The sequence below is a fragment of the Chiloscyllium punctatum genome, chromosome 41, assembly GCF_047496795.1.
Source record: "Chiloscyllium punctatum isolate Juve2018m chromosome 41, sChiPun1.3, whole genome shotgun sequence".
NCBI classification, from domain to species: Eukaryota; Metazoa; Chordata; class Chondrichthyes; order Orectolobiformes; family Hemiscylliidae; genus Chiloscyllium; species Chiloscyllium punctatum.
In genome coordinates this window covers 10,326,510-10,565,879 of record NC_092779.1, presented here as the reverse complement: position 1 = coordinate 10,565,879, position 239,370 = coordinate 10,326,510, and the positions used below count along the sequence as shown (strand labels likewise).

At 41.0% G+C, this 239,370-nt stretch overlaps 1 protein-coding gene across 1 annotated transcript; it reads right to left on the bottom strand.

The window, feature by feature from the left end:
- Positions 1-54,169: 54,169 nt before the first annotated feature.
- Positions 54,170-237,549, bottom strand: LOC140464837 (PH domain leucine-rich repeat-containing protein phosphatase 1-like). Its single transcript, XM_072560355.1, has 17 exons — positions 235,926-237,549; positions 123,596-123,786; positions 121,579-121,704; positions 104,660-104,826; positions 98,749-98,895; positions 98,179-98,409; positions 91,152-91,354; positions 88,810-88,870; positions 88,120-88,215; positions 85,729-85,884; positions 81,421-81,621; positions 78,420-78,582; positions 75,515-75,645; positions 73,521-73,637; positions 72,532-72,726; positions 61,036-61,264; positions 54,170-56,202 (listed from the first exon to the last, which is right to left on the bottom strand). Exons 1-17 carry the CDS (start codon positions 237,298-237,300, stop codon positions 55,048-55,050), a joined length of 4,944 nt encoding a protein of 1,647 aa, XP_072416456.1. The 5' UTR covers positions 237,301-237,549; the 3' UTR covers positions 54,170-55,047.
- Between the last annotated feature and the right edge of the window lie 1,821 nt (positions 237,550-239,370).

The window sequence follows — 239,370 nt, the reverse complement described above, 5'->3', positions numbered from 1 at the left end:
CGCTTCAGGCTCACTGCTTTTATTCCTGATGAAGGGCTTTTGCCCGAAACGTCAATTTCGAAGCTACTTGGATGCTGCTTGATCTGCTGTGCTCTTCCAGCACCACTAATCCAGAATCTGGTTTCCAGCATCTGCAGTCATTGTTTTTACCTTATAAAAGCAGGGATGTACTACTGAGGCTTTATAAGACTCTGGTCAGCCCATATTTAGAGTATTTTGAGCAATCTTTGGCCCCATATCTCAGAAAAGATGCACTGGCCCTGGAGCGGGTCCAGAGGAGGTTCACGAGAATGACCACAAAAATGAAAGACTTAACATATGAGGAACATTTGAGGACTCTGCGACTATACTCGATGGAGTTCAGAAGGCTGATTGAAACTTTCAGAATACTGAATGGTCTGGATAGAGTGGACATTGGGAAGATGTTTCCATTGGCAGGAGAGACGAGGATCGGAGGGCACAGCCTTAGAGTAAAGGGAAGCCCTTTTAGAATGGAGATAAGAGAAACTAATTTAGCTAGATAGTGGTAAATCTATGAAATTCAATGTTACAGAAGGCTCTGGAGGCCAGGTCATTGAGTATATTTATAATAGAGATAGATAAGTTCTTGATTGCCTATGGGCATCAAAGGTTACAGGGAGCAAGTGAGAAATTGGGGTTGAAAAACCTATCAGTCATGATTCAATGGCGGACCAGACTTGATGGGCCAAATGGCCTATTTTCTGCTCCTATGTCTTATGGTCTTATGGAGATATGTAAGATATTCAAATAGGTTAATAAATATAGAGCAAATGCCAAACATGTACTATGATGATAAATGTAATACAAGGACAGAAAGTGCTAGAGAAACTCAGCCGCCTCTGTGGAAAGAAAATCAGAGTTAATCTTTCAAAAGTCCAGTTACCCTTTGTCAGAACTATGTAATCTGATGTTTGGTCTACATGGGTTGAGCAAGACGACATCTTAATTAAAATTAGAGTTGTGAAAATCTTGATAATCCTGACTAGAATGCCACCAATATTGCTAAATTTAGAGTGTAACTGTTTTTGGTATAAATATCCACCACCAAGCCATTTTAGAAGGACTAAGCTTTTGTTGACATAACTGTGGAGTTCTTTGTGTATGGAGGAACCCCTCTCTCTTTCTTTACCTCCCACATTCTTATATAATAAGAATGGTCAGCTTGGTCTATATGCTCAAATTACTTGTTATAATTTTGCTAAATATTTCATCGCTTGAAGTGTTTCAATATTCATAATTTGTGAACAATACCAACAGCACCAATTTGTAGAACACCACTAATATAATGTACCACGGTGCTTCACATGAGAGTATCAAACAAACTTTAAGATAAAATTAAGGTTAAAGACACTGAGTCTCCTAAAGAAAGCAAATGATCAAAATCTTGATCGGAGATGGGTTTTAAGGAGAAGTGAAGTGAACATACGGGATACAGTGCATAAACCTCCAGCATTGCATCTACTGATCCCTCAAGCACCAGCTGGCTCACATGTGGCAGAGTCTGCAGATCACTCATTGTTCTCATTAGCCATCTCTGAACCCAACGAACAAGTGGAAACAAGTTGGCCTTTATCTCAAGGGGCTGCCTAAGAAGAAGAAATGGCTAATAACTTTAAATTACATGCACTGAGGCTAATTCCCTCCCCATCTATAATACCCCAAAATATACCACTTCCCAAACAATGCAAACAGAAGAAGCTTGACAGGTACGACAAATCCATTCCTGATGAAGGGCGTTTGCCCAAAACATCAATTCTCCTGCTCCTCGGATGCTGCCTTATCTGTCTGCTTTTCCAGCGCCACACTCTTGACTCTGATCTTCAGCCTCTGCAGTCCTCATTTTCGCCTAGATATGACAAGCAACCTTATACATAACATGCATATCATTCCATTTGAAACAGGTATGATGAGTTAAATGGCTTGATTTTCCTGTTGTAAACATAGCTTTCTTGAAAAAACTCACAAAAAAACAGTATGTTAGAAATTGTCAACTTAACTTTGTTAATGAAAACTTCTTAAAAGGGGTCTACAGCAATTTTTACTTTCACTGTGCTTGTTGGTTTTTTTTGTACCCCTTCATCAATTCAGACAAATAAAACTAGTGGAGTTTTGCATTACAATGTTATGGTCCAAAAACTAGACCACCAAAGCTGTTACAATCTGGCGAGGAACTTCTAACTTTGTTTTGCATAGAAATAGTATGAGATTTTTGGAGACATAATAAAACTGCATGATTCCATGGTTTTGAACAAACAACAAACTTTACTTTGCAAAGATGTAAAAGTAAAATAATCTACAATATAAATTTATGTTCCTCTAGATTTAACATGAATAAGCATTCAGAATTAATATGAGGTAAATATGGCTATCAGGGTTCCTCAGTAAACCTTCCCCCCACCTCCCACCATGACCCCCAATAAGATGCAAGAATAAAATATTGGCATCCCTACACTACAGAAGCAGTCCATTCAACCCATCAAGTCCACGCCAATCCCACGAAGAGCATCCTACCCAGACCCATTCCTGTAGCTCTACTTTTTCGATGGCTAGTCCACCTAGCCTGCACATCCCTGGACACAATTGGCAATTTAGCATGGCCAATCCACCTAACCTGCACATTTTTGGACCTGTGGGAAGAAATTGGTGCACCCAGAGGAAACCCACACAGGTGTGGGGATAATGTCCTGCTTAAATTTCTAAATGTGAGAGTCATTATTGAATTCAACATTTAACATGATTCATTTATTTAAGTGGAATTTTTTGAAAAAAACTTTATTGGAAAAAAAAGGAATTTTTTTGGATATTACAGCAAATACAAAACTAAACAATTCAAAACAATACAAACAAATCCACTAATTACATAAATAAATGATAACTAATAGATCATAACAGTAATAATAATAGTAATAATCCAGCTCAATTAAACAAAGTAATACCCCTCAACATTGAGAGCATAAATTTATACATATTCATGTGTTCATAGTTCCTCCTGTCTGGATACCAGACTCATTAAACAGAATCTTCATGACTATATAAAGGCCCTTATAATATGGCAGACAAATGTGTACCCAAGTAGTCTAAAAAGGGCTGCCGTGTCTTATAAAAATTCTGTTTTATGGTGCACCATACTTGTAAGAAAGGGACGTGTTCCATTAACAGCTTACGCCAGTCCGACAATCCCAGGAGGTTTTCAGACACCCAACCTAACAGAATGTTCTTTCTTGCACAAAAAGTGAGGATACTGAAAAGCTTTTTTTAGTGCATGTTGAACGGAAGTGATTAAAACAAGGCCAAGAAGTAGAGATACTGGGTCCATCTCCACCTCTGTCCCCAAGACCCTCTCTATTTCGCCTGCCACAGCTCTCCAGTATGCCAGCAGCCTGTGGCAGGACCAGAGACAATGAGTAAGCATACCCATACTCACTTTGCATTTAGGACACATTGGAGATACTCCCATGTTAAATTTTGAAAGGCAGTCTGGTGCCATTTGGACCCTGTGGATAATTTTCAATTGCAACGCATGGGTCCTGTTGCAAATCGAGATCCTTCTTTTGTTTTCCCAGATATCTTCCCATACTTCAGTAGAGATTGCTGACAGAAAGCCTGTTCTCAGCACCCTCTTCTCCGTGTCAGAGCTATAAGAATGGTTGCTTTTTGTGTGAAATATTTCATTTGAACAAAACGGAAGTGATCCCCATTGGGCAACTCGTATTTCTGAGCCAACTGGTCAAAAGACATCAGTATATCCCCCTGGAATAAGTCATCCAGGCAAGACACCCCCCTTGCTGCCCATAGTTTAAACCCCAAGTCCATCATCCCCAGCTGAAAACCCAGCATACCAACTATGGGTGTAAAAAATGACATCTTGACAATATTGACCTCACTCTAATGCATTGCCCTCCATGTTTTAACAGTATTAATAACTATTGGCTTTGGCAATATTCCTTAACTGTCCTCATTTTGCCCAAGAACAGCAAGCTAATAAGGGGGCATCTTGCCTGAGATGCTTCGATGTCTAACCATAGTGAGTGAGGGTCCCTTGTGAGATAGCAATGAGCTTAATTGATAGTTGTTGATATCTGAGAGATCCTCTCCTCCCAGTCTGGGGGGTAGCTGCAGTTAAGTTAGTTTAATAAGGGGTCACTTGGGAAACCAGATAAAGGAACTGAACCAGCCATTTAGTCTTCAAAATGTTTGCTTAGTAAAAAGCAGAGGAAACATTTGCATAGGATACAGCAGGTGGGGGAGAATGTTCATTTTAATGAGGGCTATCCGACCTAGCCAAAAGATCGGAAGTGACTCCCAGCTTCAAAGGTGTTGTTTGATTCTGTCAAATAAATTGGCAAAACTGGTTTTAAATAGCCGATCAAAGACGGGAGTAATGAATATACCTAAGTAGAGAAAGCCCTCCTGTGACCATTTAAAGGGAAATCGCGATTCGTCCTCTGGATCAGGCATTTTCAGGAGACTACCTATGGGCATGGCCTCTGATTTCGCAAAGTTGATCTTCTAACCCGAAAAGCCACCAAGCGAACTAATGCATTGTATCAGATGAGGCACTGAAACTGTTGGGTTTGATAAAAAGACGAGAATGTTATCTGCATACAATGCAATCTTATGTGACTTTGTCTCCACTTCTGGAGCGGATATATTGGGATCCCTGCATATTGTCTTCGCCAGCGGTATCATCAATGTGAAAAGCAACGGTGATAAGGGACAGCCCTGTCGACTGCTCCTAAGAATATTGAAATTGCTTGACCATACACCATTGGTCAGAGCCTCAGCAAGAGGGTCACTATACAAAACCTTTACCCATTTGATAACAACCTCGCCCAAGGCAAACCGCCTTAAAGAATAAAAAAAGATATGGCCACTCGACCTGGTGAAATACCTTCTTCGCGTCTAGAGAGATCACTAATCCCTGTACTGATCATTGTTGCCATACTTGGGTCGTATTAAGTAACCTCCTGACATTATCCAATGAGCTGCAACCTTTTATAAAACCCGTCTGATCCTCCTTAATGATGGAGGGCAGCATTATTTCTAGTCTTAGTGCAAGAGTATTGGATGGGATTTTGAAATTGACATTCAGGAGTGAGATGGGCCTATAGGAAGTACTGGATTAGTGGTGCTGGAAGAGCACAGTAGTTCAGGCAGCATCCAAGTAGCTTCGAAATCGACGTTTCGGGCAAAAGCCCTTCATCATTCCGATGTAGGGCTTTTGCCCGAAACGTCGATTTCGAAGCTACTTGGATGCTGCCTGAACTGCTGTGCTCTTCCAGCACCACTAATCCAGAATCTGGTTTCCAGCATCTGCAGTCATTGTTTTTACCCTATAGAAAGTACAGTCCTCCAGGGCCTTCCCTCTTTGAAGGATAAGAGAGATGTTCACCTCTCTTAAAGATGGCGGGAGGAAGCCATGACTATGTGTGAATTGTTAAACATACTAAGCACCGGTCCTGACAGTATACTTATAAATTCCTTATAAAACTCACTGGTAAATCCGTCAGGTTCCTTTCCATTCTGAAGCTGCCTCATAGCCTCCTGCTCTCTTGAGCTGATAATGGAGCATTAGGGAAAACCTCTTGCACAGGGGTCATCTCTGGGATGTCCAAATTCTTGAAAAATGACTCCATCCTAGCCCGCCCATCGTCACAGCTTTCAGACTGGTATAGTTCGGAATGAAATTCCCAAAATGCTGCATTAATCCTTTTAGAATCATGGGTTAAATTTCCAGTATCTTCCCTGATCGAGGTAATGGCTTGGGGCGCATTCCTTTTCCTGGCAAGACACATTTTGTACTTGCCCGGCTTATCCCCATGCTCAAACAACCTTTGTTTTGCAAATATAAGCTCCCTCTTATATGTCTGTGTGAGCATGGAGTTCAGTGTGGACCGAAATGCTGTGATCCTAAACAGTTTAACCAACAAGGGCTATCAAAGTATTCCTTTTCAGCTGCCTTCAGCTGTGTTTCGAGCAAGTATTGCTGTTCACCTTTCTACCTTTTCTTACTGGCAGAATAGGAAATAACTAACGCACTAGCATAGGCTTTAGCAGTTTCCCAGAGAATGGATGGGTTACTGGCCGAGCTTGAATTAATGTTTGGAAAAGCCCTGAACTCAGTAGAAAATAATTCAGTAAACTTGCTATCCTTAAGGATGAAGGGATCCAGTCGCCAGTACCTCAAACCTATCATAGTATCCTTACTCTTGACCATTAAATACACTGGAGCGTGATTAGAAATAGTGACATAATTACACATGACACCACTGAGCCCAAATGCTACAGGAATCAAAAAGAGATCAATTCTGGTATGGCATTTATGCAGATTTGAGAAAAACATAAAATCCCTACCAGTAGGGTGAAGGTGCCTCCAAACATCTACCAGCCCTAGTTCAACACACAAATCCCTTAATAGCTTAGCTCATGAAGAAGATATTGGGGAACCTTTGGGCAATCTGCCTACTGTAGGATCCATTAGACAATTAAAATCCCCCCCCTATGATAATATGTTGAGATGCGAGGTTAACCAGTTTAGAAAGTGCGCCTATCAAGGACTTGAGGGGATGGGCCAGGGGACAATAAAAATTTAAGATCCCATATTCTTCCCCATTTATCAAAGCTTTAAAGATTACAAATCTCCTGTCTTTAATACACTTTCACAACTTAAATTGGAAATTCTTCCTAACAATTAAGCCCCTGCCCCCTACTTCTAGTGTTGAAGAATTGGAAATAAACCTTGTCATACCCATTCTGTTGCAGTTTCAAATGCTCTGCATTGTCTAGGTGTATTTATTGCAATAAGGCAACATCCACCCTCTCCCTCTTCCTCTTCACCAGTGAGTGACTCCCCTTAATATTCCAGGTGCACAACTTGAACAAATCCTTAGCCGTAACCTTCTGTTGCACCAGACTCCAGAGAGGAAGAACTTGAACTGTGAATCGTCGAGCCTCAGTACAAGAAAATCCATAAACCACGAAAATAGCTCAACTAAAACAGCTATAACCAACAAATCTACAAAACTTGCAAAAACTATGTACACCAGAAACAAAAAAGCATAAAAGAGGCAAAGACACTGATTAGAGGAATTTACCTTCTATTCAAAGGGGACACCTACACATCCCATAATCCTACTAACCATCCCAACCACCCTCTTAACTCCTACTAGCCAGGGTCGTGCCATAAACACAGGCAAGCCAGGATAAAGTAGAGAAAAAAAGGTAAAAAACAAGATTATTAATATACACAAGTAAGTTAAAAGTAAATCTGTCACCCATCCCCTGGTTAAACAACTTAGAAATTAAAGGTAAATACTCTATCCATCCTGAACATGATTTAATGCAATTTGTTACCAACAAAAGGAGACTTCACCAGGACCTCTCTAAAGAAGGACAAACCCAAACAACTCTGTTACCTCTGCCTATTCAAATGTTCGGCTTAAGTCAGCGTGTCTACAAAATTCCTTGCTTTCTCTGGCCAGTTAAATAAATGTACAGATCCATTATAATTAATCTGAAGCACTGCTGGATATCTTAGAGTATTGGCTCCCAAACTCTGTCAATCTCTTCTTGATGCCGTCGTAGAACTTCCTTTTCCGGATCACTGCTGCTGAAAACTCTTGGAAAAACATGACCCTGAAGCCCTCACACACCAACGCCCTCACATCCTTCCCTTGGGCTTTGGAAGCTTCCACGACTCTCTATTTGTCTTTATAATGGCCGAACCATACCAGACAGGGTGAGGGCACTGTGACCCGGTGGGCTCTCTCAATCTTTATCCTTCCCTTTTCAGACTCCAAACTAAGAAATCCCAGGAACTCCTTCTCAAAGAATTCCACTGGACGCTCATCTCCCATCCCCTCCGGCATGCCAGCAACACAAAGATTCTTTCTTCTGCCCCTGTTCTCAAGGTCATCCACCAGATCCAGTAAAGCAGCGACCTGTATTTCCAGGGCTTCAATCTGACTCTTGGATGAATCAGACCCTGCTTCCCCCCCCCCCCCCCGCCCAATGACCTGGTGTTCGAGCTAATCAGTCCTTTTCCCCAGGTCTTCCAGGTGCTGTTTGTACTTTTGCAGCATAGCAGAGACCGGGGCCAGCTTTTCCACAATTTTTTTCTTCAATATGCTTCCCCAAGACCTTGTAAGATTTGGTGAGCTCCTCAACCAAGGCCTGGTGAGTAAGCAAGCTCGCCCCTCGGTGGATTGAGCTGCGGCCCCGGCAAACACCTTCCTTTCTTAGGCATTCTCCCACAGCAAATGCAAAGGTAAGTGAGATTTTCAGGTTCATAGCTCTTTTGCTGTTTTTTTGTTCACAGGAATGTAGGTGATACAGGTTCTAGCTCTATCCATCTGATGTTGTAGCGCGGAGCCCAGCAACATGATCCCCCTAGGTTGCCGCCATCTTGGATCCACCAGTGGAATTTTTTAAATGTTTAACTTTAAGCATTTTGCGACTTGAAGTATCACTTCACATGATTGTTATGGAGACCTTAAAAGCAATCCTTGTCCTTATTTTGGTGCTGTGAATTTGGTATTTAATTTTCCACAAACACAATGGTTTTTAGAACTTAATAAATTAACACATACGGTATGTTAGTATTGGATGTTTTAAAAATAACCACACCAAGCACTGAGTTTAGGATTACGATTTCAAAAACCTTTTTTTGCATAAAAGAGTCTCCTCTGCCACTTTAAAGCTATAATTGCTATTTGTGTTTTAGACTTCAAGGACTTAAATATAACTAGTGAATACTAGTGGTGAAAAATTGAATAATTGTGAATATGAACTGCAAGGGTTGTATCTTTCAGACAATGATATTTCATTCCATTTTGTTTGATTTTCATCTGTATTTCCTGCTCTAGGGAGTTTAATTTGGATGGAGATGAGGAAGCAATTGCTTTACACTGTGTTGGAGGTTAATTTTGAAAGGGTTTATGACAAGTAACCAGTAGTTCTAACATGCTGTTTCTCATTAGCTTGATTGAGTTTTTTTGAAGGAGGCATCAAAGAAGTTTGATGAGGGCAGAGCGGTAGACATAGTCTATATGATTTCACTGAGGTGTTCAACAAAGTTCCGCATGGTAGATTGGTGAGCAAAGTTAGATCACATGGCATATGGGGGAGCGAGCCAATTGGATACAAAATTGGCTTGAAGTAGGAGGCAGGGGGTAGTGGTAGAGGGTAATCTTTGGACTGGAGGCCTATGACCAGCATGTAGGGCCCTGGGGAGTGTTGCTGAACAAAGAGACCTAGGGGTGCAGGTGCATAGTTCCTTGACGTGGAGTTGTAGATAGACAGGGTGGTGAAGAGGGCAATTGGCACATGTGCCATCATTGGTCAATGGATTGAGAGTAGGTCTTGGGACATTGCTGAGGTCACTTTTGGAATACTGTGTTCAATTCTGGTCTCCCTGCTAAAAGAAAGATGTTAAACTTGAAAGGGTTCAGAAAAGATTTTGAAGGATGTTGCCAGGATTGGACATTTTGAGCTATAGGGAGAGGTTGAATAGGCTGGGGCCTTTTCCCCTGGAGTGTCAAGAGACTGAGAGATGTCATTATGGAGGTTTATAAAATCATGATGGACATGGAAGGGTAAATAGCAAAGGTTTTTTTCCCAGGATGGCAGAGTCCAAAAGTAGGTATAGTTTAGGTTGACAGGGGAAAGACTTAAAAGGGACCTGGGGAGGCAACCTTTTCATGCAGAGAGTAGTGCGTGTATGGAATGAGCAGCCAGAGGAAGTGGTAGAGGCAGGTACAATGACAACATTTAAGGGCATCTGGCTGGGTATATGAATAGGAAGGATTTAGAGGAAGATGAGCCAAATGCTGGCAAATGGGATTAGATCTGTTTATGACATCTGGTTGGCGCAGGCAAGTTGGAACGAAGGGTGTGTTTCTGAGCTGTACAATGCAATGGCTCTAAGACCACCTTTTATTCAAATAAGCACCAATGAATACAAACCCGGCATGTCCAATTCTCTGAACTGCTTCTATTGTAATTATGTCCTTTTTGTAAACAGGAAACCAAAATTGTACACAATGCTCTAGAGGTCTCAGCAATACCCTATACAAGTTCCATTCCCCAAACTACATGATATTTACTTCTAAAATCAGTTCCTGTGCTTGCATACTATTTTTTTGTGATTCATGCACTCTATACCACACAAGTTCTTCACTCTCTCTCCATTTAAATAACATATTTCCTATTTATTCTTCACATTTCCCACAATACATCCCATGCAAGAAATCTATGTCTACTCCTTTAACCTATGTGTATCAATTTGCAGCCTTCTTATGTCGTCTTCACAATTTACATTTCTAACCTATCATTGCATAATCCACACGTTTTTCAATCATCTGTTTGGTCCTTTCATTCAAGACTCTGATATTGTTTATATTCAAGAGATGAGGGTGTTTGTCCATCCCTAATTATCCAGAGGGCTGTTTAGAGTCAACCACATTTCTGTAGATTCTGAACTGCATGTAGGTCAGACCAAGTACGGATCGCAGTTTCCTTCCCTAAAAGACATTAGTGAACCAGATGGGTTTTTTCAACAATTGAAATGGGTTCATGGTAATTATTAGACTCTTAATTCCAGAGTTTTTTATTGAATTCAAATTCCATCATCTGCTGTAGTGGGATTTGAACATGGGTCCCCAGAACATTAACCATGTCTCTGGATTAACAGTCCAGTGATAATACCATTGGGCTATTGCCACTCTTTATATTTGTAAATAATTGAGGAACCAGCACTCTTCCCTTTAGCACACCACTAGTTGCATCTTGACAACCCAAAAATAAATTGTTCACTCTGTTTGCTTTTGGCTAATCATTTCTCCCTCTAAGATAACATGTTCCCCCCAAACCATGACCTCTTCAAAGGTTCACTGATTCTTGAATTTTCACCTTTTGAAAGCCTGTTGGAACCTTGCAATCAAGTTAGCATTCGATTCCAAACCTTAACGAATAAAAGCAGGCCATTCAGCCCCCTCAGCCTGTTCCACCATTCAATGAGATCATGGTTGATGTATAGACTATCTCCGCATACCTAACTTTGGCCCATACCCCTTAAACAAAAATTCATCTGATTTAAAACTGACAAGTGATGCAGTTTGTGGAAGTGCTGTCCAAACCTATACCACCTTTTGTGCATAGAAGTGCTTCTTGGCATCTCTCCTGAACAGTCTCACCCAAATTCTTTTACACAAACACCCCCCTCCCTCCCACCATTGTAGAATCCCCAACCATTGGAAATAGTTTATCTTTATCGACCCTGTCTTTTCCTATTAGTATCTTAGATACTTCGATCAGACCATCCCTTAATCTTCTCAATTTTAGAGAAAACAGACCTATTTTGTGCAAACTCCTTTCACTTCTTTATCCCTGAAGTCCAGATATGAGCTATCTTTCCTGCAATAATTCTCAGTCTTATACTTTTTCTGACTGGAGTTGAATTTGATTCTGTTATTATTACTTAAGAATTTTTTACCTAACCAATAACTTACCATACATCCTTTTCCTAACATGCAATGCACTGATACAGAAAGCAGTTGACGAATTAGCTGTTTGCCTGATGGACACATTCTGTATCCCAATGGACAAAAAACAATAGGAGAAAACTTCCAGATGTTTCACAATAAATCCCGTACGTCATTAACAGAATGAGCTTTGTCCAGGTGTTAGCGCACTCATCTCTGAGTAAGGAAATCAGAGACTTGAGCACATAATTAAGAATGAAATTTCCATGAAACACTGAAGGCAGAGGTACCTCAGATGAGGTTCAATCTGCCCTCTTAGGTAGACCAATGAAAAATATGGATTTATTTGAAGGATAGAATGAGTATTCCACCCATGTTCTGGTCAATGGCTATTTCTCAAATACCACTGCCAGAAATAGATTACTGGTCATTTATCTCATTGCAGTTTGTGAGATCTTCCTATATGCAAACTGACTGCTATAGTTTCCCACACTCTGCACTTCAGAAAAGCATATTAGCTGTGAAGCACTTGAGGACATCTGGTGGTGATAAATGGCATGATATTAAAGCAAGATTTTATTTTGCTTCTTTACAGTCTCTCTGTGGTCTTGCATACAGCTATGTATTAAAGAATGAGCTGCAGGGTCTCAGCTTGTGTTGAGAGAATCTGCATAGCATAATATGCATTGATGCTCCTAACCAGCATTGACAAAAAAGGGCCACTTTAAAAGAGTCAGTGAGCTGCCATCACTTGTGTAAGTGAAGCTCAGTAAATGTCAGCCAGACAGACATCCAATTTCAAAAGTTACCTAAGTGCAGGATTCAGTTTTAGTGCACAGCTACTTTAGTAGAAATGATAGCTTGAAAGTGAACAATCTTTCATTTAGAACAAGAGCTGTACAGTGTCTTCAATCAAGAAGTGCTATATTGAATTTTATGCTGTATGAATGAAATATCTTTATGTGATACTCTGTTATATCTCTGCAAATTCGACATCTTGTTTTATGATTTATTTTCTATTCTAAACTGTCCTATCCTGACAGGCTCACTAATGAGTTCTACACGTGAGGGCTGCAATCAATAACTTGCCCAAGCAGTTGTTCCTCCTGTGAGAGTCTAACCAAAAATTTACACTTAGATAATATCTTTAATGCAGTAACCCATTCAAAGAACTATTCTCTTGCAAAATTTGACTCGAAGCCAAATAAAGAAGATCGAATGGCAAGTGACTAAACATTTGGTCAAATAGTTAGGCTTTAACTATCTTAAAGAAGGGCAGAGGGATAGAGAAGTTAACAATGAATGTTAACCTGCTGACCCAATCTCTCCCTTTACAGCAGTCTGACATCTACATTCCACAAGGAAAGCAGTCAGTAACAACTCTTAATTATTCTCTCTCCTTGGCATGGGTGAATAGATGCTAATTGTAATGCTCTGCCCACTCATCCTAGCCATCATGAAGAAACCCAACATAATTAGTCATACCGAAATGGTAAACATTGAATAAATTTACCGCATTGCCTATAGCAGTTCAAGGCAGAAACTCATCACTAACTTCTCAAGGATCATTAGGTAAGGGCATTAAACACCGGCCCAGCAAATGATGCCCACACTTCTTGAAGGAATAAATAGTACAAATTCAATAAGAAGGATTTGTATTTATGAAGCACTTTGACAATTTGACATCAGCAAGGGGATTGCTTAGTTCAGTTGGCTGGATGGTTGATTTGGAATACAGAGTGATGCCAAAAATTCAATTCCCATGCAGGCTAAGGTCACTATGAAGGCCCTGCTTTCTCAACTTCTCCCTTTGCCTGAGGTTAAACTCACCAACTCTGTTAAGAGAGCAGCCCCATGATCCTCAGGAACTATAGTGACGTTATTATATATTGTTGCAAGGAAGGAATATGTAACAACTAATGTTGCACTCCAATATCTGACAGATAGCAATGAAACAAGTCAAGAGTTAAAATTTATCTTCGAGATGGTTAGTTAAGGGCTGAATATTGGCAAGGTCACAGAGAAAGATTCCCTTCCTCTTCTAATAGCTACTATTGGATATTTTACAAACAACTAGGAGGCCTTTATCTTATCTGAAAGACAAAAAACAAAGAAAATTCACAGCCCAGGAACAGGCCCTTCGGCAGTCTAAGCCTGAGCCGATCCAAATGTACTGTCAATTCCTAAGCATCTGTATCCCTCTGTTCCCCACCTACACATGCATCTGTCCAGACTCATCTTAAATGAATCTACCGTGCCTACCTCTACTACCTCTGCCGGCAATGCGTTCCAGATGCCCACCACCCTCTGTGTGAAGTACTTGCCGTGTGTATCCCCCTTAAACTTTCCACCTCTCACCTTGAAAGCGTGATCTCTCGTTATTGAATCCTTCACTCAGTACCTTTGACCTTGTGGCAGTCCCTCAGTACTTCACTGTAGTTTGTTTATGTGCTGGTGGACTTGAATCCATGACTTTTTGACTTAAGTAAGAAGACTGTACATTTGACATTTTGTTTTGAAGCAGGGGATGATACATGGTATTAGAGACATGATTAAACAGATGCAATCAGCCAATGTCATGATTCTGTGCTGCAAGTGCATATAGTTGTATGAATGATAAACAGAACTTTCATCATAATTGAGAATTTGGATGAATGTCAACAAACCTTTCAGGATTTTTAACCTATTATTTTATAATGAATGTAAAACCTTTAAGGGTTTCCTGAGCTGTCTCCAAGTTTCCAGGGTTGTCTTATTTTTCACTAAACTATGAGCACACATGTTAAAATATATGTTTTCTGTAGTTGTCAAAAGGCGTTTCTTTTTGTTAAAGTTGTAAAGCATTTTAAGAGAAGATATTTTCTGCTGGCCAACATTACCAAGTACTCCTGAAAGCAGCTGATTTGCCTCCAGGATCCACAGAGAACCTTCCCTCCATTCAACACCCTGCTCCTGCAAACCAACTACAAAATCAGGGTAACTGATGTGAAGACTCAGAAATTACACAGAGAAAACTTTCCATAACACAGTAGTTACTAAAATAGGTTCCTCTTTTCCTTACATGATGGACTGAATACAGTATTTGCTCAGTCCAAGTCTCAGGCTCCAAACCAACAGATGGTTTCTTTTAACTTTAATAAACATTATAAAACGCTGAGCCATACATTTCACTGGCTTTCTCAGTATAAAAAATAATAAACATGCACCAAGACCTGTCCAATAGAAGCATACATTTTGTGCTATAATTTCCAAAGTAACCTGACCACTCTGTTGATTGACATAACTTTGATTCATAGAATCCCTGCAGTGTGTTAAGAGGCCATTTGGCCTAATAAGTCCACACCAACCCTCTAAGAGTAATCCACCCAGATTCATTTCCCTACCCTGTTAATCTATATTTATCTCTGATTAATGCACCTAATCTACATATCCCTGAACACTGTGGACAACTTAGCATAGCCAATTCATCTAACTTGCATATCTTTGGATTATGGGATGAAACTGGAGAACCTGGAGGAAACCTGCACAGACACAGGGAGAATGTGCAATCTTCACACAGACAGTCAGCCGAGGTTGGAATCAAACACGGGTCCCTGGCACTGTGAAGTGGCAGTGCTAACCACTGACCTACCATGCTGCCCCCCCCCCCCACCTCAAATAAGACTTTAAATATAGACTTTTATATTGGCAGAAAGTTGAAAACAAGCACTTTCTAAGAATAACAAGTTTAATGCAGAAATGCAATTTTAACCTTTAAAGCCATATATAGTCTAGCTTGCATTTATGTAGTTCTTGCCACAATCTCAAAATGACCCAGCAGTCAAGTAGGACAATGCAACAGATTATTAATGGACAGTGAGGTCCCATGAACATCAGTGTTATTATCAAACCATCTGTTTTAGGTTTTGGTTGAGAAATAGTTATTGGTTAACAAAATAGCACTCCAGATGTTTTCTCTTTTTGCACATCAGCTTGAAATTAATTTGAGGCCGGAGTTTAAAATCACATTCCAAAGATAAATACTAAAGCATTAGGCTGTTTTTCCCTCATCAATAAATGAATTGCCAATTTTTTACCTTGGCATTTAATGGTTAGAGTGGACAATTGAATTTCTAGAGCACAATTTCAGTTAGCAAATTATATAAAACTTGGAGGTGCAGAAAAGAAGGTGAAGAATGGTTTAAAAGAAAACCGAGATGACATGCACAGGTAAAATGGATAGATCCATAGAAGATGCAGTGAAAGTGTGAAGGGAGACAGAGAATGGTGATAGAGAGTTGCTTTTCAGACTGGAGGCCTGTGACCTGGTCAGAATCAGTGCTCGGTCCACTGCATTTTGTCATTTATACAGACAACAAGCAAAACTAATGTCATTTACAAAATACCATGCAAGAACTGTAATAAATGCTACATTGGACAAACAGGCAGAAAACTGGCCACCGGGATACATGAACATCAACTAGCCACAAAACGACATGAACCTCTCTCATTAGTATCCTTATATACAGATAAGGAAGGACACCACTTCGACTGGGACAACGCATCCATCCTAGGACAAGCCAAACAGACATGCACGAGAATTTCTAGAAGCATGGCATTCCAACCAGAACTCTTATCAACAAACGCATTGATTTGGATCCCATTTACCACCCCCTGAGAAAAAGAATGGGAAATGACATCACCACAGGAAATGACATCACCAACTCAAGGTAGGAACCCCAAACATAAATAGAAAGCAGGTAACACCAGCAGTGCTTTGTCCGGAGTCTCACTGAAGACGTTAACTTGCATGGTGATGAAATGTCTGAAAAGGAACCTTGCAGCTCAGTGAGCAAACCTATATCCAGGACCTCAAATTGACCTACAAATCCTCCCAAAACTCATTAAAGGAGAATGCAGGAACAGACAGTCCTGGGACTGAAAGTGACAGATTTCCAGGAAGATTGATTAAAATAAATGTGTTTTTGCATCTAGTGATTAGAGGCATTGAGTTCAAGACCTCAGAATTTATACCAAATATTTAGAAATCATTGATCAGGCTTTTGCTGGAGTATTGTATTTGATTCTGAGCACCACACCTTAGGGAAGCAGTCAAAGTCTTGGAAAGGATACAGAGGACATTTGCTAAAATGCTACTCTGGTTGTGGGTTTTCAGTTTTATCGAGACTGGGGAAGATTGATAGAGCTTTTCAGAATCAATGATTTTGCTAGAACTTGAGTATTGCTTAAAAGATATACATTTTGCCCTAAAATGTCCATTATACATCCAACTTTGGTGTCATCTTCAGACTTTGTTCACATTTGCCCATTCAGTCTTGTGCTCATCAGGATAAATCACAAGAAGTACCAAAGTAATAGGAAAACAAGATTTATACTGTATGAGAGGGGAGTGCTGATTGGTAGAAATATTGCCATGGAGAACTCTTGAAGCAATGATAGCTGACAGGTGACTGATAGCTAACTGCCAAATTAAGTAGATTGACTCTGGTCAAAGCATGACCCTGAGAAATGAGCTATAGATTGGCTGCCATGTATTTTGGTGACTTGAAATAAGCACATTGTGGATACATATTCTTTCCGACTGCATATGTTTTGATAGAATAAATTAGCAGAAACTGTTCACAGTTGTGGGAGGGTTGTGTAGTGATTGGAACCAGGACCAAGTGATTGGGGTTGTTAATCTGGACCAACAAATAGGAGATTCAGACAGTCTTCTCACTGTTGTGACCGGCTGTGAATTGCTTGGTCAGAGTCCATGCACTGTACACGTGGAAGTAAAAAGTGACTTAGTGATGGGATGTCTGCGTATGTGCATTTTTTTTCAGATTAGGAGGGGTGTAGGGGCTGGAGGAAAATGTAGAGAAAATGAAAATGAAAAAGGAAAATAGTTAATAGGAGATTCAGAGAGTCTTCTCACTCCAGAGACTGACTGAACTGGCTGGTCAGAGTCCATGTACTGTGCATGTGTAAATAAAGGGAGATTTCATGATGGGGTACTGACATCCGTGCAGCTATTTCAGTGGGTACCAAGAGAAAACAGTGTGTGCCTGAAGAAAATTCACTTGCAACAGTCTTTGATCTGGGATAAATATTTCTGGCATTGTTCCTTTTTTGAGAAGCTCGATTCTTTTGATTCTGTCAAAAGAATGCAATATTTTTTCTCTGGTAAATGACATTGGGGCAGAAGAAAGGCAACGCGTAGCATTTTAAATTATTAGGAGCTTAACTTTTCCTGAGATACTAAAATCTTTCAGGTTTTGGAGGATTTAGTTAAGGAATAAGCCTCCTCTAATTCAGAGATGCTATTAGTTTTATTCAGCTGTATGAAAATGGGGAGAATCCATATCAGAATTTTTGACCAGGTTAAGCTGACAGGCAGAGGCATGTGATTTTGGGTTGACCCTGAATGAGGTGCTGATAGAGTGTTTTTTATGTGGCATTAATGACATAACCATGCAAAAGCACTACTTGCTGAGTTGGACTTCATACAGGTGCTATAATGGGCTTTGTCATCAGAAAATGTGGCAAGTGGAGCTTGGGAGCTACAGAGCATCTTAATGGAAATGGACACCCTTGCCTGTCTGACTGAATTTGGGGAACATCATTTGATGTTCCTTATGCAGAACATATCATGATTAGAGGGACCCTAGGTCAGCCCCCAGCAAAACCTCATAACAAAGCCAAGTCTTGGTCAAATGGCTAAAAGGTTCTTCAGGATCCAAGCCAGCAAGCCGTAGTAGTTGTTGCCAGTATGTGGACTCAAGACGGCAAAGAAGTCCTACGAGGCCTGACTTGAGTGAGAGAACTCATAGGCTAGTATCCAGAAAAGCAACACCCTGGAAAATCCACTTATATATGGGTTGGACAGTTAAATTGCTTTGCAACATCCAACTCAGAACCAACTAAAATAAATGTCTAGTTACATAGTCACCCGGTTCTCAGTAGAGTTGTCTCAGTGGTTGCAGAATCAGATTTTAAGATTTGCTCTGGACTCCAAACCATAGGTTTGCGCAAATACTTGGTCAGACTGAGAATGTACACCAGTGAACCATTCCAGATTAAGGATACAACTTTGGTTCTGGTCTCCTATGAGAAGCAATTGGTGCAGTTACCACTGATGATAGTAAGAAGCTCAGGCCCAAGTCTATTAGGGCAGAATTGGTTGAGAAAGATTCTCCTTGATTGGCTTAACATCTTTCAATTAGAAAATGGCTGCTTGGATTAAGGAATATTAAGTCTTAATTAAATACCCCTAAGTTTTTCAGTAAGTGTTCGGGACTATCAGTGGAACAAAGGCCACTTTACATGTTGACCAGAAAGCAATTCTGTGATTTTGTAAGGCCCGCCCAGTGTCATTTTGCCAACATCTTCATTTTGGAAACCCCTGGATGACCAGAGTGGAGTTGAGCCAGTATCTAGAGATTAACTTGACACGGGACAATCACGCTTGCTTCCCATAGTGGTATGCTGTCGTCTGCAGTGATCTGGTCTCACCAGGGCCAGAAAGGTTTGAATCCAGGTTGTGACGGCCCTTCTGTTTCCCTCATTACCACCTCATTTTAGTTTTGCCAGGGTAGGGCATCTTTGTGTCCACAGTCAGATATTATCAGCAGTGACCAGAAGGGTGTCCAAAAGGTTTAAAACCAGAATGGACAGTCCCAGGGGAGGCACCACCTGTGGAGTATCTGCCAGTAGGAGGTGGTTCAAGGCATCCACATTTGCCATTTGGCCTTGTGGCTGACGTTCCAATTTGTAATTGTACACAATGAGAAAAAGGGCCCACCGCTTAATTCAGCCAGAAGCTATGGGCAGCACAGCTTTATATTCTTTAAGTAGCCCAGAAGGTGGTTGTGGTCCATTACTATGACAAATTTATGTCTGTAAAGATATTGGTGAATGACCACCAAACCTTCCTTCTCTAGTTCAGCATATTTGTGTTTTGCATCAGCCAATGTCCAGGTAACATATGTTATTGGGCGTTCCTCTCCATTGGGCCACACTATCCTGGTACTGTATAAGGAGGCATTGCATGTCAGCACCACTCGCTGCTTGGGATCATAGTGGGCCAACACCTTGGATGATGATAGCTGCTTTTTCGCTTTCTAGCGGCTACTTAGTTTTGTCTTGTAGCCAGGACTGGATGCCAACATAGCCAGAGTGCCAATAAAGTACAAAATTTACTGCTGCCAATGCCTCCATATTTGTGGGAATGGCCAAGTAAAATCTGGACTCAGTTACAAGTCGATTATTCCAGTCCTTTCCTGGGGTCAACATTCCTGGTCATTGTGGATGCACATTCAAAGTGCCCGGATGTGCATAGAGTTCATTCTGCAAACTCAGGGACAATGATTGAAAAGCTGTGAGCATAGTTTACGATACATGAACTCCTGGAAGTATTGGCCACGAACAATTGGACATCATTTACCAGCAGGGAATTCAAGCATTTCCTAAAGTCAAGTGGAATTTGGCAGGGTCGTACAGTCCACACAATCCATCATCCAACGGTCTAGAAAAAAGAGCAGTCCAAACATTGAAAGCAGGCTTAAAGAAACAGCCTACAGCTTCACTCGATACCAAACTGTCCAAGTTTCTGATTGATTATAGGACCACACCTCATGCAATAACAGGTGTAGCTCCAGCAGAGTTGCTGATGGGGAGGAGAAGATTCTGCACCAGGTTAAACCTGATATTTCTGGACCGGGGTGGGGCAGTGAAATGGCAGCAGGAATACCAATGCTGACCATATGCCTCCTCTGAGTGAGAGAGACAGTTTACTTCGGTGGGGAGGGGGGCAAAGTTTGGTGCTGGAACCATGGAAATGGCCCTGTATGGGTACAAGGCAAGGTCAATGTGAGCTCAGGTCCCATGACATATAAAGTTAAGGTAGGTGAGGTGGTCCTGAACGTGGATCACTGGAAAGCTACTACTGCACAAACGGGGCAGGAGCAAAACATACCTGGGCCCTCAGAACAGCCAGGAGAAAGTGAGGACTGCAGATGCTGGAGATCAGAGCTGAAAATGTGTTGTTGGAAAAGCGCAGCAGGTCAGACAGCATCCAAGGAGCAGGAGAATCGACATTTCGGGGCTCATGCCCGAAACGTCGATTCTCTGCTCCTTGGATGCTGCCTGACCTGCTCCCTCAGACAGCCAGAAAGGCTATCAAAAACCGTGGGCAAAAACATTCCAAGATAAGCTACAAGAGAAAGAACAGGCCTACCTCCCCAGTCTTGAGGTGGGGGATGTAATGTAGCGATTGGAATCAGGGCCAGGTGAATTTCATTGACTCAGATCCTTGTTTGGGGTTGTTAAACTGAGCCAATCAGAGAGCCCTAGCTGACAGGTATAAATAGAGTGGCTCTCACACCTGTACACACACACACCATGGGTGCTGGGAAAAATATAAGCACTACCGCAGTTAGGCGGTAGTGTGGGGGTTAAATAAAATAAACAGGGAATTATCACACAGCTTTACCAAAAAGGATAAACGGGAGGTTGAAGGGCCACTGCTTGTCACTGGCCACTCGGGTGTTTTCCTATCTTTCTGGTGGTAGAAATTGAATAAAGATTCGTGCACCTTGTGTCTCTCACTGTGTCTCACACCTGCAAAGAAAAAAAAAGAAAAAAATAAATAAATAGAGTGGCAGGTAAGGAGGGATGGGTGGGTTGTTGGGGGGTGGTCTGTATTCTATGCACTGTTTCTTATTTGATTGGACTGTTTTCTGGAAGTGGGATTTGAGGTTGCCCTTATTTTCCCTCCCTTTCCCTGTAAATTGCTGTTTCTCATACACGGCTGTTCATGTTAACTGTTTGTTTGTAATTTGTATTGGTCAATAAAGTAAAAAAAAACAGGAATGTCAGGAAGTCCCCTCAGTCCAGGGATTCAATTTGAACTGACTGGTCAGAGCCCCTATATTGTGCACATGTATATAAAGGGTGACTTAGTAAAGGGCTACTGGCCTCAGTGCAGTTATTTCAGGTTGTTAGCTAGGAGATACAGATTTAGGGCAAGAGAACCAAGGGCAATTTGAATTTTTAAAATATAAATATAAGTTATTAAAAATTGGAAAGTGGTGCTTGAAAGCACATTCAGTAGCAACATGCAAAAAGAAATTGGACAATCAATGGGATTTTTTTCAAAACTGTGGGTAAAGAATAGGGACTAGAACTAATTGGACTGCTCTACCAAACACACAAGTACAATTTTCTGACACTCTTACTTATTTTTTGTTCTTTACCGCCTAACAGTAGTATGCTTATTTTCCCCCAGCATCCATGTCATATGTGTGCAGGTGTAGGACACAGTGAAGAACAACAAGTGCATAAACTTTTATTTATATTCTACCACCAGGAAGAAAGGCAACCAGAGTGGCCCATGCCAAGCAGTGCCCTACTCAAAAGGGCAATGCTGCATGATCAAGAAAGTGAAGGGGATGGCAGGGGCTACAGCATTCTTAAGTCACAGGTCATAGAGATGTACAGCATGGAAACAGACCCTTCAGTCCAATCGTCCATGCTGACCAGATATCCCAACCCAATCTAGTCCCACCTGCCAGCACCTGGCCCATATCCCTTGAAACCCTTCCTATTCATATACCCATTCAGATGCTGCAATTGTACCAGCCTCCACCGCATCCTCTGGCAGCTCATTCCATGCACGTACCATTCTCTGCGTGAAAAGGTTACCCCATTATATTTTCCTCTCTCACACTAAACCTATGCCCTTGAGTTCTGAACTCCCCGACCCCAGGGAAAAGACATTGTCTGTTTATCCTATCCATGCCTTTCATGATTTTATAAATCTCTATAAGGCCACCCCTCAGCCTCCGACGCTCCAGGGAAGACAGCCCCAGCCTATTCAAACTCTTCCTGTAGCTCAAATCCTCCAACCCTGGCAACATTCTTGTAAATCTTTTCTGAACCCTTTCAAGTTTCATAACATCTTTTCGATAGAAAGGAGATCAGAATTGCACGCAATATTCCAACAGTGGCCTAACCAATGTCCCGTACAGCTGCAACATGACCTCCCAACTCCTGTAATCAATACTCTGACCAATAAAGGAAAGCATACCAAACGCCTTCTTCGCTATCCTCTCTACCTGCGACTCCACTTTGAAGAAGCTGTGAACCTGCACTCCAAGGTCTCTTTGTTCAGCAACGCTCCCTAGGACCTTACCTTTAAGTGTATAAATCCTGCCTAGATTTGCTTTCCCAAAATGCAGCACCTTACATTTGTCTAAATTAAACCTGCCACTTCTCAGCCCAGTGATTTAAAAAAATCTGGCACCAATTGATCTAATAGCATATTGGATTTGTTTTTTGTATTTTTTGGGCCTTGTAAATTCTACCATATCCTTCTCTGAGCATTTGCAATTTACTTTGAAAAATACCTGCTGGAAATACTCATCAAATGTAACACTGTTTATGTTGAGGGCAACAGAATTAATGGCTGAAATTTAAGAATAGAACCATTGTAAGTTCCGTGAGGGAGGAACAGAATCAAGTGCACTTCAGGAATTTAATTAGTTACCACTGAGCCTTGCTTCATGATTGAGGAAGGATATCTGCTGAAGAGCTGCTGACCAGAGACTGGAAGTTCACGTTGCCAGTGAAGTGGTGATTGCTGGTGGCACTACATGCCATCAGAGACTCAAGAACAAAAGCAACTGCAAGACACAGAAGAATGGGCAGGATGTGGGTCAGCAGAGAGGGGACCAGGGTATTAGCAGCAAGGACATGGATTGGTGACTTTAGTCGCCACTCTCCTTGCCTGATGGCACAGAGTACCTGATAGCAAGGCCCTCCCACAAACATCCTGACCCCCAGGAGGCTGTTGGTAAACTCAATAAGTTTTGCAGGTGCTGGGCCTCCTCCATCACCATACTGTAACCACCCGATGCCTAGAGGAAAAACACCTCATCTTTCACCTTGGGACCCTCCATCCACATGTGATCCAAGAACAAAGAAAATTTACAGCCCAGGAACAGGCCTGTGGCCTTCCAAACCTGTGCCTATCCAAATCCACTGTTTAAACCTATCACCCAATTCCTAAGGATCTGTATCCCTCTGCTTCCCATCTATTCATGCATCTGTCCAGACAGACCTTAAATGACTCTACTGTGCCTGCCTCTACTACCTCTGCTGGCAACACGTTCCAGGCACCTACCACCCTCTGTGTAAAGTACTTTCTGCATGTATCCCCCTTAAACTTTTCTCCTCTCACCTTGGAAGCATGACCTCTTGTTATTGAATCCCTCACCCTGGGAAAAAGCTTGTCTCTATCCACCCTGTCTATACCCTTCATGATTTTGTAAACCTCAATCAGGTCCCCCATCAATCTCCTTTTTCCTAATGAAAACTATCCTAACCTACTCAACCTTTCTTCAAAGCTAACACCTTCCATACCAGACAACATCCTCATAAACCTTCTCTGCACCCTCTCCAAAGTATCCACATCCTTTTGGTAATATGGCGACCAGAACTGTACACAATATTCTAAATGCGGCCAAACCAAAGTCTTGTATCATTTTAACATGACCTGCCAGCTCTTATACTCAATACCCAATCCGATGAAGGCAAGCATACTATATACCTGCTTGACCACTCTATCCACCTGTGCAGCCACCTTCTGGGTACAATGGACCTGAAGTCCCAGATCTCTCTGCTCATCAACTTTTCCCAAGGCTTTCTGTTTACAGTATAGTTTGCTCAAGAATGAGACCTTCCAAAATGCATTTGCCTGGATTGAACTCCATCTGCCACTTCTCCACCCAACTGTCCAGTCTATCTATATTCTCCTGTATTTTTTGACAGTCCCCTACGCTTTCTGCTACTCCACCTATCTTCATGTCATCTGCAAACTTACTGATCAGCCCACCAGCACCCTCTTCCAGATCATTTATGTATATCACAAACGACAATGGCTTCAGCACTGATCCCTGTGGAACACCACTGGTCACCTTTCTCCATTTCAAAAAACTCCCTTTGACTACTACTCTGTGTCTCCTGTTGCTCAACCAGTCCTATATCCACCCAGCTAGAACAGCCTGCAAATGCCTTACTAAAGTCCATGTATATGACATCTACAGCCCTTCCTTCATCTATCAACTTGGTCACTCCATCAAAGAACTCTACTAAGTTGGTAAGGCATAATCTCCCCCACACAAAACCATGTTGCGTATTGCTGATAAGCCCATTCTCTTCCAAATATGAAATAGATCCTATCCCTCAGTATCTTCTCCAGCAACTTTCCCACCACTGACATCAGGCTCACTGGTCTGTGGTAACCTGGAATATCTCTACTATCCTTCTTGAACAGGGGGACAACATTAGCAACTCTCCAGTCCTCTGGCACTTTACCTGTGTTTAAGGATGCTACAAAGGTATCTGTCAGGGCCCCAGCTATTTCCTCTCTTGCCTCCCTCAGCAACCTGGAATAGATCCCATCCGGTCCTGGGGATTTGTCCACTTTAATATCCTTTAGCCTATCCAACACATCCTTCCTCCTTATGTCAACGTGATCCAGAGTAAACGAACTTATATCTTTAATCTCAACATTCATCATGTCCTTCTCCTCAGTGAACACTGATGTAAAGTAATAGTTGAGAATCTCACCCTCTTTCATAGGTTCAACACACAACCTTCCTTCCTTATCCTTTAATGGACCAACCCTTTCTCTAGTTACCCTCTTGCTTCTTATATATGAATAAAAGGCCTTGGGATTCTCCTTAATCCGCTCGCTAAAGTTATTTCATGACCCATTTTAGACCACTTGGTTCCTCTTTTAAGATTGCCCGATATTCCTCCAGGACCCACTCTGTTCTTAGCTGCCTGGACCTTACATAGAACATAGAACAATACAGCGCAGAACAGGCCCTTCGGCCCTCGATGTTGCGCGAACTGTGAACTATTCTCAGCTTGTCCCCCATCATCATCCATGTGCTTATCCAAGGATTGTTTAAATCTCCCTAATGTGGCTGAGTTAACTACATTGGCAGGCAGGGCATTCTAAGCCCTTACCACTCTTTAAGTATAGAACCTGCCTCTGACATCTGTCTTAAATCTATCACCCCTCAATTTGTAGTTGACGTCATCATGTACTCTTCCCTTTTCCTCTTGGCTAGTCACACAATTTCTCCTGTCATTCACGGTTCTCGAATCTTGCCTTTCCTATCCCTTGTTTTCAAAGGGACATTCCTATCCTGCACTATCTTCAACCTACCTTGAAAGTCTCCTACATATCAAATGTGGACTTCCCTTCAAATAGCTGCCCCCAATCCACACTTCCTAGCTCCTGCTGAATTTTGATATAATTGACCTTGGCCCAGTTTAGTACTCTTCCCTTAGGACCACTGTCAACTTTGTGTATGAGTATTCTAAAACTTACAGAATTGTGATCACTATTCCCAAAGAAATCCCTCACTGCAATTTCAGCCACCTGGCCTGGCTCATTCCCCAAAACCAGGTCCAATATGGCCCTTTCCTGAGTTGGATTATTGACATACTGCTCTAGAAAACTTTCCTGGATGCTTCTTAGAAATTCTGCCCCATCCAGACCTCTGGCACTTAGTGTATCCCAGTCAATGTTGAGAAAATTAAAATCTCCCATCACCACCACCCTGTTGCCTCTACATCTTTCCATAATCTGTTTAGCTACTTGTTTTTCTACCTCACACTCAGTGTTGGGAGGCCTGTAATACAGCCCCAACAATGTAACTGCACGCTTCTTATTTCTCAGCTGCACTCATAATGCCTCACTGCTCAAGCCCTCCATAGTGTCCTCCTTTAGTACAGCCATGATATCATCCCTGACCAGCAATGCAACTCCACCCCCCACCTTTTACTACCCTCCCTGTCCTGTTTGAAGTGTCTATATCCTGGAATATTTAGTTGCCAATCATGCCCTTCCTTCAACGAAGTCTCTGTGATCATAATAACGTCATATTCACAGGCACCAATCCTGTAAGTTCATTTGCCTTACTCACTATACTCCTTGCATTAAAGCATATGCTTTAGACCACCAATTCATTTGCGTTTGTGTGCTCTCTGCCTACTCTTCCCCTTGGTAATGTTAATTTCATGAGCCTGTTCCTTACAGTCTCTAGTTTCCACCTCACTGTTTTCTCTTCTGGTTCCCAGCCCCAAGCCACATTAGTTTAAACCCTCCCCAACAGCAACAGCAAAAACTCCCTCAAGGACATTAGTTCCAGTCTGGTTCAGGTGTAGACCGTCCAATTTGTAATAGCCTCACCTTCCCCAGAACCGGTACCAATGTCCCACAAATCTGAACCCCTCCCTTCTACACCATCCCTCAAGCCACGTGTTCATCCTGTCTATTCTTTCATTTCTACCCTGGTTAGCACATGACACTGGTAGCAATCCTGAGATCACTACCTTTGAGGTCCTTCTCTTTAACTTCTCCTAGCTCCCTGAATTCTGCTTTCAAGACCTCATCATATATCGTTGGTGCCTATATGCACCACGACAACTGACTGTTCACCCTCCCCTTTCAGGATGCTTTGCAGCCAGTCGGTGACATCCCTGACCCGAGCACCTTGGAGGCAACATACCATCAGGGAGTCTCATTTTCGGCCTCAGAACTGCCAACCTACTCCCCTTACAATAGAATCCCCTATGACTAAGGCTCTACGAGTCTTTTTCCCACCCTTTGGAACAGCAGTGTCCACCATGATGCCATGATACTGGAAACTGCTGTCCTCCCTTGATGAGCCATCTCCCCCAACAGTATCGAAAATGATATACCTGTTTTGGAGGGAGATGCACTGCCTTCCTACTCTTTCTCTCCCTTTTAGTCACCCATTCGCTGTCTCTGTCAGCAATTCTAACCTGCGGTGTGACCAGTTCACTAAATGTGCTATCCACGGCCTCCTCAGCATCGCGGATGCTCCACAGTGAGTCCATCTGCAGCTCCAGAGCCGTCATGCGGTCAAACAAGAGCTGCAGCTGGACACACTTCTTGTAATTGTCAGAGTTAGGGATGTCAGCCACTGTCCTGAGCTCCCACATCGAGCAAGAGGCACATGTCACAGGTCTGAGGACCCCTGCCATTGGAAGCCTTGACCTTAACTCAACCAATTAATACCAAACAATGCACTTGAGTATATAAAAGAAAAAAAGAACTTACCTTACAGAGTCCTTTTCTTCTCGTTAGAGGAGGGGGCCAGGAAGGAGATTTGAGCCTCTGCCAAAATATATACAAAGTCCTTACCTTCCTGGCCTTCTCCTGGTCCCAACGTCACCTCCACGCTGTCTCCTGCTGCTCCCGAACAGGCTTCAAAGGTAAGTATTTATATCAATGTGGATTTCACCAGTTTCCTCATTTCCCCTCCTCCCGCCTTATCCCAGATCCAACCTTCTAACTCGGCACCGCCCTCATGACCTGTCCTACCTGTCCATCTTCCTTCCCATCTATCTGCTCCACCCTCCTCTCTGACCTATCACCATTACCCCCACCTTAATTTACCTATCACACTGTCAGCTATCTTCCCCCAACCCCCTCCAATTTATCTCTCAGCCCCCGGCCCACAAGTCTGATTCCTGATGAAGGGCTTACGCCCGAAACATTGATTCCCCTGCTCCTTGGATGCTGCCTGACCTGCTGTGCTTTTCCAGCACCACACTCTCGATTCTGATACTCCAGCATCTGCAGTCCTCACTTTCTCCAAGTTTTGCTGGACAGTTGTCCAAAGGTTGCAGGAGAATTGTGGTTAGCACTGCTGCCTCACAGCGGCAGAGACCCGGGTTCATTTCCCGCCTCAGGCGACTAACTGTGTGGAGTTTGCACATCCCCCCCATGTCTGCGTGGGTTTCCTCCAGGTGCTCCAGTTTCCTCCCACAGTCCAAAGATGTGCAGGTCAGGTGAATTGGCCATGCTAAATTGCACGTAGTATTAGGTAAGGGGTAAATGCAAGGGTATGGGTGGGTTACGCTTCGGTGGGGCGGTGTGAACTTGTTGGGCCGAAGGGCCTGTTTCCACACTGTAAGTAATCTAAAAAAAAGTTCAGAAATAACCTGCACCCAATCGTAGGGAGCCTCATTGACATCTTGCTGCCAGAAGCTAAGAATCCTGCATCAGCCCCATCTCATTCTCCGATTTCCCTATTGCTGGGAGACTAAAACCAAGTCTCCCTGCAGTCATGGCTTGTACCACAGTGGCTGCATAAAATCCAGGCCAACATTGATGGTGTTTAATCAGAACTGGATCACGTTAAGAGGTTTAATAACTCCTAACAAGCGCAGAGAATGAAGAGAGGAGACGAATGAAGAGAAAGGCCAGGCAAAAAAATGCTCCTGCTTGGAAAAAGGGTAGAAATGGGAAAAGCATTTTCCATTAGCCTAAAAAATACTTGCTTCTTCATTCAACTCACAGAACCTTGGGTATGATGGTGATATTTTGAGAAAACTACACTTTTTTTTCTATTTGTAAATTGTTCATGTTTGCATAAAAAATTTTCCATGCAAAGTGCTATTGCCCAGTATTCCCTCACACAATGCTTTGATAGAGGTAATATAATAACACCAAAAAGGCCAATATCTATTCCATTGTCTTCATACATGGCAGTTTTCTCACTATCTATTTCAGTGCAATACATATACATACATGCTAAAGACCCAGAGATTTTGGACCAGAGCTGAGAGTTGTAGTTCACTGCATAGCAGTCTAGCGTCTGAGTGAGAACATTGTAGATTTAAGTCCCACTCCAGAGAATTGAGCACAAAATCCAGGCTTGTATTCCAGTAGTGAAGATCTACCATGTTATCATTGATGCCATTAACTGTTCGACCTCGGACCTCTTTTCTGTTAAGTGTTCATAAAGGATCCACACAGCAAGCATGTTATTCCTTGCCAATATTTCTCCTTTAATGGACTTTATGCCCATATCACATTGTTATTTGTGTAGAACTTGCTGTGTTTCAAGGGAAATTACCTGAGTTTCCTACATGACAATAGTTGCATGATCACTGCTTTACAGCAACTGGGAGAAAGTGAGGACTGCAGATGCTGGAGAGCCCAGACTCAAAAACTGTGGTGCTGGAAAAGCACAGCAGATCAGGCAGCATCTGAGAAGCAGGAGAGTCAATGTTTCAGGATTAAGCCCTTCATCATGAATGTCGAGGGGGAAGGGAGCTGAGAGACAAATAGGGGTGGGGGGGTGAGTGTGTGGCTGGGGTAAGGTAGGTGGGAAAGTGATAGGCAGATCCAGGTGGGGGGTGATTATCATAGGTTGGTGGGGAGGGTGGAGTGAATAAGGGGGGAAGGAAGATGGACAGTTAGGACAGGTCAAGAGGGTGGTGCTAAGTTGGACAGTTGGATCTGCGATGAGGTTGGGGAAGGGGAGATTTGGAAAGTGGTGAAGTCAGTGTTGATGCCATGTAGTTGTGGGGTCCCAAGGTGGAAGATGCAGTGTTTTCCCTCCAGTTGCTTGGTGAATTTGTTTTGGCAGTGGAACAGCAGCCCACGAGTATTTTCTTAAAAGTGGATGGCTACAGTTTCAGGCAGAATACTCAACCATCTACAAACTATTTGCATCACTGTTTCAACCTCCTATATTCTTTCAAGGTCATTGCAAAATACTGAAAAGTTTGGCAACTAGTAGAAAGATAATGCCATATCGTTTGGAAGAATTCCAACTACCTAGGTTCTCATGGAAGAAAGTTTCAACTTCAAATTTTTAAAATCACTATAACTCCTTAACTCTCATTATATCCTTAACTAATCTTTTCTAATTTCTTTCATATGTTTTCTATACATTTTAAAAAATCATTCATAGAATGTGGGCATTTCTAGTGAGGCCAGCGTTTATTGTCCACCTCTAATTGTCACTGAGAAGATAACGAGCTGCTTTCTTCAAGTGCTGCAGTCGTTTTTGGATATGAGTGTTGTTGGTCCTGCATTTATTACCATCCCTAGTGTTGGTACAGCTAGTGCGATTAGGGAAGGATGTTAACGATAGTAGCTCAGTGACAAGCCAGTATGCTGTGTGAATTGGAGGTGGGGGACCCTTGGAACAGATGGTGTTTGCTATAAGTGTTGTCTTTGTCCTTCAGTATGATTGTTTCCTAAAACCAACACAATGCTCCAACCATTCCCTAACTATTACTGTAATAATAAATGCAAAAGAATTATGTGTTCTGCACCGATTTTCTAACACTTTCCTGATGAAGGGCTTTTGCCCGAAACGTTGATTTTCCTGCTCCTTAGATGCTGCCTGATCGGTTGTGCTTTTCCAGCACCACTCTAATCTAGATTCTGATTTCAGCATCTGCAATCCTCATGTTTACCTATTTTCGAACACACTAGTTAAATACAACCCATATTTCCCACTTGAACCACTGGTTTATGACATAGATATAATTTTCTGTAGTCACATTAATGAGGTTAAATGAATCAAATAAAGATCAAATAAAGGTAAAATTTTGGAATTCTATGAAGACATTACAAGCAAGGTAGACAACAGGAACCCAATGGATGTGGTGTACCTAGATTTCCAAAAGGCTTTCGATAAGGTGCCACATGAGACTGCTGCATAAGACAAGGATGCATGGCATTATGGGTAAAGTATTAGCATGGATAGAGAGTTAACAGGAAGCAAAGAATGGGAATAAACGAGTGCTATTCTGGCTGGCCATCGGTGACTAGTGGTGTGCCTCAGGGATTAGTGTTGGGACTGCAATTATTCACAATTTATATACAGAACAATCTTGAATATCGAAACGACATGGGTGGAGAATATTTTGTTCGGATAACTGATCTGATGGCTATGGAGAGTACGTGTGAGAGCACGTTAAAGTTTCCCAGTGGCTGGTGGTGTCATGCATTCCCCTTGCTATTGGCATGCCATTGCCCCGGATCTGGTCTCTCTCACTCGGTAAGTTCTCTTAGTTAAGCTTTTATTTAATATGTAGCTATTATGTTACAACAAAGGACTTTGTTTCAAATACAGAATCATACTTCAAGTGATACAAAGTAAAACAGAGCAGAAAATTTTTAACGACCTCAGGTCTCAGGCATTGTTGTTGTCAGAGTTTTGCCAAGCATCGGGACCTCGAGAACTTGTTCAGATAATCCAAAATTCAGATAATCGAGGTTCGGATAACCGAGGATACTCTGCAGATGGTTTGGAGTTGGGAACTACATGTAGTGTGTCAAAGTTTGCAGATGACACTATGATGAGTGGTAGAGCAAAGTGTGCAGAATAACACAGATACTTCAAGTGAGTGGGTAAAGGTCTGGCAGATGGAATACAATGTTAATAGATGTGAAACCATCCATTTTGGTCGGAGCAACAGTAAAAATGATTTTTACTTGAATGGTAAAAAGTTGCAGTATGCTGCTATGCAGAGGGACCTGGGTGTCCTTGTGCACGAATCACAGAAGGTTGGTCTGCAGGTACAAGTAATTAGGAAGGCAAATGAAATTTTGTCATTCGTTGCTGAAGGGATTTTGGTTAAAAGTAGGGAGGTTATGTTGCAGCTGTATCGGGTGCTGGTGAGGCCACACCTGGAGTACTTTGTGCAGTTTTGGTCTCCTTAAATTGAGAAAGGATGTACGGCAGTGGGAGGGGGTGCAGAAGAGGTTCACTAGGTTGATTCTGGAGTTGAGGGTCTTGGCTTATGAGGAGAGCCTGAGTAGACTGGGATTTTCTTCATTGGAATTCAGAAGAATGAGGGAGCATCTTATAGAAACGTATAAAGTTATGAAGGGAATAGATAAGATGGAAGTAGAGAGATGTTTCCACTGTCAGATGAAACTAGGACAGGAGTGCATAGCCTCAAGATTAGAGGGAGCAAATTTAGGATTGAATTGAGAAGGAACTTCTTCATCCAGAGGGTTGTAAATCCATGGAATTCCTTGCCCAGTGAAGTAGTTGGTGCGACTTTAATAAATATTTGTAAAGCTAACATAGATTTTGTTTGAACAATATTGGAATTAAGGTTTACGGTGAGAGGATGGGTAAGTGGAGCTGAGGCCATGAAAAGATCAGCCATGATCTTATTGAATGGTGGAGCAGGCTTGAAGGGCCAGACGGCCTACTCCTGCTCCTAGTTCGCATGTTAAAATACCGCAGATACGGCACATCTGAAATAAAAACAAACTGCTGAAGAAATGCAGCAGGTCTGGTGATATCTATGAAGAGGGAAAAAGTGTTAATGTTGAGTCCAGTTTGAAACACTTGTGATTTGACATAGCTTATTGTCATTGTGAAAAACTGTACATTTGTATGTCAAAGTTGAGATTGTAATAATTATGGGAAGTATTGGATTTGGACAAAGATTACCTCCATAAATTTTACAATTTAGTTTATCCAATAATTCCTGATGAAGGCCTTACGCCCGAAACGTTGACTCTCCTGCTCCTTTGATGCTGCCTGACTGGCTGTGCTTTTCCAGCACCACACTTTTTGGACTGTGACCCTCCAGCACCTGCAGTCCTCACTTTCCTATCTAATAAAAAAATAATATTTCCATTTTAATATAATTCTTTTTTTATTTTCAATCATTATAATTTGAGGGATTGAGTTGTTCGTTGGTAATTTCCTTAAAAATCAATATCTGTACAGTATAGTACTCATTGTCCAGCCTCATTCTGTCCGAATTTAAATTGTTCAGAGCTGTGTTCAGGTCCAACCACTAGATGGCAGAAGATTCCACAACTGTTCTCGCAAATTACTCTGAATTTTTCATATGATGGAAATTGGTCTTTGCCCACTGCAAACCAAATCATTTAACACATTTCGTTTCAGTAGGATAAATTAGCTGCTCATAATTGTGAATTTTAGCATTAAAGAAAAATCTGAAATATTAATCAACATTTATATAATTCTTAAGAAGTGTCCCTGGATCTGAAACGTCAACTCTGTTTTATCTTCGTAGATGCTGCCAGAGCTGAGTTTCTCCAGCAATTTATTTGTTTATATGATTCATCTGTGTATGTGCAACCTAATAACGTTCTACAGATTGAATTCTAAGTTGGAACTTGCTTTTGCTCAAATCTAATGAGAGTGATGTTCATCAGTTTCTTAAAAGTGATGAAGTCTAATTATTACCAAATTTAAAGGCATCCTGGATTTGCTGAGCTGCAAATGTCAACTGAGATTCATTGTCAGATGAAGGCACAATTACACTATCTGCTAAATTAACAATTATGCTTTGCCTGTTCCTTTTGAAGATTCAGTAAATTTGTTTTGATTAACTTCCTTGATTAATTTTCTCAAATTTAACAATTATTCAATTCATTTTCATGTTTTAACAATCCATTTAATAATTAGTAAAATGTTCAGTGTTCAGCTGTAGGAAACTGCATCTCAGAATATTCAGCCACAGAAAACTGCATCCAGGAGTTATTAGATTACAAGTATAAGAGCATTATTTTATCTGATGAACTTTTCAATATATTAAAGGACTTCACTTTATTTGTACAATTACATTTATTCTTCCTTGACATCCACGCATTGACTTTTAAATCTTGATGTGGCTCTTTGTGGAACAGATGCGCCATTGATAAATTTTATCATCAAGTTTTCTTGCATTCAGTTCAATAGTTTTATTGAAATCAGAGAGAAAATTGACAATAAAAAGTCCTAATTAGAAACAACTCACTTTTAAAAGATGTATGATGACGTCTCGAGGAAGGCATTGTTCTAGAATATAGTGCAGTACAGACCCTTTGACTCTTGATAGAACATAGAACATAGAACAGTACAGCACAGAACAGGCCCTTCAGCCCACGATGTTGTGCCGACCACTGATCCTCATGTATGCACCCTTAAATTTCTGTGACCATATGCATGTCCAGGAGTCTCTTAAATGTCCCCAATGACCCTGCCTCCACAACTGCGGCTGGCAACGCATTCCATGCTCTCACAACTCTCTGTGTAAAGAACCCGCCTCTGACATCCCCTCTATACTTTCCTCCAACCAGCTTAAAACTATGACCCCTTGTGTTAGTCATTTCTGCCCTGGGAAATAGTCTCCCGCTATCTACTCTATCTATGCCTCTCATTATCTTGTATTGATGTTGTGCCAACCTGTGAAACCAATTTGAAACCCACCTAACCTACACTATTCCATTTTCATCCATATGTTTATCCAATGACCACTTAAATGCCCTTAATGTTGGTGAGTCGACTATTGTTGCAGGCAGGGCGTTCCACGCCCCTACTACTCTTTGAGTAAAGAAATTTTCTCTGACATCTGTCCTATATCTATCACCCCTCAATTTAAAGCTATGTCCCCTGGTGCTCGTCATCACCATCTGAGGAAATAGGCTCTCACTGTCTACCTTATCTAATTCTCTAATCATATATGTCTCAATTAAGTCACCTCTCAACCTTTTTTATAACGAAAACCAGGCAACATCCTAGTAAATCTCCTCTGAACACTTTCCAATGCTTCCACATCCTTCCCATAATGCGGTGACCAGAACTGAAGCCGCACCCCAGTTTTGGACAGCTGTAACACGGCCTCACGGCTCTGAAACTCAATCCCTCTCCCAATAAAAGCGAACACACTGTATGCCTTCTTAACAATCCTATCAACCTGAGTGGCAACTTTCAGGGAACTATGCACCTGGACACCAAGATCTCTTTGTTCATCTACACTACCAAGAATCTTACCATTAGCCCAGTACTCTGCATTCCTGTTACTCCTTCCAAAGTGAATCACCTCACACTTTTCCACATTAAACTCCATTTGCCACCTCAGCAGCTTATCTATGTCCCTCTGTAACCTGCAACATCCTTCGGCACTATCCACAACTCTACCGACCCTAGTGTCATCTGCAAATTTACTAACCCGTCCTTCTACGCTATCGTCTAGGTCATTTATAAAAATGACAAACATCAGTGTCCCCAAAACAAATCTTTGTGGTACACCATGAGTAACTGAACTCTAGGATGAACATTTCCCATTAACCACCACTCTCTGTCTTCTTTCAGCGAGCCAATTTCTGATCCAAATTGCTACATCACCCTCAATTCCATGCCTCCATATTTTGTACAATAGCCTACCATGGGGAACCTCATCAAATGCCTTACTGAAATCCATATACACCACATTAACCACTTTACCCTCATCCACCTGTTTAGTCACCTTCTCAAAGAACTCAATAAGGTTTGTGAGGCACAACCTACCCTTCACAAAACCGTGTTGACTATCCCTAATCAACTTAACAAGATATTTATAATCTAGAAGATTATAAATCCCATCTCTTATAACCATTTCCAACATGTTTGGAAAGTCAGTCTGTACCTAAAGCTGACAAAGATATTAAAGAACTTACTGTCATAACCCACTAGGGTAATGCTAGTGGAATAGGATATCATGTTCGCTGTTCTCCAAATCACCATAAACATGAAAAGATTTACTCAAACTATCCCAAATCCCCAGTTTACCTGACTGATGAACCCGATTTAAGAGAAAATAGTCACCAGGTCTATGCACTTCACAAGAAAACAATTATTTATTACAAACAAAGTGCGACCAGTTATGGGGTGGAATAGTGTTTGTCCCTGATGCTATGCCGTCTTTGGTAGGATAGGTCTTTGTTCTTCCCTTCAGCTAATGTACAGGAACTCCTGGTCAGCTCTGAAGATGATTCCTTGTGCCCCCAGGTCCTCTCATTCCACCATCCACCCATGCACAGACTGTTTGAACAAGAAGGCTGAGGGAAGATCTCAAAGTATTCCAAATTGTTAGAGTTCTGGGTACAGTAGTTGGGAAAAATGTTCCCTTTCAAAAATAGAGAATGAGGGTACAAATTAGACCATATGATGTAGGAGCAGATGTCGGCCATTCAGCCTATGGCTGATCATGGCTGATTGTGATAATCCCCAACTCCACTTGCCTGCCTGTTTCCCATAACGGAGATTTTGATAGTCGTGACTGAGTCAGGAAGGAGTGGGTTCTAGTCTCTCTGCATTACTGAAGGACATATAGACTCCCTAATAGTCAATGGGAAATTGAGAAACAAACTTATAAGGAGATCTCAGCTATCTGTAAGAATAATAGGGTGGTTATGGTAGGGGATTTTAACTTTCCAAACATAGACTGGGACTGCCATAGTGTTAAGGCCTTAGATGGAGAGGAATTTGCTAAGTGTGTACAAGAAAATTTTGAGTCAGTATGTGAATATATCTACTAGAGAAGGTGCAAAACTTGACCTACTCTTGGGAAATAAGGCGGGGCAGGTGACTGAGATGTCAATGGGAGAGCACTTTGAGGCCAGCGACCATAATTCTATTAGTTTTAAAATAGTGATGGAAAAGGATAGACTGGATCTAAAAGTTGCAAGTTCTAAATTGGAGGAAGGTTAACTTTGATGGTATTAGGCAAGAACTTTCAAAAGCTAATCAGGGGCAGATGTTCACAGGTAAAGGGACGCCTGGAAAATGGGAAGCCTTCAGAAATGAGATTACAAGAGTCCAGAGACAGCATATTCCTGTCAGGGTGAAAGGAAAGGCTGGTAGGTATAGGGAATGCTGGATGACTGGAGGAATTAAGGTTTTGGTTAAGAAAAAGAAGGAAATGTCAGGTATAGACAGGATAGATTGAGTGAATCCTTAGAAGGGTATCAAGGCTACAATGGGAGTATACTTGAGGGAAATCAGGAGGGCAAAAAGGGGACATGAGATAGCTTTGGCAAAGGAGAATCCAAAGAGTTTTTATAAATACATTAAGGGCAAAAGGGTAACTAGGGAGAAAATAAGGCTCTTCAAAGATCAACAAGGCAGCCTATACGTGGGGCCGCAGGAGATGGGGAAGATCCTAAACAAGTATTTTGCATCAGTGTTTACTGTGGAGAAGGACATGTAAGATATAGAATGTGGGGAAATAGATGGTGACATATTGAAAATGTCCGTATTACAGAGGAGGAAGTGCTGGATGTCTTGAACACATAAAAGTGGATAATTCCCCAGGACCTGATTAGGTGTACCCTAGAACTCTGAGAAGCTAGGGAAGTGATTGCTGGACCCCTTTCTGGGATATGTGTATCATTGAAAATCACTAGTGAGGTGTCAGAAGACTGGAGGTTGGCTCACGTGGTGCTATTATTGAAGAAAGATGGTAAGGAAAAGCCAGGGCGCTATAGACCGCTGAGCCTGACGTTGGTGGTGGGCAAGTTGTTGGAGGGAATCCTGAGGGACAGGATTTCCATGTATTTGGAAAGGCAAGGACTGATTCGGGAAGAGTCAGCATGGTTTTGTGCGTGGGAAAACATGTCTCATGAACTTGATTGGGGTTTTTGAAGAAGTAACAAAAAGGGTTGCTGAGGGCAGAGTGGTAGATGTGAACGTGGTGTTTGGTATGCTTTCCTTTATTGGTCAGAGAATTGAGTGTAGGAGTTGGGAGGTCATGATGCAGTCGCACACAACATTGGTTAGACCATTTTTGGAATATTGCGTGCAGTTCTGATCACGTTCCTATCGGAAAGATGTTGTGAAATTTGAAAGGGTTCAGAAAAGATTTACAAGGATGTTGCCAGGGTTGGAGAATTTGAGCAATAGAGAGAGGTTAAATAGGTTGGAACTGTTTTCACTGGAGCGTTGGAGACTGAGGGGTGACCATACAGAAGGACATGGTTAGGGTAAATAGACAAGGTCTTTTCCCTGGGGTGGGGGAGTCCAGAACTAGAGGGCATAGGTTTAGGGTGAGAGGGGAAAGATATAAAAGAGACCAAAGGGGCAATTTTTTCACACAGAGGGTGGTGTGTGTGTAGAATGAGCTGCCAGAGGAACTAGGACTCTGGTACAATTGCAACATCTAAAAGCCATCACGGAGATCCAAGATGGCAGCGACCCAGCAAGTCTGAGTCTATAGTGCTCCTCCCAAGACTTGGGCAAAGTGGGCCACCCGCCTCCATTACACTCACCAAATCATTTAAAATAGTTTTTAATTAATAGAATTAGTCGCTCTGTACTAAATTTAAACAGTCTAATCTCCTGCAAAAATGACTAAAGGGAAAGGTGCCCACAGTTCTCAGCAGGATTCCTGAAGAAGGGCTGATGTCCGAAACGTCGATTCTCCTGCTCTTTGGATGCTGCCTGACCTGCTGCGCTTTTCCAGCAACACATTTTCAGCTCTGATCTCAGCAGGCAAGAACCCCTCCCCCATCCTCCCCAGCTGCAGCAGAGGCGTCCGCAGCCGCCCAAGGGGGACTTACCTACGGTGGCGAGCCTCGCGGAAATAATCTCCAAACTTGACGCGAAGATCGACGCCGTCATCGAAGAGTGCCAGAGCAGATGGAATTCACTCTCAGCTGCACTACAAAAGCACGACCAAGACATCGAGGAAATCGAGTGCCAAATTGGAGGGGCGGAGCTAAAGGCCGCGACCTCCGAGATTACTGCAGAATCGGCCGTGGGTTGAGTCCGGACCTTAGAAAATCACATCGATGACCTCGAGAATCGAGGTCGTCGAAAAAATATTTGTTTGCTGGGCCTTCCCGAACGGGAAGAAGAAGGCCAGCTTACACAGTGTTCCTCGAGCAATGGCTTCCACAGCTGTTAAATCTGGAGGCTGGATCAGGCCAGGTAAGGGTGGAATGGGCCTACCGGGTTGCAATATGCGGGCCCGGCTCGAACCAGTGCCCTCGCCCGGTCCTAAGAGGTAGATGCTCTGAGGAGCTTCCAGAAATCTTGGGAAAGAAGATGTTGTTCTGCCCTTCCCCCACCCCAGTTTACCCCCTTTTGTTTCCCTTTTATTACCTTATTGTTTAATATGCAGGTGGGGAGAGGAATTTATTTATTTGTTCTTCACTTAGCAATTTTCTCCCCCTTTTTAAAAAAAAAAATAATGTATAGGCCTGGTGGTCCAGTTAATGTAGGTGGGGGGAGGTAGTTACCTTATCCTATTTTATCTCTGTCTTTAAGAGCGGAGCTGTTTTCCCCTGTTATTTTGTATTACTATATTAAATTATTATTTGTTGAGACTGTAATTTTATAGTTATATATGTTCATACATGGTATTAACATTACAAATATATCTAGGTATTGGTGTGGGTGGGGATAGGCTACCCACTGTTAACTCTAGCTTTGTAGTATATTTGAATTTTCTTTATTCTATCGTGGGTGCCTGGGTCAAGGATGGGACACTGGTTGGGAGAGGATATGATGGGTTTTTGGAAAGGAAGTGATGCCCCCTGGGAACAAGGAGGAAAATCTACGTTTATATAAGTTTTATATTTTTTCTATTTAGAAACAGTTTTTTTATTATATTGATGTGAGTGTATTAAAGAACCTCTATTTTTGTGAGGTTCTATGCTCGGAATGTTCTGGATGGGGTTTCTTCTCCCGAGGAGTCTCAGACTTGCCCGGATGATTATGGTTAGTCAGCCGATTAAATAGTGCACCTGGAATGTCAAGGGGCGTAATTCACCAATCAAAAGGAAGAAAATATTATCAAACCTCAAGAAAGAAAGGATTGATATAGCTCTCCTACAGGAGACACATTTATTGAATAAAGAACACTTGAAATTACGACAGGGTGGATTTGATCAGGCCTTCTTTTCTTCCTTCAGCTCAAAAAGTAGGGGAGTTGTCATCCTTATTCGGAAGAATCTCCCTTTCAAAATCCTAAATCAGATAAAAGACGAATCTGGACGATATATTCTAATTAAAGCCCTTATAAATGGAGAGGAATATGGGATCTTAAATCTGTATTGTCCCCCGGGACATCGTTTTAAATTTATAACAGAAGCCTTCTCCAAATTGGTGGCTCTTGGTGCTCATCATACAATTATAGGTGGAGACTTTAATTGTATTATGGACCCGGAAATTGATAGGATTCCCAAGAGTACTGCAGGAGTATCCCCCAGATCCAGACAGTTGGTGGATTTGAATAAAGAATTAGGACTAGATGTATGGAGGTGCCTTCACCCGCAGGGCAGAGATTTTTCTTTTTACTCCAGTCTACATAAATGTCACACTAGAATTGATATGTTTTTTGCCCCCTTGATTTTTAAAAATTCCATATCATCCTGTAAAATAGGTAATATAACAATTTCCGATCATGCTGCTGTATATATGGAAATCAAGGCGAGGAACAATGAGACATCCCCCCGGCATTGGCGTATGGATTCCTTCCTGATGAAAAATAGTAAATTTGTAAAGTACTTCTCTCAAGAATTTAAAACTTTTTTAGAAATTAATTCAGGTACGGCTAGCAACCCATCAATGATGTGGGAGACCATCAAAGCTTACACGCGAGGTTTAATCATTTCATACTCAGCGACTCAGAAAAAATTAAACAGCGTCTGCTTGAAGCTCACTTAAAAGCAGCTGAAACAGCATCCACTGACAGACCTTCTCTTATCAAATTACAAAGGATTACGGATCTTAGGACAGCTCTGAACACCACGCTTACCCAAACGGCTAAGAGGGAAATATTATTTGCAAAACAAAAGTTATATGAATTTGGCGATAAACCTGGTAGATACATAGCATTTCTCGCAAAGAAAAAAGAGGCCCCTCAAACTATCACAGGAAAGTGCGGGTACTCTGACTCATGATCACAAAAGGATTAACGCAACCTTTAGAAAATTTTACTCTGATTTATATTAATCGCAGGATTGCGAAGATAGAGCTAGGAGGATGCAGTCATAACCCCGGAACAGGTATCGGTCCTGAATGTTCCCCTAACAATCCAAGAAATACTTGATGCAATTAAGCAACTTCAGAGCGGTAAGGCACCTGGCCCAGATGGCTTTCAAGCTGAATTCTATAAAGAATTTACGGGAATATTGGCTGGTCATGGACATGTATAACTACTCATGTGGTCAGGGCTGTCTCCCGCCTTCGCTGAAAGAGGCGAATATCTCCCCTATTCTCAAAAAAGGAAAAGACTCAGAAGATTGCGCATCATACAGACCAATATCCTTGCTAAATGTAGATTTTAAAATCCTTTCTAAAACGTTAGCATTGAGACTAGAAAGGGTATTGCCATACATCATTAAGGAGGATCAGACGGGGTTTATTAAGGGCCGTAGATCATCCAATAATGTTAGAAGGGTTTTGAATATGATTCAAGCCTGTCATCAGGGAAAGATACCAGGAGTAGTAGTCTCATTAGACCCGGAAAAAAAAATTTGACAGGGTTGAACGGTCATATCTGTTTTACACATTGGCAAGATTTGGCGTCGGAAAGGTCTTTGCCAAGTGGGTCTAAACACTATAATGATCCAAAGCAGTTGTGATTACCAATGGATTAGGCTCGGATAGCTTCAGTGTGGGTAGGGGCTGACGTCAGGAATGTCCTCTCTCGCTATTGCTATTTACACTAATAATCGAGCCACTTGCAGAAGCTATACGGGCTGACCTTAATATAACGGCCCCGAGGATTGGTACAGGTAAACATAAAATTACCCTATATGCAGATGATGTTCTCATATTCCTCAGTAATCCCCTCATGTCTGTGCCTCGCTTAATCCAAGTTATTAATATATTTAGTGCATTTTCAGGCTATAAAATTAATTTTTCAAAATCGGAGGCTATGCCAATGGGCGGCCTCGCTAGTATATCCCACTTATTGATGGATCCCACTCTCCCTTTCGTTGGTCCCTGAAGGTTTCTTATATTTAGGCATTTTTATTACCCCAGTATTTGGCCAGCTATACAAGGCTAACTTTGTGCATTTACTGGAAAGGATAAGGCAGGACCTCCAGCGATGGGGAGACCTTCCAATTTCCTGGCTGGGTAGAATAGCACTAATTAAAATGAATGTCCTGCCCCATCTCCTATACCCTATGAGAATGCTTCCAGTGATGCTGCCAAGGTTAGCAATACGTAAATTGTATGGCTGGCTAGGTTCCTTCATCTGGAATTATAGACGGCCCCTCATTAAGCTGAGGAAGCTACAGCTTCCACAGGCAAGGGGAGGATTGGACTTCCAAGATTTTAGGAAATATCAGTTAAGTTCCCTATTAAGTTAAAAGCCAATTGGGTCTTGTCTGACCCGCAATCAATCTGGCTGGACATCGAGGCTTCTCAAGTAAAATACCCACTTATTAACCTCTTATTTTCAGACAAGAGGAAAATCATCACGGATCACTGTAAAAACCCTATAATCCTAAATACAATTAAAGCTTGGAATATAATGCGGCAAAATGAGGGCAATTCACATAAAACATCCCTCTATACTCCGATAGTGGGGGCATGGGGGTTTCAACCAGGGCTTACAGATGCCACATTCAAACTCTGGAAATCCAGGGGTATCTCCTGATCAGGGGATCTGTTTAAAGAAGGGGTCCTGATGTCTTTTGAACAGCTGCATTAGAAATTTGGATTACCTAATGGGGATCTCTTTCGATACTTCCAAATTTGAGATTACACACAGAAGAAGACTACGCTATTAGATAGTCTTTATAAGTCAGACAGAGAACGTAGAGTGTTATGGCCAATGGGGGTACCTTCGGTCAGCACTCTTTATCATTTATTACATGATGAAGTATTGGAAGTTATGGACAATCTGCTTAAGATCAAGATTTAGGGCTGGAAATCTCCAGAGAAATGTGGAATGACATTTGGGAAAATGCCAGAAAAATCTCCATCTGCAACATAACCCAGGCCATTTAGTTGATACTTCACAGGACCCATATAGCACCGGATCGATTGGCAAAATTTAAGGCAGGAGCATCTCCAATGTGTCCCAAATATAAAACAGAGGTGGGCACTCTTGTACACTGCTTATGGACTTGTCATAAGATCCGTAAATATTGGACTAAAGTAGCAAATGCCCTGCCAGAAATCTTGGGAACGGAAATTAGAGTGGATCCAGTATCTCTCGTTTTGGGCTTTTCAAGCTCACCCTCCCTGGATATACATGGGAAGAGATTATTTTCCATTCTCTCTTTCTGTGCAAGGAAACATATTTTGGTAAACTGGGTGGCTGAGGGCCCCCCGGACTCTCAAAATGCATAGAATAATCATGGAATATATTCCTCTTGACTTCCTTACAAACATGGTGCACCAAAAAACCGAATTATTCTATAAAATATGGCAGCCCTTCTTGAATTACACAGATACAGATATTTCGAACGTTCTATCAAGGGCTTTTATCTAATTGAGACAACGACCCTTGCTGGTCTGGGGCCCCTTGGGAGAGGAATCCTGCACGAATACAGGTTTTGTTACGATCTGATGTTAACACATTCTGAGCATGTATTTTACTACTCAGTTTCTGTGTTATCTGTTGTTTTTTCTTTTCTTGAGTAATGTAAGAGATTTAATTATACACTCTGGTTAGTTGTAAGTTAGATTAGTAGTTAGTTGAGTTTTGTCTTTTTTCTTTTCAGTATCCCTTCTTTTGTTGGATAGATTTTGGCTATTATTTATTTAAGGTTTAATTGTATATCAATGTTTATACTTGGGTTTTTTTTATTTGTAAACTTGTAAAAATGTTAAATTTCCAATAAAAATATCTATTTAAAAAAGCCATCTGGAGGGTATATGAATAGAAAGAAAGGGTTTGGAGGGATATGGGCCAAATGCTGGCAAATGGGAGTAAATTGGATTGGGATATCTGGTCAGCATGGATGAGTTGGACCGAAGGGTCTGTTTCCGTGCTGTATATCTCTATGACACAACTGAAGTAAGGCTCACTGTTCTACAATTACCAGGGTTGTCTCTAATCCCCTTGAACAAGGTGACATTTGCCTAATCACATCATGCATTTCTGCCAGCTATAACTCTTGCCCTGCAGTATATGCCTATCCCTTTCCATCGCTAAAGTAAACATAAGTGAATTGTGGTCACTATCACCAAAGTGCTCTCCTACCTTCAAATCTAACACCTGGCCTGATTCATTACCCAGTACTATACCCAATGTGTCCTCGACCCTTGTTGGCCTGTCCTCATGCTGTCACGAAACCCTCCTGCAGACATTGAACAAAAACTGACCCATCTAAAGTACTCAAACTATAGCATTTCCAATCAATATTTGGGAAGTTGAAGTCTCTCAAAACAACTACCTTATTTCTCTCGCTACTGTCCAGAATTATCTTTGCTATCCTTTCCTCTGCATCTCTGGTACTATTTGGAGGCCTATAGAAAATTCCCAACAGGGCGACCTCTCCTGTCCCATTTCTAACCTCAGCGCATATTACCTCTGGAGACGAGTCCTCAAATGTCCATTCTGCCACCTTAGTACTGTCCTTGACTAACAATGCTACCCATCCCCCTCTTTTACCAACTTCTCTGTTCTTACTGAAACATCTAAGTCCTGGAACCTGCAATGACCATTCCTGTCCCTGCTCTTTCCATATCTCTAAAATGGCCACATCGACGTCCCAGGCCAACCCATGCTGCAAGCTCACCCAGCTTATTCTGATGCTCCTGTACACACTTTAAACCACTTTCCTGCTTGCCAGTACACTCTTGTGACCTTGAAATCTTATTTCTGACCTCACTACTCTCAACCTCCTGGACACTGAAACTACAATTTAGTTTCCCATTCCCCCTGCTGAATTAGTTTAAATCCCCCCCCCCTCCCCCCACAGGATATTGGTATCCCTCTGGTTCAGGTGTAGACCATCATGTTTGTAGAGATCCCACCTACCCCAAAACAAGCCCCAATTATCCAGGTATCCGAAACCCTCCCTCCTGCACCATCCCTGTAGCCACGTGTTCAACTCCTCTCTCTCCCACTTCCTCACCACTCTAGCAGGAGGCTTGGGTAACAAACCAGAGATAACAACTGTTTGTTCTAGTTCTAAGCTTCTACTCGAGCTCCCTGAATTTCTGTCTTAAATCCCCATCCCCTTTTCCTATGTCATTAGATTAGATGAATTACTTACAGTGTGCAAACTCCACACAGTTGCCTGAGGCGGGAATTGAATCCAGGTCTCTGGCGCTGTGAAGCAGCAGTGCTAACCATTGTGCCGTCATTAGTGCCTATGTGGACCACCACTTGGAGCTGCTCCCCCCTCCCCCTTAAGGATCCTGAAAACATGATCAGAGACATCACAAACCCTGGAACCTTGGGAAGCAACACACCAACAGTGAGTCTCTTTCATTCCCATAGAAACTCCTATCTGTCCCCCTAACTATGAAGTCCCCAATGAGTAATGCTCTGCTCTTCTCCCCCTTCCCTTCTGAGCAACAGGGACAGACTCTGCACAAGAGACCCCATGACTTACCCCTGGTAAGTCTTTCCCCACCCCCTCACAACAGTATCCAAAACAGTATACTTGTTTTGAGGAGAACGGCCGCAGGAGTTCCTGCACTATCTGCTGTTTCCCCTTCCATCCCCTAATTGAAACCCATCTGACTTTTTCTTGTACCTGATGTGTGACTACCTCCCTTAACTCCGCTCAATAACCCCCTCCACCTCCCAAATGATCCGAAGTTCACCCTGCTTCAGCTCCCTAACACGGTTTTTGAGTAGCTGGCATTGGGTGCACCCACTCCTCCACCCACTATAAGGAACCAAAACCACATAAAAGATAACAATTTTGGGAAGTATGAGATGGAACTAATTGCATTTCTTTTCAAGCAATTACAGGAACAATCACTGCTCCCTTGTGCTCATTGGGTCATTGAATATTTTTAAGGTAAAAGTAGTTAGATTCTAGATTAACAAAGTAGTCAAAGGCTATTAGGAATAGTTGACATTGTGGACCTGAGGCCTCAAATCACATCAGGTATGATGTTATTGAATTGCAGAGGTTGTTCAAAGGCAAAACGGTCAACTTCTCCTCCTAATTTAAGACCATAAGACATAGGAATGGAAGTAAGGCCATTCGGCCCATCGAGTCCACTCCGCCATTCAATCACGGCTGATGGGCATTTCAACTCCACTTACCAGCATTCTCCCTGTAGCCCTTAATTCCTTGTGACATCAAGAATTTATCATCTCTGCCTTGAAGCCATTTAGTATCCCAGCCTCCACTGCACTCCACGGCAATGAATTCCACAGGCCCACCACTCTCTGGCTGAAGAAATGTCTCCGCATTTCTGGTCTGAATTTACCCGCTCTAATTCTAAGGCTGTGTCCACGGGTCCTAGTCTCCTCACCTAACGGAAACAATTTCTTAGCGTCCACCCGTTCCAAGCCATGTATTATCTTGTAAGTTTCTATTAGATCTCCCCTTAACCTTCTAAACTCCAATGAATACAATCCCAGGATTCTCAGCCATTCCTCGTATGTTAGACCTGCCATTCCAGGGATCATCCATGTGAATCTCCACTGGACACGCTCCAGTGCCAGTATGTCCCTCCTGAGGTGTGGGGCCCAAAACTGGACACAGTACTCCAAATGGGGCCTAACCAGAGCTTCATAAAGGCTCAGTAGCACATCACTGCTTTTATATTCCAACCCTCTTGAGATAAATGATAACATTGCATTCGCTTTCTTAATCACGGATTCAACCTGCACTAGCACTCCCAGATCCCTTTGTACTTTGGCTTTATGAATTTTCTCACCGTTTAGAAAGTAGTCCATGCTTGTATTCTTTATTCCAAAGTGCAAGACCTCACATTTGCTCACATTGAATTTCGTCAGCCTTTCCTGGACCACTCTCCCATACTGTCTAGATCCTTCTGCAGCCTCCCCACTTCCTCAGTACTACCTGCCTGTCCACCTAACTTCGTATCATCGGCAAACTTCGCTAGAACGCTCCCAGTCCCTTCATCCAGATCGTTAATATATAACGTGAACAGCTGCGGCCCCAACACTGAACCCTGCGGGACACCGCTTGTCACTGGCTGCCATTCCGAAAAAGAACCTTTTATCTCAACTCTCTGCCTTCTGTCAGACAGCCAATCCTCAATCCACGCCAGTAGCTCACCTCGAACACCATGGGCCCTCACCTTACTCAGCAGCCTCCCGTGTGGCACCTTATCAAAGGCCTTTTGGAAGTTTAGACAGACCACATCCACTGGGTTTCCCTGATCTAACCTACTTGTCACCTCTTCAAAGAATTGTAACAGGTTTGTCAGACATGACCTCCCCTTACTAAATCCATGTTGACTTGTTCTAATCTGACCCTGCTCTTCCAAGAATTTAGAAACCTCATCCTTAACGATGGATTCTAGAATTTTACCAACAACCAAGGTTAGGCTAATTGGCCTATGATTTTCCATCTTTTGTCTTGATCCTTTCTTGAACAAAGGGGTTACAACAGCGATCTTCCAATCATCCGGGTCTTTCCCCGACTTCAGTGACTTTTGAAAGATCTTATGATCACATAATTTGTATGATCACATCTTCCTTTGCAGATGGTTTAGTTTAGATTGCTGGAGAAATATGACAATGAGCATAGAGTCATAGAGGTGTACAGCACAGAAACAGATCCTTCAATCCAACTTGTCCATGCCGACCAGATGTCCTAATCTAGTCCCATTTGCCAGCACTTATCCCTTCCTATTCATATACCCATTCAGATGCCTTTTGTACCAGCCTCCACCACCTCCTCTGGTATCTCATTCCGTACACATACCACACTCTGTGTGAAAAGTTGCTCCTTAGGTCCCTTTTATATCTTTCCGCTCTCATCCTAAACCTATGCCCTCTAGTTTTGGACCTCCCCACCCCTTGTCTATTTACCCTATCCATACACCTTATGATTTTATAAACCTCTGTAAGGTCACCCCTCAGCCTCTGACACTCCAAGGAAAACAACTCAAGCCTATTCAGACTCTCCCTATAGCTCAAATCCTGCAACCCAAGCAACACCTTTGTAAATCTTTTCTGAATCCTTTTAATTTCACAACATCCTTCTTATAGGAGGGAGGGAATCCAGAACTGCACACAATATTCCAAAAGTGGCCTAACCAATGTCCTGTACAACCACAACATGACCTCTCAACTCCTATAGTCAATTGTCTGACTAATAAAGGACAGCATACAAAATGCCTTCTTCACTATTCTATTTACCTGTGACTCCACTTTCAAAGAACTATGTACCTGCACTCCAAGGTCTCTTTGTTCAGCAACACTCCCCAGAACCTTACTATTATGTGTATAAATCCTGCTCTGATGTGCTTTTCCAAAACGTAACACATCACATTTATTTAAAGTAAATTCCACGTGCCACTCCTCAACCCATTGGCCCATCTGATCAAGATCCCATGTACTCTGAGGTAACCTTCTTTGCTGTCCACTACACCTCCAATTTTGGTGTCATCTGCAAACTTACTAACTATACCTCCTATGTTCACATCCAAATCATTTATATAAATGACGTAAAGCAATAGACTAAGAACTGATCCTGTGGAACTCCACTAGTCACAGGCCTCCAGTCTGAAAAGCAACCTTCCACTACCAAGATCTAACCTTGCTAACCAGTCTCCCATGATGAACCTCATCAAACGCCTTACTGAATTCCACATAGGTCACGGTCAGGCAGCATCCGAGGAGCAGGCAGGAGCCCTTCAATCCTTGCCTTTCAAATACATGTACATCCTGTCCCTCAGGATTCCCTCCAACAACTTGCCCACCACCGACATCAGGCTCACTGGTCTATAGTTCCCTGGCTTGTCCTTACCACCCTTCTTAAACAGTGGCATCACATTAGCCAACCTCCAGTCTTCCGGCACCTCACCTGTGACTATCGATGGTACAAATATCTCAGCAAGAGGCGCAGCAATCACTTCTCTAGCCTCCCACAGAGTTCTAGGGTACACCTGATCAGGTCCAGGGAATTTATCCACCTTCACCCGTTTCAAGACATCCAGTACTTCCTCCTCTGTAATATGGACATTTTGCAAGATGTTACCATCTATTTCCCTACAGTCTATATTTTCCATATCCTTTTCCACACTAAACACTGATGCAAAATATTCATTTCGTATCTCCCCCATTTTCTTTGGCTCCACACAAAGGCCGCCTTGCTGATCTTTGAGGGGTCCTATTCTTTCCCTAGTTACCTCTTTGTCCTTAATGTATTTGTAAAAACCCTTTGCATCCTCCTTAATTCTATTTGCCAAAGCTTTCTCATGTCCCCTTTTTGCCCTCCTGATTTCCCTCTTAAGTATACTCCTACTGCCTTTATACTCTAAGGATTCACTCGATCTATCCTGTCTATACTTTACATATGCTTCCTTCTTTATCTTAACCATTCTCTCAATTTCTTTAGTCATCCAGCATTCCCTATACCTACCAGCCTTTCCTTTCACCATAACAGGAATATACTCTCTAGATTTTCGTTTCTCATTTCTGAAAGCTTCCCATTTTCCAACTGTCCCTTTACCTGTGTACAACTGCCCCCAATCAGCTTTCAAAAGTTCTTACCTAATACCGTCAAAATTGGCCTTTCTGCAATTTAGAACTTCAACTGTTAGATCTGGTCTATCCTTTTCCATCACTATTTTAAATCTAATAGAATTATGGTCGCTGGCCCCAAAGTGCTCCCCCACTGACACCTCAGTCACCTGCCCTGCCTTATTTCCCAAGAGTAGATCAAGTTTTGCTTCTTCTCTAGTAGGTACATCCACATACTGAATCAGAAAATTGTCTTGTACACACTTAACAAATTCCTCTCCATCTAAACTCTTAATACTATGGCAGTCCCAGTCTATGTTTGGAAAGTTAAAATCCCGTACCATAACTACCCTATTATTCTTACAGATAGCTAAGACCTCCTTACAAAATTGTTTCTCAATTTCCCTCTGACTATTAGGAGGTCTATAATACAATCCCAATAAGGTGATCATCCCTTTCTTATTTCTCAGTTCCACCCAAATAACTTCCCTGGATGTATTTCCGGGAATATCCTCCCTCAGCACAGCTGTAATGCTATCCCTTATCAAAATGCCACTCCCCCTCCTCTCTTGCCTCCCTTTCTATCCTTCCTTTAGCAGTTGTATCCTGGAACATTAAGCTGCCAGTCCTGCCCATCCCTGAGTCATGTCTCTGTAATTGCTATGATATCCCAGTTCCATGTTTCTAACCATGCCCTGAGTTCATCTGCCTTCCCTGTTAGGCTCTTTGCATTGAAATAAATACAATTTAATTTATTAGTCCTACCTTGTCCCTGTGTGCCCTGACTGTTTGACTTGCTTCTGTTCTCAACTGTACCAGTCTCAGTCTCTTTCCTCACTATCTCCCTGGGTCCCACCTCGTCCTCCCCCCCCCCCCCCCCCCCCCCAACCAAACTAGTTTAAATCCTCCCGAGCAGCTCTCACAAAACTCCCTGCCAGTATATTAGTCCTCTTCCAATTTAGGAGCAATCCATCCTTCTTGTACAGGCCACTTCTACCCCAAAAGAGATACCAATGATCCAAAAATGTGAATTCTTTCCCCGTTCAACAGCTCCTCAGCCATGCATTCATCTGCTCTATCCTCCTACTCCTGCCCTCACTAGCTCGTAATACCGGGAGTAATCCAGATAGTACTACTCTCGAGGACCTCTTTTTTAAATTTCTGCCTAACTCTCTGTAATCTCCCTTCAGAATCTCAACCTTTTTCCTATGTTGTTGTTCCAATGTGGACAATGACCTCTTACTGGCCACTCTCCCCCGTGAAAACAATGCTTGATTCTGGCAGCAGGAAGCAACACACCATTCTGTTTTTTTACTGCTGGCCACAGAAATGTCTGTCTGTACCTTGGACTAGAGAACATCCTAACACAATTGATCTCTTGGAATCAGACGTACACCTCGTTGCATTAGAGCCAGTCTCAATACCAGAAACTTGGCTGTTCGTGCTACGTTCCCCTGAGAATCCATCACCCCCTACATTTTCCAAGACAGCATACCTGTTTGAAATGGGTACATCCACAAAAGACTCCTGCACCAGTTGCCTACCTCTCTTACCCTTCCTGGAGTTAACCCATCTATGTCTCATTGCTTCTAACTGTCTCTCCAACTGATCCATTTGATCTGATAAGATTCACTGCCTACAGCATTTATGACAGATATAATCCGCAGTAACCCTTAAACTCTCTTTAAACTCCCACATCTGACAAGAAGTACATATCACTGTATTAAAAGGGCATTTTTGCTCCTTCACAATCTACACACCCAGAAAATAACACCGTCGTATTCCTCTACAAACACTACCCCAGGTTAAATTAATAGTTACGGCTTATATTTTAAGTTTAATCAAGAGATATATCTCCAAAAAACATATAAGCAAGAAAGAACCCACTCTACTCCCTCCTGCAGATTCTCTGCGGGCCACACTTAAAAAATGATTAACTTATCTGATTCTGTGCTGTGAACTTCGCCCAACAGTTCCTCCAAGATCAGTTGTGAATTTCACTGCTTGTTAATTTTCCCAGACACACGCTGATGTCCAGTGATACATGAATTCAAACAGCAATGGCAGTAACTGTGCAGGTTTTCTCTCTCTCTCTCTCTCTCTCTGTCTCTCTCCTGCAATGACCTCACCATGTGCTTCCTTTGTCTGTTCTTCTCCCCAGCTCATTCCATACACGTACCACCCTCTGCGTGAAATAGTTGCCCCTTTGGTCTCTTTTATATCTTTCCCCTCTCACCCTAAACCTATGCCCTCTAGTTCTGGACTTCCCGACCTCAGGGAAAAGACTTTGCCTATTTACCCTATCCATGCCCCTCATAATTTTGTAAGCCTCTATAAGGTCATCCCTCAGCCTCCCATGGTCCAGGGAAAACAGCCCCAGCCTGTTCAGTCTCTCCCTGTATCTCAAATCCTCCAACCCTGGCAACATACTTGTAAATCTTTTCTGAACCCTTTCAAGTTTTACAACATCTTTCCGATAGGAAGGAGACCAGAAATGCACACAATATTCCAACAGTGGCCTAACCAATACCCTGTACAGCCTCAACATGACCTCCCAACTCCTATACCCAATACTCTGTGACCAATATTAAACGCCTTCTTCACTATCCTATTTACCTGCGACTCCACTTTCAAGGAGCTATGAACCTGCACTCCAAGGTCTAGTGGCTCTAAGTTGCTTTGAGTGACAAAAACCTCTACCAACAGAACTTATTGATCACGTCAGTGTTCAGTTACTGACTGAGATTACATAAACAGGTTTGATCTGGATCATGACTTCTGTCCCGCATGTAAGTTAATTGTGATAATGACCCAAACTCATCAGCTAAATGTCCTGAATAGCATTAGCAAGTAAAACAGATTTAATAGTGGTTTCCAGAAGAGAACTGTATAAATATTTGAAGATTATAAATTGTTTGCATATGCAAAGAAGCAGTGGTGTAACAACTGGTTTACTTTTTGAATGTGTTGGTGCAGACCTGATAGACTGAAATAATCTGCTTCTGTACGTACTATTGTATGATTTCAAAATTGTCATTAAGACAAGTTATAAGTGGTTATCTGCTTTCTGTTTGGATTAGAGACACCCCAATTCTTGAGGTATCAAACATGCTACAGTTGTATAAGTCATTGGTGAGGCCGCCCTTGGTTGTATTGTGTTCAGTTTTGGTCCCCCTGTCATAGGAAAGACATAATTAAACTGGGAAGAGTGTAAACAAGATTTACGAGGATGTTGCCAGAACTAGTAGGCCTGAGTTATAGGGAGAGGCTGGCCAGGACTTTATTCCTTGGAACATAGGAGAATGAGGGGTGACCTTATTGAGGTGTATAAATCATGAGGGGATAGGATGAATGTCGATACTGTAGTCTTTTTTCCAGGGTTGGGGAATTGAAAATTAGAGGGCATAGGTTTCAGGTGAGAGGGGAACGATTTAAGAAGGACCTGAGGGGCAACTTTGTCACGTGGACAGTAGTGTGTATATGGAATGGGCTGCCAGAGAATGTGGTTGACGCAGGTACAGTAACAACATTGAAAATACATTAGGATACATACATAAATGGGAAGGGTTTAGATTGATATGGATAAAATTCAGGCAACAGGAACTGGCTGAGTGGTCGGCATGGACCAGTTTGGGCTGAAGGGCCTGATCCCATGCTGTATTAAACAATGACTCTATGCGATTTGTCTGTTCTGGGTCTTGAATGCCACACACATGAAACAGTCTGCTAAACAGGTTTGGGACACAAAATCCTTGCTCGACAGTTACTGATCATAATTGTTGATGCCATCTGACTGTAACAATAACATATAACTTCTGAACAATGTTCGAACAATATTACAGAGTATGTGGACTGAAAATTATCCACCAAGCATTAGAATTCAAATGACTAACATTCTCTGGTCAAAACATAATCCACATAGACTTCCTAGTCTATTATTTTCTTTGCCTTTCTCGAATTAGACAAGCAGGGATTAAAGGGCAGAACATTCTTGCTATTGTTCAAAATAAATGCCCTTTATGCAAGTCTGAGAGCAGACAAAGTTTCAGTTTAACATCTCACAGTATGTTTTACAGTGTAGCACTTCTTCAGTATTGGTCAGCCTGGATTTTGTGCACAGGTTTCTGCAGTGGACTTAAATTCTCAACTTTCTGATTCAGAGGCTATAGTGGTACCCATTGAGTCACAGACAAATCTCATATCAGAATTTCATATTGATTTTCTCGCCCAGCTCCCATCTATCTCTCCTAGTAAATTCCTGCAAGATACTGTACGCATAAGACCCGTTGTGAATCTATAGTTATTATCAAGTCATAAAAGGCTGATATTTTCCTCTCTGTCTGTGAAACACTGAAATAAGGCAGTGACAACAAAAACACCTTGGTCCTATGCAATACCTTTTTGGTCTCTTGAAGTATACTGCTTAGGAATTGATCTTTAATGAAAGATGAACCATACAGGTTTACCTAAACTGCAGAGTTATTTTAAACAAAAGTGTATGAACATATCTATTCAAGAGTCCTTTGTATATAATTTTATTTTCTTTGTGACAACATCAGGACACTGCTGGTGTGAGCAGCAGACGACATGGTAGAGCAGGAACTCAACTGTAAAAGCAGGCCAATTGAAAGAACAAAAGGTGATCCGAAAAGAGAAAGCATGGCAGGTGGTAATCACATCAAAATCCAGTTACTCATTACCTCATTATAGTTGCATTCAGGGGATGATTTTTTAAAAGAAAGTCCTCTTTGCTTTATTCTCTTCCCGATACAGGACTCTGATGGTGTAACATTGTGTTTTTGCATCACTATACAACATTTAAACTATTTACAAATAATTTGTGAATCAGCTGTTCTCTCAGAGAAGATTAGTAAAATCTCAGTGACTATGTCACATTAATGAGTTTGCAACTCCTAGGAGTTAGTCTTTAAAGTCTACAAATTTCTATGACTTTCACTTTAAAAAGCCATGATTTTAGAAATACATTTATAGCATTATCTAGAATCATTCATTCATAATACTTAGGCTTCTGTTTTTAAAACAAATACTCAATAGTTTACAAATAATGACAGCTTGCAATATACTAAATATGTTCTCGTCTTGTACAAACAATGTTCTATATGAAAATTTGTTAATTTTTTTATCTTAATTAATCACAACATAAGAACAGTGCTAAAGATGATTTTTTTAAAAAAATGGCTGCACATCAGTGTGTGCAACTGGCAGAGAGGGCTTAGAAAGGGAGACAAAAATATCTCAATTGAACAGTCTCAATTTAGAAGTAAAAAGAGCATACAAAGCTCAAATTGATTAAAACTAATTGTTTTCCTGCTGGTCATAGAGGTGTATCATAGCAATCTGGGAGCTGGTCCAACTGATACTGACGTTGCTGTTGCTCCTGGTGTTGCTTCATAATCTCCTTCACTTCTTCCTCCAATTCTGGGGGAATAATGAATTGATCATCTGGATCAGGCTGCGCAGGGGCAGCAAAGTAGCCTCCACTCTTTTTCATCGGTACATCAGCTGCCACCTCAATCAAGTTGTGGCTCTTCTCCGAAGGTGCAACAGAACCATTTCCACGCCTTCGACCAATAGTCCCTGTAGTGGAGTATTCAAACCTACTGCTGTCATTATCCAGCCAATCACTGTCACCATGCATTTTAAGAAGATGTGTTTTTTCAGAGTTTTCATCTTCATTTGCGCTGATTACTATTCCCTCATCGCACGCATCAGAAGTTAAGTGCATTGACATTTTTTCCTTCATCTGACTACAATGAATGTCAACCTCAACTTCCACTCTGCTGCCATTGGAAAACACACCTTCAATAGGCTCCTCATCTTCGCTGTCCAATCCATTATCTGAAAACGTGCTGGAGAAGGTGGCACTGGACAGCTGCCGCTGGAATGAGCTGGTCAAACATACTGGATGCAGCATACAACGCTGCTCACCATGGAACGAGGAGCCCCCATCATTAGTTGTGACTGGAGGAGGCTCATCAGAGGCTGTAGAACCCACTTCACTGCTCATTTCTGAGGTGGATATTTCACTGCTTATCTCTGAGGCAACACCACTGCTAGATGATGGCATCCCCAAGGTATCTCCCGGTCTGTCTTTTATTACCACATTTACTGATGAAGGAAAAATACCTGGGCTGGGAGGTGGTATACCATTCATATCACAACAGCAGAAGCAGTCCTCACTAACGTTCAGCTGGACAACCACAGCACTGATGCTATCATTGCATCCATAGCTCTGGGCCAGGGTACAAAGCTTCTTGGCAGCAGCTTGAGCATCAGGGACATTTCTCACAGACTCGACAGCTTCCAAATGGGAAATGCTGTCCCAGAGACCTTTACTACCCAGAATGAAGAACTCATCTTGAGGTGTGAGTGTAACAGAATGAACATGAGGTCGAGGCACAACATATGGATGAAGGAATGTGTAGCCCAAAATCCTTGTAGAATCAGTCACACCGTTAACTTTATTGTCCTATAATAAAAGGGGTAACATTAATTTCAGAATGAGTGCAAATAATAGATAAAGGAGGTGTAGAAATTATGCAGAATAAAACATTTACAGACTCCCTATAGTGTGGAAGCAGGCCATTTGGCCTGTCAAGTCTACATTGACCCTCTGAAGAGCGCCCACCCAATCCCTGCAACTCCTCATTTCCCATGGCCAATCCACCTAATCTACACATTCCTGGACACTATGGACAATTTAGCACAAATAATCCATTTAACCTGCACATCTTTAGACTGTGGGAAGAAACCAGAACAGCCAGAGGAAACCCATGCAGACACAGGGAGAATGTACAAACTCCACACAGACAGTTGCCCAAAGTTAGAATTGAACCTGGGTCCCTGCTGCTGTGAGGCAGCAGTGCTAACCCCTGAGCCACCATGCTACCCTATATCTGTAGACAATACAAAATAGAAAAAAAAGCTACATCCTAAATAGTTATTTTAATTTGGACAGAATTGGATATCAGCAGCAGCAGCAGCTTCTTAGTGTCATCATTTGTTCAGAAATCAAGACATGAGAATATCAGACTTCTCAAAAAGCAACAATTCTTAGGTTAAGTATTTTTAAAATATAATTATGGAAAGTAATTTTAACAAAAATACATGACAAGTTGGTTATGCCAAAGGTTCTACTTGGTCAAAACAACTGTTCTCTGCTCTGCTACTCAATACAGAAATTATGGTTTCCTGGATCAGTCAAGCCAGGGGTTTCAGTTTGAAGAATAGAACCTTCGCACAAACAGTTCATTTCCAGAAAAGGGAGAATCAGTAGAATCTTTTGAAGTTCAGGTCATCACTGTATTGAGAGTTAATTTGGATTGTTACAGCTTTGTTGGCTGCATGTATACCATGCAATAAAACTATTAGAGTTAGAGTTTACAGATGTGCTCTTACTTCCTTAAAAATTGAAGGGAGTGAATATTTGTGCATGTCTTTATCAACTAAATAGGCTGCTCTGTCCTGGATGGTGTCAAGTTTGAGCATTGTCAGAGCTGTACTCACCCAAGCAAGTGGGGAGAATTCCCGACTTATATCTTGTGGATGGTGGCTTTGGGAGTCAGGAGGTGAGTTACTCACTTAAGGACAATATTTATGTGGCTACTACAGTTTAATTTCTGGTCAATGGTAACACGTAGGATGTTGATTGTATGGGATTCAGTGAAAGTAATGCCAATGTATGTCAAGTGGTGATGGTTAGATTCTCTCATGGAGAAGATGGTCATTGTCTGACATTTGTGCAGTGATCAAAGACAATGGTGCTGGAAAAGCACAGCCAGTCAGGCAGCATCCGAGAAGGAAAGTCGGTGGTTTGAGCATAAGCTCTTTATCAGGAATGAGGCTTGTGGCCCAAGGGGACTGAGAGATAAATGGGCGGTGTGTGGGGCTGAGGGAAAGGTAGCTGAGAAAGCTATAGGTAGATGAAGGTGGGGGTGAAGGCGGTAGGATGGAGAGGAGGGTGGAGTGGATAGGTGGGAAGGATGATGGACAGGTAGGTCAGTTCAAGAGGACAAGGCTGACTTGCATGGTTGGATCTGGGATAAGTGGGAGGAGGGGAAGTGAAGAAATTGGTGAAATCCACATTGATTCCATGCAGTTGGAGGTTCCCAAGGCGGAAGATGAGGCGTTCTTCCTCCAGGCGTCAGGTCATTAGGGTTTGGTGGTGGAGGACTTGGATGTCCTTGGTAGAACAGGAGGGGGAGTTAAAGTGTTCAACCACAGAGCGGTGGGTTGTATAGTGAGATGTTCTCTGAAACATTCCACAAGTTGGCACTATCTCCCCATTGTAGAGGAGACCACATCAGGAGCAACGGACACAGTAGGTGATGTGTGTGGAAGTACAGATAAATCTCTGTTGGATGTAAAAGGATCCTTTGGAGCCTTGGACAGAGGTAAGGGGGGAGATGTGGGTGCAGGTTTTGCACTTCTTGTATTGTTAGGGGTAGGTGCCTGGAGTGGAGGGGCTTGGACTTAACAAGGAAGTCGCGGAGGGAATTGTCTCTCCGGAATGCAGATGAATGGGGAAGGAAATACATCCCTCGTGGTGGGGTCTGTTTGTAGGTGGCGGAAAAGGTGGAGGATTATGTGGTGCATCTGGAGGTTGGTGGAGTAAAAGGTAAGGACCGGGAGGGGGGGGGGGGGGGGGGAGGATTCTGTCCTTGTTGCAGTTTGAGGGATGGGGTTCAAGAGCAGAAGTGCTGCAAGTGGTGGAGATGTGCTGGAGGATATCGTCATCACATGGGAGGGGAAATTGTGGTCTTTGGAGGAGGAGGCCATCTGGGATGTTCCATGGTAGAATTGGTCATCCTGGGAGCAGATGCAGCAGAGGCGCAGGAATTGGGAATAAGGGATAGCGTTTTTACAGAAGGCAGGGTGGAAGGTGTAGTCCAGTTAGCTGTGTGAGTTGGTGGGTTTGTAGTAGATGTCTGTGTTCAGTCAGTCACCGGGAATGGAGATGTAGAGGTTCAGGAAGAGGAGGGAGGTGTCTGGGAACTTGAGGAAGGTGGAAGGTGTTAGCTGTGTGGTTGTGAATGTTACTTGCCATTTTCCAGCCCAAAACTAGATACTGGCTGGGTCTTACTGTATTTTGACATGGAATGTTTCAGTATGAAAGGAGTCACAAATAGTGCTGAACATCGTGCAATCATTAGTGAACCTCCCTACTTCTGACCTTATGAAGATGGGAAAGTCATTGATGAAACAGTTGAAAACAATTGGGCCCAAACATTACCCTGGCAAACGCTGCACAGATGTCCTGGCGCTGAGATGACTGATTTGAACAACGACATCATCTAATCAGCAGACAGTCTTCCCTGATCCCCAGTGAATTCTGTTTGCTAAAGCTTTTTGACATCACACTCAGTTCAATGCAGCCTTGATGTATGAACTGAGGCTGTAATGAGGTCAAGAGCTGAGTGGCCCTGGTAGAATCCAAACTAAGCATGAGTGAGGAGGATGTTGTTAATCAATGTTGCTTTTTAGTATTGTTGAGACACCTTCCATCACTTTATTGATGATTGAGAGTAGACTGATAGGGTACTAATTGGTTGGCTTGGATCTATCCGCTGAATACTGGCCTTGGTGATGCTGAGGACCTCTGGAGGAGGCTGACATGGATTATCCATTCAATATTTTTGGCTGAAAATAGTCATAAATGCTTCAGTCTTATCTTTGGCACTGTGTGCTCAACTCCTCCATTATTGAGGATAGGAAGATTTGTGGAGCTTGCTTTTCCAGTAAGTTGTTTAACTGTCCATCATCATTCACAGCTAGCTATGGTAGGACTGCTACACTTATATCTGACAATTGGTTGTGGAATCGCTTAGCTCTGTCCAAGCTACTTACACTGTTTGGCACATGAGCAGTTCTGTTTTGTGCTTCACCAGGTTGATATCTCATTTTTATGTATGCCTGGTACAGTTCCTTTTGGGATAGTAGCAGATCTTAGTTAACTATGTATGATGAATGAATGAGGAAGAATTATGGTTCAAAAAGTGACAGTAGTGCAGTCCAATCCACGACACTGACTGTGGCCTCAAGCTTGTTTTTTTTTCCCCTGAAGCTAATTTCAAACATTTTTCCTCTGATTTTCAGATGTGGCCACATTCATGAGGGTGACCTTTTTTCAGAATAAGTTTTAAAAAGTTTTTCTATGAGAATTGTTATAAATTGCTATAAAATTGGTTGGAGACAATAACTTTTGATAATAAGACCATGAAATGCACATATTTCTCTTGCGCAAAGTAATTTTAGACAATTCTGTCTGCTGTTCTCTCACAGTAATCTGAAGTGAGGGATATGATACTCAAGTCAATTATGTCCTTAGCAGATATGCATAAACACAGCTGCTCAGCTTTAGCAAATGGTGAGAAAATTAGTTTGTTAAAAAAGTCCAGTTAGCTGTGTGAGTTGGTGGGTTTGTAGTAGATGTCTGTGTTCAGTCAGTCACCGGGAATGGAGATGTAGAGGTTCAGGAAGAGGAGGGAGGTGTCTGGGAACTTGAGGTCGGGGTGGAAGGTGTTAGCTGTGTGGTTATTAATGTTACTTGTTAAAAAAGACATTTTGTCCCAAAATGATTTGTCTATGCAAAAATACAAATGTAAAAGGGAATAACAGTGCTGATTGATTGGAAAGTATACTTTATAATACTGCTACCAGAGTCTACTGCAAGTTTATTCTTCATGAATTGTCTAAGTACCACATCCATTATTCCTTTAGTATAAGGTGCACAATTTATTTTAGAAACATCATCGGTTTCATCAATTATTCCTGAATTTGTAAATTGCACTCTTAAGAACAGCTACATTGGATATTTCAACAAGACAACAGCAGATCGCCTACTGGGTCAGGGATGTGAAAAAAAAAATCAGAAGTCTAGGAGTGTGATAGTTAATTGCAAATCTCAAAACTTGTACATCTGGAAATAATCAAAAACTGTTTCAAATTAAACATTTTGCAAGAATTGGTTATTTGGAAAGCTGTTCTTGAAGTAACAACTTCATAGAGCTGAGTACTGGATAGCTTAGAGGAGAAAGTGAGGACTGCAGATGCTGGAGATCAGAGCTGAAAATGGGTTGCTGGAAAAGCGCAGCAGATCAGGCAGCATCCAAGGAGCAGGAGAATCGACGTTTCGGGCATGAGCCCTTCTTCAGGAATGAGGATAGTGAGCCCTTCTTCAGGAATGACTTTCCTCATTCCTGAAGAAGGGCTCATGCCCGAAATGTCGATTCTCCTGCTCCTTGGATGCTGCCTGACCTGCTGCGCTTTTGCAGCAACACATTTTCAGTACTGGATAGCTTACCTCAGTGACAATAGCTTTGTGTTGTTTAACTCTCTGTAATTCTTCATCGCAACGAACAGTGTATAGTTTTGAAAGTGGCAACGGCTTGCCATCTCTGCAGAGGACAGCTTGGCATTTTCCCACATTGGCTGCAGTCAATGTGAAGCAACCATTAGGATCCATGGGGTCATGCTTTATATGACAAAGCACAGCAGAACCTCCAAGCTTCTGTCCAGCAGTTCCAAGTTTCCTAAAATAATAAAATCAGAACAATTATAGAATATAAAGAGGTCAATTACATAAAAGGTTTTCAGAATTGAGAAATACCTCACATATCACAAGTATAATGATTGAAGTACATTTTCATCCATAAAGAATGCAATATTACCATAAGCTATTGAACAATTGTCCACTTCAAAAATTCTGTGAAGACTGGCAGAGAAATGGTGTAGGCGTATGAAGAATGCAATTCTGAATTTGCTTTCAGTAGCACACAGCAAAACACTTCCCTTGATGGGAAAGAATACCAAGGTTACCTGTGAATCCGCAGTGTGATCTATTTGAAGCATTATCTGTGGAGAATTGTGGGGAATTTCAGGTTTCAGAATATTCAGTATTGAGAATTTCATTAAACACACACAAATTAAACTGGACAAATAATTCTGCTGCAGTTTTTGTTAAATGTTAAAATGATACGAAAATGTTAAAATGATAGGGAAAAAGTTAGTAATGGGATTTGTGAGGTAGGGGATTGTATCAAACAGGAAATGAGAGATGCATGCTGTAAGGGTACAGCAGTTATTATGGGTGGCTTCAATCTACATATTGATTAGACTAACCAAACTGGCAGCAATGTGATGGAGGACGAATTCATGGAATGTATGAGGGGTATTTTTCTTAACCAATATTTTGAGGAGCCAACTAGAGAGCAAATCATCTTGAAATGGGTATTGTGTAATGACAGCGGATCAATTAGCAACATTGTGGTGCGAGGTCCTTCATAATATGGTAGAATTCTTAATTAAAGTGGAAAGTGATACAATTGAATCTGAAACTAGGCTCCTAAACTTAAAGAAAGTTAACTTTGATGGTATGAGGCATGCATTAGCTAGGATAAGCTGGTCAAGGGTACTTAAGGAGTTGACAGTGGATAGGCACTGGCAGACATTTAGGGAACACATCTTTGAACTTCACCAACTGAACATTCCTATCTGGCGTAACAGTAAAACAGGGAAGGTGGCTCAATCGTGGTTAACAAGAGAGATCAGAGATAGTGTTAGAACCAAAGAGGGGGCACATAAATTGGTCAGAAAAAGCAGCAAACCTGAGGACTGGGAGAAATTTTTAATTCAGCAAAGGAAGGATATGGGTTTAATTCGAAATGGGAAAATAGAGCATGAAACTAAGCTCAAAATAAGTAAAAATTGACCACAAAAGGTTCCATAGACATGTGAAGAGAAAAAGAATGAAGACAAATGTAGGTCCCTTGCAGTTAGAAACAGATGAACTCACAATTGACAACAAAAAGATGACAGACTAGTCAAATGATACTCTGGATTTGCCTTCACTAAAGAGGACATAAATAACTTTCAGGAAGTTTGTAAGTTTGCAGATGATACCAAAATTAGGGGTGTAGTGGACAGTGAAGAAGCTTACCTCAGAGTACAATGGGATCTTGATCAGATGGGCCAGTGGGCAGAGGAGTGGCAGATGGAGTTTAATTTATATAAATGTGAGGTGCTCTATTTTGGAAAGGCAAATTAGGGCAGGACTTATACACTTGATGGTAGGAACCTGGGGAGTGTTGCTGAACAAAGAGACTATGGAGTACAGGTTCATAATTCCTTGAAAGTGGAGTCTCAGGTAGATAGGATAGTGAAGATGACGTTTAGTATGCTTTCTTTTATTGGTCAGAGCATTGAGTGTAGGAGTTGAGAGGTCATGTTGTGGTTGTACAGGACATTGGTCAAGCCACTTTTGGAATTATTGTGTGCAATTCTGGTCTCCTTCCTATCTGAAGAATGTTGTGAAACTTGAAAGGGTTCAGAAAAGATTTACAAGGATGTTGTCAGGACTTGAGGGTTTGACCTGCAGTTTTCCATTAACCGTTCATTCCACTGTGACATCTAGGAAGGGGAGTCTGTTGTTGTTCTCCTTCTCTTTTGTGAAATTTATGCCTGTAAGGATGTTGTTCATGATGTTGTATGTTTCCTCTAATTTGTTCTGTTTTGTGATGACAAAGATGTCATCCACATAGTGGACTCAAAGTTTGGGTTAGATCGTGGGGAAGGCTGTTTGTTTGAATCTCTGCATTACTGCATCTACTAAGAAGTCTGTTATTGGTGATCCCATGGGTGTTCCATTGATTTGCTTGTAGGTCTTGTCATTGAAGGTGAAGTGGGTAGTGAGGCACAGGTTTCTAGTTTGAGGATGTTGTTCTTGCTGATAAAGTTGGTGCTGTCTGGTGTTTGTGTCCTTGGTTCATCTAGTAGTGAGGTCAATATTTCTTTGGCCAGGCAGATGTCAATTGACATGAATAGGGTTGTTACGTCAAAGGAGACCATTATTTTGTTCTCTTCTATCTTGGTGTCTTTGATGATGTTCAGGAATTCTTGAATGGAGTGGATGGAGTGGCTTGAGTCTTCTTCTAGGTATTTCAGTTTTCGGTGGAGTTCCTTTGCTAGTTTGTATGTCAATGTGCATAAATTTCACAGAAGAAGAGAACAACAATAGACTCCCTTCCTAGATGTCACAGTAGAATGAACAGTTAATGGAGTGTTATGAAGTTGTAGATGTGTACTGTACCTTTCAGGGAGCTGAAATTTCTGGTGGGCACAAAGTATCCTGAAAGATTTTAAAATGTAACAGTGGGTTGAAACAAATAGCTGGAGCTCTGTTGCCTTGATACAAACACGTTCAAATTCGGCCCCAGATACCAAAATCCAGTCAAATTTGAATTTAGTATTTTGACAACACCTAACCAATGAAACGATCCAATGTTTTGGGATATAAGATTAGACAAATTAGATTGGATACCCTACAGTATGAAAACAGGCCCTTCCACCCAATAAGTCCACATCAACCCTCTAAAGAGCAACCCACCAGACCCATTTCCCCACTCTATATTTACACTGACTGATGCACCTAACACTATGGGAAATATAGCATGGCCGATTCATCTGGCTTACACATCTTTGGAACGTGGGAGGAAACCGGAACACCCAGGAGAATGTGCAAACTCCACACAGACAGGGCCCCAAGGTGGGAATCGAACCCGGGTCCCTAGCACTGTGAGGCAGCAGTGCTAACCACTGAGCCACCGTGTCGCCCCAGTGGTAAAAACAGACATTTTGAACAATTGGAGGGAGAACAGCAAAGATGGCCAAGCCAGCACCAACAAATATACACCGCTAGACAAATAACTCTCTGAAAGGTACCTGTTCATATGAAGACATGTGAAGCTGAATACCAAAGAGTAGACAACCTAGAGAAATCTACAGAGAAAGTTTGACATCTGAAGTTGTCAACTAGGTTTGAAAGTGATTTGCCGTAAATTTAAGAGGGAATTTATCGGACCATTGTATTGTAGAGTGGGGAGGTAGAAATAGGTTTAAGAGAAAGGAGTTATAAATAGTTGTTATTTAATTTTGTCTTTTGGACTTAAATAACAAAATTGTTAATTTTTAATTTAAACAGTGAGATCTGGGATAGTTTTTTGATACTTGCAATTTAACAGATTACGGCACGAGACGAACATTTTCTGTGTGGCTAGTTTAAATTAGCAGAGGGTTTACCTTGTGCTGTAACACTTTGGGGGCTTGTCCAGGATAACTGTTAAAAACGTTTATTTAAGTAGCTTCAACTACTTCACTGGGCAAGCAATTCCATAGATTTACAACTCTTTGGGTGAAGAAGTTCCTTCTCAATTCAGTCCTAACTCTGCTCCCTCTAATCTTGAGGCTATGCCCTCTTGTCCTAGTTTCATCTAACAGTGGAAACATCTTTTCTACTTCCATCTTATCTATACCCTTCATAACTTTATATGTTTCTGTAAGACCACCCCTCAGTCTTATGAATTCCAATGAATATAATCCCAGTCTACTTAGTCTCTCCTCATTAGCCAACCTCTTCAACTCTGGAATCAACCTAGTGAACCTCCTTTGAACCCTCTCCAGTACTAATACATCCTTTCTCAAGTAAGGAGAACAAAAGTGCATGCAGTACTCCAGGTGCGGCCTCACCAGCACAGCTGCAACATAACCTTCCAACTTTTATCTTCACACTCTCCATCTGTATTCTAAATTCAACAATACTGTGATCGCTCCTTCCAAGAGGACGCCCTGTGAGGTCATTAATTATTCCTGTCTCATTTCAAAGGATCACCAGACTCAAAACTTTAACTCTTTCTCGCTCTACAAATACTGAGTTTCTTCAGCATCCTCTATGTTTTTTTTTCAGAGTTCCAGCATCCATTGTATTTTGTTCTGACTATACTCATGTAGATATTTCTTAATAAACCTGTTCACATATGTCTTTACTTCATGGTTGCTTGGTTGAATCCTGTCTCTTTCTGGGTTTTAGAATAAATTCTCTCAATGTTTCCAAATGTATTTTTTTCTGTTCATTCAACAGAAAACTGGACAAGGAATTTTACACAGAGACAGAGAGGGAGAGAGAGATGGGAAAGGAAAAGATTGATGCAGCTAACTTTTGAAGGCCTTGTTTTGTTCCTTAGCTCTGTCTCACTCTCCTCAGAGACTGTGTTAAACTGCAACCTGGTACATCAGAAGCTAATGGCTGTGCTGAGCTTTCCTGAACCCAAGACAAACAGTGCCACTTTACTTGGATTCAATGTCCCTAAAAAGTAACATTCGTTTATATGGACAAGTTAGATTAACTTGATTTTCCAAGGCTGCAACTAGCTGCTTGTACATAAATCCTAGTTTTTTTGCATGGAATAGGCACAGACCTTCTGTGGATACTGTGAAGGTCTGCACAGCCTGATGCAATCTGGCAGTTAGGGAAATAAGAAAACTATTGAGTTTAGAACCAACCTTACAAGTATGCAGATCAGAGGGTAGCAAATCTACGTATAACAGCAAGTATTCTTCCCTTCTTTATGCTATCTACATTTTTCTCACTTTCAGTTGATAGTTCAAATAAACAGAGGTATGATTTTTCATAGGGGGAAAAATTGGAAGCTGCAAATTACAGTGATAAATTAAGTAATGTTTAAAATAAATTTTAAATGTGAAATAAATATGATGTAAAGGTATATACATATATTAGTAAAGGTAAATATATCAATAAAGCTACAAAATAACAATCAGGCTCCACCTAGTGACAGAAATTGGTAATACCAGGGAATACTGAGAGTGGAAACAGGACAAAGAACCACTCGCTGAAGAAGACTCGAAGGATGGTACAAAACAAAATGCTGGAGAAACTCAGCAGGTCTGGCAGCACCTATGGAGAGAAGAGAGTTAGCATTTCAAGTCTGGTGACCCTTTGTTAGAATTGATAGCAGTTAGAAAAATGTTGTATTTGTGTTAATGGCTTGGGTGGGAGGGGTCACCAGTGAATGTGTTCAATGGATGGAGACAGTGCCCAGATACAGCAAAAAATGAAAAGAAAGCAAAGGGTTGTTGATCGTTAGCCAGGAGAGAAGTAAGTGCTGAGTGGGGGACTAATGCAAAGTGTCAATAGTTGTAAAGGGATTCTGTCTGACCTGCTGTGCTTTTCTAATTTCACATCTATTGACTTTGGCTTCGAGCATCTGCACTCCTTAACTGACCAATAGTTGAAAAATGGTTGAACGCGCTGGGACCATTGTATACAGAACAGGTTGGGGTAGAAAACAAGTATGGAGGAACGTGTTCATGCTCTGAAACAGGTGTGAGGTCTGAGTTGCAAGCTACCTGGATGGACAACGAAATCAGGTGCCTCCAACTTATGTTGGTCTTATCTAGAGCACTGCAGCAGACATGTTATTCCATTCCATTCTTCCAGTTTCTCTGTCTCTGTCGCATCTGTATTGATGATGCCATCTTCTGCAAAGGGGCATTCACCCTTTTCGTCAACCAAATAATCCCTGCCATCGTTGCTGACCAGGGCCCTTAGCCGTGTCCAAGCTGTTTCCCGCACTTCTGCCCTCACCCTTTCCCTCCCACCAGTTTCCACATCCAACAGATCACAAGCTGCCATTTCTGCCATGTCCAGCAGGATGCTACCACCAGATGCATTCCCTCCACCCTGACAGCATTCTACAGGGACTGTTCCCTCCAGGATATCCTGGTTCATTCCTCCTCCATTTCCAACACTTCCCATATCCTCTTCCCATGCTGTTGCAGAAGGTGCAACATTTGCCCATTTATCTCCTCCCTCATCACTATCCAAGGCCCCAGGCACACCTTCCAGATGAAGCAGCGATTTACCTTCATTAATTCGAGATTACTGTATTGTTGTTCACAATGTGGTCTCCTCTCCATTGCAGAGACAAAAGGCAGACTGGCTGATCATCTGCAGAACACATCCGCTCTATCTATAAAAATGACCCTGAGCATCCAGTTGCCTGTCACTTCAAAACACCATATTCCTAGATCAGCATGTGTGTTTCAGATCTGCTGCAGTGCTTTCAGTGAAGCTCAATGCAGCTGGAGGAACAATGCCTCATCTTCAGCCTCACGCATCTTACAGCCTTCAGGACTCAATCTTCAGCTTAACAATTTCAGAGTGCGAACAATTTCCTCCCAAGTTTGTCACCCATTGCCTTACCCTCAGGTCCTGGTTCTGTATAGGTTACTCCCTGCAGAGTCAATGCATTTTCAACTATTCAAACATCCCATTCACACTCATTCAACATTTACTTCTTTCCTGGCTTACTATCAGCAATCCTTTTCTCTGCTTCCCTTTTCTTTCTCCCCTTTCTCTCAAGAACTTTCTTCATCTATTTTACTCTATTTTCTCTCTCTCATACTCACTTACACCCACCCACCCCATAAACCCCATCCCCTGTGTGAGATATTGAATTATAGGTTATCTTTATTAATTCACTCACCAGCTGTATTTTACTGCATTTTCACATTTTATCAGCCTTTGCTACCAGCAGTGTTAACCTCTGAATAAGTGTACATACAGAACAATACCATCCTCAACAAGTCTCCATGAAACATTATAATATTAATCAACCCTCACCAACCATCTCCTGGACCTGACTAAATTAAGTACCTCTTAAATACCTTTTAACTGGCCATTATCCCTTTAAGAAACTAACTGACAAAACAGTGTTTCCATGAAATTGAACTGAATTGAATTTATTGTCACGTGTACCAAGGCACAGTGAAAAGATTTGCCTTGCAAGCAATACGGACAGATCCCAAAGTTAAGTAGCATAGATAAGTAAATAATAAATAAACAGCGGCAAAATCAAAAAACACAGGTGCAGATGAATGCTAAGAGTTTGCAAGTCCATTCAGTATTCTAACAATAGTAGGGTAGAAACTGTTTCGAAATTGGCTGGTGCATGTGTTCAGGCTTCTGTACCTTTAAGCGGCATTTGGATAGGTACATGGATGGGTGCTTAATCTAGGTTAGAAGTTCGGTGACCTTTAAGCGGCATTTGGATAGGTACATGGATGGGTGCTTAATCTAGGTTAGAAGTTCGGCACAACATCGTGGGCCGAAGGGTCTGTTCTGTGCTGTATTGTTCTATGTTCTATGTTCTATGTACCTACTCCTTGATGGTAGAGGTTGTAGAAAAACATTGCCAGGATGGGATGGATCTTTTGAGAATGCTGGCAGCCTTTCCTTGACAACAGGCCTGGTAGATGGATTCTATAGATGGGAGATTGGCCTTTGTGATTGTCTGGGCTGAGTTCACCCCTCTCTGTAACCATCTCTGATCCTGAATGGTACAGTTGCCATACCAGGCAGTGACACATCCAGACAGATGGCGCACCTATAAAAGTTGGCAAGGGTATTTGTCGTCATGCCAAATTTCCTCAGCTGTCTGAGGAAGAAGAGACATTGTTGGGTCTTTGTAACCAGTATATCCACATAAAGAGTCCAAGAAAGCTTGTTGTGGATGACCACTCCCAGGAGCTTGACACTCTCCACTTGTTCCACCTCTATGCTGTTAATATGTAGGGGGGCATGAGTAACATCCCGTCAAAAAGTCAATAATGAGTTCCAAGTCTTCTGAAACTCACACCGGCAAACAGTAAACAAATCTCACAACCCAGCTGCAGTAATCAGTTTAATATCCATTATTCTTTTACAATTTTTAACTTATTTAGAGCAAGTAGGCCTAGTATTTTTACTAACATTTACTAATTTAAAAGACAAAAGAACTAACATCTCCTTATTATGCAAGCAGACTGGACAGATATCCTATCAGAAGTAACAGCCAGTAGTTAGCACATGTTTTAACCCATCTCCTGGCTCCCAGGACAGAAGCCCCTCAAACCTTTGTGTACTATAGACAAAAAAAAATGTAACACCATGGTAACTAGAAATTTAATATATGTAAGAACTGCATATGGGGATTCTATTGCCGCCTCAAACTTGTGCTGTGATTGCTGAATGAAGAGGCAACTTTTGCCACTCACTGATTCCGATCATTATTGAACACAATACCACACCTGTCATCAGCATGGATACCGCTAACTGCTTTCAGTTCTGAGGAAGGGTCACTAGACTCTATGGTAACTTGTTTTTTCTCTCCACAGATGCTGCCAGACTAAAGTTTCTCCAGAATTGTGTTTTGTTGCAAATCTCATGCTTCCACAGTTTTTTGTTATTTCCTAGTGTTAGTAATGACTTTGAGAACAGACGATGGGGACAGGAATGAAGAAGGACTTCAGAACTTAGGGGAGAAGCAAAGGCAGGAGAAACAAGTCAGCTGAAGACGATCAGGATGGTCAATGGATGCTGGAGAGTACAAAGATAAGAATGGAGCATGAACAAAAGGCATAGGAGGAAGAGTAGATCATTCACCTCCAAGCTTGCCCTAGTCAACATGATCGTGACTGGTTTGTGGCCTCAACTCCTCTTTCATGCCAAGTCAGCATAACTGTTAACCCACTGATTTTTCAAGAATATTCTGCTGAATTCCCTATTGGACTTCTTGAGGGATATCTTAGATTGATGGCTTCTTGTTAAGTTCTTTTCCACAAGAGAAAACATTCTCTCTGTACCCATGGCATAAAAACCTTAATAATTGTAAAGACCTCTATTAGATCATCCCTTCTTTTACAAGAGAAGAGAGATCTTGTCCATCAATCCATACAATTCTGATATCATGCTTATAAATCTGTCCTGCAGCTTCTCTAAAACCTTTATATTCATTTTATGATTTGGTGACCAAAACTGTATACAGTACACCTAAATATGTTCTCACCAAGATCTGGTGCAAGTTTAGCATAGAATATGGAACACAAGAGCAGAAGTAGGCCTTTCAATGAAATCATGGCTGATCTGGTAATCCTCAACTCTACTTTCCTTCCTGTTCCTCATATCCTTACTGATTAAAAATTTATCTATTTGGATATACTTATGACAACAGCCCCCTGTGTTATAGAATTCCACAGATACAACAACACATTAGCCAAACCCCTTCCTACCAAGAATTCGGCTGGTGGTAGTAGGTCGAAAAGAAGGTTACCTCAGAGTACAACAGGATCTTGATCAGATTGGCCAATGGGCTGAGTAGTGGCAGATGGAGTTTAATTTAGATAAATGTGAGGTGTTGCATTTTGGAAAGGACTCATACATTTAATGGTAAGCTCCTGAGGAGTGTTGCTAAACAAAGAGACCTTGGTTCATAGTTCTTTGGAAGTGGAGTAACAGGTAGATATGATAGTGAAGATGGCATTTGGTATGCTTGCCTTTACTGGTCAGAACATTGAATATCGGAGTTGGGAGGTTACCTTGTGGATGTACAGGACATGGGTTAGGCCAATTTTTGAAATACTGCACTCAATTCTGGTCTCCCTGCTCTCGGAAGGATGCTGTGATGCTTTAAACAGTTCAGGAAAGATTTAAGGGATGCTGCCAGGGTTGGACGGTCTGAGTGAGAGGCTGAATAAGCTGGAACTATTATCCCTGAAGCGTCAGAGGCTAAGGGGAACCTTATTGAAGTTTATGGAATCATGAGGGTCATAGGTAGGGTGAATAGCCAAGGTCTTTTCACCACGGTAGGAGAGTCCAAAACTCTCCTAGCATAGGTGAGACGGGCAAGTTATAAAAGGGACCTGAAGGGCAACATTTTCACACATGGGTGGTGCATGCTGGTAATGTCTTCTACTGTGAGATATACTTCTACTAAAGCATAACTCCTATTTAATTCCATCCTTCCAGTAGTGCTTAAATTGCTTTTTATGAACTTGCTCATTTGTGGCATCACCTTTAGCCACCGATGTTTTTGCACACCAAGATACATTTGTTCCAGTACCCCACCTAGTACTTTCAAGTACTATGCAACTTCGATAATCTTTCTACCAAAAAGTACTACTTCACATTTATCTGCGTTACATGACATTTGACAACTGTTTGCCCAGTTTGCAAGCTTTTTAAAATTCTCCTGTAATTTATTGTCACACATCTCAATATTGACCACATCAGCAACTTTAGAAATTGGGACTTTTAACATCAAAGTCTAAACTGTTCAAAACTATTGTGAGCATCGCTGGTCCCAGGACAGATTCTTCTGGAACAGCTGTTAGCACTTTCTACGGAATAAGTATCTTCTATTCCCACTCTCTGCTTTCTATCTTGAAGCCAGCTTGCTATCCATTCTGCCACCTATCCCCTGACTTCATATTCTGTCACATTATTTCTTATTTTATTATGGGGCACTTTAGGTCATTGAAAATCCAAATAAATTATATTGATTGCAAGATGGTCAAACAAGATTCTCCCTTTTAAAATTAATGGTGACTATTCATAATTTTATTTCTTATTTCTAGGATTTCATTCCTTTTCCTACACTAATGTTAAGCTGACTGGTTTGTAATTCCCTGGACATATTCTATCCTCCTTAAATATAGGAACTGAGGGTCGATCTGAGAGAAAATTAATTAATGACTCCCTCTTAACATATGAAGCCAGACATTGCACTACATCCATGTTGTAAACTTAATTATAATCCATTCATTTAATAAAAACATTACAGAGTCAGGAATAAAGAATGTTAAATGTTCAATATTTTAAAAAAAAGGAAACACTTCCTCGTTTACAAGTGAAAGAAAATGAAATTTTGGATTTCAGGTTTGCATCTTTTTAAATTTAAAACACTATTAATTAGAGATATAGGCAAATAGAACATTCATGAAGGCTGCATCATATCACATCCACAAAGTTATCCTCAATTAAGGTGAGCCAAGCTAACTCAACTGATCAAGTGATACCAGATAATCCACTAAATTTCTCTATTCAAATGGGCTGGTATTAAATTGGAACACTAAAACTGAATAGGTATAACACATTATGATGAAACAGATTCCCAATGAATTTACTCACCTCTGCATGACCAGAAAAGTGTTAGTCATGTATTCCTCATCACTCCTTGATTTCTGCAGTTCCTCTGCCAAAACATCACTCATGGTGCACTGCAGGAGATAGGGCACTTCTACATTCCGGTCACCATCAAATACTCCATAGAGAGCCTCTCTATTATCACAAAAATTATTCACCGACAAGGCAGCTACACACAACCTGAGTTTTAAATACAGAAAACAAGTTTACCATTAGTTTTCACCACAATACTTTTTCTTTTAAAAAAAAATCTGACTTTTTCAGTTGGTTTAATGAGACTTCCAGGAAATGTCCATGATTAAAATACAGATTGTAACTTTATAAGAATAGCTACACCATCTCAAAACACCCACTCAGGTTGATCTTAAAATATGCAGGGAATAGTTTAATTGTAATGTATAAAATCTCATGTAAAATCTTTATAGAAGAGTGTATATCATCCTCTATCACTGCATAATCAATCCTCTAATTACTTAAGGCAGCCTGATGCTTAAAAATGCTAACTACACTCATTTTAACAAAGATAATGCGCAGCATTTTTAGGAACTGCCATGGTCACTTAAACTCTGTTCTATAAATTGAATTCCTTGAATATTAATTTTCCGAGGTCACTTTCATTTGTCATTCTTTTCAATTCTTTTGTAAACTTGGTTCAGACAAAGAAAAAGAAGCCTTTGAATTTATAAGGATCCATTTAGACTGTAGCTCTTTACTTCTGAAGACATCGGGATCTTATACAGATGTAACTGTCAGTTCCTTCCTGTATCCTAGCAACAGCACAAACAAATGAAAGAATCTTTTACAAACAGATCAGATCATAACAGACAGAACCTAGCCTCGATGGTTGCAAATTATTGGAAGAACCAAACTTCTTTTAACTGACTTTCACATGAGAACCTCTCAGAGCAGATGAAAAAGATTCTTTACAGAATGCAGATTTCCTTTTCCCTGCAACTATCGCAACCTAGACATACCTGTTTTTCACTCCAGAAGCTTCTACATAACCGTGACTCCACACAGCTGGTGCACTGGAAGCCTCACCAACAGTAAACGATGTGGAGGACTGATCTATCTTGAAGCAACGCATGTTACTGGAATAAGTGGTGTGGGTACAGGAGATTTGAGAAGACAGGAAAAATCTATTAGACAACTTTGTATGGTTCAAGTCCCACCTGCTTCAGAGGAGTGTCATAACATCTCTGAACAGGTTGATAGAAAATATCAAAATGTATCAACAAGCACATCATCATTTTACTTGTTTTAAATGTATGAATGCTTCTTAACTCCAGTGGCAACATTTCATTAGGATTCTGAAAGACGTTTTATAATAAGCATAATGATGAAAATGTAAATGAGAAATTCTACAGAAACTGGGACAAAACAATCAAAACACACACACTGTTCTACTTTACATCAGTGGTGTGTTAGTGATATTAACATACCATGGCATGCAATATTTTCTAGGGCTCATTTTATCACAGAGGTCAGATCTCAATCATCAGTATTGGCATTTGATACAAGAAAGATACAAAAATAAATTATCTTCTGCAAAATCAAGCAGTTCAATCAGCCTTACTGACTTACAAGTTATCATGGAAGACAAGTGCTCTGCTTTATAACTGTTTATACTATTTCTATCTCAATTTTATGCATTCCTTACTGAATAAAGATGAATTCTTCACTCAGGTGAATTTTTAAAACTACATTTTTTTTACATCTGCTATAATATCTCTTGTTGTATTCCCACAACGCAAGTATTTTCAAGCATGGAATTTTGTCATTGAATCATTCTGTGGTCAGAAAATTTCCCAACCAACCAGACATTTTTCCAACAGAACTTTCACTGTTAAACCCAATTTCACCTCAGAAGCAGATTGGAATGTTTAAGAAGTTTTTCTTTTTTCACTTGACCTTGTCTCAGTGGTTTGCTTACATGTTAGGCCCTCTAGCCCCTCAGCAACCATTTAATTCCCATGCCAACTCGTTGTGCCTGCCCTCTCCAAATAGCTCCTCATACTCCATGCCAATTAATGCCACTTCAATGCTAATTCACCCAGTGTACATACTGTGCAGAATTAACAATCATTTGGTAACAATTACATGTGTGGACGACAAAAAAAACAACTATTATTCATTTTGGTACGAAAAATGTTGATAAAGCAGACTAGGGGAAAAAAGGCTAAATATATTATCAAAAACTGTCAACCACAGGCAAATAATTCCCTTCTTACAAGCTGTATGAGCAAAACAAAACCACATATGAGAATCTGAGCTCTCAGTTAAACCTCATTCTTCATGCATTTTTAAGCACTGAAGTGCCATGTGTTAGCATGGTGGGTATGAAAGCCATTGGGGGTCAGGTCGCATGTCATAATATTCAAGGGAATGGGCCTACTGCAGGGAAGTGGGATTAACGTAGGTAGTAGGATATTTATGGTGATACCTAGAATAACCTTGATGGGCCAAAGAGCCTCTTCTGTATTGTATGATTCTATAAGGGGACATGGGTAAGACCTGTAGACTGTAACTTTTCAAAGGTTTCTGAATCTAGATTCTGTTGACTTGGACCTGAAAACTTAACCCACGTCAAGAAAAACTGGAGATGTCAGCGATGGGGTTGGAAATCCTGCAATCATGTCATCTCTGCCATTTTAAAATTCAGCTTACAGTTTCTGTTCTAGAGAGAGGTATGCAAATCTGGGCTGTAGTATTTAAAAGGGTACTTTCTTTTTAAAACAATCCAGATACCTTCAATGCATCTAGTACTGGCAAATATAGAAATATTAAGTTATTAAGTTCTGTCCTGGTTAATTGCATTCTTTTCTCATGCTTGAGTGATGATAAGTGATTTAAACATTCAGTAAAGTCTGACGTTCGAAGACTGCGTTCACCATGTGCCACAGAAACCTGCACAGCAGAACAAAATTGATTGCTGACACAATATTAAATGGATATAATGATTGCCTACTTCAGCAGCTCCAAAGTTTTGTGATCCAGGACCAGCCTGGGGTTTCCAGTCAGGTCTAGTTCTTGCAGTTTCAGTGGCAGATTTTCAGGCAACGTGATCTCGGTCAACTCATTACAGCTCAGGTCAACGCACTACAGAAAGAAGTACACAGGCAATAGGTTTGGCTGGATTCCAGTTCATCAACCTCCTGTTTCCCATACTTACTGTGTTATGCAAGATTCTGTTAACTACTGCCTCAGGCAAAAATCCAGGAGAATTATGAAATGTACTCTTGCAGAAACCATGAGCGCCTAAGCTTTCTTTCCTTCTTTTGCTTCTGACTGTACGGGTGAGTTAACAAATTTATTTCTGGTTCAACAGACTCCCAAAAAGGCAGTTATCACAAAAAAGAAATGTACAGCATATTTCTGAGTTAAAGCTCTCAACTGTACATACCAATTCCCTGAGTGCAAGTAACTGGTTTTGACCTAATTCCTGAGTATCATCTTACTTGTGTACACTCATATAGAAAATATCTACCATTGTCAAAGCTTCAAAGTCCTGATCACAAGAATTACGAGAATGGAAACTAAAAATATTATTCTATTTGCAAAATTAGGCAAAAGGATTTGTAAGTTTACAATAAATAAGTAACTGAAATTTTTTTAAAAAGCCTATACGAAAATCCATCATAAATTTGATCCTTGATTTAATTTGCCCAAGCAATAAATTTGTTTCCTCTAAAGAAATCTAATTTAGATGGAATATGAATCTATCAATGGTCTTCCTGGCAACTAAAGAATAATGTTCTCCTAAAATATGCTTTTGCTTTATTTGATCCAGTCAAATCACTTTTTCTAATTCTGTGAATTGACCTACTTAAGCATCTAGATGCAGATTAGAGATCTAAACAGTGAGGGCTTCTTTTAAATTAAGAATAACCAATTCCATTCACATTTGTAACATTTCAGATTGCAGCACATTCAAAATACTCATTTAATCAAATGTTTCAGTTCAATCTCGTAATCACTGACAATAATGGATGTTAAGGACTAATATTAGACCATTATGTTGAGAGCCCATAACATAATCCAGCCTCAATATTTCAAATCCGTGTTAACAGCTTGAATTGAACTGTCTAAATTATATTCTCAACATAACAGATGTTGTTACTTTCAATGCACTCTCGCAGCTAAGAATTGTGCATTTTTCTTTTGTTTCCCTAAATTGAAACAACAAAAGAACCTGATGAACATAACAGAGAATCAGTGCTTGAAACCTGGTGCGGTTTCTGGGATAGAAGAGAAAGTTAGGTTCAGGAAACCTGCTGTGGGTTCAGCAATGGGTTCTAATACAATCGGTTATCACTTAATTGGAAGTAAATTGAACCTTTACGTTCGGGGATAATAGAGAAATGACCATATTAAACAAGAACAATATACAGTTCTTAGTGTTGGTAAGAGATTGAAGGATATCGTGAGAAGGAAGGTAAAGTTGGTTTAAGTCAATAAAAATAGTTTAGGTTTAAAGTTAATAACATATTCCCATTCTTAAAATTTCCCATTTTTTATCTTCTAACCATGTCATACTGGCACAGATCAGAGTCAACAACACATAATTTAAAAATCTGGAATATATTGTACAAAACATTCACAATGTCAGCTTTTCAGATACCAATTATTAAATCAGCAAAAAAAAAACAAAGAACTGTGGATGCTGAAAATCAGAAACAAAAATAGAAATCACTGGAAAAGCGCAGGTTTGGCAGTGTCTGTGCACAGAAAACAGAATTAATGTTTTCGGTCCAGTGACCCCACCTTCAGAGCTCCAAAAAAGGGACGATAAAACAGTTATCGAGTCATAGAGATGTACAGCATGGAAACAGACCCTTCGGCCGAACCGTCCATGCTGACCAGATATCCCAACCCAATCTAGTCCCACCTGCAAGCACCCGGCCCATATCCCTCCAAACCCTTCCTATTCATATACCCATCCAAATGCCTTTTAAATGTTGCAATTGTACCAGCCTCCACCACTTCCTCTGGCAGCTCATTCCATACATGTATTACTCTGTGTGAAAAAGTTGCCCCTTAGGTCCCTTTTATATCTTTCCCCTTTCACCCTATACCTGGACTCCCTGACCCCAGAGAAAAGACTTTGTCTATTTATCCTATCCATGCCCCTCATAATTTTGTAAACCTCTATAAGATCACCCCTCTGATGCTCCAGGGAAAACAGCCCCAGCCTGTTCAGCCTCTCCCTTTAGCTCAAATCCTTCAACCCTAGCAACATCCTTGTAAATCTTTTCTGAACCCTTTCAAGTATCACAACATCATTCCGATAGGAAACTGACCAGAATTGCACGCAATATTTCAACCTTGGCCTAACCAATGTCCTGTACAGCCGCAACATGACCTTCCAACTCCTGTACTCAATACTCTGACCAATAAAAGAAAGCATACCAAGCGCCTTCTTCACTATCCTATCTACCTGCGACTCCACTTTCAAGAAGCCACGAACCTGCACTCCAAAGTCTCTTTGTTCAGCAACACTCCCTAGGACCTTACCATTAAGTGTATAAGTCCTGCTAAGATTTGCTTTCTCAAAATGCAGCACCTCACATTTATCTGAATTAAACTCCACCTGCCACTTCTCGGCCCATTGGCCCATCTGGTCCAGATCCTGTTGTAACCTAAGGTAACCTTCTTTGCTGTCCACTACACCTCCAATTTTGGTGTCATCTGCAAACATACTAACTATTCCTCTCATGCTCACATCCAAATCATAAATGTTAACTCTGCCTTCTCTCCACAGATGCTGCCAGATCTGCTGGGGCTTTCCAGCAATTTATATATTAAATCAGAATTTTCATTGTCATTTTTAAAAAATGTTTTATAGATATCAGGAGTTGGATGTATTTTCTTGCCTTAATTTCAGAGAGTTGCATCACTTCAGGGAAGACTTCAATACAGTTAGAATGTGCAATGACAGTGTGCATCCGCTTGCAATTCGTAATGGTAGTTGGAATGGTTTTCAGTTTGTTCCCACTTAGATCGATTTCTTCCAGTTCTTCGAGTTTTGCCATTTTACTGTGAAAGATTTCATACATATTAATATAAACTTCATCTCTCATCATCAGAGGAAAGGCAAGCATGTTGCCTACAATTAACAATGTACTTCTGGATCTGTATGAGATGCAATATCAGAACACTGCTTCTATATCAGTGGCACTGTGGCTCAGTGGTTAGCACTGCTGCCTCACAGTGCCAGGGACCCAAGTTCAATTCCAGCTTCAGACGACTGTCTGTGTGGGTTTCCTCCAGGTTCCCTAGTTTTCTGCCACAATCCAAAGATTAGGTGAACTGGCCATACTAAATTGCCCATAGTGTTCAGGGATATAAAGGTTAGGTGCATTTGTCAGGGGTAAATATAGGGTAGGGGAATTGGTCTGAGTGGGTTACTCTTCAGAGGGTCAGTATGGACTTGTTGGGCTGAAGGGTCTGTTTCCAGGGATCTGTGATCAGTGATCAAACACCAAAGGTTTACAGCCTGGGAGAATAAAACTTTCTTGGGAAAGCTACATGAATTAAAACAATTACAAGAGCTATTAATTTCCAAGAGTGGAGAAATGGTTAGAGTCATACTCCCATACTACCAACTCTATAGCCACATCTAGACAACTTGCTGTGTTCACACAAGTCACTTCAATGAAAAATCTTCAGCATGTGGCCAGTGGAAAAAATACATTTTCATTAGCAAAATGGGTTACAGGAATCTGTTCACATGCAGATAGAAAGAACTGTATTTATGTAGCACTTTTCAAGATCACCTGTCACAGTGCACTTTACATCAAAAAATAATTCTTTAAGTGTAGTTATTGTCATAATGCAGGAAATATTGCAGGGAATTTATGCGCAGCAAAGTACCACATACAGCACTATGATAATGACCACACACGGAATTTATTTAGAATCAATTGGAGGGTAAATGTTGGTCAGGACGTCAGTCTCCAGTTTTTTGCTCGCATCCTGGATTGGGACTTGAAACTGGATTCTCATTACTCAGAAGTACTAATTGAGCCACTATTGAACATAAGCTCATCTCTGAAAAATGAATCAGATTTACATTTATATTGAGTTACTGTTTATTCATTTGGTAAAAGTTAAAAACAAATGAGCATAGTAAATAATATCTTCAGCGACAGAACACTTATCATCCAGCCATTCATTATTTTTAGAATTCCATTTTATTGTCACATGTACTCAAGTACAGGGATACAGGAGTACAGTGAAAAATGTACAAAGTCACCATTCCTGGTGTCATCTTATGTATGAGGGTATCTAGGTACAAAGTCTTAGGCAAAAAGTAGAAAAATAAAGAAATAAGTTCAAATTACAGTTCGTTGTTAGCCACTGGCCTGCAGATGCTCCAGACTGGGCTTAGCATCACTCAGTGATTTTTTCCGAAAGAATCAAAGAAATATTACAGCACTAAAGAAGCCCATTGCATCTATGTTGGTTCTTTGCAAGAGCAACTTAGCCAGCTCAGCGGCCTGATTCTTGGCCCATAGCTTTGCAATTATTTGTTTTCAAGTAATTGTTCAATTTACTTTTGAAAGGTATGATTGAACCTGTCTCCACCTCTCTCTCGTTCCAGATCCTAAGCAAATTCACTGCACAATGTTTGACATCATACACGACTTGAGGTACTGAAGCAGCCAAATTCATACACAACCAGAGCTGTACAAGATTCAGGCATGGGCTGATTAGTGACAATTAACATTTGTGCTACACAAGTGCCATGCAAAGACTATCTCTGACAAGAATGAATCTAATCATCTCCCCTTGACATATAATGGAATTACTATTGTAGCATCCCCCACCATCAACATCCTACATTACCAACAACATAAGCAACAAATAAACAATTTAATTCAACAATATAAATACTGCAGCTACAAGAGTGTGGGAATTGTGAAAAGAACAATTCAATTCTTGACTCTCCACTTGCCAGATGTGCATAACACTCAAGAAGCTCCATACCATCCAAAAGCAGGCTACTTGTTTGGTACTCTATTCAGCACCAAGGCACAGTACCAGTACGGTGTTAACATTTCGAAGGTGAACCACAGTAGCTCATCAAGGCTCTTCTTCCAACATCTTTCAAATCTGTGACTTCTAAAACCTAGAAGGTCTTAGAACCAACACATGCATAGGAACACCTGCAAAGATCCCTCCAAGTTACACACAATCCTGACCTGGAACTATATAGTTGTTCCTTCAATCACCAGATCAAAATCCAGGAACTGCCTCCCTACGCCCCATGAACTGTAGCTCACCATTACACTCTTATTACCAATTAGGGAAGGCCAATAAATGCTGGGCTAGCCAGCAATGCCCACATTCCATGAACAGAAGTGCTACAGAAAACAAAAACCTCATGTTATCTTTGAATAGTTAATTCGCTGATGCTTTTGTTATAAACTGGTATCCTCTGGTTCTCAACCCTGTCAATAGGTCCATATTCTCTCCATCTACTCTTTTAAGATCCAGCATGATTTTTAACATATTAATTACATCTCTTCTCAACCTACTCTGAGAAGCACAGTTCTACTTCTCCAAGTTACTCTCGTAGCAAAAGTCCCTCATCTCTGGCCCATTCGTGGAAATAGTTTCTGCATCCTAACTGCTTCCTAGCCTTCCTAAACTTTGCTATATCATCAAATTACTCCCTTATTCACTTAAGTCTGCTACTGCATTCCTGAGAATCACTGTACTCTATAAATAGCCACTGAGTGCAGCAACCTTTTAATAAAACTTTACATATGGCCATCAAACAACTTAGTTTTCACTAACACAATTCTCAAACAATAGAATTGCACTGAGAATTTCTCTATAAATTGTACAGTTAGGTGTGGAGAATCGCACCTGGCTGGAAAGCTCTGGAGTCGGTTGTAAGCAAGATGTAGAACCTTAAGACAAGTGTGACCAGTAAGCAAGGGTACACATTTATCTGTGAGATAATTATTAGTGAGGTACAACTCCTGTAATGCACTGTTGCTTTCTTCAGACATGCAGGAAGGTGGAAGTATCTCCAGTTTATTTGCTGAAGCATTCAGACATCGTAAACTGTGGGAGACAAAAAAGAACTTCCAGTTACTTGTCAAATGTTAATGCATTAACTTTGTAAAGTTACGTATTTTAATGAAACAATGTCCAAAATGCTGCAGCAGGTCACTGAATTCTCAAACGTCAGCATATACATCAACCATTGAAGCCCACATACGGGAGTTGACTAATACACACAAGATAAAAGAGAATGAGCAGCATTGACGTATCAAGTTGCCATCTTTGTTATTTGACACACAGGGTCTGCTCTATTTTAGCATGTTTTAAACTCCTGCAAATTTTTGTGACATCAAGACTGAGACTAAGTGGTTTCAAGACCCCATTCCTAGTTTACTCCAAGCAAATGTACAATCTCTGGAGAACAAGATGGACAAACTCAGATCACAACTCAGCTTCCAGCGTGAACTGTGGGACTGCTATGCACTCTGCTTCACAGAAACTTGCCTCAACCCATCCATTCCCAACTGCTCACTTCAGGCTGATTGTCTTACCCGAGGACACTGTACAGTCCATACAATGGATAGAAAAACAAAGGATGGAGGGATTTGCTTTTAATCAACAACTTGTGGTGCATGGACATTGCAACCCTGCGCAGCCATTGCTCCCCAACCCATCAAATGCCGCCCCTTCTATCTACCACAGGAATTTACCACTGCTATACTAACTGCTGTGTGCATACCACCACAAGCAAAAGTTGAGGGAGCTCTGGATGTGTTGTACTCCACCACTAACACCCTGGAGATGGAACACCTCAAGGCCCTGTTTATTGTAACTGGTGACTTCAATCAAGCCAATCTAAGGAAGGTATTGCCCAAGTACCACCAGAACATTACCTGCCCCACCAGGAGCCTGAACATTTTAGACGACTGCTACACCACTGTGAAAGATGGCTACCACTCTATCCCCCACCCTCATTTCAGGAACTCCGACCACAATGCCGTGTTTCTTCTCCCGGCTTACAGGCAAAAGCTCAAGCAGGAGACCCCCCTCGCAGATACAGGTCCAGTGCTGGTCGGAGGAGGCAGAGGATCAACTCCGGGGCTGTCTGGAATTGGCTGATTGGGCCATGTTCAAACAGTCAGCAAGTACCTTGGACGAGTACGCCACCACCGTCACAGACTTGATTACCAAGTGCGTGGAGGACTGCACACCGAGGGAGTCAATCTGGGTGTTCCCCAAAAAGAAACCCTGGATGAATCAGGACATACAGAAAAACCAGGCATGAGGCCTTCAGATCAGGAGACCCGCTCAAATATAAGGATTCCAAGTCTGACCTTCGCAGAGCCATTAAGACAGCCAAGGACCAATACCAATCCAAACTAGAGAGCCAGACAAGGACTAGAGACCTAGCAACTATGACAAGGACTGAATGACATCACAGGTTCTAAAATGAGACAGTGCAAGAAAGCAGACGATGACACATCCCTCCCAGATCGTCTCAACGCCTTCTATGCTCGCTTTGGGCAGAATTTCGGCGGAGCGGTAACACCTATTTCAACAAGTCCTGACGAACCTATTCCAACAATCACTGCATCAGAGGTCAGATCAGTTTTCCTTTGTGTGAATTCAAGGAAAGCAATGGGACCAGACGGAGTACCAGGCCGTGCACTCAAAGCATGCGCAGATCAACTGGCAGAGGTCTTCTTGGACATCTTCAACCTCTCCCTGCAGTAGGCCACTGTTCCTGCTTGTTTCAAGAGGGCCAACATCAACCCTGTGCCGAAGAAGGCTCATGCAGCATGTCTCAATGACTACTGCTCAGTGGCCCTAACTTCAGTCGTGATGAAGTGCTTTGAAAGGCTGGTCATGGCATTCATCAACTCAAGCCTCCCCAGTACTCTTGACCCACACCAATTTGCCTATTGGATCAACAGATCCACGTCAGATGCCATATCACTTGCCCTTCACTCCTCCCTATAACATCTTGACACCAAGAGCAGCTATGTAAGAATTCTACTCATTGACTACAGTTCAGCCTTCAACACTACTATCCCCTCGAGACTGATTACTAAACTTAGTGATCTCGAACTAAGCCCACTCTCTGCAACTGGATCCTCAGTTTCCTGACCCACAGGCCACAACCAGTGAAGACTGGGGACAATATTTCCTCACTAACATTCAACACTGGACCCCCCCAGGGATGCTTACTCAGCTCCCTACTGCACTCACTGTATACCCATGACTGCGTCACCAAATACCATTTACAAGTTCATTGATGATACCACCATAGTCCGCCAAATCTCAGACGGTGACGAAACAGACTACAGACGGTAGGTGGAAGACCTGGAAAAATGGTGCACTGAGAGTAACTTAGCTCTCAATGCTGGCAAAACCAAGGATCTCATTATTGACTTTGATGTGATGTTACTCATGCCCCCCTTCACATTAACAGCACAGAGATGGAACAAGTGGAGAGTGTCAAGCTCCTGGGAGTGGTCATCCACAACAAGCTTACTTGGACTCTTCATGTGAATGCACTGGTTACAAAGGCCCAACAATGCCTCTTTTTCCTCAGGCAGCTGAGAAAATTTGGCATGACAGTGAATACCCTTGCCAACTTTTATAGGTGCACCATTGAGAGCATTCTGTCTGGATGTATCACTACCTGGTATGGCAACTGTACATTCAAGATTGGAGACAGTTACAGAGAGTGGTGAACAAGGCTCGGACAATCACAAAGGCCAAACTCCCATCTATAGAGTCCATCTACAAGGCCCGCTGTCAAGAAAAGGCCACCAGTATTCTCAAAGATCCATCCCACCCTGGCAATGTTTTCCTACAACCTCTACCATCGGGGAGAAGATACAGAAGCCTGAACACACGTACCTGCCGATTTCGAAATCGTTTCTACCCTACTGTTGTTAGAATACTGAATGAACTCTCAAACTCTTAGCATTCGCCTGTACCTGTGATTTGGAGTCGCCAGTGTGGGACTGGGTTGTATAAAGTTGCAAAATAACACAACACCAGGTTATAGTCAGCTGTGATCACCTGATGAAGGAGCAGCGCTCCGAAAGCTAGTGCTTCCAATTAAACCTGTTGGACTATAACTTGGTATTGCCTGTACCAGTGTTTTGGTTTTTGCTGCTGTTTACCTGTTACTAACTTACCTATGCTATTTAACTATGTGATCTTTCTGTATTGCTCGCAAGACAAAGCTTTTCACTGTGCCTCAGTAGATGTGACAAGAAATTCAATTCAATTCAATTCTAAAGTTTCAGTATACCCTGGTAAATCTGTGCTCTACATTTTCCAAAGTCAATCTATCATTTCAGGTGAAGCTGCAGAAATTGAACGCAATACTCCAGATACACAGTTTGATCAACACATCATGACAACAATCGGCAGAAGCATCCATTTCCAATCCCCTTGAGATGAAGGGCAAGGTTTCATTACAATTTTTATAATACTTTTTTGTAATTGTGCTATTAGTGATTTCTGCAGACAGAAAACTAAATCCCTTTGCTCCTTCACCTTCGTAGTCTTGCACCATTCCTAAAATATTATAATTTCGAAGTGGATGGCTTCACACTTCCCCTTATTGAATCTGATCGCCTTTAGCTATTTTACTTGTTTTGTCTATTTATGTGTCTGCGTAGGTTCCTGCATTTCATATTCAGCACAGTGTTTATGAAGTACAGTCATTGTTGTAACTTTTGCAGAGTTTACACACAATTTGTGCCCTGCAAGGTCCCATAAACAGTGACAAGATAAATGACCTGATAATCCAGTTTTAATGTTTGTTTAAAAATATGGTCGTCAAACAACTCGGTCTCTCTGCTTTTCAATGAGAGTCATGAGATCTGTTATGTCTATATGAATAAGCTTCAATTCAGCATTTCAGACCAAAAATACATCTCAGGTTATACAGTAATTTGTCAGCTCCAAAGTGAAGGTTACATGTGCTCGAGTCTTCAGTGGGACTTGAACCCCTGACTTTCTAACTCAAACAGCGTGGTCACTGTGCCATGATCATCATTCAACAACATTTAAGGATTAACTTTGAAATGCTTCTGATTACTGTTTCACTGCTGCCAGATTAGTCCGTAAATAATCATCAGATATAAATGGTACAAAAATAATTTGTGGTAGTCTAGAATTTATTACCAGTCAGCTTTTAGAAAAAGATTCGAGGGCAACTCAATTAGGTGGTTGTGCTGGACATCAATAACCTCTGCTTGTGTGCGCTCAAATCGTTCCGGAAGTCTCCGCAGCTGGTTGTAACCTGCCAGCAGTTTGCGTAAATTACTACTGCAGAATAATCTGACAAGGAAATGCACAATATTGAGTTCAACATTTCTTATCAGTAAAACTCTTAGCTCTGTCAAAAGCAATAAAAAAAACAGAACAATCCTGTAGGTAAGAAAATTCAACATCGGTAAAAGGGAATGAATATGAATATGGACCAATGGTTGTTTTTTCTTTGTCTATTGTGATGGCAATAAAACAGTAAACAAATTAGTACAATTTTGTTAACTGAGCCAAAATGATAGAAGTCATTGTAAAATAATAACATTTTGTACAGCAATGCACAAATAAACAGTTTGCTGGATTTTCTGTATTTATACTCTGTCTTAATAATACCTCATTGGTTAGTATTAAGAGACTTCAAATCTTTTAGACTCCTTTCAGCAGATCTAGTTGTCATCTCGTGGGCATCTTTGACTAATTGGCATCATTTTCTAATACTACCATGGATTTCAGCTGATTATGCAATTATTAACAGTAATCTGGACAGAGGCCAGAAAAGATATGCCCATTGTTGATGGCACTTTTCAATATTCTGTTTGGTCCCTGGGATCATTGATTGATTTAGGGGAAAATACTTCTCATTGGATTCCTATGACACTGTGATTGGATAATGAGAAAACAAATGGAAAATTTTATCTATTATTGATGTGTGTTAATGGCTCTCTTTAACCTTGGGATTGTCACACTCTTCTGAGCTCTACTCTCTCAGTTACCCACAGACACTTGCACCATACTGCCAAGGCATAATCCTTAGTCTTCAGCTCTTTCAGCTTACACGTGTATGGTGATGGAGATCCTACTTTACTCCTCCACATGCAAAGGCTATTACTATACTTGCTGCACATATATGTCTGCATAATTTCTTAGGATTGAATATCCTCAAAACATCAGCAACACTTTAATTGTTTCAGCAAACATCACACATGATCCTGGTGTTAACATGTTTTTATCTGTCTCCGAGCAAGAAATGGGAACATTGATCCCAAGCAGAAGTACTTTCTGCATCTGTTCAGTTATCAAAACCACCCATTTTTCATTTTCACAGCCAACTCAGTTACACCCACTTTTGGTTCCTACTATCAGCTTCTCCTTCTCCTGAGCATACTATCATCAAAGCCTTTGACTCCCTAAATGTTGTTCTCTCACTGGGCTCCATCTCTTTGTCCCATGACCCCGATTGCTGCAATCTCCCATCTTTGACACAAATACCACCTTTTATGACCTATTATCAATTCTGAACACGGGTCATTGAATTCAAAACTCTGCTTTCTCTCCACAAATTCTGCTAGATGAGTTGAGTTTCTCCAATCATTTCTTCTTTTGGTTCATCTTTCTACAGAAACACAGAAGACAGGAGCAGGAGTAGGCCATTTGACTCCTCAAACCTGCTCCGTTATTCAATATGATCCTGGCTAACCATAAATATACTAATCCCACCCTCCTCTCATATCACTTGATCCCTTTAGCAATATCAACAGCTATATCTACCACCTCCTTGAAAACACAATGCTTTAGACTCAACCATTTTCTATGGCAGTAAATTCCAAAGGCTCACCACTCTTTGGATGAAGACATTTCTCATCTCAGTTCTAAAAGGTTTACTCCTTATTCTTACACTCTAAGCTGTGGTTCTGGGCCAAAGGTCTTTGTTTGAAATATTAATTCTGTTTCTCTCCTCAATGCTGCTATGTCCAGAATTTGCTGATTTATTCCACCTTTGGAATATGGTTTGTTCTCCTCCAATGTCTCCTTCCATTAGTACTGATTTCCTAATCCACACTTTCATCTCATCTCAATAATAAATGAACTTAAATTAAAATGCCTTTCACATTCTTTGAAGATTCCAAGAGCTTTGCGATTTTGAATGGATTATTTCTAAAATATAGCTAATTCATCAGAGTGACCAAATGTAAAATGCCATTGAATTTTTTAAAATACTGTTAGTCAATAGCCACAATTCATCCAGATAGTAGCACATTTCAGTTGTCGAAAGACTGTGCACATCATATTTTCAGTATTTGATTTACTTACATAATTTATCAAATACGTTTTTAAATGGGCTTCGGAAGAATTAGTAAATTACTTGTTTTTTTCCTGATACTAGTTATCAGTTTACAGAACTTTCAAATAAAAAATATTTGTTGATTAGCAAGTTACCAGTACTTATCAATAAAAATATGCAGTATGTTACAAATTGTTCTTGTTGACTTTTCTCTTTGTGCTGGCATTACAAGAACCAATGCTTACTTTGCAGGGAGTTCACAAATCTGATTGTGGCTGATGTCCAAGACCTCCAGCTTTTTACCTTCAAACACCCATTCAGGTAAACTATCCAGTTTGTTTCTGCACAAGCAAAACATGTAAAAACATTACTTGAAAAAATATTAAAAACATTTATACTTTCAATAATGCCCGACTTGTAAAAGCTGTTAGTGTTAAGCAATGGTACAGTTTCCTCTAAACATTCAAGTTCCACTCAACAAAATTATCAGTCTAAAATTGGTCTTGCACAGACGTGCTTTGCCTTTGGGAGAAATTCAAGTACTTCTGTCTATATGGCCGACTTCTGCGAGTTGCATATTGATTCTGTTTACCAATGTAAAACTATTTAGCCAGGGAAATCATAAGAATTGATTGTACTAGAGTTCACATGTATTATATCAACTCCAGCCATTAAAATTGAGTTAATACATGAATCTGTGTTGGATCATCATATTTGGAAAGTTTGATGGAAGTGCAACAAAAATAATGATCAAATTGTTATGTTACACTATTATTTTGATACAAGAGTTACTTCGAAGCTGGAGTGAATCTCTAGAAATTAGATCAATAACTGCATGAAATTCAATCTCACCCCTTTCCATTTTAATCTCCAAAAAAAAAGACAAAACTGAAGAGGAATACTTCCTGGAGGGTAACCAATTGCAAGTTACCTACCTTGATACATCCATATAAGTGAGATTGTTAGGTACCGGATAGGCATCAATGTATTCAAGCTCTGAAATGAAGAATAATTCAATTACTTTCTTAGTTTGCTTGAGAGGAAAATCTTTGTATTAATTCAATTTTATGTTTAATATTCTTCTCTTCTGATCTCTGTGGACTACATATCTCCTGGAGACCATCCTCTCCTCAAGCTCCTGCAAATACCAAACCGGACTTGGTCAAGAAGAGACCAAGAATAATGATTACTGTCACTCTGCCGGTGAATCAACACACCGCATTGGTTTTTCCACAAAGCAAAATTTATTTTCTGCTCATGCCTTTCTCGTTATTTATTGAAGTTTTAGATTAGATTACTTACTACTTTCCCCTTCCAATTTATATACTGGCTGGTTTTACTAAGTTTCCTTAAGAGACTTTTGAACAATTATTTTGAACCATCATTATCTTCACCAGAATAACAAGCTACATTGTACTTTCTTCAGAGATAATAATAGATTGGCTGAGATTTGATACACAAATCTACTGGAGATTAGATTGGGGTTGGTGAGACTATGGATTTAAATATGGCTTTTTTCTACTAAGTTAATGCAAAATACTGGATGATGAATGCTAAACTTCATATTGTTTGATTATACTATGTGACCATACAAAAACCTTTCCACTTATTATGACACCATTTCATATCATCAAGCCACTTCCTGTTTATATAATTTCACCTTGCTGCAAGATAGTTCTTTGTGACATCATGGGACAAAATCTTAAAAATGCTCCTTGCTGACCTGAGCCTTAAAAGAATGGATTGGGAAACTGCATTTGTACACCAGTGCCCAGGATTCTGATTCTTGGAACAAAAAGAGCAGAAAAATGGGAAGATGGTAAATCAGGTGCAATGAGCAGCATAGTGGCTCAGTGGTTACCACTGATGTCTCACAGCACCAGGGACCCGGGTTCGATCCCAGCCTCGGGTGACTATTTGCATGGAGTTTGCACATTCTCCCCGTGTCAGCATGGGTTTCCTCCAGGTGCTCCCACAGTCCAAAGGTGTGCAGGTCAGGTGAATTGGCCATGCTAAATTGTCCATAGTGTTAGGTGCATTAGTCAGGGGTAAATATAGGTTAAGGGAATGGGTCTGGGTGGGTTATTCTTCAATGGGCTGGTGTGGACTTGTTGGGCCAAATGGCCTGTTTCTACACTGTAGGAATTCTAATCAAACAATTTACAAAACTTACCCAAAGGTTTCTAAATTCCAGCACAGATCAAGGAGCCTGAAACTTATTGTAAATGATAGTTTTGTGCAAATTAACATGGTTCACATCATGTTGCGCACGGTTCTTTGACATGACATACTCTCTTTTACCAATCTCAAAGAGAAGTGATTCTCAAAGTCAAGTCTTTGGACCGATTTAAAATGCAAGTCATTGATGATAGACAAGGGAATGTGCCAGAACCCTCACCTCTATCATATGTGTGGTTATCATATGTGCGGTATACATAACCAAAGTAACTTTTGCATGTGTGGCATAAGCAATAACAATGTCATTTTATTAACAAAATTTGCATTACCATTACAACATACAAATGCAGGATTAGTGCCAAGTTAAAAATCACACAACACCAGGTTATATTCCAATATGTTTATTTGGATGCATTAGCTTTTGGAGCAATGCTCCATAGGGTGATTGGCAACCACCTGATGAAGGAGCAACGCTCTGAAAGCTAGTGCTTCCAAATAAACCTGTTGGACTATAACCTGGTGTTGTGTGATTTTTTTTACCTTTGTCCACCCCAGTCCAACACAGGCAGCTCCAAACCATGATTAGGGCCAAAAGCAAAGATCAGAAATCAGTTGAATGTGGAGCCCACCAATAGAATGAAGCTATCCAGCTGAGAAATAGGTGACATCTCATTGATGTTTCATCATGACGGTGCCATTCCTCCTATTAACACTGATGAGTCAACTTGTGATGGCAAGCAATAGTGAGTGGAGCACAACTGGTAGGTGATCGTAGAGGTTTTCAATCGAATTAACCACTTTCTACATGAATTGTTGTGAGTAACCACTCAAAACAATCGATGTAGAAAACCAACGTAAATCACTGCATCAATATGACAGGGATGGAATTGCCATTGAATAAGAAAGTGTATGGTTAGATGGAAGGAGATTTGAGCTAAGATGAGGAAGAGTATATGTGAAATGGATAAAATTCATCGACATCCTTCTAAAGTTGAAAAATACTTGAATGCGTATCTTATTTTTATGCTCACAAATAATATTTATGCCGTTGAACTGAATGTCGCGTTTTTAGGTTCAGTGCCATGAAGAATCAACATACCATTTGTTGCAGCATAAAGATTCTTCAGGAAATATCCACTGACTTTAAGGCTGGTTAGGTAGTTTCGTTCACAGTGTATAACCTCAATATTCTCAAATACAGTGCCATCAAGAACAGTCAGTTTATTATCGCGCAGGTCTAGATGAGTAACATGTTGCAAGAAATCCACATTTGCCACGTCCAACTTGGTGATGTGATTGAGTCTAAATTCAATTAGATAAATTTTAACAAAAGAAATCAATATTTCCAAAGAAAGTTTTGACTTGTTACGCTTAGTACTATATTTCGCACAAAGCATCATACAGTACAGATGAGACCCCTCGACCTGTCGAGGCAAAAACAACTCTAAATCTACACTTTCCTGCACTTGTCCCATGGCCTTGAATGTTGTGATATTTCAAGTGCTCACCCAAGTATTTTTCAAAACATGGCAAAGTTTCCAGGCAGTGGATTCCAGAATCCCATCACCCTCTGAAAATATTTTTTCTCCAATTCCCACTAAATGTTCTTCTTTTCAAATTGAAATTGTGCTTTCTTGTTACTGACTCTTTATCAAGAGGGTGGGTGGGAAGGGGGCAGATTCTTTTTATTACCCTGTCCATACTTCTCATAATCTTATTCACATCTAACAGCTTCACCCCCAGTCTTCTTTCTTCGAAAGAAATCAATTTGAGCACATCCAGCCTCTCTTCATAGGTAAAATGCTCCACCCCAGGAAACATTCTGGTGAAACTCCTCTGCACCCCATTCACTGCAATCAAATTGTTCCTATTGTGCAGAGGCCAGAAGAAGTGCACACGGAACACCAGCTGTGGCCGAACCAAAGTTTTGTATTTCTCCAAGATATTCTCCTTGCTCTTGTAGTCTATGCCATGAAAGATAGCCCTGTATACCTTGTTAACTAACCTATCAATCTGTCCTGCCACATTCAGGGGTTGGTGGGTCGCGCTCCAAAATCCCCTGTTCCTTTGAGTTTTAAGTGTTTTGCCATTCATTTAGTACTCTCTTGTCACAGAGTCACAGAGATGTACAGCATGGAAACAGACCCTTCAGTCCAACCCGTCCATGCTGACCACATACCCCAACCCAATCTAGTGTCACCTGCCAGCACCCGGCCCATATTCCCTCCAAACCCTTCCTATTCATATACCTATCCAAATGCCTCTTAAATGTTGCTATTGTACCATCTTCCACCACTTCCTCTGGGAGCTCATTCCATACACTTACCACCCTCTGCGTGAAAAAGTTGCCCCTTAGGTCTCTTTTATATTTTTCCCCTCTCACCCTAAACCTATGCCCTCTAGTTCTGGACTCCGACCCCAGGGAAAAGACTTTGCCTATTTACCCTATCCTTCCCCCTCATATTTTGTAAGCCTCTAGAAGATCACCCCTCAGCCTCCGACACTCCAGGGAAAACAGCCCCAGCCTGTAGCTCAGATCCTCCAACCCTGGCAACATCCTTGTAAATCTTTTCTGAACCCTTTCAAATTTCACAACATCTTTCCGATCGGGAGGAGATCAGAATTGCACGCAATATTCCAACAGTGGCCTAACCAATGTACTGTACAGCAGCAACATGACCTCCCAACTCCTGTACTCAATACTCTGAACAATAAAGGAAAGCATATCAAACACCTTCTTCACTATCCTATCTAGCTGCGGGTCCACTTTCAAGGAGCTATGAACCTGCACTCCAAGGTCTCTTTGTTCAGCAACACACCCTAGGACCTTACTATTAAGTGTACAAGTCCTGCTAAGATTTTCTTTCCCAAAATGCAGTACCTCGCATTTATCTGAATTAAACTCCATCTGCCACTTCTCAGTCCATTGGCCCATCTGGTCAAGATCTTGTTGTAATCTGAGGTGACACTCTTTGCTGTCCACTACACCTCCAACTTTGGTGTCATTTGCAAACTTACTAACTGTATCTCTTATGCTCGCATCCAAATCATTTATGTAAATGACAAATAATAGAGGACCCAGTACCGATCCTTGTGGCACTCCACTGGTCACAGGCCTCCAGTCTGAAAAACAACCCTCCACCACCATCCTCTGTTTTCTATCTTTGAGCCAGTTCTGTATCTAAATGGCTACTTCTCCCTGTACTCCATGAGATCTAACCTTGCTAATCAGTCTCCCATGGGAAACCTTGTCAAACGCCTTAATGAAGTTCATATAGGTCACATCCACTGCTCTGCCCTCATCAATCCTCTTGGTTACTTATTCAAAAAACTCAATCAAACTTGTGAGACATGATTTCGCACAAAGCCATGTTGACTATCCCTAATCAGTCCTTGCCGTTCCAAATACATGTACATCCTTTCCCTCAGAATTCCTTCCAACAACTTGCCCACCGCTTACGTCAGACTCACTGGTCTATAGTTCCCAGGCTTGTCCTTACCACCCTTCTTAAACAGTGGCACCACGTTAGCCAACCTTCAGTCTTCTGGCACCTCACCTGTGACTATTAATGATACAAATATCTCAGCAAGAGACCCAGCAATCACTTCTCTAGCTTCCCACAGAGTTCTAGGTTACAGCTGATCAGGTCCTGGGGATTTATCTACCTTTACACGTTTCAAGACATCCAGCACTTCCTCCTCTTCAATATGGATATTTTGCAAGATATCACCATCTAATTCTCTTCAGTCCATATCTTCCATATACCTTTCCACAGTAAATACCGATGCAAAATACTCATTTAGTATCTCCCCCATTTTCTGTGGCTCCACACAAAGGCCGACTTGCTGATCTTTGAGGAGCCCTATTCTCTCCATAGTTACCCTTTTGTCATAGAGTCATAGAGATGTACAGCATGGAAACAGAGCCTTCGGTCCAACCTGTCTATGCTGACCAGATATCCCAACCCAATCTAGTCCCACCTGCCAGCACCCAGCCCATATCCCTCCAAACCCTTCATATTCATATACCCATCCAAATGCCTCTTAAATGTTGCAATTGTACCAGCCTCCACCACATCCTCTGACAGCTCATTTGATACACGTACCACCCTCTGCGTGAAAAAGCTGTCCCTTAGGTCTCTTTTATATCTTTCCCCTCTCACCCTAAACCTATGCCCTCTATTTCTGGACTCCCCCAACCCAGGGAAAAGACTTTGTCTATTTATCCTATCCATGCTCCTCATAATTTTGTAAACCTCTATAAGGTCACCCCTCAGCCTCCGACACTCCAGGGAAAACAGCCTTAATGTATTTGTAAAAACTCTTTGGATTCTCCTTAATTCTATTTGACAAATCGATCTCATGTTCCCTTTTTGCCCTCCTGATTTCCCTCTTAAGTATACTCCTACTCCCTTTATATTCTTCTAAGGATTCACTTGATCTATCCTGCCTATACCTTACATATGCTTCCTTCTTTTTCTTAACCATTCTCTCAATTTCTTTAGTAATCCAGCATTACCTATACCCACCAGCCTTTCCTTTCACCCTGACAGGAATATACTTTCTCTGGATTCTCGTTATCTCATTTCAGAAGGCTTCCCATTTTCCAGCCGTCCCTTTACCTGCGAACAACTGCCCTCAATGAGCTTTAAAAGTTCTTGCATAATACAGTCAAAATTGGCCTTTCTGCAATTTAGAACTTCAACTTTTAGATCTGGTCTATCCTTTTCCATCATTATTTAAAATTTAATAGAATTATGGTCGCTGGCCCCAAAGTGCTCCCCCACTGACACCTCAGTCACCTGCCCTGCCTTATTTCCCAAGAGTAGGTCAAGTTTTGCACCTTCTCTTGTAGGTACATCCACATACTGAATCAGAAAATTGTCTTGTACACTTAATAAATTTCTCTCCATCTAAACCTTTAACACTATGGCAGTCCCAGTCGATGTTTGGAAAGTTAAAATCTCCTACCATAACTACCCTATTTTTCTTATAGATAACTGAGATCTCCTTACAAGTTTGTTTCTCAATTTCCCTCTGACTATGAGAGGGGTCTATAATACAATCCCAATAAGGTGATCATCCCTTTCTTATTTCTCAGTTCCACCCAAATAACTTCCCTGGATGTATTTCCGGGAATATCCTCCCTCAGCACAGCTGTAATGCTATCCCATATCAAAAATGCCACTCCCCCTCCTCTCTTGCCTCCCTTTCTATCCTTCCTTTAGCAGTTGTATCCTGGAACATTAAGCTGCCAGTCCTGCCCATCCCTGAGCCATGTTTCTGTAATTGCTATGATATCCCAGTCCCATGTTCCTAACCATGCCCTGAGTTCATCTGCCTTCCCTGTTAGGCCCCTTGCATTGAAATAAATGCAGTTTAATTTATTAGTCCTACCTTGTCCCTGACTGCCCTGACTGTTTGACTCGCTTCTGTTCTCAACTGTACCAGTCTCAGATTGATCTCTTTCCTCACTATCTCCCTTGGCTCCCCCCCACCTTACTAATTTAAATCCTCCCGAGCAGCTCTAGCAAATTTCCCTGCCATTATATAAGTCCTCTTCCAATTTAGGTGCAATCCGTCCTTCTTATACAGGTCACTTCTACCCCGAAAAAGATTCCAATGATCCAAAAACATGAATCCTTCTCCCATATACCAGCTCCTCAGCCATGCATTCATCTGCTCTATCCTTCTATTCCTGCCTTCACTAGCTCGTAGCACCGGGAGTAACCCAGATATTACTACTCTCGAGGACCTCCTTTTTAAATTTCTGCCTAACTCTCTGTAATCTCCCTTCAGAATCTCAACCTTTTCCCTTCCTATATCATTCGTTCCAATGTGGACAATGACCTCTTGCTGGCCACTCTCCCCCATGAGAACATTCTGCAATCTCTGAGACATCCTTGATTCTGGCACGAGGGAAGCAACACACCATTCTGTTTTTTCGCTGCTGGCCACAGGAACGTCTGTCTGTACCTTGGACTAGAGAATCCCCTAACACAATTGATCTCTTGGAATCAGATGTACCCTCATTGCATTAGAGCCAGTCTCAATACCAGAAACTTGGCTGTTCGTGCTACGTTCCCCTGAGAATCCATCACCCCCTACATTTTCCAAGACAGCATACCTGTTTGAAATGGGTACATCCACAAAAGACTCCTGCACCAGTTGCCTACCTCTCTTACCTTTCCTGGAGTTAACCCATCTGTGTGACTGTATCTGAGACTTTCCCCCCTTACTATAAATGCCATCCATCACATACTATTGCTGTTGCAAATTTCTCATTGCTTCTAACTGTCTTTCCAACTGAACCATTCAATCTGATAAGATTTGCAGCCAACAGCATTTATGGCAGGTATAGTCTACAGTAACCCTTAAACTCTCTTTAAACGCCCACATCTGACAAGAAGGACATATCACTCTATTAAAAGCCATTTTTGCTCCTACTCAATCTACAGACCCAGAAAATAACACCGTCTTATTCCTCTCCAAACATTGCCCCAGGTTAAATTAATAGTTATGGCTTATATTTTATGTTTAATCAAGAACATATCACTAAAAAGCATATCATCAAGAAAGAACCCACTCTACTACGACTGCAGATTCTCTGTAGGCCACACTTAAAAACAACGATTAACTTATCTGATTCTGTGCTGTGAACTTTGCCCAACAGTTCCTCCAAGATCAGTTGTGAATTTCACTGTTTGTTATTTCTCCCAGATGCACTCCGATGTCCAGCGATACATGAATTCAAGCAGCAAAGACAGTAACTATGCAGGTTCTCTCTCTCTCTCTCCTGCAATGACCTCACCATGTGCTTCCTTTGTCTGTTCTTCTCCCTTTTGAAACTGCTGTTGTTTTGATTTTTTTTCCCCAAAGTTCCAAAACAATGCAACAGCATATAAAATAGTAATTGTTGCTCCTGGAATTCGAGGAAATCACCTCCAGCATCCAAAATACCTCAAAAAAGGAGCAACTGTTACAGCCAGAAATTCTTCCCGTCCTCCATCTCTTGTCTTGCTACTTCCTCCGAAGTGTATTACCTCACACTTATCAGGTTTAAATTTCAAGTGTCACTGATCTGCCAATATCCACCTGTAATCTATGATCTTCTTCCTTACTATCAATCGCAAACATATTTATTATTCTCTTCATTCCAACACCACCACATTCATCCCCTGCATCCCATATTTTCTATATCATTTATATATTTCACAGAACAATAAAGGATCCAGCACTGATCCAAGGTATGTCACTAAACTGTAGCCTCCAGTCACACAAACTGCATTCGACCTTCACCTTCTGCCTCCTACCATTAAATAAATTTGGCTCCACCTTGTCAAGTTACCCTGGATCCTATATGCTTTCACCTTATTTTTCAGTTTCCCTTGTGGAACCTTGTCAAAGGCTTTGCTGAAATCCACAGAAGCTACATCAACTCCCCTACCCTCATTTACACATCTGATCACCTCCTTGATTAATTGAATCAATTTTGTTAGGCATGGTCTCCCTCTGACTAAGATATGCTGATGATCCCTGATCAAACCTTGCCTCTTCCAAGTGGAGATTAATTTTCTCCTTCAGATGTTGCTTACAGAAAGCTAAACAAACAAATATTATTCCATTCAAGGGGAACAATGGAAAAGATGTAATGAATAAATAGAATGAAAAATTATAAAATGAATCTATTTAATGAGCAAGTCTGTGCAAATAACAATGCATTGTAAATTTAGAAATGCAATAAAACAAGATTGCCCTGAAGCGCAGAAAAAGCTCATTTTGCATCAAGGATGAAACAAGAGACAACTTAGGCAGGTGGTAGACCAAGTGCAACATATTGCCAGTGATGGCCAATTAACAAGCCATTGTCCAACTCAACACGCAGCCTGCATCCAAGAGCAGCCTACCGAATCCAAGGACTGGCAGCTCAGCAGCACCACAGGAAGAGCTGACAATTGCCAGACTGCAGTTCTAAACAGTCCAAAATAACAAGTCAGATCATTCTAATAATTTGAGGTAGGCGAACACAAATGTTAGTTACCTTTGTTTTACACAGGCCATGGAAACAGAGTTGTGCGATGAATTCTGTAAATTTATTAACCCAGGTGAATTTGCAAAAAACCTACCTTAAATCCACTTGTTTGATGTGAGGCATTCTCCTCAAACTTTGCAAGCATAATGTCTCAATGTAGTTGCCTGACATACAAAGCTTTTCCACAGCTTTCAGACTCTCCAGAACTACAGGAATGCTTCTGAATTCGTTGAAGGAAAGGCTCAGGTAGTTCAGTTGCACCAGATTCCCCAGCTCCAGAGGAAGAGAACCAAGACAGTTGCCATCCAGTAAAAATGTCTGTAAGCTGATTTGCATAAAGAGAGAAACAAAAAGAGGTGCATCAGTCTTTATATTCTCAAATGTACTTGAAGGTTCCAGCCAAATAAAAAAACAAGAACAGCACATGTTGGAAATCAAAAACTAAATCAGAAATTCCTGGAAAAACTCATCAGGTTTAGCAGAAAATATGCAGAGAAAGCAGAGTTAACATTTCTGGTACAGTGACCCTTCTTCAGAATGGCTCTAGCTTTCTGTTTGTCCCCCTTTAAAAGTAAAATATTACTGGCAATATGGAACAAATTAATACAGTAATGAAAGATAAAAATGTCTTGTATCAAAATTTGCATCAGACTCCAGTACTTACTTGTTCATGTTGCTAACCGCTGAAGGGATAAATTGCAGGGCATTGCAGGAAAGATTGACTTCAGAAAGGGTTGGTATATCACAAATGGCAAGTGGAAATTCTCCCATGTGATTATTGGAAAGATTTAAACTTTTCAGCTTCATGAACCTGCAGCATAAATTTATCAGGAAAAATTTGAAAAATATACAACTGAAACAACAGCTTGACATTGCAGGTCAAAGATCAAATAATAAAGAAATGGATTGATATTATCCAGAACATTTTGTCTTGTGAGTCATTTTTCAAATTTTGCTTCTTTAAAATCTTTGGATGTCCATATAGTACTTACCACTCTTGAGTTCACTTATTTCCAACCACTCATGGAGGTGGAAGTTAGGATGCATTGCCTGTTCACTGAAGTGTCAGCAATAGAAAGCAGCTTATGTAATACTCACTGACTTTTAGCATAAGTCATATTGAAAACAGAAATGATGTTCTTGTGTCAATGAGGTTACTTAGCAAAACAGACTTCTCTGGCAGACATTTTGCAAACTTTTGACAGTCACACATGGACCATATACACACTGGCAGGAAACATGGTTTGGCTAAAATGAACAAGTTAACAACAAAAAAAAAACGACCTACTACAAAAACAAAGATCAGACTCGAGGAAGGTGCTTTATGGGGCTTGACCTTTAAAATTATTTTTCCTGTTTAAATATACAAACACATCTTTTTTTTCATTTTGCACCAGTTGAAGGTGATAAAATTTGTCTTGCAAAGTAAAAAAAGTCCTGAATATCAAAATACATGTGAAAAGTTTTCAATGTATAAGTGAGTGTCTTCATAGGATTCAATGAAACATGCCCTAAGCAGTAAGTACAAATTGAGACAGTATCAAAAGCAATCTTTTGAGACACTTAAGGAAGCAACATCATTATATCTGATTGGAAAAACAAAATCTAAAAGTTTTGACTTTAATTTAAAATGGCAGGCAAATTCTATAGCAATATGAAAAACTCATCGCAATCCAGGAAAGACTCATGCTCACCCTGACCTCCCAAATGGGATGGTTGATAATAACATAGCTGGAACAGCGTACAGACAACCTTTAAGTCTGAAACCAGTTACCGAAAATGAAAAACTACTTCTAAGCAAACTGCACTGAATCAATGGACCCATGATAAACAGCGGAACAGCAACTTTACAAAAGCCTGCAGCTCTCTCATAAATATATTCAAAAATAGCTATAATGTGCAATGCAAGAACAGGATTCTATCTCATTTGGAAAATATTGTGTGATCCCTGTAGAAAAGGTTTGTTAAAATGGCTGACAGAAAGTCTTCACTTAGCAGCTTTTCATTAAAGAAATATTTTTCTGTAATATAGCATGGCTCATTACTGGATCAGTAAATAGCATATAATAACTTGATCCTTAACACCTTTATTTTTGACCAACCTTTTGGTCACTTATACAAGATATCTATGTGGCTCTTTGTCAAATTGTGTCTTACAATACTTCTAATAAATTCCCAGGGATGTAATTATGTTTGAAGCACTTTATAAATTTAATTGAGTCATGGCAAATTATCAATTGACCATAATTTTCAACTCTGCATACTATGTTATTAGAGTTACATGTAACATTTTCAAAACAATAAATAATGTAATGGGACTCTTTTTAAAAGAGGGTAAGCAACGTGATTGTAAAGGTTATTTCACTTTAAAAATAAGCCCTTGCAAATAATATTCTAAAAGTGTACACAGCTAGGATTATAGAGATGCAGGCATCCTTTTTCTCTCAAACAATAAGAATGATTTTGAAATAGAATTTTTGGTGATATACTATTTAAAGCATTAAGTTTATCATTCTTTTTGAGCAAAGCATGAATATCCTCAGTGCTTCAGACTCAATGCAAAAACAAATATGAAAAGGTCACTAATAAATATTTCACAGCAGCTAAAACTGTTCAGTCTAAACATGGTTTACAGCAACACTCGAATAGCACTCTGGTGTACAGTATATTAATTTAACTAGAATTCCATTTGATTCATTAACTGCTTCATCCTGTTCAAGATTCTCAAAACAGATGGCTGGAGATTTTATCTTCCCTTGAACCATAGCATTTCATAATGCAAATTAACCTTCTCTGCCACCATTTCCTTAGAATATCTGAAAATATCCAGCACACCATTCTACACTGATGATTCAGATGCCACCTCTAAATGGGGAGAACAATTTATGTTTCCTTTAAAACTGCTAACTCTACACTGCAATCTTTAATCCATCTCTAAAATGCAACTTTATTATAAAGGAAAAAAGAAAAAAGGTCCAAATAGGGCTATGGTGTGGAGCAAAGTAAAGTGATTCTGGGAACAAAGATTAGATTAGAATATAACTTGGGGAAAGAGCACATCATTTACAAACCAAGATTGATCAAGTAATGTTTCTTTTGAATAGGCAAAACCTAGGAATATATTCACTTAAATTCCTCTGCACTCTTCTACATTTAAAAATCCCTGCAGTTCACGCACATTGCCAAAATCACAATCACACCAAAATACTTTGAGCATCTTTTTCACCTCCTCCTCAAATAAGTGCTGAAACAAATCAATGCCAACATTATAAGGACTCTATTCAACTTCTCAGTTTCATTTAGTTAGTAATACAGCATCTATGTTATTTGCCAGTTCCAAATTACCTATTCATATAAGACTAAACTTTCAGTCTGATCAATGCCTATCCTGAAAAAGTTGGCCAAAATTCACCATCAAGGGAATTATAAAAAGAATAGCCTCTTAGATGGAGCACACAGACACAAAGAAGATAGAAGCAGGGGTAGACCATTCAACACCTCGAGTCTGCTCCACCCTCCATTATGACCATGGTTGATTATTGAGCTCAATACCCTAATCCTTCCTTCCCTACATATCCCTTGATCCCATTAGCCACAACAGCTATATCTACCTCCTTTTTGAAAACACTATGTTTTAGCCTCAACCACTTCCTGTGATAATGAATTCCACAGGCTCACCACTCTCTGGATGAAAGAATTTCACCTCATCTTAGTCCTAAAAGGTTTACATCTTTTCCTTAAACTATGACTCCTGGTTTGAGGGTACCCCATCATCGGGAATATCTTTCCGACATCTAACCTGTTAGAAATTTATACATTTCTATGAAATCATGCCCAACCCCTATTCTTCTAAACTCCTGTGAATACAGTCCTAATGACTCAATCTCTCTTCATACATCAGTCCTACCATCCCAGGAATCAATGTGGTAAACCTTCACTGTACTCCCTCTATAGCAAGAACATCCTTCCTCAGATGACTCTATTACTCTATACGGAGACTAAAACTGCTCACATTCCAGGTAGGGCCTCATCAATGCCGTTTATGATTGTGAGTTCTGTTGCTGTGAAGACTAACATACAATTTGCCTGAAATAAAAACAGAAATTGCTGGAAAATCTCAGCAGGGCTACTTTGCCTTCTTTACTGCCTGTTATACCTATGTGTTTACTTTCAGTGACTGGTGAAAGGAGACCTCCAGGTCTCGTTGAACAACCCTGCTCAAAATTTATAGTTGAAAAATGTGGCGCTGGAAAAACACAGCGGGCCAGGCAGCATCCGAGGAGCAGGAGAATCGACGTTTCAGGCATAAGCCCTTCTTCAGGAATGAGCTGGTGTGCCAAGCGGACTGAGATAAAAAGGTAGGGGGGGAGGGAGTTTGGGGGAGGGGCGCTGGGAATACGGTAGGTGGAAGGAGGTGAGGGTGAGGTTGATAGGCCGGAGTGGGGGTGGGGACGGAGAGGTCAGGAAGAAGATTGCAGGTCAAGAGGGCGGTGCTGAATCCGGGGGTTGAGACCTTATATCAGGCCCAACCCCCAGATTCAGCAGCGCCCTCTTGACCTGCAATCTTCTTCCCAACCTCTCCGCCCCCACCCTCTCTCCGACCTATCACCCTCACCTCCTTCCACCTATTGAATTCCCAGCACCCCTCCCCGCTACCTTTTATCTCAGCCCGCTTGGCACACAAGCCTCATTCCTGAAGAAGGGCTTATGCCCGAAACGTCGATTCTCCTGCTCCTTGGATGCTGCCTGGCCTGCTGTGTTTTTCCAGCACCACATTTTTCAACTCTGGTCTCCAGCATCTGCAGTCCTCACTTTCTCTAAATTTATAGCCAAATAATAATGTATCTTCTTATCTTTTGCTAGGAAAGTGGGTAATGTCACATTTATCCACATTATATTGCATCTGCCATGCATTTGGTCACTCACTGAGCCTGTCAAAAACACTCTGCAACCTCCTCACAGCACACTCTTCCACCCAGCTGTGTCATCTGCAAATTTTGAGATATTACATTTAGTTCCCTCATCCAAGTCATTAACATATCAAGTGAAAGCTGGGATTTTAGTAACAATCCCTGCAGTACCCCACCAGTCACTGCAGAATGCTATTCTCCTCAAGAATGTGCTTTCAGGAGAACATAATTGATGAAAGAACTGGAATTAATGGAGTGCCTTTCAGGGTCTCACAATGCCCCAAATCGCTTCACAGCCAATTACGCATTTCTGAACTGTGGTTGCTGTTGAAATGCATATGAACGTGGTAGCCAATCTATACAAAAAAAGTTCCCACAAACGGCAATTAAATCATTGACCAGAACGCAGTTTTGATGTTGATTAGGGATAACTACTGACTAGGTCACGGGGAGAACTCTGTTGCTTTTTATTTGGAGTAGTCAAGTGGAACACAGAATCCCGAGAATTACTGTGTGGAAACAGGCCCTTCGGCCTAACAAGTCCACACAGACCCTCCAAGGAGCAAGCCATTCAGACCCATTCCCCCACCATATTATCCTATATTTAACCCTGACTAACGCACCTAACCTACACGCCCCTGAACAATTTAGCATGGCCAATTCACCTAACCTGCACATCTTTTGGATTATGGGAGGAAACTGGAGAACCCAGAGGAAACCCATGCAGACATGGGGAGAATGTGCAAACTCTGCTTAGACAAACGCTTGAGGTTGGAATCGAACCCAGGTCTCTGGTGCTGTGAGGCAGCAGTGCAAAACACTGAGCCACTATGCTGCCCACAATTTAAGGCCACAATAGAATCAACAAGAGAACCACCAATAAGACAACAATAGTTACCTAATAAAACCTTATAGCTGTTCACCAGATTTTGATAAGATTGAACAGACTACCTATTAGTAATTCTGATTAAATTAAAAGCTGAAGCAAGAACATAAAAAGTGGCTTGTGAAAATCTAAGATCAAATGCAAATGTCCAGCTTTGATCATAATTAGATAAGAAATAAATGTGCTATCAATTCAGTTCAGTGTTAAATTTATTTCAGTCGATATTCTCTACTTTACATTCCAAAGCACAGCTGCAATCTGTTGGCTCAGAAGAAATTAATGAATAGAATAGGAAGGCAAAATGACTTCTAAAACAGGTATTTGTAAATATGAAAACTATAATTAGCCTTTCAGTAGAAAGTCCTAATGCTAAAGCAAACCAGACAAAACACTGCACCTGAAAGTAAAAATGTTCTGCCAATTGGTGCTGCTGCTTTTTCAGCTTACACTGAACTTTGAGTATGGTTCCTCTAAGTCAATTCCTCAAAAGCACCAAGTTCTCATTGCAGTGGGTACTTACACTTCTTCAATAACAGATTTGGAATTAGGAAAGGATAGCAAATTTGTCTGAGAACAAAGAATGCTTTTAAATCAACAGTCATATTTTTTATAACTGTGCTCTAGAGGGATAGGTGAGTATTGTTTTAATCAAAAGCACTCCATCTAGACGTTCTTTTCCACCTTAGGCACAATAAGTAAATATTAAGAAAAGGATGATGATTTAAGATATTAACAAAACCTTTTAAAGGTACTTTTTAAAAGAAATTAGAAGTAGGTACCTTTGAAGATCATTCAAGCCTCCATTTGCTCCAGGCCCTAAATTCTGCTTGAGGAAATTCTGTTTCAGGTTCAGGTGAGTTAGATCCTGGCTATAAAAAAGGTTACGTGGAAGATTTTCCAAGCTGCAACATGATAAATCCACTGATCCAATTCTCTGGGACACGATCTAAAACAGAACAATAGGCACAAGACATTTTCTTAATTGTTAAACCAAACTTCTTTAACCCAACACATTACACCTTATGGAATAACATCTAAAAGAAAATCCTCAACTGGATGAGGACTGTAAAAGGAGGAGTTTTAAAACGAAACACAATAGTAAGTTAGGGAGCAATGAGTGAACAACAGGGACTTGACTCTGGACATTATAGAACTCATAATTAACAAAATAGCTAAAATGACTGAAGAATAACCTGTAACACTGTTGTAAGGAGCTTTAATTTTTTTTGCTGTAATGGTTCACAAAAGTAACATGGCATTAGATGCATTGCTAATATAATAAGGAACAATCTAAGAATACTGGCCTGGTTTGAACACTTCATTGTGGGACAGATTCAATTAAAGACCACTAGACTAATTTCCAATCTAAAAAGTTATAAGTTAAAATGAACAGCTTACTGTACTGGTCTTTATTTGCTAGAAGATTTAATTTAGCATTTTAACATAATGAAAGAGCTAGATTATGTGCATATGGCTATACTATTTGAATCAGACAGCTGAAAGAGAATCAGGGGATAAGCTCTCAAATAGAGAATTGGTTTGGATGTTGACAAGATTTTATTTACAGTCACTGACCTCAGGAACAAATTGTCATCTCATGCAGATTCAGTGCATGCATTCATAAAAGTGACTTGGTTAAAAGTGACTTTCACAAAAAAGGTAAGTGCAGTAGTAAGGATTGTATGTTATGGTTACTGTAACAAACAAGTTTACTTGCTATGCCTCAAAAGAGCCTATAAAATTGATATGATTCGTCTCCACTCCACACCCAAAATATGGGATCCATTTTTAGCCCCTCATTTCCAACAGATGGGAAAATGGAAGGCTGGCACATGGCAGTGAGATTCATCAGAAACAATGTATGTGTGATTCTATTAACCTTTGCTCATTGAAGGTATAAACCAAAAAATTTGCTTTGGCAGTCAGTCAATTCTTGTCTTTCTCAATGGTTAACTGTCAATGGTTAACTCAATGATTTTTGTCTGCTTTCTCACTTACATTTTATTTTTTAGCTATTAGAAACAAATCAAACAGAGACCAGGAAAATAAGAACACAAAAATAAGATAAGAAAAATGAAAATGAGAAAACAAGCAAGGAAACCATGCAAAAAAAGCAAAGGGAAAAGGAAATTTGAAGAAAATAGTGTACAAGTTCATGTCCTGACAACTGAACGTTGAGCTTTGTTCCAGAAAAGCTTTGAATTATGGAACATGGGAGGGAGAGGGAGAGCGAAGAGAAGTTATTTCTAATGTAACACAAATTACAAGTCAATTCTAGCAGCTTCCATTCAATTTGTGATCGTGATTCTGGTAAGTATTTTTAAATCTGATTTTACTCTTTGATGTCTGGTGATTGATCATGGAAGTGACAACTTAAGAAAAGTTCAAATTCTGAGTCAATCAGAACTGAATAAGGTCTTAACTTCAGTGAAATAAAAGCAAAGTACTGCAGATGCTGGAGATTTACAACATGAACAAAGTATTGAAGAAACTTGGCAGTTCTAGAAATGTCTGTGAAAGAGAAAGAGGATTAACATGGAAATCAAAATGACTATCCTTCAGAATTTTGCTTCAGTCCTCAGCTTGATCTAAGTTAGCAGTGAAATGAGTCAGATTCCAAATCCAGTACAGCAAGAATAAAGTGATTCAATGCTGAGGGTATGCAGATGAATACTATGTTAACACAAAGTTGTGGCTGACTGCAAAATACCCAAAAACACCTCACACTCAAATAATTATCCATATGCAAGTGTCAACTGACACCCAATGCCAACTATGTCAAATGCAAGCAGAAATCAAGCTTGCTACTGAAATGGATTTCAGTCAGGGGGTGGGGGGAGGTGAAACAGTGCACAGTGCATATGCATGCTGTATCAACAGACACGGTCAAAACAAAAATCAGAAAAAACTTACATTCTATCCTTAGATGGTTATGGTTAGACAGATCTAAGCAAAACAGTTGGTGAAAAGAAACAGGTTAGTGGGCAAGGTTGGAGAGTTTGCCATGGTTCTGTTACAAATCATTGGCCAGTGACCTTGGTTGAAAACAGAAGTCTCGAGAACGAAAGAAAACACCATTAAGCTCAGCTGTGAAATGTTCCCTCACAACTTACTGGATAAGTGCAGCAAAAATGGAAAACCGTGGAGAGATTCAAAAATGAAGAACATTTCTTCAGACATGTTACCACAAGTTTGCTGGGGCTGGTGATAGAGAGTTGTCTGAATCACCACTTCATCAACAACAAAGCAGGACAAATGGGGAACGATAGCCAAACCTGCATTTTGGCCAGAAAGCTAAGCAGTCTTGATGTCAGATTTGGAAATTTGACTTTCTCTTGCACATCCCAAAAAAAACTATTACACTGAAAAATTAGAATCTTGAATAAGTGAGACTGTTATTATGGAAATTGCAAAATATCTAACAAAATCAAGTATTTGACACAGTATAAATTCATTCATTAATGTTGATTTAGTTTAGTACAAAATAATATTGTAAGAATGTCAGTCAGCTCTGAAACATTAAATTCTAAGTAGAGAAAGTGTATGCATAAATATCTGAGGGGAGATCAGCTTTAGCTTTTGGACTCTATCCAGATAGCAAAACAGCCATTCAAGATCAGAACCTGTTGCATTTTTTAAAGTACGTACAGTAATCTTATGATTCACATACTCAAATTTTCCTTTATTCCAATTGGAAATCATAATTGCAAATCCTGTTTGATTAAAGAACAGTAGATATATTATGAATTTTATTTTGTAATAATTAAAATTGAGAAGTCTTTACCAACAGAATGTTTCAAATTTGCAGTTTTTTTTGGAAGGAATATAAATGAGAAATCAGAATTACATTTCAACTGTAGAAATAAATGCATAATTTGAAGACATTATTTTGATTTCTTGTGTTTTCTGAACAATCTTTTTATACTTTGTTATAACAAAAACAAGATACAACAGTATGAATGGGAATGCACCATGTAAACCTGTTTTGGGGGGAAAAAATTACTTGGAAGCAGTACAAAGGCAACATTTGAATAAGCAAACAAAGGCACATTGTGTAGAGTGTTCACTCTTAACTTAATCAAGAGGAGTGTATTAATCTATTGCCTAACTGCTCAAAACTTAGCTGTTTCATTAGCATTCCATGCACTGCTTACTAGCATTGAAAAAATGTTGATTTATAAATGTACAAAATAGTTTCATTTTCTTCCCTTTTTTACAATGATTCCTCTGAACACAGATTGTCAACTGAGTCCTGCTTTAGTATAAAATATGCAAGATAAGCAGCTGAACTTTTTCATACCAGACATTGAATAATACCCTTCAAAATAAAGAAACAGTTAAAAGGATTTCTGCTCAAGAACGTCACCATAATTAAATCTTTGCAGGCCAGAGTCTTTTGGGGTAAGTCAAAATAAGCAATATAATGATGACTCAAAAACTATTCACAAACAATCCAGGTCTTTTTCTGCATTTCCAAGGAGAAAATCCAAATTGATTTGTGGTATAAAAATGCACCATAATATTTTCTTTTTATCCATCTTTCCTGAAGATGTAGACTTGTATAATCCCATTTGTGCTGCCTCTGGCATCTCACTCTCATACTCATCTTTGTGTCAGCTAATATCAAAGTGTTTACAGACAGTTTGACCACAAAAGTCATTAGCCAACAGTCTAGTCTTATTCTCACTGACATAAATACATACTGGCACAGGTCACCTGATAAAAATCAGCATTAAGATCTTTGACTTTCCTTATTACAAGGTGCTTACAATACCGTCTTCAGTAACTATTTGGAAAATTAATGGCACCTTCCAATTCAAACCTACCTAGCCTTTGGCTCTCCATTTGACACAGCTTTTCAGCAGTTACTGATTCACTCAACGGCAATCTCATCTCAAACGTTAATGTCTTAGTCCCCAATAAAACCATTACTCTCCCTCAAGCTGGCCTTTCTCCCTAGAATCACCCTCATCACCACTCCCTTAAACCCAAGAGTCACAGACGTGAAAGGTTTAGCTACACATCACCAGATCTGGTTGGGCTTCTTAAAACACAGTTGTGTATAGTTCTTGTCTGCTAAAACTGCTTACCATTCCAGGGTCATCCAGAAATGTAAAGATAACTTTGCTTCTTTTCTCCACACTAAACCAATTTCTTAAACCCTCTTCATCTGCCCCTTCCATCCTGCCTACAGCAAGCATAAGGATTTCACAGCTTATTTTGATATTAACATCAAAGCATTTTGATCAACTGATCAGCCACATCCATTCCTCTCATTACAACATGTAACCAAACTGTTGTTTATGCTTCCACCTGTCCTATCCATACCTTGCACTATATTTTTCAAACAATCTTCATGCCTCTTTCAGTGCAAATCATCCATAAGACACACCTCTGAAACATAATCCTATTCTCACTAAAATTATCACCCAAATTCCCTTCCTGTCTCCCAATTTAGCTAATATTGTAAACTACTCCTTCTTTCCTTTAAATCTGCAGTTACCACTGCCCTTTACAATAAAATAAAACCCTTTACCCTACCATTCTCAGAACCTATAGCCGGATCGTCAACTTTCCTTTTTTCTCCAAGGTCCCTGTACATATTGTTGCTGTCTTTCAAATCCATTCCCATCCTTCTGAGAATTCCTTCTTTAAATCTTTCATCAAATCTCCATGCCGCCACCATGCTGAAAGAGTTTTTAATAGTCATCCATGACATCCTATGCAATTTTATTCAATATAAAATGTCCCACTTTTTCCATCTCAACCTAACATCAGACTTTGTCACAATTGACCGCACCATCCTCCTTCAACACCTCTCAACTGTCAGGCACCTGGGTTGGACTGCTCTCACCTGGTTCTATTATTTTCTTATTACAGCCAGAAAATCACTGACACTGGGTTCTCTTTCAGCTCCAATATAGTTATCACTGCTGTTTACAAGGAAGGATCTATATTTGGCTGGCTCCTATTTCTCATCTATTTGTTATCCCTTAACAACATCACTTCAAGATGCAGAGGTAGTTTTCACATATCAGCTGAGGTGCAGCTCTACCTCACAAATAGTCTCTTGACTTTTCCACCGTTGTTAAAATATCAGACTGCCTGTCTGACATGTAGTACTGGCCAAACAGAATTTTCTCTAATTAAATACGAAGACAGACTCCTTCTCCAAGCTCAGTTCCTTAGCTAACAACTCCATCCCTTTTGTGGCAACAGACTGAAATTGAGTTAGTCTGTTTGCAAGCTTGCTGTTGTAGTGATTGTAACAGGTTTAACCAGCTGGACCTTAGAATATGAGTTCTTTGATTGGAGCTGTTAATTCTGGTCCAATCACGGAGCCCCGACTAACATTTAAAAATGGTGAGTACACAGCATTGCCCTTTGATGTGAAGGGCAGTGCTTGTCACTGGCCACTTGGGTGTTTTCCTATCTTCCTGGTGTTGGCAATTGAATAAAGATTCGTGCACTTTGTGTCTTTCACTGTGTTTCACACCTGCACACACACACCGTGGGTGCTGGGGAGAAAATAAGCACTACCGCACTTAGGCGGTAGTGTGGGGGTTAAAATAGAAAAAAATAAGAAAAATAAATAAATAAATAAACAGGAGTTGGCCCTTTGATAAAAAAAAGAAAAAAAAAATTTTTTTTAAATGGTGAGTACCGCAGTTCGGCAAAAAAAAGAACAGGCGTATCTGATCACACAACATAAAAAAAAGGTGAGTATCAGAGATACTGACACACGTGTGTCTGATTCTGTATGAGGCAGGACTATAGAACATAGAACAATACAGCACAGAACAGGCCCTTCGGCCCACGATGTTGTGCCGAACTTCTATCCTAGATTAAGCACCCATCCATGTACCCATCCAAATGCCGCTTAAAGGTCGCCAATGATTCTGACTCTACCACTCCCACGGGCAGCGCATTCCATGCCCCCACCACTCTCTGGGTAAAGAACCCACCCCTGACATCTCCCCTATACCTTCCACCCTTCACCTTAAATTTATGTCCTCTTGTAACACTCTGTTGTACCCGGGGAAAAAGTTTCTGACTGTCTACTCTATCTATTCCTCTGATCATCTTATAAACCTCTATCAAGTCACCCCTCATCCTTCGCCGTTCCAATGAGAAAAGGCCGAGAACTCTCAACCTATTCTCATACGACCTATTCTCCATTCCAGGCAACATCCTGGTAAATCTCCTCTGCACCCTCTCCAAAGCTTCCACATCTTTCCTAAAGTGAGGCGACCAGAACTGCACACAGTACTCCAACTGTGGCCTAACCAAAGTCCTGTACAGCTGCAACATCACTTCACGACTCTTGAATTCAATCCCTCTGCTAATGAACGATAATACTCCATAGGCCTTCTGACAAACTCTATCCACCTGAGTGGCAACTTTCAAAGATCTATGTACATAGACCCCAAGATCCCTCTGTTCCTCCACCTGACTAAGAACCCTACCATTAACCCTGTATTCCGCATTCTTATTTGTTCTTCCAAAATGGACAACCTCACACTTGGCAGGGTTGAACTCCATCTGCCACTCCTCAGCCCAGCTCTGCAACATATCTAAGTCCCTTTGCAAACGACAAATGCCCTCCTCACTGTCCACAACTCCACCTATCTTCGTATCATCTGCAAATTTACTGACCCACCCTTCGACTCCCTCATCTAAGTTATTAATAAAAATTACAAACAGCAGAGGACCCAGAACTGATCCCTGCGGAACTCCACCTGTAACCGGGCTCAAGGCTGAATATTTACCATCTACCACCACTCTCTGACTTCGACCGGTTAGCCAGTTTTCTATCCAATTGGCCAAATTTCCCTCTATCCCATGCCTCCTGAGTTTCCGCATAAGCCTACCATGGGGAACCTTATCAAATGCCTTACTAAAATCCATGTACACTACATCCACTGCTCTACCCTCATCCACATGCTTGGTCACCTCCTCGAAGAATTCAATAAGACTTGTAAAGCAAGACCTACCCTTCACAAATCCGTGCTGGCTGTCCCTAATCAAGCAGTGCCGTTCCAGATACTCATAAATCCTATCCCTCAGTACCCTTTCCATTACTTTGCCTACCACAGAAGTTAGACAAACTGGCCTGTAATTCCCGGGGTTATCCCTATTCCCTTTTTTGAACAGGGGCACAACATTCGCTACTCTCCAGTCCCCTGGTACCAACCCCGTTGCCAGTGAAGACGAGAAGATCATTGCCAACGGTACTGCAATTTCCTCTCTTGCTTCCCACATAATCCTAGGATATATCCCGTCAGGCCCGGGGGACTTGTCTATCCTCAAGTTGTTCAAAATGTCCAACACATCTTCCTTCCTAACAAGTATCTCTTCTAGCTTAACAGTCCGTTTCACACTCTCCTCTTCAACAATCCGGTCCCTCTCGTTCGTAAATACTGAAGAGAAGTACTTGTTCAAGACCTCTCCTATCTCTTCCGACTCAATACACAGTCTCCCACTACTGTCCTTGATCGGACCTACCCTCGTTCTCGTCATTCTCAGGTTTCTCACATACGCATAAAATGCCTTGGGGTTATCCTTGATCCTATCCGCCAAGGATTTTTCATGCCCTCTCTTAGCTCTCCTAATCCCTTTCTTCAGGTCCCTTCTGGCTATCCTGTATCCCTCCACTGCTCTGTCTGAACCCTGTTTCCTCAACCTTATGTAAGCATCCTTCTTCCTCTTTACTAGACATTCAACCTCCCTCGTCAACCAAGGCTCCCTCACACGACCATTTCTTTCCTGCCTGATAGGTACATACATATCAAGGACACGTCGTACATGCTCCTTGAAAAAGTTCCACATTTCCACCACATCCTTCCCTGACAGCCTATGCTCCCAACGTATGCTCCTCAAATCCTGTCTTACAGCATCGTAATTTCCCTTCCCCCAATTGTAAAATCTACCTTGTTGTGTGCACCTATCTCTCTCCATAACCAAGGTGAAAGTCACAGAATTGTGGTCACCATCACCAAAATGTTCACCCACTAACAAGCCCACCACTTGTCCCGGTTCATTACCGAGCACCAAATCCAATATGGCCTCCCCTCTGGTTGGACAATCTACATACTGCATTAGAAAAGCTTCCTGGACACACTGCACAAACACCGCCCCATCCAATCTACTTGATCTAAAGAGCTTCCAATCAATATTTGGGAAGTTGAAGTCGCCCATGACTACGACCCTGTGACTTCTGCACCTTTCCAAAATCTGTTTCCCAATCTGTTTCTCCACATCTCTGCTGCTATTGGGGGGCCTATAGTAAACACCCAACAAGGTGACTGCACCTTTCCTATTTCTGACTTCAGCCCATACTACCTCCAGAGGCAGATCCCCCTCAAACTTCCTTTCTGCAGCCGTTATACCATTTCTAATCAGCAATGCCACCCCCCCTCCTTTTTTACCACCCTCCCTAATCTTACTGAAAGATCTGTAACCAGGAACCTCCAACAGCCATTCCTGTCCCTCATCTATCCACGTTTCCGTGATGGCCACAACATCGTAGTCCCAGGTACCGATCCACGCCTTAAGTTCACCCACCTTATTTCTGATACACCTTGCGTTGAAGTATATGCACTTGAGCCCATCTCCGTGTCCGCAAGTAGTCCCTGTCAGTGCTACCTTCTCCACATCCTCCCTACAGTCTTGGGCATCCTGACACACAGCTAGCTTACTTGCTGGACTACAAGTCCGGATCCCATCCCCCTGCCAAATTAGTTTAAACACCCCCGAAGAGTGCTAGCAAACCTACCCCCCAGGATATTGGTGCCCTTCTGGTTCAGGTGCAACCCGTCCTGTTTGTACAGGTCCCACCTTCCCCAGAATGCAGTCCAATTGTCCAAGAACTGTTCATGCATAAATAAAGGGCGACTTGGTGACAGGATACTGTCCTCTGTGGAGTTATTTCAGGTGTCACGTTTGATTTGGGATAAGCTTCCAACAATAACTGCCATCACTAACACCAAGTATTTCCATCATGTGGTGTCATCCCCTCTCAGCTATTTTATTTATTCTTTCATGGGATGGGGCATTGTTGGCAAAACCAGCAATGGTTGGTCAACCCTGATTTCCCTCAAGGAGGTGGTGATGAGTTACTACCTTGAACTGCTGCTGTCCATGTAGTATAGGTACAACCATGGTACTGTTAGGAAGGATGTTTTGACCCAGTAACAGTGAAGAAATGGTATTAAATGTTCCAAATCAGGATGGTGTTTGGCTTGGAGGGGAACTTGGATGTGATGACATTCCTATGTGCCTGCTATCCTTGTCTTTCCTGGTACTAAAGGTCATAGTTTTGAAAACTTCTGCAAAAGGAGGCTTGGTGAATTGCTGCAGTAAACCTGGTTTGTGGTACAAACATTGTTGCTACTGTGTGTTGGTTGATGGGATGCTGATTAAGATTTGTCCTGGAGGATGTCAATCACCTTGACTGTTGTTATCCTGGATTGTAGACAGAATCCCATCAAACACCTGAATTCTAGTTTGTAGATGATGGACAGGCTTTGAGAACTTAGCACAGAATTGCCAGCCTCTCAACAACTCTTTTTCCAACAATATTTATATTGCTATCCCAGTTGAGAGTCTAAGAGAAAGAGAGGACTGCAGACGTTGGAGAGTCAGAGTCGAAAAGTGTGGCACTGGTAAAGCACAGCAGGTCAGGCAGCATCCAAGGAGTTGCGAGAGTCAACATTTCTCGTACAAGCTTTTCATCAAGAATGTGGGGTAGTCCAGTGTGTTAATACTGGGCATTTCAGCAGTGGTAATGTTATTGGAGAGATGAGTAGATTCTGGTCTGGTGGTCAATGCACAATACTTGCATGATATGAATGTTACTTACCACATATGAGCCCAAGCTTGTATGCTGTCCAAGTCTGGCTGCATATGGACACATGTTTTAGTATCTCAGGATTGTGAATTACGCTAAGCATTATGATGAAGTTGTGAGATTTATATGTATGCATTGCAACTTGGAGTGTTTACTTCAAGTTTGGGTTCTTGGAATTCCAAGTTAAGCACATAGGTTTGTCAGTGGTTGAAGTTAACAATTAACTTTTAGAAACTACAGTATCTGTAATTCAAGACAGAAGTAGTTACTCGGGGGCTCAGGGAGAGAACATTCCAGACTCTGTCTTCCATTTTTAGTCTATGCTGAGAAGTTATTCAAGACAGAATAAAGAACAAACAAAGAAAATTTACAGCCCAGGAACAGGCCCTTTGGCCTTCCTAGCCTGAGCTGAGCAAAGAAGCATGTATTAAGCCCTGAAATGGTGAGAAATCTTTTGATGGAGTGAAATGCTAAGCAACACTCCTGAGAAAAGGAATTTAAAGTAATTATTTCAGAATAAGAAGCTATTATAAATCTCAGACAGGAATGATGGGATGTATTTGATGGAAAAAAAAAGAAGCTGTGTTTTTGAAATTAAAAGAAATGGAATTGAAAGTACATCAGGTAAAGTATAGCACTGAGAAGAAATGTAACAAGATGTCCTGATTCACATTCAAAGCTGTTGTTTCTGTTCAATCTGTAAAGAGTTTTTGGATTATTTCCACTGTAAAAAGACTTGAAATTTGTGATATAAGGGAACAGTGATTTTTTTCCCTCCCTGGTTTATCTTTAGTTCTCTTGTTGTTAACTTTTCTTTTATTGTTCTAAGACTGCAACATTGAGAGCTTATGATGTAGTAAAAGGTCACTCAGTAACAAAAATAAGAAAAAGTTCTTCAAGCTAGATTCCTGACAGGAAACTGACTTATCTAGTACTAACATCAACTGGGCATTACCTGATAACAATTGGAGTCACTAGAATGGAAGGATTAATGAAACAACTGAAGATGGTGGGGCCTTGGACTCAACCCTGATGAACTCCTGATTTCTTGAGCACCCCCTATTTTAATTGCTGCACCACTTGTGACCATGACTCATGATTTCCTGTTTAGTTTTATTAAAGCCTTCAATTAAAAACACAGAAAATGTAGAAACTTTAACTGTTCTTGGCACTGCAATATATCTAGGTAAGTGACAATTCTTTTTTAAATTCATTTTTTGCTAAATTTATAACTAAGCCAGCTATGTGCAGCTACATAAACAGGACTCAAAATTGTCTTACTTGCTCTTGGGGGTGGGGATGGAGGTGATACATCATGGAGAGGGTGGGGGAAGGTAGCAAAGAGTACAGTGGGTGAATAGGGGTGGGGATGAAAGTGATAGGTCAGCGAGGAGGGTGGAGTGGATAGGTGGAAAGGAAGATAGGCAGGTAGGACAAGTCATGGGGGCACTGTCCCCATGGCATGTCCTTCCTGCCTATCTTCCTTTCCACGCCACCCTAATCTAGAGATGGCATTTCCTGGCGGTCAAGACCATCAAAAATACCCTTACTGGCATAAAATTCACTAAAGAGGAGGAAAACAATAACAAACTGCCATTCCTAGATATCACAGTAGAACAAACAGCCAATGGGGAATTCCAAACCAGCGTCTACAGGAAAACAACACATACAGACCAAATATTAAATTACAGAAGCAATCATCCCAACATCCACAAATGAAGCTGCATTAGAACATTACTTCAATGGCCACCACACACTGCAGCATGGAGGAACTACGCAGAGCAGAGGAAAATCACCTATACTCTGTATTCGAAATCAACAGGTACCCAATGAACACAGTCTGCCGATTTCTGAACAACAAACCCAAACAAGTAGACAAAACATGTCCAGAAACTCCAGCCACTCTCCCCCAAATCAAAAACATCTCGGAAATGACTGCCAGACTACTCAGACCCCTTGGCACCATGGTAGCCCACAAACCCACCAACACACTAAAATAGCAGCTAATGAACACAAAAGGACCTATACAGACAACAAGCAAAACTAATGTCATTTACAAAATACCTTTCAAAAACTCTAACAAACACTGTACTGGACAAACAGGCAGAAAACTAGCTACAAAAAGACATGACCCTTAGTATCCTTACATACGGGTGAGGAAGGACACCACTTTGACTGGGACAACACATCCATCCTAGGACGAGCCAAACAGAGACACGCACAAGAATTCCTGGAAGCATGGCACTCCAACCAGAACTCTATCAACAAACACATTGACTTGGATCCCATTTACCACCCACTGAGAAAAAGAACAGGAAATAATATCACCATTGGAAATGATGTCACCACAGGAAATGACATCACCAACCCAAGGAAACCCAAACATATAAATAGAAAGCAGGCTACACGACCAGTGCTTCAGTCAGAGGCATGTTATCTCGTATGGTGATGAAATGCCTGAAATCGAACCTTCTAGCTCAGTGAGCAAACCTACATCTAGAACCTCAACCTGAGCTACAAATCTTCTCAAAACTCACTATAATGCATTTAGGTATATCTACAAATTTTCCTTATAATTCCTCAGTGGTCTCACTAAATCATCCCATTGTTCTCTCTCTCAAAATGAGAGCAATGTGTTTAACTAAGTACTTCTGTGTTGATGTGTTTAATTTGTAGAATGTTCACTTTAAGAACTATCGACCTCTCATTTTACCTCACTCTTATAAGATTTTGCCATCATCCTCTATTCTTACCATCTGACACACTTTTTCCTCCATATTCTCTTCCCTTCACCTGTTATTTAAACATATATGAAATGTGTTAATGTTCTTATCTTCCACTGTTACCCTCAGCTTATAAAACTTAACTGATATAGCAAAAGTGGGATATGTCAGCTTTGACTTACTTTGCTTGTTCCTCCCTTCCAATGGAAAGCTGAGGGATGTATATATAATTTAAGTTATCTATAATAGGAGTTCCTAAACTCAAATTCAGCACCAAGTGAAGCTCCTTCCATAGGTATATCAGGAATAAAAGAATGACTAGAGTAAGATTAGGGCCAATCAAGGATAGTTAGCGGGAGGTTGAGAGTGGAGTCAGAGGAGATTGGTGAAGCACTAAATGACTATTTTTCGTTAGTATTCACACTAGAAAAAGGCAATGTTGGCAAGGAGATACAGGCTACCAGACTAGATGGAATTGAGGTTCACAAGGAAGAGGTATTAGTAATTCTGGAAAGTATAAAAATAGCTAAGTCCCTTGGGCTGGATGGGATTTATCCTAGGATTCTCTGGGTAGCCAGGGAGGAGATTGCTGAGCCTTTGGCTTTTATCTTTATGTCATCATTGTCTATAGGAATAGTGCCAGAAGACTGGAGGATAGCAAATGTTGTTCCCTTGTTCAAAAAGGGAAGGAGGGACAACCCTGGTAGATTAGATTCCCTACAGTATGAAAACAGGCCTTTCAGCCCAACAAGTCCTCACAGACCCTCTGAAGAGTAACCCACACGGACCCATTCCCCTACATTTACCCCTGACTAATGTACCTAAAACTATGGGCAATTTTAGCATAGCCAATTCATCTGACCTGCACATTTTTGGATTGTGGGAGGAAACTGGAGCATCCAGAGGAAACCCACGCAGACATGGGGAGAATGCGCAAACTCCACACAGATAGTCGCCCAAGGCTGGAATCGAACCCGGGTCCCTGGTGCTGTGACCACTGAGCCACTGTGCCGCCCTAAATTATAGATCAATGAGCCTTACTTTGATTTTGGATAAAATGTTGGAAAAGAATATAAGCGATAGGATTTGTAATAATCTAGAAAGGAATGACTTGATTAAGGATAATCAACACGATTTTGCGAAGGGTAAGTTGTGCCTCACAAACCTTACTGCGTTCTTTGAGAAGATGACCAAACAGGTGGATGCGAGTAAAGCAGTTAAGGTGGTGCATATGGATTTCAGATAAGGTTCCCCATGGTAGGCTATTGTACAAAATATGGAGGCATGGGATTGAGGGTGATTTAGCAGTTTGGATCAGAAATTGGCTAGCTGAAAGAAGACAGAGAGTGGTGGTTAATGGGAAATGTTCATCCTAGAGTTCAGTTACTCATGGTGTACCACAAGGATTTGTTTTGGGGACACTGATGTTTGTCATTTTTATAAATGACCTAAATGAGGGCGTAGAAGGACTGGTTAGTAAATTTGCATATGAGACTAGATCAGTAGAGTTGTGGATAGTGCCGAACGATGTTGCAGGTTACAGAGGGACATAGATAAGCTGCAGAGGTGGCAAATGGTGTTTAATGTGGAAAAGTGTGAGATGATTCACTTTGGCAGGAGCAACAGGAATGCAGAGTACTGGGCTAATGGTAATGTTTTCTTGGTAGTGTAGATGAACAGAGATCTTGGTGTCCATGTGTATAGTTCCCTGAAAGTTGCTACCCAGGTTGATAGGATTGTTAAGAAGGCGTACAGTGTGTTCGCTTTTATTGGGAGAGGGATTGAGTTTCAGAGCCATGAGGCCATATTGCTGCTGTACAACACTCTGGTGCGGTTGCATACAGTTCTGGTCACTGCATTATAGGAAAGATGTGTAAGCACTGGAAAGCGTTCAGAGGAGATTTACTAGGATGCTGCCTGGTAAGGAGGGAAGATCTTATGAGGTCAAAAGGCTGAGGAACTTGAGCCTATTTTCATTGGAGAGAAGAAGGTTGAGAGGTAACTTAACTGAGACATATAAGATAATCAGAGGGTTACATAGGGTGGATTGTGAGATCCTTTTCCCTCAGATGGTGATGGCTAGCACGAGGGGACATAGCTTTAAACTGAGGGGTGATAGGTATAGGACAGATGGGGTGGCACTGTAGCTCAGTGGTTAGCTCTGTTGCCTCACAGCACCAGGGTCCCAGGTTCAATTCCAGCTTCGGGCATCTGTCTGTGTGGAGTTTGCACATTCTCCCTGTGCCTGCGTGGGTTTCTTCCGGATGCTCCGGTTTCCTCCCACAATCCAAAGATGTGAAGGTCACGTGAATTGGCCATGGTAAATTGCCCATAGTGTTCAGGTATGTGTAGGTTAGGTGCATTAGTCAGAGGGAAATGGGTCTGGGTGGGTTACTCTTCAGATGGTCGACGTGGACTGGTTGGGCTGAAGGGCCTGTTTCCACACTGTAGGAAATCTAATCTAATATAATGTCAGAGGTAGTTTCTTTACTCAGTAGTAGGGACGTGGAACTCACTGCCTGCAATAGTAGTAGACTCGCCAACTTTAAGGGCATTTAAATGGTCATTAGATAGACATATGGATGAAAATGGAATAGTGTAGGTTAGATGGACTGTAGATGCTGGAGATCAGAGCTGAAAAATGTGTTGCTGGAAAAGCGCAGCAAGTCAGGCAGCATCCAAGGAGCAGGAGAATCGACATTTCGGGCATAAGCCCTTCTTCAGGAATGAGGAAGATGTGCCAAGCAGGCTCAGATAAAAGGTAGGGAAGAGGGACTTGGGGGAGGGGCGTTGGGAATGCGATAGGTGGAAGGAGGTTAAGGTGAGGGCGATAGGCCGGAGAGGGGGTGGGGGCGGAGAGGTCGGGAAGAAGATTGCAGGTCAAGAAGGCGGTGCTGAGTCTGAGGGTTGGGACTGAGATAAGGTGGGGGGAGGGGAAATGAGGAAGCTGGAGAAATCTGCATTCATCCCTTGTGGTTAGAGGGTTCCTAGGTGGAAGATGAGTCGCTCTTCCTCCAGGCGTCGTGTTGCCATGGTCTGGCGATGGAGGAGGCCAAGGACCTGCATGTCCTTGGTGGAGTGGGAGTTAAAGTGTTCAGCCACAGGGCGGTTGGGTTGGTTGGTGCGGGTGTCCCAGAGGTGTTCTCTGAAATGTTCCGCAAGTAGGCGTCTGTCTCCCCAATGTAGAGGAGGCCACATCGGATGCAGCGGATGTAGTAAATGATGTGTGTGGAGTTGCAGGTGAATTTTTGACGGATATGGAAGGATCCCTTGGGGTCTTGGAGGGAAGTGAGGGGGGAGGTGTGGGCGCAAGTTTTGCATTTCTTGCAGTTGCAGGGGAAGGTGCCGGGAGTGGAGGTGGGGGGTGTGGACCTGACAAGGGAGTCGCAGAGGGAGTGGTCTTTCTGGAAAGACCACTCCCTCCGCGACTCCCTCGTCAGGTCCACACCCCCCACCACCCCAACCTCCACTCCCAGCACCTTCCCCTGCAACCACAAGAAATGCAAAAGTTGCGCTGTAATGTTCTATATTCTCCCATAGAAAGACGAAATGCTTTCACATGGAAGAGAGTTAGAAAACATTCCAAGAAAAAGATGTTATCTGTCTTCTCCCAGTATCTGAATGTACATCTGCTTGATGGAGGCTTGGAAACACCTCATTTTTCTGAATAGTGTATGGTTTTAGAAGACAGGTTGCAAATCAAAATGTAGTAAAATTAAGAAAGACTCACATATATGATAATTTTAACACAGTAAGCATTTCCTCTGGGCACGACCCACAAACCTCACAACCTCATTGGCACATTAACTGCATATCTTACATTGCACATGATGCAAAAATAAGTAGAAAACTGTCAGCTGTGAAGTAATTTTTTTCAAAATGTTGTTTTGTTAATAAATTATAAGTTACTCTATCATCACATGATGCACTGGCATATATAAAACTGGTGAATGAACTTTGCTAATATTTTACCAAAAAAAATGGAATTTGAAGAAACAAATAAAATTGCAGAAATAACCATCTAAACTTGAATCCCAGCATGCAGATAGAGGGTTGCTGTTTTACCAAAAGCAATACTTTGACACACAAAACCTGATGGTTTGAAGCAAAGTCTCTACAGCCTCACCTTTGAAGCCTGCCGAAGCCAACGTAAATACACTGGAAAAGTATCAAAGCTGACATAATAGGTCTGACTGTGTGGTCCTGATGAGGTGAAGGCCAAACAGTATTGGTGCTTTTTCACTTCTTCCACCTGTGAAGAAAAACCTTCACATTTACACGAAGCCTATATCACATCACTTTAGAGTACTTATAAATAGTAATTAGGCAAATTCAAACATTCTATGCTTGAATATCTCACAGGGAGCAATGAGGAAAGAGACTAGTCTGCCTGTGTCTTGAAGGAACATTGACAGTACAGCCGAGACAACAGGAGACTGTCCTGCTCTTGTCTGAAAATTGATCTTTACAATAAGCCTGCAGTGTGAGAACAGGAGGCCTGGATCTTGATTTAGCCAAAGGACCCATTTGTCATTTTTGTTACTTGATCAGACTAGATAGTCAGCTTATCTGCTCAAATCCTGTAAAGGTGCTTGTGAACTAACAAACTTTGTTACAGAGGCACAAGGGTTACAATTCAACAGCATAAAAAATAAGAGCAGCATGAGACCCAATGGCCCATTGAGTCTGTTCTGTTATTCAGTACAATCATGGCTGATCATATTCAACTCCCACTTTTCTGGCCTGCCCTCCATATATCTTGATTCCGAGTGCTAAAATGTTTCTCCAAACCCTAACCATATCTAAAACATATCTGATGTGGAGTTTTTCAAAGATTCACAACTCAGGAGTGAAGAAAGTTTTCCTCACTTCAGTTCTAAATAACCACCTCCTCATCTTGAGACTTGATCCTGTATTCTAAATTAGAGTGGTGTTGGAAAAGCACAGCAGGTCAGGCAGCATCCGAGGAGCAGGAAAATCGACATTTCGGGCAAAGGCCCTTCATCAGGAATGCCCTCCTGTAGCACAGCCCTCCCTCACTATCCTTACATAGTAGTCCATCTGCTATCTTGTTGTCCACTGGCTTAACTTGTCTAAATTTCTTTACAGCCTTTCGTGTCCTCTTCATAGCCTAAATTTCCACTGTGCTTTGTAACATAATCAAACTAAAATACATTACTTTTGGTGCTCTTGTCGAAGTAATCAATATAGATTGTAAATAACTGCAGTGCTAGTGCTGATCCTTGCGTCAATCCATTGGTCACAGCCTGCCAACATGAAAATGTCAGGTTTATCCCTAAACTGCGAGTCCTGCCTCTTAACTTATTCTCTCTCCTTACCAATATATTTCAAAATCCAGCTGCCCCTGTATTTTGTATTAATTCTTTCTGCTATTGAGTGGTTTTTGGGAGTTCAAATATACTACATGTATTAGTTCTTCTCTATCCAGCCTATTAGTTATATCCTTGAAAATCTCCAATAAATTTTTTAAAGAGAATTCTGACTTTGTCTCATCATATTAAGAATTCAAAAGAGAATTCAGGATTTTCCAGAAGATTGACTTCAGACAAACTTGCCTTTTCTGTCTCTACTTTCTTGTTACATTCATTGGAAGCCAATTGGTGGGAAGTGTTCCAGAATCTTGGCAACTCTGGATCACAATCAGCACATCCATTATCTGTCCAGACACCTCTTTTAGAGGCTGGAGATAAAGACCATCGGGACTGAGGGATTTATTGGACGTTAGTCCCATATCTTTCTCCAATATTTTATCTCTGATGTTAACTATCTTAAGTTTTCATCTATTTTAGACCATTTGTTACCCCTTTTTCTGGGGTGTAATTTGTGTCTTTTACTGTGACACAAATAGCTCAATTGGCAGATAAATAATTGATTAAGTATTAGAACAAAGTAATCTTCACTTTTCATAGTGATAGCAGAAGTATTTTAAAAATAAGATACTGTCCAAATGTTTTTGATAAAATCTAAACTATTTCCTAAAAGCATCTTTTAACGTGGAATCACAGACTTTAAGACAGACTTTGAATAGCAAAATTATGATAAATAAACTCTGCATTTTAAAATCTGTTACAAAATAACATTAATGTGTGTATACACCTCAGTCAATCATCAAACCAACATACCTTGCCGCCAATTAAAGGAAGAACATGCATTTTTCCAGACTGGCTATCTTTCACAGATGAAACGATCAAACAGGTACCACACAGGATAACTTGACGGTTGGTCCACTTGTGAAGCTGCATCTTCCCTTTCCGGACATTGAACAACCCACATAGCTGGATCTGCTCTAAGTGGTCAACACTATATGGTTTCCCTAGACACAAAGAAAACAATTAATCACCAGCAAGGGTGGAGGGTGTTAGTGACATTTAACATGGCAAAAACATATTAATGTAATTCAGCTCTATTTCAAGATATATAGGTCAAGATTACATGCAGCTGTAAAACCTCACGAATAATATTGGTCACTCCAATTTTTGATTGGAAGATGACATCACTTTAACTCAAATTCCAAGAGAACAGAGTCACTGACCTGGCTCCCAGTGCTAAATCTGGAAATTTTATCCAATTCAATTGGAAAACACACGCCTATCTGATGTAAAGAGAAGGGCAGATTTATGTTTCAGGTAGGGAGCCTTTCTGAAAACTGCTGAATGATCCACATCAAAACATTACTTTGACTTTTCTCATCGGTTAGGCCTCTTATGGAATATTGCATGTAATTCTGGCTTCCTTCTTTTCGGAAAGATATTGTGAAACTTGGAAGGGTTCAGAAAAGATTTACAAGAATGTTGCCAAGGTTGGAGGATTTGAACCATAGGGAGAGCAACAACACCCCCAGATTCTATGGACTACCCAAAGTGCACAAACCAGACATCCCACTCAGACCCATAGTATCACAACCAGGGACTCCATCACACAAACTGGCCAAAGAACTACAGCAGAAACTGAAACACCTGATCAGCGGATCCAGACAATCTATACAATCGACACAGGAATTCTTGGACATCATCAGAAATATACACATAGACAAGGAAGAAACTATGGTCTCATTCGATGTAACGGCACTGTTCACCTCCATCGACAAAACCCTAGCCAAAGAAACAACAGCCAACCTGCTGGACAGACATAACAGACAACAGGACGTTGAACCTATCAACAAAGACGGCATACTTAAACTACTGGACTTGTGCCTCACAACACACTTCACATTCAACAACCAAATATACGAACAAATCAACTGAACACCCATGGACTCACCGATCTCTGGACTCATAGCAGAAGCAGAAATGCAAAGGTTAGAACAAACAGTCTTACCACAAATTCAACCCAAACTCTGGGTCAGATACGTGGATGACACCTTTGTAATAATTAAAAACACAGAAATAGAGAACACACACCAGATCATCAACACCACACTCACAGGAATCCGATTCACTAGAGAGGAAGAAAAGGACAACCAACTCCCATTCCTAGACGTGATGGTACAGAGAACACCGAACGGAGAATTCACCACAAAGGTTTACAGGAAAGCCACACACACAGACCAAGTCCTAAACTATGAAAGCAACCACCCCAACACACACAAACGAAGTTGCATCAGGACACTATTCAAAAGGGCCACAACACACTGCAGCACACCAGAACTACAAAAAGAGGAAGAGGAATACCTATACAAAGTATTCGCCAAAAACGGATACCCTCGCAATTTCATCAACAGATGCCTAAGGGAGAGACAACGAAACGAGGACATGCCGCAACCCAAAGGACTAGCCACACTACCATACATCAGGAGCATTTCTGAACTGACAGCCAGACTACTGCAACCACTAGGACTCATAACAGCACACAAACCAACAGCCACGCTCAGACAACAACTCACCAGAACAAAGGACCCGATACCCAACATGAGCAAAACTAATGTAGTGTACAAAATCCCATGCAAGGACTGCACAAAACACTACATAGGACAAACAGGAAGACAGTTAACGATCCGTATACACGAACACCAACTAGCCACGAAACGACACGACCAGCTATCCTTAGTAGCCACACACACAGACGACAAGCAACATGAATTCGACTGAGACAACACTACCATTATAGGGCAAGCCAAACAGAGAACAACCAGGGAATTCCTAGAGGCATGGCACTCATCCACAGACTCTATCAACAAACACATCGACCTGGACCCAATATACCGGCCACTACAGCGGACAGCTCGAACTGACAACCGGAAGCGGCAGAGACAGGCCACTATAAATGCCGGAAGAAACAGCACAGAAGCGCTTCACAGGAGGCTCCCAAGCACTGAGGATGTCACCTAGACAGGGGACGAAACGTTTGCATGACAAATTCCCAGCTCGGCGAACAGAACCACAACAATGAGCACCCGAGCTACAAATCTTCTCCCAAACTTTGAACTATAGGGAGAGGCTGAATAGACTGGGGCTGTTTTCCCTGGAGCGTCAGATGCTGAAGGATGACCTTATAGAGGTTATAAAGTTATAAGGGGTGTGGATTGGATAAATAGACAAGGTCTTTTCCCTGGGCTGGGGGTAGAGGGTGGGAGTCTGGAACTAGAGGGCATAGGTTTAGGGCGAGAGGGGAAGGATATAAAAGCAACCCAAGAGGCAACTTTTTCATTCAGAGGGCTGTGCAGATATGGAATGAACTGCCAGAGAAAGTAGTGGAAGCTGGTCCAATTGAAGCATTTAAAAGGCATCCGGGTGGGTATACGAATAGGAAGGGTTTAGAGGGATACAGGCCAAGTGCAGGCAAATGGGCCTAGATTAGGTTAGGTTATCTGGTCGGCATAGACGAGTTGGACCGAAGAGTCTGTTTCCATGCTGTACATCTCTAGGACTCTGACAGATTTATATGATTCTGGACCTTGTTATTTCTTTTCTGGATTTCCAATTCTGTTGACTCCCTTACTCCAATGGTGAATGAGTGGACCAATAAAAATGGAACAGATGTTCCTGACCAATAAGCTCTTTCTGTATTGTAGTTTCTGTAGTTGTGTAAAGGAACCGCATTTAGCGATGCTAAAGTCAAGAGTGTTTGACAGATGCAGGTCTCATAGGACTTGAGGAAAAACAGTAATTAACAAACACTTATTAATCATCATATCAGCCATTACAATGTCAATTATACTCAGACTATGTGAGGCCTGACACATCACATCTGGATCAATTATAACTGTCTGTTCCCACATAAGGATCTTTCACACTGATTTTGTGCATCTATTATAGTTACAACTTTTGACTACATTTATTTCTGTCACATTTTGTGAACAGTGATTGCAACTGTTACTCTGATATTCAATGGCAGCATCATCACCGGACCCCAACAACAACTTGGACAACATCATAGATAAGAATCCCGGTTGCACCAGCCAGATAAAATGTTAAGATCACCAGTATAGGTCAGAGACTGGGTATTTTATGACATGTGGCTTAATCCACGAATATTGTGAAGAGTAAGTGGTAAGATAGAATTCTCTCTGCTTGCATAGACAAGTACAACAGCACTGAAAAATGCTGAAATCAGGACAAAACATGCCACTTCTTTGACACATTATCCACTAGCTTAAAATCCATCCATTTCACCAGTAAGCTGCAGTGCTATGATCTACAGAAGGCAACCTGCAAAGCTAATCAGCAGCACACCAACCCAAAATATCTGTTTTCCCAACCAAGCAATCAATTAATTCAATGGATTGGAGATTGTTTGTGTTACTTTGAGTAAAATGATCAATGCAGACTTCTATAGTTTGCACAAACAATCAAACAAATTTCCAGTATTGTTCAGCACTTTGAATTTTATGGTTCTGTTCGCCAAGCTGGGAATTTGTGTTGCAGACGTTTCATCCCCTGCCTAAGTGACATCTCAGTGCTTGGGAGCCTCATGTGAAGCGCTTCTGTGATGTTTCCTCCGGCATTTATAATGGTTTGTCTCTGCCGCTTCCAGTTGTCAGTTCCAGCTGTCCGCTGCAGTGGCTGGTATATTGGGTCCAGGTCGATGTGTTTGTTGATAGAATCTGTGGATGAGAACCATGCCTCTAGGAATTCCCTGGCATTTTTCTGTTTGGTTTGTCCTATAATAGTAGTGTTGTCACAGTCGAACTCATGTTGCTTGTCATCCGTGTGTGTGGCTACTAAGGTATACAGGAAAGCCACACACACAGACCAAGTCCTGAACTATGAAAGCAACCACCCCAACACAGACAAAAGAAGTTGCATCAAGACACTGTTCAAAAGGGCCACAATATACTGCAGCACACCAGAACTGCAAAAAGAGGAAGAAGAACACCTTTACAATGTATTCACCAAAAACGGATACCCTGCAATTTCATCAACAGATGCCTAAGGGAAAGACAATGGAATGAAGACATGCCACAGCCCAAAGGACTAGCCATGTTACCATACATCAAGAACATTTCTGAACTGACAGCCAGACTACTACGACCACTAGGACTCATAACAGCACACAAACCAACAGCCACTCTCAGACAACTCAGCAGGACAAAGGACCTGATACCCAGCATGAGCAAAACCAATGTAGTGTACAAAATCCCATGCAAGGACTGCACAAAACACGACATAGGACAAACAGGAAGATAGCTACCGATCCGTATCCATGAACACCAACTAACCACGAAGCAACACGACCAGCTATCCTTAGTAGCCACACATGCAGATGACAAGCAACATGAGTTTGACTGGGACAACACTACTATTATAGGACAAGCCAAACAGAGAACAGCCAGGGAATTCCTAGAGGCATGGCTCTCATCCACAGATTCTATCAACAAACACATCCATCCGGACCATTTATATCTGTCAACCAGGGCTCCTTGATTGGACCAGTTTAACAGCTCCAATCAGTTAACTCATATTCTGTCAGGCCCAAGTGGGCCTGTCAGATACCAGCTACTGCAGCGGACAGCTGGAACTGACAACCGGAAGCGGCAGAGACAAACCACTATAAATGCCGGAGGAAACATCACAGAAGCACTTCACAGGAGGCTCCCAAGCACTGAGATGTCACCTAGACAGGGGACGAAACGTCTGCAACACAAATTCTCAGCTCAGTGAACAGAACCACAACAACGAGCACCCGAGTTACAAATCTTCTCACAAACTTTGAACTTTGAATTTTAAGTAGAAAGTTAGTGGATTTAAATGATGCACAAAGCCCAACACTATCAGTCATTTCAGTTTATGCTCTGAAGATGGTAAAATTCAATCCAAAAACTTCACTGCTTCTCTCTCTACAGATGCAGTCAGATCTGCTGGGTGTTTCCAAATTCGAGGACGAATGAGCTCAGCCACTTGGGCCTGATAGAATAGGAGTTAACTGATTGGAGCTGTTAAACTGGTCCAATCAAGGAGCCCTGGCTGACAGATGTAAATGGGAGTTTCAAGAAAAGAAAAGAGAGAAAAGAAAAGACAGGAGTTTCAGGGCCCTCGTGTGGTGCAGTGGTAGTGTCCCTATGCCTGAACCAAAAGACACAGGATCAAATCCCACCTGCTTCAGAGGTGTATAATAACATCTCTGAATAAGTTGAATAAGGAAAAGTAGGTTAAAAGAAACAGGGGTGTCAGAAGTTCTGCTCACTCTGAGAGCTGGCTCTGAGGAAACCAGATCAGTGTCAAAGAAAATAACAGATGACTTGGTGATGGGATACCAGCCTCTGTGGAGTTATTTCACAGCATGTCCTATTTTTAATCTCAGTTTCTGTACTACTTTCTGAACTGGGAAACACTTTAACACTGATATACTAATTTTCTCAATTCTTAAAAAAACAGGTTAAACTGTCTATGGCCAAACAAAATACCTTTAATTTCATACTCTTGCCTTTAATAAAGAGGCAACAGTCACAGATAATGCTGAAACATTCAGTAATCTCCTCAGTTACTAATAGATGCATAGATATTTACAGCACAGAAGAAAGCCATTAACCTATCATGTTTGCACCAATCAAATATCTCACTACACTCATTACACTTGCCAATTTTTGGCCCATTACACTGGAAGCTATGGAAACACAAGTGTATATCTTAATACTGTTTAAATCTTCTAAGAATTTCTGACTCAATCACCTTTTCAGGCAATAAGTTTTTTCCAAGACTCTCGCTGCTTCAACTGAAAAAGCAATTCACCTCAAAGCCTCTATCTCTTACCTTAAATCTATGACTTCTGTTTATTGATCCTCTACTAATAGAAAAGGTGCCTTCCAATATATCAAATCTATCTAAGGCCCACAAAATTTTATTTAATGCCATCAGGTCCCCTCTCAACCTTTGCTGCTCCAAGGAAAAGAACACTAATCTATCTAATCTTCCTTCATAGCTCAGACCTTTTAGTACATGCAGCACCCTGTTAAATTTCCTCTGCATCCTCTCTAGTGAAATTACATCCTTTCTATAATGTGATCAGAACTGTATGCAGTACTCCAGTTTTGGCTTTGAAAGAGTCTCAGCATAATCTCTTTGCTCTACTACTGTTGCTACCTGATACACTTGCTTTCCTTACACTCTCCTCTGCAATGATACCTTTTCAACGTGTTTATATGACCTAAATGATTTGTCTTCCCACGATCAAGAATATTTATCAGATAAGTCAAGTTACTAACCTTGCTAACTACCTCACACAGACCACTAAACTTTGTTTTCAGAGGTCCACCATGCAAAAGCAACAATGCCAATACTTAATTTCCAACTTAAAATATCCTTGTGGTTGAATATTAATATGTGCATTCTTTCACTTTCATTTGTGGAATGTTTTGAATGTTCCTGTAGTACCTCCACCTGTGAGGCTTTCTAGAAACATAAACATGTGATCCAACACTGAGGATTTGAATTTCTGTTTTAAGAACTTTTCTTTTAATCAATTTTAATGGACGCTGTGAGATAGTGTTTTAGGTTATCTTTACTAACTCACTCACCAGCTCACTATATTCACTAATGCTAAGTCCCCATTCATTCATTAATAACCCTTTAAAAACCCGTTGTTTACCATAACATTCATTCATTAACAAAACACAGTTATAACTCTGAATAGGTGTCAGTATCATAAACAATACCATCCCTATCAAGTCTCCACGAAACATTATAATACTAATCAGTCCTTAACAACCATCTCCCGGACCCAGAACACCATACGTTTTCCCCAAATAGCACGTACTTGTTAAGTACTTTTTAACTGGGCTGTTCTCCCTTTAAGAAACTAACTGTCAAACCAGCACTTATGTGAAATTGCATGCATGAATGAAACACACACCAGCAAATAGTAAACAAATCTCACAACCTAGCTGTGGTAATCAGTTTAATTTTCTTTATTATTCTATTAAATACAGGTATAATTTCTAACTTATTTAGAGTATATAGGCCTCGTAGTTTTACTAATATTTACTAAGTTAAAAGACAAAAGGACTAACACCTCTTAATTATGCAAGCAAACCAGACAGACACTCTTAATCCCATCAGAAGTAACAGAAGTATGGGCACTTAGCATCTCCTCTCCCAGGACAGAAGCCCCTCAAACCTTTGTGTATTATATATAAAAAATGTAACACCATAATACTGGAATTTTAATATATGTAAGAACTGTGTAAAAAGGGGCTTCTGTAAGAAATGTATTTCGATACTCTATTGCCACCTCAAATTTGTGCTCTTGCAGTTGCTTAATAAAATGCTATTTCCATATATAAAAATGTATTTTATGAAAAAGTACATTTTTGCAATAAAACTCTGTGTTTTGGGCCCTGCTGATGCCTCAGCTAAATGTCAAGAGGTTGATTTATAACTCAAGAATGATGAATGTCAAGGCTTAATTTGTTCTCTATAAGTAAAGAAAGTATGGATCTGAACAAAGTTAAAAATCAAACAACACCAGGTTATAGTCCAGCAGGTTTATTAGGAAGCACTAGCTTTTGGAGCACTGCTCCTTCATCAGGTGTTCGTGGTGAAAGCTAGTGCTTCCAAATATAGAGGAACCTCGATAACCTGAAGGAGATAGGTGGGCACTATTTCATTCGGTTAACTGATTCAACGCCTCCCCTCTGGGGCTTGTGTTTTCTAAAGTTTCCCTTTTCCTCACTCTGCCTGCCTTGCTCCCTCTTTGTGTCTTAGGGTTTGCTCCTGAGCAGACACACACTTGTGTGTAAGGGACCTACAACATTGCTGAAGCCTCCCGCTACCCTCCAACACCAACACCAACTCCCCACCCCCATCAGTTCAGAGGGATTGACACAGTGAGCACTTGCTAAGTCTGCTCCCCATTTAGGAGACGAGGCAGCAACACACCATGTGCAAGCCCCCGTCTGAAACCCCTAACCCCACTCTCGTCAGACCCCCCTCAACCCCACCCTGCTTCCCCTGTCCGACCCATCCAATCCGCTTCCCACCCCTTCCAGGGCAGCTGGAATGGAGATCAACAGTAAGAGCCTGGGGGATGAGTGTACATACACACACACCCCCCAACCTTTTGACAGGTTCCACCTATGCCCCAGGACAATGTTGGAGAGATTATCTGGGGAAGGGGGGTTTAGGGTACATCTCTGTGTAGATCTCCAGGGAGAGTGTGGGGGGGGGTGTCCATCAGTTGGAGACGATTGCCGGGCTCCCATTGATGTCCAGGACTGTTCTTGGCAGCATTTCAGGAAGCTGAATTTGTTTTTAGTCATTGTAAACAAAAGGCGTGATCAGTGTTGGAAACACGTCTTTGATATCATGTTTCTATTGGGACCTCCAGATCTCCTTCGGATAATCCGATATTTGGATAATTGATATTCGGATAATCAAGGTTCCTCTGTAAACCTGTTGGACTATAAACTAGTGTCGTGTGATTTTTAATTTTGTACACCCCAGTCCAAAGCTGCCATTGTCAAATCATAGATCTGAATGGCATCAATAACCGTATATGTACTTAAGATTAGTTTTTATGAAGAAAGTGTTTTTTCCAATAATTAAGAGGCTATTTTTGCTACTCAATAATTTCAGTCATTATTTGACCACGGTCCCACAACCCTTAATCTTTATGAAAATAAATCAATTCAAATGGACTAAAGTCAGTAGATTCATCTGAGGAATCTCTGGTCGCAAACAATAAGATATCTAATCCTTTCTGATCCTGTGCGAAATTATGACAGTATGCTTTAATCATGGTTTTAAGAATCTGATGGTGTCTCTCCAAAGCTCCTGTTTACAGCTGATGTGCAGTTGACTTAAATTGTTTTGTTTTATGCCCAACTTGCTAATGTCCTGGAAAGCTTTAAGCATAAAGTCAGGGCCTTGATCAGATTGTATTTCAATTAGTAGTCCATAACATGTCAAAATGTGAGTTAAGTTTTCACCTACCATCTTAACTGTAATGGTCCTTAAAAAGGAATACTTTTTGGGAATTCAGTTGTCATAGCCGTAATCGCAAGGATATACTTGATGTTGTGCTTTCATTTAGGGTAATGGACCAACACAATCTACTACCACTCAACTGCATGATATCCATATCAGCATCTGATGAACCAAAGATGCAGGTTTAATTACATGTTGAAATTTTCCTACCATGTGACGTGGTGGCTGAGCGGTTAGTACTGCTGCCTCACAGCACCAGGGACCTGGGTTCAATTCCAGCCTTGGGTGACTGTCTGAGTGGAGTCTGCACATTCTCCCTGTGTCTACATGGGTTTCCTCTGGTTGCTCTGGTTTCCTTCCACAATCTAAAGATGTGCAGGTTAGGTGAATTGGCCATGCTAAATTGCTCATGGTGTTCAGGGATGTGTAGGTTAGGTTGCATTAGTCAGGGGTACATGTAGAGTAATAGGGTAGGGGAATGGTCTGGGTGGGTTAATCTTCAGAGGATCGGTGTGGACTTGTTAGGTCAAATGGCCTGTTTCCATATTGTAGGGATTCTACCTAAATGTATGATGTGTCACAGACATTACATCTTTATGGTGTCTTGACCATTTAAAATACTGTTTATTGATGTTAATGTTTTTGTATTTTTATTTCTATGTCCTGCAATAGGAATTTCATGTACTATCTGCAATACCTTCTTACAATATCTGGGCATCGTACTATTTGATGAACAACCATCCATTCTTTGCCTTGCAGTTTTACTGGAAGTGCTGATAATGGACTTTGTTTAGCCATTACTCTAGTAACTACACAAAACAGAAAGATACCCAAAATTGTACTTGTAACTATCCCATCTCTTTAGCCTCACTTGGACTTTGTGATCATAGGCAAAGATCTAACTTTCACTTCAGTCAAATCACTCCTCAGGAGTAAATCAACTCAATCCACAGGCAATTTCCTAATTACCCAGATTACCACTATCATAGAAGAAATCACACTCCAATTAGACTCTGAACAATTTTCTCCCTTCCTTTGTTGAAGAGACAGGATTGCTGAAGTGATGATTTGGAGATGTCGGTGTTGGACTGGGGTGTACAAGCTAAAAATCAGGTTATAGTTCAACAAGTTTAATTGGAAGCACTAGCTTTCAAAGCGCTGCTCCTTCATCAGGTGGTTGTCCTCACAATCACCTGATGAAGGAGCAGCGCTCTGAAAGCTAGTGCTTCCAATTAAGCCTGTTGGACTAAAACCTGGTGTTGTGTGATATTTAGCTTTGCTGAAGTGAAACCTTTAAGTTCCTGATCACAAGAACAACATGGGGAAATCATGCTGAAGAAGGGTCACTCGATTTGAAACAATAACTCTACTTTCTCTCAACAGGTGCTGCCAGACCTGCGGCTGAGTTTGTCACCAACTTCTGTTTTTGCTTCATATCTTCAGCATCCATATTTCTTTATATTATGGTGAAGAGAGCAGTGAATATTGCTAAACGTTTTGAATACTGTTGAAACTGATCCCGCCCTTAGTGCACGTGCACTTTCCAAGCAACAATGGATAACAATCAGTAGTTGAAACTTCCTCAATATTAAAATAAATAAAAAACTGATTGAGAATTGCACTTTGAAACAAATGCAAACAGGTAATATTTGAGTTCAGTTGAAATTAAGGCTGTGAACACTATCAAAATCCAACCGGCATTTCAAAATAATGAAACTTTTTTCCACTTTTCAGAGGAAAATATTACATGCTTTTTGTACTAACATTCAAAAGATCTTTCACTTTGCTAAAGGTGAGGTTCAATTCCTCAGTCACTGGTCAGCAGCTGTTATTTTTTCCAACATTTAAAGCAAAGTCAAAAGAAAACAATTGAACAAAGAGTCAAAATATTTAGCTATGGGAAGCACCACATATATTTGCAACACAAATTTATTTTCCAGCAGAGGTCTCTAGATAACAATCAGAACTACATTCCCTGGCCTGCACAGACAGTATCCTCTGTAAATGACCTTGGTCTTTCATCTCAAAAAGGAACAAAATGTAGTATTTAATTAAGAAACAAATCACTGAAAAATGTGATACATAGGCAATAAAATGCTAGAATCTATCATAACAGATGTAATAGTCGGAATGGCTTCATGAAGGGAAAATCATGTCCAAAAAATTACTAGAACTCTTTGAGAAGATAAAAAGTATGATAGATAAAAGGGAAATGGGGGATCTAATGTATTTGGACTTTCAAAAGGTTTTTGTCACATACTAAGCTACTTAGTAAGACCATGATTGGAGGTAATTTTAGAATGGATAAAGGATTAGCTAAGTAATAGAAGACAGGTAGTTGGGAAAAGCAGACATTTTTCAGGATGGTGACCTATAACTAGTGGAGTATTCGTGACATAGATGAGAAATGTGAATGTATTATAGCCAGTTTGCAGATGACACAAAAAGTAGATGGACAAGTGGTGAGGATGACATGAAGATTCTGCAGAGGGATATGGACAAGCTGAGTGGACAAACACTTGGCCAATGGAATTTTGACAACAAGAACAGAGGAGCTGAACTTTCTTTAAATGTACAAAGACTGCATGCTGAAAGCTACAAAACACAGGGATTTGGGAATCCTCGCCCATGAATCACAAAAGCATCCAAGTTCACTGGGTAACATGGAAGGCAAATGGAAATGTTGGCCTTTATTTCCAAGGGAATGGAGTACAAAAGTAGGGAGGTTTTGTCTAAAACTATAAAAGGCACGAGTCAAACCACAGCTGGAATACTGTGAACAGTTTTGGGTCCCTTAGAAGACAAAAGATATATTGGCATGGGAGGCAGTCCAGAAAAGATTAACTAAGCTGATACCAAGTATGGAGGGGCTGCCTTAGAGGAAAGGTTATATAGATTGGGCATGGAATATATTGGAATATAGAAGATTGAGGTTGACCTTAATGACAAATACAAGTTTCTTAGAGGACTTAATATAATGGAATCTTAATCAGTTAAGAGAATCAAAGATTATGGGGAAAAAGCAGCAAAGTGGAACAAAGAACAATACAGCACAGGGACAGGCCCTTTGGTCTACAATACTGCGCTGACACATGAGACCTTTGTAAACTAAAAATCTTTTGCCTCCATGCAGTCCATATCCCCTATTCATGTAGGCGAAAGTGAGGACTGCAGATGCTAGAGATTACGGTCAAGAGTGTGGTGCTGGAAAAGCACAGTAGGTCAAGCAGCATCCGAGGAGCAGGAGAATCGACATCGATTCTCCTGCTCCTCGGATGCTGTCTGATCTGTTGTGTTTTTCCAGCACCACACTCCCGCCCTTATTCATGTGTCTGTCAAGGTGCCTCTTAAACATTACTATTGTCTCTGCTTATATCAACTCCTCTCACAGCTCATTCCAGGCACTTAACAACCCTGTGTGTGAAAACTTCCCTCTTGCAAAACCTTCAAACTTTCTACTCTTGTGGAAAAAAAGACTCTGACCATCCATGCCTCTCATTTTGTAAACTTCTATCAGGACGCCCCTCAGTCTCAAATTTTCAAGTGAAAACAATCCAAGTTTGTCCAATATCTCAGCAATGCTAAATATCCAAACCAGGCAACATCCTGGTTAACCTTGTCTGTGCCCTCTCCAAAGCCTCCACATTCCTCTAGTAGTGCTCATACCAGAACTGTACCCAATATTACAAAGTGGCCTGACTGAAGTTCTGTATAGCTGCAACATGACTTGCCAATTTTCATATCCCATACCCTGATCAATGAAGGTAATTATGCTGTACCTTCTTGATCACCTTATCCACTTGTGTTGCCACTTTCAGAGAAATGTGGACCTGTACACCAAGATCCCTCTGTAACTGCTTCTTGGGGTTCTGCCATTTACTGTATACTTCCCTCCTGCATTTGACCTTCCAAACTGCATCACTGTATATTTGTCCAGATTAAATTCTTTCTGCCATTCTCTGCTCAAATCTCTAGCCTCCCTATATCCAGCTGTATCCTCTGCCAATCCTCATTATCCACAGCTCCCTAACTATTGCGTCATCTGCGAATTTAGTAATCAGACTACCTGCATTCTCCTGTAGTAAAATGTAGCACTAGAAAAAGCACAGCCAGTCAGGCAGCATCTAAGTAGCAGGAGAGTCAATGCTTCAGGCACAAGCCTTTCATTAGGAATGTGGAGGGGAAGGGGGCTGAGAGATAAATGGGTGGAGGTGGGGGGGGGGGTGGGGGGGGGGTGGGGGGGGGGGGATGGTTAAAGGTGGATGCAGGTGGGAGGCGATTGTGATAGGCCAGTGGGGAGGGTGGAGTGGATAGGTGGGAAGGAAAATGGACAGGTAAATCAAGTCAAAAGGGTGGTGCCGAGTTGGAGGGTTGGATCTGAGGTGTGGTGGGGGCTGGGGGAATATGAAACTAATGAAGTCGATGTTGATGTGGCGCAAGTTAACACAGTATCAACATCGACCTGACCTAACTGTCCATCTTCATTCCCACCTATCAGCTCCACCCTCCCCACTAACCCATCACCATCACCTCCCACCTGCATCTATCAACACCTCCCACCTAGCCTCCTCCCAGCCCTAACCCCACCTCCTATTTATCTTTCAGCCCCCCTCCCCCTCCACATTCCTGATGAAGAGCTTATGCACAAAATGTAAAATTTCCTGTTCCTCGGATGCTGCCTGACCTGCTGTGCTTTTCCAGTGCCATACTTTTCGACTGACTCTCCAGCATCTGCAGTCCTCTCTTTCTCCTACAAATCATTAATATAGACTACAAACAACATGGATCCCAGCACTGATCTCTGTGGACCACCACTGATTACAGATCTGAAGTCAGCAAAACAACCTTCCACCATTATTCTGTCTCTTATAACCAAGCCAATTCTGTAACAATCTTATCAGCTCACCATGATCCCATATGACTTCACCTTCTGCTTAAGGTTATCAGATTAGCCATGTGCTTATTGAATAGCGCAGCAGACTCAATGGGCTGAAGGGAAAACTTCTGCTCCTACATCTATGGTCATAAGGTCTTAAACTCAGCAGCATAGCTTCAGAGGTGGACGTTGATTTTGGTGGCCCATCAGTACAACAGTAAACATTATAAGTCAGCAAATCAGGAATGACTTGGAGGTGCCGGTGTTGAACTGGGGTGGACAAAGTTGAAAATCACACAACACCAGGTTATAATCCAACAGGTTTATTTGGAAGCACTGGCTTTCGGAGCGCCGCTCCTTTGTCTGGTGGTTGTGGAGGTTAAGATCATGCTCACAGAGCTTATAGCCAACGAAGTCCAGTGTCATGGAGATGTGATACAGTAAATAATCTTAGATTAAAACTTTCATCTTTTATAATAGGATATGCTGGTCTCTGTTCCTTTATATGTAAATCCGAGAACTTTTAAAATACATTTGCAAGATAGCTCAGGTTTTTAAACAATAGGTGTGAAGTCTGTCAGTGTCCCAATGTTATGTCAGACTGAAAAACCCTCTGTATAGTTTTACAGTTTGACATGGATTCATGCAGTTTTTGAGAGAGAGAGAGACAGCGAGAGACACAGAGACAGAGAGAGAGAGAGAGAGAGAGCGACACAGAGAGAAAGAGAGAGAGAGAAGAGAGAGAGAGAGAGAGAGAGAGAGAGAGAGAGAGAGAGAGAGAGAGAGAGAGAGAGAGACATAAAGAAAGAGACGAAGAGAGAAAGATAGAGAGACACAGAGAGAGAGAGAGAGCGAGAGCGAGGGCGAGAGAGACACACACCTTCAGGTCACCATCCTCCAAGGCAGACTTCAGGATAAGCAACAGCGCAGAGTGGCAAAAGTGAGGAATGCAGATGCTGGATATCAGAGTCAAGATTAGCGTGGTGCTGGAAAAGCACAGCAGGTCAGGTAGCATCCAAGGAGCAGGAAAATCGACGTTTCAGGCAAAAGCCCTTCATCAGGAATGCGTGGCTGAGCAGAAGCTGATAGCAAAGTTCGGTACCCATGGGAATGGCCTCAACAGGGACCTTGGTTTCATGTCATACTATAGGTGACCCCATTACACGGCGCAAGTGCACGCGCGCACGCGCACACACACTCCCTCATACATAAGCTCTCTCTCATATGCACATATGCCCCCCTGCACTCACACTGTACCCTCTCTCTCTCTCTCTCTCACACACACACACACACACACACACACTACCACGTGCACTCACACTCACATGCACACTCAATCTGCTCCTCCTACATGCGCACACATATATACTTATAGGGTGAATTTGTTTTGCAGAATTACATGTTATTTTGCTCAAAAACTGCATGAATCCATGTAAAACTCTGTAAAACTATACAGAGGGTTTGTCAGTCTAACATAGCATGGGACACAGACAGACTTCACACCTGCTGTTTAAAAACCTGAGCTATCTTGAGAATGTAATTTAAAAGAAGTTCTGGGATTTACATATCAAAGAACAGATGTCAGCATATCTCATTATAAAAAAAATGATAGTTTTAATCTATGATTGTTTACTGCATCACATCTCCATGACACTGGACTCCTTTGGCTATAAATTCTGTGAGCATGATCTTAATCTCCACAACCACATGATGAACGAGTTGCACTCCGAAAGCAAATGCTTCCAAATAAACCTGTTGGACTACAACCCGGTGTTGTGCAAATCAGGAGAGTGGATAAGTTCAAAATTCATTTCCATCCACTGAGTTACCTGTGAATTACATTACATACACACATGACATTGTCTGCCATAAAAATTAGGGCAGATACTTGCAAAGATATAGTGTTTAATTAAGTGCTCAATTATGTTGTGAACTGTTGGCCTAAAGAATGTGATACTGAGAAATTGCATGTGTATTTAGCGTCATAGAGATGTACAGCACAGAAACAGACCCTTCAGTCCAACTCGTCCTTGCCGACCTAATTTCCTAAATTAGTCTAGTCCCAATTGCTAGTACTTGGCCCATATCCCTCTAAACCCTTCCTATTCATGTGCTTCTTCAAATGTCTTTTAAATGTTGTAACAATACTGTCCTCCACCACTCCTTCTGATAGCTCATTCCATGCACACACCACCCTTTACATGAAAAGACTGTCCATTAGGTCCCTTTTAAATCATTCCCCTCTCCCATGAAGCTATGCCCGCTACTTCTGGACTCCCTCACCCCAAGGGAAAGACTTTGTCTATTTACCCTGTTCATGCCCCTCATGATTTTATAAGCCTCTATAAAGTCACCAACACTCCAGGGAAAACAGGACCAGCCTATTCAGCCTCTCCCTATAGATCAAACTCTCCAGCCCAGGCAACATTCTTGTAAATCTTTTCTGAATCTTTTCAAGTTTCACAACATCCATTCACACGAGACTGGAATTTCACACAATATTCCAAAAGTGGCTTAACCAATGTTCTGTACAGCTGCAACATGACCTCCCAACTCCTATACTCAATGCTCTGACCAAGAAAGCATAGTAAACGTCTTCTTCACTATCATATCTACCTGAGAGGAGAAAGTGAGCAATGCAGATGCTGGAAATCAGAATAGAGTGTGTGGTGCTGGAAAAGCACAGCAGGTCAGGCAGCATCCGAGGAGCAGGAGAATCGACGTTTCGGGCATAAGCCCTTCATCAGGAATCCTACCTGAGACTCACTTTTTAAGGAACTATGAACCTACCCTCCAAGGTCTCTTCACGTGTGAAAAGGAGTGAACATAAATCCTTACACAGCCTTGATGAGAGAATCATTAATCTACTTAGACTTAGACAGACATTGCTAAACAAATTCCACGAAGAACCCACAGAGATAATTCATATGGAAGATGCAACCATTGTCCTAATGGACCACACAGCTGGTCTCTCATTAGAGAGAGGCAACCGATGATGGTTAACTGGAGGGTCACCATGCCTCCACCAAAGGAAAAGGTCGAGAAGAAGAGTCCTTCATGTTATCCTCAGCCAATGCAGGGATTAAACCTACATTGAAGGCATCATTCTGCATCGCAAAACTGAGCGAAATGACCCTCTACAGAGATAAAGAACAGTGAGGGAATGGTTGTTGAGTGTACTTCGGAAATGATCGAGCCAAGGTCCCTTTCACTCCATTAAATGCAAAAAATCTGTGAATGAATACATGTTGATTTCTTTGAAATTGAAAAAGAGCACCTTGTTTTGTTTGATAGCTACAGCAAGTGGAAAAATGTTGAGTTACCACAGTATTAAAACTAATAAGGTTGGGTTTGCAATTTAATAATTGCCAGAAGTGTTGCTGTGAGATAATAGCTACAGCATACATCAGAATAATTTGAAATACTCTTGGAGGACCCACTCACCCATTGTACTCTATGCTACTCTCTCCCCACCCCCACCCTCCTCTAGCTTATCTCTCCATGCTTCAGGCTCACTGCCTTTATTACTGATGAAGGGCTTTTGCCCGAAACGTCGATTTCGCTGCTCATTGGATGCTGCCTGAACTGCTGTGCTCTTCCAGCACCACTAATCCAGTATTTGGTTTTCAGCATCTGCAGTCATTGTTTTTACCATGATGGGAGGTGCTAAGTAGAATCTTTTTTCAAAAGGTTCAAGTCAACTGGCAGAGAATAGCAAACCTTTGTTTGAATTACGTATTACAGCACTGGATCACACAGGAAAGAGCTGATTGATGAGCAGATTTAATTTAGCCAAGGCAGCCATAAACAGCACTAGTACAATCTGAATGCCATTTCCAGCATGGCAAACAAAAGCCTGCTCCAGCAAGCATAGCAGACTTCTGGCAGACAATGAGACAAAGGAATGCTCCAGTCTTCCAAATGCAAAGTACAGCTTGGTTCACTTGATAATAATTTTATCTTCAAATGAAAAGATTCTGGGATCAAACACCTTTCAAATGCATAATTTAAGCACTTCACTGCAGTGCTAAGGGAATGCAGCACACTTTGAAGGGGCAGTCTAAAGAAAAATTAAATTGCAGTTCCACCTCACTGTTGTGATTGATCAAAAAGAACTCTTGCAAACTTTTCTCAGTGCCCTGGTCAACATTCCCTGGTCCAAATCTTGGTCAAATTTGCAAACATACTCATTTAATTGTACAATGCCAAGAGCATTATTTGATGGATTTTAAGTATTCTATTCTAGAATCTAAATCCATCACTGCATCAAAAGTATCGAGAAAGACCAAAATCTGAATGATTTAACAAATTCCACAGTTGATTGGAAAGGAGTATTGCTCTTATTTCTTCCAACTGTCATCAAGTTGTTAATGCAAGAATGTAAGACAGACCTTGGTGGGGGGTTGGGGAGTCGGGGAGGTGAATCTCTTATGGTACACAGAGTGTCTCTATGTCTGAGTTTAAGTCCCATCGGTTATGAAGGTATATCACAGCATATCCAATCAAGTTCATTGCGAAAAATAAGGTAGGTATCAATAGTACTAACTTATTTGGGATCCCAAAGATGCTGAATGTTTGCTAGAGGGCGTTTGAGCATACAAATGCTGATAAGGTCAACATAAGCCACAGATTGCAAATGATATAATTTGTCCTCTGCACTCTTGCTGAGAGTGAGATATGCCCTTGTACTTTTCAGCAAGTTAGCACCTCTTCTACAGAAGTAAAGGCAATAGAAAAAAAGGTTTCAGTCCTAACAAATCAACACTCAATTTGATACCAATAAAAGCAAGAACTGGTTATCTATATTGTTTTTTGTAGAGTGATCAGATTTTCAAGATAAAACTTGACCAGGACACTGATAAAGTTCCATGTGCTTCCAATAGATGCAAGTGATCTTTTACATCAATCAGAATAACCAGATGGAACTTCAATTTAATGTATCTTTGGACAACACCTTCAACTGTTGCATTCCATCAGTACTGCAGTAAAATACTTGAAGTATGCCCTGAAGGCATGCTTGAACCCACAATCTTTTCATGTGGAGATAAAAATGTTTTTAACTGAACCAATCTAGACCCAGAGCAAAGACATTGGTTATTCGGGCTCCATGATGATCCAAATGTTGGGTGACCAACGGCAAGAGTCTTGGAAAGGGCCATTTGAAAGTGGGAACCCACATGATGACATCACCCAGAATATGTACACCCATACTTACTAGCAAAACTATTCTGCCGATTGTTTAATAGGTACCAAAAAAAGGAGCAAATGCATGCTTCTGCATACAATGCAATGCAACATGATGAGTTCTCACAAGAAGAGGAATCCAATTTCACACAGATTTTCTCCCATAAGACACAGTTTATATATGACAACAGCGAAAAGCTGAAAATTGGGACAGCTGAACTATTTTTAGGAAATTGTTAACACTAGGACATTTAATTAAAAAACCAGGACTGCCTATGACAAACCATAACAACTAGTCACCCTGTTCATATTTTCTGATGAAGGACTTTTGTCCGAAATGTCGATTTTCCTGTTCCTCTGATGCTGCCTGACCTGCTGTGCTTTTCCAGCACCACACTATCTCATTTATGGAACCTTGCTGCATGCAAAATACCTTTGCATTTGTCCACCAAATAGTGACTGCAATTCAAAAAGTAATTAACAAACTACAAGGCATCTTAAAATTGACAGGATTCATCTTGCAGCCAAGATATTTTTCTATGCCAGAACAGGAACAAAGAACAAAGAAGAAAACTTACAGCCCAGGAACAGGCCCTTCAGCCCTCCAAGCCTGAGCCGTTCCAAATGTACTGTATAAACCTGTCTGTCAATTCCTAAGCATACCCGCTAAGCATGGACGGGTTTGACCAACCAGATATCCCAACCCAATCTAGTCCTACCTGCCAGCACCTGGCCCATATCCCTCCAAACCCTTCCTATTCATATACCCATCCAAATGCCTTTTAAATATTGCAATTGTACCAGCCTCCACCACTTCCTCTGGCAGCTCATTCCATACATGTACCACCCTCTGCGTGAAAACTTTGCCCCTTAGGTCTCTTTTATATCTTTCCCCTCTCACCCTAAACCTATGCCCTCTGGTTTTGGACTCCCTGATCCCAAGGAAAAGACTTTGTCTATTTACCCTATCCATGCTCCTCATAATTTTGTAAACCTCTATAACGTCACCCCTCAGCCTCCGATGCTCCAGGGAAAACAGCCCCAGCCTGTTCAGCCTCTCCCTATAGCTCAAATCCTTCAACCCTAGCAATATCCTTGTAAATCTTTTCTGAACCCTTTCAAGTATCACAACATCATTCCGATAGGAAACTGACCAGAATTGCACGCAATATTCCAACAGTGGCCTAACCAATGCCCTGTACAGCTGCAAAATGACCTCCCAAATCCTGTACTCAATAATCTGACCAATAAAGGAAAGCATACCAAACGCCTTCTTCACTATCCTATCTATCTGTGACTCCACTTTCAAGGAGCTATGAACTTGCACTCCAAGGTCTCTTTGGTCAGCAACACTCCCTAGGACCTTACCATTAAGTGTATAAGTAATGCTAAGATTTGCTTTCCCAAAATGCAGCACCTCGCATTTATCTGAATTAAACTCCATCTGCCACTTCTCAGCCCATTAACCCATCTGGTCCAGATCCTGTTGTAATCTGAGGTAACCCTCTTCGCTGTCCACTACACCTCCAATTTTGGTGTCATCTGCAAACTTACTAATTGTACCTCTTATGCTCACATCCAAATCATTTGTGTAAATGACAAAAAGTAGAGGACCTAGCACCGATCCGTATAGCAGTCCACTGGTCATAGGCCTCCAGTCTGAAAAACAACCCTCCACCACCACCCTCTGTCTTCTGCCTTTGAGCCAGTTCTGTATCCAAATGGCTAGTTCTTCCTGTATTCCATGAGATCTAACCTTGCTAATCAATCTCCCATGCGGAACCTTGTCGAACGCCTTACTGAAATCCATATAGATTACATCTACTGCTCTGCCCTCATCAATCCTTTTTGTTACTTCCTCAAAAAACTCAATCAAATTTATGAGACATGATTTCCCACGCACAAAGCCATGTTGACTATCCCTAATCAGTCCTTGCCATGTTTCCATGCTGTATATCTCTCTGACTATGTGACTCTATAAAAGCTGTCTGTCTGCTTGCTTGAGTCATCACTGCTTTAAATTACAAGAATGTCAGGTATCAAAAACCCCATTCCCACTTTTGACACTCCTGATGATGTCACACAAAGATTTAAAAATTGAGGAATATTATACCATCGGCATAGTTTTCTCCATGTTTCAAACATAGTCCTACAGAACATAGACAATACACTAGTTATACATGGTTGGGGGTAATGCCTTCAAAAGCTACAACAATGAATGCAGCACATGGTATACCATCAGCACATACTGGATTATTACTTTATAATTCTCCTTTTGTCAGATAGAAATTAAAAACGTAGGCTTTGATTATAGTCTTATATGTGCAGAGTGTTTGTGCTGGGAAAGCACAGCAGGTCAGGCAGCATCCGAGGAGCAGGCAAATCGATGTTTCGGGCGTAAGCCCTTAATCAGGAATGAAGCTCCTGCTCCTCGGATGCTGCCTGACCCGCTGTGCTTTTCCAACACCACACTCTCGACTCTGATATTCAGCATCTGCAGTCCTCACTTTCTCCTATGTGTGCAAATTATATTGCATACAAAGGAAGAATATCTAACACTCTACTGCATCCTCTTCTTTAAAAACAATTGCTAGATTTTAGCTGCATACTTTTCAGGCATCAATAGATCTGGTCACAACACATGAATTATTCGGCCTGATTACTTTTCAACCCAGCTGAATCAGAAATACCTTGTAATAACAGTTGAACCAAAGCCTGCAAATAGGCCTCACAAGATTGCACATCAGCAATTTTAAGCACAGACAGATACCATTTCATTTACAAGTATGCGTTTTACAGACACAATTTTCATCAGATGTATTTTGCATCAAACAGCATTCAGAAGAGGATGATTGCCAAACACTGGAAGGAGATATATCACTTAGACAGAGCATATATTGATATTTTTAAAATGCATTAATAGAAATATTACCTAAATGATACACAAAATCAGTACAAACACTATGGGTTGAAAGTCTCCTTCTGTTTGTAAGTGATGAATTTAGAGGGCAATGGAGATAGGGCTGGAGAATGGGACTAGCAAGGGTAACTCTTTTGGGAACTGGTACAAACACTATGGGTTGAAAGTCTCCTTCTGTACAATAAAATACTATGATTCTAACAAAGCTATTAGATTTAATCTGTGACAGCTAGTGAGGGAACCAACAAAAGGGAAAAACTTTCTTGATTTTGTCTTCAATCTACGTGTTGCAGGTATATCTGTTCATGACAGTACTGGAAGGAGTGGTGACTGTACAGTCCTTGTGGAAATATATACACTTCAAACCCAGGGCATCAATGTGGACGTCACCAGTTTCCTCATTTCCCCTCCTCACACCTTACCTCAGCTCCAACCTTCCAGCTCAGCACCATCCCCATGACCTGTCCTACCTGTCAATTTCCCTTCCCACCTATCCACTCCACCCTCCCCTCTGACCTATCATCTCCATCCCCACCCCCATTCACCCACTGTACTCTTTGCAACCTTCTCCCAAGCACCACCCTCCCTGCCGCCCCCATTTATCTCTCCACCCTGGAGGCTTCTTGCCTCTATTCCTGATGAAGTGCTTTTGCCCTAAACGTCGATTTTCCTGCTCCTCGGATGCTGCCTGACCTGCTGTGCTTTTCCAGCACCACTCTGATCCAAACTCTGGTTTCCCGCATCTGCAGTCCTCACTTTTGTCTTGTGGAAATTAAGCCATACCTTCACGTTGAGCATACCTGCAATGTGCTGTGTACCATTACTACAATGCTAAATGCGATGGGTGTTGAACAGACCCAGCAATTCAAAAATTGGGCAACCATGAGGTGCTTTGGACCAATAGAAGTAGCAACAGAATTGTATTCAACCACAATCAGTAATTTCATAGTCCACCATATCTCTACTCTACCATTACCATCAAACCAGGGGAATAACCTGGATTAACAAGGACTACAGGGTGAACAGCACCAGACAACAATAAAAATGAGATGCGAACCTATTAAAGCTACAACACAAAACTACATGCATGCCAAACAGTGGAAGAAGCACATGCTAGACAAGGCTATGCTATCCAATAAACAACTGATCAGATATAAGCATTGCAGCCCTGTCATGCCCTTCATGAATTGTAATGAACAATTCAAAGGAGGAAGAGGTTCCAAAAAATAGCCCCAAAAGCAATTGGTGTTCAGACCACACAAGAACCAGATATTAACCTTCTCCAACAAGAGAAACATAACCATTACTGACAACATTAAATGGTGTTACCATCTTAGGATACCACACTAACATCATCATTACTATTGATCAGAAACTGGAATGGACTTGCAATATAGACAATTAGTTCCAAGAGCAGGTCTTTGTTTAGGAATCCTGCAGTGATGAACTTGGCTGCTGACTTCCCAAAGCCTGTCCATCATGCACAAGTCACAAATCAGGAGTGTGATGGAATACGTCTCAGTTGCCTGGATAAGTGCAGCTTCAACAACACTCAAGAAACTTGACATCATCCAGGACATCACAGCCTGTTTCACTGACGCCACATCCACAAGCATTCACTTCTTCCATCACCAACACTCAGTAGCAGCAATGTGTGCCATCTATAAGATACACTGCAGAAAGTCACAAGAAAGTCATCAGACAAATCCTTCCAGACCCACAATCACTATAATTTATAAGAACAAGGGTAAGAGATATACAGACATGCCGCCCCAGAGTTCCTCTCCAAGTCACTCACTATGTATACTTCCTTCAGTATCACTGAGTCAAATGCACTGGCACATCTAACTTCACTATAGCCTTAGGCTAAACATGGTCAAAAGAGCTGATATCCAGAGATAATGCATGAATGATTGACATTAAGGCTGCATTTGACACAGTCAAAATTAAGGAGCTCTAGCAAAACTGGGGTCAATGATAATCAAAGAGAAAACTCTCCTCTAGTTGTGGTTGTTGGAAGTCAATCATTTTAGTCCCAAAGCATCACTGCAAGATTCCTTCAGAGTACTGTCTTAGGTCTGACCAGCATCAGCTCCTTCATCAGCGATCTCCCCTCCAACATTGTCAGAAATGTGGATTATTCATTGATGATGACATGTTGTTCTGCACCATTTATGACTCTTGAGATGAACCAGCCCATACTCATATGAAGGAAGACCTGGTCATCCATGCCACAAAATTGTTAGGCAATGACCACCTCAAACAAGAGATGATCCAATTATCTCTCCTAATACTTAATGGCATTACCATTGCTGGATCCCCCACAGGCAATATCCTGAGGCTCCCTGTGACCAGAAACGTAACTGGAACTGCCCTATATTACCATAGCTACAAGAGCAGGACAGAAGCTAGAAATTCTGCAGTAACTTATCTCCTTTGTCCCCATGCCTGTTCACAATCTACAACGCACACATCAGGAGTGCGTTAAAATACTCTCTGTTTTTCTGGATGGGTGCAACACTGAAGAAGCTTAACATCATTCAACAAATTTGACTGGTTTCCCATCCAACATTGTCAACATAGATGTCATTTCAGATCCAAGCCAGTTGGCAAGACGGAAACCAAAACACCTCTCTTCATGGTTAGAGTTTATTAACGATTCAGTCTTACAACTCCTTCCACAAACCTGATCCCTGTTTAATATTTTTTTTCTCCAGTCATTGGTAGTATGGTTTATCTAAATGGAGTTGGTTTATTTTGTGACTGCTTTTGTGCCTTCACAGACAAATGTTTGGCCAGTTTCCATGACAGCAAGTGGCGTATACTGGTTTAGCCAAGAAGGTCTGGTGCTTGGCGTAGCAGATAAGATACGAGTCCTCAGAGGTGAGGTGTTCAAAAATGTCAATAACTGAGTTGTGCATGACAGTTGTGATATTGGATAAACTCCTGGTGAAAAGATGGACCTTGGTCAGCAGTCTGTAAGAAGGTAGGTTCTGCTTCTAATTTTCTTGGAAAATTTCTTTTAACCTCAGTTTTAATGTCTTTCAGGATGCAACGGTCTTCTTCATAGCCAGCAACACTGGCATTCCGTCCAACTCCAGCAAATGCAAATCCGATGTCCCCCTTTTTATCCAAGCAGTCAAAAGTAAACAACTTCAATCACCTGCTTAACTATTTGCCGAAATTAACAATTCACTCCCTTCATAAACACACAGTGGCAGTACTGCACGTTATCTGCATGATGCACTGCAGCATCTCAAGGTTCCTTCAAAAGTACCTACCAAATCTGCAAACTCTCCCACCTAGAAGAATAAGGACAGTAGATGCATGAAAATGCAAACATCTGAATACTTCCCTCCAAGCCACACACCATCCTGACCTCCAAAATTAATCACTGTTCCTTCACGGTTGCCAGGTCAAAATCCTTGAAAGCTTTTCCTAACAGCCCTGTATATGTTCCCACACTTCAAGGACTAAATGTAGCAACTCAAAAGGAGCAGATCATCAACCGGTCCATTACAAATGAGCCAAGTTAGCAGCTTGTTTGAGTTTCACCAAGACATGGTAAATGAATGGAGAAACTTGATGAAAAGAAACAGGTTGCAGCTGTGTCAAGATACTTCAATGTGTAGGCAACGTTGATCCATCAGAGCTTTCGGAATCTGTAAGGTTGTTGTTAGGGTAAATAGGTTGAATTTTTCTTTCTGATTTTTGTAAATTAGACTATTTAAGAAAATTCTCATATAGTGTCATTGAGCTGTTTTTACTGGATAATAATAATGTATTTCTCTTCACAAAGAATACATGTAAAAGTAATAACCAGAATTATTAAGGGGGATTCCACAGATTGGATGCATAAATGACCTCCTCCTCAATTTTCAAGATATCCTGGTTTTGCTCTTATACATGGCTTGACTTCCTTTGGTCAGCTTACATTCAAAAATTCTTTCATAAATAAAACCAACTGCTTTCTTTCCCAAAGTAACAGGAAAATAATTTTACCTGCAAATAACTATTCACTTTCTTCAGTCTGTATTGTTAAAAAAAACTATTTGCACATGGGTATCATGGGTATATTTAAGTGGATTAAAAAAGGCCTAATATTTTTGATGCTGGGGTTCCCATGAACACCAAAAACACAGGAGCAGGAGTATGCTATTCAGCCCTCAAGCCTGATCCATAATTCAATGAGATCATGGCTGACCTGTGCCCTAACTCCATATACCTGCCTTTGGCCCACATCCCTAACACCTTTGCCTTACAAATATTTAACAAAAAGAATCAGTTGAACATGTTTGAGAGCAAAGAACAATTATACCTTAAGTAATATAAATGGACACGTTTTCACATTCAAGCAATAAATTCTAAAAATAAACCCTAAAACTAATGATTCAAAATGAGTTTGTCATAATTTTTCCAAGTCAATTCTACTCAGTTTTAAACTTGGATAAAGACAGGACCGCAGATGTTGGAACTTTAATGAACAAATTTAACTTCCTTCGCTTGAGAGACATGTCCAGTGTCCAATGGTCAATGTCAATGGCCTGAAAAAAATAAATGAGCAATCGGGGCTAGTTACTTTACTATATAATGTAATTGCAAATAAATAAATAAATCAAAGTTGCGGATTTCATAATTTTTCAAGTCAGAGAGGTGAATGAGGTAATCTACTTGATAATCTAAAAACTGTCCTTTTAAAAATAAGCAGGGTACAATACATAAAAATCAGATCTTGCGCAATGTGAGGGTTCAGCATTAATACAACTAATCCATTTTGACAATTGAGAATGAAGTACTCAAAAGCTCATTACGAACTGCTCCACTGATTCAGCTGGTTAGAAACAACATCTTTTGTCTGAAACTCATCAGCCTTTTTTTTGTGCAGGGCAGTATAACATCTCTGCTAATAGAACATTTTGCTTCCTAACTGTTGGATGTGGAACCCTATGGGATTTCTAAAAAGCTCATTAAGGTCTTGGACTAAAAACATCAGTTGAACAACTTCAGTTCTGTTGCTACTGATGAATTAGGTTGTATGTGCATCTCTTGATTTAAAGTAACTTTATATTTGTTCATAGATTTATCAAATATGTCTGGGCCTTTCATCTCTCTGAAAGAAAGGATAGGGCTTGTTTAAGATACAGACTATGGCTGATAGACCGAGGCCACATCTTTCTCGCATACTAAGTGGTGAACTGAATCAAAGACTAGACAAACAGCAGAGGTAAACTGTTAGCATAGACCAGAGGTGGGGAACCTTTTCATGTTGGAAGGCCACATTATGTTAATTGTAATCTAATAAGACCGCATCCAAGAAACTTCAATTATATATTCTTCAAAATTCACATTATTTTGTAAAAATATAACTACTATGTACTAACTAACTTAAAAAGAATGTTAATTCTAAAGTTAACTAACGTTTTAATGACTTTGTTGTAGAAGGAGCAGGAAAGGAGAAAAACAAGATCAAAGTAGAAGCCCTTTAAATTTTTGCTTTATCCTTGTACTTTAAAATATTTTCTTAAGTGCCTCCATATCACTTTTACACAACAGAGACCAAAACTGCAAGCACTTCAATGTGGACAAACTAAAATTCTGTAAGGCTTATACATGTATATACACTATGCATTGCTGTTTGAGTGACTTGAGTAGCTGAATCCGCAGATCCCACTTTACTCCTTTACCTGATTTTGACTCTAATTTTCCAAAGAGATATATCTTTCTCTATTCTTCTAATAAGTGCACCACTTCAAATATCCACATTGAAATTAATCTGCCAATTTCATTGCCATTCTGCAAGCTTGTAAATGCCATCTCGTATTTTATCACTACCCGCCTCATTATTAACACAATCCTGGCCTCGATTTGGTGTCGTTAGCAAATTTTGAAATTCCACTTCCAATTCCTAAACCTGGTGTATGTAAATCATAAACAATATGGAATCAGTACAATACCGATGAATGATCAATGATTAAACACAGATTCTTTACTCATATAACTGTCCCATATGTTGCATATACAATTCATGCTTATTGTGTAAAGCCAATGTACTAGAGGGATTCACCTTAATGAGCTGGAAGCCTTTTCTCACCTTTTTTTTTACTAATAATAGACTTCATCCGTTAATCTGATTCATATCCCCAAATACCAGATTTCTGAAATGTGACTTATTGTGTTTAAAATCTCACTGCTTCTTACAGTGTCTCTTCTATTCAATTAAACATAAAATGATAGCTCAAAGTAGCTCTTTCCATTTACCAATATCAATATAGAAATAACTCTAGTATAATTCCTATTTCTTTTGTTGTTAATTAAAATGAAGTTGTAAGAAATCAAATTGCTTATTAATGTTAGCCTGATCCCATTGCCCTGGTGTCCTGCTTTTGTGCACTTGTAATAGGGTATAATGTGTACTATATTCATAAACATATCCCACATCATTGTTGTAACAGCCTCCTAATTTAAACAGCACCACTTGGGCAGTCTTTTGCTCTCCCTCCTTTGAATCTAAGTCAACATGAGACCAGAAATCAGGATAGTTGGTGTTATTGCTAATAGGCTGATTTCCAGATCTTCAGCAGTTGGGTATACTGAAATGGATATGCTGTTGCACTTTAAAGGAATCAAGTGGTTTGGGGATCAACAGGAATTGTTGAGGTCAAAGAACAGCTATGATCTTACCCAATGGTGAAGCAAGTCTGAGGGACTGTACAATCTAATCCGATTATTTCATCTTACGTTAATATTTCAGATTTATTATTTTTTAAATTCAGTAAGTCCTGCAACATTGAAAGTGTAATTAATATACTAAAAACAGAATATGCTTAAAAAAGCTCAGAGGGCTTATGTAGAGAGATCAGAATTAATGTTGATTTTGAATTGTAGATTATCACCTACAGATAATAGTGACAGTTGTAAATGAAGAAAGGGGAAATTATTCTTTAACATGGAGAGGCAGCTTGCTTAGGCTTTGAATCACAGGGATTTTGACGTCAGGCATGCTTCTGTCATGATTATAGATTGCTAAAATCCAAGAGGTTTTTGCAGTTTGATCCTGGTCGTGCAACGACCTTAAACATATATAGATTAGATTCCCTACAGTGTGAAAGCAGGCCATTCAGCCCAACAAGTCCACACCGACCCTCCGAAGAGTAACCCACCCAGACCCATTTCCCTCTAATATGCCTAAATATTACAGCAACTTAGCATGGCTAATTCACCTGACCTGCACATCTTTGGACTGTGGGAGGAAACCAGAGCGCCTGGAGGAAACCTACACAGACACGGGGAGAATGTGCAAACTTCACACAGACAGTTGCCTAAGGCTGGAATCAAACCTGGGATCCTGGTGCTGTGAGGCAGCAATGCTAACCACTGAGCCACCGTATTGCCCTAAAGAGTAACCACCTAGACCCATTCCCCTCTGACTAATTCACTTGACCTGCACATCTTTGGACTGTGGAAGGAAGCCGCAAGACCTGGAGGGGACCAACACAGACATGGGGAGAATGTGCAAACTCCACACAGATAGTCACCTCGAGGTTGGAATTGAACCTGGGTCCCTGGTGCTGTGAGGCAGCATTGCTAACCACTGGGCCACCGTGCCACTGAGCATATATTTGCATGGGCGATGAGTCCTGAATTTTGGAGAAATTAAACTTGCAACCTGATAGCTAACCAACGACTATAGCTAAAGGAGCATGTTAAAGGGAGTAATTCCCTAAAAAAAGTCAGCAGAAGCATTGAGAAAGTGTTCAATGTTCAGTTTCTCCTACCACATGCATGTTTATGGCCAGCATAAATAGAAAGACATGGGCACCTTTGCAGGGAGAATGCCAATTAGGGGAGGATGTTGGGATACAAGGAAGATATCTAGTTGGTATAAAGAATTTTAATTTATTTACTCTAATTCGCGCTTTGGGGTTTTGTTCCAATGCTTAAAGAGCTGTCTGCACAGCCTGAATGGTGGACTGAAAACTGTCAGAAATTCTTTGCGTTTCCACCTCAACATTTGTATCGTCAATGTTTTGTTCAAGGAATAAGGCTGTGATTGTTTGTTTTAACTATTTGAGGTTCAATATCTTCAATCTTCCCCTTTATCTGTAGTATAGGAACTCGGACATCTGTTGGCACTAAACAGATAGCTAGAGTTGGTCATGGAGGAATAATGATCAAATTCTAATCCATTGTAATGTTATAAGCTGGGACAGTCCATAGGGAATTCTTTGGTGAGTGGTACTGTGCTCCTGTACTGGTTTGACTTGAAGAAGGCATTGTTAAGGTTGGAAAGAGCACATTTGTTGCATTCTCAGGATTGGGAGAGTGGCTATGGTTGTGGCAGGGTCATTTTCAGTCCCTCAAGTATTAATGTTCCACTTATCTATGGAGAGATCAGATCTGCAACTTCTTTGGTGAGAAAGCTGTTTAATGTGCTGGCAGAAACTTCAAATTTCAACATGTCTGAACAAATACTGTCTTCTTTAGAAAAGCAAAATGCTTTGAGTGGGTGGGGTGTGGGGTGGGTGGGTCACGGGGGTGGGGATTGCACAGAATCCCTACTAGACTGAGCAGTTTTACTGTTCACATTCAATGTGTGGCTCTCAGTGAATTTCCAAAGTGAAACTTCAACAGACACACCACCAGAACAGGAGCTTGAAATTGGAATATCATGTGTTGACATTTACTCTCCACATACTTAATTCCACGTAAGTATAAATTATTAACACAGTAAAATTATCCTTTAAGAAAATATGCACTTTTGTGATCTGTATAACTGCTGAATTTGTTTAAACTGAATATCATTGTGTGCCTACACTTTTATCCAAGCAGACATTTTAAATAGGTTTGAGAAAGGGACGGAAAGTAAGGCTGAATATATCATTTTCAAAAGGAGACACATCACTTTGGCAAGATAAGGCCCAATCGAAACAAATTACAGACTCTCTAATTATTTTGCCACAGGGCATGGAAATGTGGCACTTTGGAAGAAGTATTGCTTTGAAACCTAGTACTTTCAAATAAACCTGTTGGACTATAATGTTGTGTTGTGTGATTTTTTTTTCAAACTTAGTCCACCCCAGTCCAACACCAGCACCTCCAAGTTAAATTTTAAAGCAACAATTTTACCTCCAATATTAGGGATAATAATGAAATCACCACAAGACTCTCATTGCTTCCAATACAATACTAGTTCATTTATGCACTTCCAAGAGTTTGTTACAAAAGTCCAGCTTTGGAATAATATTGGATTATGTGGAAACTCATGAAAACATTCATGAACTTTGCCTTTTTCATCTTTGTTACTTCATCTCTCCAACCCTCACCCAGATCAGGCTTCCTCTTTCATTTAATACATGACATCAAGTTCTCCACAGGGATCCAAAATAGACAATAATTTAATGATACCTCTTCAGGTCTCATGCATTCAATAATATACCACTTGCATTAAAGCTCTAACAATTCTGTGTTAGATGACCTAAAATCCACAAAACAAATATATTACTTTTAATATAAATGAAATTTCTATTTAATAAAAATCAATACCAAACAGATACCAAAAATATTTGACAGCAAGTATTTTAGAACTGAAAATACACACAAACCAAAATAACAAATGATGTATAGATAAACAAGTTTCAAGGACAATTATATGTGCTGCATAAGGTTACTATAAATAGAATTCAAAAATATTGTGGATTTTAATAATAATTAATTTAATTCATCCTGTGAATGCATAATTGTATTCATTAAATTGAAAGTGTCTGGGTTTTAAAAAGGTTTCCGCTTCCCTGAATTATAGCTCACTCTAAGCCCTGTGTCAGTTGAAATTACAGTACTTCATTAAACAACTCTCTCTGGAGACAGAGAAAAATGAACTGGAATCATCCAGAAAAAAAAACTCCAATGTTAGCTGGTAATCTGCTCAAGGAGCTCAAAACAGTAATAGGTTTGGGGGTACTAGGGAGACAGGGGAATGGAGTGGGAAATAAAAATTCAAAGGCTTTAGAGGACACCCCATCTCAATCAAATTAGATAAACTACAACACAACATTTGTGAAATTTTTCACACGTGACTTTGCTCAAATTGAAATGCTAACCTACCTTTTCTATTTCAAGTGCTGGCAAATGTACTGCATATTCTCATCATACAACTATACTACCTGGTTTCAGAATATTCAATTTAAAACAACAATTCCCTAAAAGCTCATCTGCTAATGCTTGTCTATTATTGTTCTGCATCTCACAGATAGGGAAGCTGTCAGGATATTTACTTCCCGGACTGAAATGGATGCTGTTTGCTTTCTGTCAGAATGTTGACTGTTCAACATCTAAAGCAAAAAGTATAAGCTTCTAAACATTGTCAGTCAACCATGCACTTTAAGCCACCACACCAACCAAGAAACTAGAACCTGGCAAAACAGATTTCATTCTGAAATTTCAACTGCTGAATCTATTAAGAACTATCTACACTTATCCATAAAACACGAAGTAAAACCCTGTGCTGGGTTTTAAAATGCAGACAATTAGCTCCTAAATTTGAAGGTCAAAAACATCTTCTGCATTTTGCCTACATTTCTCAAACTGCAAATATTTTCTACACATTGTTATTAAATTTGAGGTGCACAGATTCATGTTTCAATGCAACACTAAGACTGTAATTCAATGTCTAAAATGAACCACCAGTTAGCTAAGTGATATTAAACCAGTGCAAAACTTCCACAAAAAAAAACAAAAATCAAATGGATTTGCTCTGAATTTTGATAGGCAAAACCATGTTACAAAAAAATCTAATCAGTGGTGTGAAAAAAAGTTCCTTCACTTCAATTTTTAAAATACTAACATTTTCATTCTAACAAATTATGATATGCCACACCACAGAGAAAGATACCATCTATACTGCACTGTCCAGAACATTAGTTTGCATTATACTGTACAGTTGCTTTCTGCACAGTAGCAGGAATCTCAATACTGGAATTCTCTTGGGTAGTGGTGGTGCTAAGCAAAGGGATAAATTACCCACGCATTTCCCCAGAGTAACAATGAACATGCTTTTGCAGAGAAGGAATACAGAAACAGGGACAAGCTTAAAGTCGCAACACGGTATCCAAGAATACTGGTAGAGGTAGTCTGAAAGAATCAGGCTTTGAGATAATTACAAGAAATTTATTTTCTGTTAAAACAAGGTTGTTCAAATGCAACATAAAACGTGCAGTCTCAATTTCTGTGGCAGCTATTTACGAGTTCAACAAAAAGCAACACAGAACCTGCTTTTGCAACCATCAACATTCAACAATGAACTGTCCCGATTACAAATATTCTCCTCTCAATTCACATACCACTGGTGACCACTGATTCTGCACTGTTTATGGTAGACAAGAAGGCAGGAGTGATACTGGAGTGCTGCATGTGCCAACCAATTTTGCACTTAAAATGAGATTTTTTTCATCCTTTCTTAGACATTAGATTAGATTAGATTAGATTACTTACAGTGTGGAAACAGGCCCTTCGGCCCATCAAGTCCACACCGCCCCGCCGAAGCGCAACCCACCCATACCCCTACATCTACCCCTTACCTAACACTATGGGCAATTTAGCATGGCCAATTCACCTGACCTGCACATCTTTGGACTGTGAGAGGAAACCGGAGCACCCGGAGAAAACCCACGCAGACACGGGGAGAATGTGCAAACTCCACACAGTAGTCGCCTGAGGCGGGAATTGAACCCGGGTCTCTGGCGCTGTGAGGCAGCAGTGCTAACCACTGTGCCACCATGCCGCCCACATAGAATCACAGAACTGTTATAATGCAGCAGGAGACTGCATTGGTTCTATTACCTAGTGCCCATCTCTTGCTTTTTTCCTCATATCCCAGCACACCATTCCTACCCAAATAATGATCCAATGCTCTTATGAATAATGACATAATGGAACTGGAAACCAAATGTCAAAAATATGTTTGACTTCATAAAGTAACATTTTTTTAAGGACCCAACTTGTGTTTTGATATAGAGAAACAGGAGGCTGGAAGAACACAGCAAGCCAGGCAGCATCCTGAGGTGGAGAAGTCACCGTTTCATGTATTAGCCCTTCTTCAGGACTAAATATGGGGATAGGGGAAGGTACAGATATTGGGGGTGGGTGGGGGTGGGCGGGGAAGTAGCAGAATGGTGAGTTAGTGACAGGTGGACACAGGTAGAAGGTACGACCTGGGTGGTCGATGGGAGGGATGAATCTGATCGGTAGCTGGATGGAAGGTTTGGTAGGTGAAATGGGAGCCAGGGGATGGGTGGGAAGGTTATTTCAAACTATAGAACTCAATGTTAAGTCCTCCGGGCTACAGGCTACCCAGGTGGAAGATAAGGTGTCATTCCTCCAATTTGTTGTCTGTTTCACCTCAGCAATAGAGGAGGCTGAGGATGGTGGGGGAATGGGAGGGGGAATTGAAATGGGTGGTGACCGGGAGATCAGGCTGGCCATTTTTAGGATGCGAAGATGTTAGGTAAAATGGTCATCTAGTCTATGTTTGGTCTCACAAATGCAGTGAAGATTATATCAGGAGCACCAGATGCAGCAAACTATGTTGGAGGAGATGCAGGTGAACCTCTGTCTCACCTGGAAGAACTGGATGCAGGTGAGGGAGGAAGTGTAAGGACAGGAGTTGCATCTTCATCAGTTACAGGGGAAGGTACCAGGGGTGTTGGAGAGGTTGGTGGACGTGTGGTGCAAACCAAAGAGTTGTGAAGGGACTGGTCCTTGCGGAAGGGAGAGAGGAGTGGGAAAGGAAAGATGATCTGGGTGGTAGGATCTAATTGGAGTTGGAAGTGTTGGAAAGGCAAGGACTGATTCGGGATAGTCAACACGGCTTTGTGCATGGGGAATCATGTCTCACAAATTTGATTGAGTTTTTTGAAGAAGTAACAAAGAAGATTGATGAGGGCAGAGCAGTAGATGTGACCTATATGGACTTCAGTAAGGCGTTCGACAAGATTCCCCATGGGAGACTGATTAGCAAGGTTAGATAGACAATAGACAATAGATCTCCTGGAATACAGGAAGAACTAGCCATTTGGATACAGAACTGGCTCAAAGGAAGAAGACAGAGGGTGGTGGTGGAGGGTTGTTTTTCAGACTGGAGGCCTGGAGTGCCACAAGGATCGATGCTGGGTCCTCTACGTTTTGTCATTTACACAAATGATTTGGATGTGAGCATAAGAGGTACAGTTAGTAAGTTCACAGATGACACCAAAGTTGGAGGTGTAGTGGACAGTGAAGAGGGTTACCTCAGATTACAACAGGATCTGGACCAGATGGGCCAATGGGCTGAGAAGTGGCAGATGGAGTTTAATTCAGATAAATGCGAGGTGCTGCATTTTGGGAAAGCAAATCTTAGCAGGACTTATACACTTAATGGTAAGGTCCTAGGGAGTGTTGTTGAACAAAGAGACCTTGGAGTGCAGGTTCATAGCTCCTTGAAAGTGGAGTCACAGGTAGATAGGATAGTGAAGGCGGCGTTTGACATGCTTTCCTTTATTGGTCAGATTATTGAGTACAGAGGTGGGAGGTCATGTTGCGGCTGTACAGGACATTGGTTAGGCCACTGTTGGAATATTGCATGCAATTCTGGTCTCCTTTCTATTGGAAAGATGTTGTGAAACTTGAAAGGGTTCAGAAAAGATTTATAAGGATGTTGCCAGGGTTGGAGGATCTGAGCTACAGGGAGAGACTGAACAGGCTGGGGCTGTTTTCCCTGGAACGTCGGAGGCTGAGGGGTGACCTTATAGAGGTTTACAAAATTATGAGGGGCATGGATAGAATAAATAAGCAAAGTCTTTTCCCTGGGGTCGGGGAGTCCAGAACTAGAGGGCATATGTTTAGGGTGAGAGGGGAAAGATATAAAAGAGACCTAAGGGGCAACCTTTTCACGCAGAGGGAGGTATGTGTATGGAATGAGCTGCCAGAGGATGTGGTGGAGACTGGTACAATTGCAACATTTAAGAGGTATTTGGATGGGTATATGAATAGGCAGTGTTTGGAGGGATATGGGCCGGGTGCTGGCAGGTGGGACTAGATTGGGTTGGGATATCTGGTTGGCATGGACGGGTTGGACCGTAGGGTCTGTTTCCATGCTGTACATCTCTCTGACTCTATGACTCTATAAAGGTTTTTAAACGCCCCCTCTAAGGACATGCCAAAACTGGCCGAACCTTCCAGCACCACCCCTAGCCCTGGGGAGTCGAAGCCTAGGAAGGTGCACTTGTTTCTGGCAAGGACACACCTAGCACTGTCTAGCCAAAAACAACCTCCTGCCCAACTGACCAAAGTGCCAAAGCCAATGGGCTCCACTGTCTGACAGACTTCCTCTACCCTAGCTGTGAACCTAAGGATTGCACTGAGACATAGTGAGAGAGAGAGAGAAAGAAGATGACCTTCTGAAGGCACATTTGAAGTGTAGGTAACATTTCATTGTCAATAAACTCACACATTTGTCAATATATATGTTCAATTCTGACTACTGTCTATTTAACAAGTCTCTGTGCAGTCGCAAATGCAATCTTTAAGGTACAGAAGCCACCTATCCTTAGTGCTAGATAATCTTCCTTGTACCATGGACATGCAATAGGTGCAATGCAGATGCCAGCAACCTTGACACTAAGCTTCATTTTATCTGGTTTGCAGGCAATGCTATTGCATCTCAAGCATCAGTGGAATTCAGCCATTAACCTAATGAAATGGTTAGGAATGCTGGGACCAAGGAACTGGAGAGTAGCACAGAGTAGGCTACTGTCCAAGGATTACTAGGAATGTTGAGCTCGCAACAGCGTTTCACCTTCACTGTATGGCATGTCTCTACTGGTGGTACCTTTTGAAGGGTTCCACGTAGCTATACTCCTAACTATAGCTACATGTTGCAGACTCCTCACAGGTGGCAATACTTAAGAAATCCACTCCGGATATGATCACAGCCGTATTAAATTTCCATTGCACACTTACGACTTATAAGACAATGGAAGGCAACAATGACACCACCCCTCCCTCCAAACCATGAGTTCAAGGATCCACCTCTCTGTACCAGTGAACTGCCAAGCATTAGCATAATTTTTCTGAGAAGCCGTCCCACGAACACATAGGTATCTCACCTCCTCAACCCCGACCAACTACTAAATTTGCATCAGCCCACCGTTTGCCTCCATCCGCAGGCATATGCAGTGAACTTGCCAGGTCTGGTAGTGCACTGTCCTCCTCTCGAAGCCAGGGTACTGCTCACCATTAATGACCCCCCACCTCTCCTATATGACCTCCTGCTACATGCTCACTCATGCTACATTGTTTCTCTCCCCCACCCACCACTTATATTGGGTTGCTGTTCCTTCATTTTTGTAATCCCCTCTGCATTCTACTTCCAGTTCCCAGTCTCCCTCCAACTGTACCAAACCCCTAATAACTCCCGTCCCATTAAAATTTAGTAGATGGAACTCCTGGACTTATTGCGGTCCAACCCCATGAGCAAATTAGCCAGACATCCACAGATGATGAGAGACAAGACACCTGTCAGATATCTGTACAACTCCCGAACTCTATTTCCACAACTCACCAAATTGACCATGTTGATTCACAGGGCTGACAATGACCCTGTCCATGCCTAAGCCCATGCATTAATATAGGAGCCCTGGATTTACAGTGATGCAACCCCTTGACTGACTGGTGGTTCCTGGACAACTTCCCTTAGATTTTGAGACATGGCTGTTTGCTACACATATGATTGGCACATGGTGTAGTTGTGAAATTGACACATCAATTTGCCATCCTTTAACATGTCCATCCCTTTGATTGCTAATTGTTAACCACCTCAACAAGATTACGAGCTTTGAGTTAGCAATGAATAAGGCACTACAGCAATACTATGGGCCTTTAAGATCTGGCTGACAGGACAAACCACAAAAAGGTAAGGGAAGGCAAATCAGGGAGCTTTTAAGCATCCAAGTAGGTGCTGAGTTAATGTGCACTAAGAAAGCTATCAAACAGCCCTGAGATACGGCTTGATCAAATCCATGAGCTGTGTGTCTGTCCCTATGCATTTACTGTCCATGCAATTCAATTTATAGATAATAAAGGCCTCAAGGGGTATAGAAAGTAAACAAGGATATGGTGTTGAAATAGAGGATCTGCCAAGAACGGAAAAACAGGTTAGAAGGGCTATATGGCCCACTCATGCTTACAGTTTCTAAGTTCCTACAGATAACAGTACACTCTAAAATGCAGCACTGAAATGCAGCAGCAGTCTGCGAGGCTCATCAGAGATATACTATGATGGTGTGGAGAGGCTATTTTATGTCAGATGCCAGCATTCATAGGTATGGGCTGCATGCACTGCTGTCAGAGAGCATGTCGGATGTCCAAGATGGCAGTCTGGAGAAGCACGCAGCAAGCTGGAGTTGCCAGGTACTCAGACTTCCATGTCAAGAATTCTCAGAATTTAGTTTCCTCACAGTGAGTAGTGGCACAGGAGGCTGCATATTAATGAGGCAAGACATGCAGGTAACTAATTATGCTCAAAACAAGCAATTATCCCTACTAATGGACACCTTGCTGGTGTCCAGCAAGAATCTTGCCTTGACGCCCAGAACCCTGCTGGAAAATGCAACTTTTGTTCCTAAAGTTGAAAAAGGCCTGGAGATTCTCCTATACAGTATTTCTTACCACAATCCACATCATTCAGGACCTGGCAAGATCGAACACTACGTATTCTTATCATGTTTCATTTTTGGTATAAAATAGTATGCATCATTCCAGGCGGCTAAGAGCCATAGAAAATAATTTCTACTTTGAAGACTGGATATACACAACAGACTTTCAGTTTCAATCAGCTTCCGGGAACACTCACTTTCTAATGCTTGTAATTTACTCAGCACCTTAAATCACATTGCCAAAATGTCTCAAGCCTCTTTATACAATGCTTTTCAAAACGCAGTTACATAAGTCAATGCGACAGACAAGCTAAACCAGCATTACATTATTGTGAGATTGCTGTTAAGTCACAAGGGTCGCATGAGCAGCAAAATGGAGACAGTGTAATTCCCTATTTTATTTGAGCTCAAGAAAATGTTATCACAAGCATTAATTTATACTATTTGCACACAGATATGGATATTTTCCTCAAGTTGCAGGATTAAAGCACTATTTTCCAAACTGTAAGTTCTTTGTTTTTGATAAGAATAAAAGGTTATACAATCATTATCTGCCTAAAATTAACACAGAAAGCTCCTGATTGAATTTTAGAATGGTCACAGCAGAAAGACCCCTTCAGCTCATCATGTCTGTACTGACTCTCAGAAGGAATAATTGAATTAATGTCACTTCAAACTTTGCCCTATTACTCTACACATTCTTTGCTTTTAGATAATAATCCAATTCCCTCTTCAATGCCTCAATTGAAACTGTCTCCACCACACTCTCACGCATTGCATTACAGATCCTAATCATTCACTCACTGTGTGAAAACATTTTTCCTCACATCACCCTTGCTTCAATTTTGAGCTCCCAGTTCTTGATCCTTCCACCAATGGGAACAGTTTCACTCCATTTGCTCTCTCCAGACTGATGATTTTAAATGCCTCCATCAAATCTGTGTAACTTATTACTTTGTGATTTAAGACCATTTTGGTGAATCTCTCCTACACTCTCTCCAACGTGATCAAATAATTCCTAAACTGTAGTCCCCATAATAGGACATAAGACTCCAGTAGAGGCTGAATCAGTGTTGCGTAAATTCTAAAATAACCTCCTTGCTTTTGTAATCTATGGCCATATTGAAAAAAGCCAAGGATACTGTATGCTTCATTAACCACTCTTTGGCCCTATCCTGCCACTTTCAATAGTTTGTATCCAGATTCTTCGCTGCTGCGCGTATCCCTTATGACATGTACCCTCCCTTTTTTATTGTTCCGCCAAGATTCTTCTGCCAAAATAAATTGCTTCACAACTCTCTGTATTACATTTCATCTGCCAATTATCCACCTATTCCACTAACTTGTTTATTTCTTTTTGAAATTTAAATCATCTGCCTTTAGTTCACAATACCTCCAAATTTTGTTTTAGCTGTAAATTTTGAAATTGAACCTGTATAACTAGTTCATTAACTAGTACACCGGAAAAGAAAAACAGTGATCCTGGACTAACCGCTGAGGAACTCCATTTAAACCTTCTTCCAGTCAAAAAAACCTGGAGATTACAAAAAAAATCATAAAAGGGCAAAACCTCAGCAAGACAAATAGGTAAATCTAGTGGGTGTTACGTTCCTGAGACATGATCCAGTCTAAGATGACAGCAGAGAAGGACACAAGCCAGAGCTCCACTGCTCCACCTGTTCTTTCTATTTTCATTTCAAACTTCTAACTTTAACTTACTCAGAGGGGAATGGAGGAGACCAGTCCTGGACTGGAGGCTGTCGTAGGGAGCTGGGTCCTAGTCTGCAGGCAATCACGGGGAAGCGGGACCCGGACCAGAGGACGTCACGGGGAGGTGGGTCCAGGAATGGAGGCCATCGCGGAGAGGCATGTTCCAGACCAGAGACCATCACGGGGAAGTGGGTCCCGGACTGGAGGCCAGCACGGGGAGGCGGGTCTTGGACCAAAGGCTATTGCATGTAGGCACATCCCAGACTGGAGACTGTCGCAGGGAGGAGAGTCGTGAACTGGAGGCCATCACGGGTAGGCACATCCCAGACTGGAGGCCATCGCAGGGAGCAGAGTCGGGGACTGGAGGTCTCCACAGGGAGTTAAGGCCTCCAGGTTTGAAGTTCTGTGTAGTCTGGAAACTTGGCCCGGTGCGGTCTGAAGACTAGGTGCTGGCATGGACTTGGGTGGAAAGGACTGTAATTCCAGTACTTTATTTTCCATTTTGTTTTTATGCTGGACTTTTTTTTATTACTTTTTCAATTTTGTACTAAGTACTTAAGTATCTGTACCTAGGTATCTTGTACCTAAGATGGTGCCATAAGCAGCAACATCAAACTTTTCACTGCACTCATTTGAGTGGACATGACAATAAAGCTAATTCTAATTCTATCATGGCTGCAAGATGATCAAGTTTCAGACCTTAATACTGAATGGCATGTAACATTTAGGAAGGACTCAGAACCTTTGGAGGAGTCATTCTGTGAATTAAAGTTGATATTACCGCAATAGGGAGGGATGCTCTAAATTCAGGAAACCAAGATATAGAAGCAGTCTGGGTAAAGATGAGGAAAGATAAAGGCAAGAGGTCATCTTGAGAGTTGTGTACAGGCAGCCTAACGGAAACCACATGGTAGAATAGAATATCAGAGAAGAAATACTGGGAGATTGTCAAAAGGGTACAATGATTATCATGGAGGATTTCAATCTGCATATATGCCATGAAAACAGGATGGGAGAAAACAGCCTAGGTGAGGAATTAATTTAAATTTTTGAAGACAATTTCTTGACCAGCATGTTATGGCATCAACCTGACAGCAGGGTATGACAGACCTGATTTTGACCAGCATGATAGGATAAATTACTAAACTTGAAGCAAGCAGTGGTCACAATAGGATTGAATTTTACATACAATTTAAGGGAGAAGTGTGGGTTCAAGATGACTAGCTTGAATTTATACAAGGGTAATTATCAGAGCAGGAAAGCAGAGGTAATGAAAGTGAACTGACAACTTAAGTTAAGGGATAGGTCAAGAGAGATGCAGTTCCAAACATTAATAAATACATAGAATCATTACAGTGTGGAAACAAGCCATTTCGCCCAAAAGTCCACACCGACCCTCCAAACAGTATCTCACCCAGAGCCATTCCCCTACTCCTATTATTCTACATTTCCCCTGCCTAACACACCTCACCTACACATCCATGAACACTAAAAGCAATTTAGCATGGCTAATTCACCTAACCTGCATATCTTTGGATTGCGGGAGGAAACTGGAGCACCCAGAGGAAACGCACGAAGACATGGGGAGAATGTGAAAATGCCACACAGTCAACCAAGGGATTTGAACTCAGGTCCCTGGCATCGTGAGGCAGCAGTGTTAACTACTGAGTTACCGTGCCACCCCCAACATGCAAAGGGATATTCCAATAAAGTGCAAAATAGATGCATTTCAGTAAATAAGGAAAATTCTAAGAGACAGGTCCACCATCCTTGGTTAACTGAAAAAGTCAATGATAGTATCAAGCTCAAAGGAAAGGCATATAATTGTACAAAGATAGGTAGTGGGTCAGAATAATGGACAGAACATGTAACATGGCAAATATTTACTAAAATATTAATAAGGAGGGGAAAAATTAGAGTATGACAGAAAGTTTGCCAAAAACAAAAATACAGATAAGGAAGTGTTAATGCAGTATAAAATAAGTCTGGGGAAATAGATCTGGAGGATAAGGTGTTTGCAGATGAATCAGGGATTTTCAGTAGAGAGGATACAAACATCCTGGAACTAGCTGTAAATCAGAAATTGAAAGCGAAGAGTAATTCAAGTAAATTACAACTACCACAGAAGTAGTACCGAATAGATTGCTGGAACTAACAGTTGACAAATACCCAAATCCTGATGGATTTCATCCTAGCATCTTAAAAGAAGTTAGTGAGACAGTTGATATAGCTGTTTTAATTTTCTAAAATTCACTAGTTTTAGGGAAGGTTCTTTTAGATTGAAAGATAGCCAATGTAACTCTTATTCAAAAGCGAGGGAGACAGAAGCAGGAAACTACAGTTCAGTTAGCTTAACATCTGTCACAGGCAAAATCTTAGAAGGTATTATTAAAGACTTTCTAACAGGACACCTAGATAAGATCAAGGTAATCCAGCAGACCAATCATGGTTTTGTCACAGAGAAATCATGTTTAACTAATTTATTTGAGCTCTTTGAACTTGTGCTGTGGATAAAAGGGAACCAGGGGATGTACTGCATTTTAATTTCCAGAAGGCACTGGTAAGGTGCCACCTCAAAGGCTACAATAAAAACACATGATGTAATCAGAAAAGATTTACAAAGGTTTTATTGGGATGGGAGGGTTTGAGTTAAAGGAAGAGGCTAAATAGGCTGGAGTTTTTTTCTCCTGGAGCGATGGAGGCCTTGGGGTGATCTTATAGAGGTTTATAAAATCATGATGGGCATAGATAGGGTGAATAGACGAGGTCTTTTTCCAAGGGTAGGGGAGTCCAAAATTAGAGGGCATAGATTTAAGATGAGAGGGGAAAAGATTTAAAAGGGACCTAAGAGGCAACTCTTTCACACAGAAGTGTTGCATGTATGGAACGAACTGCCAGAGCAAGTGGTGAAGGTGGATACAATTACAACACTTAAAAGGTATTTGTTTGGGTACATGAATACGAAGGATTGAAAGGAATATAGACCAAATGCTGGCAAATAAGATTAGATCAGTTTAGGGTATCTGGTCAACGTGGACAAGTTGGACTGAAGGATCTGTTTCTGTGCTGTATAATTCTATGACTCCATGAAAGCTAATAGAATATCATGCTTTCATACGAGGGGAATTGAATGCAAGAGTAAGGAGGTTATGTATTAGTATTGGTGAAACCGCATCTGGGTGTCCTACATATAGTATTGGTCATCATATTTATGAAAGAATGTTAATACACTGGAACAGTTCAAAGACGGTAAATGAGAGTAGTTCCTGGAATGAACAGATTGCTTGTGAGGATAGGCTAGGCCTGTAAGCTGTGGAGTTTAGAAGAGTCAGAGGTGACTTAATTGAAACATACAAGTTCCTGAAGGAACCTAATTGGTTGGATGCAGAAAGGATTTTTCCTCTTGTGACAGAATCTAGGAAATAAGGGTCACAGTTTAAAAATAATGAGCCACCTATGTTTGATAGATGAGAGGAACAAAAATGCCTCTGAGAGTTTAGAGGATTTGGAATTTCCTTCCTTAAAAGGCAATGGATGCAGAATCTTTAAATTTTTCTAAGGCAGAGTAGATAGATTCTTGATTACCAAGGGGATGAAACGTTATTGGGGGTTATGCAGGAATGTACAGCTGATGTTAAAATCAGATCAGCCATGATCTTATTGAATGGCAGAGCAAGCTCAAAAGGCCAAGTAGCCTACTCTTGTTCCTTAGGCAAAAGTGAGGACTGCAGATGCTGGAAACCAGAGTTTAGACCAGAGTGGTGTTTATGTTTCAGGCAAAAGCCCTTCATCAGGAATATTCCTAATGAAGGGCTTTTGCACAAAACCTCAATTTTCCTGCTCCTCAGATGCTGCCTGACCTGCTGTGCTTTTCCAGCACCACTCTGTTCTATACTCTTGTTCCTTGTTTGTAGGCTACAAACATACTTATCTTTACAATGTTTTTTGAAAAATGATGTAACATTTGCAATTCTCTTGTTCTTTAGCACCTCTGATGTGTTATTTTGCTGATCTGATACATTTATAAAAGCTGCTACAGTATATTCTCTTATTTAACAATGAAAAATGAATTAAAGTTGCTTTCTCTCATTGGAGTACAAAATGATCCTGAACCATATGTGAAGTGACTTTACACAAAGTAATTAAATGCTGTATTGTAGGTCACCCAAGATCCAAGAGAAAATCAAACCCAAAAACCCAACTTCTATGCAAGATAATCACACATCAATACACTTGTTGTTAGAGTTCCATGAGCATTAGTTAGTATTATTACATTCTAAGACATGAGGTATTTTCTAAGAGATTTTGTGCACGGATAGAAGCAGGCTTTTATAAAGATTTGTACAATGTAGATACAGTGGCTTTTGTCTTTCCTGATTTAGAAGTAACAGTTATAGCCATACTTCCTCAGTAAATCAGTGTTCTCCAGTTTGGATTTAATATAGTTGGGGATAAAAGGATCATAGCTAAATGATGAACAACTTTCTTGCAAAGTGTGTTTTGAAAAGTCTTCAGACCAGCTGTTCTGCTTCGATCAACACTTCAATTTGGTCTGGTTGTGCATCTCCCCTCAGTGGGACTGTAACTTTAAAGAAGAATCTTAGTCAAAGTGCTATAACCTTGATTTGAAGAGACTTCATTAATTTAAGATAAGTTGAGTAGGTCAAGAAGTGCTAAACTTGAAGACTGCTGTGCAGTTGCCTCTCAATGCAGTTACATGTATTAATTGAGAAAGTGAGTTCTCACGTACAGGTACTTCAATTAGAACCTTTGAAACTAAGCATACACAGAAATATCTATGTTCACCACATTAGATTAGTATGGAATGAAAAATCTTTTGTAGCTTACATACCTTTTCAGTCTGCTGCAGATCTAGCATCAAACTAGACAGAATCTATGGGTACTACTTTCTTGCTTTCTGAATCATCCAACTAGCTTCTATCTCAGCGCTTCTGGTTTTCTTACACATAAGAACATCCTATAATGTATGAACTGGTTGACACTTTGTTAAAGCAGCTCAATGCTATATGACATGTTGTAATGCTAGCAAAATGTGTTAATGGATGGTTAATCACATTGGCAAACGTAACGATGTCTTTAAGGTTTAGAAAAACCCACAATAAGGAAAAGTAAAAACAAAATGCCTAACTGCTATTACATAACTTAGGAATTCATGGAAAGGGGAAGGTGCTATGTAAAACGAAGTACTACAGAAAGCCAAAGGGTAACATACAATCAAAACTATCAAGTAAAATTAATCGTCTCTGGTTCTTGTGGTATAGTGGTAGTGCTCCCTACCTCTGGGCCATAAAGACCCAGATTCAAGTCCCACCTACTCCAGAGCTGTGTCATAACATCTCTGAACAAGTTTTAAGACCTTAAGATTTGGGACAGAATTAGGCTAAATAAAAATATCTTGAAAGGTAGCCTGAATGTATTAAATCATTTGTAAAATTTGTATTTCATACTTTGCTGAATGCACATAAAATAGTACAAATTATTTAATCATTCCTTAAAAGTCATAAATACGGCACAAAAAATAGATTCAGCCACTGAATTTGGAAGAACTAATATGATAATTGCTGCAACATGTAAAACATACTGCATTTCCTGGAAGACCTTCTCTTTTTCCCCCAAAAGAGTCATACAATCCCTTGAATGCAGAAAGAGCCATTCAGCCCATCTAGTCTACATTGACCCTTTGAAGAGCATTCCACCCAGACCCACGGCCTCATACTATCCCCGCAACGCCGCATTTACCATGGCTAATTCACCTAACCTGCAATTCTGATGAAACAAGAGCACCCAGCGAAAACCCACACAGCCAGGGAGAGGATATGCAAACTCCACGCAGAGAATTGCCCAAAGCTAGAATCGAATCCAGGTTCCCGGTGCTGTGAGGCAGCAGTGCTAACCACTAAGTCACCATGCCACCCATCAGTTAACATTATTTCAAACTCGGGTAAAGGGTGAGAGACAGAGGGTAAATGTGAGAGAGAGACAGAGACAGAGAGAATAAACAAGAGATCAAAAAGAAATGCGAATGATGGGGGAAAGTTTTGTACTTTCGAATTTAATTTTAACATTCAACGCAGATATTTAATTTTGACCAAGTTGATATTTTGCGTATTGTTTAAAAAAAAACCTCTGAAGATGGGTCACTGGACTCGAAACAATAACTCTGCTCTCTTCATAAATACTGCCAAATCTGAGTTTCTCTAGCAATTTGTTTTTGTTATAACTCTGTTCTTTACTATTCTAAACTGTGGTTCACTCACCCCACCCTAAAATTTCTTGCTTTAAAGTTACAGAGCTATGACAACCTTATGAACTTTATTATAATCTGCAGACTAAGAACATTGCTGTGAACCCTAGAAATTTGCTTATTTGTTCACCTCTTAACTTGCTATTAACATGCCTGCTGTTTTCTGCAGCTCCATATTTGCTGGATGACTTCAAATCCCTGCCAAATAAATGATTTGTACATGAACCTGAACTGTAGAATATGTTTTTTTAACTTTGGATGGCATCACAGTCTAATCCCATCATAATTCAATGCCGAAGATGCACACTTCTAGAGGGATATTATTCCTTTGTTGCTGAGGGTAGCAGATCCCATTTGGGCTGTGCTGAATTAGACCATCTTCATTTGAAGGGGGTAATTATTAGGTCCAATAAATAGAAAATCAGCCACAATTCCCAACCTCCACCATAATTCAATGACCTGCACAGAAAGGATTTTTGAATAGGCTGGAACTCCCAAAGCTTTCTGTTTTCACTTGGCCTACAGCAACACGTTTGATTTATGTTGCAGACATAATAATTCAATCTGTCTCAAAATAGATTTTAAATAACTAGCCTGTAAACATCCACTTTAAAAAAAACAGTTTGAAACTTGCCCATAAATTTTAAGTCAACCACAGGGCATCACATCTTGCATATCTAGCCTTGGGATTGGGGATCTGCTTTCCTGAGATTGCCTGCTTTTGGGTTTCGTGATTTACTTCCTGAACAAAGCACAATAAATCAGTATAAGGAACCTCTGCTAGTAACCAAATATTGAATAAATGCAGATAACATTTCTAACACTTACCTACAAAACATATACATGCCTCCTGCTGGAAAATGGGATTAGAATAGTTAAGCATATGTTTTTGCCCGACACAGGTTCGAAGAGCCAAAGGGCTTTTTTCTGTGCTCTAGGAGTAAAACTTTATTGGTTGACTTTGCAACTCTCTTTCATAGATCCCATTTGACAATGATTAAACGAACTGAAGTGTTCATAACATGTCCAAGATGTGTGGGCATCAAAGTCCAAACAAAAAGTAAACAAATGTTTTACCCAACTACCAGAGTTGAACATAAGGCCACAATCTGACATTTTTTAAAAAAAGTATAAAATTAATTTCTCAAACAAATATTAACAGGACGACAGAGACACAGATAAAAATGAGCATACCTCATGCAGGGAAGTCTTTGCCTTTTTCCAGACCTGTTCATTAATCCTGCTGTTCTAATAACCTGGTGAAGCACAAATATAATGCTGCACCAGTTACAGGCATTTTCCAAAGACAGATTACGTCTTAATGAAAGGGCATATGAGAACCAGGTGCTTTCACTAAATAATCTAAATGTTGACATGTTTGGTTGTTGTTGTTGGAATAACTGGTACTTTTACAATCAATACATAATTCCTATCTTTCTTCTAGTAAGTAAAGGTTATTCCTCAGCTATTATTTCCTTTCCAGTTAGATGGGAGTTGGGGGGGGGGGGCGGTGCAAGCAGGAATATATGCCTCTTTACCATTCTCTTCATAGCTATTTAGAGTCATAGAGATGTACAGCATGGAAACAGACCCTTTGGTCCAACCCGTCCATGCCAACCAGATATCCCAACCCAATCTAGACCCACCTGCAAGCACCCGGCCCATATCCCTCCAAACACTTCCTATTCATATACCCACCCAAATGCCTTTTAAATGTTGCAATTGTACCAGCCTCCACCACATCCTCTGGCAGCTTATTCCATACACGTACAACCCTCTGCGTGAAGAAGTTGCCCCTTAGGTCTCTTTTATATCTTTCCCCTCTCACCCTAAATCTATGCCCTCTAGTTCTGGATTCCCCAACCTCAGGGAAAAGACTTTGCTTATTTATCCTATCCATGCCCCTCATAATTTTATAAACCTCTATAAGGTCATCCCACAGCCTCCGACGCTCCACGGAAAACAGCCCCAGCCAGTTCAGCCTCTCCCTGTAGCTCAGTTCCTCCAACCCTGGCAACATCCTTGCAAAGTGCCCTGAACAGTACAAGATAAAAAGCTTTGTGAAACTGTCTTTTTTTTAAAAATGACACTTACATTCTGTACTGCCAAATGACTATAATGTATTTGACTCTTTCTTGAAATGACAGAGGTTAATGCTGTGAAATGGAACACACAGTCAGAGTTGTACAGCACGGAAACAGATCCTTCTGTCCAACTCGTCAATGCCGAGCAGATACCCTAAGTTAATCTAGTCCCATTTGCCAGCATTTAGCCCATACCCTGGAGAGACCACTGATGTATTTTTTTTGACTTTGTTATTTTCAGACTTCTGAAACTTTAAGCTGAGGGGATAGACAGCCAAAAGAAATTACAGGGAATATTACATGGCTGTGTAGGCCAATGCTGCTCAGAAGTAAAGGATACAGTGAACTATATTGCTTTAGAGTAAAGAGCTGATATTATTCCTGGACCTTGTGTTGGGATATAACCCTGAAGAGGCTACTTAAAGGTGAGTACATTGGACTTCAGATGCATAACAACTCCAGGAAGAGACCATTCCAGTTCTAGTCGATAAGTTAAGTGCACAAGTGACTTAAATTTACCAAGGTGTTAGATATAGTGACACCAATAATGGATTATATTGTACAAGTGGTGCTTTAAAATCATGTATTATACAACAGCTGTTTTCTTTTTAAATTTAAGAAAGTATGTTTTGGGGTGAAAAGGATTCTACTCTAACTGTGTGTTTAAAAATCTTTGAATCTGTATTATAGGGAGATAGTTTGGTTTCTTTTATCTTTTTCTCTTTTGTTAATAAGCTTCTATTATATTAAAAGTCTGCAAGCATTGTATGCTCATGTTGCATCAAGAGATCACTTGTCAAAACAAAAAACAAACTATGATCCATTAAGCCAGGCTTCTGTCTGGAATTTGATGTGTCCAGATAAGCAGCTGGGATCATAACACAGTAATCATTGTCTTGGCACTGTAGTTTAATTTTTAATGATTTACATCATTAATGTGATTTCCATTAACGTAGTTTATGAGTTTCCTACCTTACATTCTGACACCAAGAGCAGCTTTTAGCCGTAAATTGGAATACTTCGGACCATTTAACAATAGGTTATAATGGTATTGCACTTCTTAATTCCATTCACTCAATTAAAAATGTGTAGATTAGGAGTTAATAGATTCACCATCACTTTCCCACAGTTTTTCAGAATAGGATTCTACATTTTTCAAAGGGGAAGTACACTATTGCATGATCTTGCTATGCTTCAGAAAGATGACCATCCAGTCACGCCAAATGGAAAACTTGGAAGAAATGCACAGCAGCATGCTGGGTGAGTAGGGCTTTTATAAAACTGTTGCCAAATATCTGCACACATGTTCATTCAATCAACAGTACTACAGCAGTAAAAATCTTCGAGGAGAAAGTGAGGACTGCAGATGCTGGAGATCAGAGCTGAAAATGTGTTGCTGGAAAAGCGCAGCAGGTTAGGCAACATCCAAGGAACAGGAGAATCGACGTTTCGGGGAAAATGTGTTGCTGGAAAAGCGCAGCAGGTCAGGCAGCATCCAAGGAACAGGAGAATCGACGTTTCGGGGGCTTATGCCCGAAACGTTGATCCTCCTGTTCCTTGGATGCTGCCTGACCTGCTGCGCTTTTCCAGCAACACATTTTCAGCTCCAGCAGTAAAAAGGTTGCTGTAGCCTGACAATGTCAGTAAGACGAAGTCTCAGTTAAAACCTTTTCTCACCTATGATGACTAACCTGTGTATTTCCAGCATTTGTTGCCCCTGTTTCTCACCACTGTACTTTGTAAGCAGTTCACTTGGATATTGCTTTAATTTTGCCACATGCTGTGTAGCTAATTAAATCCATTAGGTATGGAAGTGGTAACAACACAGGTTACAGAGAAGAATGCCCTCAAGGACACACGAGGCGGGGACAATTGCAATATGTTCAACGATATTCTAATGTACAGCTGGCATTTTATGAGTCATACACATGTTAAATGTATATCGGAGTAACTGGTACAAATGCAAAGATGGGCAACAAAACGGCCGCTTAGACATATGGACCAGATTATGGCAGTTGATGAGGACAGATGATTCTATGCCAGACTGAAATTGCATACTAATGTCACACTGGCTGTGCAAGTACAAATGTCATTCCTAAGGATGACATTCTGCACATGCAGGAATCAGGCACTAAGAATCCGAGAGCAGGGACACAAATCATGAAAGTATCACCAGTCGATAAGTGGTGCAGCCAGCAGCTCCTCATATCAGGGGAAGGAGAGCTCTTGGTTCTGGGCTGAATTTTTACTTGCTCACTGTACCACTCACTTTCTCCTGCTTCATTGAATGCCAGGGCATTGGCTCAATAGACTTCTGATTGGAGGGCAACTGTGTCAATCCCTTGGCAGTGATGCAGCACTGTCAAATAGAATGTCAGCACCTGCATGCCCCTTGTACTACCTAGAGGTGGCATTCTTATAAATTCCTATTAATATGCATATCGCACTGACATCACCATTACTTAGCCTCCAAGCCCACAAAATTCAAACAGTTAGCAAAAACTGCTCCACCATTCAAGACATGCCTCACATCCATTTTCCTGCTTCCCTTTAACCGCTGATTCCTCTACGAATCAACAATCAATCTATCTCAGCATTAAATATACACAAAGACATTGCCCTCACAACTTTCTGTGGTAAGAAGTTCCAAAGACTCTCAACCCTAAGAAGAAATCCCCTCCTAATCGCAATCATTTAAGTTACATTTGATAGGGTCACAAATCCAAGGATAATTCACCATTAGATGTGTCTTAGCACCCTCACAGTTTCAAGCTAAAATTACGTCACCAGAGATTCAAGCATTTTAATAATCAACTGTAACAGCTGGAACAAAACATTTACAAGTAATCTGCTTTATTTATTTTTTGAAAAGTCCTAGTGGTGAGATTTTGCTCAGCAACTTGGTAGATCTCCTGAATGAAATCACAGGGTTAAAGTAGCCATGCTTGTGCAATAACCATCAAACTGGCTCACTGAGCATCAATTTCTAATTTCAAGGCTCAGGTTCAAGTCCCACTCCAGGGTTTAAACACAAAAACTAGATTGGAAATCTAATACAGTACTGTTAGCACATTGCACAGGTGAAAGTGCCAGCTTTTGGTTAAGCAATAAAACCAATGTGCCTGCTCTACAGAATGCAAAACAGCCTATGGCTCTATTCTGAAGACAAGCTGGACAGATTTCCCTGGTATCTCAGGTAATGTTTATCATTAAGTCCAATCCTTAAATCAACATTACCAGAAACAGATTGTCCTATCTGAGATCACATTTCTGCTTCTGGGAGTTTGGGGAGCATAAATTAATGACCACATTTGATATGTTAGAACCATTACTGCACTGGCTGTAAAGCACAGGAGAATACTGTGTTCTTGACAAACATGACATAAATGTGTGCCTTTCTTTTCCACTTATATTTATTCTATGAGCAAAACCTTGGTGATACAAGTTTTCTGTGCATTATCATTCTCTTTACTTATCATTGTAATACTTCATAATTCTTCCTTATGTATTCAGTTTAAATTGGAATTTTATTGAAAACTAAAGTAAAAGAAAAAGTCCTTTCAATATGACAGCCAGTATCTGGAAAATGAACTTTAGTGCAAATAGAATGCAATCTACAGCACGAAGTAGAAAATGTTTCAAGATATACATTCTTCTTTATTTCACTGTGGAATGTGATTGTTGTGGCTCTGCCAGCATTTATTGCCCATCACAAGTTGCCCTGGAAAAGGTAGTGGTGAGCTGCCTCCTTGAACAGCTGCAGTCCAAATGTTGTAGGCAGACCTACAATGCTTCTGGAAGGAAATTCCAAGACTTTGACCCAACGACACTGATGGAACAGCGATATAATTCCAAATCAATGCGAGTGGTTTGGCAAGGAACTTGCAGGTGGTATTGTTTCTATGTGTCTGCTGCCCTTATTCTACAAGATCGAAGTGGTCGTGTGTTTGGAAGGTGCTGTCTAAGAATCTTTGGTGGTTTTCTGCAATGCATTTTATAGATACTTCACTCTACTGTCACTGAGCATCTATGATAGTGACTGGATATTTGCAGGTGTGGTACCAGTTAAGCGGGCTGCTTGGCCTGGATGGTGCATTGCTTCTTGAATGTGGTTGGAGCTGCACTCATCCAGGAAAGTGGAGAGTATGTTATCACATTCCTGACTTGTGTTTTATAGATGGTAGGCAGGCTTTGGGGTGTTAGGAGAGGAGTTATTCACAGCAGTATTCTTAACCTCTCACCTGCTCTTGTAGTCACTGTATTAATATTAGATTGGATTAGATTCCCTACAGTGTGGAAACAGGCTCTTTAGCCCAACCAGTCCACACTGACCCTCCAAAGAGCAATCCACCCAGACCCGTTTCCCCTCTGACTAATGCACCTAACACTATGGGCAATTTACCATGGCCAATTCACCTGTCCTGCACATCTTTGGATTGTGGGAGGAAACCAGAGCACCTGGAGGAAACCCACGCAGATACAGGGAGAATGTGCAAACTCCACACAGCCGAGTCCAGTTCAGTTTCTGGTCAATGGTAATTCTCAGGACTTTGATAGTGAGGAATTCAGTGATTATAATCCCACTGAATGTCAAGTGGATTGTCTCTTATTGGAAGTGACCATTGCCTGGCATTTGTGTGGCATGAGTGTTGTTGTTATTTTTCCTCAACTCCCCTGTAAACCTCTCCTGATTTTCACTTTGAAGTGTCCCCTCTTGCTCTTGACACAACTCAGTGGACAGCTGCTTTTTATCTACACTATCCATACTTCCCATAATCCTACACACCTCTAAGATGTTCTCCTTCGACATTTCAGCTCCAAAGAAAATACCTATGCTTATTCAGCCTCTCGCCATAATTAAAGCAATCTATTCCACACAACAAGCTGCAAACCTCCTTTGCACCCTGTCCAATGCAATCACATCTTTCCTATAGTGGCCAGAATTGTACATATTACTCCAGCTGTGGCCTAACCGAAGTTCTGTACAGCTTCAACATGCTCTTATAATCTATGCCACAACTAATAAAGATAAACGCCCCATATGCCTTCTTACTTATCTTATTAACCTACCCTGCCGTCTTCAGGGATTTGTAGAAAATATATCAAGAATCCTCTGAGCTTCCTAGTGTCCTATCATTCGTTGAGTACTTCCTTATCTTGTTCCTTCTTCCAAAGTACATTACTTTACATTTATCAGGGCAAAATTCAATGTGCCAATGTGACCAATCATTTTATATCCTCATGTAACCCCAGACCTTCTTCCACATGTCAACCATCTAGCTGATCTTTGTGTCATCTGAGAACTTAACTTATCCCCCACATTAGCATCTACATAATTTATATAAATGACAAACAATAAGGGATCCAACATTGATCCCTGTGGTTCACCACCAGATACAGGTATCTGAACACAAGCAGCCTTCCATCAACAAACTCTGTCTCCTACCACTAGGCAAATTTTGGATCCAACTTGCAAAGATAACAACATGGAAAGGGAAAAGGATGAGATTCTGAAGGGAGAATATAGGAAGTTAGGCAGGAATTTAAAAAGGAGGTCCTCGAGGGTAGTAATCTCTGGATTACTCCTGGTGATACGAGTTAGGGTAGGAATAGGAGGACAAAGCAGATGAATGCATGGTTGAGGAGCTGGTGTATGAGAGAAGGATTCACATTTTTGGATCATTGGAATCTCTTCTGGGGTAGAAGTGACCTGTACAAGAAGGATGGATTGCACCTGCATTGTAAGGGGACTAATATATTGGCAGGGAGATTTACTAAAGCTGCTCAGGAGGATTTAAACTAGGAAGGTGGGGGAGATTGGGCCCAGGGAGATAGTGAAGAGAGAGATCAATCTGAGACTGGTACAGTTGAGAAAAGAAGTGAGTCAAAGAGTCAGGGCAGGCAGGGACAAAGTAGGACTGATAAATTATTTCAATGCAAGATGCCTAACAGGGAAGGCAGATTAACTCAGGGTATGGTTGGGAACATGGGACTGGGATATCATAGCAATTACAAAAACGAGGCTCAGGGATGGACAGGACTGGCAGCTTAATGTTCCAGGATACAAATGCTACAGGAAGAATGGAAAGGGAAGCAAGAGAGGAGGGGAGTGGCGTTTTTTTTGATAAGGGACAGCGTTACAGCTGCATTTGGGGAGGATATTCCTGGGAATACATCCAAGGAAGTTATTTGGGTGGAACTGAGAAATGAGAAAGGGATGATCACCTTATTGGGATTGTATTATAGACCCCCTAATACAGTCATAGAGATGTACAGCATGGAAACAGACCCTTCGGTCCAACCCTTCCATGCCGACCAGATATCCCAACCTAATCTAGTCCCACCTGCGAGCACCCGGCCCATATCTCTCCAAACCCTTCCTATTCATATACCCATCCAAATGCCTCTTAAATGTTTCAATTGTACCAGCCTCCACCACCTTCTCTGGCAGCTCATTCCATACACACACCACCCACTGCGTGAAAAAGTTGACCCTTAGGTCTCTTTTATGTCTTTCCCCTCTCACCCTTAATCTATGCCCTCTAATTCTAGACTCCTAGGGAAAAGATTTTGTCTATTTATCCTATCCATGCCCCTCATAATTTTGTAAACCTCTATAAGGTCTCCCCTCAGCCTCCGACGCTCCAGGGAAAACAGCCCCAGCCTGTTCAGCTTCTCCCTATACCTCAAATCCTCCAACGCAACATCCTTGTAAATCTTTTCTGAACCCTTTCAAGTTTCACAACGTCTTTCTGATAGGAAGGAGACCAGAATTGCACGCAATATTCCAACAGTGGCCTCACCAATGTCCTGTACAGCTGCAACAGGACCTCCCAACTCTTGTTCTCAATACTCTGACCAATAAAGTAAAAGCATACCAAACGCTTTCTTCACTAACCTATCTACCTGTGATTCCACTTTCAAAGAGCTATGAACCTGCACTCCAAGGTCTCTTTGTTCAGCAACACTCCCTAGGACCTTACCATTAAGTGTATAAGTCCTGCTAAGATTTGCTTTCCCAAAATGCAGCACCTCGCATTTATCTGAATTAAACTCCATCCGCTACTTCTCAGCCCATTGGCCCATCTGGTCCAGATCCTGTTGTAATCGGAGGTAAACCTCTTCACTGTCCACTACACCTCTAATTTTGGTGTCATCTGCAAACTTACTAATTGTACCTCTTATGCTCGCATCCAAATCATTTATGGAAATGACAAAAAATAGAGGACCCAGCACCGATCCGTGTAGCAGCCCACTGGTCACAGGTCTCCAGTCTGAAAAACTACACTCCACCACCAACCTTTGTCTTCGACCTTTGAGCCAGTTCTGTATCCAAATGGCTAGTTCTCCCTGTATTCCATGAGATCTAATCATGCTAATCAGTCTCCCTTGGGGAACCTTGTTGAACGCCTTAATGAAGTCACATCTCCTGCTCTGCCCTCATCAATCCTCTTTGTTACTTCTTCAAAACGCTCAATCAACTTTGTGAGACATGATTTCCCATGCACAAAGCCATGTTGACTATCCCGAATCAGTCCTCGCCTTTCCAAATACATATACATCCTGTCCCTCAGGATTCCCTCCAACAACTTGCCCAACACCGACATCAGGCTCACCAATCTGTAGTTCCCTGACTTGTCATTACCACCCTCCTTAAACAATGGCACCACGTTTGCCAAACTCCAGTCTTCCAGCACCTCACCTGTGACTATCGATGATACAAATATCTCAGCAAGAGGCCCAGCAATCACTTCTCTGGCTTCCCACAGAGTTCTAGGGTACACCTGATCAGGTCCTGGGTATATATGCACCTTTACCCGTTTCAAGACATCCAGCACTTCCTCCTCTGTAATATGGACATTTTGCAAGATGTCACCATCTATTTCCCTACAGTCTATATCTTCCATATCCTTTTCCACACTAAACACTGATGTAAAATATTTGTTTAGTATATCCCCCATCTCCTGCAGCTCCACACAAAGGCCGCCTTGCTGATTTTTGAGGGGCCCTATTCTCTCCCTAGTTACCCTTTTGTCCTTAAATGTGTTTGTAAAAACCCTTTTGATTCTTCTTAATTCTATTTGCCAAAGCTTTCTCATGTCCCCTTTTTGCCCTCCTGATTTCCCTCTTAAGTATACTCCTCCTATTGCCTTTATACTTTTCTAAGGATTCACTCAATCTATCCTGTCTATACCTGACATATGCTTCTTTTTCTTCACCAAACCCACAATTTCTTTAGTCATCCAGCATTCCCTATACCTACCAGCCTTCCCTTTCACCCTGACAGGAATATACTTTCTCTGGATTCTTGTTATCTCATTTCTGAAAGCTTCCCATTTTCCAACTGTCCCTTTACCTGCAAAAATCTGCCTCTAATCAGCTTTCAAAAGTTCTTGCCTAATACCATCAAAATTGGCCTTTCTCCAATTTAGAACTTCAACTGTTAGATCTGGTCTATCCTTTTCGATCACTATTTTAAATATAATAGAATTATGGTCGCTGGCCCCATAAGTGCTCCCCCACTGACACCTCAGTCACCTGCCCTGCCTTATTTCCCAAGAGTAGGTCACGTTTTGCACCTTCGCTAGTAGGTACATCCACATACTGAATCACAAAATTGTCTTGTACACACTTAACAAATTCCTCTCCATCTAAACCCTTAATACCATGGCAGTCCCAGTCAATGTCTGGAAAGTTAAAATCCCCTTCCATAACTACCCTATTATTCTTACAGATAGCTGAGATATCCTTACAAGTTTGTTTCTCAATTTCCCTCTGACTATTGGGGGGGTCTATAATACAATCCCAATAAGGTGATCATCCCTTTCTTATTTCTCAGTTCCACCCAAATAACTTCCCTGGATGTATATCCGGGAATATCCTCCCTCAGCACAATTGTAATACTATCCCTTATCAAAAATGCCACTCCCCCTCCTCTCTTGCCTCTCTTTCTATCCTTCCTGTAGCATTTGTATCTTGGAACATTCAGCTGCCAGTCCTGCCCATCCCTTAGCCATAGTCAGAGGGAAACTGAGAAATAGGGCATGTTTCGGAACATGGGACTGGGATATCATAGCAATTACAAAACGTGGCTCAGGGATGGACAGGACTGGCAGCTTAATGTTCCAGGATACCAATGTTGCAGGAAGGATAGAAAGGGAAGCAAGAGAGGAGGGGGAATGGCGTTTTTTTGATAAGGGATAGCGTTAAAGCTGTACTTGGGGAGGATATTCCTGGGAATACATCCAAGAAAGTTATTTGGAACTGAGAAATAAGAAAGGGATAACCACCTTATTGGGATTGTATTATAGACCCTCTAATAGTCAGAGGAAAATTGAGAAACCAAACTTGTAAGGAGATCTCAGCTATCTGTAAGAATAATAGGGTAGTTATGGTAGGGGATTTTAACTTTCCAAATATAGACTGGGATTGCCATAGTGTTAAGGGTTTAGATGGAGAGGAATTTGTTAAGTGTATACAGTACAAGAAAATTTTCTGATTCAGTACGTGAATGTACCTACTAGAAAAGGTGTAAAACGACCTCCTCTTGGGAAATAAGGCAGGGCATGTGTCTGAGGTGTCAGTGGGGAAGCACTTTGGTGCCAACGACCATAATCCTATTAGATTTAAAGCAGTGATCGAAAAGGACAGACCAGATCTAAAAGTTGAAGTTCTAAATTGGAGAAAGGCCAATTTTGACGGTACTAGGCAAGAACTTTCGAAAGCTGATTGGAGGCAGATTTTCGCAGGGAAAGGGACGGCTGGAAAATGGGAAGCCTTCAGAAATGAGATAACAAGAATCCAGAGAAAGTATATTCCTGTTAGGGTGAAAGGAAAGGCCTGTAGGTGTAGGGAATGCTGTATGACTAAAAAATAATTGAGGGTTTGGTTAAGAAAAAGAAGGAAGCATATATCAGGCATAGACAAGATAGATTGAGTGAATCCTTAGAAGAGTATAAAGGCAGTAGGAGTATACTTAAGAGGGAAATCGGGGTGGAGGGGGGTCACATGAGACAGCTTTGGCAAATATGGCTCAGGAGAATCTGAAGTGTTTTACAAATACATTAAGGACAAAAGGGTGACTAGGGAGAGAATAGGGCCCCTCAAAGATCAGCAAGGTGGCCTTTGTGTGGAGCTCCAGGAGTTGGGGGATATACTAAACAAATATTTTGCATCAGTGTTTACTCTGAAAAGGCCATGGAAGACAAACTGTAGGGAAATAAGTGGTGACATCTTGAAAAATGTCCATATTACAGAGGAGAAAGCATTGGATGCCTTGAAACACATAAAAGTGGATAAATCCCCAGGTCCTGATCAGGTGTACCCTAGAACTCTGTGGGAAGCTAGGGAAGTGAATGCTGGTCCCCTTGCTGAGATATTTGTATTGTCAATAATCACAGGTGAGGTGCCAGATGACTGGAGGTTGGCTAACGTGGTGCCACTATTTAAGAAAGATGGTAAGATCAAGCCAGGGAACTATAAACTGATGAGCCTGACATCGATGGTGGGCAAGTTGCTGAAGAGAATCCTGAGGGAAAGGATGTACATATATTTGGAAAGGTAAGGACTGATTAGGGATAGTCAACATGGCCTTGTGCGTGGGAAATCATGTCTCACAAACTTGATTGAGTTTTTTGAAGAAGTAACAAAGAGGATTGATGAGGACAGAGCGGTGGACGCGATCTATATGACCTTCAGTAAGGCATTCAACAAGGTTCCCCAAAGGAAACTGGTTAGCAAGGTTAGATCTCATGGAATACAGGGAGAACTAGCCATTTGGATACAGAACTGGCTTGTGGTGATAGAGGGTGGTGGTGGAGGGTTGTTTTTTAGATTGGAAGCCTGTGACCACTGGAAAGCCACGAGGATTGGTGCTGGGTCCACTACTGTTCATTGTTTATATAAATGATTTGGATGTGAACATAAGAAGTATAGTAAGCTTGCAGATTACACCAAAATTGGAGGTGTAGTGGACAGCGAAGAAGGTTACTTCAGATTACAACAGGATCTTGATTAGATGGGTCAATGGGCTGAGGAGTGGCAGGTTGAGTTTAATTTAGATAAATGTGAGGTGTTGAATTTTGGAAAAGCAAATCTTAGCAGGACTTAAACACTTAATGGTAAGGTCCTCGGGAGTATTGCTGAACAAAGAGACCTTGGAGTACGGTTTCACAGGTCCTTGAAAGTAGAGTCGCAGGTAGATAGGACAGTGATGATGATGTTTGGTATGCTTTCCTCTATTGGTCAGAACATTGAGTACAGGAGTTGGGAGGTCATATTGCAGCTGTACAGGCCATTGGTAAGGCCACTTTTGGAATATTGCATGCAATTCTGGTCTCCTTCCTATCAGAAGGATGTTGAGAAACGTGAAAGGGTTCAGATAAGATTTACAAGGATGTTGCCAGGGTTGGAGGGTTTGAGCCACACAGAGAAGTTGAATAGGCTGGGGCTGTTTTCTCTGGAGTGTCAGAGGCTGAGGGGTGACCTTTTAGAGGTTTATAAATAGACAAAGTCTTTTCTTGGGATTCCAGAACTAGAGGGCACAGGTTTTTGAGTGAGAGGGGAGAGATATAAAACAGACCTACGGGGCAACTTTTTCATGCAAAGGGTGGTACGTGTATGGAATGAGCTGCCAGAGGAAGTGATGGAGGCTGGTATAATTGCAACATTTAAAAGGCATCTGGATGGGTATATGAATAGGAAAGGTTTGGAGAGAAATGGGCTGGGTACTGACAAGTGGGACTAGATTAGGTTGGGATATCTGGTCGGCATGGACAAGTTGGACTGAATAGTCTGTTTCCATGGTGTACATCTCTATAACTCTATATGCTTGGTCCCGTATGCTTTTGCCTTCTTTATCTGTGTCACACACAGAAGTTTGCAAAGGCCTTACCGAAATCCATATTAAAATCATCAATTAACTGCACTACCGTCATCTACATGCTTGGTCAGCACTTCAAAAATTCAACGAGGTTTGTTAGACATGACCTCCCTCTGAGAGACCCATGCTGACTATCCCTGATTAAATCTCGCCTCTCTCAATGCAGATTAATCATCTCTTTCTGAATTTTCTCCAATAGCTTCCCTACCAGTGATGTTAGAGTCACTGGTCTATAACTCCTGGAACCACATTAGCTGTCCTCCAGTCCTCTGGCACCTCCCTTATGACAAGAGAGGAAGCAAAAATTTGAATCAGGGCACCTGTGATTTCTTCCCTTGTCTGCCTGGGAAACATCTCATTCAAACCAGGGAAAGTTCCCACTTTTAATTTTGTCGAAACCTCCAATAGCTCATGACTCCAATCAATCTGCTCAAGAACCTCTCAGTCCACTTTCCTAAGTGTTCTACCTACATCCTCCTTTTTCCAAGTGGAGACAAATGTGAAGTACTCATTTAACACTCTACTAATGTCCTCTGGGTCCTCAAGCAGATTTTTCCAGTGGTCTCTAATGGGCTTAACTCTTTCCCTGGTTATTGCCTTCCCCTTGATATACTTGTGGAATACCTTATGGAATTGACTCCAGTTTTGCTAGGACCCCTTGCCACTTCACTTGGTCAACACAGATCTGACAACTGGGGTTGTCATGCTCATGTCACCTCTGAAATTTAGCTCATTTGTCCATGTTTGAACCATGGCTGTAATGAGGTCAGTAGCTGGGTGGCCCAATCAGAACCTAAACTAGGCATCAGTGTGCAAGTTATTGCAGAGCAGGTCTGCTTGTTAGCACTATTAATGACATCTTCTATCACATTACAGATTATCATGCATAGATTGATAGGGTGTTAACTGCCAGGTTTGATTTAACTTACTTTTTTTGTACAGGACAAACCGGCACAATTTTACAAATTTCTGGGAAGATGTGAGTGTTATAGCTGTACTAAGTTCTGGAGCATACGTCTTCAGTAGTACTGTTTGAATGTTGTCAGGCCCTATAGTCTTTGCAATATCCAATGTCTCCTATGCTTTAATGGTAAAACATTAAATGATTCAAATTGGCTGAAGGCTAGCATCTGGGATGCTGAGGATTCTGAAGGAGGCCAAGATAGATCATCCTCTTGGCATTTCTGGCTGAAGACTGTTGTGAATGCTGTAGCCTTAGCACAAGTGCTGGGCTCTCTCATTACTGAGGTTGGGGATATATATGGAGCATTTTCCTCCATTGAATTGTTTGATTGTCTGCCATCAGTAAATGTGGCAGGACTGCAGAGTATAGATCTGATGCATTGATTGTGTGCTCACTTAGCACTGATTATCACTTGCTGTTTGACGTACAAGTGGTCTTGTTTCGTAGCTTCACCATGTTGACACCTCATCTTTTAGGTATGCCTGGTGCTCAAGAAGAGCTTTCTTTTATGGCACAAAACGGACACTGTAATTAAAAGAAAGTTAAAAGAAAGACCAGATATTTATTTCACTGAGTGCTGAAAATGTAAGATGAAATTTTAACATGTCTGGATTCCAACTTCAAGGAAATTGTATAAGGAATCTGAGGAAACATACTGACTCAGTGGTTAGCACTGCTGCCTCACAACACCAGGGACCCAGGTTTGATTCCACCTTTGGGTGACTGTCTGTGTAGAGTTTGTCCATTCTCACAGTGTCTGCGTAGCTTTCCTCCTGGTGTTCCGGTTTCGTCCCACAGTCCAAAGATGTGCAGGTTAGGTGGATTGGCCATGCTAAATTGCCCATAGTATCCAGGGATGCACAGGCTAGGTGGATCAGCCATGGGAAATCTTGGGTTACAGTGCAGAATAGCGGAGGTGAGTCTGGGTGGGATGCTCTTCCGAGAGTCAGTGTGGACTCGATGGGCCAAATGACCTGCTTCCACACAATAGTGACTCTATTCTAAAACTGTTCTCTATTCATGCTTCTCCCTGAATTAAACACGGATGCACTGTTATCTTGTCTTATTTTAAGTTAATATAGTGAAATAACATCATCACTCTCACAGACATTTTAAAATTTAATGTAAATGAATTCGATAAAGGACCAAGACCACTGTTGCTATTTTTCCTGATGATAGAAAGATCGATAGGAAAATAAGTTATTAACAGTTGTGAAAAAGGCAACAATGGGATATAAATTAAGTGAGCAGGGAAAGGTCTGAAGAATAAAAGATTAAGGGGTTGAATGCAAAAACACTCACTTTGACAAGGATAATTTAAAAAAGCATATTACTTAAATGGCAAACAAAACCTCGAGATGCAAAGAGTTCTGGGTATCCTACTACACAAAAGACTAAAATGCACACACCTCGAGTATTTAGGAAAAACAGAGATGTTATTGCTTATTGCAAGTGAAACTGAAATCAAAAGTGAGGGATTGTGTTTCAATTATACAAGGTGCTGGTGAGACCACATCTAGAATAATACCGTATACAGTACTTATCTCCTTATTTTAAGGAAGGATGTAAATATATTAAAAGCAGAGATGATTTATTGGACTAATACTTGGAAATGGCCATGTCCTCATCAGAGGAAATGTTGAATCAACAAGGCTTATGAAGTAAAAGGCAACCTGATAGAAATATACAAGATCAAGAGTGGTTTTGACAGGGTGGATGTGGAAAGATACTTCCTCTGGGAGAATCTAGAAATAAGGAGTTGCCCACTTAATATAGAGATGAGGAGAAATACTTTCTCTGAAGGTTGAGTGTCTTTGGAAATGTATTCTTTAAAAGGATTTGAAATCAATTTGAACATTAAGGTAGAGGTGGAGAGATTTTAGGTAAACGAGTGGATGAAAGGTTATCGGGGTAGACAGGAGTGTGGAGTTGGGATCATAACTCGATTGACCACAGTCTACCCACAAAATCTTAGGCAATGATGAGAAATGAATTTAGACAATATAAATGGAGGTCACTTGCAAGTCAAAGGCCAGATATCCATACTACATATACTGAAGAATAAGTTAACATTTCCATTGACAAGCCACAGTAGGAGCCAAAACGAAAGTGTTTTGCAAGTCCTGCAACCAGGAGTCTGATTTCTCTTCCAAATGTCCCCATCCAATATGCACTTCCTTACCCCACCCACTTCAGGACAGACATGTGTCCTTCTTCCTCTCCTCATGAAGGATCAATCTGCTCTCAAACGTATTCCTCATTACCAGTTCTCCTTCAGTACAACTCGGAGCTATATTTTCCTGCAGGTGAACATTCTTTTCAGATGGGAATTTCGGATTTGACGAAATGGTTCCAAGACCATGAATTTCCATTCTCACCAAATATTCCTGGGCCATGGGGTGGAAAATATAATTTGCACTCAGGTAACAAACACGTGACTTCTGCACAGGAACTCCAAATGCATTCTCAAACCTCTTGACACTCACTTTGGCCAAAGTTTTAAGGAAGAACTTCACTCAAAGGCTTTCAATAGAATGTCCAAAAAGAAGTAAAATTTTGTGTGACAGCTGAAAGCTCGCGCACTGTTTTATCTGAGCTTTCAAAAGGTCCCGAGCATTACTGTGTTCCTGCAATATGACATTGTAAACTATCTAAATTTGAACAGTGCTGAAAGCCTTGAGTGGGTGGAAAAGGGGTGGTGGCAAGTTTTTCACATGAACAAAATGTGTAAGTTTTAGCCAAGATTCAATCAGCACTTTTACAGAGTCATATATTTTTTAAAAAACTTCCTATTTAAATAGATTTTGTCAAAGAGTCATAGAGTCATTTTGAGATGCATGAATGGGAAAATTGGATTTTCTTTTAAAACACATACCTGATCTCTGCAGCCTTTCCCATGCGATCATCAACTGGATTCTTATACAGCAATTAAATTCTGAGTAAATATAATTTATCAAGGGGAAGGATGGAAATCCACAAACATATACAAATACCATATACCATATACAAATCAACAAGAACAGGGCCTTTCACTTTCTGATACTGCATCTTGTTCAATATTACAAGACTGTCATTAAAAAATACATACCACTCAATACTTCTGGACAAAAACAACTGTTGAATAAAGTGTGCTGTTAACAGAGCGCTGAACTTTAAGTTAAATTAATCTGCTTGTTGTGTTGAAAACTGCAGGTCAAAACACTGTCCTTGGCAGTAAGTCACAGCTACACACAAATACTTCACGCTTTACTGGAAACCAACCAGTTAGACTATCTCATGTCATGCCAGTTTTCCCTCAATAATGACAAATGCCTACAAACAAACTCATCTTCAGAAGATCTTACACATCTACTAAATCCATTTGACCAAGAAATTTCTGACAAAACTCTGCTGCGAAGTAGACTTCACTACAGACTGCCATTTCTAAATATAGCCACACTGCAAAATATGCATACATTATATACAGTAGTAACATTTCTCTTTTTTTAAACACAAGCTTTAAATAACTGCATTCTTCACAAATATCTACAAGGTACTAGATAACAAGAAATTTCAGAGTCAAAATAAGCCTTAGAACAACTGAAAGTTCAGTCATAAAAGAAAATTTAACTTCAAGTATTAAAACATAAAACCAGTCACATCTCTTGCCTTTGTGTCCTTGTGAGGAAATGACAGCATTACTGGAATAATCACATTTCCAAAGAAAAACTTTGGCAAAATAAAAATACACCCATTATTGTCAATGTAAACTTTCAAAATGCTGTGCTTTCTTTAATGTCTCCCTGAACAGAAAATCCAGGGCATCAGCAACACGCCAGCGCTGCAACACTTTCTTGGTACAAAAATATCAGCATAAGTCACACATTTAAGTCTTGGGCTGGGAATTTGCACCCAGAACCTATTCTGAAGAGGAGAAGAAGCTTGAGATTAGATTAGCTTCCCTTCAGTGTGGAAACAGGCCCTTCAGCCCAACAAGTCCACACAGACGTTCCGAAGAGTAACCCACCCAGTCCCATTTCCCTCTGACTAAAAACATAACACTATGGGCAATTTAGCATGTCCAATTCAACTGGCCTGCACATCTTTGGACTGTGGGAAGAAACCAGAGCACCCGGAGAAAACTCACACAGACACGAGGAGAATGTGCAAACACGAGGAGAATCAAACCTAGGACCCTGGTGCTGTGAGGCAGTAGTGCTAACCACTGAGCCACCATGCTGCCTCGAATAAGAAACATTTTCTTCCAAGTGAAGAAGTGAGCCATTTGCTAAATTTCTGAGCTTTAAATATTCGTGAAGTAATGTTTCTTGTTAATTATGGCATCATCTCAAGCCTTCATTACATTGCTATATATTCTATTGTACTTTCTAACATTACAGGTTTTATTGTACATTTTGTTTTTAGATTTCCTGAGATATATAAGCATTGACTTCAACATGCAGCTACCCTTTCCCCATGGAACTTGGAATCATATTGGATTTGAAATAGTAATTATATTTCACTCTTGAGAGGTGCTGCCAGACATGCTCATTTTTTTCCCATACTATCACTTTTCATCCTCACGACCAAATGGCCATCTCAGTCCAATACAGCTAATTTTACAAGACAACTGTCAAATATTACAAAACATACAATCTTCCACATTATAAAATGAAGAAACTTTCAAGCTCAGGTGAAATTGCTGGGAGCAAATTGAACTAAGGACCTTGAAAGTCATAAACAAAAAGAGCAGAGCTGAAGCAATCTACAAATGTAAGCTAATGGCCTGAGAGAATTACTGCTGTAAACACATCATCTGTTACATTATTCTTTTATAACTCTACAGAAGGGACTTTATATCACTTTTTAACACAAACTTTTTTTTCTGTTTCCTCTTGTGATGTGTGCATAATGCAGGTTTTGTGCAATCACCAAAGTACTTTCTGGAAAGCAGGACACACAAGTTCACCACTTTCACTATACTTGGAGCACAACAGGACATGGCAGGAAACAAGTCAGAAACAACTCATTAAAACAAGCCAGAATTGAAGGATTTAAGGGAAGCACCAACTTTTAGAACACGTAAAGGATAGTTAAAACAGGAAAAAGCCTCATTGTTCTGCCTGCTGTCAGTTAAATTGTGCAGAGATCTGGTCCATACTCGATTTGTAATTTTTAGAACTTTGTTCAAACCGTGCTGTCTCACTACGAGCTAAGGTTAACAGTAACATAACTAGCTATCATTCCATTCGAGATTTACGAAATCAGCAAATTGAAGATTAAAACTTTTCAACTGGCGCAGCTCCGAAGTGCAACGAAATTCTAGTTTCAGTACTTCATCTGACTGGAAATTAATTAAACAAGCTATTACATTGCTGGTCTTAAAATATCAGAAAGTAAGATAGCAACATTCAAGCCATACATGGTGGAGATAATTAAAGCCCCAAACTGAATTCACTGATAGGAAGACGTACCTTTAAGCAGATAGGCTTGAGCAGACAATTTTGTGAACAAAAGCAGCAAAACATTTTAAAAAAGAAATTTTTGAAGTCATGTCCATCACTCAGGTGGTTGCTCTCTCAACTCAAAGTCAGAAAATTGCAGCTCAAATTCCACACGAGCGACTGTACCGTATTGTATTTGGATGTATCATCTTTTACAGTTGAGTGTGTGGTGCTGGAAAAGCACAGCAGGTCAGACAGCATCCAAGGAGCAGAAGAATCGATGTTTCGGGCAAGAGCCCTGAAGAAGGGCTCTTGCCCGAAACATCGATTCTTCTGCTTCTCGGATGCTGTCTGACATGCTGAGCTTTTTCAGCACCACACTCCCAACTCTGATCTCCAGCATCTGCAGTTCTTACTCTCACCCTGTACCATCTTTTATAGGAGTCAGTAAACCAAGTTCTCAGGTGGATTGCTTGACATATTTCAAAGAAATTGTTCCCAGTATTGTCATAATACTACAGCTTTAAGAGGTGTATCTTGTCCTTATTTTAAATGAAGAAAGGTTGAGACAGAGGTGATGCGCAGTCTGCTCAAAGCCATTAAACAGCTCGTAAGGCCGTGCCTTTTTTAAAAGCTGAACAAGAGAAGCAGCCTGAATGGATAGGGTCGAGCTCCCACAGAATGAGAATTTTTAGTTTTAGCTTTCTGCAGTTGCTAGTGGAGATAAAGTATTAGTGTTATTCCCAGTGGTAAGTGAACTTTTAAAGGCAAGATTTAGTGGGCCTTATCAAATTAAAATAAATTGAGGGAGGGGTATTATTTCATAAGACCACTAGACAGAAAGAAATCTCTCAGAATGAGTCATGAGAATATGCTCAAAAAGATACTTTGAGAAGGAAGGAAAGCAAAAGAAAATGTGTTATTGATTACAAACAGTGAAGAACCAAGTTCAGATTATTCTGAATTGAAGGTTCCTCAAATTAAACTGGACAATGAGGAAGTTCTCAAAAATTGAGATAAATTATTGAGTTACTTTACAGAAGAAAATCATAATGACCTCGAAGAGTTATTACAATCTCATGGGGAGATATGTGGGAATAAGCTGGGAAACAGTAACCTGATTACGCATGATGTAGATATATGAAATGCTGTTCCAATTAAGCAACATCCTTATGGACCTAACTCTCTAAGTTGGCACAGGTTGAAAAAGAGATTGAACACATGCTGAAAGACCAAATCATCAAAGTGAGTTGCAGTGAATGGAGCTCAACCACAGTAAGATGTCAAAACCATGATTAAGTGTGGACTATCGCAAAGTCATTGCAATTACAAAACCTGACTCATATCGTATTCCATGTTTGAAAGACTGTATTGAGAAGGTGGGACAAGCAACTTAAAAACATAAGTTGGACTTGCTCAAAGAATACTGGTAAGTATGTTTATCTGAAAGAACAAAGTAAATTTCAGCTTTCATGATGCCGAATGGCAACTTACCAGTTTAAAGTCATGTCATTCGGTATGTAAAATGCACTAGATTTGAGCAAAAGTGAAATAAGTTTAGGTATTCTCCAGCCTCCCTCTAGTTTCCAATATGATAAAAGTAATTAATGAACCATAACTATTTAACACCAAGCAATACTACTATGGAGAGTTAGGATGGTCTTCATCGACTGCAGTTGAGGTACACTGTTAAGACAATGAGGAAAGCTTTATGGTGTATCCAATCATGTCACAGATAAGATAGCCTGACGTCTACAAGAAGTATGTTGTGGGTGTACAGGACATTGGTTAGGCCATTGTTGGAATATTGTGTGCAATTCTGGTTACCTTGCTATCAGAAAGATGCTGTGAAACTTGAAAGGGTTCAGAAAAGATTTACAAAGATGTTGCTAGGGTTGGAGGATTTGAGCTATAGGGAGAGGCTGAACAGACTAGGGCTGTTTTCCCTGGAGCATTGGAGGCTGAAGGGTGACCTTACAGAGGTTTACAAAATTATGAGCAGCATGGATAGGGTAAATAGGCAAAGTCTTTTCCCTGGGATTGGGGAGACCAGAACTAGAGGGCATAGGTTTAGGGTGAGAGGGGAAAGATATAAAAGAGACCGAAGGGGCAACTTTTTCACACAGAGAGTGGTACGTGTATGGAATGAGCTGCCAGAGGAAGTGGTGGAGGCTGGTACAATTGCAACATCTAAGAGGCATTTGGATGGGTATATGAATAGGAAGGTTTTGGAGGGATATGGGCCGGGTGCTGGCAGTTGGGACTAGATTGGGTTGGGATATCTGGTTGGCGTGGACGGGTTGGACCGAAGGGTCTGTTTCCATGCTGTACATCTTTATGACTCTAAATAGATATAGATTAAGAAAAAGTTCAACATATACAGTACTAATACTACACATTTTGCATCATATACAAACATAAACACTTAATAAATATAAAAACAAAGATTTGTAGCACAGTAAGTCATTCAGTTCATCTTGTTCATGTCAACCTAAATAAAGTTATCCCTTTTAATTGCATTGCCCAATTTTTGGTTCATAGCCCTGTAGGGAATGGCACCTCAAAAGCATATGAAAGTATTATTTTCAAATGTAATGAGGTTTCTGCCTCTGGCACCCTTTTAAACAGCAAGTTCCAGATTCCCACTCGTCTTTGAATAAAAAAAGACTCCAAAACTTACCTCCAATCCTTCCAGCAATTATATTTATTTTTATCATTCATGGGTATCGCTAGCTAGGTCAGCATTTATTGCCCATCTCTAATTGCCTAAAAGGCAGTTAAGATTCAACCACATTTCTGTGGTTTGGAGTCACATATAGGCCTGACCAGGCAAGGAAAGTAGATTTTGTTCCTTAAATAAGGACATTCGTGAACTTGATGGGATTTTACAACAATCAACAATGGTCATGTGGCCACCATTAGGTCATTTGACACGCATGTTAGTTAATACATGAACAACAAAAGTTTTAATCTTTATCTTTATAACAAAAATAGAATCTGCAGGATCATACATCAGATCACTCAGCACCTCTGAAAAGAAAACTTACAAGCTTAAGTTTTGGGTATAATCTTTCAAAAAATCCATTTAGAATCTGAAAATCCCTTTACTCTAAATGTACTGTATTGTAAATCCCTTCTTGCAAATCTGGCACACAATTCAAAACTGAAAAATAAAATAATGGAGGGATGAGAAAGTTCAAGTAGGACAAAAATAAAACTGAAGAAACTGTCAAGGCTGGGGACAAATGTTTTGCAAAACATGTCATTTGGATTATTTTGCACCTGACAGCTGACTGAACTGACACCTTTTACAGTGGCCTGAAAGAAAAACCAGTGGCAGCAGACTATAGAATATAGAACAGTACAGCACAGTACAGGCCCTTCAGCCGATGATGTTGTGCCAAACATTGATCTTAATCTCAGATCAACCTAACCTACACACCCCTCCATTTACTGCCATCCATGTGCTTGTCCAGCAGTCGCTTAAATGCCCCTAATGTTTCTGACTCTACTACGACCACTTGCATTGCATTCCACCATCCATCACTCTCTGTGGAAAGAACCTACCTCTCCCCTATATCTTCCTCCAACACTCGCAAGAAGTACTCCTTAAACAGCCTCCACATTTCAGTTGTTCATTTCCCATAGAACACTTGCTCCCAATTTATACTCCACAGCTCCAGTCTAATAGCAGTATAAATTCCTCTTCCCCAATTAAATACTTTCCCATACTGTCTGTTCCTATCCCTCTCCATGACTATTGTAAAGGTGAGGCAGTTGTGGTCACTGTCACCGAAATGCTCTCTAACCGAGAGATCTAACACCTGGCCTGACTTGTTGCCTAGCACCAAATCCAATATGGTCTCCCCTCTAACCGCCCTATCTACATATTGAGTCAGGAATCCTTCCTGGACAACATGACAAAATCGTCTCCAGCTGCACTAAGGAAGTTCCAATCAATATTGGTGAAATTGAAGTCACCCATAACAACAACTGCTTTATCTGCAACTTTCCAAGATCTACTGTCCAATCTGTTCTTCCATCTCTCTGATGCTCTTGAGGGGTCAATAGAAAACATCCAATAAAGTGCCTGCTCCTTTCCTGTTACTGACTTCCACCCATACAGACTATAGTTGGCAACACTTGGGAGAATCTCTGGCAATCAGAGGGGGAAGGATGTAATCATGGAGTGGAATGGCAGGCATTCGTCATGAAGTTAGCCATTGGGAAAGGTGAAAAAAGCAGCCGTTATCAGCAAAGTGATGGCCAAAGGCTTCTTATAGAAGCTGCATGGACACTTCTACTATCTTTTCTTGACAATAAGGAGTTCTGAAAAAGGCATTTATTTAACTTGGATTTCCTAACTTCCAGTTAACACATCCAGCAACATGCTATTAGCCTTAGAACTGCACTATAGAGATCTGATCCTGCACGATAGAGATGTGAAATATCTGCCCTATCCACTGTACAACAATCTGATCTACAAAATACAGCATCATAAAATTAGCAACGCGTGCGTGCACATCAGTTCTTGCATTTCGTGATTTAAAACTCCCACCTAGACTTTTTTTTAAAGAGGTGTATGGACCAGATCAGACTCCCCCAAAAATATTTTAAGGTGGTAGACTTGTCCCTAACTTGTACTTATTTTTAAAGGCAAACGTAAAATGTCTCAGATGCAACATGACTGGTCAAACTATTCAGTATTAAGAAAAACACCATTTATTTAAACACTTGTAGTTAAAATATAACCACAGAAAAAAGAATTTCTGGTAATTTAACAGATTGGAAACTTAACAGAATAATAAATATAGTAACTATTATTAATTAACTGTTCCAATATAGTAGCAGAAAATGTGTTGCTGGAAAAGCGCAGCAGGTCAGGCAGCATCCAAGGAGCAGGAGAAACTGAAGAAGGGCTCATGCCTGAAACGTTGATTCTCCTGCTTCTTGGATGCTGCCTGACCTGCTGCGCTTTTCCAGCAACACATTTTCAGCTCTGATCTCCAGCATCTGCAGTCCTCTCTTTCTCCTCCAATATAGTAGCATCCCATAAACACACACCTTAGGAAAAGGAAAATTCAGAAACACATTTTCACATACAGTTCTCCATTCAGCAAGAAAATAAAACAAGAGAAGATTCAGAAAGAGTAGCAGCCAAGAGACATTCACCAAAGCTTCCAACTCTTTTGAGACCCCATATCTAGAAATCTGTGAGAGCTGAACACACCCATTCTGGCTGTTAAAAAAAACCCAAGGCCTCCTAAGCTGCTTACTCAAGAGGTCTTCAATAGCCAATTTGGCGACTCTGCCTTACAAATTCTCTTCAAAAAAAAAGTCAAAATAACCTCTTAAAGTGAAAGCATTGTCACAGAGGGAAGGCATTGAGTTAAATATTGAAACTAAACCTTATCATACTATGAGAAAGTGAGGATTGCAAATGCTGAAGATCAGAGTCGAAAAGTATGGCGCTAGAAAAGCACAGCAGATCAGGCAGCATCCGAGGAGCAGGAGAATCAATATTTCGAGCACAAGCCCTTCATCCTTCATTCCTGAAGGACTTATGCCCAAAATATTGATTCTCCTGCTCCTTGGATGCTGGCTTATTGTATTATGCACCTCACTGGCAACTGTAAACAAAGGGAAATTTCTACCTTGGAGCACACTATTAATGTTCTGTGCACTAAAGTGAGCATTTTATAGATAATAGGAAAATAAAATAAACCATAATTTGATTAGGTCAAGCTGTTCAATATTTCATACTATTCTAATAAGCCAGAGTGGCTCAGTGGTTAGCACCGCTGCCTCACAGTGCCAGGGACCCAGGTTCAATTCCCGCCTCTGGCAACTGTCTGTGTGGAGTTTACACATTCTCCCCATGTCTGCGTGGGTGTCCTCTGGGTGCTCCGGTTTCCTCCTATAGTCCAAAGATGTGCAGTTTAGGTGAATTGGCCATGCTAAAATTGTCCATAGTGTGAGGTGTAGGGGAATGGGTCTGGGTGGTTGCTCTTCAGAGGGTCGGTGTGGACTTGTTAGGCCGAAGGGCCTGTTTCCACACTGTAGGGAATCGAATCAAATCGAATTGAATCAAACCGTTCATGCATCATTTATACATAGGAAGCATATTAGAATGCAATATGCAACTGATTGCTATTGTGCTGAGATTTCCCCTTTTGTTTTGCATAGTAAATAACTGTGCCCAGCTATTATCAAGACAAGTTCACAACATGATTATTTTGACTGGGCCACTCCCCTTTCCTGCCTTAGGTAAGGCCATAAAAGGCAGTAATGTTAAAGCTCACAACACTCTGGGCTTACAGCATGTCAGGATCCACTGTGCTCCAAAAATCCATATCTCTTTGAGGCTGAAAATGTCTAAAACATAGTCAAACCTTCTAAGTGGGATTTTGACAATTAAACGTGAGATTACAGATACAATGTATTGGCAGGCAAACAATACAGATGAGAAAAAAGGGGTGCCATGCGTAACAAGACAGCAATTATAGCCAACAATGCCCAGATTGAACTTTAGGCCATATATCGAAACGAATCACACTTGTTTATGATAACCTTACAGAAAATTACAGGTGGCAAGGTTAAAACTGGAACTACAAAACAATCCAACATGAAACTGGTAGTACAACACTCAATATACATAATGTAAAACCTTTCCCCAAGACCAGAGAGCTGAAAATTGTTATGCCAAGCTGCACAAAGGCAACTCATACCAAACACTGCCCAAAACTGCAAGCTGAAAACCAACCATGTGCTCGACCATAAATTGTATGAGATGACCTCTGATGTAAATGCAGGTTAGTGCACTGTCGGTTTTCTGCTGACACAAAACCCCACTTAGAAAGTTTCCTTATGTTTCAGTCATTTGAGTATCTAAAATTGCCCCATTTGTTTGAATTTGCAGAAAATCTGGCAGATGAGCAACTCAAATCTATAAATCAAATATTCATTCTGCCTCAACTCAGAGAAGGAACTACTTAGCATAAGCTAATTGATTAGCATCTAAGCCAAGATCCTGCCTGAAGTACAGATAAAGGGCCTTGAAGACTGTTGGACTCTAAACTTAATTTTGAAGGTCAGTCAAGGTTTACATCTGAACACACGCTGTTCTAAAACTAGAGAATATAACATTCTGGGTTTGTTCCAAAACAAAAAAAAACTTGCATGGATTAGAACAGATCAATTCAGCAAACAAGTCCAGTTCAACCTAGGATGGAATGTATGCCTTTGTTGGTATGATTTCTAAATCTTCTGGTGTACAAACCCAACAGCCCAAATTGGTTTGCAGCTGGCATTAGAAACTGAAATTTAGTTTAAATTCTGCAGTTGCTAGCATTAAGCAGCACTTTATTTTCAAGAGTTCCAGTTAATCTATCTCCAGCTGAGCGGATCCTCATTAAGGTGTCTCAGATGGAGCTTTTCTGCTGGGAGGACATAAAAGTGGGCAACTTGGTGTGACTCAGTACGTGAAGTATAAATTACAATAGAGTGCCAGAGTTGAGCACCTTGGGGAGTGAAGTGGAGGAAGGGAACATCATACCAGGTTATGTTTGCCTAAACAAAGCAGCTGATGAGTATTTTCATTTTTAAAGTAAAAATAAGATCTTGCAAGATTGAAACTAGTGTAAAAAATTACAAAAATGTAAACAGCATGGATTCTTGAGTAGTTAATTAATATATCTAATAATATCATAATGCTAGCAGGGTGGGTAATGTCCTGCTGCAGTAGCACATGTGAGCTCCTGGACATCAAAGTGATCCGAGCAAATGCATCTGTAGCAAGTGTTTGCAGCTAAAGCAACTCCAGTTCCTCACTTCACAACTGAAGTCCAAACTACAGACATGGCATCACTTCAGGGAAGACACCTGGATACCTTGCCCAAGGAAACAGTCACACCCCTCATATTAAGTAATTCAAATTTGATCTATGAAGAGAAATAAGAGATTGTGAGTGCAGATAAAGCAGGAATAGGGAGCCAAAGAGTAATTTTTTGAGACATCTCAGTTTTAGCAGTCGTTGAACACAGAAGATTTTCACAAGCAATGTGGATGAGGGACAAGAGCATGGTTGGAGATGTGGAACCATTAAATGAAAAGAAGCATAGTACAAAAATAGAAATTGCTGGGAAGCCTCAGCAGGTCTGGCAACACCTGCAGAGAAAAAGCAGAGTTAACATTTTGATTCACTGATCCTTCTTCAGAACTGATTGTCGCTAGGAAAAGGTTGGTATAAATGCTGAAGGGGGTGGGGGGAGTGAAGATGAGTTCGGGGAAAGGAGTAAACAAAATGTGAAGATAGAGCCCAGAGAGAGAGAAAAAAAAACAACAGTAGGACAGACAACGAAATGAGTAAAGCTCAGCCTGGGGGAAATCAATAGCGACGAATTGGGACTATTAGTAGTTGACAATGGGATGGTTGTGGTAACAGCCCATGTGATACAAGGCCTAGTTTGTGAGGTTTGGGTTAAGGACATGGGAGAAAATTCCTCAGGCCCTAAAATGATTGAACTCGATATAGAGTCCCTAAGGTTGCAGTGACCTCAGGCTGAAAATGAGATGCAGTTCTTCCTTGAACTTTGCTGCAGAACTGTAGCAGGTCTGAGACATATATTAGCTGAGGAACACAGTGGTGTGTTGAAGTGACAGGAACAGAAAGTTCAAGGTCACTTTTGGGGAGAAAATATAGGTGCTCTGCAAAGTGGCCACCCGGTCTGCATTTCATCTACCCAACGTAGACAAGACCATATTGTCAGCAGCATCTTACTTTCCACTCAGAGACTCTGTGGCTTTCAGGACTCCATATCAAGTCAATAATTTTAGGGCCTAAGCACCTTCTCCCATACCCTTACCCCAATCCCCACACACTATGGCTTGTCTTCATGTGCTGCTACCACAACCATCCATTCTCAGCTACTAATGGTCACAATCAGCTATTGATTCCTTGAGGTTGACCTTTACCCATGTCCTACTGTTAGCCTCTCTCTCTGGGCTTCATCACCAAAGATTTACTCCATGCCCTTCACCCCCCCCCCCAATCCAAGCACATATACCAGTCTTTTCCTAAGAACATATACAGGTAGTGGACAGCTTAATTGTGGGGATTTTCTGAAGCCCTGAGGGTGAGTCCTGAAGGCTGTTTTGCCCTCCTGATGACAAGGTGAAGGATATCTCCTCCAGACTGAAATGGAACTTGACATGGGAGTGAGTAGGGAAATCCAGTGTTCATCATCTATGTTGGTACCACTGGCATCGATAAGATGAGAAAGGAGCTTCTGTCGAAAGAATTTGAGCAGATAAGATCCAAACTGAAGGCCAGAAACACCAAGGAAATAATCTCAGGATTACCACTTGATCCAAGGACAAACTGGTATAGGATAAATAAAGTCAAGGTTTTAAATCCACGGCTCAGAGTTTGGCGTGTTAGGAATAGGTTTCCATTAACGGGGAATAAGTACCAGCACTGGTGGAAGAGAGCTGTTCGGGTTGAATGAATATCACTTGAACTGTGCTGAGACCAGCACCCTAGCAAACTGAATAACTAGGGCTAGAGGCCTTTAAACAAAGTGGAATGCCAGGGGTTTGGAGAAGGCACAGGCTTGCACAGTAAAAGGATATGGCACCACAGCATGGCAGCAACTTAGGTAATAATACCATGAATGGGACAGAATGTACTCATTTTTTTTAATATAGCAAATACATTCACCAGAAGAAAAAAAGCCAAAACTAATGACCCTTTACTTAAATATTGTATTTGTAACAAATAAGTGATTTAATAGCACAAACAGAGGTTCAGGGATACAATTCTTATTGTTATTACAGAAACAAAGAGATCAAAGCTTGAAACTAGATACTCAGGGGTATATTACTTTTAAAAATGACAAGCAGGGGACTCGGCAAGATGGCGGCAATTCTGTAGAACCGCTGTGGACAGATCTACCTAACAGCCAAGGCATAACGGTGTTTTTTGCCATCCCGGGCCAACTTATGTGGTGGAATTATTAGTTTAAAACCTTACAGAACACATGTTTGTTAATATTTGGGAGTGGAAAGGATGCCAAAGGGAAAAGGAACAGACAAACAGCAGCAGGGAGGACACTTCCCTGCAGCACCTTCGACACCAGGGACTGCAGCAGCAGCAGCAGCCTCTCCTGAACCCCCCGGGGACCTGACAGACTCACAGGAAGTTGCTGCGACGAGTTGCGGCTGCAATTGAGGAAATCCGTGGGGAGATTCGTGCCTAGGTCCAACCTATCGCATCCATGCTGCAGAATCCAGGGCTTTGGGGAGAGGCTGGAGGAAGTGGAGGGTCGAACTAAGGTCTCGGAAGCTGCGATGGAGTCGTCATCCAGTCGGATCCAGGTGCTGGAGCGAGAGGTGTGGGCCTTGCTAAACCATATCGAAGACCTCGAAAATCAAGGTCAGAGGATAAATCTCCGAATTGTTGGGCTCCCTGAAGTTGAGGAAGGTGAGCAGCCGGTCAGCTTTATTGAAAACTCGCTGCTGAGGTTTTAGGGCCTGCACATCGAGTCCAGCAGGCTTCAGATTGAAAGGGCATATCGGGTTACGGTGCATAGGTCAGGGCCGGTGCAGCACCCCTGCTCGGTCCTAGTGCACTTCTGTTCCTTTAAAGACAAGCAAAACGTCATAGAAGCTTCCAGATACCTGGGAAAAGATCCACAGGCACTGCTATACAAGGGGTCAAAAATAATGTTTTTCAAGGATTTCTCTGCAGCTGTAATTCGAAAGAGGAAGTCCTTCGATGAAGTTAAAAAGAGGCTGAGCAACCTCGGCATCCAGTACTCCATGAGACACCCCGCAGCCCTATGGACAGGGGGAAGAGTCTTCCATTCAAGGTTCTATTGTTGGTTTTCTTTGTAGTTTTTTGGTAGTAATAGTTGTTTATAGTTCATGATAGAGTAGTTTTTGTATTTATAGTTTTTCGATTCTATGAGTCTTTATTTACTTATGCTCAGCGCTTTGTAAGCAGGGTTCTCCCTCTGAGGGGTTCAAGGATGTCTGAAAGGGGATATGGCTAAGTGTCTTATTAAATGGTGCACCTGGAACATTAAGGGAAGTCATTCGCCTGTTAAAAGGAAAAAAAGTGCTTTCAAGCCTTAAAAGGGGAAGGGTTGATATTGCTTTGTTGCAGGAAACTCATCTGAAATTGCAACAGGGGGGTTATGACCAGATATTCTTTTCATCCTTTACTACTAAAACTAGGGGAGTGGTGGTACTTATCCAGAAAAATCTTCCGTTCACATTATTAGAGTAGGTGAAAGATGAGCAGGGACAGTTTGTGATACTTAAAGCCCTGATAAATGGGGAGGAATATGGCATTTTAATCGTCCATGTCCCCTGGCGCATCCCCTCAAATTTTTGATTAGTGCTTTCTCTAAATTGAGTGCTTTTGGAACACGGCACATTATTATAGAGGGGATTTTAATTGTCTTTTGGATTCGACAGTGGACAGGATGCCTTGTGGGCCCCTAACTATTTCTTCGCAGGCCAAGCAGGTGGTTTATTTATGCAAGGAGTTGGGGCTGGTGGATATTTGGAGATGTCTTCACCCTACCAGCAGGGATCTCACCTTTTTTTCAAACCCACATAAATTTCACACAAGGATTGACCTCTTTCTAGCTCCCTCAGCCCTTCTGGATTCGATTATGAATTGTAAAATTGGGAATATAGCTATCTCTGATTATGTGGCAGTATATTTGGAAGTTAAGGCCAAGAGTGAAGGGCTAGGTTTGCGGCACTGGCGTTTGGACCCTTTTCTCCTTAAGGATTCCAAATTTGTGGAATACTTTTTGAAGGAGTTTCAGGAATTCTTGACTATCAACTCAGGCACGGCTAGTAGTCCATCCATGCAATGGGAGACTGCTAAGGCCTTTGCTAGGGGTTTAGCTATTTCCTATTCGGCTAGCCGAAAGCGACAGAAGGAGGGACAGCAGCATCTATTTGAGACGCGGTTGAAAGCCGCGGAGGCAGCACATTTTGCGCAGCCTTCGGTGACTAAGCTACAGCGGATCACGGCCCTCCGGGCTGCCTTGAATTCAATACTGACACAAAACACAAAGGAAGAACTTGCTTTTACTAGACAGAGGCTGTTCAAATATGGGGATAGGCCAGGGAAGCATTTAGCGTACCTGACTAGGAAAAGGCGTGCTCCCTAATCCAATACTGCAATCAGAGACAGCGCCAGGGTCCTTACATACCATGCTAAAAAGATTAATGAGGCTTTTTGGAGCTTTTACTCTGAATTGTATTAGTCTGAAGGTTGTGAAGACAGGAGGGCTAAAATGGAGAGTCTTTTTAAGAACCTGGACCTCCCAGGGGTAACCTTGGAACAGGCCTCTCTCCTTAATGCTCCCTTGACAGTTCAGGAAATACAGGAGGCAGCTAGGCAACTTCAGAGTGGGAAAGCGCCTGGCCCTGATGGTCTTCCGAGTGAGTTTTATAAGGAGTTTATAGGGATTCTGTCAGAGCCGATGTTGGAGATGTACAATCACTCCTATATGCATGAATGCCTACCACCATCTTTGAGAGAAGCTAATATTTCCATTAATTCTTAAGAAGGGGAAGATTCCTGAGGATCGTGCCTCATACAGCCCATCTCTCTATTAAATTTAGATTCTGTCCAAGATCCTGACGCTGAGATTGGAAAAGGTGTTGCCCCATATTATTAAAGAAGACCAGACAGGCTTTATAAGGGGCCGCAGGTCCTCTATTAATATTAGAAGGTTGCTGAATGTGGTCCAAGTTTGTCAGCAACAATCGATTCAGGGACTGATGATTTCCTTAAGTGCAGAGAAAGCATTTGATTGGGTGGAATGGCCGTATCTTTTTTATGTCTTAGAACAGTTTGGGTTGGGTGGGATCTTTGCTAGGTGGGTGGAGATTTTATATCGCTACCCTCTGGCCGCGGTCATCACCAACAGGGTGAAGTCTGGGAATTTTACAATTGGTAGGGGTAGTCGCCAAGGCTGCCCCCTCTCACCGTTGTTGTTTACATTGGTGATAGAGCTGCTGGCAAAGGCTATTCATCAGAACTTCCACATAACCGCTCTAGAAGTAGGATCGAGGGCACACAAGATTACACTGTATGCGGATAACGTCCTTCTGTTTTTATCGAACCCGATGACCTCTGTACTCCACCTGATACAATGTATCAATTCATTTGGGGCTATTTCAGGATATAAGATTAACTTTTCAAAATTGGAGACTATGCCTTTGGGGAACCTTAAGGATGTGCCAGAAGTTGAAGGTGGCTCTATGTTCTCTTTTAAGTGGTCACGGGCAGGGTTCCGGTACCTAGGCATTTTTATTACTCCCAAGTTTGATCTTTATTTCGGACTAACTTTGCTCACTTGCTCGACAATATTAGGCGAGATCTCCAGAAATAGGAGGCTTTTCCAATTTCATGGCTGGGCCGAATATCTCTCATTAAGATAAATGTTCTTCCTCGTTTGCTTTATCCAATGCGGAAGCTCCTATAATGTTTCCCAGGTCAACCCTACGGAAGCTTATGGGGTGATTTGGTTCCTTTGTCTGGCATTGTGGGCGGCCCCTCATCGAACTGACTAAATTGCAGTTGCCTCAAGGAGGGGGAGAAGTTGATTTCCCAGACATCAGAAGATATCAATAGAGTTCCCTGCTGTCCTTTGTCTGCGATTGGGTAGGTAACGATCCAAACTCAATATGGCTGGATATCGAGGCCTCCCAAGCAAAGTGCCCTCTTATTAACCTGTTGTTCATGGATAAGATGAGGATAGTTATGGACCACTGCCAGAACCCCATTGTCATTAGTACAGTCAGGGCTTGGAGGGCAAAGCGTCAGAGTGAGGGTTGTTTATCCAAGACTTCGCACTTACACCTATAGTTGGCATGCCAGGGTTCCAACCAGGAATGATGGACTCAGGGTTCAAACTATGGGCAGCGAGAGGAATTTCTAGTTTGGGAGACTTGTTTGAGGGGGAGGTTATGATGTCTTTCGAGCAATTGAGCTGCAAGTACGGGTTACCCAGCAAAGATCTTTTCTGTTTTTTCCAGGTTAGGGATTTCATCCAGAAGACGACAACGCTTCTCACTAAGCCCAATTAGCCTGATACAGAGAGGTTGTTGCTAAGTTCCACAAGTACCCTTTCGATTAGTGCCCTCTATTGCCTGCTGGGAGGCAGGGCCTGGCAGGATATTAACTGGTTACGTGAGGTCTGGGAGCAAGATCTAGGAGTGGAGGTCTCTTCTGAAACATGGGAGAACATATGGGCGAATACTCGAAAGATCTCAGTCTGTAATAGGACATGCGCTACGCAGTTAAAAGTTCTGCACAGGGTTCATCTGACACCAGACCGCCTAGCGAAGTTTAAAAAAGGGGCATCTTCAGTGTGCCCCAAATGTAAAATAATTGTAGGTACTCTTATCCATTGCTTCTGGACATGCCACAGGCTCCATGTTTATTGGAGCGCTGTGGCGGGAGAAATAGGGAGGGTATTGAGGACTGAAGTCAAAGTAGACCTGATATCTCTCCTCTTAGGTTTACCGAATTTACCATCTTTAGACAGGCATGGGAAGAAACTATTTAATATTCTTGCATACTGTGCATGGAAGAATATTCCGATGAACTGAGTGCCTGAGAACCCGCCGGGCTTGCTGGGATGGCAGAAATTCATTATGGAGCACATTCCCCTGGACTGATTTTTTACCAACATGGTGCGCCACACAACAGACCATTTTTATAAGACATGGCAGCCCTACTTGAGTTATTTGGAAACAGATTTGTCAGTTGTCTTAACTGGGGCTTTTGTTTAACCAGGATGGTTAGATTTGTCAAGCCATGGGGCCTGGAGGGGGTTTCCTGAGTTAATATGGGTATATATACACAATGCTCCCATTCCTCTGTTTGTGAACTTTGCGCCTAGCATAACTGTTCTATAGTCTGTGTTTTCTTTTGGTTTTTTTTGCCTTTCTTTCTTTTTTTTTATGTTGCTTTGCACAGTGTTAGGGCTTGTTTTGTATTAGAGGGTAGGTTAATAGTTAGGAGTTGTATTGTTTTTGTGTTTGTTTTCTTTTTATTATACTGATATTTGTTATTGATTATATTTTTCAATAATTTTATATGTTTGTAAAGTTTAAAAAAGTTTGCTAATAAATATATTTACAAAAGAAAATGACAAGTAGGAAGGAAAGGGTGGTAGGATAGTTTTATTAGTACAAGTGGAATAAGGGCCATAACAAGGGAAGACGACACTGGTGTCTGCAGTCCCCCTGTTTGTTCTGTTAAGGTGGAGAATAAATTGGGACATAATAAAGGTCATGTAAAAGTAACTGTACATTAATCATGGCTGACTTTAATCTTAATGTAGATTGGGAAACTCAAGGTGACAAAGGTAGTCATGAGGAAGAATTCAGAGTGTATTCAGGACAGTTTCCAAAGAACATTATACAAAAAGCAAAGAAATGTGTATGCTGGAAATCTGAAACAAAGACAGAAATTGCTGGAGAAACTCAGCAGTCTGGCCGCATCTGTGGAGAGTGTGGTCCCCAGTTGGATCCGCAATGTGGTGTTCTCATACATAAAAACAGAAGTTTGCTGGAGAAACTCAACAGGTCTGGCAGCACTTGTGGAGAGAAAGCAAAGCAGAGTCAACGTTTTGGGTCCAGTGACCCTTCTCTCCACAGATGCTGCCATTCTGCTGAATTTCTCCAGCAACTTCCATTTTTATGTCCGAGAACACTACGTTGCAAATTCAACTGGGGCCCAGGCTATTTTGGAGGTGGCAATGTCTAATGCAACTGGTTTAATAAATGATCTGAGAGTAAAAAATACTCCTCTGAAACAGCAACCATAAAAATGGTAAAATTTAACACTCAGTTTGAGAATGAGAATTTTGAGTCAGAAATAACTATGCTGCACTTAAATGAAGGTAATTACAAAGATACGAGATCAGAAATGGCTGGAATGAACGGAGAATTGAGTCTAGTAGAAAAGACACTGATGTGTAACTGTAGATACTTAAAGAAAAAGTCTTGACTTACAGCACAGATATATGGCAGTGATATAGAAATAATCTAAGAAGGGAATAAACTAACTCTGGCTAGCCAAGGAAGTTAACGACAGTATAAAATTCGAAGAAAAACCTATAATGTGTCAAATACCAGTGGTAAACTAGTTTTTAAAAATCAACAAAAGATGACTTAAAAATACAACAACTAATAATGTTCAAAACCAAAACAAATATTTTCTTGAAATTTTGAGTGAAGAAACAGGTAACATTCAAAAGGAAAAACAAATATTTGTTTCAAAGAAGAGTCATAATGGACTTGAAGCTAACTTGCCTTCTCTTGCAACAGACGCTGCAAACCTCCTGAGTTTCTTCAGCTCTTTGTTTTTATTTCAGATCTCCAGCAACCAAAGTCCTCTGCTTTCATTAATAAATATTTATCAATGGGAGCTCTGAAATTTAGGTTAACTGATAAGCTTGATAAGCAAACCTCTTAGTTTCCACTGACAAACAAACAGTACCCAAGTAAATGATAAATATATGTCATGTACGTCAAAGAATGAGTGAATTTTCTCTATTAACCGAATTCCCTCAGCAGTTTAAAACCTGCTGATCACAACATTTGGACGGTGAGCTATTTCCTCATCCTTCCATTCAACAGAGGTATGTTCTCAATACATAACATATTCAGGGCAATTCTGGCATCAGAAATATGTTGTCATTTTAAACCCCAATGGCCAAAAGACCATGAAAAAATAATCAACATTTATCATTGTGAAGCATAAAGAATTGCATGCATGTGCATGTTATACTCTCAGTACACTATCACTGACAGATGTCTTCAGGCAAATGTTTGAAAGCTTGGATTTTTAAAAAATCAAACATATCAACATTCTAGTGAATCACACTTCTTCAGAACCTGGGTTTTGGACAGTATATGTCTTCACATCAGAATAAAAAAAAACTATTACATGATATGATTATTGTCTGGGGGCGATGTTGTGACCTTGGGGTTACACCCTGGTTTTAAACTGCACTCATATTTATTTACATAGGTGCTTGTTAGGCCAGTTAAATTCCTATATTACAACATGATTACAGAGTAAAATGGTTTACCATTAGGCAGCACAGTAGCTCAGTGGATAGCACTGCTGCCTCACAGTGCCAGGGATCTTGGTTTGATTCCACCCTCGGGTGACTGCATGGAGTTTGCACGTTCTTCCAGTGTCTGTGTCTGTCCAGATATTCTGGTTTCCTGCACAGTCCAAAGATGTACAGGCTAGGTGGATTGGCCATGCTAAGTAACCCATAGTATCCAGAGTTGTGTAGGCTAGGTGGTTAGCCGTGAGAAATGCAGGGATGGGTTTGGGTGAGAATCTCTTTGAAGGGTCAGTGTGGACTCAATGGGCTTTTCCAGCACCATACTCTTGATGTGCTACCTGACCTGCTGTGCTTTCCAGCATCACACTCTTGAGATGCTGCCTGACCTGCTGTGCTTTTGACTCAATGGCCTGTTTCCATACCATAGAGAATCTATGATACTACAATTCTATGCTTGCAATGCACTTTCGACATCCTCAGGTCATGCATGATACTGTTGAAATGAAAGCATTTATTTGCTTTTGATTGTGCCAGTCTCCTGGAGCTCCTTCTTCACTATATTTTGCACTATTATTTATGGCCTTCCATGGCTCACTTTTCCACATTGCAATGTCTCGATGCTTGGTGTACAGCCCACAGCTTTTATTCCAAGCTTTAACCCCTATGTTAGCCTATTGGCAACTGTTGAGTACTTTAACTTGTTTGTGCATTTGGCCAGATAACCTCTATTATCTTGTGAAGGTGTGATATCCAAAGTGTCAAGTTTCTTCTTTGTAACTTTTTTACTGTTAAAGTTCCAGCATTGAACAGTCTGATTTTGACTTGGGGAATGGTATGGTATTTCATCTATTGGTATCCAATTTGTTACTACTAACACCAACTGCTTTGCCAACTTTAATTGATAACGCTTCCAAAACTAGCACAGATATATATTGCAATTCTATGACCTGCAATGATTCTTCTGTGATCTTGACATATTAATATACACATAAAAACAAAAATAAATCATTTGCCCATTAACTGAAACAACAGAATACAAATGGGGAGTGATATTTTACACATTGTTTCTTTAAAAAATACAACTGTTGAGATGAATATACATTTTACAGAAGTGCATCTAAAGCATAAGACTGATCTGTTCTATGGTGAGGTGTACCACACCTGTACCAAATCCTTCTGAATGTAACTATTTTACTCTTGTACTCAGGATATTTCAATTAGAAGCATTACCACAATTATAAGCTCAATTTCACCCAAGCCATCTGACACGAGCAGTAATAGTTCAGGAAGAATGTCCCTTTTGCAATATACCTGTTTTTGCACTCCAATTCAGTGGGATTGCATAAATAAAAGCCTCAAATTTAATCAACCAGCCTTCCATATAAGTCATGTCAAAACAAAAAACAGGGATCACGTTTCTGTAGTTATGTTGACTCAATGTTATTCCTTTAATATTTGAAAATTAAAATGAAGTGCTGTTGAATTCATTGAAACAATAATATTGCTGACTTCCAGTTAAACCATCAGTACAGGGCTACTAGATCAATTCACTGAACAGGTAATAAGTATCAAGGCATAGTATTCTGCATCAAGGTTTGCTCACTTGAAGTCATTAAAATACTGCGTCAGTGGCAAATTTGCTGCTGAATTTCCAATGCACACTTAAACAGCAGTCTTTTTTAAAGGCCAATTTAATACAACCCACATTTCATGATTACCCTTGAGATTTTCTAAGTGGTCTTATATGTTTCATTAGGTACCAAAGCACAAATCTGAACAGTATGTATTCGCTTTGCTCTATCTGAACAACAAGGGGAAATTTCACATAGCAGCCCAAATACTTCTGAAAAGCATTTTTGGTGGAGAATAGAAATGTTCTCTTTTTTACATCTGCCAAAGTGTAAAACTCATTCCATGAAAGTCAATATATTCATCATAATCAAAGTTCTTGAATAACAAGACAAAAAAAAATTGGGCCGCACAAGCTCATGTTCAATGATTTTGATGGCAGTCAGAAGATTTTTAAGAAAATTAATTATGCTGAGTACAGTTGTTAGGGACGCTGAATTATCAGCACTAAAAGCAGCCTAGACCTGGCAGCACTGGGATGACATCTCAGGATCTGGGAGTACTGCATAAGATGTTTTGGGGAGCAGGAAAAAAATTAAACAATAGGTTTGGTTCGGGAAGACAGGGATGCTGATACCATGGTGCTGGGTATAAAAAATGGAATCGAGCAACCTTAATGGGAAAATGGCCAGACGAATCAAGTCAAGACTGTCTTCAGCATTGTTTCTCATATTACAACAAAGACAGCACCTTAAAAGTACTGTAAAGTACTTTGGATCAAACAGGGATCACAAAAAGTCTATATGTAAAGACAAGTCATTCTTTTGGATTATCACTGTCCTCCATTGCATTGGCATTAGTAACTTTATACATACAGTCAAACTTTCTTTTGGGAAATCAATAATCTCTAGCTAATTTGTCAAATCATTTTTATCTTAAAACATATGTATCCATTACATATTACATTTGAACTAAATTAAGTATAGTGGCTTAAATGTTACTGTACAACTCTTGAATGTATCAAACAAATTGCATTGCTTTCATTCTTTCACCGTAAATAACTAAGGTTAACCATTAGCTTCTGCATTGTTTCGAGGAAGGAGGATGATAAAGATGAAACAATAGTAAATCCAAACCTGTGACAACCTAAAATCCATATTAGGTGCGAGTGAGAGTTTAACCACTAGAACTCTGTTTAATCACTTAGATACTTGAAGTTTTTTAAAAATCTTGCCGTTCTTTCACTGTTATCAGTCAAAGATCGACCTCCCTCCCTAATAGCAGTGCAGGTGCTAGTTGCTGCTCAGTAACATGGTCGAAATGCTGAAAGACATTTCAAGTGCAATTTATCGATTATGAACTAAACAAAGTACATTTACAAAAGTTATTGAAAGTTTATAAAGTAGAATTTTAAAATTATAGCTATGCCTCAAGCCCATAATGACTTTTACAAAATTGGAACTTTTTGATCAACTCCAATAGAATGTCCATTTGAGACAAATGGAGAGGAGAGCAAAGAAGAATTGGCTGCATAAGGTGGTTTTTATTCAGTAACTAGACTCTGTAAGCTATCAAGACTTAAGACATGAGGCAATAAATACTTTTCAATGGTATTTCAAGGGTAACAGAGTCACAAGTTGAATATTGAAGTCTTTCCTATGAGGAAAATAAAACTCTTGCTCAAACAATGGATCTCTCTGCAAAATACAAATTGAAAAATGTACAGAAAACAATTATCATTTAAAAGCACACATTGTAAATTCCTTATTCCTTACCAGACATGATCAGTCTGAAAACAACCAACTCATCTCACTTCTTGCTTGCTACTATTATCTTGCCAATATTGGTCATCTCCAACCACTATCATTCATTTACCACAGTGTAGAGAAGCAGTGAGCAGCAAGATCAGGCAGAGAAATGACAAACAAAAGGGTCAAGATGCAAGAGACCAAGCAATAGCCAGTGAGGAGAAGATAAGAATGGTGGGTGAATAACTGCGTTGGCTGGCATGTGCAGATGAGAAAGGGGATAAATGAAAAGGTGACATCAGATGAGAAGGAGTTAAGCAAAAAGGCAGTCTGAATAATTATATTTTTAATTTTTAAAACAAGTTTTTTTCACTTATGAATATAGGAACTTAGACATGCACAGTATTTCAAAGTACAGGATATATTGTTTTATTTTTGGACATAACTGTAACTAAAGCTTTTTTACCAAGTCTAGTGGGAAAATCTGATTCCCTTAAATAATACTGAGGGAGGCAAGGGAGGATATTGCTGGTGCTTTGATAAAGATCTTTGCATCTGCTTTAGCCACAGGTAAGGTCCCAGAAGACTGGAGAAGAGCCAATGCTATTCTTTTCTTTAAGAAGGGCAGCAGGGACATTCTAGGAAATTATAGGCCAGTGAGCCAAACCTCAGCGTTACAGAGAATACTGGAGAAGATTCTTAGCAACAGGATTTACTTGCACTTGGAAAAAATTGACTTATTTGGGAAGAGTCAGGATGGCTTTGTGTTATCTCACAAATTTGATTGAGCTGTTTGAGGAATTGACAAAGGTGACTGATGAGGGTAGGGCACTGGATGTAGTCTACATGGACTTCACTAAAGTATTTGACAAGTTCCCACATAATAGGCTGGTCCAAAAGATCAAGTCACATGGGATCCACAATGAATTGGTCGGCTGGACACAAGATTGACTTGGTCACAGAAGACAGAGGATTGATGTGACAAGGTTTTTTTCTTGACTGGACATCTGTGACCAGTGGTGCTCCTCAAGGGCGTATATAAATTATCTGGAAAAAACCATAGGTGGTCTGATTACTAGGTTTACAGAAGACACTAAAATTGGTGGAGTTGCGGATAGTAAGGAAGGTTGTCAAAGGATACAGCAGGATATGGATCTGTTGGGTGGGAAAATGGCAGATGGAATTTATTTTGAATGTGAGGTGATGCATTTTAGGAGGTCAAATGTAAGAGGAAAGTATGCAGTAAGTGCAAGACCCCTAGAAGCACAGATGTACAGAGGGACCTTGGGGTGCAAGTTCACAGCTTGGTAACAAATGGATAATGTGGTAAAGGAGGCAAAAGCATGTTTGCCTTCATCAGTGAAGCAATGAGTATAAAGATTGGTAAGTCATGTTGCAGCTGTAGAAGACTTTAGTTAGGCTATATTTAGTATTATGTGCAATTCTGGTCGTCACACCATAGGAAATACGTAGAGGTTTTGAAGAAGGTGCAAAAGAGGTTTACCAGGATGTTGCCTGGATGGGAATATATTGGCTGTAAGTAGAGGTTGGACAAACTTGGATTGTTTCTGTCAAGCATCAGAGGCTGAGAGGAACCTGAAAACAAAGTTTATAAAATTATGAGAGGCATGGACAGGTGGAGAGTCTGAGTCTTTTTCCTAGGGTGGAAATGTTAAATACCGAGGCGGCATAGGTTTATGGCGAAAGGGGAGAGTTTAAAAGTAAAGTTTGAGGTAATTATTTTTAAAAAGAAGAAATGAGGGAGATTGGTGCCTGGAATGTGCTGCCAGGGGAGGTGGTAGAAGTAGGTATGATTGCAATGTTTAAGAGGCATTTAAACAGAAACATAAAGCAGGGAATAGAGGGATTGACGTGAACCATGTGCAGCCAGATGGAATGAATTAAGAATGGCATCATGGTGGGCCAAAAGGCCTGTTCCTGTGTTATGCTGTTCAATGTTTAATAGTAAGGAAATGAAGGGTCACACAAAGAAAAGCAGGAAAGTTGGAGCTGAAGATCATACGATGAACCATAATCTGACTGAATGATGGAGTAGATATGATCGGACAAGTGACCTATACTGCTATTGTTGTATGGGTTCCTGACTCCACCACTCTTCAAAATAATTAGCTCCAGAGACATTATCTTAAAACTATTCCCCTGGATATTGACCCCTGTAAGGGGTTAGGTTTCTTCCTGCGTGCCCCTTATAATTTCATACATCTTAATCATGCCCTTCACCATTTTTGGTTTGAAGGAAAACTACTCTTGGATGTATAGCCTTTCTTCATATCTGAATGCTCCAGCAAGATCCTAGCGAATCTTCTCTAATGCAATCATATCCTCCTTTTTTTTCTAATTGAATGTTTTGTTTTTAAACCAACCTGTTCAGAGATGTTATTACACACGCATGGAACAGGCGAATCTTGAACCTGGACCTCCTGGTCCAGGGGTAGGGACATTACCTGCATCATAAGAGTCCCTCATCCTCCTCTGTAGTGCAGCATCCAAAGCTGCATACAAATGTGGCCTTACTAATGTTTTAATTAAACAGAAAATGCTGAAAAAATAGTAGGTCTGACAGCAACTCTGGAGAGAGAAACGGAGTTAACATTTCAAGTCCAACAGCTTCTCTAGAACCGAGTTGGGTTCTGAGGAAGGGACCTACGTCTCGCATATTCCATATACCTTCATCACAACCTTATCTTCCATCCTGCTGCCTTCAAGGATCTATGGAAATTTAACAAAGAACAGTGTAGCACTAGAATAGGCCCTTCAACATTGTGACAGCACACGATGCCTTTCTAAGGCCAGAATCTTTCAATTCTACATGGTCTGTACCCCTCTATTCCCTGCCTATTCACATATCTGTCAATTTGCCTCTTAAACATTGTTTTTGTATCGGTCTCCACCACGTCCTCTGGCAGTGCGTTCCAGGCACTACCACCCTTCGTGTATAAAAAAACTTGTGTCTCACATCTCCTTTAATCTTACCCCCTTTACCTTAAACTAATATCCCCTCGGAATTGACATTTCTACCCTGGGAAAAAGACTGCAACTATCCATTCAATCCATGCCTCTTATAATCTTGTATCAGATTGACCCTTCGATGTTCAATGAAAACAAAGTTTGTCCAAGTCAAGGTGTATGACTTTTTGAGACCTTTCAGATTCTCTCCGTCTGCTTGCTTGTCTTTCAAGACAAAATAATGTATAAATAAACAAATTAGTATTATTTGGTTCTCTTGAAAGATTCAGAAGGAAAGTAAATGTTAAGCTATGGTATATCACAGAATTATACTAGGGGACTATTCTATGTTATTTTTATCCATTTCAGGTCATAAAATGTAGGATTACACAAAACGTTTATTCTTCAAACCATAAACAGTTACACACACAATTAAAGGGGTGGTGCATGTATGGAATGAGCTGCTAGAGGAAGTGGTGGAGGCTGGTACAATTACAGCATTTAAAAGGCATCTGGATGGGTATATGAATAGGAAGGGTTTAGAGGGATATGGGCCAAGTGCTGGCAAATGGGACTAGATTAGGTTAGGATATCTGGTCGGCATGGACGAGTTGGACCGAAGGGTCAGTTTCTGTGCTGTACATCTCTATGACTCTAAATATTTCAGACATTTTGGCATTGCAGTATACAGTGACTGGTGTGACAAGTGCAAGTTTTCAATGAAACAGTCATTTAGTATTGTGATTTTTTTAAAAATGAAGATGCAAAAGGATACAAAATGAAAAGAAAACATTTGATCTGCCATGCAAAGTGCCAGAAATTTTAAAAGGAGGTAGCTGCAGTTTATCAGATCAAAGTGTTTAGCTGAAAGTAGAGGTGCAGATTGGAGGTCAATTTGATTTGGTGAAATCCTACAGCACATTCTTGAATATTCCTCCGCTCCAACCTATGTTTGCATCTGATTAGACTCATATTACAATGTGAAAATACTGAAATAAGTTGCACAGACACACAGAAAATAGGAACAGCAGTAGGTCATTCAGCCCTTTGAACATGAACCTCCATTCAATATGATCATGGTTGATCAAGCAACTCAGCATCCTTTTCTTGCTTTCCATCCATACCCTTTGATCCCTTTATCCCTGAGAACTATATCCAAGTCCCTCAAAAACATTCAATGTTTTGACCTTAACTGTTTTCTGCAGCAGGAAATTCTACTGGTTCACCACTCTCTGGGTGAAGAAATTTATAATCTCAGTCCTAAATGGCATACCCTATATCCTTAGACCATGAATGCTGGTTCTGGATCACCAAATGGTCACCAGGAACATCCTTCCTGTGTTTACCCTGTCTAGTCCTGTTAGAATTTTCTAGGTTTCTGTGAAATTCCCCCCTCATCCTTCTAAATCCAGTGAAAATAGTCTGAACTAATCCAGTCTCTCTTCACACACTATTTGTGCCATTCAGGAATCAATCTGGTAAACCTCTGTTGCACACCCTCCATCCATCCTTCCTCAGATAAGGAAACCAAAACTGCACACTATACTCCAGGTGTGGTCTCACCAAGGTCCTGTAAAATTGCAGGGAGACATCCCTTCTCATATTCATAAATCCTCTTCATATGAACACAAACATGCCATTTGACTTCTTGATCACCTGCTGCACAGAAACGGCTAGTTTCAATAACTGGTGAACTTGTCCTCATCACACTTAAAAACCTTTGCATCCTCCTCATAGCGCACACTCACCCAGCTTTGTGTTACCTGCAAACTTGGAAATATTACATTTCGTTCCACTGATCTAGGTTATGAATGTACAGTATATTGTGAATAGCTGGGAACAAAGTGCAGATCTCTGCAATACCCCACTGGTCAATGGCTGCCATTCTGAAAATGACCTGTTTATTTCCACTCTTTGTTTTCTGTCTGCCAAACAGTTCTCTATCCATGTCAGTACGTTATTTCCAATCCCATGTTTTAAGTTTACATGCTAATCTCTTATGTGGGACTTTATTGAAAGCCTTGAAAGTCGATGCAAAACACATCAAGAAGCTTCCCTTATCAACACTACTAGTCACTTCCTCAGAAAATTCCAGAAAACTTGTTAAGCATGATGTCCCCTTTGTAAATCCATGCTGATTTTATCCAATCGTATCAGTTTTCCAATTGCTCTTCTATCAAGTCTTTTAGAATTAACTCCAGCATTTTCCATACTACTGAAGTCAGGTTAAATAGTCTATTTCCAGTTTACTCCTCTTTAAGTTACATTAGCTGCCCTCCAAACCATTGGAACGGTTCTAGACACTATTGACTTGTATGTTCTTGCTTCATGCATGTGCATATTATGATGACACGAAGGCATACAACCAAATCACATCAGCATCCCTATTCTTGTATTTGAAACACAGTAAAATTAAACATTCAATACCCTCAAAACTGACCTCACTGGCTTCTAACTAAACTTTTTGAAATAACCAGGACCACCTTCTGAATAACCAATACCACAGACCAGGATATTAGCTTCAACAGAAGATTGAATAATCGTGATGCTGCTGCTCCTTTAACAAGGTTATGTTATCCTTGGTTTTTCTCAGGAATTCATTAAAGCACAGGTTCCGTAAAGTCTGGAGCTGAAGGTTTTTATGGCCAATTTGATTATTGCTAACAGACACTGCCTCGGACAAAAGGCTTTTAAGTTTTAAAAAAAGCACTTGCACAATGAAAGGGGAGTGGCCTGTTCTCAACTTGTCTCTGATTTGGTTTGGTCTGACTATTCACTGAAAGCAGTCAGGCAGTTGTAAACGCTGCTGGACCCAAAGAAGCAGGACTTCTCTCCTGTTTGAGCCTGTGTTTGATTTCACCTTTTGGTGCCAATGGGTGTTTATGGGGATTGTTGCAAGTACTGGGAACAGCATGATTATTTTGGGATAATCTGTTGGGTTTTCAGATAGGTTGTTATTCAGTACAGTTTCTCTTTTGTTTGTGTTTCATTCGATAATCTTGGAAATAAATCCAATTTATTTAAAGCGAAGTGGTTTGACCAACAGCATTTCTCCTCGTGTATCCACTTTATACCTGCTTAAAACAACTAGTAAACTAAGGGTCCGAGCTACTTTCTTGCAATATTTTGAGGGGAGTCTGGCCTGGTCCATAACACAATTTATTAAGAATTGAGTGGCTTTAGCAGAGCAAACTTAAGCCATAAGGTAATCTAATTCATGTTGTGAATGTAAACCCAATCTGCCTTGCTTCTCGGCCCTCCACACACACACAAACACAAAGGTGGATAGGCAGACAGTTAAGGGATGAATAAAAGAAATAAATGTGACTGACCAGTTCACCTAAGCAAATGTTACAGAACAGTAACATCATATATGTTGGTATTTTGCTTGGTTTCCGAAGACAACGATGCATATAACTAGCTTCTAATGCTCAAAGGAATATTCACTTAATAATTATATCAGAGATTCTAAACTCTGGGCTTTCAATAAGTTGATAATGGGATGACAACCAGGGAGCAATCAAACCTCCACCAGGTAGTTTTCAAAGGTGTAATGCTTCTGATTTAAACAGTTCAAACCTTCGGTGTTTCCCCATACAGTCCCAGTTAGTTAATACTCAACATCCACCATCTGTTTGAGCAAAATGCATATTTGGTGTAGAAGCATCTATAGAACACTTAACAAGAATCAACTTGCAATTAACTTGCAGGCCTGATGACAAACAAGTATCAGTTTGCACATTGTCCTTTTCTAAACAAAAGTAAGCTGCCACTCACAGCCCAAAACAAATCACAGCTACAAATCAAACATAATAAAAATAAAAATAATAAAGTTAACAGAAACAGAATTTGCTGGAGAAGCTCTGCAGGTCTGGCAGCATCTATGGGAGGAAAACAAAATAATACTTAGAAGAACTATCAATGGACTTGAAACATTCACTCAGTTTTCTTTCCATGGATGCTGCCAGACCTCCTGAGCTTCTCCAGCAAAGTCTGCTTCTGTTTGTTTCAGATTTCCAGCATCTACAGCTCTTTATTTTAACTGGTTTGCTATTGGATAAGTGACTGCCATCGTATCAATGCTTCTTTTAATGACTTCTACAACATAATAAGTGCATCGTTGGTTCATCAAGATGTTTGATTAGTAGCAGTTTATTGTCTTTACCATCCTTCCGAAGTATTTCAAACATTCACAAAATTTTATTTCAGTTATATCACTACTAGTGGCTTAAAATAAAGTAGTATGAGAAAAATATTCATGTGGAGTTACGCAGGTACACAGATTTTGCTTTAAAATCAATATAAGATGCAGTGAAGTAAAATCATTTCACTTATAACTGCTAATCCAATTATAATGATTAATTTCAAGTGTTTTATTGAATGCCAGGAACTGTTTGAGCTTTGGATTGCTTGTGCCAGGGCGGGTCTTAAAAGCAAAAGATCATGAGAAAGACTTGCCTATCATAGTGTTGCTTAAAAGGAAAATGAAGCCATCAACACATTAATATCAATGTAACATAGTGGAGGCCAACAAATGAGTTTCCACAGTAACAGATGTAAAGATTGTTAGGCAACAAAGTGAAATGAGAATGCGGGAGAAGAGGTGGAGGTACTGCTTTCAACCAAGGCAAAGTTAAGTTGACGGTATCAATGTAAAAGGAAAACAAACAAAACTCTGTGAAATCCAACTAGTGAAGCCAAGTTGGAATTCCAACTAGATGACCCCAACACAGCTATTTAGAACATTTCCCTCCGGATGTTGTTCATTGTCAAATTAAAAGAAAAAAAAAGCAGGATCCATTCAGTAACTTGAACATTGTTGAGCTTGTGAATTCCTCTAATTTAGTGGCAAGACAGGGCTTTCACAGAGCTCTGCACTGGCTTCCTGACTTATTGCCAAAACCTATTCACAATGCAATGAACACAGGAAGTTCTCACATTCATTGAAAAAAAAAGCCACATAGAAGAGAGACAACTGTTAGGAAAACACACTAGTGCCTCCAAGAGCAACTGACCTACTTTTAATAGTCTGTACTTCAGAGTTTACTGCACTAATTGACCTTTGACATGTTACAGTATGCCTGTAAAATGACAACTGTTTTACAAACATTTGTTGCTAAGATGCCCAGACCATGGTTTTAAATGCTATGGCTTTTTATCAGGACTTATGAGAGGTTTGGCATAATTATCAGGCCGTTAACTTGTAATTAAGCATGTGTAACAGCAGTGAGCCTTCATGGTCACCTAAAGTGAAATTTTGTTAAAATAAATTAGGATCTTTTAGATCTACTTTTGTTGTTGTGTATTTGTTTCCCCTTTAAGAGCAACATCAAAACTCACGTGGACAAGGACAACTAGGGATGGGCAATAAATGCTGACCCAGCCAGTGAAGCCCACATACAATAAGTGATTTTAAAAAACATAAATCCACCAAAAATATACTGACAGGACAACAATATTATTACAATAACACACCATTCATCACCAACTCTCTCTATTACATAGAAGCATACAAGATAGGAGAAGTAGTGTCAAGAGTGTGGTGCTGGAAAAGCACAGCAGGTCAGGCAGCATCCGAGCAGCAGGTGAATCGTTGTTTTGGCCATAAGCCCTTCATCAGGAATGAGGATGAGAATACCCATCCTCTGATATACCCTGGTAATCAATGAATTTATATCACTGGTTCAGTTAAATTTCTAGCTAATGGCAAACCTCAGGGTGGTGGTGACAACAAATGCAGTGATTTTAATGCAGCAGAATGTCAAGGGTGGTGCTTGGTTCTCTATTGCTGAAGATGATCATTTCCTGGTATGTGTGGTGAATGTTCTCTCTAATGCATTAGCTCACTATTCTCAATTGTACTTTATTAATTACAAAGGAATTGTAAGGGATGAGAGAGAGAGGAGAAATGTAAAAGTTCAAGTCGTACTTAGATTAAAGAAATGTAATAAAGTGCAATACAATAAGGCACTAAATCACTATCAGCTTGGCTTAGTTGATAGCACTCCAGATAGAGTTATACATTGTGGTATCAAGCTGCTTTCCAGGACTAGAATGCAACATAAGCTGGCACTTTAAATTTAGTACTGAAAGATAGCCATTGTTTCAAATGCATCTTTTGGATGACATAGCAAACACAGATACGAACCTCAGTTAGATTTTTCTTTTCAAAATGTTATAAAAATACTACCTTAACATAGAAGGGATTCTCTTTTTGGCAACCTAGTTAATACTACTTCCTTGACCAATGTCACCAGAAGCAGATTTTACAGTCAATGCATTGACCCACAAAGAGTGAAGAAATGCAAAAACTGATTTGCATAGTTGATTTATATCAGAGGTTATAATTAATTTATAAACTATTTGACATAAATATCTTTGGGGGTGTCCAAGAAGCATTAAAACACTCCAATTAAAATTAGCAAAGTCAACCACCATGTGACATAAATGAAAAATAGCAACGAGATTTTCATTTAAGGTCTAATCAATCCCATTCTGTTACAAAGGGAGATGGTCACACAGCATTGCCCTTTGATGTGAAGGGCAGTGCTTGTCACTGGCCACTCGGGTGTTTTACATATCTTCCTGGTGGTGGAAATTGAATAAAGATTCATGCACTTTGTGTCTTTCACTGTGTTTCACACCTGCACACACACACCATGGGTGCTGGGGAAAAAAAATAAGCACTACCACAGTTAGGCGGTAGTGTGGGGGTTAAATAAAAAAAAGAAGAAAAAAAATCATGTGGAGGGGGTCGTAAGGGCCAACTGCCTAAAAAAAAGGGAAAAAAAAGGAAAAAAAAAACAAAGGGAGATGGTACCGGGCGGTGGAGATCCCCAGTGGAGGGCTCTCTACGGGGGAGTCCTCCCCTTTTCTCTCGGGGATCTGGGGTGGAGGGTGCTGCACGCAGCAGTCCCCTGTAACCACAGATTGCGGTGGTTCACAGACTCCCAGCCCAACTGCTTGTTCTGTGGCGCTGTGGAGTCCGTGGACCATGTATATATTGGGTGTGGGCATTTGCACTCCCTTTTTGATTTTCTGAAAAACCTCCTCCTCTGCTTTTGGTTGCACTTCTGTCCCACGCTCCTGACCTTCGGGCACCCCTTTCAGAGGAGGGAGGGCAGGTCTGAAGACCTCCTCGTGGGTCTGCTCCTGGGCCTGGCCAAACTGGCCATCAACAGGTCCAGGCAGCGGGCCGTGGAGGGGGTCGTTAGGGCCGACTGCCTGCCCCTCTTCCGCGGTTACGTTAGGGCCCAGGTGTCCTTGGAGAAGGAGCACGCGGTATCCACCAACACCCTGGAGTTGTTCAGGGAGAGATGGGCGCCGCAGGGAGTGGAGTGCATTATTTCGCCCTCTAACTCTATTTAGATTTAGTCCCTACCCTCCCCTTCAATGTTTTGATCACACAGCATTGCCCTTTGATGTGAAGGGCAGTGCTTGTCACTGGCCACTTGGGTATTTTCCTATCTTCCTGGTGGAGGAAATTGAATAAAGATTCGTGCACTTTGTGTCTTTCAAAAAGAAAACAAAGGGAGATGGTCGGGACTAGGGTGATCATACAATTAATCTCAGAGAAAGTCACAGGAATTTTTAATTTGATTTATTTTTGTCATATGTACCTAGATACAGAGAGAAGTAACGCTTTGCGTACTGTCCAGACAAATTATACCTTACGTAAGTACATTAGGGTCACAAGCCAGAATGCAGAACATAGCGTTTCAGCTATAGAAGAGATGCAGAGAAGGACCAACTCCTATATATCCATTCATAAGTCTGATAACAGCAGGGAAAAGGTTGATCTTGAACCTGTTTGTGCATGCTTTCAACTTTTGTATTTTCTGCCTGATGAAAGAGAGCATAACGGGGATAGCAGGGGTCTTTGATTATGTTGGCTGCTTTCTCAAGGCACTAGGAAGCACAGACAGAGAATGCAAGGAAGGCTGGTTTCGTGATGGACTGGGCTGCGTTCACAACTTTCTGTAATTTTTTTGCGGTCTTGGGTAGAGCAGATGCTGTACCAAGCTGTGATGCATCTGGGAATAATGCTTTCTATGGGGATCTATAAAAATTGGTAAGTGTATTTGTGGATATGCTGAACTTCCTTCGCCTTCAGAGGAAGTGGAGCCATTGTTGTGCTTTCTTGACTGTAGTGTCGACGCGGATGGACCAGGACAGACTGTTGATGATACTTACTCCTAAGAACTTGAAGTTCTCGGCCATCTCCACCTCAGCACCGTTGATACAAACAGGGGCGTGTCCTCCACTCTGCTTCCTGAAGTTGATGACCAGCTCCTTCGTTTTGCTGACATTGAGGGAGAGATTGTCGTCTTTTCACCATGCCATTAAGCTGTCTCTACCCTGTACTCTGTCTTGTCATTGTTTGAGATCTGACCCATTACAGCAAATTTGTAAATGAAATTAGAGCTGACTTTGGCCACACAGCTGTGAGTGAATAAGGAATATAGTAAGGGGCTGGGTAGCTGGGCATGGGTGTTCAGGACTATCATGGAGGAGGCAGTGTCGCTATCCTTATTGATTGCAATCTGAGGTCAGGATGTTGAGGATCCAGTTGCAGAGGGGGGAGCAGAGTTCTAGATCTCGGAGTTTGGAGTTGAGTTTGGTTGAAATTATGGTATTGAAGTCAGAGCTAACATCAATAAATAGGAGTCTGACGTGGGTGTCCTGGTTATCCAGATGTTCTAGAGTTGGAGTGTAGGGCCTGGAGATGGTACCTGCCATGGACCTATTGCGACAGTAGGCAAATTATAGTGGATCAAGGAAATCTGGAAGGCTGGAATGATGTGTGCCATTACTAACCTCTCAAAGCACTTCATAATGATTGATATCAGAGCCACTGGGCAGTAGTCATTAAGGCATATTGCCCGATTTTGCTTTGGCACTGAGATAATAGTGGTTGCCTTGAAGCAAGGAGGAGCCTCGTGTCAGAATAAGAAAAGGTTCAATACGTCTGCAAATACTCCTTCTAGCAGGTCCACGCAGGATCTGACTGCATGGCCAGAGACTCTACCTAGCCCAATCACTTTCCATGGTTCACTTCCAAGGCCACTGATCTGACATGTGCAACGGTAACTCTGAGTATGATGCACACAAGGCTGTTGGAGCAGGTGACATCATTTCATTCAACACCATCATAAAGTGCAATATGCTTATCGAGTAGGTATGCATTGCTAAGAGTGATTCTTACCTAATTTCACTTTGTAGCCTGTTATATCGTGTTAGCCTTGCCACAGGCAACATATTCGTGTGGTTAGCATGGGACTCCAGTTCAGTCTGGTATTGTCACCTGATATCCCTGATGGCTTTGCGAAGATCATAATTAAGACATAATTTGAGCTGGGAACAGATCCTCGTAGGTGGTTGTACAACTAAACATTCTGACCACAGTAAAACTGCTGCTGAATTCATTGATGCTTCTGCCCTCAGAAGGCAGATAAATGACTTACTGCATTTGCCATCATGGTAAACTAAACTTTAGTTCATCAAAACATTGAGTGTTCTGTTCCCCTATCACTCCCATGCTTTCTGACCTACACTGACTTTTAGTCAAGCAACTTCTTGGATTTTAAACTTAATTTTCTTCACAAGTTTTAAAATCCCTTCAATGGGTTGACTCTATATGTGTAATTTCCTCCAACCCCAATCACCTGAGATGTCTGATCTTTTCCCATTCTGGCCTCTCACGCATTCAAAGTTGGTGGTCAAGTCTTCTGTTATCTAGACCCCAAGCTTTGCAATTCCCTCCCTCTCCCTTTCTACCTCACTACTTTCCTTTACAAAACTTAAGACTTTTCATTTTTGTTCAACGCTTTTGACTTCTGATCTATATCTTACATGACTTGGCATTAAACTTAATTTCATAAAGATCCTATAAAATTCTTGACATTTTGTGGTGTGAACGAACTACATAAGGAAAAGCTCCTGAAAACAACTTGCAGACATTTTCAAAAAACAGTACTGGGAATTTTATGGGCTTTCTCTTGGTTCGTCGTTTACACTGCAATCTTGAGGGATATCACATGAGAACAGTCCTATTGATACTTGTTACTGATTTGGGGAAAACCCCAATTAAGTTTCTGTCGTAAGTTTCCGTATTTCTAACTGTCATATGCAGGCTTCCATATGCTGTTAGGCAGGTTAAGTTGGAACTTTATGTCAAAATTGGCAATAGTACTGCTTGGGAAAGCACAGCAGGTCAGGCAGCATTCGAGGAGCAGGGAGAGAAAAAAAAATAAATTTTTTTTAAAAAATCGACGTTTCGGGCAAAAGCCCTTCATCAGCCATTCCTGATAAAGGGCTTTTGCCCAAAACGTTGATTTTCCTGCTCCTTGAATATTGCCTAACCTGCTGTACTTTTCCAGCACCATTCTGATCTAAATTCTGGTTTCCAGCATCTGCAGTCCCCACTTTTGCCTAATAGTACTGCTTGCCTAAATTAAGATTTTTCATCAAGGATGAAACAAAATTCATGTTTATAATGACTGCATTTTCATCTGAAACTCTGATCTGAGATTTGAACTTGTAATCTAGGATGACAATTGAGTGCAGTGCTATTAGAGGGTCTGCCTCTACATTAGGGAGGGCCCATTTACCAGTTCAGCATATACAAAAAAAATTTGCAGCATGAATAGAAGATCAGGGTAGTTCTTCAGACATGTCGATCCCAGTCAAAACTGAAGGTTTTGTTAATCATTCATATGCTGTAGAAGTGGCAGATATATCCTCTCTCTAATTGTGCTTAAAATAGAGGACATGAAATGAATTCCAATATTAGCTGTAAATCAGAAGATGGAAGGGAGCAATGAACTTAGTAAAACTACTATTTAATATATAATAAATGGCCAGAGTTTGAATACTCTCTGGTAAGTACATATGCATGATAACTATTTGGAACAGATTTGGTGGATGCATGCATTACTACAAGATAGCTACTATTAATAGAACAGAAGTCCTATCAGCTTCTATGAAAAAGTAAAAGCAACTACTTACAAGGCTGCAATTCTTGAGTACAAAGGTAGAAAGTGGAAGAAAACTATATTGATGAAATAAACTGCATGATACAAGTTACTGCTCCACACAGATATGATGACAAGACAAGAAAATCTTCACTCTAAAGGCCAGCAGATCTTATTTAAATTGAATCTGCCCACATATAGGTGAAAACTTGAATACAAGTTTAAATATTCAATTTATTTTAAAAGACAGCGAGATACAGTATAACTCCTGCTGCAGCATTGCAAACTCTGCTACCCAAAACTGCAAAGACTTAACAAGGATTTCAAATCAGTTTATTTAAAAGAGGTTTAGGCACTTTCATGTAGTTAAAGGTTACATTCTTGATTTAGAAAAAGTTTAAATTAAATCATAACTTCTTTTGAGTACTTGCAGATGTAAAATCATCATAGCTGAGCTAGTTACCAGAGGTCTGTATTTCTCAAAATAAAACAAAAGAATTGAGAATGCTGGCAATCTGGAAATAAAAACAAATTGTGGTAGAAACTCTGCTTTCTCTCTACAGAGCTGCCAGATCTGCTGAGTTATCATTTCCAATCCAGTGACCCTTGTGCTGTTCTATAGATGGGTCACTGGACTGGAAACGTTAATGACTTTGATGCATATTCCCCATGTCCTTGAATTTCCTTCCTAAACCCCTGAAGACTGCCACCTCTCTCTTCACATTTACTATTTCCCTTTGACTAAGCTTTTGGTCACCTTGCCAATAACGGATTATTTCATGCAGCACACACTTTAAACTTTCATATTTGCTGTGCAAGTTGCTCTTGTTGCATGTGTGCTGATAGATACAGCTTATTAACCTCATAACCAAAAGCATCGGCAGCATAGATTCAGGTAATTGTAGATCCCCATGATATTTACAAACACCACAGAACATTGAGCAAACATGCTCAAGTTATGTCAGTTGTAATGGCTAATTAGCCTAGAAAACAAAAGTTCCCTGGAGACTATATTAGCTCAAAGGAAGAGAATCAGTTTGCATCTCTGAATAACTTTCAGAACCAAGAACTGTGCACCTGAGTCTCATTATAAGTATCTGGAAAGTTTATGAACATGTAACATTTTCACTCAGTTTCAGCAAAAACACAAATTCTTCAGTCAAAACTGACTGGATTTGATAATATATATTGGAAACTAAGTTGAAAATTTTTGATTTTTTTTACCCACTTTAAAATGATGTGCCAAATGACAATTATTTTATATAATAGAATGAAAGATAGCATATGATAAAGAAAATTACAACACAGCAACAGGCCCTTTGGCTCCTCAAGCCTGCGCCAATCCAGATTCTCTATCTAAATCTGTCGCCTATTTTCTAAGGATCTATATCCCTCTGCTCCCCACCATAATTGATGCAATCGAGCCCACCTCTACTGGCATCTCTTTCCAGGTACCCACCACCCTGTGCATAAAGAACTTTCCACGCATATCTCGCATAAACTTTTTCCCTCTCACCTTGAACTTGTGACCATGTAATTAAGTTCCCCACTCTGGGAAAAAAAGCTTCTTGCTATCCACCCTGCCTATACCTCTCACGATTTTGTAGACCACAATCAGATCTCCCCCCCCAACCTCTACCTATCTATCAAATGAAAATAATCCTAATTTCCTCAACGTCTCTTCATAGCTAGCATCCTCCATGCCAGGCAACATCCTGGTGAACCTCCTCTCCAAAGCATCCACATGCTTTTGGTTATGTGGCGACCAGAACTGTATACAGTATTCCAAATGTAGCCAAACCAAAGTCCTACACAAATGTAACATGACCTGCCAATCTTATACTCAATTAAAGAAAGCACACGGTATCCTTTTTGACCCTTCTATTGATCTGTGTTGCAACCTTCTGGGTACAATGGACCTGAACACCCTGATGTCTCTGTACATTAAATTTTCCCCAGGGCTTTTCCATTTAGCAGATAGCTCACATTGCTACATTCCCAGAAGCATTTTTTGTTTAAAATGTAGTTATAGACAATGAAAAGCTACTTATACTGATGTAACTAAAAGTGAGTTTGGGCTTCATAAGGCACTGGTGAGACCACATCCAGAGTACCATGCATAGTACTGGCTACCTTATTCAAGGAAGGATATAAATGCATTGGAGTTCAGAGAAGATTTACCACACTAATACCTTAAATGGTCTGGTTATCTTATGAGGAAAGATTGGAGTTAAGAGTAGGAAGTGACTTGATTAAAACCCAAAAGATCCTGAGGTATCTTGACAGGGTGAACATGGAGAGGATGTTTCCTCTAGTGAGAATATAGAACCAGGATATCACTACTTAAAAATCAGAAGCCTCCAATTTAAAACAGGAATTAGCCAAACTTTGTTTCCCAGGCCCAAGTAACTTCCTGAAAAGATTGTGGAAACCAAGTTCTTCAAAATTTTTAACAGAGGGAGATTTTTGTCAATCAAGGGTGTGTCAGTTATTAGGGTAGGTGAGAATGTGGGTTTGAGGTTACAATCAGATCAACTCTGATCTTACTGAATGGCTTTCTAATTCATCTGCTTATATATAATCTCTAATACTTAAATATTTTTGGAAAATATTAGCAGTGGAAGAGAAAGAAAAGGAAGGAGCCAGTGAGGAAATAGTGACTGAAATAATTTGCTTACTTTTCAGATTGCATAGAAGCATATGCATAATTAGAAATATCTTTACTTAACCATGTATTTAACCAAATGGTTTATTACAACACTGGTAAGCAGCAGACAGACTAACACAAAGTACAAGCTACCAGGGAAGATTTCCAAGATGGTTTAGAACATGTTCTGTTAAAAAAAACACAGGCTTGAGTTACTAATCTAACATTAATTAATTAGTGTTTTAAGAGTACAAACCATACTTAAATGCAGTCAAACAAAAGTGCCATGGTTATTTGATAAACAAGTGGTATTGCAAGTCTATAATGCAATGCCATCTAAAACATGGGGCCAACGTGGAGAATTTTCTCAGATAGGAGCTATTGAATTAAGAATACAGAGCTGAGTGCAACCTTGCATGTTGCCTTGGGAACACTGGACTGGTCACAGGAAGTAGTATGGTCTTCAAAGCGATCTTTCATTTAAAATTTCAGGTTGTTAACATTGCTGGTCTTAACTGCCAAATGCGAAACTCTTTTAAAACACAATTATAACAAACAACTGCATTTTGATTTACATGAATAGTTTTAAAAACCAAAGAAACTTGAACAAAAAGATTGATACAAGAAAATCATTAATGCTGATATCAGAAAGGAGAGAATAATCAAATTAAAAGTCATGCAGAGACAGAAAATACAATTAAGAATTATTCCCAATGGTTGTTCATTTTGTTGTAGTTTTCAAAAGGAATATTACACCACACAACTGACAAAATATTGGTGACTACATCAGCATAATCATCTTGTAATATAACAAGAACATTACAAATCTCAAGAGTGCCAAGCTCTGCAACAGAAAATAACACCATTACTAAACCAAGGAAAAAGCACATCATCTTCCTTCTCCAATTGTAGAAGTACACATTTTATACTCCCTAATTCTAGATGATTCAGATTTTAATTGCAGTACACTTGCCCAACTACTTTTTCACTGTCTTTAGGTAAAAACAAATGATACTAATATCTGGTAGATAGTACAATGATAAAATTTCATTTGTTTACATCCATACCTTGATATGGAAAACAGTACAATATGGTCGCGAAAGTTCCATACGTGTACACAAAATGCAAATGTTCAGTGATTTGCACACAAAAGTGAATTGTATAGCATAAAATTAGCACATTATCCAACTCACCGAAATGAATACATTTGAAATAAATCATATAATCTTGCAAGCACTCAGCACTAAAGTAACAAGATCAGGTGTATCCCAGAACTTTGTGGGAAGCTAGGGAATTCACAGAATCCCTACAGTTTGGAAACAGGCCCTTTGACCCAACAAGTCCACACAGACCGTCTGAAGAGTAACCCACCCAGAACCATTCCCCTACTATTCTACATTATCCTAGACTAATACACCTAATCTGCACATCCCTGAACATTATGGGCAATTTCACTTGGCCAATTCACCTGATCTGCACATCTTTGCATTGTGGGAGGAAACCGGAGCACCTGAAGGAAACTGATGCAATCGCCACACAGTCACCCAAGGTGGGAATTGAACCCAGGTCCCTCGCAACTGTGAGGCAACAGTGCTAACCACTGAGCCACTGTGCCACCCCAATTGATTTCTGGGTTCCATGCTGAGATATTTGTATCATAGGTAGCCAAGAATATGGTGCTAGAAGACTGAAGGTTGGCTAATGTGGTGCCATTATTTAAGAAAGATGTTAAGGTAAAGCCAGGGAATGATAGACCAGTGAGCCTGACGTCAATGGTAGGTAAGTTGTTGGAAGGGATTCCGAGGGCCAGGATTTATATGTATTTGGAAAGGCAAGGACTGATTAGGGATAGTCAACATGGCTTTGTGCGTAGTAGATCACGTCTCACAAATTTGTTTGTTTTTTGAAGAGTTGATAAAAATTACTGATGAAGACAGAGCGGTGGTCTTTGTCTATAAGGCCTTCAGTAAGGTGACCAACAAGGTTCTACATGGTAGACTCATGAGCAAGGTGATTCGCATGAAATCCAAATACAGCTAACCAACTGGATACAAAATTGGCTTGGGTAGGAGACACAGGGTGGTGGAGGGATGCTTTTCTGATAGGAGGCTTGTGCCAGCAGTGTGCTACAAGGATCGGTGCTGGGTCCGCTGCTTTTTTTCATTTACATAAATGATTTGGATGTGAATATAGGAGGAATGGTTAGTAGGTTTGCAGACAACACCAAAATTGATGGTACAATGGACAGTGAAGGAGATTATTTCAGAGTACACTGATATGAGGTCCAAAGTTATCTCAGATGGACCGAGGAGTGGCAGTTGGAGTTGAATTTAGATAAGTGTGAAGTGTTGCATTTTGGTAAGGCATAGTCAAAAGTGAGGACTGCAGATGCTGGAGATCAGAGTTTCGATCAGAGTGGCGCTAGAAAAGCACAGCAGGTCAGGCAGCATCCGAGGAGCAGAAAAAAAAAAAAAATTTTTTTAACAAGTCGACATTTCGGGTAGAAGCCCTTCATCAGGAATAGAGGCAGGAAGCCTCCAGGGTGGAGAAACAGTGGGGGGGTGGAAGCTGGGGAGAAGGTAGCAAAGAGTACAATGAGTACAATGGGTGAATGGGGGTGGGGATGCAGGTGATGGGTCGGAGAGGAGGATGGAGCAGATAAGTGGGAAGGGAGATTGGCAGGTAGGACAGGTCATGAGGACAGTGCTGAGCTGGAAGGTTGGAACAGGGGTAAGGGGGGGGGGAAGAGGAACGAGGAAACTGGTGAAGTCCACATTGATGCCCTGGGGTTGAAGTGTTCCAAGGTGGAAGATAAGGCTTTCTTCCTCCAGGCGTCAGGTGGTGAGGGAGTGGCAGTGGAGGAGACCCAGGACCTGCATGTTCTCGGCATTGTGGGAGCGGGAGTTGAAATGTTGGGCCACGGGGCGGTGGGGTTGATTGGTGTGGGTGTCCCAGAGATGTTCCCTGAAGCGCTCTGCTAGGAGGCGTCCAGTCTCCCCAATGTAGAGGAGACCGCATCGGGAGCAACAGATACAATAAATGACATTGGTGGGTGTGCAGGTGAAACTTTGATGGATGTGGAATGCTCCTTTAGGGCCTTGGATAGAGGTGAGGGAGGAGGTGTGGACGCAGGTTTTGCAATTCCTGCGGTGGCAGGGGAGGGTGCCAGGACAGGAGGGTGGTTTGTTGGGGGGTGTGGACCTGACCAAGTAGTCACAGAGGGAACGGTCTTTGCAAAAAGCTGAAAGGGGTGGGGAGGGAAATATATTCCTGGTGGTGGGGTCCGTTTGGAGGTGGCGGAAATGTCGGTGGATGATATGGTTAATGTGAAGGTTGGTAGGGTGGAAAGTGAGGACCAGGGGTGTTCTGTCCTTGTTACGGTAGGAGGGGTGGGGTTTGAGGGTGGAGGTGCAGGATGTGGATGAGATGCATTGGAGGGCATCTTCAACCACGTGATAAGGGAAATTACAATCTCTAAAAGAGGACGCCATTTGGTCTCTTCTGTGGCGGAACTGGTCCTCCTGGGAGCAGATACGACGGAAACGGAGGAATTGGGAATATGGGATGGCATTTTGCAGGAGGTGGGATGTGAAGAGGTGTAATCCAGGTAGCTGTGGGAGTCGGTGGGTTTTAAAAAATGTCAGTGTCAAGTCGGTCGTCATTAACAGAGAAGGAGTGGTCCAGGAAGAGGATGAAGGTATCAGAGATGGTCCAGGTGAATTTAAGGTCAGATCGGAACGTGTTAGTGAAGTTGATGAATCGCGGGAGCCCAAGGAGGCACCGATGCAGTCATCAATGTAGGGGAGGAAGAGGTGGGGAGTGGTGCCGGTATAACTATAGAAGATGGATTGTTTTACATAGCTGACAAAGAGACAGGCATTGCTGGGGCCCCATACGGGTGCCCATAGCTACCCCTTTGGTCTGGAGGAAGTGGGAGGATTCGAAGGAGAAATTTTTAAAGGGTGAGGCCCAGTTCATCCAAACGAATGAGTGAGTCGATGGAAGGGTACTGTTGGGGACGTCGGGAGAGGAAGAAACGGAGGGCTTGGCGGCCCTGCTCATGGCGGATGGAGGTGTAGAGGGATTGGACGTCCATGGTGAAAATGAGGCATTGGGGGTCAGGGAAACGGAAGTTTTGGAGGAGGTGGAGGGCGTGGGTGGTATCTCGAACGTATGTGGGGAGTTCCTGGACTAGGGAGAAATAGGACAATATCGAGGTAGGTGGAGATGAGTTTGGTGGGGCAGGAGCAGGCTGAGACAATGGGTCGGCCGGTGTGGTTAGGCTTGTGGATCTTGGGAAGGAGGTAGAATCAGGTGGTGTGGGGTTCCCGGACTGAGGTTGGAAGCTGAATAAAGCAAGTTACTGAAGGAATGAAGCGCCGAGCAGCACCTGCAGTTAACTGGACGCGAACATGCGATCAGACGGATTTCAAGGAAATCGAAGTAGCCACTGAACTAAAGCTGGAGCTAATGCCTTTTGGTAAGGTATATCAGGGCAGGACTTGTACACTTAAATGGTAGGGTCCTGGGGAGTGTTGCCAAACAAAGAGACCTAGACGTGCTGGTTCATAGTTTGTTGAAAGTGGAGTCACAGGGAGACAGGGTAGTAAAGGTATTAGTATGCATTCCTTCATTGTCCAGTGCATTGAGTACAGGAAATTGGAATGTCAGGTTAAATACACTTATTCAGCCACTTTTGGAATACTGCATTCAATTCTGGTCTCCTTGCTATAGGAAGGATGTTGTGAAATTTGAAAGGGTTCAGAAAAGATTTACAAGGACGTTGCCACAGTTGAATGGTTTAAGCTATAGGAAGAGGCTGAAATGACTGGGGACTTTTTCCCCTGTAGAGTAAGGGGTGACCTTATAGAGGTTTATAAAATCATGAGGGGAAAAGACTGGGTGAATAGGTAAGGTCTTTTTCACAGGATAGGAGAGTCCAAAACTAGAGGGCTTAGGTTTAAGATGAGAGGGGAAAGATCTAAACAGGTCCTAAGGGGCAACTTTTTCACTAACTGGTTGGTACATGTACAAAATGGACTGCTAGAGGTGGTGGTAGACGCTGGTACAATTACAATATTTAAAAGGCATCTGGATGGATATATGAATAGGAAGGGTTTAGAGGGATATGGGCCAAATGCTGGCAAATGGGACTAGATTAATTTAGGACATCTGGTCAACATGGACAAGTTGGACCAAAGGGTCTGTTTCCATGCTACACATCTCTATAACTCCATGACTGTGAATACTTAAATATCCATGGTGTAACAAATAGTATTTTCACATTACCACAAGTGTAATTGCAAACAATGTTATATAACACAGCTAAAAATCACAACACCAGGATATAGTTCAACAGGCTGACTTGGAAGCACTAGCTTTCAGAGCACTGCTCCTTCATCAGGCGGTTGACAACCAACCATGATTTTTAACTTTGTACACCCCAGTCCAACACCAGCAACTCCAAAATTATATAAATAGCATTTTATTGAAATAATAGATAAATACTACATGAGAGTTATTTATGATGTTGCAGTTGCCTGCATATCTTCACCCTTTGCAGGTTTTAGTGGAATTTGTAATGACATTTTTGAATTATTGAGCACTTTATAAGATACAAACTCAGGACCAAAAGAGGTCCTTAAACAGGTAGATAGCACTAATACAACACACAAAATAAAAGAGAATTTCCAGACAAAAAAAAAATGTTCATCTAGCTTACATTCTGTCATCCTAAAAGTTCCATGGTGCAGCAATAATAGATTGATTCCTATAGTCATTACTCTATCAATTAGTCTACAATAGACCTAAACACAAGGCCAAGAAAATCCTAAGTAGTAGGGAACCAAGGTCACTTGTCCTCTCAAGCATGCTGCACTCACCACATATCAGGTCTCAAACCTCTCAATTCTGAACCCAAAATTTAATTTTTGGAAGTAAAATCAACTCACATTTGAATATATCTTTACTAACTGCTCCTTAGGGAATGTGTTCTATGGATTAACCACTCAGTCACTGAAATATTGGTTATACTACACTGCAAGAACCCCACTTAAAATGAAATGTGTTTCTTGCTGTTCTGCAGTCAGGCACACACATCGGTTCAGGTAAATAATAATTCAGATAACCCACTCTGTATTGGTATAAATGCCATTTCATATTAAACCAAAATGACCTAAATTATAATTGATGTAGTATAATAAAATAATTGCTAAACCTATGATATGTGGACATTCCCCCCCTCCCCCACACACATTCCTTGGCATTTCAGAAGAAAGAAAGAAAGAAAGATATACCCATATGCCCTTGGAAGAGCTCTACAGAGAATTCCTACAGTGCGGAAAGAGACCATTTGACCCATCAAGTCTGCACCAACCCTCCAAAGAGTATCTCACCCAGGTCCACAACCCCACCCCCTCCCATAACCCCTATTTACAATGTCTAATCCATCTTTTGAAAGAAATGTACATAACTTTCATGTGTAATTATAACAAGAACTATTCAGAAGTTTAACCAAATTTGATTAATTTGTATTTAGATGAAGAGTGTGAATTTTTTTCAACATTGCATTATTAGTTAGTTGAAGTTATATAGCATCTTTAACATGGGCGATTATTTTGCTACAAATGGTGTGCAAGGATATGGGGAAAAAGGCAGGAGATTGGCACTAGGTAACAGAACATATGCTGGCACAATGGGCCAAATGGCCTTTTTCTGAACATCTACTTCTATTGTGATACTGGTGCAGTTATAGGGCATGATCGGCTAAACTGAAATATTCTTCTTATGAAAAAGCCAAGTATGCAAAAAGATTAGTTCAATAACATTACACATTAATCACTTTAATTGCTTTCAGAGAATATTCTGCAAGCCACATACGGCACAAATTATAAATATTGCAAATAAACCTGATACAAATACAAAAGGAGATTGTCATGCTATCATGAAAAGCACAAGATCATTGATCACGTAGGTGGAAGTGTTATTTTACATTGGGAAGAACAAAATAACCATCTGTAGTGACAATAAAGCTCATAGTAGTCACCAGTATAGTCAGCTATCCTCAGCACTAGCACCTTTTGTGTAGCAGATTTTGGAAGTGAGTCAAACAGTTTCACTGCATTATTTAAACCCTTAACAGAAACAGCATTATGCACTAAAAAACAAACATTCAAAGCACTCTTGAATGCCAATCTAACTACACAAACATAAAAGAAGCAACACATTCAAATGAAAAGTATGCAGAGAGAAATATAACATTCTCCTTGGATTTGATGGCGGTCTTAATTCACTTGCACTGGAACAACATACATCCGACTCATGCCATCATCAGTGCTATGTTCTTTTGAAAATCTTGAGTTATAGCATTCAATACCTCTTAAAATACATGTTAATGCTGTCTTTAAAGCATTTTGTTCACATCAATTGAACAATTTATAAACTACTCACTGCTGGAACTTTTAAAATCACTGTAGGTAAATATTATAAAAATGGGAAACACGAGTTCTCACCATTCTGCCATTTGTAGATGATTATAATTTCACTTTTCCCACCTGAAAGAATGGTTTACAGATATTATCTAAAAAAGTGATTTCCAAAACTTTTTCCACGGTGACCCTATTTTAAGGCTGGAAATTGTCATTCCAGTCAGTGAGAAATGACAGCACGGGGTCCTACGAAAGCAGAGGTAGAGCTGCTATATCTCCATCAAAGTTCAATAGTAGTCATTACTACCTCAGAGCTTGAGACTCCTTTGGGATCCCACTCCCTACTTTGCCTGGTCTAAAAGATAGGTAACCAAACTAAGTCACTGCAGCCAAACAAACATCTGTTTCTACCACTTTCTTCTCTTTCAATAAATAAATATGTTGTTTTAAAATTCTAAACCATCACTGAATATTTTTACTATATCCGCAATGATGTTTCTCAGCATATGTCCGAGTACATGAGGAAAATGTTTAGTGCTTAAAGTAAATCCATAAAAGTTATTGATTTTAAGATTGCTACCAGTTAGCATTCCAATTCTGTTTTGGTAAAGCAAGTTCAGAGCTAAAAATCAATGATCACCTAAAGGTCATACCTGCATAAAATCGAATCAGACAGCCAATTTCAACATCCATTCCCTCCTCCTGCACCCTACAAGGATCTTTGAATCCCAGTTTAAAGAGGTACTCATTTTGTATTTCAAGTGGGTTTTCATGTGGCTCCAGCCTCCTGGTAGTTTCACCATGAAGTTGCACATAAACAACTGATGTGAGCAAACCATCAGTCACCTGCATTCCCAAAGTATCAGGGTTTGAAGACTTCAGCCGGCTTTCACCAGTAAGGAAATCACTCCTCATTTCAGATCTGTCCACACATTCTCCCATGACCATAGTGTCAGTTATGGTATTGCTATTTACATTTTCATTATTTGCCATGCTGCTGTCCAGTGAAGGTCTAGCAACAGTGTCCAAAGCCATCGATTTAAAAGAATTGTTTGACGATTTTAGTTGATTGGTATTCTTATTCAATGAATACCTGAGCCTGTTAATTTCAGTATCAGATTTTGGTCCATCTCTGACAATGACTGGTGCTAAGTACACTTGCCTGTCACTCGTATTTACTTCTTTTTGTGTGGCATTCTGATTATCCAGTGAAGTCCCTAACCTGGCAAGGATGGTATTAGCTTTGTCATACCAGACAATATCAGTATTGGCAGCAGTGCCTAGTGACAATCTCAGTTTTCCGTGAGCAGCCAAGCACACACGTGCTTGCTTCTTAGCAGCAATATTTGAGGATCTGGTGTTCGATGTCTCGGTTTGTCTTGACCTAACCGAAGAGCCCAGTCCTGGCCTGGCACCGATGCTCCTCGACATCCCCAATCTGGCACCGCCAGCGTTGTCCAAAGGGGTTAAGTTGGCCATGCCCGCACCATTTGCCTTTGGTATACTCCCTGCCCCTGTGCGGCCAGAGTGCAGCAACCTGGCAGCGACCTCGGCCGCGGTGGTGTCCAGGGTGCAGATGACAGGTCTCAGATAGGAGGACATGTGCCTATCGTACAGATGCAGGCAGCCCCTCTGCACATCGGCTCGGACCCACTCCCGGTCGGCTGCCGTCAACTTGGTGACCGGCATCTTCCTGCGGTCCAAGCTGCGGCCCTGGCCACAGGAAGGGGCGGCGGCGGCCGCCGAGAGGTTCCTCCTCAGTCTCCTCCTGGACAGCAGCGAGTTGGAGTTGTTGTTCCAGCTGCGGTTACCGGGTTTGGGCTGAGGGTGCAAGGTGGCTACGGCGGGGGAAGGCGGCAGCATTTGCCCTGATCCGCTGCACCCACCTCCCCCTTCCCTGCAGGAATCCAGTCGCTGCACCTCCTCGGCGCTCACAGTACTGCCGCCGCCGCCGTTCACTTTAACACTTTTACACCTCGACACAGCCGAGCGCTCCCTCTGGAGATCGCGAACCAACGCGGCTTCCATGTTCTTCCAAGACAGTTTTGTGGTTGCTGTTTTCCACACGCACGATACACGTGAAAAAAAAAAAGGAATCGAAAGATTATTTTATCAACAGCCAGTCCGAAATATTTGTCTTCTCCTTGATTTCGGGGCCTAATGATAACATTTTGGGAGTGTCATTGGCTTTTCCCTCCCTCAGTGGCTCCAGCTTCCAATCGCCATTAGCGAGGTGGAGACGCTCGAGCGCGGTCGAACGACAATAAGCGGGAGAGGGCGGGTTCAGCCTCATCAACAATTCAGACTCCGCCCCCTCCACAAACCCCGCCCTCTCCCCATCCCCTTGAACCAACCCCTCCCTCACGCCACCCACTCCCCTTAAACCCAACCACCCCCCACTATAAAACAATACCTCCCCTTAAACCCAACCTACCCTCCTTCACCCCCATCCACTCCCCTTAAACCAATCCTACCCTCCACTATAAACCAACCCCATTAAACCCAAGCTACCCTCCAACATAAACCAACCAGCTAGCCACAAAAAGACACGACCCCTTCTCCCTCATAGCTCTACACAGGATGAAAATAAAACCCACCATTTCCACTGGGAAAACACATCTATCCTGGGACAGGTAAAGCAAAGACATGCCAGAGAATTCCTAGAGGCCTGGCACTCCAACCACAACGCCATAAACAAGCACATAGATCTAGATGCCATCTATCAACCCCTCAGAAAACAAACAGGAAATGACATCACCACAAACCCCAGGAACCCCATCCAGGAGAAAGATATAAATAGAAAGCTTGAGACAACAGCTTCGCTTCACTTGGAGGTCACTACTGATGATGTTACCTAACCAGGTAATGAAACGTCTGGATATCAAACCTACAGTTCAGCGAGCAAACCTACACCCTAAACCAACCCCTCTTTCACCCCATCCACTCCCTTAAACCGAACCTAGCCTCCACTATAAATCAACCCTATTAAATCCAACCCAGCCTCCCCTATAAACCAACCCCTCCTACACCTCCATCCACTCCCCTTAAACTGAACCTATCCTCCACCAAAAACCAACTCCTCCCCTTAAACCCAACCTACCCTCCACTATAAAACAATCCCTCCTTCATCCCCATCCACTCCCCTTAAACCAATCCTACCCTCCACTATAAACCAACCCCATTAAATCCAACCTAGCCTCCCTATAAACCAACCCCCATCAACTCCCCTTAAAGTGAACCTACCCTCCACTATAAACCAACCCATCCTTCACCCCCATTCACTCCCCTTAAATCCAACCTAGCGTCCACCATAAACCAACCCCATTAAATCCAACCTATTCATTCTGGCATTGCACTCAAAAAATTCTTGTGTAAAGAAACAGATCTGCCAGCTTTTAGATCAAAAGTATTACACGTGGATCTTATTTCAATTAGCATTTGCTGAGTCCACCATAAACCAACTCCATTAAATCCAACCTAGCGTCCACCATAAACCAACCCCATTCAATCCAACCTAGCATCCACCATAAACCAACTGCTCCCTTTAAACCAACCCCCATTCATTCCCCTTAAACCGAACCTATCCTCCACCATAAACCAACTCCTCCCCTTAAACCCAACCTAGCCTCCACTATGAACTAACCCCCTTAAACTGAACCTAAACTCCATCATGAACCAACCTCTTTACCTCCCCTCCACTATAATCTCAAGCCTCGCCTCGCATCATCTCATCCTCTTAAACCGAACCTGCCCTCCATTATAAACAAACACCTCACCTCACCCCATGCCCATGCCCATGCCCTTAAACCAATCCTTTCCTCTCCCCACCCCTCATTCCGGCCAACGGCTGGACCTTCATTAATATTCATTTTCATCATACGTTCCCCCCCCATTTCCTTTTTATTTTTCTCATCCTCAGATAAGTATATGTTTTTATACATTTCTTACAAAATGGAATATCGTACGGGCAAACACGACCACAAATAAAAATCATCTTAATCTTGTTTCTATTTATTACGAGGGGCGGGGCTGGGACAATGAATATTCACAACCTCTGACGGCCCGCGAAATGTGAGGAGGAGGTGGGGGGGGGTAGAT

What these genes read in the sequence shown, in the direction of transcription:
- LOC140464837 (XM_072560355.1), bottom strand. Translation starts at nt 237,300, where the DNA reads ATGGAAGCCGCGTTGGTTCGCGATCTCCAGAGGGAGCGCTCGGCTGTG. An exon ending in GCGGTTAGCAACATGAACAA is followed by an intron (nt 98,410 to 98,748) that starts GTAAGTACTGGA and finishes TATGCAAATCAG; the next exon opens with CTTACAGACATTTTTACTGG. An exon ending in ACTTTTCTGGTCATGCAGAG is followed by an intron (nt 61,265 to 72,531) that starts GTGAGTAAATTC and finishes TTATTATTTTAG; the next exon opens with GAAACTTGGAACTGCTGGAC.